Source organism: Eurosta solidaginis, chromosome 4 (assembly GCF_040869045.1).
Source record: "Eurosta solidaginis isolate ZX-2024a chromosome 4, ASM4086904v1, whole genome shotgun sequence".
In the NCBI taxonomy this organism is placed as follows: domain Eukaryota; kingdom Metazoa; phylum Arthropoda; class Insecta; order Diptera; family Tephritidae; genus Eurosta; species Eurosta solidaginis.
Window position 1 is genome coordinate 50,626,045 of NC_090322.1, and position 227,273 is coordinate 50,853,317.

Here is a 227,273-nt window from a genome sequence, read left to right on the forward strand (position 1 = left end):
TGATGGTTGCTGCGCTCTGGTCCGAGGTGTACTGGTGGTGGCTGTTCTTGTTGTTACTGTTGATTTGGGCGTATTCCCTTCTCACCCCCTTTCGTTTGAAGGATCCTAGGAGGATCTTTGAAAGACCGCTTCCTTTGCTGTTGCTGCGTCTTCTCGTTTTATTTATTAACGTAAATGCAAGTTAATAGACATATCTGCGCACATAAATGTATATATATATACGTTTCTTTGGGTGCAAAATAAAATCTTCTTCGTTCTAGTCGGTGATGATTTATTAAAACAGTCTGGACAAGCTTAGTCGACTTAATTTCACTACTTATTGCGAAAAATCCTGTTTTCGAAGCCAAAGGTATTTAGTATATAAAACGTTTTTGGGTGGCCAAATAGCAGCTCATAACCTCTGCTATGAAATTGTTCGACTCCCAGGATTTGCAGTCGGGTCACATCTATGTATATTTTATGCACATAAACACGTGGCCTTTTTCTTTTATTTCTTCCAATTTTTTCCGTCTTTTTTTGGTGTGTCTACGGCCGGAAAACGTGCGATTCTTTTTTTCCCCCTTCTATTTCTTTCGTCTTCGACTTAGTGCCGGAAACTCGTGCGATTTTTTTCTAGTGATGGCCGGTCTGTCTGTTCCCTTCTTTTTTGATACTTTTTATCGCAACTTTCGCCACATCACTAGGTGTGTTCGCGTGAACACGCTCCCAAGTGGATCGTAGCCGTAGACCGTAGCAGCAGACCATAACAAACCTGCTTCGCTTTGACCACCTGGCGATGAAGCGAACAGGAAACCGGATCATCTGTGGGAAACCACTGCCAGGGATCTCCGACGACAAGCAACGTGGGGCACGACTCACCCGTGAGATAAGAGTCTCAAAGTCCTACTACCAAGCTAGCCGGGCAACATAGGTCTATCAAAAAAAAAAATTAAGTCAAGTTGGGAATAATTTCTGGTTCCTAGTTAAAAGGGCTTTGCGGCAATTAGACATTTGTTATGGAGAACTCGTCAAAACTCCGAAAGATGATTTCTAGTGGGTATCGCTCCCACAGGAATGCAAAATCAAAAAAAAAGGCGCGTGAACATCCTATGAGGTCAGTGCTCGGGGGGGAATACTGGGCGAGATGTCCCCGACCGCCAAAGCGCCCAGACAAAAAAAAAATTGTAAGTTTAAAATAAAAAAAAATCAATTTAAAAATCTTGGTAAAAAAAATTTAAAAAAATTACCATTACTCCGGGAAGGGGTGTGATGGGAATGCTGGCATCCCCTTCAAAGGCAGTAGGGCTACAGCAAAAAAAAAGACAGATACATTCATACATGTCCCTAGTGCTCCCAACCGCAATGCGAGGGGGTCGTAAGGCCCCCCTCCGAGACTGGTTGGGGCCACTAGGGCCCGCTCCAGGCACACACGGGTCGGTCTCAACACGCCCAGCCGCAACGCAGGGGCAGTCTCCAGGGGCTCGCCCCTTTTTGTGCCATTTTGTGTGCTTTCTGCATCCTAAACTTAACTTCTTTGGCATATTTTTCGACATTATAAATTGGGTCAATTGTTTCTTTTGTCAATTCATTAGGCAAAGTTGCCTTTTTCCCAAAAACTAACTCGAAAGGAAAAAAATGATTGTCGAAAACTGTGCTACTCGTAGTTTTGTGTAGGAAAGTAAAGTATTTTAAATAAACATCCCAATCAGAAAAAGTATCTTTTAAATATGCACGTAAGTATTCATTAAAAACTCTATGATTACGTTCAACGGTGCCAACAGTTTCGTGATGATATGCAGTTGAAAAATTATGTTCAATATTTAGAAGTTTAGTTAGTTCTTCAAGTAATTCATTTTTAAATTCTGTCCCTAAATCAGATTTTATGGCATTCATTGTGCCGTATGTTAAAATGAATCCTTCAAAAATTGCTGAAACGATTGCTTTTGCTGATTTGTCTGGCACAGCGACTGTTACCAGGTATTATTTAGTCATGTCGCAAATCATTTACTATTATATCAATAGGGGGACTCATGAAAGCATATAAACTTATAAGGTGTAAAATTATACCCATTTACACATGCTGTTATATGAACGCACCTAGTAACATTCTTGATAAACTTGATTGTTTATCAGCTGTATTATTGCCAAACAAAATTTTTTTGATTGTTATACAAATTAAAAAATGCCAAAATTAAGTGAAAAATCAAAACTAAAACGTCTTTACTTGCTGATGTTGGAGATTTCTGATGAAAATGCCTGCTGTAATGTCTGCAAGGTTGCATTCCTTTGAGTTTACCGCGTTTATACAATGAAATACGCGCGTAAATTTATACAAATTGTGTAAATGATTTTCCATACAAAATTTGACAGCTCGTTTACGCACTAGATAAATTTATACGTTTACACGCTTTATAAGGCATTTATAAAGTTACATGAGTCCCCCTAATATAATCAATTACTAGTATATCAAATGGTTTAAACGGAGTTGGTGTTAAAACAAGTTTTTCTTTCGTTTTAGGTTTAACCTTGTTTGAAAGACAATCTTTACAATTTTTGATATATTTCGATATATCACGAGTCATATTTTTCCAATAAAATTTCGTTCGTAGTTTTGCGTAAAGTCTTTTCATTCCGCAATGTCCACCAGAAATAGGATCATTATGGGAAATTTTCATGAGTTTTAATTTTGTACCCTCATCTGTTACTGTCTCCACTGGGTCTGTTAGTATAATTTCTAATGATTTTAAAATTTTATTTCCAATATTTTGAAAATTTGTAATAGTATAATGTTCGAACAAAATATCGTTTTTAGGCCATTCAATCTGCTTAATTTTGAGTTTGCCGGCTTCTGATTCGAGCCTCGAAAGTAATTTCTCTAAAGTCATTATTTCTTTAACAAGATCAAAGCTAAGTAACTCGAGTTTCTTATGTTTAATATGCGCAAAAATTCTTAAATTTGTTGTTTTATTATTTTTATCGTACGTAATTGCAGATCTTATCCGTGGAACTTTTTTCGAAAAATAAAATGAAAATTTGTCGTAGACTTGTAAATTAAGTTGTTTTTCGTTGTTTTTGTCTGTTTTGCTAGGAAGGTTGTTGTCGTTTTGCCGTTTTGTCATTGATCTTGTTTGTACTGCTAAAATTTGTTTGTTCGATTCCTTAATCTCATCGATTGTAATACGCGATAGTGCATCAGCACCAACGTTTGATTTACCCTTTATGAAAACTATAGTGAAGTTATATTCAGCTAGTTCTAGTCTTATTCTTGAAAGTTTTGAAGATGGGTCTTTCATATTGAATAAGTATACTAGAGGTCTATGATCTGACTTTACAATGAAATGGGTGCCATAAACGTATGGTCGAAATTGCTTGATTGAAAAGTAAATAGCTAAAAGCTCTAATTCTATAATGGGTTTTTTCTGTTCGGCTTTATTAAATGCTTTAGAAGCGAAACAAATTGGTAAATCACTACCTTGCTGTTCTTGACTTAAAATAGCGCCACATCCAGTTGTGGAAGCATCAGCGGTAATAATGAATTAATAAAATCTGGATATTGAAGTAATTTTGGTGAAAGTAACGCTGCTTTCAAGGATAAAAATGTTCTTTCGCACTCTACATCCCATACAACCCATTCAACTCTTTTTCTGCTTAATCGATTTAGAGGCGCTGCCAGAGATGCAAAATTAGGTATAAACCGTCTGTAATAGTTTGCAAACGCGACGAATCGTCGTGCCGCGTCTTTTTCAGTCGCTTTTGTATACTTTTTAATTGCGTTTATTTTAGAGTCGTCTGGCAACAAACCTTTGGCTGAACATTTATGACCTAAAAATGTAACTTCTGGTCGTAAAAAGTTGCATTTATTTGGGTTAAGCTTAAAATTGAAAGACCTACAAGTATCGAAAACTTTTGAAAGACTTTTAATATGGTGTGCTTCACTACAACCGATGACGATGATATCGTCGACGTATAAAAATGCGACATTGGGTGGTATACCCGAAAAAGCTATTGTCATCATTCGTGAGAATGAATTTGGTGCTATATTTAAACCGAATGGAAGCACTTTCCATCTAAATGCGCCGACCGAGGTGCTGAAAGAAGTAATGTCACGTGAGTCAGGATGCAAGGGGATTTGATGAAATCCTGAAAAAAGATCTAATGTGGAAAAATATTTTGCTCTACCGAGATTGTCTAAAATATCGTCAACTCTAGCTAGTGGACATTTATCAGCAATGAGTTTTTTGTTTACTGCGCGAAAATCTACACACATACGATAAGCTTTTTGACCATTAGTATCTTTCTTTGGGACTACAATCAAAGGACTATTGTAATTCGAATAACTGGGTTCAATCAAATCGTTGTCTAACAATTTATTTACTTGGCGATTTATTTCTTCGCGTTGAGAGTATGGCAATCTATAGTTTTTAACATATACCGGTTCGTTGTCTGTCAATCTTAATTTTTGCTCGTAGAAGTTGTTTAAAGTCATTTTGTCCGTGTCAAGAGCGAAAATGTCGGCATAATCTATGCAAAGGTCAAGTAATTTACTTGGGGCATGTTGAGGTGTTTGATTTTTTAAAATCGAAATTAGTTTTTTGGTACGTTTGTCTTCTGCTTCTGTCTTATTAATTGTATAAACATTATAATTTGAAAGTGTTTCTGTCCGAATACTTTTTCTTTTGACATACTTTATATCATCCGTGGTATTTATGACTTTAAGTATTGGGTTACTGGAATTAACAATGCACCTAGCTGTGAAAACACCTTTTTCAATTTCCTGCGAGTCCACGAAAAGAGGTTCGGGTGAATCTCCTAAATCAAAAAGTCTGAATATTTCACATCGTGGCGGAATGATACAACTGTCGCTTTCTGTTCCGTGCAAGATTGGTATCGCAACGTTTTCATTACCTACCCAAAAGGAAATACTATTTCTTTCATAATTAATAATGCATTTGTTAATTTTCAGAAAATCTTTACCCAGTATGCCATCGGATGGAATATTAAAGTCTTCATTTACTACATGTAAAGTATGTTTAATAGAAAAGTTAGAAAAATTTAAATTTGCTGTAATTTTACCTAAAGTAGAAACTGAATTAGAAGTGACACCGGTAATGTTAATAATGTCGTTCGTATTTAAGGAAATATTTCTGTCTAAACATGATATCTTTATTAAAGAAATGTCTGCTTGGGTGTCTACTAGGAAAGAACACAATTTTTGTGACTCGTTAAGTTGTAATTCAATGAAATCAGAGTAATTTAAATTTAAACAATAGATGCCTATTGGTGAGGGATGTTCGCTTACTGGCTTAGTTCGTCCTCCCTCAGTGTTCGCTCCTGAGGGGCACTCGCGTTTAAAGCGCGAACGTTTGCGTTTCTACCTCTACCATTGGCTGATCTCGAATTGTTACCTCTATTGTTACTATTGTTTGAATTAGGATTTGTATTTGAACGCGTATTATTATTATTATTATTCTGGTATCTATTTCCGTTATAATTCCTATATCTTTGATTATTGTTGCCGTTATAGTTGTTATTGTATGAAAATGAACTATTATTATTTCGTTATTTCTATAACCAGTATAGCCGCGGTTTGGGTAAAAGCCTCGATAACTACCACGTGAATTTCTCAATGTGTTGTTACCACGTGATCGAAAAGCTAAAACCTGACGCTCTGTTACTTCGTTATTTTGTTCTACAATTAATTTTGCTACTACGTCTTTCGGATCAGTAAATGCCGTTGAGGCTAAAATGGTTTTTACTAAGTTTGATTTTGCATTTAAACGGCACACGTTAACAGTTTGTTCGACTGCCATTTCATGAGCTTTCGCTTGAGTGATCCCTTGAATAATAAGAGACCGCTCAAGTGAGTCAGCTAAATCTTCAACTTATTTGGCAAAATCTGTATAATTGTTACCGTTAACGTGCAACGCTGCAATTCTCCCTGCCACAACTTTCGAGTTGTCTGGTTTGATCCTATTACGTAGAGCTGTTTTATTTTCATTGACTGAAGTTACTTGTGTTGGTATTGCTTCACGGGCTTTACCCTCTAATTTTGATTTTAAGAACGCTATAAAAGTATCAGTTAAATCTGCAGTAGCGAATTGTTCAAGTAATGCAATTTTGTCTATAAAAAAATCAAGTGCCAGAGGATCACCACTGTAGTTTTCTCTAATAGAATTAGAACATGTGTTAATGAAAACTCTCTTTTCCTCAGGTGTTGCCATGATTTGATCGTTAAGATCTGGAGCTGAATTAGCAGAAGGTGAGGACACGTTTGTACTATTTGGATCGTTAAGATCTGATTTTAAAGTAAAATAAGTTGAAGTTAGTTTTGCACTATTTGAATCGTTAAGATTTGAATCTAAATTAGAAGTTAAATTTTTACAGGAAGAATCTTCGAAGCCTGGGAAATCTGCTGACAACGATAATTTATTTTCCTGCTTGGTGACTTTATCGGTCGAAGATGAAGTTAAACTTTCGTAGCTTGAGGCTGATTTATCGGAATCGGATTCTGAATCTGAAGTTTTTTGCACTTGCTTACCACTTCTAAGGTTGTACATATGAATTTATCAGAATAGCACAGATAATTCAGTTCAAACTATGAAATTAATGAAGTACTTATTTGAATGTCTGAATTTATATTTAAGCTGAAATATTGAGAAAAAAGAAAAAAAAATTGTAAAATTGAACTGATTTACAGGTGAATAGTCGCTAAAGACATATTTAACAATTTATTTGAAGAATTGATGAAAACTGCATTATACTTGTATAGAAAATCTTTAAGGAGTAATTGAATTTGTTGTAACTTGTTGAAATTGTTGTAACTTGTTCAAAAAAAAATCCATTTATATTCACAGACGCACCGCTTTGTAACAAAAATTCGTATATTTTCACGGACGCACCGCTTTATATAAAAAAACTGACTTGGTTTTTAACGGAACCACCGCATATTTCAAAAAAAATTTAATTGGTTTTTAACGGAACCACCGAATATTTCGAAAGAATTTACTTGGTTTTTAACGGAACCACCGCATATTTCAAAAAGTTAATTGGTTTTTAACAACCCACCGTTTATATCAAAAAGTTAATTGGTTTTTTAACAAACCGCCGTTTATATAAAAAAAATTCAATTGGTGTTTCACAAACCACCGTTATGTCAAAAATCCAAAATTTATATGAAATGCGAAATTATTTTAATTGACATGCGAAGGCACCGAATTTAATAAAAAATTTTAATTTTTAAAATACATATGTACATATATACGTTTAAAGAAAAAATGTTAAAAAATGTTAAATACATATATATATAATATACTTATGACTGCTGCTGCGCCAACCGTAAATGCTGCCGCTGTCGGCGCCAATGCCGGAGTTGTTTCTGGCGGTCTTCGCCGGCGCTGCCGCTGCTGGTCTCGATGTTAATGCTGGTGGTGGTGGGGGTGGTTAAAAAAAAAAATGGCGATGATATGCCGTTGGCTAGTGGCGTGGGTTTATATCCCGTTATGGCATATTATATTATACATAATTTCCAATTTTTCTCGTCCAATTACTTTCGTTGTATTTAGTATAGTTTTTAGTTAATTTTATTATATTAAAGATTTTGTGTTACCTCTGTTAAATTTAGTCGTAGCATTAGTTTTGTTGTATTTGTAAACCCTCAGAAATGAAGGTACTGACACTCGTCGTTAGTAATAATTGTGTGCCAGCCCTAATATTCACTGGATGGATTGCAGCCAACGCCATCTAACAGTCAGATCGGTTGCACGAGCAGAAGGTGTAATGTGAAAAATATAAGTATGGCAGCGCTGTCTTTTAGGCAAGAATCTGACGATCAGCCAATCAGGTGCTCGCTTTGATTCTTGCTTAGCTGACGCAGCCCTCTGTAGGAAAACATCGGTAACTTATTATAAGAAAGATGTTTAAAAAAAATGTGAAAATATGGCAATGAGGGAGACACGAAAAAAAGAGAGAAGATTAATTGAGAATAGAGCACTGAATGCGAACGGATATACATAAAAGAACCCAACCTTGGCATTATTATTACAAATAAACCGGAATTAAAGCTGAGGTGTGAAAAAAAAGAACTTACGTACCACAAAAACAATTGAAAAATGAACATTCGTGAGGAAATGGCCAATATCTTGGCTGATGCTGGGGTGGAATTTCCACAAACAGCTACAACAACGCAGTTGCGGAAATTGTTAAAAAACGTGGTTGGGACTGGCCAAATCCCTTCCAACAATATTGCAGTACGCGTTCCTTCAGCTATTAATACAAATGATTCATTTGCCGCGGATAACCAAAACATTACCAATGATGTTATTATTTCTGGTGCTTCCGGCACTGCTGATGCTGCCGTAACCGATGCCGCTGTCACCGATGTCCCTACAGACGCCATCACCACCGCCGCTGTCATCGCCATTCCCGACGCTGAAACCGCCGCCATTACTACCACCGCTGCCACTGCCACTACCGACGCCATCACCACCGCCGCTGTCATTGCCAATACCGACGCCATCACCACCGCTGCCACTATGGCCAATACCACAACCGAGTTCACTGAAGAAGCTGCAGGCATATTATACGGGGAAATGCCTAACAGTCCACAACATATAAAAGATGAACTGAACAAAAGGATAGAAATCCTAAGAAAGGAAAAAGAAATCCTGACGTTGGAAAAATCCGTTGCGGACTTAAAACGTGAATTCCAAAACGCACGAAACGACACCCCCATTGGTAACGGTAGGCTACAAATCCCAAATCGTTTAACTTTTCGGGACATCGAACATACCATCACAAAATTTGAGGGTGAAAATAAAGCATATAGCGCGCACGACTTTCTTCGCAATTTTGATAGAGCCATGCAGATGGTAAATGCAGACGACATTTTTAAGTACACTTGCTTGTGCAATTCTCTTTGCGGTGACGCTAAACTTTTACTGTATAGAGACGTTCTAAATTACGAAGATTTAAAATCGCTTTTGGTTAGAGAATTTGGACGGGTGGTGAGTCGTCACGAAGTATACAAAGCGTTGGCCACTCATAAATGGGATAAAAAAAGCAGCATTCGCCGATATGTGTTGGAAATGGAAAACATCGCTGCTCGTTGTGACTATGTCGACGAATTTGAACTGATCAACTTTATAGTTGATGGCCTCCAAGACAGGTCCCCGGAAATATATATCCTAATAAACGCAAGGACGATGAAAGAATTCAAATAATCGCTTGACCTATACGAGCGTCGTCGCTCATCTCGCCCATCTATATACGACAACGTTCAAAAACCGAAACCATCAAAATCAAATACGCCAAAGAACGATGGAACTAATGCAGCAGAAATACGCTGCTTCAATTGCACCCATATGGGACACTTTCAGAGCAAATGTCCATACGAAAAAAGGCCGGTGGGAAGTTGTTTCCGTTGCTGGAAGATGGGCCATGACCACCGCAGTTGTACTAACTCAAAAAAGGTACTAAACTTGAAGAAAACCGTTGCTGCAGTCGGGACCGACACTGAAGATGGGGATGAAGAACGTTGCTACCGAATGTTAGGATCTATGAATATGGTAAGTGTCGCCTATGTAACAAAACAAGTTAAGTGCAAAAGATTTATGGATTGTTTGTCTCTCTTTGATACTGGCAGTCCAACTAGCTTTGTTCGCAAGTCCGCCGTGCCATTTGATGTGAGCGGAGTCGCCAAGCAGTCAAAATATCGAGGATTGGGAAACAACAAATTAATGATTTTTGGAAAAATTAAATGCGAAATAAAATTTAAAAATAAATTAGATGAATTTGTTTTAAATGTGGTGCCTGATGACACTATGGAGATTCCTCTAATTTTAGGCAGAGATTTTTTAAAAAGATTTCATATTTGCTTATGCTTATTAGGTGATGCGACAATTAAACATACAAAACAAGAAAATAATGATATGCCAGATAACACTTCTTAATATACCTAGTCTTAAGGGTGAAAAGAGGCATTCAGAATTACAAATCTCTGTACCAAATAGCAGTATACGGGTAGAAGATGTTGAGCTCGAAGAAATAAACGTAGTGTCTCATGAGGCTTGCAGCGAGGGGTTATGCCCACTTGATCAAAATTTTAGTGAGAATATTTTTAATAAACAGGCCGCCTGCATATCTGAAATTAATATAAATCAAGAATTAGAAGAAAATAGTACTGACGTATTGAGAATTACCTTAGAAGATAACTATTTGAGGCCAAGAAATATCGAATCTAAACCGAATGATTACGAGATGAAAATAAGGTTAGTTGAGGATAAACCATTCCATGCGTTGCCAAAGCGACTTTCTCATTATGAAAAAGCTGAACTTAGAAAGATAACGGATGAATTATTGGAAAAGAGTATCATTAGGCCAAGCGATTCACCATATACCTCTGCGGTTGTATTAGTAAAAAAAAAGAATGGCGAAATTCGTAAATGTGTTGATTACCGACCGCTGAATAAATTAACAGTTCGGGACAATTTCCCGCTCCCCTTTATCGAAGACTGCCTCGACTATCTAGGCGGAAAAAAATGGCCCCAGATTTCATTAAATATACATCTTTTGTAACGCCTTACGGTCAATTTGAATATATGCGTATGCCGTTTGGGTTAAAAAACGTCCCCGCTGTATTCCAGCGATATGTCCACAACATTTTCAAAGATTTGGTTGACGATGGATCGATAATGATATATATGGATGATTTAATTGTAGCCACGGTAGAATTCCAAACCCACGTTAAGATCCTCGGCAAAGTACTTAGAAGAATGAAGGAAACGAATTTAGAAGTTAGGCTAAATAAATGTATGTTCGGGTTTAATACTCTCGAATATTTAGGCTATTCAGTCAGTTCGGATGGCATTCGCCCCAGCGATGCGCACATAGAAGCAATCAAGAAATATAGGCTCCCGAAAAATTGTAAAGAACTTAAGACCTGCTTAGGCCTCTTCTCATACTTCAGAAGGTTTATTCCGAATTTTGCTAAAATAGCTGGACCATTACAAAAACTGACACGAGATGGTGTTAAATTCGAACTGTCAGAAAACTGTTTACGAGCCTTTAAGGAACTTAAAATAAAAATGTCGTCCGCCCCAGTGCTTGCAATATACGATCCGAAGAAACAAACTGAGTTGCACTGCGATGCAAGTTCAGCAGGTTTCGGTTCGGTCATACTCCAAAGACAAACGGACTGTCGTTTGCACCCGATTATGTACTTTTCAAAAGCCACCTCACCCGCGGAAGCAAGATACCACAGCTTCGAACTGGAAACCCTGTTCATCATATACGCTCTACGCCGGTTTAGAGTTTATTTGGAAGGAATTCCGTTCAAGATAGTCACAGATTGCAACTCCCTTACGATGACTTTAAGTAAAAAACAACTTAACCCGCGGATAGCCAGATGGGCTCTAGAGCTTGAAAATTATAACTATACAATTCAACACAGAGGTGGAGTTAACATGGGACACGTTGATGCGCTTAGACGCTGCCCTGAAGCCGGAACTGCCGATGAATCCGAATCAATCGTCGCTACTATCGACAAGAAGCCTGCGGGAATAACAAAACTTTGCGAAATGGTCTTCGCCGCGGATGCTGACGAAGCAGATTTTCACATCCAAGCGACACAATACCGCGACAATAACATAAAACAATTACGAGAAAAGCTAGAGACAGGTCCCGTGCCGAACTTTGAATTAGTAGACGGTCTCGTCTTTAGGAAAGAGGGGGAGGGGAGGCTACAGTTGTACGTCCCGAATGAGATGGAGAATAACATTATTAGACTGGTTCATGAGAAAATTGGTCACTTAGGCGTCGATAAGACGTGCGATCAACTAAAGAAACACTATTGGCTACCCAAGATGAAAGATAAAGTAGAAAACTTTGTTCGAAATTGCATTAAATGCATCATGTACTCAGCCCCAGCTCGCGTGAACAAGCGAAATATGCATAGCATTGCTAAAATACCGATACCATTCGACACCATACATGTCGATCACTTTGGCCCTCTGTCCTCCATTAACTCGAAGCGCAAATATATTTTAGTGGTTGTTGATGCATTCACGAAGTTCGTTCGTTTGTATCCAGTAAATTCAACGAGTACGAAAGAAGTCATAGCTTCCCTAGACAAATACTTCAGTTATTACAGCAGACCCGAGAGGTTGATATCTGACCGCGGCTCTTGTTTCACTTCTCTCGAATTCGACGCGTATTTGTTAAAAAACAACATATGTCACGTGAAAGTAGCCACGGCTTCCCCACAAGCAAACGGACAGGTAGAAAGGGTGAATAGAATAATCAAGGCCATGTTGAGTAAAATCTCCGAGCCGATTAACCATGCCAACTGGTCAGCCAAGTTAGGTCAAGTAGAATACGGTCTTAATAATACCATACACTCCACCACTGGTTACGCACCAAGTATGTTGCTGTTCGGTGTGGAACAGAGAGGAGCGATAATCGATGAATTGACAGAACACCTAGAGGATAAAAACCATTGCAGTGCGCCTCGTAACTTTGAGGCTACCCGTCTGCCTTAGCTGCTATAGAAGTCACAAGAATATAACTCAAAATACTTTTCCAATCGCTCCAAGCCTCCTGAGACATACAGTGTCGGTGACTTTGTTGTCATACGTAATGTAGATACATCGGCCGGTTCTAATAAAAAGTGTATACCAAAATATAGAGGCCCATACGTAATTCATAAGGTATTACCACATGACCGATACGTAATAAGAGACATAGAAAATTGCCAGTTAACCCAGTTACCCTATGATGGTATTATAGAAGCATCGCGCATTAGAATGTGGTCTGCCGATGCATCTGAATGCCACTCAACTCCCGTTTAGGCGACACTCCATGTATTTCAAGTATATTGTGTTTATTTTAAGTAAGAACAATTTAGCTTATAGTTACAAATAGAAATAAGTGACTTAATAATCGTGGTCGATTATAATGTCAGATTGGCCGAAGCTGTAATCCATCAGAAATGAAGGTACTGACACTCGTCGTTAGTAATAATTGTATGCCAGCCCTAATAGTCACTGGATGGATTGCAGCCAACGCCATCTAACAGTCAGATCGGTTGCACGAGCAGAAGGTGTAATGTGAAAAATATAAGTATGGTAGCGCTGTCTTTTAGGCAAGAATCTGGCGATCAGCCAATCAGGTGCTCGCTTTGATTCTTGCTTAGCTGACGCAGCCCTCTGTAGGAAAACATCGGTAACTTATTATAAGAAAGATGTTTAAAAAAAATGTGAAAATATGGCAATGAGGGAGACACGAAAAAAAGGAAGAAGATTAATTGAGAATAGAGCACTGAATGCGAACGGATATACATAAAAGAACCCAACCTTGGCATTATTATTACAAATAAACCGGAATTAAATATTAAAGATTTTCCCATACTTCAATTATACATCTTCACCGCCACTGTCACTTCATACCACCATTCTCGCCCAAAATGTAAAAGAAATGACCGGGATCCAGCCGTCACGGTCGCCATATAAGGTTCATTTTATGAACCTCCGAAAAATGGACGTGCGCTTTGCACGAACCCAACTCACTCCACACCAAACACGTATTTGTTGTTTAAGTTTTTGTTCTTTTATTTATTAGAGTTTTCGTATGATAAATGTTCTTCAGTTAATTGTACACTTTATTTAGTTTTAATTTTAGTTTGTACAAATTGATTTGAACTTCACCACTCAGTTCGTGTTTTCTTGTTGTCCAAATTTATATTCATGGCCGGTCTTTTTCTGCCGAGCCGAATTGCTCTGTTTCCAAGTTGTTCCAACACCTGTTGTTCGTTCACACTAGACAACGGGTGTTGCAGCAATTTGGAAACAGGTTGACATTTTTATTATTTGTTAAGGCTGCTGTTACAATTTTCAAAACAACAACATGTGCAATATACGAAAGCACATAGTGAAATTTGAGGCCGGTTCCGACAAATGTCTAATCGGACACCTAATAGTTACAGATGAAGTCGGAGGCTATCGAAAAAATCGGTAGATTTTTTGCCGATTTTTTTTTTTTTTTTTTTGATAGTCTAAACTTAAAAAAGGTTTCTGATTTCAGAAAGGTATACGGCGTTGCAATTTCGTGTCCTACAATTTGCGCTATGTTAATACTTTCCTTTTCAACGCTTGCTGCTTTAATTTAGCTTCTATTTCCATTAAGGCCTTCATATTTCGCTCACGCTTCTCTGGATCTTCGTCTTTGTGCGTAGTTGAGTGTAACCGTAGCTCCGAAGCAAAACGAAAAGCTAAGGGACAAAACTTACATCTGTGTATATTATCGCCAAGATGAATTCCACGTAAATGCTTATTCAGTATACTTTTTGTAGCAAAGCAACGTTCGCAGTATTTGCATTTATATGGTTTTTCACCGGTATGAGTACGCATATGCTCGTTTCGGGTCGCAGCTTTTATAAATCTATTCAATACAAGCAGAGAGCAAAAATAGAATAAATTTAGATAAATATATTAGGACGAGGAATTTTATGATAACTTACCGCCTTTCACAAAAATCACATTTATGGGGCTTTTCGCCGCTATGAACTAGTTTATGTATATTTAAGTCCCATGTTGTTTTAAAATGTTTGCCACAAATATCGCACGGATATTGTTTGTTCTTGTTACGTTTCTTTTTGTATCTGAAAAAAACAAAGAAAATCACACAGGTAATCAATAAATGCTACTTTGGACTGGGTAGGCAATTGTAAAGTAAAGTCCTCTATCGGCAAACGAAAATCATACTCTACAAGTCACTTGTCGTACCCGTCCTGCGCTATATGGTGCAGAAGCATGGACTATGACCACATCAGATAAAGCTGCTCTGGGAGTGTTCGAGAAAAAAATTCTTCGAAATATTTATGGACCTCTACGCGTAGGCGATGGCGAGTACCGAAAAAGATTTAATGATGAGCTGTACGAGCTATACGCAGACATCAACATAGTCCAGCGAATTAAAACGCAGCGGCTACGCTGGCTAGGCCATGTTATGTGAATGAAAGATGACGCTCCGGCCAAGAAAGTGTTTCTATCGGAACCCGCCTATGGAAGCAGAGGTAGAGGGCGGCCCCCACTCCGATGGAAGGACCAAGTGGAAAACGATTTAAACTCCCTTGGTGTGACCAATTGGCGCCGGTTGGCAGAGAGGAGCGACTGGCGCGCCTTGTTGGACGGCCATAACCGTTTAAACGGTTAAGCGCCAATTAAGTAAGTAATCAAGACAAACAAAATATAAAAAGGTTTATTTTTTGACGGTCTTAAAACTTTTTAGTATTTTTAGGCCCTCTTGCAGAACGGCAAGTTGTTTTTTTAGCTCAAAGCTATTTTAAAAATTGGTCAAAAATGTATGAGTTTACCCTCTCATGTTAGCTTAAGTCTGAGTTAAAAAACTTAACTTACCGTTCTGCAAAAGAGCCTCGAAGAATATCTTCGGCTTATATCCAAACCCTCTCTCAGCAAAAACACAGTATTTCAAGATCAAAAAAGCGTTTTGACAGTGGGTGATGAAAAATCGCTTTGTGTATTCAAATAGGTTGTGTGGTTTAAACTCAGTTTAATATAGTTTAGAAGTCAGATAGAGCTTTTCGTTATTCGAATTTAAATTATTTTCTTAAAATAATATTGTTGATAAAAGTTTTTACAGAGCAAAGAAAATATTGGTTTTTTTTTGACGTATCGTTTATTTTCAATCATGTTTTGAACATGACGACTTGTAAAAGTGCGTAAAGTTTCCTTTCCTTTCTTGCTTTTCTTTTCCCTTCTCTTCTCCTATCATTTCTTCTCTTCTCAAAATTTTTGTTTCTTTTTTTGGTAATAAACCAAATATTTGTTTTATTTTTAAAAATTTATTTTTGAGTTTAAATATTTTAATACTAATAAGAATTTTCTTTTTTTGAAGTTATTCAAAAATGTTTAAGTTAACACGAAAACTCAATTAAAAATTATTTTAAAAATTAAAGAAAGAGTACAAAGTAGTTAACACTATACTTTTCTTTCTTAATTTTCCTTTCTTTCCATTCATATCCTTTACTTTCGCTTGCTTCCGTTTTCTTTTCGTCCTTTCCATTCTTTCAGTTTCATTGCCATTCATTTCCTATCCTTTCCTTTTATTGCTTTTATATATAATTCTAACGCTACTCATCAGCGTGCCCTTCTTTTTACGTTTGAACTTTTTCACCTGACATGATGATCAATATGGCTACTTTTTAGCATTTTGACACGGTGTTCAATATGGCGGAGCATAGGGCCGGCTATCTTCAACGGGTGATAGAAAGAGATACAGAATGAAACAGCGATAGTCAATTAAAAACCAGGTGATCCATTCCATAGTAACTCAGTATTCGTATCGATCTATTACTACAGACGACGTTTTTTGCCTATGCTGAAATAAGCATGCGTTCGACAATGTGATACAGATGTGCACACGAAAACGTGTCACGTGGAACAAAAATTGGAAATCGAGTTATATAGCAGTAAATTCAATTTCGGTTGCTCTCATACAAGTTGTATTTGTCTGAGCCATTTTTGGGTGCATTCCATGGTTGCTACAGGACAAATCGTAAGCATTTTTTTTCTGTTTTCGAGCTTAACTAAAGACAAGCTGTAAATTTTCCAGGAAAAATACTAAGTGCATTAATATTGTTTAGTATATGTCTAAGTAAAAATAGAAACCTGCTCAGAAATGCTTCAATATGTGTGTAAAAACTCCAAAAAATAAGCATGCGTTTGTACGAGACAGCAAATAATTACCGATGAAAAAATCGGCATTGCAATTTTGATAACAGTGCCCACAATTTACGCTATGTTAATACTTTCCTTTGCAATGCTTGCTGCTTTAATTTAGCTTCTATTTCCATTAAAGCCTTCATATTTCGCTCACGGGTCTCTGGATCTTCGTCTTTGTGCGTATTTGAGTGTAACCGTAGCTCCGAAGCAAAACGAAAAGCTAAGGGACAAAACTTACATCTGTGTATATTATCGCCAAGATGAATTCGACGTAAATGCTTATTCAGTACATCTGTTTTAGCAAAGCATCGTTCGCAGTATTTGCATTTATATGGTTTTTCACCGGTATGAGTACGCATATGCTCGTTTCTGGGCGCAGCTTCTATAAATCTATATTCAATACAAGCAGAGAGCAAAAATAGAATAAATTTAGATAAATATATTAGGACGAGGAATTTTATGATAACTTACCGCTTTTCACAAAAATTACATTTATGGGGCTTTTCGCCGCTATGAATTCGTTTATGCATATTTAATCTCCATGTTGCTTTAAAATGTTTGCCACAAATATCGCATTGTTTGTTTTTGTTAGGTATGTTTTTGTATCTGAAAAAAAAAAAACCACAAGTAATCAAGACAATCAAAAAAAACAAAAAACAGGATTTGATTTTTGTAACTAAACTAACAATTGTTTGGCTACTAAAAAGTCGAGTATGTTCAAATTTAAATACGGTCTTTTAGTATTTTTAAAGCTACTTGCAGAATGGCAAGTTGTTTTTTTAGCTCAATTATCTTACATTTTTTTTTTTCAAAAATGTTTGAGTTTAATCCTTAAGTCTGAGTTAAAAAACTTAACTTGCCGTTCTGCAAAGGGGCCTTAAAAAATATCTTCGGCTTATATCCAAACCTTCTCTCAGCAAAAACACAGTTTTTCAAGAGCAAAAAAACCGTTTTCACAGCTATACTGTGAATTGCTAAAAATATGAAGTACAGCAGTGAGTGATGAAAAAGCGCTTTGTGTATTCAAATAGGTTTTGTGGTTTAAACTCAGTTTAATATCAGATAGAGCTTTTCGTTATTCGAATTTAAATTATTTTCTTAAAAAAATATTGTTGATAAAAGTTTTTGCAAAGCAAAGAAAATATTATATTTTTTTTACGTATCGTTTATTTTCAATCATGTTTTGAACATGACGCCTTGGAAAAATGCGTAAAGTTTTAGTTTCTTTCTTGTTGTTGTTGTTGTAGCAGTGCTTCGCCCCATCCAATAAGTGCGACCAATTACAAATTGTCATCAATGTCCTCTAACGGGAGTCCAAGTAAAATTGGTGTTTCAACAGGGGGGGACCATAATGAGAGGGGTGTCAGAGGCGTTGTTTCCAAAATACAGTTGAAGAGATGGTTGGTGTCATGTGGGACAAGCAGGACATACATTTTGTATGTCGGGGTTGATTATGAATACGTAAGAGTTTAACCTACCTGTTACAGCACCCAGATAGAAATTGAGCTAGGGGACGCGTGTTTTACTAGGGATAGTGCGTTCCTCCTCTGTTAGTTTTGGGTATTGTTCATTAAGTAATGGATCACCGGGCTATTCCTGGAACAGAGGTCCTACGCCTGTTTATGGATTTCACTGAGCACCTTTCCTTTTTTCCTTTTCTTTTCTTTTTTTCTTTTCCCTTCCCTTCTCTTCTCTCCTATTTCTTTTCCTTTCTTTCTTAATTTTCCTTCCTTTCATTTCCTTTTCATTCCTTTCCGTTCATTTCCTTTACTTTCGCGTGCTTCCGTTTTTTTCGTCCATTCTTCTCATTCATTTCCTATCCTTTCCTTTCTTTCTTTTTCCTTTATTTTTAATTTTTTAATTTTAATTTACTTTATGTCATTTTGTTTTAGTTATTGATGTTAGATAAAAAAGAAAAGGAATTGTATAAAACAAGTGAGTCTGTCTCGCTAGTTAAAAACATATTATTTTATTTTACTTTATTTTATTTTATACATTTGTAAACTTTAGTGAGTTCTAGTTTTTTTATTAAATTATTATGCTTTATTATGACAGAAAAACTCAAAAGAATTAAACATACACAGAAAAAAAGGCTGGTAAAATCATTGAAAAAAGGGGTTAATTCCACCGATTTTACGGTTATTTTTTATTAATTGCACAATACGGTTGAATCAACCGTACCAAATTTGTTTTCACGACACTAAACTTTTTAGCAGTTAAATCAACGGGGACGTATGTTGGTTTAACATCAATACTTGTGCAGTGAAATTAACATATATTCCTATTTACTTAAGATTAAAGTCGTGGACAGTTAAATTAACAAAGTATTTCTATTACTTTCGAATTAACAGAGTAGACTGTTGAAACAACAAAGATTTCCCTTGACTTAGGATTAAGAGTGCAGCTTGCTGACATAACAAAGATTTCTGTTAATTTGAGATTAACAGAGTAATTTGTTAAATTGAGTTGTAAATACTGTTCATTTCAAATCTGCAGTAATATCTGTTGAAATAACAAAATGCAGCTGTTTTTTTAGATTTGTGATTTATTAATGGATTACAGCATTTTTTTACATAAATATACATATATGCTTATAATTGTAATTTTGTTCTTGCAACATACAGTCACAAGAATAATTTCTTGAACATGTACATTTATTATAATATTAAATGTACATATACTATAAGTATCTTAAAGGCGAATTAATGGTGACTTATAACCATAAAGCCATAACCAGATAAAACAGCTGATCGAACCTACCTAATGGAAATCAATGTAATCGAGTTAGCGTTATGGTATGGCACCATTAATCGATTACATTGATTTCCATAAGGTTGGTTCGATCAGCTGTTTTATCTGGTTATGGCTTTATGGTTATAAGTCACCATTAATTCGCCCTTTAATCTTACGATAAACCACTAAACAATGTATGAATTATAATGTTCACCAAAATGTTGAACTTCAATTTCTGATGATATAATATAGATTTTTTTTTACATAAATAATACATATCGATAACTAGGTATTCAATCTTGTGTGCGTACATGTAATGTATTGTAACGATTTTGCTGCAAATCCTCTTATTTGCAATCATCTGCTAAGTTCGAATCACTAAACTGTTGAATAAATAACTCCAATTTGTAATAATCCAAAATGGCCTTTATTAAAGTACTTCACAATAACACTCAAACTGTGCAACGAATAGCTTGCTTAATAACCAAACTGATTGATAGCCCAATGAAACTCTACTATTCCGAATAATACTGCTCTTGCTCGCTAGATAGCGTCTTAGTCGAAACAGCTTGACAACTCAAATCAAACTGAATTCCAGCGCCTCTACAATTGCCGCCTTTTATAATCTTTGATTTCAACCTTCGCATCTTCTAGGCACTTCCAGAATCTACTAGTCCAGCAGCTCTCAAACTTCTCAGCTGTAACTACAATTGCACAATTTTATAGTTTTTCTCATTGCATACTTATAGGAGTATCTCAGATATATGCATGTGTTTGTGCATTGACTCTCCGCTGCTCGTATACGTACATGGTACCTATGGGTAGACGCAATTATTGTTTCGTTTATGTAGATACATAATGATTGATCTATGGATGTGAATTCACGTCACTGCTTAGCATCGGCTTAGAGACGATAGCATCGCTCAGTGCTGCTAACATTCGTTACAGTATTATTTAAATCTAAGCATAAATACAAATTAGTTTTGTACAAAGTTCCTTTATATAGAATTTCTTTAAAAAATATTAGATCTTTGACATTTAAATGCATTTGTACAAAAGACCTTATTTGCTCCGAAATTTCATCAAAACTAAACGAATTATTGAAAGTAACTCAACTTAAATTGTGCTGTAAAACTACCAATTTATTGGTCTCCATATGGAAATACTCTTTTTCTCATATTTAGAAATTCTAAGGTGAAGAATTTCTTTTTTATGAAACACAAAATACTTTTGGACAGTTCGTAGCGGCAAACTCCTTCAAAAATGTCGTGCATAATATCTGCAGAATAGTTAGAACATTCGTGCCGATATCATTAAATATTGAATTTTCAAGAATTCCCCTTTCTTTTGGATCATTCATGTTGAGGTCTGCGTTATAATTATCTTCATTTCGTAAAAATTGCTCACATTCCTTTGAATCAGTTTGCATATTTCCCTTGCTTCTTTTGCATAAACGGCAATATTTGTTACAATTGAAAGATTTACTAAAACCGAGACACCCAATTTATCCCTAATATCAAGCCTAAAACAAAATGTACACGGTAAGTGTTGTCCCCAGAAGTAATTTTTATCCCCTCTTCATCCAGATACTTTATTTCTTCCTTAAGTGCATACAAGGCTTTATTACTTCCATAAGCTTTAACAAAACTTGATTTAATAATTCCTGCTACAAATATATAATTCAAATTTGAGGCTAAATGATCGGGAATAGTTGGAAATGATAAGTATATTCCACACATAGAATCTTTAGACGAATGGCTGCCTAATGGATTGTTTACTTCAAAATCATCTACATACAAAAAATATGGTAATACTATTTTATCAAGACCTATTGTCGATTTTTTAACCAGAGAATCATTGACAAAATTTGAATAATTTGAACTTTTCTTCAAAAATTCTGTGTTTTTAGTGTATCTGTAAGCAGTGTGTCAACTTCAAAAATTTTCCTTAAATGAAATCTTAAACTAAACATATATGCTTCTGATTTCGTACTTTAAAAATTGTATAGCCCAAGTATTTTTTTCTCCTATTTCGTTACCCAACAAACATCTAGGTTAGAAAACGATTAGAAGAAGAATCGAATTCTAATGTATTCCTCTAAGGTAGAAGGTTAGAGGACGATTTGCGAAACTGGCGCGAATTATAGCATTCTCGACAAAAAGGGGGACTTCGTTCTCGATATCGAGAAAAGGGTTAGAATTCTAATCGAATTCTAACGTCGACTTCTAATGGGTTTCTAATGAGAATTTTGAAGTGATGCGCAATTAAATTCAATTATTTAAAATCAGCGAAATTTTCAATGTTTCATTATATCAAATACTTTTAAGTAGTTATAGGGTTATTATTATTAAGAATGAACATATTTCAAATGCTTTTTGTATTAAGGGGATTTTTGGCACATTTAATAATAAATAATAAGATAAAAATAATTCAAAATCCTATCGTATGTTTCACATTACTAGTTAATGTGTTAAAAATGTCGCTTCCACTTATTCCCTCAGGATTGAGCTCAGCGTTGGTTTGAGGTACGGATGAGGAAGCGTTTTCTTTAGCTATTCAAATAGCACTTCAACAATCTGCTCGCTTTCCCTTTTCAACTTTTTTTGATTCATTTTCATTTACTAGTATTTATTGTTGTTAATAAAAAACTTTATTTCGCAGCTTATAATATTTCCACACAACTTTTCTCCATTGTTGGCGGGTGGAGAAATAACACGTATTTTAAGCTGTATTACCTTGTAAAATTCATTTAATTCAGGTGCAGTTCTGTACAAAGGAAATGATTAACTTATATTGCAATTATATGATTGTAAATCTAATTATAAGCGTGGTCGTGGTCGCTAAAATACTTGTGCTGCTTGTCCTCCTTGTTCAACACCGCCAACGAAAAGGAAGGGAAAAGGCAAAGGATCCAATGCAATGCCTTAACGTCAGTTGAACTCGTGTAGGCGATTTACTTGACATACAGACACAAGGTTGCATTTTGAAGTAGAATAAATTTGTAACTTTAGGTACTCAAGGGTGTACTGGTTTGTTGCGCGCAAGTTTCACCACTGGACGGGTGACCAAGCTGCTGGAGGTTTTGACCACTGCACTCCTGACTTGCCCGTCAGCGCTGCGTATGACATCTAGTACCCTTCCTCTTACCCATGTGTTCCGCTTTGTGTTCTCGTCTACGATTATGACGATGTCATCTGGAGCGATTGGTATTTCGGGGGTATCGAACCATTTTGCGCGTCTGGTTAGACCCGGTAAGTATTCACGGAGCCATCTTCTCCAAAATCGGTCCGCTAAGTCGCCGGCATTGCGAAAGCTTTCGTTCAGCTGTGTAGGAAGACCTACGTCGATGTCATCCTTTTCTCTTATGCCGCTTGAATTGCCGAGAAGGAAATGATTTGGCGTCAGAGCCTCGCTTTCGTGTGAGTCAAGCGGAATATATGTTAGTGGTCGCATATTGATGATGCTCTCAACGTCAGCTAGGGCAGCTCTCAGCACTTCTTCGCGCAAACCACCTTTTGGTAATATGTCCATCAAGACTGATTTCACCGAGCGAACCATGCGCTCCCATGCCCCACCCATATGTGGCGCTGCTGGTGGTATAAAAGACCATTCGATTTCAGGATATTTTTGCATAATAGCGTCAGACGATATTTTCTCGATCTCTTCCGCCAGTATTCGACTGGCGCCTCTAAAATTGGTCCCGTTGTCGGATAGAATTCGCCTGGGAACGCCTCTTCTGGCAATAAACAATTTCAGAATGAGTAGAAATGAGTCAGTCGAGAGTGATGGCGCAAGCTCAATGTGAACAGCTCGAATGGTCATACACGTAAATATAACGCCCCACCGTTTCTCATGCCTTCTTCCTGCCATCACGTCAAAGGGTCCAAAATAGTGAACCCCTGTATATGCGAAGGGGTGAGTAAATGCTGCAAGACGATCTACCGGAAGTCTGCCCATTTCTGGTGGATTTGGCGTGGCCCGTTGGTTGCGACATTGTTGACAGACCTTTGCAACCGCTCTCACTAATGCACGTAATCCCGGAATGCAGAATCGCTGCCTCATCTCATTTACCACTATCTCGTTGTGATGGTGATGGAATTTGCGGTGGTAGAAGTCTGCGATGAGATTTGTAACGCTGTGATGCCGCGGGAGAATTATCGGTTGTTTTAGATCTGATGGCACTCCCCTTGCTTCGTCGATTCGTCCCTTTACGCGCAGCAGACCGTACTTATCTGTGAATGGAGAAAGTTTGTAAATTGAGCTTTTACGACTTACCCCGCCGGTTCTCAGTTGATTGAGTTCTTCGCTGTAACATTCGCGCTGGCACATACGAAATATCAGAAGCTCGGCACTTGTGCAAGTCGTATCGTACAGCAGCATCTGAGTTATAGGGTTTTTAATCGGAGCTCTTATAGTCAATCGAAGAAATCGGAGAACGCACATCTGTGCTGAACGTAGTTTCTCCCATTTGCTGAATCTTTTGGGATCTGGTGATGCACCCTCTTCAACCGAGATGTCAGCTGCTATGTGCTGTATCGTTTCCAGGGTAGATTGCGATTGTTGTATTTCGGATGTGTGCCAGGAAGTGTCCGGTAGTCTCAGAAACTCCGGTCCCGTAAACCATCTGTCGGCGCTGTTAACGTCGAGTTTGGGATTCCACTTAGTGGCGTCGTCCGCGACGTTGTGCTTTGGTGGCACCCACCCCATTCGTTGACTTGTGATTCTTCTAAGATTTCGCCGACGCGTACGGCCACAAATTGGTGGAACTTTCTGGTGTCAGACTTTATCCAGCATAACACGTCCTTCGAATCGGACCAGAAGATACGACGGCTAATATGTATAGAGATCTCTTGTTGTATAAATTTAGCGAGCCGAAGCTCAAGAATTGCAGCCATCAGCTCAAGCCTCGGAACAGACAGCGGCTTCAATGGGGCGACTCTGGTTTTTGATGCTACTAGGCTGCACTGAACTTCGCCGATTACGTTGGAACGCAGGAATGCTGCAGCCGCGTATGCTGATATACCGGCGTCTACAAAAACGTGCAGCTGGTTGTCGTCACTACGGCTCGCCAGGAGATAGCAGCGTGGAATTTGGATGTCGTTAATGTATTTCAGCTTACGCACCCATTGCCACCACGCCGATCGTTCTTTGTTATGCACGGCCTCGTCCCAAGCCACCCCTGACCGCCAAACATCTTGCAGAACTGCCTTGGCCTCGATCACAAAAAAACCTAGCAGACCCAAGGGGTCGGATATCGTCATCACCACTCGGAGCATTTGCTTCTTCGTTGGTATGCTTGATTCATCAAAAATATCCGGCTTGAAATTATGTTTGAAGGTTAACTCGTCATTGTTCGGCAGCCACCACATGCCGAGAACCTTTTGGGATTCCGAACCTGGCTCGTCAAAGCACTTGTTTATGGACTCTGATCCTCCCATGAGTGCCTGCAAAACTCGCGCAGAATTCGACAGCCAACTCCGCATCTCGAACCCGCCTTCACCGTGGATGTGGCGGACATCATTAGCTAAGCGAATCATCTCATCTTCGTCGTCTACGCTATGCAGCCAATCGTCTACAAATGTATTTTGAACGATTGCTGCCACTGCTTGAGGAAGCTCTTTCTCGAAACGTTGCGCGTTTTTGTCTTTTATATAGTTGGCTAAAGATGGGGAGCAAGACGCTCCAAACGTCATAACAGTCATAGTCAATACATCAGGCCGCCGGCTGGTATCGCCATCCTACGAAAGAAACTGTTGCGCCACCTGGTCCTCTTTCCTTACATGTATTTGGTGGAATATTTTACGGATGTCCCCGCATATAGCCACCGGTCGTTCACGAAACCTCATTAAAACACCCACCATCGATCGTAGGAGGTCAGGGCCTGTAAGCAATACGTCGTTCAGGCTTGTGTTTTGCACCTTGGCCGCCGCATCCCATACGATTCGTCTCTTATTTTTGTTAACATTCATGACGGTGAACATCGGTATGAACCAGGACTTACCCCCTTTAGTGACTTCGCCGGCGGAAAGCTTTCGTACGTACCCTTTGTCGATGTAGTGATTCATTTTCTCCATGACGAATTCTTTCAATTCGGCGCATTTTTCCATCTTTCTTTCAAGACATTGAAGTCGATGATAAGCCATTTGGAAGGAGTCGGGTAAATCAATTTTGTCGTATCTCCATAAGAGGCCAGTTTCCCACCTTTTTTCGTATGGTTTATATTTGACTGTATTCTGCATTATGGTATATGCGCGTTCGTCTGCCTTTGACCTGAGCGGTTTGACGGTGGGACTGGTACCTATCGATTCTATGGAAAAATATGTTCTCATCAAGCTGTCCACTTGATTATCTCGCGTACAGGGGCATACGTGCAACAAGCTTTCCTCTACTGGATGATCGGAATTTTTATGGCCATATACCGACCAGCCTAACTTGCAACGCGCAGCTACTAGATCATCACCCTCGACTTCGTGTACCTCTATCGGAATGGAGAGCTTTGTGTTATCCAAACCTATCAACAAACGTGCTTTGCAATTAGTGTATGGTACAATAGGCAGTGGTCTCAAGTGATGGTGCTCTGCCAGCTCTTCGGCGTTTAGAGATTGTTGCGGTAGTTCTAGGTTAGTGATGGTGCGCACGTTACGCATACGGTATCGCGTTGAGTTTTCTTCTCTGCCAGATATTTCGCAGCCTACAAACTTCGAGTTAGCCTCTTGTTGAGTGATATCGCCTGTCCATCTCAAACAAAGTTCTTCGCTGGGACCGTCAAGCCCCAAGTGCTCGGCCAAGCTATTATCCATCAGTGTGCACGATGCTCCTTCGTCGATGAGGGCAAACGTCTCTAAAGTTGATTTCGGTCCATAAAGAGTCACCGGAATGTAGCGGAAGATTGTTCTCTTGAATTTGCGCTGATGGAATAGGACTGTGGGCCCGTCATTATTGTTCACCTTGCTGTTGTCAGCTCCAGATGATCGACTATGTAATAGTGGGTTGTGGGCCATTCTACAACCGTCAATTCCGCACTCTTTCTTGGATGCACAGCGCCGAAGCAAATGCGTTTCGAAGCAACGGATGCATAGTTTTTTGTCCTTCACCACCTGCCAACGCTCATCTCTGCTCTTTGCTTTGAAGTCTTGACACTCGGAGAGATTATGGTCGTTGCCACACAGATGACAGGGAGGTTTTGTTCTAGGATGCCCTTTGGAATTACTGTCGTGAATGAGGACTCTTTTTTTGTTGCCCCTTCGTCCCGCTTTTTCTTCCCCAGTCGTATAAGTGGGAGAGCTAAGTGGTGTCACTTGGCTGGGGCACGATGCTAGGCCGAAAAGCCAATCATCTAATGCTATAATGTCGACGCGAGCCGTGGTCATTCGACGGCGACCCCAATCTAGTTTCATATCCCCTGGAAGTTTGGCCTCTCATTTAGCAACTCATTTATCAACATTGGATCATTAAGATAGTCGCTAAGACCCAACGCCTGCATCGTTGCCCTACAATTTTGAACGGCCAGAGCGAGATCGATTAGGGTGTGCAATTGATCAGTTTTTACTGTTGGCATTTGTCTCAACTTGCGCTGAAGTGTATCGTGGATTACATCGGGTCGCCCGAAAAGCATGCGCAATGTAGCAATGGCAAGGTGAACGGTGGAGGGCATCATTAGTTTCCCTCTCACAGCTTCTAGAGCCGCCCCGCGTAGTGACTTTTGAAGTCGAATTAGATTTTCCTGTTCAGTAAACCCACAGCGTTCAGTTGATTGCTCGTAGTTCGTGATGAAGAGCGGCCACTCCTCTGCTTTTCCAGAGAAGTGTGGCAGATCTTTACTAAGCACGTGTCGTGCTGCCGCTTGCGATGGTGTCAGGCTTACGCCCAGATTGTATCGAGGCTGAGTGTATAGACCACCCCACGTGCTGTCGCTGACGGGCGCTAAACCTCCATGTGGTTGCCCGGAACAGCCGTGCACGGGTGAGACGGGTTGGTATGGTGCGGCAGCGCCATATGTTCCTATATATGCAGTGCCCACGTTAGCCTGTGATGTATCGAATGGCAATTGCGATGCATGCTGGTCGTTACCCCTTTGAATGGATGTGAAAATGGTACTATTCGGTCCGTGACGGCTCTGACCGTACACGCATCCAGATGGGTGAGCAAACGTTGAGTTTAGCTGAGGTTTACCAATATATGAGGGCACATTATTATAAAGAGAAACTTGGTTATGCATCATATGTGTGCTAGTATAACATGGCTGTTGATTTATGGGTACACCCAGGCCTCCGAGCCCGGCATGTAGCGATGTGTATGGTGACATTTGGTAAGCACTATTCGTGGAAAATATTCCGGACACACTCCCTGGCATTGTGGTAGCAGGTGTTCCAATTGATAAATTACCCCCCGTAACATGTGATTGTGGATTACTGCTGCATGCACCAATAAGCGGAGGTGCATCACTAACAAGGGAAACTTCGGAATTTTGCAAGTCATTCATGGCGTGTTAGCAAATGGCGGATGTGTAGAAACAATATATTTTCCACAACGTGCTTTCGTTTGTCGTTTTCCACAAGTATTTTAGAATGTTGGCGGGTGGAGAAATAACACGTATTTTAAGCTGTATTACCTTGTAAAATTCATTTAATTCAGGTGTAATTCTGTACAAAGGAAATGATTAACTTATATTGCAATTATATGATTGTAAATCTAATTATAAGCGTGGTCGTGGTCGCTAAAATACTTGTGCTGCTTGTCCTCCTTGTTCAACACCGCCAACGAAAAGAAAGGGAAAAGGCAAAGGATCCAATGCAATGCCTTAACGTCAGTTGAACTCGTGTAGGCGATTTACTTGACATACAGACACACGGTTGCATTTTGAAGTAGAATAAATTTGTAACTTTAGGTACTCAAGGGTGTACTGGTTTGTTGCGCGCTAACATCCATTTTTATTTTGTTTGTATAACTCTAAGGATGAGTGACCATGTCGTGAAAATAATCTATAACTGTGCAAATAATCATAACATCGAATTTCTAGTGTTATTCGAATCGTTTCACAGTTGAATTCTAACCTAGTTTTCGATTCGAAATGCATTAGAGAACTACATTAGAATTCTAATGTAAAATTACAATATTTCTCAAACGTTAGAAACTGTGTTTGCTGGGTATTTACAGAATGTGTGGTGAACTGCTTAAATAAATCATTTTCTGCCAAATACTGCGTAAATTTATGCTCAGTTTGTATATTTTGAAAAGGATTGGAGGCGTTTTCAGTTTGGGAAGAGTATAATGGGTTTAAGACACATAACTTAATATTTGAAACAATAGTTTTACAAGTTTGTAATTTTCGACTGAATATCCACAGCATCTTTCCATGAAAAATTTTCTTTTGCATATAATTCAGAAGTTTAATGTCAAGGCAGATTTAAAAATTTCATTTGAAAAGTCGAATTTGGTACTTTCATTGTTGGCTATATCATTTCTATCCATACAGTTTATGGCGGATATTCCGGATGTGCAACAATCAATAATACTTTGCTTAGGTTCAGATATGAAATTTAAGTTATCATCTTTCTCATGATGTAGTTTCAAATGTTTTGAAAACGAATATTTGCTTGAAAAGTGCTGCAAACAATTTTTTTGGCAGCACTTAAAAATTCCATGATTTTTTAATTTATGAACATTTTTGAAGTGATTAGGAATTTGCTGTATGCTTTCAAATTTTTCCCTACAGACAAGGCAGATATACATTTTGAACCAAAATTCTAGTTGTCTTTTAAAAGTGCAGTTAAATGTGAAATTAAGCCGGTTATTTTCGATGATTTTTCATCATGTGAAGTGTAGATGTTATAAAAAAAATGTTGAATAAAATTCCAGACGCCTTTGCAATAAACAGGATAAGGAATGTTGAAAACATGAAAAATTTGAAAGCATACATCTAGACATTTGACGAAAGATGATAACTTAAACTTAAACCCATCGCAATAAATATAAAAGTCGCTTAAATTAACTATACTATCTCCTACAACAACTATTACGGGTTGTAGGGTAACATTTTGCTGCTCGAAACGTTGTCTCATACAAATAATTTCTTCTTCTAATATTGACGCGGATTTGATGTACAAAATGAAACATTCCATGGCCTCATTTATGGTCACCTTCTTTAGCTTTCCATTAAATTTGTATTTCGCTGTAGGAGTTATGACTGCATTCAACAAAAGTGCAATTATACAGTTCCTGGAGTCTAAATGTAAATAATTAAATAGTTTAAATTCTAAGATAGTTAAGCTTTAGAAAAAATTTTCCTTACCAGTATTAATTGATTTGTAGTCAATTTTAGATAAAATCTCCTTCGAAGCTTTATCCTTAATATCATCTCTGTACAATTTAATTATGTGTGGTATAAATTTCTCCCACATTACGAAAACCGAAGCACTTATCTCGTTGTACAACGTTGTAAAGTCACTTTGAATCTGAAATAAGATGTGTGAAAATTTCATAACATGAATCACAGAAAAATTTGTTTCAAAATTTGCACAAAGTTCAGGGGAGTTAACCAAATTTTACAAAACGGCCATCTCAGAATATTATAAAAAACTGGCTTATTTTAGCTGAAATTATATTAAATACACATTCACTTTGAAATGCCATGCTCTTCAAAAATATTGTGGGACAGCACGTTCTGGAAACGCCACCCGGTTAATGGTCCTTTTACTCTAACTTACCAGTTTAGGGCCTAGTATGCTACTTTTGTAGAGAGGCCATTCTGAAATCATATCAGTTATTGACAAATTTAGAACTGATTTTCTCCGCGCCGCAAATGTTCTCTTCCATTTCTCTTCAACTTCTTCCAATGGTGACTCGTTGTATTTTAGCCATGTTTTATATGTTTCAGAAACATTGTCTTCTATCTCATCAAAAACATTTTCGCAAAAAGAATCCGAATCTACTACAGTACTCGCATAACTTTGTGTCAGTGATAATCTACGCTTTTTGCGAACGTTGCAATAACGGTCATATAGTTTTCCTGATGCCCTCTTTTCACGACGATAGAAGTACGTTGCCTATTTGAAATTAAGTAGCTATGCAGTGGCCGTATTCTATTTTACGCTATATAATGACTCAAAAATGATCCCCAAATGACCCCATAATGATCCCAAAATCATTGCAAAATGCTCTTAAAATGATTTCAAATTGCCCCCGAAATACTCCCTACATGCATTTAGTGGATAGTGGAAAATTTCCATTACCACTAAATACATGCATTTAGTATTTTGGTGGTTTAGTGGTAGTGGAAATGAAAATTTAGTGCACTGTGCCCAGGTATGCATACAAGTGAGCTGCAATTATTCATCTTTTAAGGTTATTAGTGGACTAACCAAAAAATGAGTATTAGTGCGTATGCAAACAAATAATATCAAGCACTTATATTCACTAACACCCATTTACATAGTCATGCTTCGTAAAATGAATAACCGCTCATAAGCCACGAAGCAGTTCAATGCTCAATTGACTTATTGAGCAACAAAGTCAACTGTGTTATACGAAAACACTAATTGGAATAAGTAAGACTAATAGTGCAATAAAATGAATAAAGTCATATCAGTCTTCTGACGCTAGCAACATAACGATGTACACGAAACTAAACTGAATACAGCGCCAAAGTAAATCTGATGATAAACGAAGTATACAGTGTATTACATACGAAATCAAAGTGCTACTGAGTTAAAGTGAATATGACATCAGTTTATACCAGGGATGCACCTTAACGTTAAGCTAATCGTTTATCAAAAAATTTCCACCGTTTCCGTTGAAACACTTCGAAATATTATCGATAAAGAAATTATCAAGATAAATTGTATCTCGTTTTTAACCGAAACGAAAAGCTTTCGTTAACGTTAAAAACGTTAACGAAAACGTGATACTTTATGTTTGAATTGTGCTGGCAATGCTATAGCCATGGTGAAGCCGTAAGGTGGCAACAACGAGCGCACATACACACACAAACTCTATGTAATTTGTTTGTGTAATTCGTTGGTGGTAATGTCAAAAATACTCTGAGAAATGTTCGTACTGTCAAAATTCATGAGAAAAGTTGCAATCAGCTTGGATAATGCTTTCACCTTTAATGACTCCGCCATCAATCAGCTTTGCCAGCATAGTTTGAAATTAATAATCAACATAAACGATTTGATTTCGTTTTGATATGGCAGAAAACGAAACGAAATCATTTCGTTAATTTGACGATCTTAACGTTAATAAACGAAACAAAATGACTTCGTTTCGTTTATTAACGTTGATTATCGTAACGAAATGATATCGTTTCGTTGGTTAAGCATGCCTGGTTTATACTCAACAATGTCATATATGTATGAGTCATATGTGTTACGGGGCACTCGTATGTATTTTCTATTTTATGTGCTAATCAATCATAGTATTTGTCTGTACTTGACTAAGACCACATTTAGATACAATTTTTTGGCTCATGATTAAGTGCACTAATTTTATTAGTACTGAAAGCAGATCTCTGATGCATACACATATATCATGTTATAGTATTAGGATGGGTGTGCACATCTGCATATATAAACTTTGTAAAACTTTGTCAAAGGCTTATAAATATACGGTGGGGTATATATCTGTGGTCATAAGCAATAACAGCCTAGGTCGATTTAATAAATTAATGATGATTGGAGTTGGGGGCCAGTTGAAAGTTGTTCTGGCTGTTTTTAATAACAAAGTCGTGTAATTTTTCAGGACTTTTACTGGTTTGTATTTTATTATTTTGCCTACAAACGACTAAATCTAACATGTTTGGTTAAGTTAAAAAGAATCGCCAGAAGAAATTTCAACTGGCTAAATTTCTTAAGTCGACTTAGGTTGCAACAATGAAAAAATATTTTCATATATATCTATATATATATATATACTCACGGTAAGCTCACCACAGAATCGCTTGCATATGCATTCTGCTATACTTTGCATGTCCTTCACTTGTAGCGTATGGCCCTTTAGAATGAAATAGTCCACAACACAATTGACAATTGCTTGCTGATGCTGTGGTGTCAAAGTTGAGTTATGCGTATAATATTCCAGAGCATCGCGTCCAATGGGTGTTGCTTCCAAAATTGATTGCAATTCCTGAAAATAAGTATAGCAGTAAAATGTATATTAATATTTCTAATAAAAGTATTAATAAGCAGATTTTACCTCTATATGAAATATGTCACTTTGAGCAATTGGGGGCTGCAATGTATTTGCATTCTAAAATAAAATTGTTATGGACAAAAATTTTCAAAAATTTGAGCATACACAATACGCATTACGTAATACTAACATATTTCAAATTTAGTAGTTTCGAACGAAATTTAGCTTTAATTCCCAAATTTTTCAAATCCGGAAATATTTTTTTTAAGTCGGTTTCAGTGAGATATTGAAGCTCATCTGCACCAACGCCCGATTCTGCAAAATACTTTGACTTTAGGTCACATATAAAGTTTATTGTAAAAACCTTACGTTTGAGAATGGGGAAAATACTTTCTAACGTCCAATCTTTAAGTAAATTCAATAGCTTTTCATCTTCTGCCATCCTGAAAGAGATATTTAAAATTGTTCATACATTTTTAAATACAAATAATAACTTTATTCTTTGCTACACTTCCACAGCATGTACGTATGTATATATGCTTGTAAATATGTACATAAGTTGTCTCACAATCGTACGCATGCTATGCAGTTGCACTTGAAAAACTAACGGCACTTTGTTTGATGAAGCCAAAGTGGCGTCAGATTTACAATTTCACAAAACACCATTTAACAACTTTTCCTACTTACCTTTATTTTAAACTAATTCATTAAAGTTGTAATAATGCATTCGCGCTACAATTTTATTAATAAAATTAATTTATTTCGCGTTATAGGTAAACGTTTAAAAATGTGAATTTTGGACAGTTCACCCACCAACTATTTATGCATTCTAGCACACATTTAACATGAACTAATAAAAATGTTTCCCAGTCATCGACTAGCATTCGCTGCGTACGGTTGTATTTCAGTTGCGTTCTCTCTTTGACTTTACCTTCGCACTTAGTGCAGTTTCTTGTAAACAACAAATACCGCTAACTAAAATTCCTTTAGCACATTTTGTGTTTTAGAGTGCCCACTTGCTTTAAATATAGTGTAATCTTGGTTATCTTTAACTATGCCCCCGGGGCAACAAGCCATGGGGGCAATAGGTTTTCTATTTTAGAAAACAGCTCCAAAGCTAAAAAAAGAATATCCAAACCATTTGATAGTTTCCCTAATCTAACACCCCATACTAACCTTCCTAATCCCAAGTACGTTGTAGTCTCTGCTACTGATGAAAAAAACCTCTATCTCTTTACTCGTGCTTTGCTGTGAAAAGATCTCTAGAGCTCATAAGCAAAAATATTGAAAAGATCACAGAACTTAGGGACGGCAGCCTATTGGTGCTAGTGAAAGACAAACAATCCGCTGATAAATTCATTTCTGCTAAGCTACTACCAGGAATTTGTGAATTTAATTGCAAATTTCATGAAAATCTTAATTTCGTCAAAGGCACGATTTTTGCACCCTACCTTACTATCCTTTCCGATGAAGAAATCACAAAGGAGCTAGCCTCCGAAGGAGTGATAAATGTCTTCAAGTTTAAAAAAATGGAAAATAACAAAGCTGTACATACTGGAGCAATACTGCTCACTTTCGACCTATACAAGCTACCAGAAAAAATCGACATTTCATGGCACAAAGCGCGAGTAAGGGAATATTTCCCGAATCCTATGCGTTGCAAACAATGTCAAGAGCTAGGTCACACCAAAAAACACTGCCATAAACCTGCTCGGTGCCAAACATGCAGCTTCCCACCCCACGATAACAGTGCGTCAACTGCGAAGAAATACACCCATCGAACTTTAACAAATGTGCGAAATTCCTTGAACAGAAAGAAGTTTTAAAAATTAAAATTCAGCGTAGAGCTTCAGTTCCATTCTCTTTCGCTGGAGTAACCAACCCCAGCAACAATGATACCACTACACCAAAACAACACATTACTAAGAACAAAGTAACTAATGAATTACCTGAAAATAAAACTTCTTTTGACAAAGAAGCAGATAACCACACTTGTGATTTCGATGACGCCGCAAGTGTAGCAACGATAACCTCAGAAATTTTAGCACCAAACCAAGAAACCACAATTACTACCGAAAATAAACAAACAACAATCGATTCGCCTATAACTCGACTGAGTCAGCAATTGATTCAAAACAGCAATTATTACTTATTGCCAAATTCTAACATAGAATTTTCCAACGCAGATTCAGGAGACATCCTGAACGTCAGTTTTGCTAAAGATTATGGCCTTTAATGTTCTTCACTGGAACATAAAAGGAATATTCAAAAACATTAATGAATTACACCTCCTAATAAAAGAGCACTCACCTTCCATTATATCGCTTCAAGAAACACACCTACCATTCAATAGAACAGCGCCAATTTCTAATTCATACACAACATACTTTTACAACTTATTAGATTAGATTATATTAGATTTATTCATTCTTTCAATAAGTTTTTTACATATATGTATACAAGAGGAACTTAACTTAAAAAATTATTAATAAATGAAAGAAAGTTAAGGCATTCAGTAAAATAGTATGCAATTTTAGTGTTGAATGCCGTCACAAATTAAGAATCATGAACATGTACGATATGTGTGGGGTGAAGGTAAAGATAATCCATAAGTTCAATGAGTTAAATAATGAAAATAATAAAGCATTAAAAATAACAATTTTGGTTTCAGTTCACTAAGTGACAGGGTTCAGCAAAGTTTTGATCTCGTCGTGTGACAGCTCTAATAAAAATGATTTAACATTTTTTAAAAATTCTCGCAAATTCCTAATGACACGCAAAGTCGCAGGTATCTTATTGAAGACTTTACAAGAAACGATAGTAAAGAAGTTATTAAAATGAGTAGTACGAGAAGTGGGAACAACAACAAGTCCCAGTGAGTTTTGCCTTAAGTTATAATTATCAGAGACGAGGCTGTGTAAATACCCACAGCGAATAAAAAATATTTTTAACGTTTTATAATAGTACATGTGCTTTACCGGAAGAATTTTCATTTCCCTGAATAAGTCCATGCTGTGGTGAAAACGGTTAACGTTGCATATCTTCCTTATGAAAAATTTTTGAGTAATAAGAAGTTGCTGGATATTATTGTGAGAAGATTACTTGCTCTCAAATAACTTGATGGTGTTAAATGACATGGCACCAACGCATTTCACAACACACCAGACTTTCACACATATTGATGTATGCCTATGCTCCGCTAGTTTGGCCCCAAAAGTATCTTGTTCCACTCTCTCTCTCAACTGCATGGAAGCGATCATTTCCCCTTGCTCACCAAAATTCTGTTAGCTAGGTCAAACCCGGGGACACCAAAACCAAAATTCATTATAGAAAAGGCAAATTGGGAAAAATTTAAACTCTCGGCCAATGAAACCATGAGCAAATACCCATTGTCCTCTAATGTAAAAAAAGAAGCCAATGCATTGAAAAAAATAGTACTTACAGCAGCACCCTTATCGGTACCCCAGATCCACAAGAGAAATCGCAAGACTGTAGTACCATATTGGTCATCAATCCTTCAAGCGTTAAGAGAAAAGAAACAGAAGCTTTGGCATATATATAAGAAACAGAGATCTCCTGAAAATCTTGTTGAATAAAAGAAAGCGAACGCAATTTTTAAAAGGGAGGTAAATGTAGCTAAAAGAGAGTTTAGAAAAGCTAACGGAGGGGATAACACCTTCCTCAGATCCACAGAAAATTTGGGCAAATATTAAAATGCTGACGGGCACATATACCCCTAACTCAATCAAAGCTTTAGTCACAGATGAAGGAACAATATGCTCCGCGACAGAAATAGCAAACCATCTGGGCGAGTTTTGGTCTAACTACTCTAAAGACTCTAATTTTTATGAAGCTTTTGTTTCACATAAAAATATGACTTTAGAAAGCGGTTACCATAACGATACTACATCAACGCAAGCGAAACTAATTGACATGCTCATAACAGAGTTCGAATACGATTTGACGCTAAAAAACATGTCTGGAAAAACTCCAGGCAGGGATCGCATTTCGTACCCGATGCTTAAAAATCTACCGCAGAAAGTAAAACAAAGATTAATTGCGCTCTACAACAACATTTTAGAACAAGGTTCATTACCACACACTTGGAAAAATTCCACTGTCCTTCCGCTTCCAAAGTCGAAACAATGCACATCACGTGCTTCCGGCTATAGACCAATATCCCTAATTCCTTGTTCAAGTAAAGTTATGGAAAAAATCATAGCAAAGCGCATCATGTGGTTTGCCTCGTCAAACGGTCTCATCGATCCACACCAGGTTGCCTTCAGAGAAGGTCAAGGGACAATAGACGCACTCCTGATATTTGAACACTTTGCCACAACAGCTCTAGCTTCAAAAAACCATGTTTCCATCCTAAGCCTTGATTTTGAGAAGGCTTACGATAGAATCGGTGCTCATGTCGCTCTTCGGCAACTAGCCGAATGGAAGATCGGAAATAACATATATAACTACGTAAAAGATTTTCTATCTAATAGCTCTTTTAGTGTCAAAACATGTAATAAGTATTCTAAAAATTATAAACTATTTAATGGTATACCTCAGGGTTCACCGTTGGCGGTAGTATTATTTATAGTAGCTTTCGATGAAATTAATAAAATCCTGTCTCAATACAAAAGAGTCCATAGGATTATGTATGCAGACGATTTGTTATTGTTTTCCAAATGTAAGGACTTATCGGTGGTCCACAGCGATTTTTCTCAAATAATTTCAAAAATAACCAGTTGGTCAAACATCTCGGGAGCTAAGCTGTCATACAACAAATGTATAACTTTCCACATTTGTAATAAAAAGCTATGTCCATCAATAAGTCTAAATTTTAATAATGTCGACTTTGTCAATAGCAGTAGTCTTAAGTTTCTGGGTATTGTATTTGACAAAAAGCTTACATATAAACCCCATGTCGAACATTTAAGAACAAGCTTAGATAAACGATTAAATGTAATAAAGTATTTATCATCGAAACATTGTCTGCTGCATCAAACAACTTTAATACGCATAACAAAAGCGCTGATTTTGTCAAAAATCGACTACGGCTTAACGATATACGGGCACTGTGCGCGCAGCATCATGAAACGCTTATCACCACCATACCACGCTGCAGCTAAAAGAAGCTTGCGAGCATTCCCGACATCTCCCACACGGTGCATACTGACAGAAGCAGGGCTTCCGACTGTGGAAGAAAGAACTAATCAAAGCAGCTTGAAGTTGACCCATAAGCTCCTACACTGCAAAAACGCGATTCTATGTGAGGCAGTGAATTCAGTTGCAAGAAATAGCAAAGTATTACACCGTATTTCAGCCATTTCAAGGTGCATCAACACAGCGAAGGGAACAGGCATTCCTATTAAGCCAGTAAAAGTGAACTATAACTCTCCTCCACCCTGGACTAATATGCAATCGTTTGTTATAACCGATATGAGCAGAAGCAACAAGAGTACCACACCGGCAGCAGTTTATAGACAAATGTTTAAAGATATCGCAACAAAATTTGAACAGCAAGATTGGAAATTCGCATATACCGACGGTACAAAAACTCATTCCACAACAGCTTTCGCGGTGGTAGATTCCAATCACAATACAATCACGGTCGGTCACCTACTACCATTCTGTTCTGTATACAGTGCAGAAGCTAGCGCGGTACTACGCGCAACTCAATTTGCTCTCGGCACCAAAGAAAAATACATAGTATGCTCAGATAGCTTATCGACCATACAATCCATCACAAATATGTCCAGTACAGATAGCCTGACAGTAGCAATACGCAAAACACTTTTACAAAGCAACAGTCGAATAAAAATCATGTGGGCCCCAGGCCATGTTTCAATAGCTGGAAATGAAGCTGCTGATGAAAGAGCTAAGTTAGCAGTCCAAGAACCACTTATAGTTCAAAACTTTATCTCTAAAAAGGATATCTCCAAAGTGGCTAAATACACATACTTAAAGCAAAACTCGAAGATTGGAAGAATTATATCCACCACTACTTGAATATAAACACCAGCGGAAACCGATTAAAGTCACCTGCAACAATTTGAAAGCGTTTATCCGACTACGCATAGGACACACGATTATTACACATGAGGCGGTTCTTAAAGGATCGAGCGTGTCACAGTGCCCCTACTGTAATGCAGAAACCAACTCTGTGATTCATCTCCTCGACAGATGTCACCATTTCGCAATAACCAGAGCAAGCCTATTTGGAAATACAAACCCTTCTAGTTTATTAAGAAATCATAACGCTGTATCTATAGACAAAATAAATGAATTCCTTAGGTTAACAGATCTTAAGAAAGTAATCTAGTTATTAAAACAAGCGAGCCGAAGGTATTCTTACTAGTGCTCCTTTTTCCAGTAAAGAAGGCATTTTGCGCTTCTTTTCTTCTAATAAATAAAATAAAATAAAAAAATGTTTCCAGATATCAAATTTAAATATGCAAAAAACATTGTAACTAACATTTTTGACCCGAATAAGAAGACCGAAATAATAATTACGGAACATAATCCCGCACATCGTGCCGTGCAAATATTGAATGACTATTTTTTTCAAAACTGGAAAAGAAGGCCCAGGGTTTCTCAGGGGGCCCTCGATTTAGAGGTACTAAGACGTATTTTTTAATTCAGGAGAGTCTTTAGTTGTTCCGTGTGCAAATTTTAAGCCGAATTTCAAAAGCCACGAATATTGATAATAGGGGGACTCATGTAACCTTATAAATGCCTTATAAAGTGTGTAAACGTATAAATTTATCTAGTGCGTAAACGAGCTGTCAAATTTTATATGAAAAATCATTTACACAATTTGTATAAATTAACGCGCACAGTTCATTGTGTAAACGCAGTAAACTCAAAGGAATGCAACCTTGCAGACATTACAGCAGGCATTTTCATCAGAAATCTCTAACATCAGCAAGTCATTTACAAGTATATCTTAGTAAAGACGTTTTAGTTTTGATTTTTCACTTAATCTTAGAATTTTTTAATTTGTATAACAATCAAAAAAATTTTTTGTGCCAATAATACAGCTGATAAACAATTAAGTTTATCAATAATATTACTAGGTGCGTTCATATAACAACGTGTGTAAATGGATATAATTTTACACCTTATAAGTTTATATGCTTTCATGTGTCCCCCTAATGATTTTTGCCTGGGCCAGTGAGGAGACAATAAAAACATCAAACAAAAATGTATGTTTACATGAATCAGAAATCGTAGTTTTCGTGGTGACACTGATGAAGGATCATCTTCAAAAAGTCTTCCAACAATACCACCAATTCTGTATCAAAGTCCAGATTATTTAAACGACTTCGATATCGGTACCGTGAATAATGAGTTTTTGCGATATGAAGAAGTCAACGAAATAATTAGTCGAGGTCATCAAACGTGTCCTGTTATTTTTTCACGTGATTGCCATGACGAGTCATTTTCTACATCGTTGTTAAACAGAATCTTGCCAAATGGAGAGAATACTCAAGATCACATTAAATGTTATATTTAATGGCCATCTTTACAAAATCTAATTCAAAAGGAGGCTACAATTGATACACTTATCAATGAACAGCTAATCACTGAAACTCGAAAGTGGAAAGAAATTGTATATACACTGAAAGAAATGGTGCTTGTAAAATCAACAAATCGGTTCTGTTGTTCTTCACTTAACGGAGATTCGGTGAAATTGCTCGAATTATTGTTAATTCGACCGAGTTCCTTGTCAAGCGAACCAATTAGTTTATTCATTTCAACAGAAGAGAAATTGTCGCTCTTAAGTTAAAAAAATTCTGTAAAATTGACAGATTCCTAATCAATCTAACTGATTTTTTCGTTAACAACTGATCACACTGGTCATTTCAACAGCGAACAACAGTCAATTCATGAGCAAATTTCAAAGAGAATTTTACGCTCACTGCGCTCTCTACTTTGTACTTATTACATTTCTATTTGAAAAGTGAAGTGACGCGCGGCGAAGTTCAAAACTATAAATTAAATAAATTATAATAAACAAAATTTGGTAAAAGTGCGTTTAATGAAACAAAGTAATAAAGTGTATAATGTTTAATGTGTGCCAGGATATTTAATGTACGCCCAATTGAAGTTCGGTTAGTAAGTGCATACTAGAGTCCTGCATGAATGCATTCACACGTGAATGTACAATGAGACATACTGATACTGTCTCAGTATCCATTGTACTACACGCCAATGAGTTTGTATTGTATGAGTGATGGTATGCAAAGAGAAGTTGTATGTACCCGCATTTTGTCTGCGTTGTACATGCGCGCATTCATATCATTACCAAAGAAATTCATACATACACATGTCTCATCGAGAAGCACAATGAGATAAACGTTGTACAAGTTGTACCAATGAATAGACTATAAGTACTAGGTACCTATATACTTGTTTTCGTTCTAAAACGATGTGTGCATTTATGAAAAGTTAAATGTTTGCGTTGAAACTATGAAAAACGTAACAAAAAATATGGGTATTTTTAAGTGGCGAATACAAAATTTTGTAATAAGAAAGAAAAATACTAAATATCTTTTCTTAAGAGCTAATAAACGTTTACAAATCAGCCATGCTGGAGAAATTTGCAATGTTTCCCGCCTTTCATACAAAAATTTCAAAAATTAACAAAACTTCAAAATATATATTGCGCCGTTATCCCTAATCACCATCAACTTTTATGATGTATGTATAGAATTATTCTAGGCTGAAAGTTATTGATTAGTTGGTAAAACGTTATTTCCCTAAAATTAATGCACATGCATATATACATAAAACTATTTTCATTAGACAATGAAAATCTGCGATACAAAACAATGGTAGGCATTCTCAATTTATGTGGGGCTTTCCCATAATTAACGATCCTGGAACATGTATGTTGTGCATCGCTAATCACCATACATACACTTGTATGATGATAGACATTTGCCTGCCTGAAGGCCATCGATTATGGCCTTAAAAATGGATTAGGATATATTTATGTGTATACATATTGCATTGTAGAAAAATTTCATTATCTGTTTCTTTAACTATTTATATAATTACACGCACTTCAGTATATATAGAATACATGTACATACGCTTTGAAAAAAAAAACTCGGAATAGAACTATATAAATAGAGAAATTAACTGAAGAAAGATCATACCAATGGATAACTACATTAAAGTTTCACCAACTAAACCACAATACTTTTTCTGAAGCCTTTTAATATTTAAAAAAAATTAAAAAAAATAAATGTAAGGCGCGATAACCTCCGAAGAGATCTAAGACCGAGCTTCTCTTCCAATTTGCGTCGTGCTCCTCTTTATTTTCTCTACAAATTGGCCGGACTGGACCTACATGTTTTATGCCGACTCCGAACGGCATCTGCAAGGCAGATGAGTTTTCACTGAGAGCTTTTCATGGCAGAAATACACTCGGAGCGCTTGCCAAACACTGCCGAGGGGCGACCCCGCTTAGAAAAATTGTCTTCTAATTGAAAGACTTTATTTCTAAAATGTTGATGTTGCTTTGCCCGGGGTGTGAACCCAGGGCACACGGCGTCGTAGGCGGAGTACGCTACCATCACACCACGGTGGCCGCCAGTGCACAAGTATATACATATATTATGGACCAATTAACATCAGCCAATTCACCGATGTCCGTAAAAATCGCCAATTTGGCGAAATAAAAGAAAAACTAGTCAAGGGAGACGATAAAATCATTTTAACTGCCGGAAAGAGCAAAGTTTGGAATATTTTCGGCAAAGCAATTATTGGCGGCAGTTTTTTGGACAAAGTAGTAACTTGCAAAGACTGCAGTAGCGTTTTAACCTTTACAAAGATCACATCGAATTTAGTCAAACACAAGTGTTACAAAACTTTTACAGATCGAGTTGACAATAGGCGCCGAATAGATGTTGATGACGAAACAAGAAAGGACGTTGTCCGATCTGTTACAGGATGGGTTGTAAAAAATTGCCGATCGTTTCAAATTGTCGAGGATGAAGGCCTGCAGGAATACATAGAGCTAATATTGTCAATAGGAGCCAAGTATGGTCCAAATGTAGACGTTGAAAAATTGCTACCATACCCTACCACTGTATCCAGAAACATAGACAAGCTCTACAAAATTTCCTACGATGAAATGAGAAAATAACTAAAGGAACTAAGTGGCGGATTTCTTGGACTCACTTCGGATATATGGACAGACACTGTTTCAAAGCATTCCTACTTATCACTAACGGTGGACTTTATTACAAATGCAAAATTAGTCACAAAACTGCTTACTTTTAAGTCCATGGACTCCGAGCCCTGTACCAGTAAGAATTGCCTATTTAAATATCCTCCTGAATACCCTGATTGTTTTTTCGCGAAATTTTTCACAATAGATCAAAGAATTCTACAAAAAGTGACGGAAGCTTTGGACGAATTTGATTGCTCCTTGGATAAAGCCATTATTGTTACGGATAGAGGAACTAACATGAAAGCCACTTTCCAACATAACAACCACATATTTTGTATTACCCATTTATTGCACAACATCGTGGAAAAATCTCTTAACGGGTCAGCCGATATCAGCGAAATGAAAGAAAAATGTCACATGTCGTCAGGTATTTCAAGAAATCTGGAGCCAATGCACAATTGACAACAACCCTTAAAAGCATTTCTCCGACAAGGTGGAACACAGTTTACTACATGCTACAGTCTCTCAAAAATAACTGGGTTGACGTTGGAAATATTTTGGAGGAAAATCGTCAACTGAGATGTATTAGTGGAATAAGCTTTAATGCCATAACATATACCCTTAAAGTGCTGGCTAAATTTGAGGAAACATCAAAAGATTTGGAAGGCGATAGCTATCCAACCTTACATTTAGTAATAGTACATGTTTACTACTTAATGCGGCATTGTGAATCAACCAACGATGAGTCAGAATGCATACAAGATCTGAAGCTACGGCTGCGCACATTGCTTAAGGACACTGTACTTAGTAATTTAACAATGATTCATAAAATAGCTCTATTTCTGTTCCCACCCACTAAAAATCTCTCCCAGTTTACTGCTGCTGAGAAAAATGAAGTCAAAGAACATTGTAAACTTTGCTTGAAAGGCTAATAAATGAAGACAGTTTGAAAAACAATGAAAACTGTCAGCAGAATTCTCTTTCAAACAAAAAGAATGCCTATTTTCCGGGTTTCTCCAGCCTCAAAAGATACCTAGTAGTATTGTACAAGAAGAATTGATGCTATATGAAAATATTTCTGAGGTCATGCGCAACGATTTTGACGTTCTAAAGTGGTGGGAGTTTAATAAACTTAAATATCCTCTGTCATTCCAGCTAAGCCGAAAAATATTTGCTACTCCTGCTAGTAGTGCCCCTTCATAAAGAGTATTTTCAAGCGCCAAGCAATTACTTTCAGATAAGCGGCCACCGTGGTGTGATGGTAGCGTGCTCCGCCTAACACCGTATGCCCTGGGTTCAACTCCCGGGCAAAGCAACATTACAAAAAATTTTAGAAATAAGATTTTTCAATTAAAAGAAAATTTTTCTAAGCGGGGTCGCCCTTCGGCAGTGTCTGGCAAGCGCTCCGATTGTATTTCTGCCATGAAAAGCTCTCAGTGAAAACTCATCTGCCTTGCAGATGCCGTTCGGAGTCGGCATAAAACATGTAGGTCCCGTCCGGCCAATTTGTAGGGAAAAATCAAGAGGAGCACGACGCAAATTGGAAGAGAAGCTCGGCCTTAGATCTCTTCGGAGGTTATCGCGCCTTACATTTATTTATTTTTTAAGCGTAGTTCCCTAGGGTTTAACCTGACATGTGTTGAAAAAATTATGTTTTTACATATCAATATGAAAAATATTTAGAACATATATAAAAAAAACTTGCTTGCTTAAATAGTATAAGTTAAAGCTACTTAGTTAAAGAGATATTAATATCTAACATAAGAAAACGCATTAATATGAAAAATAAATAAAATCCTAAAATGGCACATTTATGCACTTTATTTTGTTATAATAAATGGATTTTACACGGACAACTAGTGTACATTTTTATAATTCCTTAAAATTCACCCAACTGTAATTGTGTACACAAGTACACCTGCGATACATGTAGTACTACTGAATATACAAGAATATACTTAATATACAAGTTGTACTACACACATGGGTTGGCGTCATTGGTTGTAGTTGTGCTGCATGAGACGAGACCGTGCAAGTACTTGTATATTTTGCTACTCACAGCCTTTTGTACTCATACCCATTAAGTTCTCATGCCAGTGAATAGAATGAGTGCTTGTACAAAATTTGTGTGAATGTATTCATAGGCATATTTTTGTGCATTCATGCAGGGGTCTAGTGCATACATATGTATGTACATATGTACTTATTTGTCCGATTTTTGAAAATGGAAACATTTTGTGTCAAACGTGCGTACACAAATATACGTAAATATAATTATAATATAACAATATGGTGAAAATTTTTGAAGAAAAAGTTGAAATAAAATTCTTGAAACCGACGCCAATATGGTTTAACAAAAGGTGCAGTGCCGTTATTTTCGCTAGAGCATGTAATAATGCGTGTGTGAATATGTATGTAGCAAATATATATGTAGCGTATTTATGTATTCACATATTTACGTATATATGACAACATACTTTCGTACAAAGCTGTCGTTGGTAATTCGGACCAACTTTTGTTTATTTTAATTCAGATTTAAGTTATTATTATCTTAATTAATATTACTAAATATGGCAATAAAATCATTAGAAATGAAATGTACTTATGTGTAATTTATACAAATAAAAAAACTACGTAAGTTTAAATATATATTTATCCGGCTTTTATTTTTTCCACAGGTATTAATGTCATATGAACAGAAAAATCTGTCGCTGTAAAAGTTTACGCTATCAATCTAGAAAACAGAAATATCTGTTATTTCAATAGATTTCACTAGTGTCATTTCGACAATAAACGCTGTTAATTTAACAGTTAACGCTGGTTATTTCGAATGAACAAAAATCTCTGTCGTTTCTACGGCTTTCGCTGTTAGTCTCATCTAACATTTAATATGTTAATTTAACAGTTTGCACTGGTAATTTCAAAAAACAGAAATCCCGCTCATTTTTACAGTTTTGATTGGTATTCTTAGAGCGACAGTAATAATTGTTAATTGAACAAATTTATGGGTAAAGTATAATGAAACAACTTGTTTTGTTTATTTGACTACTAAAACGGTCAATTACGAATTAACGATTTATGCGCAGTTGATTCAACATCTTGTTGCGATGGATAAAAATTGATGGAAATTTCAGTTAAATTGGTCCTATTTCGGTTGATTTTACTAGTCTTTTTCTTTCAGTGTAGAATTTTGGACACTATTTTATTTTTGGGTGAAAGAGGCCTAGCTTTCAAAGGCGAACGTATATATCTTGGTGAAGGAAACGATGGACATTTTTTGGGCATCTAAGATCTCATAAGCCACGATACTTAGAGATCATTTGGAGAAAGTTAGGATTCCACAACAGCAGCACAGACGTGTACAAGTTCATAATCTTTCCCCAGACATTCAGAACGAGTTTATAGAAATTTGTGCAAAGCACGTGATGGAAACTATATTAGATCCAGGCAAGAAAGCCAAGTATTTTGCTATTATCATTGATGCTATGCCTGGTGCTAGTCACGTTGACTACGTTCATTTTGCGCTAACTCCATTTCAATTCGAAAGCAACAAATTTTACAATTCAAGAACGGTTTTTGGCTTTCGTGAATTGTAACCAAAATACTGGTCAGAAAATCGCTGATCTAATTTGCCATACTCTAGGTAAACATGAAATTCCATTAAAATATTTCCGTGCACAAGGGTCCGATAACGGCGCCAATATGAAAGGAGCTTACAACGGAGCACTACATCACATTCTCGACAAAACTTGAATGCTGGTTACTCGCCTTGTGCAACCCACAGTCTCAATTTATGTGGTTTTAATGCTGCAGAATGTTGTACGTCTGCAATTACTTTCTTCGGAGTTGTACAAAAATGTTTTACTATTTTCAGAAGTCTACAACGATGGGACATCCTCAAAAAAAATGTACCGAGCTCTCTTCATAGTCTTTCAGCCAAAAGCCAAATTTGACTGAGCAAGCATACGGCGATGTTACCGGCATTCTCAAGTACATCAACAAGTTCGAATGTATCTTGCTGTCCTCAATTTGGTTCAAAATACTGACTACCATTAATGAAAGAAACGTGGTCCCCCAAGCTAGAGACGCCACCATAGATGCTGAAGTCCGACATCTAGATCCCTTAGTAGCTGATTTGAAGTTGATCACGAACCAATGGGAAACAATTTTAAACGAATGCAAAACATTTGCTATTCAATTTAACATCTCGCCAAAGTTTCCGGACATTCGAAAGAGAAAACCCAAAAGACGTTCTGAAGATAATTCGTTGCTTCACTGTAGCTAGGGCAGAATGTTCCTTCAGCGTCCTTTCAAGAATCAAAAACTTTCATACATCGTGTTCATTTCAAGAGCGAGTTTCAGGACTTGCCACGCTTTGTGTTGAATCCGTTTTGGCAAGACAGTTAAATTTTGATATTATTATAAAAAATTTTGCAGCGAAAAACGCAAGAAAAGCCACTCTATGATATCCGAATCTTCTATATTGAATAATTAAAATTTAAAATCATCATTAAATTTATCAGAAATGTATTAAAATTTTACCAAATAACTAGAAAAAATTACTTGAAGCAATATGTGGCTGTTAAAAGAGAATTTTATTTCTACGTTACAATAACAATAATAGTATAAATAGTAAATATACTGTGTTAATTTTATTGTCAGCTCTTAGTCCAAAAATCATTTAGTTGATATGGCAAAAATTTGTTTGATGTAATCCATCAATAATGATTCATGAATGAGACGTCATTAATTCAAGTTAATCAAATGAATTAGTGGATTTTTTATAGGGGTCCCGTAAATTGTTTAGTCCCGGGCCCGGATTTTCTCTATACGGCCCTGCTGATGCCTCGTCCGCATATCTCTCGTAAGGTCTAGACCAGACATCGGCAAATAGTGGAACAATTGTGCAATAAAACTGCGAACACGTGCCTTTTTAATATTAAACGATTCAATTGATTGTACCTTTGTGATTTAAAACATTATTTACTAGTTTTGCAGCTTAAATTGAGGTTAGGTTGCGAATGGAGTGGAAGGCAGTAGAATGAAGGAATGATGCTCGGAGTTTTTTTTTTCAATTAACAATGTTTTAGACCTGCTACTAGAATAGGAAGTGCCCTGTTTAAAACCTCGATTGGTTTCAAGAGGCTCGGAGAGGTATTTTCCTATCTTTATGGGTGGCCGCCGTGGTATGGTGGTAAGCTTACCACACCGAAGATTCTGGGTTCGAGTTCAATTGCAAAAAAATGTTTTTCTATGCAGAAAGCTGGCGAGGTATAAAAAGCTTCGTGAGCCTGGAAGTAGCGTCAAATGACGAACCGGAGATGTTGGAAGTGGACAAGCATCTCAATAAAGCGCGGAGTCTTACAAATAACCATAAAACGCTACGAGCGGATGATGAGGGGGGAATTCAAGGGGTTGATAAGCGCAATACAAAACTTTACAGCTTCAAAGCTTCCGGTACCCAAATGTCAACCTTACCTACGTGAGGGGAATCCTGTTACAAATATGAATGTATCCTATGTCATTCCTAGTTTTAAAATTCATTCCACCAGGGCCGTAGAGAGAAAATCCGGGCCCGGGACTAAACAATTTACGGGCCCCCTATAAAAAATCCACTAATACATTTGATTAACTTGAATTAATGACGTCTCATTCATGAATCATTATTGATGGATTACATCAAAAAAATGTTTGCCATATCAACTAAATGATTTTTGGACTAAGAGCTGACAATAAAATTAACACAGAATATTTACTATTTATACTATTATTATTATTGTAACGTAGAAATAAAATTCTCTTTTAACAGCCACATATGGTTCCAAATAATCTTTTCTAGTTATTTGGTAACATTTTAATACATTTCTGATAAATTTAATGATGATTATAAATTTTAATTATTCAATATAGAAAGTTCAGATATAAAAGAGTGGCTTTACTTGCTTTTTCCGCTGCAAAGTTTTTATAATAATATCAAAATTTAACTGTCTTGCCAAAACGGATTCAACACAAAGCGTGGCAAGTCCTGAAACTCGCTCTTGATATGAACACGATCTATGAAAGTTTTTGATTCTTGAAAGGACGCTGACGGAACGCTCTGCATTAGCTGCAGTGACAGGTATAGAGCAAAAGATACGTAAAGCAACACAAATGTGGGGAAAATTGTATACCGATTTTGAACTTATGTAGATGGCATTTAGCAATTCCAATGGTGACAGACCTTTACAAAAAATTTGCTTCGTAAATGTGTTTCAAGTGAATTATTTCGCATTCTAAGCTTTGAGAAATGTCCGACTTGTATTTTTCGACAAATTTTGCTGCGCTCGCCCGAACCGTAGTTTCATCCATGTCTTCAAATTTCCACAAAAAGGAAAATACCTCGCTCAAATTTCTCATAGCTGCAAATCGTTCAGTAATGCCAGTGATTACCGAATCAACGATCACCAGGAATGTATTGTTTTTAAAATCAGACTCTGAATCATCCGTAATCATCTCATTTAAATTATCTTCAGAACGTCTTTTGGGTTTTCTCCTTCGAATGTCCGGAAACTTTAGCGAGATGTTGAATTGAATAGCAACTGTTCTGCATTCATTTAAAACTGTTTCCCATTGGTTCCTGATCAACTTCAAATTAGCTAAAAAGGCATCTAGATGTCAGACCTCAACCTATATGGTGGCGTCTCTAGCTTGGAGGACCACGTTTCTTTCATTAATGGTAGTCAGTATTTTGAACCAAATTGAGGACAGCAAGATACTTTCGAACTTGTTGATGTATGCTGGTAACATCGCCGTATTCTTGCGCAGTCAAATTTAGCTTTTGGCTGAAAGACTATGAAGAGTTCGGTACATTTTTTTGAGGATGTCCCATCGTTGTGGAGTGCTGCTGAAAATAGTAAAACATTTTTGTACAACTCCGAAGAAAGTAATTGCAACCGTACAACATTCTGCAGCATCAACACCACATAAATTGAGACTGTGGGTTGCACAAGGCGAGTAATCAGTATTCGAGTTTTTGTCGAGAATGAACGGAGCACGTTGTAAGCTCCTTTCATATTGGCGCCGTTATCGTACCCTTGTACACGGAAATCTTTTAATGGGATTTCATGTTTACCTAGAGTATGGCAAATTAGATCAGCGATTTTCTGACCACTTTTTTTGGTTACAATTCACGAAAGCCAAAAACCGTTCTTGAATTGTAAAATTTGTTGCCTTCGAATTAAAATGGAGTTAGCGCAAAATGAACGTAGTCAGCGTGAATAGCATCAGGCATAACATCAATGATAATAGCAAAATATTTGGCTTTCTTGCCTTGATCTAATATAATTTTCCTCACGTGCATTGCACAAATTTCTATAAACTCGTTCTGAATGTCTGTGGAAAGATACTGAACTTGTAAACGTTTGTGCTGCTGTTGTGAAATCCTAACTTTCTCCAAATTATCTCTAAATATCGGACCATAATGGCTTATGAGATCTTAGATGCCCAAAAAATGTCCATTGTTTCCTTCACCAAGATATATACTTTCGCCTTTGAAAGCTAGGCCTCTTTCACCCAAAAATAAAATAATGTCCAAAATTCTATATAAAATTTCTTTCCACTTTTGAGTTTCAGTGATTAGCTGGTCATTGATAAGTGTATCAATTTTAGCCTCCTTCTGAATTAGATTTTGTAAAGATCGCCATTGAATATAACATTACATGTGATCTTGAGTATTTTCGTGTGATGGCATACCTGGAATTTCGAATATCCGCACAACAAATTTTAGGTCGATTTAAAGTATTGGTACTTAACAGACGACATGGTAGGCAATAAACAGCATTCCTACTGGAACTCCAACTCCACACTAACCAGTCGAGCTCCACCTTCTCTCCATTTGGCAAGATTCTGTTTAACAACGATGTAGGAAATGACTCGTCTGTAAAAGTTTACGCTATCAATCTAGAAAACAGAAATATCTGTTATTTCAATAGATTTCACTAGTGTCATTTCGACAATAAACTCTGTTAATTTAGCAGTTTACGCTGGTTATTTCGAATGAACAAAAATCTCTGTCGTTTCTACGGCTTTCGTTGTCAGTCTCATCTAACATTTAATATGTTAATTTAACAGTTTGCACTGGTAATTTCAAAAGAACAGAAATCCCGCTCATTTTTACAGTTTTGATTGGTATTCTTAGAGCGACAGTAATAATTGTTAATTGAACAAAACTATGGGTAAAGTATAATGAAACAACTTGTTTTGTTTATTTGACTACTAAAACGGTCAATTACGAATTAACGATTTATGCGCAGTTGATGCAACATCTTGTTGCGATGGATAAAAATTGATGGAAATTTCAGTTAAATTGGTCCCATTTCGGTTGATTTTACTAGTCTTTTTCTTTCAGTGTAGAATTTTGGACACTATTTTATTTTTGGGTGAAAGAGGCCTAGCTTTCAAAGGCGAACGTATATATCTTGGTGAAGGAAACGATGGACATTTTTTGGGCATCTAAGATCTCATAAGCCATTATGATCCGATACTTAGAGATCATTTGGAGAAAGTTAGGATTCCACAACAGCAGCACAGACGTGTACAAGTTCACTATCTTTCCCCAGACATTCAGAACGAGTTTATAGAAATTTGTGCAAAGCACGTGATGGAAACTATATTAGATCCAGGCAAGAAAGCCAAGTATTTTGCTATTATCATTGATGCTATGCCTGGTGCTAGTCACGTTGACTACGTTCATTTTGCGCTAACTCCATTTCAATTCGAAAGCAACAAATTTTACAATTCAAGAACGGTTTTTGGCTTTCGTGAATTGTAACCAAAATACTGGTCAGAAAATCGCTGATCTAATTTGCCATACTCTAGGTAAACATGAAATCCCATTAAAAGATTTCCGTGCACAAGGGTCCGATAACGGCGCCAATATGAAAGGAGCTTACAACGGAGCACTACATCACATTCTCGACAAAACTTGAATGCTGGTTACTCGCCTTGTGCAACCCACAGTCTCAATTTATGTGGTTTTAATGCTGCAGAATGTTGTACGTCTGCAATTACTTTCTTCGGAGTTGTTCAAAAATGTTTTACTATTTTCAGAAGTCTACAACGATGGGACATCCTCAAAAAAAATTTACCGAGCTCTCTTCATAGTCTTTCAGCCAAAAGCCAAATTTGACTGAGCAAGCATACGGCGATGTTACCGGCATTCTCAAGTACATCAACAAGTTCGAATGTATCTTGCTGTCCTCAATTTGGTTCAAAATACTGACTACCATTAATGAAAGAAACGTGGTCCCCCAAGCTAGAGACGCCACCATAGATGCTGAAGTCCGACATCTAGATCCCTTAGTAGCTGATTTGAAGTTGATCACGAACCAATGGGAAACAATTTTAAACGAATGCAAAACAGTTGCTATTCAATTTAACATCTCGCCAAAGTTTCCGGACATTCGAAAGAGAAAACCCAAAAGACGTTCTGAAGATAATTCGTTGCTTCACTGTAGCTAGGGCAGAATGTTCCTTCAGCGTCCTTTCAAGAATCAAAAACTTTCATACATCGTGTTCATTTCAAGAGCGAGTTTCAGGACTTGCCACGCTTTGTGTTGAATCCGTTTTGGCAAGACAGTTAAATTTTGATATTATTATAAAAAATTTTGCAGCGAAAAACGCAAGAAAAGCCACTCTTTGATATCCGAATCTTCTATATTGAATAATTATTATTATTATTATTATTATATAGAAAAGAGGTGATAAATCACCAAATTACAATAGAAGGAGCACAAGTAACACAGACCTTCGGCTCTCCTTAAGACTACTTAGTATTTTACTTAAATCTTATATCATTAATGGTAGTTACATATGCATATATGCATATGTGTACATATATCTATTTGTCTTTTTAAACTAGTTTTTTCAAATTTGACAATTTTAAGAATTTAGCTACTGTTTGTATGTTCTTTAGTTCCATATTTCGCAAATAGTTAGATGGAGTGGTGTTTCCAAAAACTTCGGCACGAGCGTTCTGTAAACTTGTGCATTCGTCTAGAAGATGGACTACAGACAATGACCGGGTAGCACAAAACGGACATTGCGGCTGTGTTTCTCTTTTAATTATATGGCTGTGAGTTACTATAGTGTGGCCGATACGCAGACGTATAAACGCTTTTAAGTCGCTGCATAAAACTTTCTGTGGAAAAACTGGGTTTTCTCCACTTATGTTGTAATTTTTGTAGTGGTGATTGAAGTTTTGCCATTCACTCAATTTGGTTGCACCAAGATGATTTGCAATAAGCCGTCTGAAGTCTGGAGCCAGCATTACTTCGGAAGAGATCAATGGCTCATTTGTGGCCAACTTTGCCCTTTGATCCGCTGCTTCATTGCCTTTGATACCGACATGGCCTGGAACCCACATAATTTTTATCATTTCTGTTTTGTCAGCTAACATCGATCGAAACGATAGTGCAATATCAGATTTATTGTTTGCGTTATTTAACATGTTTATTGCGGATAGGCTGTCAGAACATATTATATATTTTTGTTTGGTTTCAGATGCATATTGCACAGCTAAATATATCGCTAGGGCTTCAGCTGTGTATACTGAGCAAAATGGAAGCAGATGTCCTGCCTTTAACGTATTCTCGTTTGCATCGACAACCGCAAACGCAGTGACTGAATTTAATCTCGAGGCGTCAGTGTATAAGAAGTGCCATTCATCGTTTGCAAAGCCTGATGCTAATTCCTTAAAGAGCTGTTGGTACACGACCGGGCTAGTTACACTTTTCCGATGTCGGATTAGGTCCGTGCAAATGATGTCCTTAAAGCACTGCCATGATGGAGGTTTGTTATTTGTAGGCCTTATGGGGTGGAGTTTAAGCCCAGCTCTCTGGCCAACAACACGCATTTTGCTATCGTGGAGGGTTGCCTTAGTTGCCTCTTTCTTTTGGCTTCGGCTGTTGATAAATTGTAAATCAAACTGTTATTGCCATGCAGTACCTTCGGGATGAGTTTTAGCGTGCTGTGCTTTACTCGCTCACTTATAGATGGAAGTCCTGCTTCTGCTAGTACGCAATTTAGTGGTGACGTAGGAAAAGCACGGATGCTTCTTCGAGCTGCTGTGTGGTACGGTGGGGTAACTAGTTTTAGGTTACTTTTTGAGCAATGTCCGTAAATAGCTAGTCCGTAGTCTATCTTTGATAAGATTAGTGCCTTTGTGATATTTATTAGTGTTGCAGTGTGTACCAAGCAGTGCTTGGACGAAAGATATTTTATAATATTAAGACGTACTGTTAGACATTCTTTGAGATATTTACAATGGTCCTTAAACGTAAGCTTTTTATCAAAAATAACTCCAAGGAATTTTAGACTAGAACTATTGGCAATATTTACATTATTTAAGCTTAAACTTATAGGTGGGCAGATGTGCTTTCTACAAATGTGGAATATCTTACATTTTTCATGTGCAAGAGAGGCACCTGACGACTTTGACCAGATGGAAATGTCTACAAGGATGTCATTAAAATCTTTCTGTACTAGAGAGTGTTCTTTGCATTTTGTGAATAAAAGCACATCATCAGCATAGATAACGTGAGATATTCTTTTGTACTTAGTGAATATACTATTAATTTCATCAAATGCTATAACAAATAAAACAACGGATAGGGGCGAGCCCTGTGGTATGCCGTTGTATAGCTTACGCGTATTTGAATAACTATTGTTAACTTTAACAGAGAATGTTCTGTTCAATAAGAATGTTTTAACGAAGTTGTATATTTTAGAGCCGACTTTCCATCTGGCGAGTTGCCTCAGGACTAGATGAATTCCAATCCTGTCGTAGGCCTTTTCAAAATCGAGGCTAAGCGTGAAAACATGATTTTTGGTTGATACAGCGTTAGAGATAAAGTTGTCAAAAACTAGGAGTGCGCCCATTGTTCCTTGCTTTTCTTTGAACGCGGTCTGGTTTGAGCTAATGCACTTATTTCTAAGTGCAAACCACATGATCCGCTTCGCGACGATTCGTTCTAGTACCTTGCTTAAACAGGCAAGGAGAGAGATCGGTCTATATCCAGAAACCTCCGTGACGCAGTCCTTTTTTTTGAGTATTGGTATTACAACTGCGTGTTTCCACATCTGAGGGATAACACCTTGATCGATTATACTATTGTAGAGGTCGACAACTCTTTCTTTGACCTGGATAGGGAGGTTTTTGAGCATAGGATAAGATATTCTATCTCTGCCAGGTGTTTTACCAGACATGGTGCCAATTGTGAGGTCATATTCAAAAGTTGTTACAGGACATTCAATCTGTTTATTAATCGATGAATAAGGCATATGATATTCTTCGTTTACAACATCATATTTCTGGTCCGTGAAATCTTTGTGAAAGTTCGAGTCTTTCGAATAATCTGACCATAAAGTTGAGAAATGGTTTGCAATCTTATCTGATTCGTAAATGGGCCCACTGTTAGTTTCTATAAATTTGATGAAGTGTGAATCATTTGAGCCTGTAAGTATTCTGATGTCGGTCCAAACTTTTCTGGGGTTGGAGGAAGGGTTTATGGATTCTGTAAGCTCTTCGAGGCTTTTACGCTTGGCTTCTTTCATTTCTCTTTTAAATAGAGCATTGGCTCTTTTATAGTTCAACAAGTTGGCTTCTGTTCGGCCTTTACGATAAATGCACCACATATTCTTTTTATGTTCCCTTAGTGTGCAGAGGGTACTAGACCATTATGGGACAATCTTTTTGAGGGGCTTTGAATGTGTTTGCGGAATTGAAAAGTGCGCAGCTGTACAGAGTAGCTGCTTCTTTGTTGACGTTATTCGACTTTTTAGCTTCGACAATGGTTTGGCAGGCTATTGTTTGAAATTTGGACCAGTCTGCTTCATCGGTTTGGAATTTCGGTTTGGGGCGAGCTGAGGTTGAGCTGCCGACCGTGAGTTTTGTGATTACAGGGAAGTGGTCACTACCGTGTAAGCACTCTAATGTTGATGAAGTGAATTTTGGGGCAATTTCGGCCGAGCACATTGTAACATCTACGTTAGTTAGAGTTTTGTGCGACGAGAAGTGGGTTGGCGCTTTGTCGTTCAGGACGACGAGGTTCTCTGTGAGAATTAGATCCTCTAGTGTCCTTCCTCTCTGATTTGCTACATCTGAACGGACTCCACGAGTTGAAATCACCTATTATAATGACGTGGGTGTTGAAAGTAGGAACTAATCCCCTTAAGTCATCCAGATTGAATGTTTGCTGTGGAGGGATGTATACACACACCATAGTAAATCTGAAGCCTAAATCGATTTCAATAGCGATTGAACAAAGTCGCGATTGAACAGGGATATATTTGTGTGGAATGCCTTTTTTGACAAGGACCGCGATGCCTTGTTTGCCAGAGGTGTTATGGGGTAAATTGTGGAAATAGTGTGTATACGAATTTGAGATATTTGCGGTTTTGTTGCATGGTAGGTGCGTTTCCTGCAGCGCTATGAATGATGGTGAGTGCTCTTTGATTAAGAGTTGTAATTCGTGTGAGTTATTGAAAAGTCCTTTCATATTCCATTGCAGTATGCCAAAGTACATTTGGTAAAAATGAGCAAAGGTTTTAACTAAAACTAAAAAAGAAAAAGAGGGGAGGAGGGGGTTACTTCGAAATCTCAACATCCGAGTCCGAAGATCCCGGGTATGTTGAGTAATAGTCGTTTTGTTCTAAAAGTTGTTTAGTGAGGTTTGTGATGGGAGAGAAGGTAGATGGTGCTGACTGAGCCCAACTAGCTTCGTTGTTTGCAGTTGTTAATATTGAGGGTGAGTCTGTGGAGGTGGTTGTGGTGGTGTTGTCGCGTTCGGACATTGATAGTGCGGTTGTTAAAGTTATGCTTTCATTCGAGATGATGTTAACTGTTGTTGGTTTTCTAATATATTGGGAAGTTGGTGTTGCTGAGGTGTTGGAGAAGGTGGTGGTTGTGGTGTTGTTGCTATCGGATGATGATGGAGCTACTGTTTCTTTGGATTTGAGATCAGTAAAGGAGAATCTATTGTTTTCTTTAGACAGGGTGCTAGAAGTACCTGGCTTATTTTTGAGATTGGAGGTTACTGGAGGAGTGCTAGTTTTGTTAGCGGATGGTGGATTTAATTTTGTAGGGTGATTTTTGGTTGCGCCAGCATAAGAAGTGGGTGATGAAGTTTGTGGGAATTGTGCGAGGTACTGTGACCTTGCCTGCTTTAGTGTGCATTTTTGTCGAATTTTTATTTTCAGAATTTCTTTCTGTTGTATAAATTTGGAACACTTGTTTGAATTGGAGGGGTGCTCCTCTTCACAGTTGGCGCACTTTGTGCGTGAGCAATTCTTGTCGCTATGGAGAGGTAAACTGCAATTTACACATAAGGGATCGTTTTTACAGTACTTTGCTGTATGTCCTAATAACTGGCATGTTTTGCAGCGCATTGGGCTGGGGATGTACTCCCTAACTTTCACTTTATGCCACGAGACATCGATAGACTCTGGTAATTTATACAAATCAAAGGTTAGTAACACCACACCACTCTCTTTTGACTTATCGTCGAACTTTTTAAATTTGTACACGGAGACCACCCTTGGGGCTCCAAGTTTTTCACAATTTCATCTTCTGGCACGTGGCTTAGGTAAGGAGCATAGACTGTACCTTTTACGAAGTTTAGGTTCTCGTGATACTTACACTTTATTTCACAAATTCCTGCTAATTGTTTAGCTGCTAGGAATTTTTGGGCTACCTGTATATTCTCCACAAGGAGCAGGAGGCTTCCGTCTCTAAGCTCTGATACGCTGATGATATCTTTGCTTATGATTTGGAGCGATTTTTCAACTGCAAAGCATGAGAAATGCGTAAGTGGTTTGTTTTTGTTTATTGCGGATACCACAATGTATTTAGGATTTGTTCTAGCCTGAACTGGATCAGGTAGAGAAGGAAATTCGCTAAATTTTTTTTCGTTTTTTTTTCAGAGGGGGGACTATTTGCCAACAGGGCAAACCTGTTGTCCCCCAGGTTAGAGGCCCGGCGGGCCATGATGAAAAATTTACACCAGCACTTGAAACCCTTAGCACGTGTTGTTTGAAAAAAAAATAAAAAATTATGTGCAAGAGAATAGAGGTAACTGTTACCTATGTGTGTTAATGCACTAGTGTAGGTCAAACGAATTGAGAGCACAGGAAAAAAAATCAACAACCGTTCACGCTGAAAGCTAGTCGGAGACTCTATTGAATAATTAAAATTTAAAATCATCATTACATTTATCAGAAATGTATTAAAATGTTACCAAATAACTAGAAAAGATTACTTGAAGCAATATGTGGCTGTTAAAAGAGAATTTTATTTCTACGTTACAATAACAATAATAGTATAAATAGTAAATATACTGTGTTAATTTTATTGTCAGCTCTTAGTCCAAAAATCATTTAGTTGATATGGCAAAAATTTTTTTGATGTAATCCATCAATAATGATTCATGAATGAGACGTCATTAATTCAAGTTAATCAAATGTATTAGTGGATTTTTTATAGGGGTCCCGTAAATTGTTTAGTCCCGGGCCCGGATTTTCTCTATACGGCCCTGCTGATGCCTCGTCCGCATATCTCTCGTAAGGTCTAGACCAGACATCGGCAAATAGTGGAACAATTGTGCAATAAAACTGCGAACACGTGCCTTTTTAATATTAAACGATTCAATTGATTGTACCTTTGTGATTTAAAACATTATTTACTAGTTTTGCAGCTTAAATTGAGGTTAGGTTGCGAATGGAGTGGAAGGCAGTAGAATGAAGGAATGATGCTCGGAGTTTTTTTTTTCAATTAACAATGTTTTAGACCTGCTACTAGAATAGGAAGTGCCCTGTTTAAAACCTCGATTGGTTTCAAGAGGCTCGGAGAGGTATTTTCCTATCTTTATGGGTGGCCGCCGTGGTATGGTGGTAAGCTTACCACACCGAAGATTCTGGGTTCGAGTTCAATTGCAAAAAAATGTTTTTCTATGCAGAAAGCTGGCGAGGTATAAAAAGCTTCGTGAGCCTGGAAGTAGCGTCAAATGACGAACCGGAGATGTTGGAAGTGGACAAGCAGCTCAATAAAGCGCGGAGTCTTACAAATAACCATAAAACGCTACGAGCGGATGATGAGGGGGGAATTCAAGGGGTTGATAAGCGCAATACAAAACTTTACAGCTTCAAAGCTTCCGGTACCCAAATGTCAACCTTACCTACGTGAGGGGAATCCTGTTACAAATATGAATGTATCATATGTCATTCCTAGTTTTAAAATTCATTCCACCAGGGCCGTAGAGAGAAAATCCGGGCCCGGGACTAAACAATTTACGGGCCCCCTATAAAAAATCCACTAATACATTTGATTAACTTGAATTAATGGCGTCTCATTCATGAATCATTATTGATGGATTACATCAAAAAAATGTTTGCCATATCAACTAAATGATTTTTGGACTAAGAGCTGACAATAAAATTAACACAGAATATTTACTATTTATACTATTATTATTATTGTAACGTAGAAATAAAATTCTCTTTTAACAGCCACATATGGTTCCAAATAATCTTTTCTAGTTATTTGGTAACATTTTAATACATTTCTGATAAATTTAATGATGATTATAAATTTTAATTATTCAATATAGAAAGTTCAGATATAAAAGAGTGGCTTTACTTGCTTTTTCCGCTGCAAAGTTTTTATAATAATATCAAAATTTAACTGTCTTGCCAAAACGGATTCAACACAAAGCGTGGCAAGTCCTGAAACTCGCTCTTGATATGAACACGATCTATGAAAGTTTTTGATTCTTGAAAGGACGCTGACGGAACGCTCTGCATTAGCTGCAGTGACAGGTATAGAGCAAAAGATACGTAAAGCAACACAAATGTGGGGAAAATTGTATACCGATTTTGAACTTATGTAGATGGCATTTAGCAATTCCAATGGTGACAGACCTTTACAAAAAATTTGCTTCGTAAATGTGTTTCAAGTGAATTATTTCGCATTCTAAGCTTTGAGAAATGTCCGACTTGTATTTTTCGACAAATTTTGCTGCGCTCGCCCGAACCGTAGTTTCATCCATGTCTTCAAATTTCCACAAAAAGGAAAATACCTCGCTCAAATTTTTCATAGCTGCAAATCGTTCAGTAATGCCAGTGATTACCGAATCAACGATCACCAGGAATGTATTGTTTTTAAAATCAGACTCGGAATCATCCGTAATCATCTCATTTAAATTATCTTCAGAACGTCTTTTGGGTTTTCTCCTTCGAATGTCCGGAAACTTTAGCGAGATGTTGAATTGAATAGCAACTGTTCTGCATTCATTTAAAACTGTTTCCCATTGGTTCCTGATCAACTTCAAATTAGCTAAAAAGGCATCTAGATGTCAGACCTCAACCTATATGGTGGCGTCTCTAGCTTGGAGGACCACGTTTCTTTCATTAATGGTAGTCAGTATTTTGAACCAAATTGAGGACAGCAAGATACTTTCGAACTTGTTGATGTATGCTGGTAACATCGCCGTATTCTTGCGCAGTCAAATTTAGCTTTTGGCTGCAAGACTATGAAGAGTTCGGTACATTTTTTTGAGGATGTCCCATCGTTGTGGAGTGCTGCTGAAAATAGTAAAACATTTTTGTACAACTCCGAAGAAAGTAATTGCAACCGTACAACATTCTGCAGCATCAACACCACATAAATTGAGACTGTGGGTTGCACAAGGCGAGTAATCAGTATTCGAGTTTTTGTCGAGAATGAACGGAGCACGTTGTAAGCTCCTTTCATATTGGCGCCGTTATCGTACCCTTGTACACGGAAATCTTTTAATGGGATTTCATGTTTACCTAGAGTATGGCAAATTAGATCAGCGATTTTCTGACCACTTTTTTTGGTTACAATTCACGAAATCCAAAAACCGTTCTTGAATTGTAAAATTTGTTGCCTTCGAATTAAAATGGAGTTAGCGCAAAATGAACGTAGTCAGCGTGAATAGCATCAGACATAACATCAATGATAATAGCAAATACTTGGCTTTCTTGCCTTGATCTAATATAATTTTCCTCACGTGCATTGCACAAATTTCTATAAACTCGTTCTGAATGTCTGTGGAAAGATACTGAACTTGTAAACGTTTGTGCTGCTGTTGTGAAATCCTAACTTTCTCCAAATTATCTCTAAATATCGGACCATAATGGCTTATGAGATCTTAGATGCCCAAAAAATGTCCATTGTTTCCTTCACCAAGATATATACTTTCGCCTTTGAAAGCTAGGCCTCTTTCACCCAAAAATAAAATAATGTCCAAAATTCTATATAAAATTTCTTTCCACTTTTGAGTTTCAGTGATTAGCTGGTCATTGATAAGTGTATCAATTTTAGCCTCCTTCTGAATTAGATTTTGTAAAGATCGCCATTGAATATAACATTACATGTGATCTTGAGTATTTTCGTGTGATGGCATACCTGGAATTTCGAATATCCGCACAACAAATTTTAGGTCGATTTAAAGTATTGGTACTTAACAGACGACATGGTAGGCAATAAACAGCATTCCTACTGGAACTCCAACTCCACACTAACCAGTCGAGCTCCACCTTCTCTCCATTTGGCAAGATTCTGTTTAACAACGATGTAGGAAATGACTCGTCTGTAAAAGTTTACGCTATCAATCTAGAAAACAGAAATATCTGTTATTTCAATAGATTTCACTAGTGTCATTTCGACAATAAACTCTGTTAATTTAACAGTTTACGCTGGTTATTTCGAATGAACAAAAATCTCTGTCGTTTCTACGGCTTTCGTTGTCAGTCTCATCTAACATTTAATATGTTAATTTAACAGTTTGCACTGGTAATTTCAAAAGAACAGAAATCCCGCTCATTTTTACAGTTTTGATTGGTATTCTTAGAGCGACAGTAATAATTGTTAATTGAACAAAACTATGGGTAAAGTATAATGAAACAACTTGTTTTGTTTATTTGACTACTAAAACGGTCAATTACGAATTAACGATTTATGCGCAGTTGATGCAACATCTTGTTGCGATGGATAAAAATTGATGGAAATTTCAGTTAAATTGGTCCTATTTCGGTTGATTTTACTAGTCTTTTTCTTTCAGTGTAGAATTTTGGACACTATTTTATTTTTGGGTGAAAGAGGCCTAGCTTTCAAAGGCGAACGTATATATCTTGGTGAAGGAAACGATGGACATTTTTTGGGCATCTAAGATCTCATAAGCCATTATGATCCGATACTTAGAGATCATTTGGAGAAAGTTAGGATTCCACAACAGCAGCACAGACGTGTACAAGTTCACTATCTTTCCCCAGACATTCAGAACGAGTTTATAGAAATTTGTGCAAAGCACGTGATGGAAACTATATTAGATCCAGGCAAGAAAGCCAAGTATTTTGCTATTATCATTGATGCTATGCCTGGTGCTAGTCACGTTGACTATGTTCATTTTGCGCTAACTCCATTTCAATTCGAAAGCAACAAATTTTATAATTCAAGAACGGTTTTTGGCTTTCGTGAATTGTAACCAAAATTTGCCATACTCTAGGTAAACATGAAATCCCATTAAAAGATTTCCGTGCACAAGGGTCCGATAACGGCGCCAATATGAAAGGAGCTTACAACGGAGCACTACATCACATTCTCGACAAAACTTGAATGCTGGTTACTCGCCTTGTGCAACCCACAGTCTCAATTTATGTGGTTTTAATGCTGCAGAATGTTGTACGTCTGCAATTACTTTCTTCGGAGTTGTTCAAAAATGTTTTACTATTTTCAGAAGTCTACAACGATGGGACATCCTCAAAAAAAATGTACCGAGCTCTCTTCATAGTCTTTCAGCCAAAAGCCAAATTTGACTGAGCAAGCATACGGCGATGTTACCGGCATTCTCAAGTACATCAACAAGTTCGAATGTATCTTGCTGTCCTCAATTTGGTTCAAAATACTGACTACCATTAATGAAAGAAACGTGGTCCCCCAAGCTAGAGACGCCACCATAGATGCTGAAGTCCGACATCTAGATCCCTTAGTAGCTGATTTGAAGTTGATCACGAACCAATGGGAAACAATTTTAAACGAATGCAAAACAGTTGCTATTCAATTTAACATCTCGCCAAAGTTTCCGGACATTCGAAAGAGAAAACCCAAAAGACGTTCTGAAGATAATTCGTTGCTTCACTGTAGCTAGGGCAGAATGTTCCTTCAGCGTCCTTTCAAGAATCAAAAACTTTCATACATCGTGTTCATTTCAAGAGCGAGTTTCAGGACTTGCCACGCTTTGTGTTGAATCCGTTTTGGCAAGACAGTTAAATTTTGATATTATTATAAAAAATTTTGCAGCGAAAAACGCAAGAAAAGCCACTCTTTGATATCCGAATCTTCTATATTGAATAATTATTATTATTATTATTATTATATAGAAAAGAGGTGATAAATCACCAAATTACAATAGAAGGAGCACAAGTAACACAGACCTTCGGCTCTCCTTAAGACTACTTAGTATTTTACTTAAATCTTATATCATTAATGGTAGTTACATATGCATATATGCATATGTGTACATATATCTATTTGTCTTTTTAAACTAGTTTTTTCAAATTTGACAATTTTAAGAATTTAGCTACTGTTGTATGTTCTTTAGTTCCATATTTCGCAAATAGTTAGATGGAGTGGTGTTTCCAAAAACTTCGGCACGAGCGTTCTGTAAACTTGTGCATTCGTCTAGAAGATGGACTACAGACAATGACCGGGTAGCACAAAACGGACATTGCGGCTGTGTTTCTCTTTTAATTATATGGCTGTGAGTTACTATAGTGTGGCCGATACGCAGACGTATAAACGCTTTTAAGTCGCTGCATAAAACTTTCTGTGGAAAAACTGGGTTTTCTCCACTTATGTTGTAATTTTTGTAGTGGTGATTGAAGTTTTGCCATTCACTCAATTTGGTTGCACCAAGATGATTTGCAATAAGCCGTCTGAAGTCTGGAGCCAGCATTACTTCGGAAGAGATCAATGGCTCATTTGTGGCCAACTTTGCCCTTTGATCCGCTGCTTCATTGCCTTTGATACCGACATGGCCTGGAACCCACATAATTTTTATCATTTCTGTTTTGTCAGCTAACATCGATCGAAACGATAGTGCAATATCAGATTTATTGTTTGCGTTATTTAACATGTTTATTGCGGATAGGCTGTCAGAACATATTATATATTTTTGTTTGGTTTCAGATGCATATTGCACAGCTAAATATATCGCTAGGGCTTCAGCTGTGTATACTGAGCAAAATGGAAGCAGATGTCCTGCCTTTAACGTATTCTCGTTTGCATCGACAACCGCAAACGCAGTGACTGAATTTAATCTCGAGGCGTCAGTGTATAAGAAGTGCCATTCATCGTTTGCAAAGCCTGATGCTAATTCCTTAAAGAGCTGTTGGTACACGACCGGGCTAGTTACACTTTTCCGATGTCGGATTAGGTCCGTGCAAATGATGTCCTTAAAGCACTGCCATGATGGAGGTTTGTTATTTGTAGGCCTTATGGGGTGGAGTTTAAGCCCAGCTCTCTGGCCAACAACACGCATTTTGCTATCGTGGAGGGTTGCCTCAGTTGCCTCTTTCTTTTGGCTTCGGCTGTTGATAAATTGTAAATCAAACTGTTATTGCCATGCAGTACCTTCGGGATGAGTTTTAGCGTGCTGTGCTTTACTCGCTCACTTATAGATGGAAGTCCTGCTTCTGCTAGTACGCAATTTAGTGGTGACGTAGGAAAAGCACGGATGCTTCTTCGAGCTGCTGTGTGGTACGGTGGGGTAACTAGTTTTAGGTTACTTTTTGAGCAATGTCCGTAAATGGCTAGTCCGTAGTCTATCTTTGATAAGATTAGTGCCTTTGTGATATTTATTAGTGTTGCAGTGTGTACCAAGCAGTGCTTGGACGAAAGATATTTTATAATATTAAGACGTACTGTTAGACATTCTTTGAGATATTTACAATGGTCCTTAAACGTAAGCTTTTTATCAAAAATAACTCCAAGGAATTTTAGACTAGAACTATTGGCAATATTTACATTATTTAAGCTTAAACTTATAGGTGGGCAGATGTGCTTTCTACAAATGTGGAATATCTTACATTTTTCATGTGCAAGAGAGGCACCTGACGACTTTGACCAGATGGAAATGTCTACAAGGATGTCATTAAAATCTTTCTGTACTAGAGAGTGTTCTTTGCATTTTGTGAATAAAAGCACATCATCAGCATAGATAACGTGAGATATTCTTTTGTACTTAGTGAATATACTATTAATTTCATCAAATGCTATAACAAATAAAACAACGGATAGGGGCGAGCCCTGTGGTATGCCGTTGTATAGCTTACGCGTATTTGAATAACTATTGTTAACTTTAACAGAGAATGTTCTGTTCAATAAGAATGTTTTAACGAAGTTGTATATTTTAGAGCCGACTTTCCATCTGGCGAGTTGCCTCAGGACTAGATGAATTCCAATCCTGTCGTAGGCCTTTTCAAAATCGAGGCTAAGCGTGAAAACATGATTTTTGGTTGATACAGCGTTAGAGATAAAGTTGTCAAAAACTAGGGGTGCGCCCATTGTTCCTTGCTTTTCTTTGAACGCGGTCTGGTTTGAGCTAATGCACTTATTTCTAAGTGCAAACCACATGATCCGCTTCGCGACGATTCGTTCTAGTACCTTGCTTAAACAGGCAAGGAGAGAGATCGGTCTATATCCAGAAACCTCCGTGACGCAGTCCTTTTTTTTGAGTATTGGTATTACAACTGCGTGTTTCCACATCTGAGGGATAACACCTTGATCGATTATACTATTGTAGAGGTCGACAACTCTTTCTTTGACCTGGATAGGGAGGTTTTTGAGCATAGGATAAGATATTCTATCTCTGCCAGGTGTTTTACCAGACATGGTGCCAATTGTGAGGTCATATTCAAAAGTTGTTACAGGACATTCAATCTGTTTATTAATCGATGAATAAGGCATATGATATTCTTCGTTTACAACATCATATTTCTGGTCCGTGAAATCTTTGTGAAAGTTCGAGTCTTTCGAATAATCTGACCATAAAGTTGAGAAATGGTTTGCAATCTTATCTGATTCGTAAATGGGCCCACTGTTAGTTTCTATAAATTTGATGAAGTGTGAATCATTTGAGCCTGTAAGTATTCTGATGTCGGTCCAAACTTTTCTGGGGTTGGAGGAAGGGTTTATGGATTCTGTAAGCTCTTCGAGGCTTTTACGCTTGGCTTCTTTCATTTCTCTTTTAAATAGAGCATTGGCTCTTTTATAGTTCAACAAGTTGGCTTCTGTTGGGCCTTTACGATAAATGCACCACATATTCTTTTTATGTTCCCTTAGTGTGCAGAGGGTACTAGACCATTATGGGACAATCTTTTTGAGGGGCTTTGAATGTGTTTGCGGAATTGAAAAGTGCGCAGCTGTACGAATGGCTCTGTGCAGAGTAGCTGCTTCTTTGTTGACGTTATTCGACTTTTTAGCTTCGACAATGGTTTGGCAGGCTATTGTTTGAAATTTGGACCAGTCTGCTTCATCGGTTTGGAATTTCGGTTTGGGGCGAGCTGAGGTTGAGCTGCCGACCGTGAGTTTTGTGATTACAGGGAAGTGGTCACTACCGTGTAAGCACTCTAATGTTGATGAAGTGAATTTTGGGGCAATTTCGGCCGAGCACATTGTAACATCTACGTTAGTTAGAGTTTTGTGCGACGAGAAGTGGGTTGGCGCTTTGTCGTTCAGGACGACGAGGTTCTCTGTGAGAATTAGATCCTCTAGTGTCCTTCCTCTCTGATTTGCTACATCTGAACGGACTCCACGAGTTGAAATCACCTATTATAATGACGTGGGTGTTGAAAGTAGGAACTAATCCCCTTAAGTCATCCAGATTGAATGTTTGCTGTGGAGGGATGTATACACACACCATAGTAAATCTGAAGCCTAAATCGATTTCAATAGCGATTGAACAAAGTCGCGATTGAACAGGGATATATTTGTGTGGAATGCCTTTTTTGACAAGGACCGCGATGCCTTGTTTGCCAGAGGTGTTATGGGGTAAATTGTGGAAATAGTGTGTATACGAATTTGAGATATTTGCGGTTTTGTTGCATGGTAGGTGCGTTTCCTGCAGCGCTATGAATGATGGTGAGTGCTCTTTGATTAAGAGTTGTAATTCGTGTGAGTTATTGAAAAGTCCTTTCATATTCCATTGCAGTATGCCAAAGTGCATTTGGTAAAAATGAGCAAAGGTTTTAACTAAAACTAAAAAAGAAAAAGAGGGGAGGAGGGGGTTACTTCGAAATCTCAACATCCGAGTCCGAAGATCCCGGGTATGTTGAGTAATAGTCGTTTTGTTCTAAAAGTTGTTTAGTGAGGTTTGTGATGGGAGAGAAGGTAGATGGTGCTGACTGAGCCCAACTAGCTTCGTTGTTTGCAGTTGTTAATATTGAGGGTGAGTCTGTGGAGGTGGTTGTGGTGGTGTTGTCGCGTTCGGACAGTGATAGTGCGGTTGTTAAAGTTATGCTTTCATTCGAGATGATGTTAACTGTTGTTGGTTTTCTAATATATTGGGAAGTTGGTGTTGCTGAGGTGTTGGAGAAGGTGGTGGTTGTGGTGTTGTTGCTATCGGATGATGATGGAGCTACTGTTTCTTTGGATTTGAGATCAGTAAAGGAGAATCTATTGTTTTCTTTAGACAGGGTGCTAGAAGTACCTGGCTTATTTTTGAGATTGGAGGTTACTGGAGGAGTGCTAGTTTTGTTAGCGGATGGTGGATTTAATTTTGTAGGGTGATTTTTGGTTGCGCCAGCATAAGAAGTGGGTGATGAAGTTTGTGGGAATTGTGCGAGGTACTGTGACCTTGCCTGCTTTAGTGTGCATTTTTGTCGAATTTTTATTTTCAGAATTTCTTTCTGTTGTATAAATTTGGAACACTTGTTTGAATTGGAGGGGTGCTCCTCTTCACAGTTGGCGCACTTTGTGCGTGAGCAATTCTTGTCGCTATGGAGAGGTAAACTGCAATTTACACATAAGGGATCGTTTTTACAGTACTTTGCTGTATGTCCTAATAACTGGCATGTTTTGCAGCGCATTGGGCTGGGGATGTACTCCCTAACTTTCACTTTATGCCACGAGACATCGATAGACTCTGGTAATTTATACAAATCAAAGGTTAGTAACACCACACCACTCTCTTTTGACTTATCGTCGAACTTTTTAAATTTGTACACGGAGACCACCCTTGGGGCTCCAAGTTTTTCACAATTTCATCTTCTGGCACGTGGCTTAGGTAAGGAGCATAGACTGTACCTTTTACGAAGTTTAGGTTCTCGTGATACTTACACTTTATTTCACAAATTCCTGCTAATTGTTTAGCTGCTAGGAATTTTTGGGCTACCTGTATATTCTCCACAAGGAGCAGGAGGCTTCCGTCTCTAAGCTCTGATACGCTGATGATATCTTTGCTTATGATTTGGAGCGATTTTTCAACTGCAAAGCATGAGAAATGCGTAAGTGGTTTGTTTTTGTTTATTGCGGATACCACAATGTATTTAGGATTTGTTCTAGCCTGAACTGGATCAGGTAGAGAAGGAAATTCGCTAAATTTTTTTTCGTTTTTTTTTCAGAGGGGGGACTATTTGCCAACAGGGCAAACCTGTTGTCCCCCAGGTTAGAGGCCCGGCGGGCCATGATGAAAAATTTACACCAGCACTTGAAACCCTTAGCACGTGTTGTTTGAAAAAAAAATAAAAAATTATGTGCAAGAGAATAGAGGTAACTGTTACCTATGTGTGTTAATGCACTAGTGTAGGTCAAACGAATTGAGAGCACAGGAAAAAAAATCAACAACCGTTCACGCTGAAAGCTAGTCGGAGACTCTATTGAATAATTAAAATTTAAAATCATCATTACATTTATCAGAAATGTATTAAAATGTTACCAAATAACTAGAAAAGATTACTTGAAGCAATATGTGGCTGTTAAAAGAGAATTTTATTTCTACGTTACAATAACAATAATAGTATAAATAGTAAATATACTGTGTTAATTTTATTGTCAGCTCTTAGTCCAAAAATCATTTAGTTGATATGGCAAAAATTTTTTTGATGTAATCCATCAATAATGATTCATGAATGAGACGTCATTAATTCAAGTTAATCAAATGTATTAGTGGATTTTTTATAGGGGTCCCGTAAATTGTTTAGTCCCGGGCCCGGATTTTCTCTATACGGCCCTGCTGATGCCTCGTCCGCATATCTCTCGTAAGGTCTAGACCAGACATCGGCAAATAGTGGAACAATTGTGCAATAAAACTGCGAACACGTGCCTTTTTAATATTAAACGATTCAATTGATTGTACCTTTGTGATTTAAAACATTATTTACTAGTTTTGCAGCTTAAATTGAGGTTAGGTTGCGAATGGAGTGGAAGGCAGTAGAATGAAGGAATGATGCTCGGAGTTTTTTTTTTCAATTAACAATGTTTTAGACCTGCTACTAGAATAGGAAGTGCCCTGTTTAAAACCTCGATTGGTTTCAAGAGGCTCGGAGAGGTATTTTCCTATCTTTATGGGTGGCCGCCGTGGTATGGTGGTAAGCTTACCACACCGAAGATTCTGGGTTCGAGTTCAATTGCAAAAAAATGTTTTTCTATGCAGAAAGCTGGCGAGGTATAAAAAGCTTCGTGAGCCTGGAAGTAGCGTCAAATGACGAACCGGAGATGTTGGAAGTGGACAAGCAGCTCAATAAAGCGCGGAGTCTTACAAATAACCATAAAACGCTACGAGCGGATGATGAGGGGGGAATTCAAGGGGTTGATAAGCGCAATACAAAACTTTACAGCTTCAAAGCTTCCGGTACCCAAATGTCAACCTTACCTACGTGAGGGGAATCCTGTTACAAATATGAATGTATCATATGTCATTCCTAGTTTTAAAATTCATTCCACCAGGGCCGTAGAGAGAAAATCCGGGCCCGGGACTAAACAATTTACGGGCCCCCTATAAAAAATCCACTAATACATTTGATTAACTTGAATTAATGACGTCTCATTCATGAATCATTATTGATGGATTACATCAAAAAAATGTTTGCCATATAAACTAAATGATTTTTGGACTAAGAGCTGACAATAAAATTAACACAGAATATTTACTATTTATACTATTATTGTTATTGTAACGTAGAAATAAAATTCTCTTTTAACAGCCACATATGGTTCCAAATAATCTTTTATAGTTATTTGGTAACATTTTAATACATTTCTGATAAATTTAATGATGATTATAAATTTTAATTATTCAATATAGAAAGTTCAGATATAAAAAAGTGGCTTTACTTGCTTTTTCCGCTGCAAAGTTTTTATAATAATATCAAAATTTAACTGTCTTACCAAAACGGATTCAACACAAAGCGTGGCAAGTCCTGAAACTCGCTCTTGAGATGAACATGATCTATGAAAGTTTTTGATTCTTGAAAGGACGCTGACGGAACGCTCTGCATTAGCTGCAGTGACAGGTATAGAGCAAAAGATACGTAAAGCAACACAAATGTGGGGAAACTTGTATACCGATTTTGAACTTATGTAGATGGCATTTAGCAATTCCAATGGTGACAGACCTTTAAAAAAAATTTGCTTCGTAAATGTGTTTCAAGTGAATTATTTCGCATTCTAAGCTTTGAGAAATGTCCGACTTGTATTTTTCGACAAATTTTGCTGCGCTCGCCCGAACCGTAGTTTCATCCATGTCTTCAAATTTCCACAAAAAGGAAAATACCTCGCTCAAATTTCTCATAGCTGCAAATCGTTCAGTAATGCCAGTGATTACCGAATCAACGATCACCAGGAATGTATTGTTTTTAAAATCAGACTCTGAATCATCCGTAATCATCTCATTTAAATTATCTTCAAAACGTCTTTTGGGTTTTCTCCTTCGAATGTCCGGAAACTTTGGCGAGATGTTGAATTGAATAGCAACTGTTCTGCATTCATTTAAAACTGTTTCCCATTGGTTCCTGATCAACTTCAAATTAGCTAAAAAGGCATCTAGATGTCGGACCTCAACCTATATGGTGGCGTCTCTAGCTTGGAGGACCACGTTTCTTTCATTAATGGTAGTCAGTATTTTGAACCAAATTGAGGACAGCAAGATACTTTCGAACTTGTTGATGTATGCTGGTAACATCGCCGTATTCTTGCGCAGTCAAATTTAGCTTTTGGCTGAAAGACTATGAAGAGAGTTCGGAACATTTTTTTGAGGATGTCCCATCGTTGTGGAGTGCTGCTGAAAATAGTAAAACATTTTTGTACAAATCCGAAGAAAGTAATTGCAACCGTACAACATTCTGCAGCATCAACACCACATAAATTGAGACTGTGGGTTGCACAAGGCGAGTAATCAGTATTCGAGTTTTTGTCGAGAATGAACGGAGCACGTTGTATGCTCCTTTCATATTGGCGCCGTTATCGTACCCTTGTACACGGAAATCTTTTAATGGGATTTCATGTTTACCTAGAGTATGGCAAATTAGATCAGCGATTTTCTGACCACTTTTTTTGGTTACAATTCACGAAAGCCAAAAACCGTTCTTGAATTGTAAAATTTGTTGCCTTCGAATTGAAATGGAGTTAGCGCAAAATGAACGTAGTCAGCGTGAATAGCATCAGGCATAGCATCAATGATAATAGCAAAATACTTGGCTTCTTGCCTTGATCTAATATAATTTTCCTCACGTGCATTGCACAAATTTATATAAACTCGTTCTGAATGTCTGTGGAAAGATAGTGAACTTGTAAACGTTTGTGCTGCTGTTGTGAAATCCTAACTTTCTCCAAATTATCTCTAAATATCGGATCATAATGGCTTATGAGATCTTAGATGCCCAAAAAATGTCCATTGTTTCCTTCACCAAGATATATACTTTCGCCTTTGAAAGCTAGGCCTCTTTCACCCAAAAATAAAATAATGTCCAAAATTCTATATAAAATTTCTTTCCACTTTTGAGTTTCAGTGATTAGCTGGTCATTGATAAGTGTATCAATTTTAGCCTCCTTCTGAATTAGATTTTGTAAAGATCGCCATTGAATATAACATTACATGTGATCTTGAGTATTTTCGTGTGATGGCATACCTGGAATTTCGAATATCCGCACAACAAATTTTAGGTCGATTTAAAGTATTGGTACTTAACAGACGACATGGTAGGCAATAAACAGCATTCCTACTGGAACTCCACACTAACCAGTCGAGCTCCACCTTCTCTCCATTTGGCAAGATTCTGTTTAACAACGATGTAGGAAATGACTCGTCATGGCAATCACGTGAAAAAATAACAGGACACGTTTGATGACCTCGACAAATTATTTCGTTGACTTCTTCAGATCGCAAAAACTCATTATTCACGGTACCGATATCGAAGATGTTTAAATAATCTGGACTTTGATACAGAGTTTGTGGTATTGTTGGAAGACTTTTTGAAGATGAACCTTCATCAGTGTCGCCACGAAAATTTCACGATTTCGGATTCATGTAAGCATACATTTTTGTTTGATGTTTTTTATTGTCTCCACATGGAACAACTAAAGACTCTCCTGAATTAAAAAAAAAAAAGAAATGCCTCAGTACCTCTAAAGCGCGGGCCCCTGAGAAACACATTTTTGTTTGATGTTTTTATTGTCTCCACATGGAACAACTAAAGACTCTCTTGAATTGAAAAAAAATGCCTTAGCACCTCTAAATCGCGGGCCCCTGAGAAACACATTTTTGTTTGATGTTTTTATTATCTCCCCAGGCCCAGGCAAAAAATCATTATCAATATTCGTTGCTTTTGAAATTCGAAAATTTGCACATGGAACAACTAAAGACTCTCCTGAATTAAAAAAAAATGCCTTAGTGCCTTTAAATCGCGGGCCCCCTGAGAAACCCCGGGCCCGGGGGGAATCCCCCCCCCCCTATCTTCGGGCCAGCATCCCACCCATACCTATATATTGTTCTCATTATTACCGTTCCATACTCACATTCATGTTACTCTTTACAACTCAAGTTAGTTGAATTTGAACTACCATTAAATAAACACGCCTAAATCTAATCGGTTGTCTGACACATACACATATTTAGCAGGCGAGTCTCTGGCGACCTCAAGTTCCTCATGGAATTAGGAAGTCGTGGCGGCGGTGTTGCCTAGAAGGTTTAATGTGGTCATATTAATCGTTCCAGAGATGGTCGGGCTGGCACCTAAATGGTGCTTTGTTACCGGAACTAACGCTTCCCAAGGCAGTCGGTTCTATGGACCGCAGCGACTCGGGATTTTCCGACCAAGGACAGTCATTTCAGTGTAACCCCATTTAATTTATTGCGTCCCTCCCACAAATTGTCATCCTCCCAGCAGCTCCTTGCAGCGGGACTGCTCCATATTCTCTTGCTCTGGGAAGGTATCGAACCCAATCCGGGTCCGTCTCCTGACCCCGGTTCTGAGAAATGGTTTTGCTGCATCTGCCGGAAAAAAATCTTTTTAGGACGGCCATACTCTTGTCAGTGTGTCTCGTGTAAGGAATGGTTGCATCGGACAGGTTGTTATGGGCTACATCCCAAAACCAGACGTCCACGTAACTTCTATAAATATTTTGTGGCTCCTTGCTGCTCACGCTCTAGGGCGTCCCGTAATCTACGCCTTAGCCCCCCCCCCCCATTACCTTCCAGCAGCCCCACTGCTCAGCAAGCCACAATAAGTACCTGCTGCTGCTCGGGGGTGCCACCAACTCATACGGCTGCTCCCACTCATACCTACAATCTCCGTAGTAGAGTCGGGAGCAATGCCGAGCATCAGCCCCTGCCCCCGTCTTCTACCCCCCTCTTTTCCGGCAGCAATTGTGTAGGCCAGGGAAACAGACTATTAGTCCCTACCTCCCTTTGCACCGTTTGCCAGCACAGAATATCTTTGTTTGCGACATCCACCCAATGCAGCTCCTGCCATGGACGGTGCCACTTTCCTAGATGTTCTGATCTCCGCGAGGGCAACTCCCCGACGGGTTTCATTGCGCCATGTTGCCAGGCCGCATACCCAAATACACCGGGTACCCCAATGCTTACCCATGGACGTCCAGTCCCAGGGCCACAACAGCAGTTGCGTCCTAGCCGTCCACAACACAGGAGTAGTGACCCGTCACTTACTCCCAGAGTGAAGACGTCTCCCCCTATGCACTTCAGAATTCTGCAGTTAAACTGTAATGGATTAACCGGGAAGATCACGGAGATAGTCGATTTCATGAAGCGGCACAACATCCGCATTGCTGCGATTCAAGAGACTAAATTCACGGCAAGATGTGCTCTGCAGACCTGTTCTGGGTATAATGTCCACAGAAAAGATCGCGAGAGCGGAAATGGAGGCGGCCTCGTGTTTATCATACATCACTCTGTGCAATATCATACATTTGATCCTGACATCGGCCGCAGGGACAGTGTCTTAGAACGTCAAGGCTTATATGTTCGGTCAGGCGATGCGAACCTAGAAATCATCAACATCTACATCCCTCCTGCCACCTGTTGCCCCAGTGGATTTGCCCTAATATCAGCGCCTTACTCACTGGCAACAATCGCATTATCTTAGGCGATTTCAATGCCCATCACGATCTATGGCATCCAAACTTGCGGACGGACAGTAGTGGTGAGATGTTGGCGGATCAAATAGAAGAAACGACGTTCTGCACAATAAACGGAGACGCCCCCACACGTATGGTAGGAAGCTGTCACAGTTCGTCGGACATATCAATCGTGAGTGCAGACCTCGTAAACTGCGTCAACTGGCAGCCGATGGTAACATTGGCATCCGACCACCTGCCTATACTTATTTCGCTCGAGCGTACCGCCGACGTCATCGTCACAGAAAAACGCACTTTCATAATATCCCGATTGATGCCCGACAAGGGGAGCGTGCTTTCCGCAAGGTCATTGAATCCGCCTCGGCTCGCTTCATTCCCGCCGGCAGAATTCCCGAAATTCGGCCCCACTTTCCGGCGGAGGCCGCAAATTTTGCGAGAACGTGACCTTGTAAGACAGCTCGATCCCGGCGACCCCCAAATAAGGGATATAAACCAACGCATCAGATTGCTTGTGGATCAACACAAGCGGGCGAAATGGGAGGAGCTCCTAAGCGGTTGTAACCTCTCTGTCGGTGTAGGTAAACTTTGTTCCACCGTAAAGTCCCTATCGAATCCGTCTAGGCACATTGACAAAGTTTCCATCGCCTTTGGCGATAAAGTACTGTCGGATGCGAAAAAATGCGCGAGCGCTTTCTGCCGACAATATATAATGCATTCTACGGTCGACAAAGATAGACTGAGGGCCAACAGACACGCACATAAACATAAATTCAGCGCGTAACCAATTACCATCACCGCCAAAGAGGTTGAGGATGCCATCGGTCATGCTAAAACATCCAAAGCAGTGGGCCCAGACGGCATAGCCATGCCGATGCTTAAAAGCCTAGGGAAAGAGGGTTTCAAATATTTAGCACATGTCTTCAATCTGCCTCTTTCCAACTTTGTCATACCCGAAAAAGGGAAAATGGCCAAGGTGGTCCTGCTACTAAAGCCTGGGAAACCAGCTAACATAGGAGAATCATATCGCCAGATATCTCTCCTATCGCCAGTAGCCAGGACGCTTGAAGCCATTTTGCTCCCCCACTTCAAAGCAAATTTGCAGCTAGCCCGTTGTTGTTGTTGTTGTTGTTGTTGTTGTAGCGATAAGGTTGCTACCCGAAGGCTTTGGGGAGTGTTATCGATGTGATGGTCCTTTGCCGGATAAAGATCCGGTACGCTCCGGTACCACAGCACCATTAAGGTGCTAGCCCGCCATCTCGGGAACGATTTATGTGGCCACATTAAACCTTCAGGCCATTCCCCCCTCCCCACCCCCAAGTTCCATGAGGAGCTTGTGGTCGCCAGAGCCTCGTCTGTTAGTGAAACAGGATTCGCCGCGGATAGGTGAGGTTGACAATTGGGTTCGGAGAAGCTATATATTGCGCTGGCAACCTGAAGGATTGCGTTACACAACCCCTTGAATCTGGTATTTTAGTCGCCTCTTACGACAGGCATACCTACAGCGGGTATATTCTGATCCCCTAACCCGCTGGGGCTAGCCCGTCATCAGCATGGCTTTAGAAAACTCCATAGCACCACCACTGCGTTAAATGCCATTAGCACCCAGATAAATTGTGATCTAAATCAGAAGCCCCACCATAGAACAGTATTCGTAGCGCTAGACCTATCAAAAGCTTTTGATACGGTCAACCATGGCACGTTACTGCAAGACTTGGAAGGGTCTACCCTTCCCCCATGTCTTAAAAGGTGGACCGCAAATTATCTGGGTGGTGGGCAGGCATCGGTGCAATTTACAAAGGAAACATCAAAACCAAGAAGAATTAAACAAGGTGTGCCACAGGGTGGTGTCCTATCCCAACTTTGTTTAATTTCTACATATCTAAACTACCTTCGCCACCAGAAGGAGTTACTATCGTTTTCTACGCCGATGACTGCACAATAATGGCCACAGGCCCAGGCCCACAGATCGATGAGCTTTGTAACAGAATAAACGGCTACCTCCCTGATCTTTCCAATTTCGTTGCTTCGTGAAACCTGGCATTATCACCGACTAAATCCTCCGCGACCTCATTTACAACATGGACGTCCCAAATGTCGACCATTTTGAACATCCATGTCGTTGACTCTACGCTACCGACTGTCCTACACCCCAAAATCTTGGATGTGACGTTTGATCAGGATCTACATTTTGGTGAGCATGCAGCCGCAATTGTACCGAAAATCCAGAGCCGTAATAAAATCTTCAAATCCCTTGCTGGCAGCACGTTTATTGTAAACAAGAAAATTAAACTCCCACCATGAAGTCGATGTCGTTCCACTTCAGGATCGTGGATGTAATTTTAGTATAGAATCACTACAGCATTTATCATAATTACTGTTCGAGTGTGTCTTTGTATTATTTATTTTGTAAATAATTTATCATAATAATTTATTTGGAATAGTTTTTCGTGATATTTTAAACAATGTTGGGAGTAGTTATATGTATAAAAAAAGGAATAATTGATTTTGAGTACAAATGGTGATAATATTGTTATATTTCATGTTCTTATTACAGCCAAACTTTGAATGTTGTGACTTTTTAAAAAAAACTGCTATCGCCAACGTTTTTAGCGGACATTTTTGGGTCGGACAGGGTATACATGCAATTTTACAATCAAATGAAAATTTTTTTAGTAGGCCATGAAAAAAACCTTAAAAATCAAAGTCGAAAAAAAGTAAAAAAAAAATGAAATTTCGCAAGCTCGAAATTTATTTTTTTGGGTATTTAATTTAATTTATTTATTATTACGGCTGTTTAGGCCTAAAACTTAAACTTCTAAGTACAATTCATTATTATATCATTTATTTCTATTGAATATGCTGTTGGAATGCCATGTGATTCCGATCAGCATATTTACTGGCGTAACAAACGGACGAGTCTGGGAGCCAGTCATTTAAGGAAGGTTGGAAAGGACGCGTTTCCAATCCTCCAGGGCTCCCAGCTTAAGGCAACAAAATTTGGAACTTATATTTTTCAATTATATTTGTATTTTAAGCTGTCGGAATGTATTGGTCTCCGATCAACACAGCTAAACATGTCTTTGGATGTTGGAAATTGATGGTATGCGTAGTGGAACTTTTTTCCTGAGCCAAAATACAATCAGATGGCGCCAGTATTGCACATTCTACCGTTCTCCATAAAAATACGAGCAATCTACCCATAATACATAAACTTGTGTTAAACTCATCTATATAAAAAACTGATTATGTGTCGGGGCTTTAAATGCGCGCAGAACACTTTTCTGTATTAGTATGTGTGTGTGTGTGTGTGTGTGTACAACAAATATCGCAAAAAAACAACAACCACATGAAAATTTGAACCGATTTGTTGGTTATATTTTTTGACAGAAATAAATATTTAATTTTCGCTTTCGGATCCCTAAATAAGGTAGGCACCTTGTCGTTGATGTGAGGGCTTAGCCGAACTCCATAGCGCCCGACTATGAGGCGGAGCTGTTTAGGACTGACATCTACGCCGTTTCGCCTCATAGGAGGGCGGCGGGATGTCGGTGACCAAGAACTGCCAACCCCCTAATCCAGGGTGTTTTGCGGAGCCTTCCCGATACCGGGCCACCTCGGGATGTATTTATGGGCTTACCACAGTAAGGGGCGCTGCTGTGGCGGACGGTTCATTTCCCGTATATAATACTGGACCGCTGAGCCCGCCATGTCGGGCAGGTGATCGTACGACCAAGATGAACGACTCATTATCTGATTGTAATTAAGACGATGTAAAGAGGAGGACTGAGTCGCAATCCAAGGACGACAAATACGAATTAAGCGATGCGTCGGACTCGGGGAGCGAGAGTAATGCTGATTTAATGAACTCCGTGTTGGACAAGCACACAAATGAAAACGGAGTAGAAGAGTGGAGAAGGGTACGGAGCAGAGCAAGTAAAAGAGCTCTCTCGCAGTACCGTGCAGCACTAAGAATTGTACAACGCTTGGGAGCAGTGGTCGACCCAACAGAAGTGGAGATCGAGCGCTTGGAATGGGCCCACGAAGCGGTAGAAGTAGGTCGAAGGCAGTTCAAAATGTTTGCTGCGAGAAACCCTCGGTTCTGCAACCGGTACGAGGACAGGCGACAAGCCTGCTTTCAAGAGGCAGAAAGGACGCAGTCCTAGAGCCGCGAGGCAGGGCAGTCGCATAGACAAGATAAGTAGGCCCAAAGCTGTAAGGCAGATGGGCTCCAATAGCGAGGTAGCAACTACCTCGAAAGCTGCGAGTCAGAGGGAAGTTCCAACTACGGATGTAGGAGATAAGCCAAAGGGAGATAACGCTAAGACTCCGGCTTTCTCGGAGGCGCTAAAGGGAGTTAACGCTAAGACTCCGGCTTTCTCGGTGGTGCCAAAGGGAGATAACACTAAGCCTCCTGCTTTTCCCGAGAAGATGAGTGATGTGGCAAAGCAGTCACTGACTGTGGCGCTGGTTGATCGTAGTAGTCCTTTCGGACAAGTGACTGCTGAAAGGTGGAGATCTGTGGAAAGGGAGTTTATTAGCTTAATGCTTAAGATGATGCGGGAACAACAAAGTAAACCCCTTCCAACCTTTGATTCGGGGGATGTTATAATGGTGTGAAGATGATAACGTGCGACAACATCGCGAGCTTGCGGTGGCTGGAAGAAGTGGTTCCAAACCGCCAAAGGCAAGGCACGAACGCGCGGTTTGAGGTGGTGGATAAAGCGCAAATCGCCACGGTACCAAAAGTTAAGGTATGGATACCATGCGTGATGAAGTCGGAGGATACACTGCGACTTCTGCAGAATTAGAATCCGAACATACCGACACAGGATTGGAAGGTACTTACTGTATCTCGGCCTACCTAGGATGGTCAGTTCTACATCTTCCAAATAAACAAGCAGGCGGAGGATATTTTGTACACGCAGTTTGGCAAAATGTCCTTTGGCACTGGCAAAATTTACATGCGACTCAGAAATAGAAGTCCCGAGGATAAAAACCCTAATACGTTAGAGGTGGGCGAAGTCGAAAAGGACCTCAAAATCCTAAAGGAAAAAAGACAGGTGGAGGTCCCCCACGTCACCACGAACGTGCTAGAAGAGGGCCAACCGCTAAATGGTGCTGTGACTCGCACAGAGGAACACCCGGCACAACAGTCACGAGAGGCTGAAGGGGGCCTCGAATAATCTAAACCAAAAGGGCAAGGGGAGGACGACGACGACAAGACGAAGGTGCTGGAGGGGGACAACCAGCCCAATGGTGCTGCGAGTCCTACAGATAAACCTCCAACACAGTAAAGTGGCGTCGAGCGAACTCGTCCTAACCCTTGAGGAGGGTTCGTTTGACGTGCCGCTGATCCAGGAGCCGTAGCTCTCATCGGGAGGAAATGTTTCTGGACTTAGCGCGCGCGGGTTTGGAGTTTACTACGCACAAACGGAAGGACGTGTGCGAGCTGTAGTAATGGTAAGGAAACAGCTGCATTCATATATGCTGCCTAATTACACCACTGAGGATCTCGGAGCGGTGGCCGTTGACAAAAGAATAACCACGCATTTATCCTGGCGTCCTGCTACATGGCCCATGCTGCGGAGGTTCCACCGATAGAGTGCAAAAGGCTAGTACAGGAGGAAGGGCGCAAAGGGCGGTTGGTCATAGGCGCAGATGCAAATGCGCACCTCAATGCGTGGGAAGGAGCAGATACGAACGAGAGAGGCGAATCTCTATTTTGTTACATCCTGCAAACCAATTTGCAGATAGCCAACGGGGGAAATGTTCCTACATAGATTGGTCCAACATCCAGCAATGTTCTGGATATTACATTGAGCTCCGAGCGTGATATATTGGATGGTTATTGATAGACCATCCTTCTCCGACCATGCGTATATCAGCTTCAGCATCCCCCTAAAGGGGTAGAGAAGGGAGGAACCTTTAGAAACCCTAGGTCAACGAACTGGACTAAATTCCAGAAACATGTAGAAACAAAACTGGGCGGTCGTGGAATGGCTTAAAATAATATTCGATGGGTGCATAAGACTGAATCATGTACCGCACTCTTGGAGAACTGCTCGTGTAGCTTTTCTACCAAAGGCGGGGAAGATCGATCACGTGTATCCCAAAGACTATAGACCCATTAGCTTAACATCATTTCTGCTCAAAACCTTTGAGAGGCTGATAGATGTGTACGTAAAGTCCAACGTGGATGAAAAGCTGCTCTCCACAACACAGCATGCGTACACCAAAGCCAATTCGGTAGACACCGCATTGCATAGGGTGGTAATAAGCATAGAGAAATCCCTGGAATATAAGGAGTATGCTCTAGGAGTCTTCTTGGACATTGCCGGGACTTTCAAAAATGTTGCAAAATGGGCGATTATGGATGGTCTTAATTACATTAAAGTACATCCTGCTTTAATCAGATGGATCGGCTGCATGTTAAATTGCAGAAAGATTGCATCACAATGGGGATTGTACGAGGCCACGAAATCAGTGGACAGGGCACGCCGCAGGGAGGGGTGCTATCACCTCTGCTGTGGACGGTGGTCATCAACCAACTGCTCAGGCAATTCGATGAGGGACCCGTAAAACTTACGGTTTACGCAGATGACGGTGCAATTGTCATAAGTGGAAAGTGCCTTCCAACGATTAGTTCTTTGATGGATCGGGCGCTTCGGGATATTCATACCTGAGCATCTAATGTAGGGTTGAAAGTCAATGCGGAGATGACGGATATGGTCTTGTATACAAAGAGGTACAAGGTCCCAAAGTGGACCAGGCCTAAGTTGTGAGGGGTGACCTTACAGGCGAAAACTTGCACAAAATATCTAGGAATCCTCCTAGACAGTAAGCTGTCATGGAAGCTCAACGTGGAGGAGAGGGTCAAGAAGGCCTCACCGGCACTCTATGCATGTAAAAGAATGCTGGGGTGTACGTGGGGCCTATCGCCATCTCTTTCTCATTGGGTTTTTACAGCGATTGTAAGCCCTATTCTATACTATGTAGTAATGGTAAGGAAACAGCTGCATTCATTTGTGCTGCCTAATTACACCACTGAGGATCTCGTAGCGGTGGCCGTTGAGCAAAAGAATAACCACGCATTTATCCTGGCGTCCTGCTACATGGCCCATGCTGCGGAGGTTCCACCGATGGAGTGCAAAAGGCTAGTACAGGAGGAAGGGCGCAAAGGGCGGTTGGTCATAGGCGCAGATGCAAATGCGCACCTCAATGCGTGGGAAGGAGCAGATACGAACGAGAGAGGCGAATCTCTATTTTGTTACATCCATGTTATGTTGTTACATTGAGCTCCGAGCGTGATATATTGGATGGTTATTGATAGACCATCCTTCTCCGACCATGCGTATATCAGCTTCAGCATCCCCCTAAAGGGGGTAGAGAAGGGAGGAACCTTTAGAAACCCTAGGTCAACGAACTGGACTAAATTCCAGAAACATGTAGAAACAAAACTGGGCGGTCGTGGAATGGCTTAAAATAATATTCGATTGGTGCATAAGACTGAATCATGTACCGCACTCTTGGAGAACTGCTCGTGTAGCTTTTCTACCAAAGGCGGGGAAGATCGTTCACGTGTATCCCAAAGACTATAGAGCCATTAGCTTAACATCATTTCTGCTCAAAACCTTTGAGAGGCTGATAGATGTGTACGTAAAGTCCAACGTGGATGAAAAGCTGCTCTCCACAACACAGCATGCGTACACCAAAGCCAAGTCGGTAGACACCGCATTGCATAGGGTGGTAATAAGCATAGAGAAATCCCTGGAATATAAGGAGTATGCTCTGGGAGTCTTCTTGGACATTGCCGGGGCTTTCAAAAATGTTGCAAAATGGGCGATTATGGATGGTCTTAATTACATTAAAGTACATCCTGCTTTAATCAGATGGATCGGCTGCATGTTAAATTGCAGAAAGATTACATCACAATGGGGATTGTACGAGGCCACGAAATCAGTGGAAAGGGGCACGCCGCAGGGAGGGGTGCTATCACCTCTGCTGTGGACGGTGGTCATCAACCAACTGCTCAGGCAATTCGATGAGGGACCCGTAAAACTTACGGTTTACGCAGATGACGGTGCAATTGTCATAAGTGGAAAGTGCCTTCCAACGATTAGTTCTTTGATGGACCGGGCGCTTCGGGATATTCATACCTGAGCATCTAATGTTGGTTTGAAAGTCAATGCGGAGATGACGGATATGGTCTTGTATACAAAGAGGTACAAGGTCCCAAAGTGGACCAGGCCTATGTTATGAGGGGTGACCTTACAGGAGAAAACTTGCACAAAATATCTAGGAATCCTCCTAGACAGTAAGCTGTCATGGAAGCTCAACGTGGAGGAGAGGGTCAAGAAGGCCTCACCGGCACTCTATGCATGTAAAAGAATGCTGGGGTGTACGTGGGGCCTATCGCCATCTCTTTCTCATTGGGTTTTTACAGCGATTGTAAGCCCTATTCTATACTATGGAGTTCTTTTTTTGTGGAAAGCCACACAAATAACAACATACCACAAAAAATTAGAGGAGGTATGCAGACTATCGATGCTTAGCATTACGGTAGCCCTGAAAACAACCCCGACGGCTGCACTATCTGCCATTCTGCACATTCCACCTGTAGACCTGGTAGCAAAGAACAAAGCATTAACGACCGCAACCAGGCTCGGCGCTTCGGGGCAGCTTGAGCGCCGACCATATGGCCATAGTAGTATAGCGTCATCAATCACAATACGAACAGACTACCTGATTCCCTATCTGCGCTTCGAGGGAGATCTTAAGGCCACAATAGAGGTAGACGGTTGGCACAAGGGTGCGCAAATGGCGGACGAGGCGATACATGTGTACACCGATGGTTCCAAAGTAGTGGAAGGAGTAGGGTCTGCGGTATACTGCGCTGATCCGGAAATAAGCAGATCCTACAGGCTGCCGGATTACTGCAGCGTTTTCCAAGCGGAAATATTAGCCGTAACCAAAGCAGTAGAAACCCTGGAAGAGAATAGCTTAAGCTGCAACCGTGTTAACTTTTATATTGACAGTCAAGCAGCAATTAAGGCAATAATCTCGCATAGCACAGCATCTAAATGCATGTTAGAGTGTAAGCAGTCTCTGGAGAGAATCGGGACAGGAAGAAGCATACCTCTATATTGGCTCCCAGGGCATATGGGAATAGATGGGAATGAAAAAGCGGACGAACTATCTAAAAAGGGCGCATCATTTGAAGCTTGCTCCCAATTAGATTGGTCGAGATTAAGCGAAGGCGAGAGGTGCACATGATCGACCAAGCGGGAAAGGCGTGGGTGCAAGCGCAGGGCTGTAAAGTGTCGAAGATTATGTGTATGTCTTACACCCTTAGACTAACACAGTTGCTGCTATCATTAAAAAGAGAGGACTGTAGACTCATGACGGGTATTCTGACTGGACACTGCCTTCTGGCGTCACATGCCTTTAATTGGTCAGTGATAGCAGATGTAGGAAGTTCGCGTTGGAGGAGGAAACGATCGAGCACGTTCTGTGCTCGTGCACTTGCCAGGCTAAGACTCCAGCTATTAGGAGTGATACAGCTGTCAGATCTAGAAGCAGCAAGTGACTTAAGTCCTAGGAAGCTTCTAGTATTTGCCAAGAGGACGAAGTTATTTTATAACATAGGTCCTGGTTTGTGATAGGGTTTTTCAGTTTGGCCGTTAAAACAAATTTCTGGTAACACTACGGACTAAATCTGTCTATGTGAGGTACTCATGGCCCGGCCAGTTCCACCTAACCTAACCTCGCTTTCGGATTCTAAAAACGGAGGTCGAGACGCATCTTTTGACACCACCTTTGATAATTTTTGATAAAAATTAGGTGGTGCACCGTCTTGTAAAACGTTACCATTGTATTTTGTTGGGAATAACGCAAACAGAGTTATTTTTTCATAGACTTCCATTATAGAATTGAGATTCAATGGCATATATGTCCTCTTTTTTGGTCTTTCTGAGTATTCTACAAATGTCAGCATAATCTTCTCAATTGGTTTTGTTAGTACATCGAAAAATCTAAAAAAGTCAAAATTTTGAGTTGAATCAGTTTACAATTAAAAGTGCGGAGTAGTAGGGCTTCTATATTTGGACTGTCGGTTTCTACCACAGAAGGGATTCAAGGGGTTGTGTAGCGCAATATATAGCTTCTCCAACCCAATTGTCAACCTCACCTTCGAGCGGCGAATCCCGTTTCACTAACAGACGAGGCTCTGGCGACCCCAAGCTCCTCATGGAACTTGGGGGTGGGGAGGGAGGGATGGCCTGAAGGTTTAATGTGGCCATATAAATCGTTCCCGAGATGGTCGGGCCAGCACCTTAATGGTGCTGTGTTACCGGAGCGTATCGGATCTGTATCCGACAAAGGACCATCACATCGATAACGCTCCCCAAAGCCTTCGGGGAGTAACCTAAACGCTACAACAACAACCACAAACAGAAATTCAAACATAATATTTTCCAGCCCTTTTGGCGGTTATTGCTCAATTATTAGCCGATACTACGCAAACCAAAAAAGAGTTTTCGAAAAATTTCAATAATCGAAAAGTATCAAAATTTGCAGGAAAGTCTCGAGGTATGCAGTTTTGTAGTCCACTCAATTTTAGTCTATCAAAGTAGAAGCAATGATCCTCTCTAAAAAAGAAGCACTTTTTTCTTACATTTTCAAATACTACTTTTACGTCGAATACGCTCAAATTCGAGCATTTTCGGAGCCACCCTAAGATGATGCGGGCATTGCGCTGGGTATCCTAACGGAGCTCCTGATGGTATCCTATGTTGACTGGGGACGAGCTAATAGGTGCGATATACATACATGGAACAAAAAGCAATATAATCCTTATCATACTTACGGCGCAGTTACTTTTTGCTCTTCTGTTGTAAATTCTTTTTTCAAAAAGGTTGTTGAATGGATTGTGTCGCTATATTCAGTATTTCCTTCATCATCTTCAATGGGCTCGTTTTTGATAAATTCGCTTAACTCGCCTTGCGAATTTTCACAATAATCCAGTAATTGTTCCTTTTTTAGTAAATGCTCAGCAGTACTCCATTGTGCTGATTCCGACTCAATCGCTTGCTGTCTGCCTTCAAGTTCTGTTTCTGTTTCTGGAAGAAGTGAGTTTTCACCAGTGCATTTGGGCTGGCAACTGCTCAACGGGTATGAATCTGTGTCGTTTGGTAATACTTCATCTTCAATTGCTGCCTCCATCATCGACATGTCTAAACCATCCCATTTTTTAGAAACCATTTCTCGCATCTTATGGTCGGATTGCACGCACAATTTTTGGAACCGATACACACTTATCAATTGGTGCAAGCATTTACAACACATTTTTTTTGGTAGCTCGTCACTTAGCTGCACTTCCAATATTTGGGGTATTGTGCTGGATAACAAGTCAGCTATTCGTAATTCGTCGCATTCATCAATAGTTTCAAAGATAGATTTGTGTTGTGGTTCAGTGCTGCCTTCCAGTTTAATCATACAGGTCCGACACAGGTAACCGATATATACATCACTTGTATCCATTTGAGCGAGTGTACCTTTTTCAGTAAAAATTATAAAAACACAACAGTAAAGCGACTTAGGGATGAAACGATCATAAGTACCTATACAAGTGTGTTCACTAAGCGATAAACGTCAAAACTACAAACAGCCTCGCTCACCTGATGGAAATCTCAGGTCTAGAGTCGCATTTTTGGTCTCAACGACAACATTTTTGTCTACCAATCGTCTCGACTTTTTCAATTTTTCAATCATTCGGCGCATTCGGTAATGGTATCCATTTTGAATTCGCTGTCATGCCGAATCCAGCGAGTGCCTGTCAGAATGCTTGACAGATAAGTCAACACACTTGTACTCCCTGCAAAAATCGTGTGACCAAAAACGCACACAAACACACGAATTTTTGACAGGGGTGACAATTTGGAATGAAAAATTCTTCAAATGAAATAGCATGTTGACAAATTTAGCTTTCCCACAATGTATCGTGCTCTCTCGCACCTATTATTTTTATAGGGATAGCAAAATACGTAATTTTTGCGTGCAAAAAAATTCGCCATTTCTAATTCAGCAGAGACAGGAAAACATTTGGTGGTCAAAAATTTTTTCAATTTTGAGAGTTTTAAATGGAATATCTCCGGAAATATTTAAATTAACAGGGAGTTCTCCAGATCACATATATATATATTTTAAAGCTCGCAAACTTATAATTTAAAAGTAATTTGGTGTTAAAGTTTGCAAATTTCTATACAAATTTTATATGTGTATACGTATATATATGTGGCAGCACAGCTTTGTAATGTCATCAATAAAATATATGTATATATATATATATATGTGCATGTTGCTACAAAAGCGCAATTGATTTAATAAAAACATTTATAATAAGTGAAAACAATGCAAAAATGAAATGTGAAATAAACAAAAATGCAATTTAAGTTTATCGTTGCCAATTTATATAGATATGTATGTGGATTAAGGTTTTGAAAGATGTGTAAATTGTAATTTAAAGTTCTATAGAAATTTGTTAAATTTGCAAACTTTAACAACAAATAACTTTTAAATTATAAGTTTGCGCACTTTAAAATATATATATTTGTGATCGGGAGAACTCCCTCTTTCATTTGATACCAAGTTTTACCCCGAACTCGGGGGTGCTATTCTAAAATTTTCCCAAAGTCTTTAATATACAATGATTTTTGCTGTTTATTTCGACAAAAATTTTTGATTTGATTTTTGTGCTCATCGAAAGAATTCACAATTATATAGCACCATGCCGCGAATAATGATAAAAGGTGGTGTGTGGAGAAACACTGAGGTAAGCATTTGACGCGACTGGTTACTCTTGGCCGTTTATTAACTAAATTGATAACTTTCAGGATGAAATCCTCAAAGTAGCTGTAATGAAATATGGCAAAAACCAGTGGTCACGTATTGTATCACTGCTGCATCGCAAATCTGCCAAGCAATGTAAGGCACGCTGGTACGAATGGCTTGATCCTAGCTTAAAGAAGACAGAATGGTCACGCGAGGAGGATGAAAAGTTTTTGCATTTTGCCTAATTAATGCCAACACAATGGCGTACAATTGCGCCGATTATTTCAGAGGGTTAACTGGCGCCAATTGTTCACACCAAATTGTTAGGTACAGGATTCGCCACGGGTAGGTGAGGTTGGCAATCACAACCCCTTGAATCATTTTGTTCGGCAGGTATGCCGCGGATATATTCTTGGCACTTGTTATTGATGGCTTTTATGATGCCACCAACACAACCTGGACAGACGTCAATGCTCAGTCAACCACCCAAGCCGTGTCAACCCCCAATACCCGGACACGTCCGGACGTCCTGGTTATAATGTATGCTAATACAACTAATAATTTACAAATTTTGCTGATGATTATTTTTGTGTTATTTTCTTTAGCAACGCACCTGTTACTGGTAAATATCAACAGCCGCAACAGCCTAAAAACCACCCACTGGAAGAAACTACAGGCCTGCCAAAATACTGCTCTCAGAATCGCCACGGGCTGTCTTATGTCCCCAGAACACCATCTGCATAATGAGGCGAGAATACTCCCCATCAGGGAGAGAAATGAGATGCTGACCAAACAGTTTCTGTTGAATACCCAGAAACCTGGGCATCCCAACAGACATCTGATTGACGAACCAGCACCGCCTAGGGGCCTAAGGAGTCATCTCCGTAAGCATTTTGAGGAAATACGGCACCTGAGAACCCAGCCGTATTAAGCGGTAAAACACAAGCAGGTCCTTGGTGAACTCCATAGACAGGCGTCGGACCTTTATGTCGGGAATTGCCCGGTGAATCCAGTACTTGAAGAAAAATATCCAGAACTCGCAGAAGAGGAACGCATACTCCCCAGGGAAACGCGTGTCACTCTTGCTCAACTTCGTTCTGGATACTGTAACAGGTTAAACTCTTACCTATCCAGAATCAACCCCGACATACAAAATGTATGCCCTGCTTGCAATGTGTCCCCACATGACACCAACCATCTCTTTAATTGTAATGTGGAACCAACGCCTCTAACACCCCTTTCCTTATGGTCCACCCCTGTTGAAACGGCAAGTTTCCTTGGACTCCCGTTAGAGGATATTGATGACAATTTGTGATCGGTCGCGGCTATTAGGTGGGGCGAGCATTGCTACAACAACAACAACAACAACAACAGCCGCAACAGTATGATCAAGCCCAACGCCGTTTAAATCCCGATCAGATGCCAAATCCGATAAGCGTTATCATTGAAAATCAAAATAGCGCTGGTGGTGCTTTTATTACTAATGCTCAGGGTTTATTACCACCATTGGTGACCACAAAATATGTGGTAGAAGATCAGGGTAACTCCTCGCCACGTTACGTTAGGTATCGATAATCGAAATTAATGTTTTGTTTGGCAATTACATTCATCTTTCTTCTTTGCAGGTCGTCTTTGTATTGCATACATGCAACAGCTGATTTATTAAAAACAACAGCTTTGTCCATTACACTTACCGCCTCACCAATGGCACGAACGGTTGAGGGTGAATATGAGCCACCCATTGTAAATTTTGGTGAATTGGGTGCAATTAGATCTAATCGTTGCAAGCCTCAATAGCAACTTGTAGATGCTGGTCGTCGTTTCAAATGTCTAATGTGTAAAGTAACAAGAGATGGTAAAAAAAATCTTTCACTTTTACTTGTGTTCATTGATCCATATTTTTTCTCAACAGTGCCAACTGCATATTTCCAACATTTGGGCCATACCGGACAGCGTGTCGATAAATATGAACGTCCTGAACTTGTATTGGGTACATGAGTATTTGTGTAAAAAATGCTTGGGTACCGATAGCTCTCATGGTAAACCTCAACTCATATCCACATCAATGCCTCGAATTCAATTGGGTTCACGTAGTGTGGGCAAGCATATTGTTGATTCCAGTGGTAAGGCCACAATTTCAAATGATGGGGCAACCATTATGAAACTATTGGATATTGTGAATCCAGCCGTAAAACTCTAGTAGACATCGCCAAATTTCAAAATGCTGAGGTAAGTTTTTTGTTATATTAGAATGTGTAGAATAAAAATGTTTCTCTTATCAGGTCGGCGATGGCACCACTTCAGTAGTACTTTAAGCAGGTGAAATCTTAAAACAAGTTAAACCATATGTTGAGGAAGGCGTGCATGCACGTATCATCATTAAAGCTATACGTAAAGCATTATAATTATGCATAACCAAAATATGACATGGCTGTACATGTGGAAGCGCCAATCAAAGGAACAACAAAGTGCTTTATTGGAAAAATGCTCTGCCACAGCAATGTCCTCCAATGTCCAAGAGTATCAGAAAATTGTTAATGCTGAATGGCGTCTCCTGTACAATAAAATAGGTAAGTAAGGCGCCAATGTTGTGTTTTCTAAACTACCAATTGGTGATGTTGGTACACAGTATTTTGCAGATCGTGAAATGTTCTGTTAGTGTACCAGAAGAAGATTTGAAACGTACAATGAAAGCTTGTGGTGGAGCTGTTATGACTACAGCTAGTGATATTAATTCAAGTGTTTTGGGTCAATGTGATTACTTTGAAGAACGTCAAGTTGGTGGTGAACATTTCAACATTTTCCAAGGTTTGATAGTGGGTTTGACATTAACTTCATTTTTATAGTTTATAATTATTTAAAGGTTGCGTTAATGCTAGAACATATACATTGATTTTACGTGGCGGTGCCGAACAATTTTTGAAAGAAACTGAGCTTCGTTACATGATGCTATAATGATTGTGCGGCGCACAATTAAACATGATTCTGTTGTTGCTGGTAAGTCAAAATACAAATTGAAAAAAATTTCTAATCTTAAATTGTTAAGTAAAATTATGAAAAGATTGTGTCCAAATCCGGAAAAAACTATAAAATTTGTGTCAGTGAAATGATAATTATTGCTTTTGGTTGTTATTTTGAGGCATCGTCATCGAGTTCCTTCTGATCGTATATGCCGGTTCTTTGCATTCTTTTACATGCATAAAGTGCCGTTTAAGCCTTCCTCACCATCACCACGTTGAGCTTCCATGACAGCTTACTGTCTAGGATCATTCCTAGATATTTCGTGCAAGGTTACCCCGTAGGGTCGCCCCTCCTAACTTAGGCCTGGTCCAATTAGGGACCTTGTACCTCTTTGTAAACAAGACCATATGCAACGTCATCTGCGTAAACCGTAAGTTTTTCTGGTCCCTCGTAGAATCCCCTAAGCAGTCGGTTAATGACCAGCGTCCACAGCAGAGGTGATAGCACCCGGAGTGCCCCTGTCCACTAATTTCGTGGCCGCGTACAATCCCCATTGCGTTGTAATCTTACTGCAGTTTAACATGCAGTCGATCCATCTGGGTAAGGCTGGATGTACTTTAACGTAAATAAGACCATCAATAATCGCCCATTTAGAAAGCCCCGGCAATGCTTAAGAAGACTTCTAGAGCATATTCCTTATATTCCAGGGCTTTTTCTATGCTTATTACCACCCTATGCAATGCGGTGTCTACTGACTTGCCTTTGGTGTACGCCTGTTGTGTTGTGGAGAGCAGCTTTTCATCCACGTTAGACTTTATGTACACATCTATCAGCCTCTCAAAGGTTTTGAGCAGAAATTATGGGTCTATAATCTTTGGGATACACGTGACCGATCTTCCCCGCCTTTGGTAGGAAAGCTACACGAGCAGTTCTCCAAGAGTGCGGTACATGATTCAGTTTATGCACCCATCGAATATTATTTTAAGCCATCCCACGACCGCCCTACTTGAAACTTGTAGCATGGCCGGACATGTACCATCTGAGCCCGGCGATTTCACCACCACTACGAGGTCCTCAGTAGTGTAATTAGGCAGCATATATGAATGCAGCTGTTTCCTTACCATTACTACAGCTCGCACCCGTCCTTCCGTTTGCGCATAGTAAACGCCAAATCCGCGCGCGCTAAGTCCAGAAACCTTTCCTCCCGATGGATGCCACGGCTCCTGGATCAGCGCGTTAGGAGGAGGAGTTCGCTCGACGCCACTTTACTGTGTTGGAGGTTTATCTGTATGACTCGCAGTACCAATGGGCTGCTTGTCCCCCTCCAGCACCTTCATCGTGACGTCGTCTACCTCCTCTAGCCCTTTTGGTTTAGAGTGTTCGAAGCCCCCTTCAGCCTCTTGTACCTGTTGTGCCGGGTGTTCCTCTGTGCGACTCACAGCACCATCTGGCTGTTGGTCCCCTTCTAACACATTCGGGGTGACGTGGGCTACCTCCACCTGTCTTTTTTCCCTTAGGGTTTTGAGGTCCTTTTCGACGTCCACCGTGATGTATAACTAACCTTCGTCCGTAGGCCGAGATACAGTAAGGACCTTCGAATCCTGTGTCGGTATGTTCGGATTCTGATTCTGCAAAAGTCGCAGTGTATCCTCCGACTTCATCACGCATGGTATCCATACCTTAACTTTTGTTACCTTGGGGATTTGCGCTTTATCCACCATCTCAAAACGAGCGTTCGTGCCCTGCCTTTGGATGTTTGGAACCACTTCCTCCAGCCATCGCAAGCTCGCGATGTTGTCGCACGCTATCATCTTCATACCATTATACCATCCCCCGAATCAAGGGTTGGAAGGAGCTTACTTGGTTATTCGCGCATCACCTTAAGCATTAAGCTAATAAGCTCCTTTTCTACAGATCTGGAGATCGGCTAAGACCTCACACCAACGACGATTTTCGTTACAATTGCTAGTGCATGCTCTCCAAGATGTAGATCCTGATCGAAAGTCACACCCAAAATTTTAGGGTGTAAGACAGTCGGTAGGGTAATGCCATATGGTCGACATTTGGCGCGGTCATGTTTTAAATAAGGTCACCGATGATTTGGTTGGTGACAATATCAGGTTTCGCGAGGCGACAAAACTGGAGAGATTGGGGAGATAGCTGTTTATTTTATTACAAAGCTCATCGATGTAGGAAACAATAGCAAAGGCGTAGAAGCAATAGCGACTCCTGGTGGTAAAGGTAGCTATTGATATGTAGAAGTTAAGCAGAAGTTTGAATATGAGTTTTTTAAGTTATAGCAAAAACAGCGGTGAGGATTTTTAATATCTTACCAGGTACCTTCGTACATGTTTCTAAGAATGAAGAATAAAACCTATTCAAACTCAATTTTCACCAGGACAAAGCCGCTGAGACTTCGCTGTACTTTAACATACAATACGTTACCCCATTTTAGCACAACTATCATTTTTTGATTTTATTAAATTTTATAAAATGTTTCTTCCTCTACAGTTCTATTTCGGTATGGGATGGTAAATATGGCTTTCGCATTTTCTACATCAATAACTGTGAAAAGGTGGAAGAAATCCATGCGTGTAAATCTCACATATTATCTTGGTCGAGCGTTTCTTCAATAGCTCTCTAGTGGTGATGGTGACAGCAGAGAAACCCAACTGTTTACAAATGTTACACTTCAAAAAGAATCAAAATATCTGCCATTGCGTCTACGGCTCAAATACCCACAGTATATGAATGAATCGATTGCACCTAATTGTCTGCCTAACGGATAGTATACATATTCATCAAATCGAAAATATTGCACCAAACGAACTGGGTCTGAATACTGAAACAGTACACATATTCAAAATCGATGAGGAGGCTGTGATGATGGTATAGGGTGAGTTGTTGAATAACATACGAAAACCACTTTAACTCATCTATATATTTGCATTACAGCTAAAGCGTTACAAACAGCAAAAATTGCTGGCGCCAAGCAATTGGAAAAGGCAGTGAAGCTTTCATCACACCGTACGGATGGTGTAAAGTTAGAAAATGCTGTTGTAACAGCTGCCACCGACACAACGGTCATCTCTACTTCGCCGAGTAGCGGCTCGTCCGACTATCTATCGAAGACAGTATAATCATATCTTTTGCCAACACAGGTTAGCGATGTGCATGCACAGGAAATGATTTCAATTGGAAAACAAAAATCAATTAAGAGAGTTGATTTATTATTAAAGTATTTACTTTTCTTTATATCGACAGTATTAATTTAAGTTGCAATATCACGTACATATATAATAAGGGATGTGATACGATTGCTGTCGGAATTAGATTTGAAACCAATCAATACTCCTGCTATGGGTTGTAGAATTATTGTTTGAATAATTAGATTTCGAACAATAATAAGTCTGACTTAATTACAAGTCGTACATTTTTAAGTTCATCAATTATGACAGCAATCGGATTCCACGACACCTTTGAATATTATTGATCTGAAAAAAGAGTAAACCTAATCTGAATTTCTACCAAGCTTTAAGTTGTAGATTATTCAAATAATTGGAGTTTTTTCTAAAGCTTAAAATTATTTTCTGCTCGCTTAGAAAAGATTTCAATTGGAAAACAAAAACCAATTAAGAGAGTTTATGTTATTATTAAAGTACTTACTTTTCTTTATATCAATTGTATTAATTTAAGTTGCAATATCACGTACATATATAATAAGGGATGTGATACGATTGCTGTCGGAATTAGATTTGAAACCAATCAATTCTCCTGCTATGGGTTGCAGAATTATTGCTTGAATGATTAGATTTAGAACAATAATAAGTCTTACTCCATTACTAGTCGCACATTTTTTAGTTCATCAATTACGACAGCAATCGGATTCCACGACACCTTTGAATATTCTTGATCTGAAAAAAAAAGAGTAAATCTAATCTGAATTTCTAATTAGCTTTAAGTTGTAGATTTAAATTGATTCAAATAATTGCAGTTTTTTCTAAAGCTTAAAATTATTTTCTGCTCGCTTAGAAGAGATTTCAATTGGAAAACAAAAACCAATTAAGCGAGTTTATTTATTATTAAAGTTCTTCTGTTTTATATGAACTGGATTAATATAAGTTCCAATTTCATGTACATATATAATAATATTGAAAATAATAAATATTGAAAATTCAATTTTTTTGGTTCATATTTTATTCATATGGCTGTTCCAGGTAGAGTAAATCTGCAGGTAAAATTCACGTTATATGGCGGTTATATAAATGGTAAAACCGCAGTAAAATTGATTGTCAAATGACTCGAAAATGTAGAGTGAAATGACGGAAAAATGACCGCCATTTGACGAGCGTTGTGACGTGTGTGAGCAGCACAGTACTATGCTCACATCCTATAGGTGGGAGCGGAATGGACTATCACATTAATAGGAACGAAACGGAAAATTTGGTCACAAACCCTAATCCGCCCATGCAAAAATGACTATGAATATAACCGCTGCAGAAAGTCACAATGACCGTAAAATGACTAGTAAAATGACGTGGAGCGTTTTTGCAGGGCTTGTACACTATGGAAACGATACTAGAAAATACAATAAAGTTTCAGACATTGGTGCTTTATCGGTAACCGTATCGGTCATTGTGAATGATGACAAAGTGTGTTAGCTTATCTGTCAACTGCCTGACAGGCTGTTCTATATGGCTACTATTCAGCGTTTTGACAGGCTGTTCAATATGGCGGCGCCTAGCTTCAGCGGGTGATAGAAAGAGATACAGAATGAGACAGCGATAGTCAAATACGAATCAGGTGATCCAATCACTTTGGAATTTTGACGTTTATACAGAAGAGATCACACTTAGTCATCATTCACAATGGTATCGGTAACCTTATTACCCTACAAGACAGGTACCCGTTGCCTCATCGATTACTTAATCGTTACCAATAACTTGGTCACCAATTATCGTCTTAATGACTTTTACATTGCTGTCGGGAAAAAGGTAACGCATGCGCTCTCTGAAAATAGTGTACGTGTGACTCGCTTTCTCGCTCTTACCTTTTGTGTTTTCGTCATTCCTTCTCGCTCGATGTTATTTACATTTTTAAGTTACTTCATTAGGTATATTTTCGTTATCGCTAACCAAAACATATGCAACAACAACAACACGGGTAACTGGCCTATCGGTTACCCATACCGGTTACCTTCTGTCAATTCGCTTTTTATATGAACGAAACGCGTCATTTTTGTTTAAATAATATTTAATTCATAAATAATGCATGTTTAAAATAGTTTTTACAGTTAAAATCATGTCCTATTATTCTAGTAATTTTTACATATGTGCATTTTTATATTCATAAACTATATAAATACATTAACGTCTATTCATAGGCGTGCACTTTCCGAAACCTTGTTTTGAAGTTCTTATTTTTCATGCGGTGGTGGTGTTGCTCACCATCAGTTTCCAGAGTCATATTAGTTTGGTAGGTATAGTAAGATCAGACGTAGCGGAATATAGGCAGCATGTCAGGAGCATCACCAGAATCCAAATAAGCATTGTAATTCATTTCGTCATTATAAATAACTTGTAGATGCCCCATAGGTGTAACCATACTCTGAGAATTTTTCCGTTCAGATCTGGTAGTGTACAATGAGCAAACTTTTCATAAACATGCACACGTAAACTTGTATTTGTTCTAAATTCTTCACCACATTCGAAACATAGAAAAGATGTTCTTTCATCCATTGTTTTCTCTTGATGCAAGTTTTTGATTATGGACAAACAGTTAATTCTAGACTTTTCGTTGTTACATCAATTGTTTCAGCGTGTTGTGCATGTAAATTAAAATTCATACTTGAATGTGTTTTAGTCTTCCAATGGCATAATTTACATTTTAAATAATGACTATTGGGCATATGAGAAATCTCATGGTCCAATAATTTGTTGAAGCTTGGTGTAGCTGTTTGAAAATCCCACAACTTTTAAATTGTAAATGTTCTAGCTTCTCTAGACGATGCATAAAGCAGAATGGCGTTGGCTATCTTCACCTGGTATATATTGATATTCGGGCGAATAAACAAATGGACCACTTATAATTGCACACCTAATGTGCATTCGCATATATATGTTGCATATGTGAAACATATAACGATGTACCAGTGGCTTTTTATGCAGCTGACGCTGGATGAAGCATTGGATTTTGTGTTGCAAATTAGGCGACATATGTTGCTGTTGATGGATGCGCATATTGCGAATATGTTGGTGGTTCACTAGTCATTAATTGATTAGAAGTTTCAACTTGTTGCGATTCTTGTTTTTGCTGGCTGCTGATGTGGTGTTAACGTCTGTTGTACAAAATTTATTGTTGGTGTTGTTATGGTGCTTACATAACCGGTTGACTCTAAAGTAAAAACCAAAACAGAATATTAGAATCAGTGTTTATGAATAACATGTTTAAAGTAAGCTCTTACAACAACGTGATCGGCGGCTACATCCTGGAGTGCAGGATAGTGGTTCACTAGTCATTAATTGATTAGAAGTTTCAACTTGTTGCGATTCCTGTTGTTGCTGCTGGCTGCTGATGTGGTGTTAACGTCTGTTGTACAATTTATTCGGGTGCTTGCACACGTTGTTATTATGGTTCTGGAAAGCCTTCCGATATTGAAAGTCGTTGATTAGTGTAATCTCCACGTAGTGAACTACTCCCACGGCCGCGTCCGCGGTAAGTATTACATTTGAAGGCCCTTAAGTTACAGGCATAGTTGACATCGCTTACATAACCGGTTAACTCTAAAGTAAAAACCAAAACAAAATATTAGAATCAGTGTTTATGAATAACATGTTTAAATTAAGCTCTTACAACAACGTGATCGGCGGCTACATCCTATGAAAGTAGTGTGGTGTTCCACCTTGTATAAACGTAGGTACTGGATGTGCTCAACCGTGCAGATCAACATTATAAGTACCATCATTTACATAAATTGGTCCAGTTTGATTTGCACCAGGTTCTGGCGGAGGAGCTCCGTACTTCCAAATCGATTCAAGGCAAGTTAATTAAAATCATAGAAACTGTTAGAATCAAATTTTATTATTAAATTTTTTAAAACAATTAATTAATTATTATAATTCATACAACATACTTGCACTCCAGTCATTGCTATATTTGCCTCAGGAGATGATAATAATGGCGCAGCAGTATTGCAATGTATACTAACCCGATTTGATTTGTTGTGTGATGGATTTTTTTTTATCGAGGATTCAATGATTGGACCACTGCTTTGCCGCTTCACTACCAAATTAGGACCATTATTAGTGTGCTCATTTGTCTTATGATGACCAGGTGTTGCATTATATTTTTATTATTCGTGCTGAGATAATGACTGGGTGCATCAATTTGACAACCATGCGGGGTGTGAGCGTGATTATGATATGAGAGTAAAATATTATTTTGCACATACAACTTGTCTTTATATAATTCAACTTCCTCCACCCATAATTCTTGAAAATCTAATATTTCCAACCCTTTTGATTTTGCGCTGGAGTTCTTACCGCCGCCAACACTGGAAGCATTACTACTAGTATTCTCCTTCATGTATGGAGTATATAAGTGCGTATAACAATGGCCATGATTGGTGTGCTCATTCTCTTTGACGGGGTTTGCATTTGGAGGTTGGTGTCATTTTCACTTTGAATTTTGATTTCTACAATAAATAAAAAAAGACGCAAAGTATTTAGCAAAAGTGTTTCGATTCATTAAGTACATCAATTGTGATCTTGACGCAAATAATACAAAGGTCATCACAAAGGAATGCGCGAAAAAAAATGATAACTTAATAAAAATAGCCAGACAACAAAGCATCTTGAAGGTAATTCGAGAAGTAACAAGTTGTTGCAATGTTTCCGAATGCATCTGTGTAGAGACTACTTTGGTACCAACCGATATTTTTTTGATGACTTCTGTTAAGACATACGTTAACTTTGGGTTAATAATAATTATCTTCTTACACTTGTAGTTAACGACACTCCCCGAAAGATTAGGATACGATCGGAAACAATTTAATACGGCCACGTTGAGCCTTCTTTCGCCTATTTGTTATTTTGTGCACAAGCTGTGTTTTAAACAGATAAAATACGAAACTTCCGCAACCACCAAGGGCCAAGCACCAGCTTGAAACACTGATAAACTTGATAAATTAATGCCTGTAAGTTTGACAAAAACACGCATTTAGAAGGGTTTTTATACCAAATAAAAATTAAGTGCATACCTAAGTCCATATTTTCTTGTTTATTATTTAAATATTAAAATTTATTATTCAAATAAACAGAGTGAAATATATGATGTAATTTATTGGTAAACTCAAACCCACGACTTTGCGGAAAAATTATCTAAAGGCCCGAATTGTCTGACACAGTCTGCAATGTGCAAAATTCCATGCAGGTTAAAATTAATTCGTTCATTAATGTATAGTGTAGAAAAGAGTTTAACAAACTCTTGCAAAATTTGGTCAGCTATATTTATTCCGATATTATTAGATCTCTCGATACAAAGCAGCCGAATACCGGTATGAAGTAAAAGAAAGTGATAATACCGATCTTCACTGCTGCAGCCTTTTAATACAAATATTCCGGTATATAATAAAAATGGCCGAAATTCCGTTGATTTCCAATTGCTTAATTCATTAAAATCGCGAGCCACTCTGCTGAACTCCGAAGGTACAAATTTGGATAGAAACTGAAGCTTTTTATTCATGACAGACAAATTACTTTTAGAAATTAGCAAATTTAATAATTTTTTCATTACACCCAAATCGACCAAATGCATTGGATCCAAAGGAAACTGAGAGACCATGCCGAAATTTGCAGACTCTAACACCGTTTCCTTATTTTTATATTCTAATCTATGATGGCTTATATCTTGCCGATTCTTAAATGATTCATCGGTTTGTGCTATTCCCACACTAACAGGGAAGCTATGTTTTTCACTTGTGCAGATACATTTTGGACAAGCGTTTTTTGCAGAATGAGACATAACTCCAGTGACAAAAGCACGTGCTGGTGAATCACAGGTGAACGAACGGACTCTAAACTGTTTAATTACCTCATTACTTCCAACTTTAATACCATTTTCTCTTAAGTTAGTTACCTCGTTGCAGAAACTCATTAAAAAATCATCAGGGTTTGGTGGCTTACTGTTCCCTTGGAAACAGGCAATCAAAAATGGGCCAACTTTAGGATGATCTACTAATGCCCCCAAAATGGGCCAAAGACAAGTTTTCGAGGACCTTGTAAGCTGTAAGCCATCAATCCCAACATCCAATGTCACATTATTACTACTTTGAAGGAAATCGAAATCTCTACGACACAAATTATTTTCGATACCTATATACATAAAAGTTCCCTCTCCTAAAACATCAAGTTCCACTTTATCCCGATTTGTACCTAAGAGAGTTTTTGCACACAATGGCAGTCCATCATAACCAATTTTTCGCATGGTATGAAGTAATGAGGCAATTTTGCTAAGAGGTGAGTTTTGTTCAACTGCCCACCTTTTCATTTCAGTACATTTGAAATTATCAATATTTTGTGGCTCAATTTTGTCCTCGTCGCAATCATGATCTGAATCTTCGAAAAAATAATCAATTTCGAAGAAATACTTAAATCTACTCTATTTACTCCACGGATTTCATTTCTTTCATCTTCTTGAGGAGGATTATTTAATCTGCGGAATTTCGCTATGGATGCTTCAAACTTCGCCTTTTCCAAACTTAAGAGGTTTGACATTGTTTTTTTACTCATTTTTAAAACTTATCTTTTTATATAAAGGACCAGGTATTAAAATTATTTTCCACCGCAGAAACTAAAATAAAAAGGTTATGATTTGTTTGCAATTTAATATATCTGCCAAACAGAAGAAGTTTACTTAGATATATCGCATGTTTTAATGTAAGCAGATGCCGCAAATAGTCTGCTAGTGAGATTATGATCACATATACAGAATACTTGAAGGGACAAAAAAACGCCATTAAAATAATAAATAAATATCAGGCGCGATATGAATACCATAGAGCGTCCACGTAAAACAGTTACCGGGTAAAACCTTCAAAATTTAAGAACTTAAAAGCAATCAGCAAACAAACGATTCAAATAGAAGCAGCAGGTTATTACAAAGAGTGCTTATTATATTCTCACAAGCACCGCCGTAGACAGAAATTCCGGGCCCGGGACTAAAGAATTTACGGGCCGCGCTATAAAAAATCCACTAACACATTTGATTAACTTGAATTAATGACGTCTCAATCATGAATCATTATTGATGGATTACATAAAAAAAAAATGTTTGCCACATCAACTAAATTACTTCTGGACTAAGAGCTGACAACAAAATTAACACAGAATATTTACTATTATACTATTTTATTGTAACATAGAAACAAAATTCTCTTTTAACAGCCAAAAATGGAAAATGGCCAAGGTGGTCCCGCTACTAAAGCCTGGGAAACCAGCTAACATAGGAGAGTCATATAGCCCGATATCTCTCCTATCGCCAGTAGCCAAGACGCTTGAAGCCATTTTTCTCCCCTACTTCAAAGCAAATTTGCAGCTAGCCTGTCATCAGCATGGCTTTAGAAAACTCCATAGCACCACCACCGCGCTAAATGCCATTAGCGCCCAGATAAATTGTGGTTTAAATCAGAAGCCCCACCATAGAACAGTACTCGTTGCGCTAGACCTATCAAAAGCTTTTGATACGGTCAACCATGGCACGTTACTGCAAGACCTGGAAGGGTCTTCCCTTCCCCCATGTCTTAAAAGGTGGACCGCAAATTATCTGGGTGGTCGGCAGGTATCGGTGCAATTTAGAAACGAAACATCAAAACCAAGAAGAATTAGACAAGGGGTGCCACAGGGTGGTGTCCTATTCCCACTTTTGTTTAACTTCTACATATCAAAGCTACCTTCGCCTCCAGAAGGAATTACTATGGTTTCCTACGTCGATGACTGCACAATAATGGCCACAGGCCCAGGCCCACAGATCGATGAGCTTTGCAACAAAATAAACGGCTACCTCCCTGACCTCTCCAGTTTTTTCGCCTCGCGATACCTGGCATTATCACCGACTAAATCCGTCCCAAATGTCGACCATTTTGAACATCCACGTCGATGGCACTACGCTACCGACTGTCCTACACCCCAAAATCTTGGGTGTGACGTTTTTTTGATCAGGATCTACATTTTGGTGAGCATGCAGCCGCAATTGTACCGAAGATCCAGAGCCGTAATAAAATCCTCAAATCTCTTGCTGGCAGTACTTGGGGAAAAGACAAAGAAACGCTCATTACCACTTACAAAGCAATTGGCCATCCGATTGCATGCCACGCGTCCCCTATATGGTCGCCAAGCCTAAAAACTACTCACTGGAAGAAGCTACAGACCTGCCAAAATACTGCTCTCAGAAACATTTCTACAACAACAACGGCCACTCTGTTTACGACGTGGGAGGAACAGATGTCGCAAATATTGGACGCTCACGTCGATGGTGTCACACTACCAACTGTCCGTCACCCAAGATAACGTTCGATAATACTGACCTTCAAGGCCAATGCCACCAAAATTGTATCTAAAGTACAAAGTCGCAACAAAATCCTCAAGTCGCTTGCCGGCAGTACCTGGGGAAAAGATAAAGAAAAGTTGCTAACCACGTAAAAATCAATTGGCTGGCTGCTCGTGAGCTACGCGTCACCAGTTTGGTCGCCTGGTCTTAAAAACACATACTGGAAAACGCTACAGGACTACCAAAATGCTGCAATCAGAACTGCCACCGGATGTCTCCTAATGACCCCGGAACACCACCTACATAGTGAGGCCAAAGAGCTCAATATTAAAGAGCACAATGAAATGCTGATATTTTTTTTTTTACCCACTGTGTCAAACATGCAGCCTTCCACCCCACCAAAATCCATGTTTGCGTACAAAATGCGCCAACTGCGATAAACAACACCCATCTATTTCGAATAAATGGCCGGTTCCTTCCAGAAGGAAAAACTTATTTCCTACAGCTTCATCCCGACTCTCCTTCGCTGAAGTAGTCCACCCCAGCAACAATGGACTTACGACAAAAAACATTCGACATATTCGACATAAAAGCTAGTGCAAACTCAGATTTGTTACTCATAGGAGATCTGAATGCATGGGGTTCAGAAACCACCAATCAAAAAGGTAAAATAGTTGAAGACTTTCTGCTATCCAAGAGCCTAAAAGTTTTAAACGACATGCCACCGACCCATTTCACAACACACCAGATACATATTTACACACATTAATGTATGCATATGCTCCGCTGGCATGCGTCCAAAACTAAATTGCTCAACCCTATCCCAACTCCATGGAAGTGACCACTTCCCTTTGGTCACAAAAATGCTGTTACCTGGATCAAACCCGCGCACCCTCAACCCGAAGATCATTATTAACACTTCGGTAATAGTCTAGTTGAGGGGTCGACTGCTAATACGCGTCAAAAAATATCGAGAGAAGTGTCAAAAGACGCGTAATAATCTCGAGAGCAATAATCCGAAGGAGGAAAAGAAAAATTGTATCTCTGTCCGGAGATATTTGCAGTTGAAGTTGGCGATTTTCATGTGGTTGTTGTTGTGTTTGTACCCACAAAAAAATTGTGCATCACCGTGGCGGTAGCCACGGTTATACCACACACCCGGACTTGGCATGGCGTAGCACAGGGTCATTTTCTATAAGCGCGGCCAAAGGCCGCCAACGCAGAAAGGTGTTCTGCGCAAAAATACTATGGATCCCACCCCCCGTTTCGGAGGTACCCACGGGTCTTTTTTCGGTTTTTCCTCAATATATTTTGAACGAGTTAAAATTTTTATTTTCCGCCTTCGGATTATCAATACTGATGTCAAGACGCGTCGTTTGACACCTCTCTCGATATTTTTGGTAGCGTATTAGCAGTCGACCCCTCAGCTAGACTATTACCAACACTTCTTTTCCTCTGCTAAATAAATAAAATAATAGGCGGTAGTAGTGCAGTTTAGGGGCCACACCCTAAAGTTGGGCCAAGATTTTCGTGTGAGGTATCAAAAGACGCGGATTAATCTCGAGAACAATAATCTGACGGCGGAAAAGAAAAATGATATCTCTGTCCGGAGATATTTGCAGTTGAAATTGGCGATTTTCATGTGGTTGTTGTTGTGTTGTACCCACAAAAAAATTGTGCATCACCGTGGCGGTAGCCCCGGGTCTTTTTTCGGTTTTTCGTTAATATCTTTTGAACGGGTAAACAACGTTAAAAAAAACTCACATGTTACTCGCTTCTTGCTACTAGCTGACTTGCTGAGAAGGATGATGCTGTTCCACAGTCTTATTATTGAACTGAATTGGCTGTAATAAAACAAAGAAAATATTGGCTTTATTAAGGCATCAATTTTTGTAAAACTACTTATGTACATGTTACTGGATGATGCTTTTCCACCGTCTTGCGAAAATTTTATTGAATTGCAGCTAAAGACAAAGATGGTCGTACCGTTTGAGAAATTTATAATAAATTTATAATAAACGAGAAGTTTTGCCGGTTTTTCTTTAATGAGCGAAGGCCGCCAACGCAGAAAGATGTCCTGTGCAATACAATTTTTAATTCCCGTTTTCAGATTCTAAAAACGGAGCTCGAAATGCGTATTTTGTTACCACCTTTGATAAAAATTAGGTTGTGCTCTGTCTTGTAAAACGTTACCTTTTTTGGTTTTGGAAATCGAATCTTCCAAAAAAAAAAAAAAAAAAAAAAATTGCAATTGGTGGCAAGAGGACTTGGTTGCCTCTAGTTATATAGCCAGTTTAACGTATAAGGCAATATACTTACAACATTTAGAAGTGCCTAAACAACTAGCACATATCACAACTAAAAGCACATGAATTTTTCCTTTTTATTAACAACTTAATTATATTTTTTTGCGTTTTAATATTTTCCGGAATAATTATTGCATCGTTATTAAAGATCATTGTACAGGCGATGTGGCGAAAGTGGCGATCAAAAAAATATCGAAGACAAGGAAAAAGACAGACCGGCCATCACTAAAAAAAAAAATCGGCCCCTTTTGAAGATTGAGTTTCCGCCGTATACACCTAAGGAAAGAAAAAATTTGGTAAGGGAAACTAAATCAAGAAAAATCGCCGAGTTGCCGGCCAAATCGATACCAAATTAGATGATGGTGGTAAAACGTATTCACCGATGGTGTTTTTAAATGATTATTGGGACTTAAAACGTGAACATTTTCCCATCAATGAAACAACGCCACAATTAGATCTGCATTTTAACCTATCAACCATTAGGCATGTTCAAGTGGCAATTGAGGACACTACCACCGGCGTAAAGGCCAGCACGAAGCTCTTTCGCCACCTGGGTCTTTTGTTCACCTCGGACCACCGCGCCAACCACCACCAACGGTGCCTACTATTACCACGGGCATCACCATCGGTAGTACCTCCCCCAACTCCTTCATAAGCGCAACCACAAGCGCAACAACCATCAGACGTACCGCCACACCAGTAGCAACGCACGTAGCGGGGCCACGTACATAGGCTTGAGGCCATTAAGGTTAGCACCAACAACAGGCGGTTCCACCGACCCCAAGACTAGCGCACCTTTATTAACTGCGCTCATACCGGCAATAATACCAGCCGCATCCTTACTAGCCGCGCTCATGCCGGCAATAACACTACTAGCGCATCTTTATTAACTGCGTCCATACCGGCACTAACACTACTAGCGCAACCCTTACCAACTACGACCAGATTGGGCTACAATAAACCTGCTACAATGACAATCACAGGACAGCGAATATAGGCCTGCGGGCATTCCAATTGCGATAACGAACATCAGCGGTTAAAGCGGTGAGTTCGTTCCACTACTGAACTAAAATTATGTATTTGTAGCCTTAACCTTTTTTTTTTTAATTATATTTTTGACTCCGCAACATTATATAATGTTAATGTAGCCACAACTAAATTAAAAGTGAATTGTTTATATAAAACACAAAGACCAATGTGCTAAATACCTTTGCACTGTAAATAGGATTGCAATTTGGTAGAAAAATGGAAAAATGAATTCCCTGTAGTTAAAGGCACTAATATTAAAAAAGCATAAAAACAACTCAAGATTGATAGTAATGTAAAGTTTATGTCCTATAACTAAAAACCACGAAGATCAATTTAACGTAACTATTTAGTGTTGCAAAAAAAGGGTATAAAGCTAATTAAAAGAAAAAAAAAACCATATTCGAGTATATATCTATGTAATGTTTAAGTCATAGTAAATTGCCTTTTTTCTACAAGAAAAAATTATAACCAACAAAAAAACAAAGCATATTTTAATGGTCATGGGTGTGCAATTTATACTGCCTGTGAAACAAAGAAAAAGGTGTTTCAGGTATTAAAATCTGCTTTGCGTTGTGGTAAAATTTTACTAATACATTTTTTTTATTAATGCCATCGTGGCGAATATGATTTTGGAGTGAGCAAAAGTGTTGATATTGTTTCGGTAAGGAATAAAGTTTTATTGGTAATTCAAGCTCAGTTGCATTATCAGTAAAATGCATTAACTCTATATTAAGAGACGCAAATAACAAGTAATGCGGGTTGGCTTGCGTTAGCAAAACAAAACTTTTGTTGTATACATTTTTTTTTGGGTGACTGAGTCGAACTAAACCCGAAACAATACCAACCCTAACACTTACTTGTAAAACAGTTTACGTTTCACTTGAACAAGTAAAACGATTTCGGTAATTGTACTATAAGTTTAAAAGGTTCATGTTTTACCTGAACAGGTGAATGACTTCGGTAATTTTTCCATGAAGCTAAAAGCTTACGTTTTGCTTGAGCTTGTGAAACAATATTTTATTTATATTTTATTTACCCCAAGTTTAGTCCTAGTTGCGTTTATGACTAATTTCTCAGCGCATAGTACATATTACTGTCATTATACTATGTGTACTACCGAATTGATGTTTAGTTAAACTCAAAGTAATTTTAATACAACAACTATTAATTTTGTAAGGGGCCCCAATTAGCAGAAGTTGTATCCAAACTGTACAGCCCTAAGATAGATTTGTAAAAAAAAAAAAAAAAAAAAAGGAGAAAAAAGGGCATTTGACCAAAGTTCTACAAAAAAAAGATTTTCTTTCATTACATATATAGTATATTTTTATTTAAGTACATATATAGCCTTTTTGATTGCTAAAAAATTTTTTCAAAAAAATTTGTTTATAAGCTTAAATAGGTTCCAAAACCCTTGTAGTAAGAAGTAAGAGAAAACAAAAGAGAAATCTATGTTAGTAGTAATAATGAGCATTGAATAAATTTGTTGACAATATGGGAATGCTGACTTCCATACTTGTTTAGAAGGCACTTAGGGCACACAGGTAAGGGGCCACCGAAATACAGGTGCGTCGGTGGCCATGGTTATTGAGGGTGGGACAAGCACCGGGCGTCGCAACACCACCCGCGGCGCCCCCTATATATATTCGGCCCTTTATGTTTATTTTCCCTTTGGTTATTTTATTTTAATTTCAGCAGTTTTTTTTGAATTTGGTTTTTAGAGTTAGTAACCGGTCATGTCCGGTTCGGTAAATTTTTTTGCGGTAATTTTTTTTTGAATTTTTAAATTTTGGAATGTTAACGGGTTGTCCGTGGCATCCGGTTCGACCGGATGTCCTTTTGATTTGAATTATAAGCGTTTTGAGTCGGTCTCTGCGCTTCTGTCAGTTTGTTTTGAATTTGACAGCTGCTCGTTTTGATAGGCATGATAGGATTTTTTTTCTGTTTATGGCGCAGGAACAGTAAGGTTGGCAAGGACCCGCCCCAGCCGACAATGACTAGCCACTGTGCACCACCACATCATGCCGACCGCCTTCCTTACTGCTTCCATCGTAAATGCGGTTCCATAACAGATGGCGCCCAACGTTATTTGATGCCCGAGGCGCTGTCGCGCTGGTTCTTTTGGTCAACTTGTGAAGTTGACCATCCCACCAGTCCGAGGTGTGCAGCCGCAGGAGCAGCCACCTGCGTTGCGGTGGGATGGTTGGACGGATCAAGTTGTCCAGAATGATCATCGATGACAGTTGCTGAGGGCGCCATAACAGATGGCGCCCAACGTGGCAACTAAGGCGCTGGCCGCGAGGGTCAGTCGGGTCAACCCGTGAAGTTGACCATCCCACCAGTCCGAGTGAGCAGCCACAGAGCTGCCACCTACGTTGCGGTGGGATGGTTGGACGGATCAGGTTGTCCGGGCTGGTCATCGGGGGCAGTGGCCGAAGGAGCCACGGACTTTACGTCAGTCTCCGGATTTTTTTTATTATTTCACCCAGTGAGGCAGTGCTAAACGCACTTGATTTTTTTGTAAGTGGGGTTTTGTGTTTCCGGAATGTTGTCCGTTAGTCGGTTTGGTAATAATATGTCCGCTAACTTGGGTTTCAATTTTTTTTTAATGTAAAATTTTTTTTTTTTCAATAAATTTTTTTTATGCCGAATTTTGTTTTGTTTTGTGTTGTCTGGAGTGTGTGTATGTGTTGATAGGACCCCAGCTCATCCCACGTCTCAGGTGGCAACGCATAGTGCCACCTGGATTGTGACGGGTTGAGCTGGGATTCAGAGTGGCACTCCTTCCTGTCCCACCAGACTGGGGGAGCGGTTCCGAAACCTCAACACCCCCAACCAGTCCTAGGGGCAAGCCCCTGGAGACTGCCCCTGCGTTGCGGCTGGGCGTGTTGAGACCAACCCGTGTGTGCCAGGAGTGACCCTAGTGACCCCAACCAGTCTCGGAGGGGGGCCTTAAGACCCCCTCGCACTGCGGTTGGGAGCACTAGGGACAAGTATGAATGGGTCTATGTAATTTTTTTTCTCGCCTGTAGCCCGAGTGCCTTCGGGAAGGGATGCCAGTATTCCCATTGATTGCACGATACATTTGAATTGCTTCGTCGCTTCTGTTTTTTTTCAGCTTTTAAAAGTTTTATTTATTTTTTTTGCGTATAAATTTATATACAAAAACCTTTTTTTTTTTGAATTCTTAACTGCCTTACGTGGCAAAAGTTTTTTTTTGACCTATAACTGACCATTTTTTTAATATGTCGCGCGACCAGTCGTTCGGGCAACCGGGCCGGAATACCCCGTTTGGGAGTGCAGGGAATTACCGGGGAAACCAGAACCGGGGCAGTAAAAATAGAAGGGCCTTCTCTCAGGCCAGGCGTCCCTTGGTGGTGCACACCCCAGTAGGCGGACAATATGGAGACCCCGCGTTAATAAACATGGGCTCGGACCTGAATGACCCTCGCGAGAAACTGGACGAACCTGTAAGCACCAGTCACGTGAACGCGCACGATATCTCGGGGCTAATGCCCAATGTGCAGATCTACGCACCAGAAGTAGCTGGTGCTTTACCACCAAATCAGGAGATTGGAAATTTCGGAGACGCTACAAGTGATCGGGCGAATACCTTAGGAATGCAGGACGAAGCCACTCGTGGAGGCTCGTGGGTGGACGTGCTACACCAACTGTTCCAGGCTTCGCAGGAGGAAATGCGGAGAGTGATGGGCTCAATTAGAGCCAATATGGCCCAGCTCAACGCCGCTCTCGAATCCACGCAGCAAGCGAATCAGCAAAATAGGAACGCAAGTAGGATGGACCGTAACCCATTTCCAACGGGAGTACCACCAATGTACCCGACTCCAAGCAGCACAGCAGTAAAACCGCAGGAGTGGAAAATCTCATTTGACGGCACTGGGAGCGTAGCTGATTTCCTCTTCAAACTGAACACCTTGTGTGAGCGCACACAATGCCCTGACGAACAAATAATGGCTAGTTTCCACCTGTTTCTTTCCGGGCGGGCCGAAGAATGGTACTGGCTGTTCACAAAACAAAACCCTAATGCGACATATGCCTTTTTGTGCTACTCATTGAAAAGAGAGTTTGGCACTTTGAAAACTGACCACGAGATCATGATGGAGATCTCCATGCGAAAGCAGAAAGCAAGTGAGTGCTATGACGTGTTTCACACGGACATAATCTCCTTGAACGCGCGCTTAAGAGAGCCAATGTCGGAGCTTCTACTGATTGACATAATAAAAAGAAACGTCAACAGTAGCCTTAAGCTGATGCTTTTCAACGCAGATGTAAGGAACCTTCATGATCTACGGGATGTAGCACGCAGAGGTGAACAAGTGCTGAAAGAAAGCAAGCTGTTGGGAGCTACTTACCCAGGACGGCATGTAAACGAAGCACGCGTGACAACCCCGGATATGAGGATGGAAAACGAAGACGGCGAGACGGATCCGCAGATAGGGGCGCTGGAATATCGACGCAGCAGAAGACCGGACTATTCGGGAATCCAATGCTGGAATTGCCAGGGAATGGGGCACTCCTATATATATTGTGAGGAACCCATAAAAAATCCTTTTTGTTTCAAATGTGGGTATAAGGGGGTATTTACACCTAAATTCCCTAGGGACCATCGTAGGCAGGGAAACCAGTACCCGAGCGAGAAGATGGGGGAACCTCGTTCGGCTTCATAGCTCCCACACCAGCCGGTTCTCGAGGCGTCGTCCCAGGCACCGAACCAGAGGGCGAACCTCTGCATGGAGATGGTGAGCTTCCGAGGTGCAGTAGTACCCTGGCGGAAGAACCCTCAAACGTAATAATAACCTTCCCTGACAGTACTGACAATTCGAATAGTTCTGAAGCCGAGAGTCAAACGTCTTCATCCGTGATGGGCGAGCCGATTAGAATTCTGCGACACCAGCATAGGGATGTCGCTTGCCAAACGCAACTTTCACCAAACCTAGAAGAAAGGGAACATAGGTATAAACAAATAAGACATACCATTTTTGAACAATATCCGGTATCGGACAATATTTTGAAGTGTAGGAAGAGATACCACAGGAGAGTACAGGAGCGTAGACTGCTGCAAGCAACCACGTTAACGCTTACCGAGGATGAAAGGCCTTTAATTAAGGCTAAAATTAAAGACAGTTTCCTTGTAGGGTTGTTGGACTCGGGAGCCAACGTCTCCATCTTAGGGAAAAATGGAGTAGAATTCTTAGAGGATAACGGCTTCGAATATCAGCCCTTACACGCGTTCGTATATACCGCGGGCGGCAACAAGCAAACAATTTTAGGCTCAGTATCCCTACCAGTCACCTTCAAAAATATCACAAAGGTTATTCGTTTTTATCTTGTTCCCTCATTGCTCCAAGAAGCTTACTTCGGGGTAGATTTTTGGAGAGCATTTGCGTTAGCTCCCGAAATATTCCCAAGCGTAGAGTGTTTAGAGGTTAGACTTGAGAAGGAAGAACTTAACCTGCACGAATTGTCACCAACAAAAAAATTAGAATTGCAAAAGGTCATCGAGACGTTCCCTTCGTACGAGAAGTTAGGCCTAGGACAAACTAAATTAGTGGAGCATCACATCGACACCGGTGATGCTGTACCTATAAAAAGCAAACATTTCCCTCTTTCGCCACCGAGGCAAGCCGAAGCTTTTAGAGAACTAGACAGGTTACTCGAATTAGGAGTTATAGAAGAATCCAACTCCCCGTGGTGTAGTCCTGTAGTACTGGTCCGGAAACCAGGTAAAGTTAGGCTGTGCATAGATTCGAGGAAGGTCAACGCGGTGACTAAGAAGGACTCATACGCTCTTCCTCATATCAACGGTTTATTGAGAAGACTAAAGGATACGCATTTTATTAGTGGCATTGATCTGAAGGACGCGTTCTTCCAGATCAAATTGACAGAGTCCTCCAAGGAAAAAACAGCCTTCGTAGTTCCGGGGAGGCCTCTGTACCACTTCAAAGTAATGCCATTTGGTCTGTGCAATGGACCGCAGACTATGAGTAGACTGATGGACAAGGCAATCCCTTCGCGTCTGCGAGAGAACGTCTTTGTCTACCTTGACGATCTGATGGTATGTAGCACTAATTTTGAGGATCACCTGAAATTGCTAGCGGAAGTGGCCCAATGTTTGAAAGACGCAGGGCTGACAATCAACGTGGAAAAAAGTAAATTTTGTCAGAAGGAAATACGCTACTTAGGATACTTGATAGGCAGCGGGTGTCTGAAAGTGGATCCGGGAAAAGTAGAAGCAATGCAAAACTTCCCGATCCCTAAATCCTCTCGGCAAGTGCGTAGGTTTGTGGGCATGGCGAATTGGTACAGGGCGTTTATTACCAATTTTGCTGACTTGGCAGGTCCCTTGACCGACTGTCTTCGTAAGTCAGCAGGCCCGTTCAAGCTTACCTCTCAAGCTATAGAGGCCTTCGAAAAGCTACAAGTAGCTTTGAGTTCCGCCCCTGTTTTGGCCCAAACAGACTTTTCAAGGGAATTCGTAATACAATGCGACGCTTCCAAAGTAGGTGTTGGCGGAGTGTTGTTCCAGGTCGATGATGAGGGCGCTGAGCATCCAATCGCATTCGTGTCGAAAAAGCTGAATAATGCTCAACGCAATTATACAGTAACCGAGCTGGAATGTCTTGCAGCCATAATCAGCGTGAAGCGCTTCCGACCCTATGTCGAAGGATTACCTTTTCGGATTATTACGGACCACTCCAGTCTCAAGTGGTTGATGAGACAGAAAGACTTAAGCGGGAGGTTAGCGAGATGGTCACTCTTACTGCAAAGATACGACTTTAGAATGGAACATCGTAAAGGCACCCTGAATGTAGTACCAGACGCGCTGTCGCGTTTTGATGCCGGTGAGTTGTCTTTCACTACCACACCCGGAGAAATAGATTTAGTCTCTCCCGAATTTAGCAGCAACGAGTATTTAGACTTAATTAGGACCGTCACCGAAAACGAGGAATCACTTCCGGATTTACGAGTTGTGGACGGTGTAAATTTCAAAAGAGTTAAGTCTCGTAAGGGGATGTAAGGGGAAGAAGACTCGTTGTGGCGTTTATGGTTGCCAAAAGGGTTGACTGAGGAAGCAGTGAGATTAGCACATGACGCTAACCGGAGTTACCATGGCGGATGGCAGAAAACCTTAGAACGTGTTAGGCAGAAGTACTTCTGGCCGCAGCAGGCTAAGGACGTCAGAGACTACGTCCAGCGTTGTGACACCTGCAAACCGGTAAAACTCACCAATCAGCATTAGAGACCACCTATAGGGAGTACCTTTGAATCCGAAAGGCCATTTCAGCGGTTATATTGCGACTTTCTATGGCCGTATCCGAGATCTATGCGGCGAAATCAATTTCTTTTCATAGTACTAGACCATTTTTCAAAATACGTTTGGCTAAAGCCCATGCAGAGAGCCACCACTGTTAACGTTATAAATTACTTCGCTTCAGAAATTTTTCCAGCTGTAGGGGTCCCTGAGTTTATTCACAGTGACAATGGTAAACAGTTTATCTCGAAGGAAATGAGCCAATTTTTTGCAAATTACGGGGTGACGCACGTGAGGACGGGGTTATATTCTCCTCAAGCAAACGCATCCGAGCGCGTTAATAGAGAAATTGTTTCGAAGATTAGGATTTTCCTGAAAGATAAACCTGACCATACCGATTGGGATAAGCATATACCCGAGATTTTATCAGTTTTGAGAAGTGATTTTCATACGGCGATTCAGTGTTCTCCATACTTTGCATTATATGGCCAAAATATGGTCCAACATGCCTCAACGTACAACATTTTAGGGAAACTCGGCAGCCTTCGGGAAGACCAAGTTACGGTAGTAAGCAGAACTGACAAGTTGACTAATATCCGTGAGCAAGTCCGTAAAAATTTAGATCAGGCTAAGGATAGGGGTGTAACCACCTATAACAAGCGCTCTAGACAAGTCAACTACAAGGAAGGTCAGGAAGTTTTCCGAAGAAACTTTGCCTTAAGTAACTTTAAACAGGGCATTAACGCCAAATTCCTACCCAAATACCTGAAGTGTCGCGTGCTTCGAAAAATAGGCAATGCATTGTATGATCTCGAGGACCTAAACGGGAAATTGATAGGTCGCTTCCATGCTTCGGATATTCGTCCGCAATGAACCAACAAGGGCATTTCTTTTGCCAATTTACAATTTGATTTTTTTTCTATACCCACCAATTGGACCTTTTTTTTGTCTGGGCGTTTTGGCGGTCGGGGACATCTCGCCCAGTATTCTCCCCGAGCAATGACCTCATAGGTTGTCCACACGCGTACTCACCGAGGACCGTGAACACCCTGGCAGTCCACGCTTAGGTTGGACTAGCCTTTCGGAGTTTGGACGAGTTCTCCAGATCAAAATGTCTACCTTTTTTTTCTTTGCCTTCCTGTGGGAGCGATACCCACTGGAACCATCTTTCGGAGTTTTGACGAGTTCTCCATAACAAAATGTCTAATTGCCGCAAAGCCCTTATAACTAGGAAACAAAAATTACTCCCAACTTGAGTTAATTTTTTTTTGATAGACCTATGTTGCCCGGCTAGCTTGGTAGGAGGACTTTGAGACTCTTATCTCAGGGGTGAGTCGTGCCCCACGTTGCTTGTCGTCGAAGATCCCTGGCTGTAGCTTCCCACAGACGATCCGGTTTCCTGTTCGCTTCATCGTCAGGTCTCCAAAGCGAAGCAGGTTTGTTACGGTCTGCTGCTACGGTCTACGGCTATGATCCACTTGGGAGCGTGTTCACGCGAACACACCTAGCGATGTGGCGAAAGTGGCGATAAAAAAAATATCGAAGACAAGGAAAAAGACAGACCGGCCATCACTAAAAAAAAATCGGCCCCTTTTGAAGATTGAGTTTCCGCCGTATACACCTAAGGAAAGAAAAAATTTGGTAAGGGAAACTAAATCAAGAAAAATCGCCGAGTTGCCGGCCAAATCGATACCAAATTAGATGATGGTGGTAAAACGTATTCACCGATGGTGTTTTTAAATGATTATTGGGACTTAAAACGTGAACATTTTCCCATCAATGAAACAACGCCACAATTAGATCTGCATTTTAACCTATCAACCATTAGGCATGTTCAAGTGGCAATTGAGGACACTACCACCGGCGTAAAGGCCAGCACGAAGCTTTATCGCCACCTGGGTCTTTTGTTCACCTCGGACCACCGCGCCAACCACCACCAACGGTGCCTACTATTACCACGGGCATCACCATCGGTAGTACCTCCCCCAACTCCTTCATAAGCGCAACCACGAGCGCAACAACCATCAGACGTACCGCCACACCAGTAGCAACACACGTAGCGGGGCCACGTACATAGGCTTGAGGCCATTAAGGTTAGCACCAACAACAGGCGGTTCCACCGACCCCAAGACTAGCGCACCTTTATTAACTGCGCTCATACCGGCAATAATACCAGCCGCATCCTTACTAGCCGCGCTCATGCCGGCAATAACACTACTAGCGCATCTTTATTAACTGCGTCCATACCGGCACTAACACTACTAGCGCAACCCTTACCAACTACGACCAGATTGGGCTACAATAAACCTGCTACAATGACAATCACAGGACAGCGAATATAGGCCTGCGGGCATTCCAATTGCGATAACGAACATCAGCGGTTAAAGCGGTGAGTTCGTTCCACTACTGAACTAAAATTATGTATTTGTAGCCTTAACCTTTTATTTTAAATTATATTTTTGACTCCGCAACATTATATAATGTTAATGTAGCCACAACTAAATTAAAAGTGAATTGTTTATATAAAACACAAAGACCAATGTGCTAAATACCTTTGCACTGTAAATAGGATTGCAATTTGGTAGAAAAATGGAAAAATGAATTCCCTGTAGTTAAAGGCACTAATATTAAAAAAGCATAAAAATAACTCAAGATTGATAGTAATGTAAAATTTATGTCCAATAACTAAAAACCACGAAGATCAATTTAACGTAACTATTTAGTGTTGCAAAAAAAGGGTATAAAGCTAATTAAAAGAAAAAAAACCATATTCGAGTATATATCTATGTAATGTTTAAGTCATAGGATAGGATAGGATAGGTTAGGTGGTAGCTGCCCTGATAAGGATAGCTCACTTGGACAACACGAAGGTCCGTTGTGATACCACATACACTAAAAATAACGGTGACCTAGATCCAGCTACTTAGAGAATCGTTGGGTAGCAACGATAAAGCTCCGAATGATACCGATCTCAACTTTGGATATATCCTCGGGAGATCCAAGTGAGTCGCGACCGAAGTACTTTCGCCTAATTCTGGCAAAAGCTGGACAATCAAGCATAAAGTGATTTGGTGATTCCACCTCATCATCCTCCATACAGCTGCAGCAGGATGGAGTTTCCAGTATATTGAGACGTACCGCATGGATACCCATGGGACAGTGCCCTGTCAAAACCCCAATGACCATTGATAGGTGAGCCTTAGTGAACCCAATTATTTCAGCAGACCTCCTGCCATCCACTGTCGGCCAGAAAGATCTTGCTACCCTGCAAGACGTGGTATCCGCCCAACGTTTGCTGAGCTGATTCGAGGCCCAGCTATGGAGGAGCAATCCACAGGTGGCCAGCGGGATCCCGAAGTCCCTACAGCCATCTTCATCCGGTTCAGTTGTACCGATGCGGGCTAAGAGATCCGCTTGACAGTTACCCGGGATATCACTATGGCCCGGGACCCAGATAATCTTAATTGTAAAATAATTCGATGCAATCGCAAGCGAGGTCAGGCACTCCCAGACCACCCTCGATCGCACTGTAGTTGAGCTCAAGGCCTTGATAGCCGATTGGCTATCAGAGTAGATGTTAAATTCCCTAACCGTGGTAGCACTGGATAGCATTCCATCCACCGCATCCTTAATCGCAGCAATTTCCGCTTGGAATACACTGCAGTGATCAGCCAACTTAAACTTGCGGCTTAAATTTAGCTCTTGACAAAAGACCCCCCCACCAACCTTTCCATCCAGCTTTGACCCATCCGTGAACAAGTTAACCGGTCCCATGCCCCAGATAAGTCATAGTAAATTGCCTTTTTTCTACAAGAAAAAATTATAACCAACAAAAAAACAAAGCATATTTTAATGGTCATGGGTGTGCAATTTATACTGCCTGTGAAACAAAGAAAAAGGTGTTTCAGGTATTAAAATCTGCTTTGCGTTGTGGTAAAATTTTACTAATACATTTTTTTTTATTGATGCCATCGTGGCGAATATGATTTTGGAGTGAAAAAAGTGTTGATATTGTTTCGGTAAGGAATAAAGTTTTATTGGTAATTCAAGCTCACTTGCATTATCAGTAAAATGCATTAACTCTATATCAAGAGACGCAAATAACAAGTAATGCGGGTTGGCTTGCGTTAGCAAAACAAAACTTTTGTTGTATACATTTTTTTTTGGGTGACTGAGTCGAACTAAACCCGAAACAATACCAACCCTAACACTTACTTGTAAAACAGTTTACGTTTCACTTGAACAAGTAAAACGATTTCGGTAATTGTACTATAAGTTTAAAAGGTTCATGTTTTACCTGAACAGGTGAATGACTTCGGTAATTTTTCCATGAAGCTAAAAGCTTACGTTTTGCTTGAGCTTGTGAAACAATATTTTTTGAGGGGTAGGATATACCCCAAGTTTAGTCCTAGTTGCGTTTATGACTAATTTCTCAGCACATAGTACATATTACTGTCATCATACTATGTGTAATACCGAATAAACTCAACTTGTAGTAAGAAGTAAGAGAAAACAAAAGAGAAATCTATGTTAGTAGTAATAATGAGCATTGAATAAATTTGTTGACAATATGGGAATGCTGACTTCCTTACTTGTTTAGAAGGCACTTAGGGCACACAGGTAAGGGGCCACCGAAATACAGGAGAGGATTTTTTTTCTGTTTATGGCGCAGGAACAGTAAGGTCTGCAAGGACCCGCCCCAGCCGACAATGACTAGCCACTGTGCACCACCACATCATGCCGACCGCCTTCCTTACTGCTTCCATCGTAAATGCGATTCCATAACACTGGCAAGATATTAAAAATCCTCAACGCTTTTTTTTGCTATAACTTAAAAAAACTCATTTTCAAACTTCTGCTTAACTTCTACATATCAATAGCTACCTTTACCACCAGGAATCACTATTGCTTCTACGCCTATGCTATTGTTTCCTACATCGATGAGCTTTGTAATAAAATAAACAGCTATCTCCCCAATCTCTCCAGTTTTGTCGCCTCGCGAAACCTGATATTTTCACCCACCAAATCATCGGTGACCTTATTTAAAACATGACCGCGCCAAATGTCGACCATATGGCATTACCCTACCGACTGTCTTACACCCTAAAATTTTGGGTGTGACTTTCGATCAGGATCTGCATCTTGGAGAGCATGCACTAGCAATTGTAACGAAAATCGTCGTTGGTGTGAGGGCTTAGCCGATCTCCATAGCGCCCGACTATGAGGAGGAGCTGTTTAGGACTGGCATCTACGCCGTTTCGCCTCATTGGAGGGCGGCGGGATGTCGGTGACCAAGAACTGCCAACCCCCTAATCCAGGGTGTTATGCGGACCGTGCCTGTTGGACGATTTGTAGCCAGGGGATAAATTCGGCTGTATTCGAACGGAGCCTTCCCGATACCGGACCACCTCGGGAAGTATTGATGGCCTTACCACAGTAAGGGGCGCTGCTGTGGCTGACGGTTCTTTCCCCGTATATAATACTGGACCGCTGAGCCCGCCTTGTCGGGCTGGTGGTCGTACGACCAAGGTGAACGACTCATTACCTAATTTTCATAAGGACAATGATAAGAAGAAGAGGACTGAGCGGCAAGCCAAGGACGACAAATACGCATTAAGCGATGCGTCGGACTCGGAGAGCGAGAGTAGTGCTAATTCAATGAACTCCGTGTTGGAGAAGCACACAAATGAAAAAGGAGTAGAAGAGTGGAGAAGGGTACGGAGCAAAGAGCTCTCTCGAAGTACCGTGCAGTACTAAGAATTGTACAACGATTGGGAGCAGTGGTGGACCCAACATAAGAGGAGATCGAGCGCTTGGCATGGGCTCATGAGGCGGTAGAAGTAGGTCGAAGGCAGTTCAAAAGGTTTTCTGCGAGAAACCCTCGGTTCTGCAATCGGTATGAGAAGGAAGAAGCGTCGAATGGCAGAATGAAAAGGCAACGTTCGGCGGAAGGCGACAAGCCTGCTTTCAAGAGGCAGAAAGGGCCCAGTCCCAGAGCCGCGACGCAGGGCAGTCCCATAGACAAGACAAGTAGGCCCAAAGCTGTAAGACAGATAGGCCCCAATAGCGAGGTAGCAACTACCTCGAAGGCTGCGAGTCAGAGGGAGTTCCAACTATGGAAGTAGGAGATAAGCCAAAGGGAGATAACGCTAAGACTCCGGCTTTTCCCGAGAAGATGAGTGATGTGGCAAAGCAGTCACTGACTGTGGCGCTGGTTGATCGTAGCAGTACTTTCGAACAGATGACTAGTGAAAGGTGGAGATCTGTAGAAAAGGAGCTTATTAGCTTAATGCTTAAGATGATGCAGGAATAACCAAGTAAGCTCCTTCCAACCTTTGATTCGGGGGATGGTATAATGGTATGAAGATGATAGCGTGCGACAACATCGCGAGCTTGCGGTGGCTGGAGGAAGTGGTTCCAAACCTCTAAAGGCAGGGCACGAACGCGCGTTTTGAGATGGTGGATAAAGCGCAAATCCCCAAGGTACCAAAAGTTAAGGTATGGATACCATGCGTGATGAAGTCGGAGGATACACTGCGATTTTTGCAGAATCAGAATCCGAACATACCGACACAGGATTGGAAGGTACTTACTGTATCTCGGCCTACGGAGGAAGGTCAGTTATACATCTTCCAAATAAACAAGCAGGCGGAGGATATATTGTATGCGCAGCTTGGAAAAATGTCCTTAGGTACAGGCAAAATTTATATGCGACTCAGGAAAAGAAGTCGCGGGTATTAAAGTCCTAACACTCTGGACGTGGGCGAAGTCGAAAAGGACCTCAAAAGCCTAAGGGAAAAAAGACAGGTGGAGGTAGCCCACGTCACCCCGAATGTGTTAGAAGGGGACCAACAGCCAGATGGTGCTGTGAGTCGCACAAAGGAACACCCGGCACAACAGGTACAAGAGGCTGAAGGGGGCTTCGAACACTCTAAACCAAAAGGGCTAGGGGAGGACGACGACGTCACGATGAAGGTGCTGGAGGGGGACAAGCAGCCCATTGGTGCTGCGAGTCCTACAGATAAACCTCCAACACAGTAAAGTGGCGTCGAGCGAACTCCTCCTCCTAACGCGCTGATCCAGGAGCCGTGGCTTCCATTGGGAGGAAAGGTTTCTGGACTTAGCGCGCGCGGATTTGGCGTTTACTATGCGCAAACGGAAGGACGGGTGCGAGCTGTAGTAATGGTAAGGAAACAGCTGTATTCATATATGCTGCCTAATTACACTACTGAGGATCTCGTAGTGGTGGTGAAATCGCCGGGCTCAGATGGTACATGTCCGGCCATGCTACAAGTTTCAAGTAGGGCGGTCGTGGGATGGCTTAAAATAATATTCGATGGGTGCATAAACTGAATCATGTACCGCACTCTTGGAGAACTGCTCGTCTAGCTTTCCTACCAAAGGCGGGGAAGATCGGTCACGTGTATCCCAAAGATTATAGACCCAATAGCTTAAGATCATTTCTGCTCAAAACCTTTGAGAGGCTGATAGATGTGTACATAAAGTCCAACGTGGATGAAAAGCTGCTCTCCACAACACAACAGGCGTACACCAAAGGCAAGTCAGTAGACACCGCATTGCATAGGGTGGTAATAAGCATAGAAAAAGCCCTGGAATATAAGGAATATGCTCTAGAAGTCTTCTTAAGCATTGCCGGGGCTTTCTAAATGGGCGATTATTGATGGTCTTAATTACGTTAAAGTACATCCAGCCTTACCCAGATGGATCGACTGCATGTTAAACTGCAGTAAGATTACATCGCAATGGGGATTGTACGCGGCCACGAAATTAGTGGACAGGGGCACTCCGCAGGGAGGGGTGCTATCACCTCTGCTGTGGACGCTGGTCATTATCCAACTGCTTAGGGGATTCTACGAGGGACCAGAAAAACTTACGGTTTACGCAGATGACGTGCATATGGTCTTGTTTACAAAGAGGTACAAGGTTCCTAATTGGGCCAGGCCTAAGTTAGGAGGGGCGACTCTACGGGAGAAACCTTGCAGAAAATATCTAGGAATGGTCCTAGACAGTAAGCTGTCATGGCAGCTCAACGTGGAGGAGAGGGTCAACGGCACTTTATGCATGTAAAAGAATGCAAAAGAACCGGCATATACGATCAGAAGGAACTCGATGACGATGCCTCAAAACTAACAACCAAAAGCAATAATTATCATTTCACTGACACAAATTTTATAGTTTTTTTTTTTGGGGATTTGGACACAATGTTGTTGTTGCTTTTGTAGCGATAAGGTTGCTCCCCGAAAGCTTTGGGGAGTGTTATCGATGTGATGGTCCTTTAGCCGGATACAGATCCGGTACGCTCCGGTAACACAGCACCATTAAAGTGCCAGCCCGACCATCTCGGGAACGATTTATGTGGCCACATTAAACCTTCAGGCCATCCCTCCCTATAGCATCATGTAACGAAGCTAAGTTTCTTCCAAAAATTGTTCAACACTGCCACGTAAAATCAATGTACTTGTTCTAATGCAACCTTTAAATAATTATAAACTATAAAAATGAAATTAATGCCAAACCTTGGAAAATGTTGAAACGTTCACCACCAACAAAATGCAAAATCCCAGCGGGTCAGGGGGTTAGAATATACCCGCGGTAGGTATGCCTGTCGTAAGAGGCGACTAAAATACCGGATTGGCCTGAAGGTTTAATGTGGCCATATAAATCGTTCCCGAGATGGTCGGGCCAGCACCTTAACGATGCTGTGTTACCGGAGCGTACCGGATCTGTAAACGGCAAAGGACCATCACATCGATCACTCCCTAAACCTTCGGGGAGCAACCGTATCGCTACAACAACAACAACAACAACAACAAAATGCAAAAGCTTTTCATCCTCCTCCCGTGACCATTCTGTCTTCTTTATGCTAGGATCAAGCCATTCGTACCAGCGTGCCTTACATTGCTTGGCAGATTTGCGGTGCAGCAGTGATGCAATACGTGACCACTGGTTTTTGCCATATTTCATTACAGCTGCTTTGAGGATTTCATCCTGAAAGTTATCAATTTAGTTAATAAACGGCCAAGAGTAACCAGTCGCGTCAAATGCTTACCTCAGTGTTTCTCCACACACCACCTTTTATCATTATTCGCGGCATGGTGCTATATAATTGTGAATTCTTTCGATGAGCACAAAAATCAAATCAAAAATTTTTGTCGAAATAAACAGCAAAAATCATTGTATATTAAAGACTTTGGGAAAATTTTAGAAAAGCACCCCCGAGTTCGGGGTAAAACTTCGTATCAAATGAAAGAGGGAGTTCTCCCGATCACAAATATATATATTTTAAAGTGCGCAAACTTATAATTTAAAAGTTATTTGTTGTTAAAGTTTGCAAATTTAACAAATTTCTATAGAACTTTAAATTACAATTTACACATCTTTCAAAACCTTAATCCACATACATTTCTATATAAATTGGCAACGATAAACTTAAATTGCATTTTTGTTTATTTCACATTTCATTTTTGCATTGTTTTCACTTATTATAAATGTTTTTATTAAATCAATCGCGCTTTTGTAGCAACATGCACATATATATATATATATATATACATATATTTTATTGATGACATTACAAAGCTGTGCTGCCACATATATATACGTATACACATATAAAATTTGTATAGAAATTTGCAAACTTTAACACCAAATAACTTTTAAATTATAAGTTTGCGCACTTTAAAATATATATATATATGTGATCTGGAGAACTCCCTCTTAATTTTAAATCTTTCCGGAGATATTCCATTTAAAACTCTCAAAATTGAAAAATTTTTCGACCACCAAATGTTTTGTTGTCTCTGCTGAATTAGAAATGGCGGATTTTTTTGCACGCAAAAATGACGTATTTTGCTATCCCTATAAAAATAATAGGCGCGAGAGAGCACGATACATTGTGGGAAAGCTAAATTTGTCAACATGCTATTTCATTTGGAGAATTTTTCATTCCAAATCGTCACCCCTGTCAAAAATTCGTGTGTCTGTGTGCGTTTTTGGTCACACGTTTTTTGCAGGGTATGTATGTGCGTGCTGCTACATATCCTACTTGTAGACCTGTACAATGCACTGTCATTTTGATGACAGCATGAAACGTCGATGGGTTAGTGGAGAGCGAAAAAAGCTTTGAATGTGTGAGTGAACTGGTTACCTCCGTCTTGTAGGGTACACCTGATTCGACCAACCTTAAGCCGGAGTCATTGGTGCCGTATGTCGTATCGCTGTATCCGTATCCCTAACATAATCAGCTTTTTATCGTTACGACGGTAAACCAAAACCCAGTTGGTTGGCTACGATACGGTTACGACCTTAGCAGCACCAATAATCGATTGCATTGATTCTCATAAGGTTGGTCGAATCAGCTGTTCAAAGGTTACCGATACGGTTACCGATAAAGCACCAATGTCTCCAGCTTTATGAGAACCAATGCAATCGATTATTGGTGCCGCTAAAGGCCAAATTAAACTTCCTTAACCCTAACGCCATAGTCGTAACCATACCCATACCCATCTCCAATGTGATCGATTAATGGTGCCTTTACACAAAAAAGGTAGTAGGTCTAGTATCGAGAACTATAGAGGTATAGCTAAGCTTTCAGCTATTCCCAAAACATTTGAGCGAATAATTACATGTCAACTTCAACACATGTGTAGCTCCATATTATCGCCCTGCCAGCATGGGTTTGTGCCGCGTAGATCAACTACTACCAACTTGCTAGAGTTTACTTCTTTTGTAATGGATGGATTTTTAAACAATAGGCAAACGGATGTGATCTATACCGACTTCAGTAAAGCGTTTGACTCTGTCAATCATGAGCTTTTAGTTTACAAACTTGATTTACTTGGATTTCCAAAGCATTTGCTTGCATGGCTCTAAAGCTATCTCGCGAATCGGACTCAAGAAGTTTTGTTTAAAAACAGCTTTTCTAGGTTGTTTGATGTAACGTCTGGTGTGCCTCAGGGTAGTCATTTGGGTCCGTTACTTTTTACCTTGTTTATAAATGACTTACCACATGCAGATGATGTTAAACTTTGTTACTCATACTTGCCTTCGGGGTCTTCCCGTGTGGAGTTTCTTCAGGCAGACTTGGACTCATTTCAATGTTGGTGTACTGCAAATTTACTAGTTTGGAATTGCTCGAAGTGTAAACTAATGACATTTCACCGAGTGAAGCCAAGTTTGGCATCGTATACGTTAAACATCACGCCTTTGGAGCGTATATCTGCCGTAAGTGATCTAGGCGTTCTTTTTGATCCTAAACTGACTTTTAATACGCATATCTCATCAATGGTAAGCAAAGCAACGGATATACTCGGTTTTGTGAAGCGATGGGCTAAGGAGTTTAATGATCCGTATCTGACTAAGACCCTCTACACATCGTTGGTACGACCAATCTTAGAGTATTGTTCGTGTGTCTGGTGCCCAGGGTATCAAAACTTTATAAAGCGTATTGAGTCAGTACAGAAGCAATTCATTATATTTGCACTACGTGGTCTTAACTGGGATTCTAGTGTGCATTTGCCACCATATAGAAATATGCTTCTCCTTATAAATCTGCCAACTTTAGAAAATCGAAGAACTTTACTCGGGGTAATGTTCATTCACAAGCTCATTATGGGCGAGATCGACTCATCTGATCTTGTTAGTAAACCAAATTTTGCTGTTCCTGGTAGAACGTCCAGGCACTTTGTGCCTTTTTATTTACCACTTTGCCGGCAAAATTTTGCTAAAAATAATCCACTGCGAAGTTGGTGTTCGCACTACAACAGCTTGTATAACTGCATCAATTTTGAATGTTCGTTTTCCGAGTTGCATAATTCAATACTGTCACGTCTGGCCTGATATTTTGTACTTTCTTTCCTATGTATGGTTGAATTTAAATATTTTTAATTCTAACATTAATTTTATGTTTTATATATCTTAGTAGTCGACCGCATTGTGTCTGTGTCGACTTTAATCCAAATAAATTAAATTAAATTAAATAAAAATTAAATCAACCTAAAAATCGTGAAAATTTCATAAAAATGAATAAAACGCAAAAAATTACAAAAATATTCCACAAAAAATAAGTCTCTTAGTCAAAACGTATCCAAAACAATAAATAAAATACACAAAAAGTTAATAAACTCACCAACTCAAATATTTTTAGGTTATGGTTATGGCGAAAAACCGAAAACCAATTGGTTGGCTATGGTATGGTTATGGCGTTAGCGTTATGGTATGGCACCATTAATCGATTACATTGATTTCCATAAGGTAGGTTCGATCAGCTGTTTTATCTGGTTATAAGTCACCATCAATTAGCCCTTAAGGTCGTAACCGTATCGTAGCTACCCAATTGGTTTTTGGTTAACCGTTGTAACGATAAACAGCTGATTACGTTAGGGATACGACTACAGCGATACGACAAACGACGCCAATGTCTAGAGCTTTAAGCCGGAGTCAATAATCGATTGCATTGATTCTCATAAGGTTGGTGAATCAGCTGTTAAAAGGTTACCGATAAAGCACCCATATCTCCAGCTTTAAGCTGGAGACATTGGTGCTTTATCGGTAACCGTATCGGTAACCTTTTAACAGCTGATTCGACCAACCTTATGAGAATCAATGCAATCGATTATTGGTGCCGCTAAGGTCGTAACCGTATCATAGCCAACCAATTGGGTTTTGGTTTACCGTCGTAACGATAAACAGCTGATTACGTTAGGGATACGGATGCAGCGATACGACATACGGCACCAATGACTCCAGCTTTAGGTTTTCACACTTTTGACCCGATACCCGATACCAAGAAAATTTGTAGTCAATAATTTTGGATCGACTACTGAGGCATCGGAGAAAAGTACCCTGCAAAAATCGCGAGTACCCCATGCATGCATGAATGGGCAAACCGAGTACTCCAAAATTAAGCACAATTCATACAAAAAAATTGGTCCAATTAACATTTCGATGCCCTAGGACTGGACCATATACTCCAGCTCCGCATTACATCAGAGTAATCCATGGAGTACCCACAGTCCAATAAACATCCTGTAGTGATTACAATCGTTAAAAACTAGCAATGATCGGCTTACAATATGTTCGTGTAGAAACATGAGTTGGTCCATTGCTGCATTACAGTGGACTACAATGGTAAGTACTCCAGTGGACCACATGATCCAACGATTTTTGCAGGGTAGTTGTATCACAATTCACACATAGAAAATTGTTCATTCACGAGTTCAAAATTGCTCGTTCTGCCATCTACGTCACACTTGACTGCTTCAGCGAATGAAAGAAAGAGAGAAAAAACAAGAGCTAAAGGAAAATTACGTAAAAATTGCTCATAAAAAACAGCTGAACTAATGTTTATATGCGCAATGCGGCACCTCCTAATATTCCATCATGTAGTTGTATCGACAAACACTCGAAACCATTTTTAATCAAACTAATGGCCGTGACACAATAACATTTTTCATATAGATGAATTTAACACAAGCGTATGCATTCCAATAACATCGCCACAATCAAGCAAGATGTTGCGTTTGTAAATATTAAGGAACTTCAGACTTGGCAATTGAAGTTTATTACGCCTTGCCCATTCACATACAAAATTTCGCAAATCACTGTTGGAAACATTCTCCCTATACAACAAAAGTACTTGCTAACATATTTTGTGTCGTATTCGATTGTTATATTGCAGTTTTCAATTGCGAAAAATGTTATACTAGGTTCAAACACACACCAAATTGGCAATTTATACTATTTGGGCAATTTATTACGCAATTTGTCATATAATAAATTATAATAATAAATTGCCAATTTAAAAAAAATTGCGTAATAAATTGTTTCAAACTGCAAATGCAACATTGTAAAGTGTGTTTATTGAGTATACTTAAACGTCAGTTACGCATGGCTGAACTATATGGTTGGCTCATCTAATCAGCTGATTTTATGTCTTTCATTTCACTGGAGTACGGATTTCAAAAGAAGATGGCAAAATCAAAATGAAACCAAAACATTGAACACATTTTCTTACAACACTCAAAAATTTCAAAGTTTTATGTTTTCATTCTATTTCATTCGCCTAATAATGTGCGTGTTCATTTTGGCAGTCTGAACAAAGGTATGTTCTTGCTGTAGAGATGAGCCAACCAGCTATCAAATTACTATTGTGTAAGCTAAATCGAGTTGTATGAACAGCACTCAATTCAAATCGAAATTTCCTCAATTTATTTTTCTGTTTGAACATAGTATTAGACATTTTACCAACCAGTGGGAAAAATAATTACACTTGCAAAGTGTGCCAACACCCTTAGCCAAAGCAAATGTAAAATTCTTCTTCTTATGCTTTGCTTGGAACAAAATTGGGGAGTTGGCTACTTTTCAATATCAGATGGCGCCAGTGTCGCTCATTCTACCGTTCTCCATAAAAATACGTGCAATCTACTCATAATGCATAAGCATGTGTTAAACTCATCTATATGAAGAACTGCTTATGTGTCGGACCTATAAGTGTGATATCTTATGCCCGAATTGCCGTTTACAACTCAACTTAGTTGGGTTGTAATTAAAACAACTCAAGTTTAAGACAACTCTACTCCTGTTTGGTATTACGAATTACAACTTATTTCAGTTGAATTGAGTTGCCCACTTCAGAAAGTTAGATTTGACAGATAAATGAACAGCTGACCAATTTGTGGCGGAAATTTAAGTATTTGCAAAAGTTATTCTTGCCGTCATCCGGTGGAAAAATCCTGAGCCAGATAAATAATTTTGCATGTAAATTCAACAACAACGATTTGAGCCAGATAAATCCAGATAAAGTCTGGTTCAATTTGTGAGCCAGATAATTTGTTAATATCTTCCTTTTAGGTTGGCAACGCGGCCTTTAATATACCTCTTTTTTCAAAAATAGATGTCGCTGCTTAGCCTTTCGACGTATGAGTTAAATGAAAAACAGTGGCGACATCTGCCTATCACATTTCACGTGTGCGAAAATTTCACGGCATCTGCTTTTCAAGTCTCTTAATGATCCAGAGCATTCCCGTGAGAAGTGAGCGTGAGCCGGAGCTGTAAAACTCATTGGAAGACGGCATCTGTTATTAAAGGTAAGGCCACATTAGGCTGCACTACGCAGCACTGCACTGCACTACAAAATATTCTTTACATGCAAAGAATATTTTGTAGTGCAGTGCAGTGCTGCGTGGTGCAGCCTAATATGGCCTTACCTTTATATGAAATCTATTTAATAATGGCGAAAATGTTGGTGATTGACATGTCGCGAATACGGAAAACATTCGCGTGATCATTCCAATCCCTTGGAACTACCAAGCACCAAGTAAGAAAATGTTGAAGTGACAAATGATGAGCTTCTAATGAAGATATTTTGCTGATTTCAAAGGAACCATTTTGATCATTACTAAACAAAATTAAGGACCATTTCCGCATACTCGTTAATATTTTAAAATTATGCGCCACACTCCGATTCCTACCTGACGGCTGCTATCAAATATGCTGTGGAAATGATTTTGGTGTTGGACTGGTTTTAGTATTATTGAGGAGCATATTTGTGCGAAGTGGATTAAAACCCAAACATCAAAAATTGTATTTTACTCTAAAGCAGGATTCCCAGGAGTAGTGATTCGGAATGTCGCTCAATAAAGTCAAAAAGTTAGTCAATATAATCCTTCGCTAAACATTGTTTTTTTTTTTCTATAAATGTGTACAAAATTGTTGATTATTGTTTGATTAAAAAAGGTTTAACTACCGGCTTTAAATTTTTTTATTATTTTTTTTTTTTGTAACGTTTTATGAGCCCGTACACCATCTAACTCTTATCAAAGGTGGTATCAAAAGACGCGTTTCGATCTCCGTTTTAGGATTCGAAAGCGGAAATTAAAAATTTTATTTCTGTCGAAAAATATTTACAAAACCCACAAAATGGCCCGAGAGGGTCCGAAATATGAGGCCCGTTCTACAGTTTTTTTGCACAGAACATCTTCTGCGTTGGCGGCCCTTGGCCGCGATTTGTAAAAATAACCCTGGTTGGGTCCAATACCTTTCTGTATTGGTGTGTACAAAAAATCTGGCAAAATACAACAACCATATGAAAATTTGGAACGACAGAAATTAAATTTTTAATTTTTGCTTTCGGATTCTAAAACCGGAGGTCGAAACGTGCCTTTTGATACCAACTTTGAAAATTTTTGTTAAAAATTAGGTAGTGAACCTGTTATGGATTCGCATTTTCTAAGGGAAGCAGTAAGGAAGGCGGTCGGCATGATGTGGTGGTGCACAGTGGCTAGTCATTGTCGGCTGGGGCGGGTCCTTGCCAACCTTACTGTTCCTGCGCCATAAACAGAAAAAAATTCCTATCATGCCTATCAAAACCAAAAGCTGTCAAAATCAAAAACCCTGACAGAAGCGCAGAGACCGACTCAAAACGCCTATAAATTCAAATTAAAACAACATCCGGCCGAACCGGATGTCACGGACAGACCGTTAAACGTTTAAATTCAAAAAAAATAACCGCAAAAAAAAATTTACGAACCGGACATGACCGGTTATTAACTGCTGAAAGTCAAAGAAAAAAAATGCTGAAAATTAAAAGAAAACAAGGCCGAATATATATAGGGGGCGCCGCGGGTGGTGTTGCGATGCCCGGTGCTGATCTCACCCTCAAAAACCATGGCCACCGACGCACCTGTATTTCGGTGGCCCCTTACCTGTATGCCTACATGCCTTCTAAGTCAATTCGAATGCCAGCATTCCCATTATAATTACAACTTTATTTATAATTCATCATAAAAAAACTGAAATATAATTAAGTTTGTCTATGTGTTTTAATCTTTGCAAGCTTCCAGCTCATAAGGCAATACAATCTGTTTTTTTTTTTATTTACTTTCGTGAAGTCTAAGTTAGAATTTTGGTTGGCTTACATAACTATTTTATAAATTCATAAACGTATATAGGTTGGCACCTATCGGTATAATAAATTTATTATAATAATGTCTTTGGTATCTTTGTTTCTAAATACCCTCTTTAAATGCTATTCTGTTTTGCGTACATAAATTCTGTTATCTGTCTAATAGCAAGTTTTGGTTGACTTACTATTGATGTGTTTATGTACATAGAGCAGCCTATTTAACTTATTGGGTAGGTAGGGATTAGTAAGATTTTTGAATCTGCACATCCGTGCATTTCTTTACATATGAATTGATTTCCTTATATCTGCCAACAAGGTACCCAACAAAAAAATATCTAGTTCATGAACTACCGTACATGCATGTCTGTAGGTAGGTATGTTAGAAGTGAAGGAATCAAAATATATGCAGAAAAAAGAAATGGATATTCACTGGTAGGAGTGATTAACCATACCAAAAAAAAAAAATATATATATATATATTTCTTTATTCGTTTGGGTGAAACGTGCTTGAATCAAGGTAATATTCATTTTCGTATTAAATTCAAGAATGATTGCGCGAGCAGTTAGGGTATTTATACAATTTAAATGTATGCATATATGCATGTGTACTAAAAACTAGAAAATTATTGTACATATAAGATGTCATGAAATCAAATGATATACTAGACAAATGCTAAATACAATATTGGATAAGTTTTGATCTAGTGCTAAGTAGGGATGGTTGCATTAGTATAACAAATAAATCACTAATTCACAAGTGAAACCGAAACAATATTGCGATTTAGTTTTTCTGTAACTTACAAAATTTATGATCAAATTTTCCAAATGGCATTGAATGGCCTATGCGTGTATATGTATCCTATCTTAAATGAGTCTTACTGAATGCTACGTTATTTCAATTGTAGGCACTAAAAGTTAATAAATACGTGCATAACATTTAGGTATGTGTTCGTGTTAATTATAAAATACTTCATGATTGTCCAGAATCAAAAAAAAGAAGTTGCAGGGAAAATGTTTCAACATTGGCATAATTGGTGCTTGCAAAGGGTTGCACGTACGTACATACAAATAAACCATAATAGCATACGTTTAAAAGCTGATCGCATTACTATATAATTTGGTTGGATTTATACATTGAAAATATATTACGATTTAGCGAAGTTTGTCGCCTTGACATGACAGTCTATTTTCTGGCAGATAATTCCAATGGTCTCTTTTAAATTGGCTTATACTAGTACAAAAGCATAGTAGTATATAGTTATGATAGGTATATCTGCGAGTAAAAAAAAAGTAGCAAATTGGTTTGCAAGTTGCATCAATTAATCTTCTATTTCCATTTCCCTCAATTGTAAAACCGGATTTACTGATTTAAACAACAACGACTGTCAACCAATTTCGAAACCGTTTTGGAGAGCGATGTAGCCTAATTTAAGACGAGTTCCAGGTTATATATATAATTTTGGTCCACACAACAATGAGAATTTTGCTTTGGAAATTATAAAAATTGCGTATCATTTTTGCTGCAATTTTATTGCTCGCAGGTGTATGTACGACATCCTACATTATACAAGCCTCTACACATTAAAATCTAATCTACTGTTCAAAACAATTTAACTAACTTTTTAACGCGGTAAAATATGTCGGATACAAAATCAAAACATTTACAAGTGAATTATCAAAATTTTGTACATAGTTTTGGCTGCTTTAGCTATATGACCATTTCATATAGGGTGGTGCGTATGCTTTGGTTATTCCTCATCGACCTGGTGCCGGTGGCGAACTTTCTTTTGTTTTGTTAAACAAACTTGTAGAGCTAATTATAAGTTCACTCGCGCGAAGGCAAAATATAAAGGAACGGACTCACCCAGTATGTGGTTCAGGTTGCGGTGGCCGGCGTTGGTGGTTGTTTCACTCTGGTCCGAGGTGATCGAGCTAACCTGGTGGCAATGAAATTCCGTGTAGACCTTTACTATCTGGATGACTGGGTGCTAATTCTGCCGTTCGTTGTATTACGCTTCAGCGTGCTGTTGGCCCTGGAGGCGGGATTGGTGTCGGACGTTTTTCCGGAGGTGGTATGGTAGTTCGTACACGTAGAGAAAGGGGTTTATCTTCGAATTGCAATGGTTCTCGTCACCATTTAGCGCAGTGCCGTCCGAGTCGGAATCACTATAACTTTCCTCGCTAGGAGTGACTGTGAAACGCCGACTTACTGCATCACTTGACGTTTTGTATAGTTTATTACCACCTGATTGTTCCTCTAGCAGTTTGGCTAAGGCACCGGCCTGCAATTCCTCGTTGCAGTCTTTTGGTTCTTCCCCAATGCCGCTTGACTACTTGCACAGCCGGCTAGGGTGTTTGGCGATCACCTAAATATACATGGGGATGTGCAGTTGAGGCAGCAATAGTGCTGATAAGGCAGTTGGCGCCTTGCTGGTGAAGTTGTGTTCACGGATGTTATACGATCCGTTTTTCTCTTTTTCTTTTTTTGGCCCGCCTCAAAATTTTACTGTCTTTTCCTTGTTTTTCGATACTTTTCATCGCAACTTTCGCCACATCACTAGGTGTGTTCGCGCGAATACGCTCCCAAGTGGATCGTAGCCGTAGACCGTAGCAGCAGACCGTAACAAACCGTCTTGTAAAACGTTACATTTTTTCAAAACAACTGCAAAATTGTATGAGACAACTGCTAGTAATCAGTTGTAAGATTTTGACGTCTTTGACCACTACACTAACACAAGGTTGTAAACGGTAATGCCACAAAAAGTTGTTAGACTAGACAACTCAACCGATATTTTTTTGACAGTTTGAGTTGTAATCTGTAATACCAAATTGCGAAATTTCAACCCAACCAGAGTTGAGTTGTAAACGGTAATAGGGGCATTATCTGTCAACTGCCTGACAGGATGTTCAATATGGCTACTTTTTAGCGTTTTGACAGGGTGTTCAATATGGCGGCGCATAGGGCCGGCTATCTTCAGTGGGTGATAGAAAGAGATACACAATGAGACAGCGATAGTCAATTACAAATCAGGTGATCCAATCACTTTGGAATTTTGACGTCTATGCAGAATATATCACACTTAGTTTGATTCACAATGCTCGACACGCTCGTATCAATTAATTTGATTATTACTTACTATATTGGAATTGTTGGCGGCCGCCATGATGTGATGGTAGAATTAGCAGACAATTTTTCTAAGCGGGGTCGCCCCTCGGCAGTGTTTGGCAAGCACTCCGAGTGTATTTCTGTCATGAAAAGCTCTAAGTGAAAACTAATCTGCCTTGCATATGCCGTTCGGAGTCGGCATAAAACAAGTAGGTTCTGCCCGCAAATTTGTAGGAAAAATTAAAAGGAGCACGACGCATATTGGAAGAGAAGCTCGGCCTAAAATCTCTTCGGAGGTTATCGCGCCCTTCATTTATTTTATTTTTATTGGAATTGTTTCACAAATCTTGATATACTCTGTAACGGATTATATCTATTTCCTTCATCGTTTTCAGTGCTTTAATATTCTTCTTGGCAAATTATTAAAGGTGATATGATATTTTTGTAAATTAGAACCTCAAAATGCTATAAAAGGATGGCATTTTGGATGAACATTTTTTAGTATCGGTAATTGTAGATGGTGGTTTAAAAAGGTGAGTTTTACGTCAATATCAATATTCGAATGGCAGAAATAAAAAAAAAATTACCGCGGACTGCTTTAAAACCCTGGCGCTCTATAAAAAATCAAACACCTTTCTGAATACATGTTGGAACGTTTTGCTGCGTAGCTACGCCTGCCAGGTGTGTTCAACGTATGGCCGCAAATATATCTTGCTACACAAAGTATATGGGTTGTAAAGCGATCTTTAGTCGCTTTGACACTTCTTAGCGCCATAAGAGTACAATGGAATACATTTCCGCTTCCTTCGCTTGAAATCGATCAACCACGCTAGATTTACATATAACTCTTGAATGATGGGAGTAATACTGTTCGTGGTATTATATATATAAATAAATTAGTGGTACCCGACAGATCATATTCTGGGTCACCCTGGTCCACCTTTTTGTCGGTATCTCGAAAAGCCTTCACATATACAATTCCCTTTTAAAACCCTCAATAATACCTTTAATTTGGTACCCATATCGTACAAACACATTATAGTCACCCCTGGCCCACCTTTATGGCGATATCCCGAAAAGGCGTCCACCTATAGAACTAAGGCCCACTCCCTACTCATTTATCACCTTTAATTTAATACCCATGTCATACAAACACGTTCCAGGGTTACCCAAGGTTCATTTTCCTACATGGAAATTTTCCCTTATTTGACAAAGGATGATGTAAATCGTTCCAAAAAACGTCACCCTTGGTCTACAATTTGGTCGTTATTTCCCAAACGTATGTGATATGGAATTAAAAACCACTTATAAACCATCTAAGAAACCCTACGAAACCAACGCAGCTATAATTATACTCAGATGAGCAGAGCTCACAGAGTATATTAATTTTGTTCGCATAACGGTATTCCGTAACGGTATAAACTAATCGAGATAAATTTAGAGTTCATACACTCAGCTGAGCATGTAATGTTCGGTTATACCCGAATTTAGCCTTCCTTACTTCTTTTAATTACTTTTGAATGGGTTAAAAGCAGACCTGTTAAATTTGAATTAGCATTAATAATCAATTTATTAGATGCCTATTTTAATGGCCAATGATTATTTCAATTGTTTTCCGTAAAAAGCAATTACCAATTGATTACCATTAGAAAAAAATCAAAAAAAAAATCATGATTTTTTCCGATTACTTAAAAAAATCAAAAATAATCAAAAGTAATCAAAAAAGGCGTTTTTGATAACTTTTGATTTTTTCGATTATTTTTGATTTTTTTTTGATTATTTTTAATTATTTTTCTGCTTTGTTGAAAGAAAAATTCTCGTTTGTTGCATGCACGGAACAATTTCAACATACAAGTACATGTTAGGATCCAATATTAAATCGTAACCGCTTATCGAGGCAAATATATACATGCAACATATAGGGCGAATGGTATATGAGCGTTGATTTAAACATATACTCCGGTAAGTATATACACGTGCATAATTTCCTACACTCATTATATAAAATAATAACGATCCTCTATGGTTCATCCTTAAGTCAAGCCAATTTTGTTTTGTAAACAAAATTAATATATCCACTATTTTGGATTACGTTATGGCTATGCACTGTAGAGGTTTACGCCGATCATTTTATCGGCGGCGGCGGCGTAGGCTCTATTATAACGTACGACGGCGCGCCACCTACGCCGCCGCCGCCGGTGCTCTTACTTTAAAAGCTTGATTTTTCTATTTAAAAAAATAATATTTAGGAAAGGTTTTGTTTGGAAATCAACGTGTTGGCCATTTCGGAAAGATCCGGGGTTTTTGCATCAAAATCTCGCAGACCGTTCAAAAATTTTCAGGAGTAGCTCCTTGCGAAGGGATTGTCCCTCGTTCGCATGCTCCAGAGAGGCTTCGAACCTAACCCCGGTCTTTGGAATTGGTACTGCTGCGTCTGCTGAAAAGAAATAGAGATACATAAAATAGTCACACTTTTGCCTGTATATCTCTTGCAAAGCGTAGTTTCACCTGGGTTAACTCCTAATAATCGTCGCGAACACAATTTCTTTAAATCATTTGTCGCTCCTTGGCGGTCACGCATAAAGGCGACTTAGGGTTGCTATGAGTGGTATATTAATACTCATGACTATCGTGGCACAGGGCGCCTCCAGTTTTTACGGCTGTTTTTAAGAGCTAAAATTTCCGATGTGCGAACAGTAGGAATCCCTACCACCAGGCGCTACCACGCCTCCTGAACCTCGCACCATATGCCAGTACATAAGCTATACGACTGCGACTACGAACTCATACCTTCGTCGACGTCACTTTCCTAGAAGCTCTAGGTGTAGCTCCGAAGACTTTCCAACGGATGCTTTTGTTGCGCTATGCTGCCGAGCTACACTTTGAAACGTCAGGGAGTGTCTATTCGGCCAAAGATACCGCCCTCGAAATCATAAGCAGTCTAAGTGGATGTCATTGCGTCATGGGTGAAAATCCGTATAATCCTCGGCGCATCTACATAATTAAAATTTTACAAGGCCCCTGGATAAAATTTTTAAAATGTAGACCAAAGATTGCAGACGTTTGTGTTCACAACATTGATTTCAATAGTCTTCGTTAAATCAAATTTAGAATGAAAGTCGACGGATTTTAAGTTGAAAGTTTTTAACTACTGTTTTCCGGCCTTACGATATAGGAGCTCATTATGGATGACCGCGTAGCTTCAGTTTTCAGACAAGTTCGACTGTCCACTACGTTAGGGTAGTATCACACACGGTCATTAGTTCCACTGTCTTGGGAATGCTTTGGCTTCACCACTTTGAGTGTTCTTGCGAAGGACAAAGCCTCACCTGGTAGATATATGTGCCTACGTATTCAAAATTGTAAAAGGAGCCGTAACGTGTAGGTGATATTTAAACTTGGTTGATAGACTATAATCAATGTGATTCACTCCAAGGGACTAGTTTTGGATAGGGCCGCCAACTTTAGGAAATGTCAAACCGGGAGACTTGGGTGTTGAAGGATGAAGTGTGAAAATCAAAATTAACATTTCAGATGCTATTGTATATTTTCGCAAATAAACAACAGATGTTTGAATGTAAGCCCAAGCGATTTTTCAAACCCTTCTCATATGTACATATATCCTCAACTTAAGTATGAGGTAAGAATAATTTCAAAGGAGTGTTTATACCCCTAGAACCTACTAAAGGATTTTGCATCACTGATATCGCTTATTCTTGAGGACAATTTAAAAACATGTTCGCCTTGGGTCATTTTATTTGAATTAATTGTTCATTATTAATTTTTTCAAAAATGCAAAGTGAGCATATAAATTTATTATATAACTTTTCTTTTAGTATTTTGTTTTAATAACTTGCTGAATTGGGTGATGGAAAGTCCGTGTTAAGCCGACATCGAAAGCGCCTGTTATTTTAAATAACTTTTGAATAGTTATAAAGAGTTGAATTTCGCAATTAGTTTCTTATAACTGGCAGTGATGCGCATCCGTTGATACAACTTTCGACCATATCCGACCAATTTTCGACATGAAAAATAAATGGCCTAAACAGTCTTAAACGAGTAGAAAATATAGTAACGCGCCGGACGCCGCGCCGCCACGCCGATATTTTTGACGCGGCGGCGTGCGAAAAACGACCAAAATCGGCGGCGGCGTTTATCGGCGGCGTAAATCTCTAATGCACTGATTGTTTTGTACATACAAGTACATTAGAGGTTGTACCGGTATATAGTGAGCGCTTATCTTTTTTTTTTTTTTTGCGGGGAGGCTGATAAATGCGTAATGCACCATAATTGCTGCCGTCAGCAGCAACCGTGTGTCCATAGACTAAAAAACAGCCCCGTTCTGGAACCGTCGCCCACCCCGGCACCACTTTCGCATTACTTGTAATGAACCAGTCGCATCATGCCTCCGTTGGCTACCTTATAGTGCACCATCTATGCAAAGAAGCTGGCCTCATTAATGTTTGTCATTCAAGCACAAACTTCTTCACTTAGACAATTGTCTAGCTTACTTGGCACTGAATTAAGGAACATCAGGTCTGCTATGCTAGCTCTCCGAGTGGGTATAGGGTTTAAGGAGCGGGTACTCTGTTTGCTACAGCCGGCTAGTCTACGGCGTATATGGGGGGATCTTGCTCCTACACTAACTTTTACCTCGGTTTCTCATAAAAAAAAATCAAACAGAGATTTACTAAAAAAAGTTACATTTTGAGGCCGTCGAAGGGTTAGGCTCATCCAAATAAAACAATACCCAAAAGAACGTATCAAATTTACTACGGAAATGAAAATAAAGAAATATGAAATAGTGTAAATAATATCAAAAAGTGTCTGAAAAAATATTTGTGAAATTTGTGTTGTGTTGTTGATTTAAATGTCGGCCATTGCTGAAACGTAGCAAAACAAAAATGTGCAAGAGGATGAAGTGTGAGTGTGAAAGTGTGACAAAGGACAAAGGAAAAAGTGTTTTTATTTTAATTTTGATATAATAGCCAAAATAAGTGTTTATATTATATTTAAGTTGCATTAGTTGTATTTGAAAACTGTGCAACAACATATAAATAAGCAAGTGTTTTGATTTCAATCAAACAAAATCAAAAGTGAATTGTGAAGCAGTGTGTAGGAAAATAAATAATAATAAATTTGGGTAAGTATATTTAATTACAATATTCTTGTATATAAAAGTGAATGTGTTGAGTGAAATGATTACATAGTTGGGCACATTACAATGTCAACCTTGGCCAAAAGGCAGAAAAGTGCTAAAAGCTTATGTTTATCTTTTGCTTGCTTCATCATTTTAAGTGAAGTTTACTTGACTTTTTGCTAAGGACGACATTGCAAAAAAATTTAAAGCTATTGCATAGATTTTATCGCGTGCTTGGCGACTAAATCAAAAAAAAAAACCGTAACGAATATTTGTCAAAAAAGGTTCGAAAAGGTTCAAAAAGGTTCGGTGTTAGCAACAAGCAGTTAAAGTTAAAATTAAAGTTAAGGTTAAAGTTAAAGTTAAAGTTAGAGTTAAAGTTAAAGTGAATGTTAAAGTTAAAGTTAAAAATAAAGTTAAAGTTAGAGTTAAAGTTAAAGTTAAAGTGAAAGTGAAAGTTAAGGTCAAAGTTAAAGTGAATGTTGAAGTTAAAGTCAAAGTTAAAAATAAAGTTAAAGTTATAAATAAAGTTAAAGTTAAAGTTAAGGTCAAAGTTAAAGAAAACAAAATGTTGCATAAATATTATAATTGCATAAGTTGGTAATATGCAATAGCTTTAACGCGGCAGTCCCCAAGTGCCACACGTCCTTTTTTAAATTTTTAATTTAATTTTATTTTAATTAAATTTTATTTTAATTTAATTTAATTTCCATTTAGTTTATTTGGTTTTACTTTGCTTGATTTTTGTGCCAGTGAATGGTATCTTTAATATTAAATTGGATCAACCATACCCCATCTGATCACCCCCAACGGCCTCCCTGGACCCTTAATCTATTATCTACTGGCTAAACAGTTTTCGGGACTTTTTTGGGACTATTCCGGGACCTTTTTGAGACCCTTCCGAGAACAATTCTGAATGATTTTGGGATCCCCAAGCTCATTTAGTTCTTTCTTTTTTATTACAAAAATAAAATACGCTAGTCAGAAAAAAGTTTTTTAACAGATAATGCTGATAATACCAATTTCACACAGAAACTAATCAAATATATCCCTATTTTTGAAAAAGCTACATAAATATATAATAATTTTTTCTTTTATTATTGTTTCTTTTTCAGATGTCAGATAACGGCTTGTATTGAATTAACACGTTTCGCACGCATTTGAATTCCTAGCTGACATTAAGCAACCAGGTTAAATAATCTTTTATTTCTTTATTTATTTACATTACTCTTTACTTTTGTGTTTTTCAGACATGTCGGCGACGTAACCATTGAAATATATATGTATATACATACATACAAATATAACAATATATACACATATACATACATAGATACATAGATAGGTATATAAATATTATTCATATTTTGTTGTTTTTTACTAATTTCCAATTTATTTCATTTATATTATTCATATTTTGTTGTTTTTACTAATTTCCAATTTATTTCATTTATTGATTTCAATTTTCCAGATGTCGCACTAAAAAAGGACGAGTGTTGGAACATGAGTGCTGGAACAGGACGAGTGTTGGAACAGGAGGAGTGCTGGAACAGGACGAGTGTTGGAACAGGACGAGTGCTGGAACAGGACGAGTGCTGGAATAGGACGAGTGCTGGAACAGGACGAGTGCTGCAACAGGACGAGTGTTGGTACAGGACGAGTGATGGAATCCACTTTTTTTTTAATTTTTTCTTTTCAGCTTTTCTCTTGTATTTCAGGTTTTTTTCTTTTCAGCTTTTCTCTTATATTTCAGCCAAGTAGTTGTTGCGTACTACTTTTCTTTTTTTCTCTTTCAGGGAAGAAGATTTGGTTTTGTCGAAGTGGATGAAGCCAGGTTTTCAAGAGGCAAGTAAATAAGATTCGGTGCATATTTGAGAAAACTTCATACTTTAGTCAAATTATTATGGTGCTTTTTTAAATATGCACAGAATTGATTGAGTGACAAATGACGAAATCGTGGGAGAAGTTGCCATTATATGGCAGTAAGCAAGCTTCGCAATTCTTGTTAAAAAAATTGTCATATGTGTTTGTTTAATATAAGCTTTAAGTTCAAAAAAAGAAAAATAAATAAAAAAATTTAATTGAATTAAATAAGAAATATATGTATATTAAAAAAAGAATGTTTTTCAATTATTACTTTGTTGTTAATAGTTCGGTAGGTAAGTATAAAACATTTATTTCTTAGGAAATTTACATTAAATACGTTGAATAAAACGTCTTAATACAAATCCAATTTTTTATGGAATTTTGAGACGGAATCCCCCATAGATATTTGAGTATCTAAAGCTTAGCAGCACGATACAATATTATACATGCATACTAAATTGCTTCTGATATATGCATATATGTACATATGTATTTATGTTCATGAGTTCAATGTACTTTGCTAACATCACAACTCTATTTCTATCTCCATCTCCATCATATGTAGATACAAAAGTGTGTCAAATAACATACGTATATATGTATGTATGTATGTATGATTTTCAACCAATCCTCCACCAAAAAATCCACATAAATCTGGAGACATTGGTGCTTTATCGGTAACCGTATCGGTAACCTTATAACAGCTGATTCGACCAATCTTATGAGAATCAATGCAATCGATTATTGGTGCCGCTAAGGTCGTAACCGTATCGTAGCCAACCAATTGGGTTTAGGTTTACCGACGTAACGATAAACAGCTGATTACGTTAGGGATACGGATACAGCGATACGACATACGGCACCAATGACTCCAGCTTAAGCAACAAATGATAAAATTGATAAGCGCATGCAAGTGCATACATACGTATGTACGTACATGCAAAGACAAGTGCATATGTGCCAAAGTATTTCTTTTATTTTCTGTCTGACAAGTGCATGTGCACCAAGTTAAAAATCAACTTTGCCAAAAAAATGAAAAAATCCAATCCATTTCGGATTTTGTTATGTGGTAGTACCCGGGACGAAGACTTAATAAATGGAATTAAGCAAGGAAAATAATTTTTGCAAAACACCCCGATTTCGGCATAGGTTTTACCAAAAGAGTAACAAAGTAGACAAGATCCTAGACAAGATCCTTTTTATTCATTCTATTTATTTGTATTTTGAAATTTCTCATATTCTATTTTGTTTGATGATCAGACGAAGGCGAGAACGGAGGAAGATTTTTTTTCTATTATTTCTAAAGCCTGAAATATGAGATGGCTATACTCACCCTCGTGCGTAAAATTCTTTGCGTAAAAGGAGTTGCATACATGTGTCCGCACGACCCCCAAAAAATTCGTTTCATATTTTTGACGGACACGCCCTATTTTTTATGAGCGCCTGGTGAAGTAAAAATTTCCCTACAAATAAATAATCTCTTCCTTAAAACTTTAAAGATGGAAAAAATCTCTGCAAAAAAAATAAATTCGAGAAATTTGCTTTTAGACGAGAAGTAGGAGGGAATGGAAGTTTTCCTCGCCTAAAGCCGTGGTTACTCACGAACGTACGTAGAAAAAACGTGTCAGCTGACACGACCTATCTTATGAGTGTGCAATGTAAACGAAAACTCACCGACGTGCAACGCCCGTACGTACGTAGCCCGGAACGTAGAAATCAAAACAATTTTGATTTTTCCGTAAGAACGTGTCAGCTGATCGCTCTCTCACTAGACAGAGTTGCCTAGTAAACTTTTGTGCGCTAATTTTTGACCGTTTGCAATTTTATGCAAAAACGCCTAATTAAAGTTTGAAAAATTGTGGAAATAATTCGAAATAATTATGTAAAAGTGCTGACTATAAATATTTAATCTATTTATACTTATTTAATATGTATTCCGGCCTTTTACAATATGAAAAATTAAATTGGAAAAAGTTGATGTTTCCATAAGCATACATGCAAAATGGTCAGTGGCAACAGTGCTTATCTGTAAACAATACACACACAAATATGTTATGTACATGTACACGGACGCACACATTGATTCCTACGGGCTTGAGAGTTCGGTCAAACGTGCTTCGTACGACAAACGTCCTTACGTACGGCACACGTCGGTGGGTAACTGCCGCATTAGTTATAAGATTGTGTTAGTTTTGGCCTATACGTACGAGGACAGACAAAAAGTGTGCATGTATTAGTAGCAAGAATCGAAATAAAATCAAATTTTAAATTTTGTCTGACTGCTCTGCCATCGATTTCTTGTTCTTCCTTTTATGGCTGTGGATCAGACGTAGGCGGGAATGTAAGATTTCCTCGCCAAAATGTTAGATTGTGTTAGTTTTGGCCTATATGTACGAGGCCGGACGAAAGGTTTGAATGTGTTGGCAATAAGAAACGGCACAAAATAAAAATTTAGGATTTTGTCTGTTTTGATTTTTGTGCTTGTGGATGAGGAGAAGGCGGGTATGGAAGTTAGGAAAAACGTTTGCATATTTTTAGCGACATATGCTATTTTATATGGTCGCCTATTACCATGCCAGCTTTCGATGGTCTCTTCTACCTTTGAGATTTGAACCCAATATGTTTGAAATATTATTGAAAAAAATGTTCCTTTGATATTGTAAGAAAACGCGCTTATCGACAAAAGTTTGCTATTTTGGCGCATTATCAGCATTTTTATAATTTCAGCTAAAAAAAAAAAAAAAAACTAAGAATTAATTTGAGCGGGCTTCAAACCCACAAAAACCTACAATATTTCAGTAGCCTATACAGCTGTGCCACAACAGCTGACAACGTTCCGTAGCCTAACAGGCAGTTATAAGCATGATGCATAAGTTTTAGTCTAGTGAGTGTTGAGTGAATGCGTAGGATATACATACTAACTAACGATAATTTCTGACTTCAAACATATTTATATGTTGTACAAAGAAGATAGCTCTATTATCCTTTGGTTTGTATATTACTTTTTCCTTTGCAGCATTCATTTAGGGATGAGTATTTTTTTTTCTAACATACTCCAATACTCCAGTCAAAGAGGATAAATACAATAAGAGCCGTCACTCGTTATTTTGTGGCGAGTATCTCGCTGGAAAGTGAAAAAATTGATGCCGAATGTTTTCTGAGAGGGACATTTTTAATTGTCTCGCATTAATCCATGCCGTGTAGGCCCCTTGTGCAACTGCGATTTTTGGAAAGAGAATTAAATAAATTAATTAAATACAGTTGAAAAATAAACACAAATACCCCACGAAAATGTATAAAAGACATTTATAAACATCTCGCCCAAAAAAAAGTAGCGACTCTCAGTATACATCGAGTAAATGCCAAAAATATAACGAGTGACGCCTCTTATTGTATTTATCCTCTTTGCTCCAGTAACCCTACATATTTTTCTGATGGCCTGGTGTATTGGACTGTTTTATACATTTTCGGGCTTCCTCTGTTGTGGCCTTGTGAAACAACTTTTTTGATGATTTTGGTTGTTGATTGATTGATTTTGGATGATTTAAAGAAGAAAAAATATAAAAATAAATAAAATGTTGGTATTCGAACCCAGAATCATCAAAAGTTGCGCGCGCAGCGGGGCGAGGACATTATGAATTGTGAATGAAAGTTTGTTAATTGCCACACACCTAAGAATTTAAGGCCACCACGGTTAAAATTAATTGGTGGAAGTGAACAAGTACCATAATTGCTTGCCAAAAAGCACCCCAATTTCGGCATAGATTGTACCGAAAGAGAAACAAAGTATGCAAGACAAGATGATTTTTATTCAATTTATTTGTATTTTGACATTTCTCACATTATCAAACATTACGAATGAAAGTTTGTTAATTGCTCACACCTAAGGCAAAGAGGATAAATACAATAAGAGACGTCACTCGTTATATTTTTGGCATTTACTCGATGTATACTGAGAGGTAGTCGCTACTTTTTTTTTGGGCGAGATGTTTATAAATGTCTTTTATAAATTTTCGTGGGGTATTTGTGTTTATTTTTCAACTGTATTTAATTAATATATTTAATTATCTTTCCAAAAATCAAAGTTGCACAAGGGGCCTACACGGCATGGATAAATGCGAGACAATAAAAATGTCCCTCTCAGAAAACATTCGGCATCAATTTTTTCAATTTCCAGCGAGATACTCGCCACAAAATAACGAGTGACGGCTCTTATTGTATTTATCCTCTTTGCCTAAGGATTCAAAGGCCGCCGCGGTTAAAATCAATTGGTAGAAGTAAACAAGGAATATAATTTTTTGCCAAAAAGCACCCCAATTTCGGCATACATTTTACCGAAAGAGTAACAAAGTAGACAAGATCCCTAGGCAATATCATTTTTATTCATTATTTTTATTTGTATTTTGACACTTCTCATATTTTACGCGGCGAAAATATGCTCGCCGCGGCTTGCATTTGGTGAACTTGGCAAACACGAAAAATAGTGTGTGGCATGTGGTGAACTCCACTAATTTGTTCTTCTGGACTCAACTCGCAAAAAAAACTCGTATACTGGCGTGTTCAACCTTCTTATAATTTTAATTTCTTTGGTATATACATACATACATATATCTCAAGAACGGCGTGATTGAAACCGGCGAATGAATTTGGGAAAAACATAGAATTTTCCATATGCAATTAAATCTTAAAATTTTTTAAATCTCATAGATTTTTGCTGTATGAAATCAAATTTTCGACGAGAACGAAAAAATAAAAAAATTAAACAGTAAGACTACCAAACTCAGCCGACAATGTGTGTATTGATAACTACTCCGTGCGTGTTAATGTTGACACTAGCCTTTTCGAGTTTGTCTTTTCGATAATTGTGATGTTGTCCAAGCCATACTTTCTGTGAGGTCTAACGCAATGGGGCTTGATGGTATATGTTTAAAGTTTTTAAAAGTCATTCTTCCCAAAATCTTTAGTAGTATGTAAATACCGATTCCAGCCCAAATGGTGCAAGGAAAAGTACATACACACACACACACATATATGCTAGGTGTCGCATCCGTTCTTCCGGTTTGTGTTCTGGCAGATCTTCCGCTAGGTGGCGCATAAGAAAAAGCTTAGTGGTGTATAAGAAAAAGCTTAGAGCTTTTTACCTTTAGCAGAGCTTTGCCGTAAACATGACATGATGGCAAGGCATATAAATTATATATATATATATAAGTTAAGGAGCCGAAGGACTAGGGCTCCAAAAAGTTAAAGTTGGGGGCCGCCCCGCGGCCCCATTGCAACCTGAAAATATCCAAATAAAAATAGGTTTTTCCGCTTAACAATATTTACCATTTATTTCCGTTCAATGTCAAAAACAGACTGACTTTATCATTAACTTAAACTAAGCTCTAAGCTTCTACATTAATCTAAGTGATTTCATAATTGCTGACACTGTACTTCCCACGATTGGCCAAAATAATATTTTATCGCTTGCGTGGCGAATCACACGGCTTGCATTTTGTCCGCATATCATATCGCTTACGCTGCAGTTCCCATGGATTGCATTTTGTCTGCTTACGCAATATGATATCGGATCAATTACCTACGTTGGCTTTGCTTGTGTTTGTTGAAGTGTGGTGTCAGCACATTCTTACAAGTAAGTGTGTCTGCCCCCTTGTTAAGTTATATATATATATATCAACAAACCGCAAACTACATACCGACACAGACATACCCATCCATACACATACATTTAGATAAGGGCTACTTGTCTCAATGTATATAAGTTGGACATCTTTTGAGTAAAAAAATGAGGATCGTTATATGGGGGCCCTACATTTTTAAAGGGCCGCAAATTTTTAAATATCCCCTCATATTTCTAATGAGTCCTAGACTTCACCCGAGCCGTTTTAAAGAGTCCCATAGATTTCTAATCGAGCGACTGCTCCCCTATCCCCCACCCCTTCTTTTTTCTCGTCTACAAAAAGTAGCAGTTGGATACCTGTAGTACACCCCAACCCCCTTTTTTTCTCGTCTACAAAAAGGAGTCGATGGGCACTTGTATTACCGCCCCCTTATTTTCTCGTCTGCAAAATGGGCCTGTCGGGCACCCGATCAGGGGCAGATTAAGCATTTTGTTTAGCATTTTATTTTTAATTGATTGTAAGTTTGTGTGTGTGTGTGTACATGCTGCTGCTGGTCCATATATATATATATATATATATCAACAAACCGCAAACTGCATACCGACACAGACATACCCATCCATATACATACATTTAGATAAGGGCTACTTGTCTCAATGTATATAAATTGGACATCTTTTGAGTAAAAAAATGAGGATCGTTAAATGGGGGGGCTACATTTTTAAAGGGCCGCAAATTTTTAAATGTCGCCTCATATTTCTAATGAGTCCTAGACTTCACCCGAGCCGTTTTAAAGAGTCCCATAGATTTCTAATCGAGCGACTGCTCCCCTATCCCCCCACCCCCTTCTTTTTTCTCGTCTACAAAAAGTAGCAGTTGGACACCTGTAGTACACCCCAACCCCCTTTTTTTCTCGTCTACAAAAAGGAGTCGATGGGCAGTTGTATTACCGCCCCCTTATTTTCTCGTCTGCAAAATGGGCCTGTCGGGCACTCGATCAGGGGCAGATAAAGCATTTTGTTTAGCATTTTATTTTTATTTGATTGTAAGTTTGTGTGTGTGTGTGTGTACATGCTGATGCTGGTCCATATATATATGTATATATATATGCATGTGAGAATTTCATAATTAACTAAAGGTTATCTTAATATTCAACTCATGATTTTCTATTATTGAACATTTTATTTGTCTTTTTCTTAGGGTATAAGTATGTATGTACATACTTACACATATGTTTGTACATGGGAATGTCAACAAACTACAAAATACATGCCGATGGCCACATCCATCCATGAGAAACTTGTTCCAATGTAAATACTTCCTTTTTTGTCAAATAAACCTTTTTCAAATAAATAAAAACAATTTTTATTTAAAATTTTAAAATTTTTTATTTATAGTTTTCTCCATACTTTAACGTGGTTAGCAATGCGTAATATACTTGTGTGTGTGTGTATAGTTTCATAAAATTAATACTATTTTTCTAAATAATCTTTTTGACAACATTTGTAAATGGAATATATTCATACATTTTATAATGGATGAGTATACAATAAGCAGCGGTGTTGGCAGATACGGCCTTGTGAAATTTTAGCTCAATCTGAATATCGATGGGACCGCTTTTTATAAATTCATTCTGATGTGTAACATCTAAAACAATTATTGGAGCATGTTGAACAAATTGGTCAGTTGATAAAAGTGGTTGGGGGGTGCGTCCATAGTAACTTTGTTGAAATTTCAAATACATGTCATATAATAGAGCATACCGATTTCGATCAAATTTAATATTAAGATCATCATATGGATATGTAGTGGAATTGAGGTGAACTTTAACATCCAATAAGTCACAATGTGTAAATTTATTTTCATTTTGAAATCCTAAAATAATATAGCGAGGTCTTTCATTTTCACCAACCAATTTGACATTCCATAAGATATTAATGCTTTCCTGTAGAGACGGGTTATGACAAACATCCCAACTTCTAAACGAAATGTTTAGTGGTTGTTTGCTATTAATTGTTCTCAACATAGTTAACCGACACGAGTCTGAAAGTTCAACATGTGGCACTTTCCATGTAATATTTAAAAGTTTTAATAAAGGCTTTTCTGATGGTGTAGTTGACGTCATAACAGCATCATCTTCTTTGGTTCGTGTTAAGATTAATTCATGTTTACAATTAACAATAATTTTATCGAAATCTTCAGCGAATCCAAGCAGTTTTTTCAACGGTATACAAAAATTAAAGTATCCAGTCTTTAAGCTAGTATTTTCAAATGGACACCACCCTGCATTTTTTTGATTTTTACTCTCAAATTCGTTAAGTGATACATAATTTTTCATTGCTGTTGCAATACCCAACTTTCTAGTGCGATCAATTTCTATTCCATTAATTTCATATCGAATCTCCTCGAATAAATACGCCATACAATTATTAAGAAGCTGCACAGTTTTTGAAACTTGCGAATTACTATTTGATATGAATCCCTCAATGTATAAAATACTCTCACTAGGTAACACATATAGGTCTTGATTTTGTATAGGGATCCGAATTTCATCATTGTTTTGAAACGATTGCAGATATGGTATGTATGTAGCTATGTTAATCCTTTTTTATTATACTATTATCAAATATGGGTTTGGACAAAACGTTTATTATATCACTTATTTTTTAAACTAAATCCTAGACTTATTAGGAACTCCTTATTCGCGGGGGTTAAATCAATTTTATGTTGAACAGGAGATTTTACTTCTTTAGAGTGTAGATTTTTTGTTTTTGTAGCGAATACTTTTGAGGCTGATCTGAAACTATTCAAAAAATCTGTATGTGTTGGCTTTTTATTAAAAATATCATTTTTTAGATAGGTTTTAAATGCAGTCTTATTGATATGTTCTCTCCACGAAAATAAACCAAGGTACCAGTTTGATCAACAACTCTAAGAACTAGAGTGCTTATTTGACGTGTATTAACCGGTAAATATATAAAATTAGCAGGTGTTTCTGAGATTTTATATCCTGGACTAACTCTAAGCGAAAACTGATGAATTGTATGCACAGATAGTTCATTTATATATGATCCGTTGATGATATTACATTCAATAGATATCGTATTTATTTTTGTTATATCCACTGGATTGTTGGAGTAATGAACAATCCCCGGCTTCAGTACTCTTCTACTGAAACCTAGTAATTGAGCGTTCTTTATCAAAATTTAATTCTTCCTTAAAGCTCATAATTTCAGTTCGAAATGTATTAGGCTTAGCGCTTATATGAATATACCCTCGATTTGAAGGGTAATATATTTTAGTAATTGTCTCAACTATATCATCCATTTCATATGTTCCAACAGGCATCTCAATAACATTCGATCCAATGTGAAACAAATTGTTTTCTTTGTCCACATTTGGAATTGTATGATATGAGTCAAAACTGATTAACCCACAGGCATAATCTTGTTTGAGTTCTATGGGAGGAAAATAATTTACAATCAGTATAGATAAATTACCACTTACTGTTAATGAAATCGACATGTTATAGGCTATCATTAAATACTTAACTGAAATAATTATTAAAACACTTTTCTATTTATATGATTTTTAATAATCGGGGATTGCCCATATTGCTTTTTTAAATGTATGAAAACATTTATTTGAAGCAATTTTTTAATTTTATAATTTATTTAATAATTTGGGAAAAATTTAAACAACGTGACATCAGGACGGACAAGGCGACAGCTGTTTCGATTATACCTTGTAAATCTCTTCAAAGCCTTTTCTCCCTTTTCTATTTATTTGTTTATTTATTTACTTTATTAATTTAAATCATTAACATCCACCCAGGAATTGTGTTAAGAAAAGAATCCTAACCATTTAACATAAACTCTTTTTTTTCGACGTCTCAAAACTTTTTCAATTAAATATACATGAGGGAGTTTGGTTTTCAAAAGTTCATATTCGTAAAATCCTCCCTTAATAGCATTACCTTGATAGTCTTCAAGTATATATGTTGTAGGGTTTGTGTTTTTAATTGAATTTATTTTAAAAACTTCTGTTGTCCAATTTGGTGTATACCCTTTTTCAAATACATGTACATATTTACTTATTCTAACCTCATCATTAATTTAAAATTTTGGTCTATGAAAAACTTTTAAATTGTTGTATGCAGTGTCCAATAAATGTTGTTCATTCGAGGAATTTACCTCATTTGGAGTCATTTTGATGGTCCTGTGAATAGTATTATTATAATCATTGACTAAATTTTTATAGATATCAATCCATTTATAAGTTCCCCGAAAACTAAATTCTTTCCACATCATTCCTTTCAATGTTCTATTGAATAGCTCTATTATAGATGCTTTTAATGATGAAAATGTTGAATAATGATTTATGTTATTTGTTTGTAATAATCTCTTAAAGTTAGTATTGTAAAATTCCTTTCTATCATCTGTTGGCAGGTTTTTCGGTATTCGGCTACTTGAATTTAAAATCTTAGCCATTGCATTTGTGACATTTTCTTTAGTTTTATCTTTAACTGCTTCAGCCCATGCTTTTTTGGAAAATGTATCGATTACTGTTAAAAGATACTGATAATGATTATTACTATTTGAATACTGTGTCATTACCACCAATTCAGCTTGCCATAAATCATCGATTTCTTTAATAATAACACGTCTTCGTTTAAAGTTTTTTCTAGCTTGTTTATGTAAGTCTTCTACAATAGCTCTTTTGTTATTCATTTTGTTAATGCTTTTATAGTAGGGAACTTTATTTTTAGAACTTCTACATCTTTTTCCGTGGGATGTTCTTTCAACACAACGAAACGCATCAAATAATCCTTAATAATAGATAAATAGTTGCTTATATTACTTAATTCCTCCCCACATTCACTTTTTATTGGCCGATCTATTAATTCCTCATCATTTCAATACTATTATTCAGGATTGTATTTTTCTCTGATTTGATGTTCTAATTTAGTTTTTATCTTATTTAACTCTTCGAAAAAGAATACTTTCGAAATGGCATCATCGTCTTCTATGGGAGCAGCTAGGTTAATTATTCTTTTCTTGTTTAAATTAAGGTTTTTATTTCGGTCTAGCATTGTTTTCGTTTTCGACCGACTATTACCAAATGAGGAACGTCCAAATTTATTTATACACCGTGGTGTGATGGTAGCGTGCTCCGCCTATCACACCGTATGCCCTGGGTTCAACTCCCGGGCAAAGCAACATCAAAATTTTAGAAATAAGATTTTTCAATTAGAAGAAAATTTTTCTAAGCGGGGTCGCCCCTCGGCAGTGTCTGGCAAGCGCTCCGATTGTATTTCTGCCATGAAAAGCTCTCAGTGAAAACTCATCTGCCTTGCAGATGCCGTTCGGAGTCGGCATAAAACATGTAGGTCCCGTCCGGCCAATTTGTAGGGAAAAATCAAGAGGAGCACGACGCAAATTGGAAGAGAAGCTCGACCTTAGATCTCTTCGGAGGTTATCGCGCCTTACATTTATTTTTTTTATTTTATATTGATTAATAATATTTGCTTCTCGCAACTTTTCAATAATTGATACAATCTCGTTTTGATGGTTGTTATGACCAGCACTTGTTGAAGATATAAGCAACCTCAATCTGTCCACCAACTTATTAGGATTATCCCAATATTGATAAATATTTTCACGAAAAGCCTACCCAAAAGATCGTTAACAGACATAGATTTAATGAAATATTGCAAACATCTGAAACATTTCAGAGGAATTTTTATGCGAAATTCCCTACCGAATAAACCGAATGCTCAAGAATGTGGAATTCTTAATTTAGACGATGCTTATGGCCCTGGCACTCATTGGGTAGCATACTATAAAAACAAAAATTATAAAGAATATTTTGATAGTTTTGGAGATTTGCAGCCACCGATTGAACTGATTAATTATCTGTAGCCACCAATACATTACAATTATGATCAGAAACAAAAATACCACACAGTAATATGTGGGCAATTATGTTTAAAATTTTTATTTAATAAAAATAAATAATATGAAATACAATTTTTGTTGTTATATCGGCCTACTGATTTTAAGATCGCGGGTTCGAATCGAGCTCAAGGCCTAACAATAATTTTTTATCATTATTATTGTTATGATAAATTTTTTCTTAATTGAAAAAATTTTTAAATTAGAATAGAAGAAAGAAAAAATTTTAGACAACTGCCAAAGCTCGTTGTATAGATCCATTTCGGGAACTGCTAAATTCCTTCATCGGCAACGTTTAGGCGCCGCTGCTATAACCATTCAGCCACCACAGCGGTTTTTTGTTTGTCTTCATTAATCCTACTTCGATTCTGGTTCGTGCCAATTGATATTCACAACACTGCGACATCTGTTGCAGAATAGCTGTGAAAATTGGACTTGTTTGTTGGCAATGCTGCCATAGTGTCATATTTTATTGACACTTTTTTCCCCGTGCTCTGGGGTGTATTAACAATTTTTGTTGTTATATCGGCCTACTGATTTTAAGATCGCGGGTTCGAATCGAGCTCAAGGCCTAACAATAATTTTTTATCATTATTATTGTTATGATAAATTTTTTCTTAATTGAAAAAATTTTTAAATTAGAATAGAAGAAAGAAAAAATTTTAGACAACTGCCAAAGCTCGTTGTATAGATCCATTTCGGGAACTGCTAAATTCCTTCATCGGCAACGTTTAGGCGCCGCTGCTATAACCATTCAGCCACCACAGCGGTTTTTTGTTTGTCTTCATTAATCCTACTTCGATTCTGGTTCGTGCCAATTGATATTCACAACACTGCGACATCTGTTGCAGAATAGCTGTGAAAATTGGACTTGTTTGTTGGCAATGCTGCCATAGTGTCATATTTTATTGACACTTTTTTCCCCGTGCTCTGGGATGTATTAACAATTTTTGTTGTTATATCGGCCTACGAACCAGAATCGAAGTAGGATTAATGAAGACAAACAAAAAAACCGCTGTGGTGGCTGAATGGTTATAGCAGCGGCGCCTAAACGTTGCCGATGAAGGAATTTAGCAGTTCCCGAAATGGATCTATACAACGAGCTTTGGCAGTTGTCTAAAATTTTTTCTTTCTTCTATTCTAATTTAAAAATTTTTTCAATTAAGAAAAAATTTATCATAACAATAATAATGATAAAAAATTATTGTTAGGCCTTGAGCTCGATTCGAACCCGCGATCTTAAAATCAGTAGGCCGATATAACAACAAAAATTGTTAATACATCCCAGAGCACGGGGAAAAAAGTGTCAATAAAATATGACACTATGGCAGCATTGCCAACAAACAAGTCCAATTTTCACAGCTATTCTGCAACAGATGTCGCAGTGTTGTGAATATCAATTGGCACGAACCAGAATCGAAGTAGGATTAATGAAGACAAACAAAAAACCGCTGTGGTGGCTGAATGGTTATAGCAGCGGCGCCTAAACGTTGCCGATGAAGGAATTTAGCAGTTCCCGAAATGGATCTATACAACGAGCTTTGGCAGTTGTCTAAAATTTTTTCTTTCTTCTATTCTAATTTAAAAATTTTTTCAATTAAGAAAAAATTTATCATAACAATAATAATGATAAAAAATTATTGTTAGGCCTTGAGCTCGATTCGAACCCGCGATCTTAATATGAAATATAAATTTTGCTTTTTCTTAAATGTATTACAGTAAAGTACAAAGGGGGCATTTAAAAATTTGGGACCCTTTAAAAATTTTAAATTTTAAAACAAACAATTGGAAGATTTTTCTTATAGATCAGCTAGAACGTATGCGCCTAAATGCAGGTACACAAACTTACAAACTAATAAGACGATAAATAAAATGTTTAGTCTTCATATTTATTTGCGGTTTTATGAAATTCTCACATGCATATATATATACATATGCACATGCACATGCACATATATATATATGCCCTTCGACTCCTTTTTTTAGGCGTGAAAAAAGGGGGTTGGGGTTGGGGGGTTGGGATTGGGCGGTACTACGGGTGTCCAACTGCTACTTTTTGTAGACGAGAAAAAAGAGGGGGTGGGGGATTGGGGAGCAGTCGCTCGATTAGAAATCTATGGGACTCTTTAAAACGGCTCGGGTGAAGTCTAGGACTCATTAGAAATATGAGGAGATATTTAAAAATTTGCAGCCCTTTAAAAATGTAGGGCCCCCCATTTAACGATCTTCATTTTTTACTCAAAATATGTCCGACTTATATACATTGAGACAAGTAGCCCTTATCTAAATGTATGTATATGGATGGGTGTGTCTGTGTCGGTATGTATTTTGCGGTTTGTTGATATATATATATATATATATATATATATATATATAATTTATATGCTGTCAAGTTTACGACAAACCTCTGCTAAAGGTAAAAAGCTCTAAGCTTTTTCTTATACACCACTTATGCGCCACCTAGCGGTGAGATCGGCCAGAACACAAACCGGAAGAACGGATGCGACACCTAGCATATGTATGTGTGTGTATATACTTTTCCTTGCACCATTTGGGCTGGAATCGGTATTTACATACTACTATCTTTCCCCACATTACTTGGTCAACTCAATTTTGACGACCGGTGTCTTCCCAATATACTGGAAAGCTGCAAAAGTTTTTCAAATCCGTAAACAAAATAATGAGTATCGACCAATAGCCATACTTCTTTTCCTCTCTAAGGTCGTTGAACGTATTCTACATGGGCAAATCGTATCATATGTACATGAATACAAGCTCCTGTCAGACAGTCAGTCCGGTTTCACGCCAAAGCGAAGCTGTACAACGGCACTATTATCTGTGACAGAAGAAATTCGTGAGCGAGTGGATGAAAGTTACATTGCCTTCGTAACACTTCTTGACCACTCTAAAGCTTTTGATTCTGTAGACCACACTCTGCTCTGTAGGAAGCTGGAAAACTTATTTAACTTCTCTGGTCATGCAGTTGCCCTTATAAGATCATATCTTGGCGATAGGACTCAAGCAGTATGTATAGATGGTGAAAAGCCTGACTTCCTACATGTCTTAAGAGGCGTCCCTCAAGGCTCTATCCTGGGTCCTCTGTTATTTGTTCTGTATATCAATGACTTACCCGATTTCCTTAAGTATTGTAATGTTCATATCTACGCTGATGATGTGCAGTTGTTTACGTATTGTCCTCGTGATCAAACTAGCTTGTGCATAAGTAACTTAAACCACGATTTGAATCAAATATTTTCATGGGCTACTATGAATGGCTTATGTATAAACCCGAGTAAGTCAAAATGTATTGTTATTCATAACAGGTCTCTTCCCATTAATGATTTAGAGAATGTACTGTTTGACAATTCCGTTATAGAATACGTAGATACGGCGAAAAACTTAGGTGTAATTTTTAACAAAACATTGACGTGGAAATACCATATTTTTAGAACGGTTGGAAAACTGTATGGAATGCTTCATACACTATGGTTAACACAGTATTTCACGCCTTTGCACATAAGACTACTTCTGGCTAAAGCGTACTTAATACCTACGCTACTCCATGGTTGTGTGATTTACTCAAACTGTGACTATCTGTGCAAGAACAAACTAAATGTTGTTTACAACAACATTGCTAGATATGTTTATGGGTTGAAAAGACTTGACCACGTATCACAACATGCTGAAAGGTTACTAAACATTTCTTTCGAAAATCTTTTAAAAGTCAAAACACTGTCCTTCCTCCATAAATTGATACACACGAAGGAACCTGACTATCTATATCGTAAGCTTATTTTTCTGCAATCATCAAGATCGGGGCTGAGCGCCAATTCTTTGTTACTGCAATACGTCTTTGGAACTCCCTACCTACAAGTCTTCGACTCTTAAGTAATGCTCTGCACTTCAAAAAAGAGCTAACATCATTTTTTAACGACTCTTAAACTGGATCTCAAATTGTTGTTGTTAAAATGTTCATTTCCAAGTTCTTTTCTCTCTCTGTGTCTTCTTTCTTTATTTGTTAAATACTATTCGATCTATAACCAGCCAAAGATTATCATCACTACTGCTGTTTTTTAATATTTATTTTTAGTTTTAAGATTTACATTTACATACATAAATATTTCACTATTATCCGTTATATTTAATTTAATTTGATTAATCTAATTTATTATTATTATAAATGTTAAATTTTTATAGCTCATGCTATTCATGACTACCACTGTTAAATAATTTGTCAAAATTGTTATGCTAGGAACAAATTTTCAAATAAATACATACATACAAACAGTAATGCACATTTTGTTTTAGTAAAAGTGCTCGCATGCAACTAGTTTTGTTGCATACTTCTCAGGGGCTTGCATAAAATAATTAAGGAAGTGATGGTAATAGATGAGTGAATTTGTCGGCACCTAGGGTGAATATTTATTATTATCTTCGGCTTTCAGCCCACCCTGGTGTGAAAATTCGATTTGCTAAGTGGATTCCACAGCCCGGATAACGCTAGGTGTCATAATCTCAATATTTCTTTCCGACAAGGGCGCTACCTAGCGTACATATGATGCAGCTGCAACTCGACAGATGCCACCATAGTTGCCAAATTAAGTGCGGATAACGCTTCGCAACATCAGACGTCAAAGCAACATAGTTTTTGATGCTATTTTCAAACATAGCTGGCAATATAAGCAGTGGATTTTTAATTTCAATTGTGGAGCAAAATGTGGGAACAAACCTCGTGTTCCAATGACACATGAACCAGATACCGATAGAGATTTAACATGCAAATGCAACAACAATGTGATCCATATAGTACAATTTACGTTTCATCAAAATATAAAAAAACGACTAAGTGAAATCGACACCTGAGCTCGAAAGGTAATTGGAACTTATTATATAGCTTATCAAGATTGAAAAATAACATATCTATTTATGAAAATCCGAAGCCACGTTGCATTGAAAAATGAACCATTACGCCTGTACTTGCAAGGATTAAAAAAATTCAGAGACCTGAACATAAGCTGCAAATTTAGTTTGCAGCTTTTCTATTACGTATAACAAAGAAAACTTAAATTTAATACATTTTGAACAAAAGAATTACGGTTTATAATGGCTTACGCAGATACAAAAAGTCACTTACTTGGCGGACAAGGAAGAAACTGACAGCAGAGTTGGCTTTGTTTATGTTAATGGTAAACGCCAGATAGGCGACGTATCATTCTTCATATCCTTCATATTTGGTCAACCTTCTACTTTTGACATATGTACGTCAACACCGTCACATATATTTTTTGCCATTTTTAGAACGCGTCTGTGGAAAATTGGTGTTTAATATTAAGCAATGCTATTAATTGACTTACCATTATTGTTTTGATGATGGAAACCATAATTTGATTGCTAAATAAAGGTATTACGTAAGTCATTTGCAGTCATCCAGTTTTACAGCTCCAGCTCACGCTCAATTCTCGCGGGAATGCTCTGGAACATTAAGAGACTTGAAAAGCATATGTCGTGATATTTTTGCACACATGAAATGTGATAGGCAGATGTCGCCGCTGTTTTTCATTTCACTCATACGGCGAAAGGCTAAGCAGCAACATCTATTTTTGAAAAAGTAGGTTTATTAAAGACAGCGTTGCCAAACTAAAGACAAGTAGTTAACAAATTATCTGGCTCACAAATTGAAACAGACTTCTATCTGGATTTATCTGGCTCAAATCGTTGTTGTTGCATTTACATGCAAAATTATTTATCTGGCTCAGGCTCTTTGCCACCGGATGATGGCTATTATGTGTCTCACTTTAAGCTGGAGACATTGGTGCTCTATCGGTATCCGTATCGGTAACCTTTTAACAGCTGATTCGACCAACCTTATGAGAATCAATGCAATCGATTATTGGTGCCGCTAAGATCGTAACCATGGTTCAACTATATACAGGTTGGCTCATCTGTAAAGCAACAAAATATGTCTGTTCAAATTGTCAAAATCTGTGTATTGGTGTTGGTGCGAATGGTATGGAATGGAAACATAAAACTTAGCAGTTTTTGTATGTGTAAGTAAAATGTTGCCAATGTGTTGGGGTCATTTTGAGTTTGCCATCTCCTTTTGACAATCCTTTCGACCATGCAATGACATAAATAAAATCAGCTGATGAGTTGAGCCAACCTGTACATAATTGAACCATGGATCGTAACCGTATCGTAGCCAACCAATTGGGTTTTGGTTTACCGTCGTAACGATAAACAGCTGATTACGTTAGGGATACGACTACAGCGATACGACAAACGGCACCAATGACTCCAGCTTTACGCCACATACGTGCTGTTAGTGGAAAATGGCGTACGTTTTCATGTTGACGGATTGTATCTGCTTAGCTCATAGCTTAGTTTAGTACAATTCCAGACATCTCATTTTCCAAGCCTGATCAAATAGGATAAATTATGATAAGAGACATCACTCGTTACAGCTCCGACACATAAGCAGTTTTCATATAGATGAGTTTAACACATGCTTATGCATTATGAGTAGATTGCATGTATTTTCATGGAGAATGCTAGAATGAGCGACACTGCCGCCATCTGATATTGAAAAGTAGCCAACTCCCCAATTTTGTTCCAAACAAATCATAAGAACAAGAATTTGAAATTTGCTTTGGCTGAGGGTGTTGGCATACTTTGCAAGTGAAATTATTTTTCCCACTGGTTGGTAAATTTTCTAACATTTTTCACAATTAAAAACTGCAATATTACAATCGAATACGACATAAAATATGTTAGCAAGTATTTTTGTTGTATAGAAAGAATGTTTACAACAGTGCTTCGCGAAATTTTGTATGTGAATGGGCAAGGCGTAATAAACTGCAATTGCCAAGTCTGAAGTTCCTTCATATTTACAAACGTTGGTTGGTTGATTGTGGCGATGTTATTGGAATGCATAAGCTAGTGTTGAAGGCATCTATATGAAAAATGTCATTGTGCCACCGCCTTTACTCGCAGCTATTTGCTCGATGTTTTCAAAGAGGTAGTCGCTGGTTTTTTCTTTGGGCGAGATGTGCAAAAAATGTCTTCTATACATTTTCGTTGGGTATTTGTGTTTATTTGTCCGACTGTATTTAATTAATTAATTCTCTTCCAAAAATCGCAGTTGCACAAGGTGCCTACACCGCATGCATAAATGCGAGAGAATTCAAAAATGTCCCTCTTAGAAAACATTCGGCATCAAGTTTTTGATTTCCAGCGACTTACTCGCCATTTTTATCAGACTGGAGGCTCTTATTATATTTATCCTCTTTGGCCTGACCCCCAGTCAGAAAGAAGACAAAAAGGTACTGTTTCCGCACTTTTTGTTCAACACAGCAACTCTCAGGATTTTAAATGAACGCATACCCTTCAAAAAACGCGAGTACCCCATAAATAATGTAAGGAATACTCCTTTGGGAGTATAGGAGTGTTCCAAAACTAATCTGTATTCATACAAAAAATGTGCTCCAATTAACATTGCGATGTCCTAGGAGAGGAGTTGGTGTTCCCACTCTCGCTTTGTTTGTGGGTATTCCATAGAGTACATACGTGAGAGTACTTTCCAAAGTACTTTCACTGTTGTACTCCATGGAGCACCCACAGAGGATCATATGCCAAAGTACTAAAGAAGAATTGCGGCGGAAAGAATTATCGGAGTGAATTTAATTTAAAATGAAAGTAAATGAAGAGGGGCAATACAATTTTTATATTTTTTAGGTATAGAGAAATATTAGTTTCTTTATTCAAGCAAATGCTAAATAACATAAGAATATTCGTAGTAAAAAATATAAAAGTTGTATTGCCCCTCTTCATTTACTTTCATTTTAAATTAAATTCACTCGGATAATTCTTTCCGACACAATTCCTCTTTAATACTTTGGCATATGATCCTCTGTGGGTGCTCCATGGAGTACAACAGTGAAAGTACTCTATGGAATACTCACAAACAAAGCGAGAGTGGGATCACCTACTCCTCTCCTAGGACATCGTAATGTTAATTGGAACACATTTATTGTATGAATACAGATTAGTTTTGGAACACTCCTATACTCCCAAGGGAGTGTTTCTTACATTATTTATGGAGTACTCGCGTTTTTTGAAGGGTAGCTATAAAAAATTGCCGCGATTCAAAAATAGCCAAATCTATTTTCAATGATAGCTGAAAATCGCCATATCGTCCATCACTACCATGAATTATGAATGAGCTGAAAATCAGATGAACTACCCATTCTTTCAGATGGTTTTTTACATTGTGAATGATGACAAAGTGTGTTATCTTATCTATCAACTGCTTGACAGGCTGTTCAATATGGCTACTTTTCAGAGTTTTGACAGGCTGTTCAATATGGCGGCGCCTATCTTCAGCGGGTGATAGAAAGAGAGACAGAATGAATAGCGATAGTCAAATACAAATCAGGTGATCCAATCACTTTGGAATTTTGACGTTTATGCAGAAGATATCACACTTAGTCATCATTCACAATGGTCGTGAATGTTCGTGTTTAGTAGTGATGGACGATATGGCTATTTAGAGCTATCAGTGAAAATAGATATGGCTATTTTTGAATCACGGCTATTTTTTATAGCTATAGCGATCGCTTTATTTTTACAAGCGATTCAATACAGAAGATATGATGGGCGATACAGCGATTTTAAGCTATCAGTAGATATGGCTATTTTTACAGCTATGACGATCGCTTTATCTTTGATAAGCGAATCTGCAATTATTTGTATACTTGGATATAAAAGTTGAATGTTTAAGTTTGTTTACCGGAGTAGATTGAATATTATACATTAATTTAATTTAGTATACAGAATATATGAACCAAAATTGGAATAAAAAGTCGAAAATATGTACCTTTTATAGTAAACTGATGAAATGTGAAATTCTAATATGTTCAGTCTCGTATTACACTCAATGAGATGAAACTAGCTTGAGTAGATGTCTATGCATCTTTGTTTTATAAATTTTGCTAATTGAAAATGCTTTGATTTTTAAATGTAAGATGAATCAACCCGAAATAAATCGGTATATGTACCACCATAAAAACATGATTTATTTACTATGTTATACTACACCGATGTATTCAGAAATACTCCGTATGAATTTATTCTGAAAGTTGTATTTGGCTGCATAATATTTATATAGTAAAGTGAATCAATTTTTAATGAAAAATACAGAGGACAAATATAGCAAATTCTTCAAACTATTAAAAAATATTCTTTAGCAGAAAATTAGCCAACCACTTCAGTGCCCTAGAAATTAGCCGGAGAATTCAACCATATACAAACCATATGACAAAGCTTGAATTGCATTCTCCCAAAAAACTTAAATTTTGAGTTAATCTGTTTACAATAAGACGAGTGATATATGTTTCTATAATTCTTTTATTTTTCCATCAAAAACACAAATTTTATAAAACTGTTAACGGCTACAGCCTAGAAGTATTAACTTATGAATAACATATGCATTAATTTCATGTCCGAATCAGTTTTAGCAAGCGTAAAATATGCTATTGTTTCTTTGTTTAGGCCAACGTCCCATCTTATTTCTATACCCTCCTGTATTTGCGATTCCTTTAAATTTTTATCGTATTCTGTTTCTAGGCGCACAAGTGGACCAAAAATTATCTCGTATTGATAACCATCTTCATAACGCTATAGCACTTGTGATGGTTCAGTGTCTATACCTGGCTTCTCTAAATCCTGAAATGTTGCATCGACATTTTCCTTCCATAATTCCTCTAATTTGTTTATTTGTGCTGCTGAAATTTTTCGTGCACGCCACTGCTCTTGCTCGGTAGGCACCTTAACCAACCATGGCAAAAACGAACGATCAGTTATAAGTGGCTTCCATTGTTCTTGATCCCAATTCATATACATTACGTACGCCACACGAGTAAAATTTTAGTACTGTTTCTCGAAGTGGACCTTCAGAATGTAGGGTGACTTCCCTATGTTTAGCCGTCACCGAAAGTTTAACAATTTGGGATCCAGATGTGCTTCCACGCTCATTGCAAAACCATTTTTTGCAATTATTGCATATCACTTCGTCGTCGAAATTGTTGTTGCACAAGTTTGCTTTGTTCCGTTCGCCGTTTCCACAATTTCTCTGCACAAAAAGCATATTTTTTCGCCCTTATTTACCACTATCTGTTGAGACATTTTTTTGTTGTGCAGTTCTTAAGATAACTATCCCCATTTTTCGATAATAGCTGGCAAACTTTTGTAAAAGTAAATTTTTTCCAATTTTCGAGAAAATTATTCCTTTTTGTCGCCAATACACAGTCGGAAAGTACACAGATGAGTAGTGATGAACGATATTTCACTATCGATGATTGCATCCCCCCTATCTATATTAGTATTAGAATTTCATGCTGAAGGAAAATTGCCAATCGCTATAATCGCTATTGGCGTTATTATGCCAGAGGTGATTGCCATTCAAAAGAATCGAATGAAGGAAAATGGCCAATCACTGATATTTTTGGATTGCAATAGCTATAGCTATTAGCGATTTGTCACTAGCGGCGATGCAATCACCAATAGCCAAATATCGATCCATCACTAGTGTTTAGTGCTACGCTTGGGCGAGGTTCTTTGCTTAATGCAGCTCTAATTTTATATACAAGCCAGTGCGGGCGATAGAATAATTTCTGTTAGACTTTTTGATTGCAGTGGAAGTAATCGACCCAGGACGTGAACGAAATAAAAGAGAAGTGAAAGCGATTTAAGTTGAAGAGAAATGCATTGTATGCATTTTCCTCAAAGCAAATACCAATTTATGGCGAGTGCAAACGTGTAAAGTAGAAGTAAAAAGTGGTATGTTTATATTTTACAAATAACCAAAAGTGTTTAATACAAATAATAAGAAAGAAAACGAAGTTTTTATGCGCCACTCGTACCGATGAAATCCCCTTGAATTTCATTAGATACACAAACAAACAAACATACACAAGAATTGCAAATACAATCAAACTGAAACACACCCACAACTAACATATACAAAAGTCAAAAGATTTTTGTTTTGTTAGGCAACAAAAATATTAGCTAATACTTTTAAATTATATACCAAGATAAGATGTCAGACCAAGTAATTAAACGTCAACAAAGCCAACGAGACGTCGAAAACGGTCTGTATCCACAAGTGCCATCCGAACGTGGTCACACAGCGCAAAAACCGCAGCCATCTCGTCCACCACCGCGACGTCAAGATACAGTAGACATGGAAGTAATACCTTTGAACCGTACACAATCGGTACCACCAGGTGTTGAACCGGATGATCGTCGTCGTGCACGCCATATTTTTGACAATGTAAGTTAATTCTGTAAAATGAATAATTTTTTACTGTTATTATTTATCATTTATGTAATAGGTAAGTTAAATCTAATAATTTAAAAGAATCCTTGTTGTTGTGGTTGTCGTAACAGCGCTTCGTTCTGTTCATCAGGCGCGACCACTCAAGAATTGCCATTAAAATCCAAGGAGATCAGTTCCATAAAGCAGTTGCTGTTAGGAGTGTTGGTTGTTGTACTTTTAGCCGCAGAATAATTCCCCAAAGGCTTGGTCATGTTAACGATATACATAGGTAGCCCTTTTTCGGATATGAATACGGTACGCCGCGCCAAAAGCTCCATCTAGTACAAACCCGGCTGCCTTGGTAACGATTTTATTTAAGCCCTCGAGCTTTCCCGTATGTGGATTTTAGTCGCGTCTTGCGACATGTATGCCTACCGCGGGAACATTCTAAACCTTTTACCCGCTGAGGTTGTGAGGTATCGGTTCCACAGTTAAAAAAAGTGGGGATAGGACCATGAATGAAGAGCTAGAAGTATCGCAGTAAAGCATTATCCATAGAAGGATAGTTGCTATGTTGGAGGGATTCAAGAAGCTGATAAGCGCTGTTCAAAGCTTCCACAACCCAATTGTCAGCCTCACCTACGCGAGGCGATTTCTTTTACAAATATGAATGTATCATACACATACATATCTATTTAGCAGGCGAGACTCTGGCGACATCAGTCATCATGGAAGTGGTCGGGCGGAATGGCTTAAAGGGTTCAATGTGAACACATTAAATCGTTCCCGAGATAGTCGGACCAACACCTTGATGGTGCTTATGGTGCTTGTTACCGGAACGTATCGGATCTATATCCGGCATAAGACCATTCACCAAAATCTTCGGGGAATGTCTTTATCGTTGAAACCACTACAGCTATGTTGGAATGCACACAAAAAATATGGACGCACGTTGTATGACAATAAGAAACACACCTAAATTTCCGTAATCAATGACGTCGGTATTCTTCTTCTTCTTCTTATAGCGAATAAAAATATTCCTTGAAGGTTTGGGGAGTATTATTGATGACGGTAGTCCTTTGCGGGCTATTGTTCCGGTACGCAACGGCACTAGCCCGACCATTTCGTGACCGATTTGGTATGACCCCGTTGAACCTTCCAGGTGATTCCTTCCGTGAGGAAATGGGGGTCGCCAGAGTCTCGCTTGCTAAACAAAAATGATGGAGGTGCTGTAAATTGCGCTGGAGACCCCTTGAAAGAGTTGCCCTACACACCCCTTGAATCCCTACCGTCGTTGGTAATTGTTGCTAGGTTACCATACAAATACTTTTTTCTCAAACGCCAAGAAATATGGTTTTCATCCAATCAGCGATATGTTGTATTCATTGTATCATGTGATAGGACACCACCCCGCTGTACCAGTTTAACCCCATGTGCCATGGTTGAACGATATAGACAGCTAAAAAATTACGTGAACTGCCGGGTTGTATGGTTCTATATTAATGCCTTCGATAATCGGTTATCTGAGGATAATGTCGCTATGCAATATACGGAAGCCATGCTGGTGATTAGACAGTGGCAGGTTGGCGGCATAAGAAGGAAGGAAAGTTGTCTCAAGCGTCCTCGCTACTAGCGTCAGCAGAGATATCCGTCGATGCTCCTTCCATTTGATTTGTCTGTTGTTTGTCTCTAATCTGTCCGAACTCCGTATTTCTCTTCCTTGCTGTTTTAGCTTCGCAGAATATTCCGCTAAGTCAGCTGGGAAAGTTTTCCATATTTCCGAAACTCTTCCAGGCCGAATCGATGATCCGATGATACTCCCATTATCTGTGCCGGACATAAGATGCACCGTATGTTATTTGAAACCGTGCCCTTAAGCATTTTTATAGTTAATGAACGTCGTCGGTCATTGCACTTTATGAGTCCTGCGTCGACGAAGGCGAACCTTGAAAATTTTTTACGAATTTGGTAGGGGTGTCTCAAGTCACCGCGCTCGACGCCGTATGATCTATGTATTTGCTCTGCAAGGTTTTGTCCTACTGTCTACTTTCGGCTGGCAAATTAGAGAGGTCATGTTGCGTGTTAAAGTCATCGCGCTACGCTATAGATTATGAGTAACCCAAAAATGTTAGGGATAACGTTCGATAACACTCTTAGCTTCAAGGCACATGCCTACGAGATTGTATCAAAAGTACAAAGCCGCAAGAAAATCCTCAAGTCGCCGCCTGCTAGTGGGAAAAACCATAGAAACACACATTGAAAGAGGCTGCAGGCCCTCTGAAATACTGCACTCATAACTGCTACGGAATGTCTTCTTATGAGCTCTGAACATTATCTACATAGTGAAGCACGAAAATCCTTCCCGAAGAAGAAAACAGACTACCGTGGCGAATCCTGTTTCATTAACAGCCGAGGCTCCGGCGATCCCGAACTCCTGACGGATCTAGGGGCCGGGAGGGCGGTATAGCGTAGAAGGTTTCATGTGGTCATACCAAATCGTTCCCGAAATGGTCGGGCTAATACCTTAATGGTGCTTGTTACCGGAACGTACCGGATCTGCATCCGGCAAAGGACCATCAACATCGATAACACTCCCCAAGGCATTCGGGGAATTTTCCTACCGCTACAACAACAACATCAACACGAGTCACTCTGACCCAATTTTATTGTGGATACTGTAACATGTTAAATTCTTATTTGTCCAGAATGAACACCGACATATGTAGTTTATGTACTGCATGCGATGTATCCCACATGATACCAACCATCCCTTCAATTGTAACGTGGAACCTATGCCTCTAACACATTAACAAGGATTACATAACCTACGGCCGATATCGGGGTCAAATAGATTGTAGTGCATGTTGTGATGAAATGTAGAACGCCCAAATTACTTATCTCTTGATCTTTCCTTTGGGTATATTGGCTCTCGCAAATTTGTACAAGCATCTACTCTATAGACTAAATTTTAAGTCAGCCGATAACATATAGATATATAATGTTTATTTTTCACACAAATGGGCAATTTAGGCTAAATAAAGACAATCATTGAAACGACAGCTTGAAAATAAACAAAGACAATGTTTTATGTGAATAAACACAATGCAGCGTCATTTCTATGAATCATATATGACATAAATGCATTGCCGCTTGCACAAAAACAACATATCGCATTTTTCGTGTTAAGTTTCTATAGTCACGTTCTTGAAGTGAGTTAGATATACCCACCCGCCAAAGCCCGCCTTGCCTTATCACTTTAGCTAACTGTCATAGAACTTGTTTTATTTATACTTTTTTAAGCAAATATTTTACTTGGCAATAGCTTTATTTGAATTGGATTCACCTGTTGCCCTTTCTATTGTCTCAATCGTTTTACTCACTTTCAAGTGCTCGAGTACACATTTTCGTGGTGAGGTTTTATCATCATTCATCAATTAGGAATGTTTATTCTTAACACACTTGGATGTTTTTAGCACTACACTTTTGAGTAACTTGCTACCCAATTGTGAGGCAGAGGAAAAGATCGCAGGATTTTTTTAAATAAAAATTAGAAATTTGTTTGTAATACAAACATGCGAATGTGCGCAATTTAACGCCGGCACTTATCTCCCTTGCATTCCATAGACTTTTAGGTTAAAATCTTGCTTAGCAACATAGCCGCAAACCAGTTATATGTCTTCTCTATTAAAGGTTTTGTGGTCTGAATAGAAATTTTGCATTTCTTTTTGTATTTTGTTATTCTTTTGCGATTTTTACTTTGTATCGTGTTTTTTAGGTTACATTATAAATATGAGAATTATACCCGTGGTATCATTTACCAGATATTTTAAAGTTGCTGACGTTGTTGTTGTTGTTGTAGCGATAAGGTTGCTCCCCGAAGGTTTTGCGGAGTGTCATCGATGTGATGGTCCTTTGCCGGATACAAATCCGGTACGCTCCGGTACCATAGCACCATTAAGGCGCTAGCCCGACCATCTCGGGAACGATTTATGTGGCCACATTAAACCTTCAGACCATTCCCTCCCTCCCTACCCCCAAATTCCATGAGGAGCTTGGGGTCGCCAGAGCCTCGTCTGTTAGTGAAACAGGATTCGCCGCGGATAGGTGAGGTTGACAATTGGGTTTGGAGAAGCTATATATTGCGCTGGCAACCTGAAGGGTTGCGCTACACAGCCCCTTGAATCTGGTATTTTAGTCGCCTCTTACGACAGGCATACCTACCGCGGGTATATTCTGATCCCCTAACCCGCTGGGGGAAAGTTGCGTCTTATGCAGGTATCAATTTTCGCTTGGTTTAAGGTATGAAGACGAGTAATCTGATTGTACGCAGCCTTCTGGGGTCACATGCTTTAAATTAAACCTTGTCAGTGGTAGCAGATGTAGGAAGTGCGGGTTGGAGGAAAAAACGATCGAGCACGTTGCACAGGCTAGAACTCCTCCAGCTATCGGATCTAGAAGCAGCAAGTAGGGCCACGAAAGCTTCTAGTATTCGCCAAGAGGACGAAGTTGTTTTATTTTTTTCAAGTTCGGTCGTTGATCATACTTCTTGTAACATGGATTCATTCAGTTTGTGTGCGATCCTTACGGACCGGCCTTTTAAACCTTAGCTAACCTATGTATGAAGCAGGGATGCATCTTAACGTTAAGCTAATCGTTTATCAAAAAATTTCCACCGTTTCCGTTGAAACACTTCGAAATATTACCGATAAAGAAATTATCAAGATAAATTGTATCTCGTTTTTAGCCGAAACGAAAAGCTTTCGTTAACGTTAAAAACGTTAACAAAAACGTGATACTTTATGTTTGAATTGTGCTGGCAATGCTATAGCCATGGTGAAGCCGTAAGGTGGTAACAGCGAGAGGACATACACACACAAACTCCATGTAATTTGTTTGTGTAATTCGTTGGTGGTAATGTCAAAAATACTCTGAGAAATGTTCGTACTGTCAAAATTCGTGAGCAAAGTTGCAATCAGCTTGGCTAATGCTTTCACCTTTAATGACTCCGCCATCAATCAGCTTTGCCAGCATAGTTTGAAATTAATAATCAACATAAACGATTTGATTTCGTTTTGATATGGCAGAAAACGAAGCAAAATCATTTCGTTAATTTGACGTTTTTAACGTTAATAAACGAAACGAAATGAATTTGTTTCGTTTATTAACGTTAATTATCGTAACGAAATGATATCGGTTCGTTGGTTAAGCATGCCTGGTATGAAGGTACCCTGCAAAAAATGCGATTAGTGTAGGATGAGTCTGGGATGAGTCCCAAAGGGGTATGCGCCTAATGCCAGTTTTATTCTCTTTGCATACATTGAACTGCTCCCTTTTGTTTGAGTATGTCCTATGAAGAGACTAATTTTACCCATTTTTACCCGAATGGGAACGATTGCACCAACCCCTTTTGTACCCATATCGGAACGAAAGAAGACTAATCTCTTTTCTCATAAAAAAGTGTTAGTTTTCGTATGCCACGAGATTAAGTACATATTAGACGCAATATTAAAACTTGCAAAAAATTGTTATCATCTATGATAAAAAATTATTCAGTATCCAACTCACTCCAAGAGATATGGGTCGACGATAATGGAACATATGGTCCAAATCATTCAGGTTCGGCTTAGGATTCCGCAGTTTTCTTAAATAATTCGAATCAACCACCTATATTTTTTTTTATTTAACTCACTTCGTTGTTGTTTTTTTATGGTTTTTAAAATGGACTACATAGATTTCAACCTGACTAATCCCAACTGTACCCAAAAGGGACTAGAGGGGATTAATTATGCTCCAATGTAGACAAAAGAGATCAATCGGAGATTGCTCTCTTTAGGGGCTAGTCGCACTATTTTCTGCAGCGTACATACATAAAAACCTATGTATGAAATTTGATTTGCGCATTTAATTCTTGTTATCTATTTTCTAATGCTATTGACTTTTTCTATAAAGTACTGTCCGAAAACTAACTCGCCTACACATTAAAAATTTCTATTTCCTTATCCCTCTCGTTCTCATTCTGCCACTCCAACTACCACTCCCATGCCTACTCCATCAATCCCCCTCTCCATCTAACTCTCTTAATCCCTCCCCCACTTTCACTTACGAAAAAATCCACAGCCACTCTGTTCGCGACATGGAAGGACCAGATGACGCAAATATTGGACGTTTACGTCGATGGCGTTACGCTACCGTCTAAAATGACGTAACATCCTAGAGTAGTCTTAGCTTCCATGCCACCAAAATTGCATTTAAAAAGCAGAGCCACAGCAAAGTCCTCGAGGTGCTTGGAAAAAGGATAAAAAAATCTTACTAGCAACTTACAAAGAAATTTATCGGTAGCCCATGTGCTACCTATCGCTAGTTTAGTCGCTCTGTTTAAAAAATACACACTGGAAAAGGCTGCATTCCTGCCGGAGGATGCCTCCTTATGGCTCCTGACCTTCATCTACATAGTGATGCGAAAGAGTTAAATATTGTAACTAACTTGGGGAAATTCCGCTTATTTGAAACCTTCTGCTAGCGTTCGAATCGCTAAACTGTTGAATAAATCACTCCAATATTCATTATTGCAAACTGGTCTTTATTTAGATTACTTTGGGAGTAGTTCTTCACAATTATACTTCACAACCAATAGCGTGTTTAAATCAAAATTGATTCGTAATTACTCAGCTTGCGCTGCTTTTATACTATCTGTTTCCTCGTTCATCTATTTTCCTAAGCTCTAGTAATTTCCCGAACAGTTGTAGCTAGAGATATGCGCCGCCGCCGAATGTCAAAAATATCGGCGCGACGGCGGCGGCGTTCGGCGCGTTACTGTATTTCCTATTCTTTTAAGACTGTCTAGGCCATTTATTGTTCATCTCGAAAATTGGTCCGATATGGCCGAAAGGGGTATCAAGGGATGCGCATCACTGCAAGTTATAAAAATCCAATTGCGAAATTTAACACTTTCTAACCGTTTAAAAGTTATTTGAGAAAACAGGCGCTTTCAATGCCAGCTTAACACGGATTTCGCATCACCGAATTTACCAAGTTATTAAAACAAAACACTTAAAGAAAAGTTATATAATAAATTTAAATGCTCACTTCGCATAATTTTTTAAAAAAATGAATAAAGTACAATGAATTTAAATAAAGTGCCCCAAGTCGAACATATTTTCTAATTGTCCTCAAGTTGTTAAAAAAGCAAGTAACCCGCAAAAGGTGCGGAATTTTATATCCCGATTGGCTGAAAGAATAAGCGAAATCAGTGATGCAAAATCCTTTAGTAGGCTCCAGTGGTTTAAATCCTCCTTTGAAATGATTCTCAACTCATACTTAAGTTGCATACATCTTCAACACGTATGAGAAGGGTTTGAAAAATCACTTTATTTGCTGAGTTATAAAATAGCGTCTGAAATCTTAATTTTGATTTTCACACTTCCTCATTCAACACCCAAGTCTCCCGGTTTGACATTTCCTAAAGTGGGCGGCCCTATCCCCAACTAGTCCCTTGGAGCGAATCACATTGGATATAGTCTATCATACAAATGTGAATACGAAGACACATTTTTAACCAGGTTAGGTATTGTCCTTCGCAAGAACACTCAAAGAGGTGAAGCAAAAGCTTTCTCAAGACAGTCGAATAAATGACCGTGTGTTCTACTAGCCTAACGTAGGTCGAACTAGTCTGAAAACTGAAGCCGGTCATCCATAATGAGCTCTTATATCATACGGCCGGAAACGAAGACTATTGAGGTCAATTTATCGAAAACAAACGTCTGCAAATTTTAGTCTACATTTTAAAACTTTTATCCACGGCCCTTGTAAAGTTTAAATTATGTACATGCGCCAAGGATTATACGATTTTCATCCATGTGTTACGCAATGATATCCTTTTAGACTGCTTATGATTTCGAGGGCGGCATCCTTGGCCGAATAGTTACTCCCTAACGTTTCAAGGTGCTTTTTTGGTAAAGCTCGGAAGCATAGTGCGACAAAAACATCCGTCAGAAAGTCTTCGGAGCTACACCTACAACTTCTAGGAAAGTAACGTCGACGAAGGTATGAGTTTGAAGCCGCAGTCCTATAGCTTCTGTGCTGGCATATGGTATAAGGGCCAGGATGCGTGGTAGCGACTGGTGGTCGAGATTGCTACTGTTCGCAGTTCGGGAATTGTTGCTCTTAAAACAGCCGAAAAAACTGAAGGCGCCCTTTGGCGCGATCAACAATAAGCCAGCATAGATGCTAATCGTTAAAACTGTGCCGAAACTTTTTGAACGATCCACGAGATTTTGTGGCAAAAACCGCGGATTTTTCCCAAACGACCGAAACGTCGATTTCCTTAAATACATATAAACAAGCCCTTTCCAAATATTATTTTTTTTAATTTTCGCTTTACAAGCCTCCCAGATCTGCATCCGCAAGTATATTGTTCCAGAACGTCAAACATATCATTGACGTCAGCAGTATGTTTCCATATTCATTAGTTGTGGACAATGTGATACTCTGAAATCCCGCCATTTAATTCAGAGGTTTACGCCGTTCACTTATATAACAGAGCCTACGCCGCCGCCGCCGATTAAGTGACCGGCGTAAACCTCTACTCCGTACGCACTATAGCACTTGAACACTCCGTAAACACGTTCTCACTTTCCTACACAGCCATTTAATCTAGAAAAGCATAAGGAGGCCTGAGCTCAGAACTGCCACGGGCGGCTTCTTATGTCACCAGAACATCATCTACACAGTGAGATGGGGATACTTCCGATAAAGAAGAGAAATTAAATGCTGAACAAACAGTTTCTGTTAAATACTCAGAAACCTGGGCTACCTAACAGACAACTCATCGATGAGTCTCTGGCTTTCACAAATATAAGGGGACATCTCCGCAAGCCCCACAAAGAGATCCGGGAGAAGAGTTCAACCGCTTAAAGCAGATGAGCGTAAATAGACCGCAACATCAAGAGGTTTAACTTTTCCTTATCCAAGCCCAAACAAGCCACACGCAATGTACGTCTGCATGTAATATATCTCCACATGACACGTATCATCTTTTCAATTGCCATGTGGTCCAACCTTACTGAAACTGCAAGCTTCCTTGGCCTTCCGTTAGAGGATATCCAAGATAATTTGTGAGTGAATGTACCTATTAGATGTGGCGAAGCACTGCTACAAGGAGAAGTCTTAAGTTTTATCCGCAAATAGTCAATATCAGTCACATATTTTTATACTCAGCTGCGCAGAGCTCACAGAGTATATTAACTTTGTTCGCATAACGGTAATCCGTAACGGCATAAACTAATCGAGATAGATATAGACTTCTATATATCAAAATGATCTGGGCGAAAAAAGAAATTCATTTAGCCATGTCCGTCCGTAAACACGATAACTTGAGTAATTTTGAGGTATCCTGATGAAATTTGGTATGCAGGTTCCTGGGCGCTCATCACAGATTGGTATTTAAAATGAACGAAACCACGCCCACTTTTTCGATATCGAAAATTTCGAAAAACCGAAAAAGTGCGATAATTCATTACCAAAGACGGATATAGCGATGAAACTTGGTAGGTGCGTTGACCTTATGACGCAATTCCACTACAACCAGCGTGAATTTAATAGAATGCTTTTAAACAAAAACCTAAAACATAGTAACGCATATGATGTAAATGAAAACACTGTTATTCTGGAAAAGTGCATACAAGATTTGGTGGTAGCTAATACGAGAAGTAGAACGATTAGAAATAGCTCAAGTCGCAACAAATGGTTTAACTCAACGTTAAAGAAGCTAAAAATAAATAAAATTAGAGCATACCGCAAGAGTAATGGACGATACCAATCCATGGTTAATTTATAAAAGTGTATGTAAAACATACAAACAAGAGATAATAAAGGCAAAAAATAAATACTTTAAGCTAAAAATCAATAGCGCAACAAATCAAAAAGAAATGTGGAGAATACTTAAAAATTTAATACTTAGCAAAGATGTAAACGAAATAAGCTCTATAATTTATAAAAACGAAGAAATAAGTGATGAAAATGAAATAGCTGATAAGCTCAATAAATACTTCATTGAGAGCATAGAATTAATAGATCATTCAATTGATAAAGAAATATATATTAACAATATTGATCATTGTCCTGAAACCTTTCATCTTAAAGAACTACAAATTTGCGAACTAAAGGCAATTTGTAAAAAACTTAAGAACAAAAAGGATTGGAATAATGTGAGCCCAAAGATCATTTTGGACAACTGGAATGTGCTTGGGCCTTTCTTAACAAAGTTAATAAATCATTCATTAATGAGCGGAGTATTCCCAAATGAATGGAAGGACTCATTGGTAGTACCAGCTGAAAAAATCGCTAAAACAAAAAAAAATGTGAAGAGTTTCGTTCAATAAATACTCTTAAGATATTTGAAAAAATAATGGAAAGTGTTGTGAAAAATCAACAACAAACGTACCTAGAAACTAATAATATACTGTCTCTAAACCAGTCCGGATTTCGTAAGAATCATTCATGTGAAAGTACAATAAACTTCGTCGTAAGTGAGTGGAAGAAGCGTCCACGAAAAACAATAATAGCAGCTCTATTTCTTGATTTTAAATGAGCATTTGAAACAATAGACAGAGGTATTCTAATAAAAAAGCTGCATATGTATGGAATAAGAGGAAAAGAGCTACTTTGGTTTAAGGACTACCTTACAAATCGTAGACAGCAAACAAAAATAAAATCCACAAAATCAAGTTTTTCATATGTGAATACAGGGGTGCCCCAAGATCTCTTCTGGGAGCAATTCTGTTTATAATTTACATAAATGATATAGAAAAAGTGATATCAAAATCCAAAGTGGTAATGTATGCAGACGATACATTGGTATATACAGAAGCAGAAACAGTGGAAGAATGTAAACGAAAGTTAGAATGTGATATAGATGAAATTATGAAATGGCTTAAAATGAATAGGCTCAAATTGAATGAACAGAAAACAAAAGTAATGGTGATGAATACAAATAGCGAAATAAATTTAGTGATAAATAATACTAGTATTGAGCAAGTAACCAATATGAAATACTTAGGTGTAATAATAGACAATGAGTTCAAATTTAACAATCACGTGGACTATTTGTGTAAAAAAGCTGCAAAAAAAATTTACTTCTTTAGAAGAATACGAAATAAATTAGACACTTTAACAGCAATAAAAATATACAATACAATCATAAAGCCACATTTTGAATTCTGTACACATCTTGTAACCAATCACAAATAGGAAGAATACAGAAATTACAAAACAAATGTATGAGATCAATAATAAAATGCCACAAATACACCCCAATAAGTCACATGCTTGAAACATTGAAATGATTAAATATTGAGCAAAAACTGATGCTCAATACACTAATAATGATTTTTAAAATTAAACAGAACAGGGCGCCGATGTATTTAACAAGTTGCATTCAATATGTTAGAGATACACACCAATATGCTGTGCGGAATGCGAATGACTTTCGACTAGGATTACAGCGGACTACTGCAGCCCAAAACACATTATTATATAAGGGCCTTAACATATTTAACTCGTTACCTGATTATATCAAAGGAGAGAATAATATTATGAATTTTAAACGGCTATGTATAGATCTTATTCGAGGCTAAAATACTTTTTATTACTTTTTACTGTTTATTACTTAATATATATATATATATCATACACGTCTGTGAATTGAAAATGAATTTGTGATATTTAAAAATTTATTGTGAAATCAAAAAATATGTAAACATATTAATAATAAATATCAATCTATCTATCTATCTAAAAAAAAAAAAATAGAAAATTTTGGACAATGGGCGTGGCACCGCCCACTTTTAAAATAAGGTAATTTAAAAGTTTTTCAAGCTGTAATTTCGCAGTCGTTGAAGATATCATGATGAAATTTGGCAGGCACGTTACTCCTATTACTATATGTGTGCTAAATAAAAATTTGCAAAATCGGATGACGAACACACCCACTTTAAAAAAAATTTTTTTTTAAAGTCAAATTTTAACAAAAAATTTAATATCTTTACAGTATATAGTAAATTATGTCAACATTCAACTCTAGTAATGACATGGTGCAACAAAATACAAAATTAAAAGAAAATTTCAAACTGGGCGTAGCTCCGTCTTTCTTCATTTAATTCGTCTAGAATACTTTTAAGGCCATAAGTCGAACAAAAATTTACCAATCCTTGTGAAATTTGGTAGGTGCATAGATTCTATGAGGATAACTGGTTTCTGTGAAAATGGGCGAAATCGGTTGAAGCCACGCCCAGTTTTTATACACAGTCGGCTGTCTGTCCTTCCGCTCGGCCGTTAACACGATAACTTGAGCAAAAATCGATATATCTTTACTAAATTACATAAATTACCCTGGTACAATACCAGGTTAAAAAAGCTTTAAAATCTTAGAAATAAGTATTTTAAGTTGTACAAAGCAACCAATGACTTTTCATTTAGAGATCGATATTTATTATACATGAATCAGTTCAATGTGCTTGATAAGTTTTTATAAAATAAATACATCTCCCGTTTCGAAGAAGAGTTAAAGCAAAATCCCAAGGCCTTTTGGAACTTTGTCCGTACAAAAAAAGGTTGCTCCAATATTCCAACCTCTGTCAATTTTAATGGCATTAGTTCAAACAGTTTAGTGGAAACAGTGAACCTTTTTGCTGATTTTTTCAAATCTAATTTTGTTGTTGACTCTAATATTTCTGATGTTAGGGTTGGTTCTGATACAGCTAATTCTTGGACTTTGGCTCATTATTGGTATCGGAATCAGATATTATTATTGGCATCTCGTCCCTACAATATTCTTTAAAAAAAGATATTGATGGGCTGTCTTCTTTTTTGTTTAAAAAATGTAGTAGTTCGCTATGCGTGCCGTTGTGCCATATCTTTAATGTGTCATTGTTCACTGGCGTTTTCATTGATCGATGGAAATTGGCTTCTATTACTCCAATCTTCAAGTCTGGAAATAAGAGCGAGGTAGCAAACTACAGGCCAATCTCTAAACTATCAACCTGTTCAAAACTGTTTGAGAAAGTAGTAAAGGAGAAGTTGGCTTTTGCTATTAAAGGAATAATCGATCCATGTCAGCATGGGTTTGTTGCGTGTCGTTCAACAGTGACAAACTTAGCTGTTTTTTCGCAATACTGTGTTTCTGCTTTTAAGGATGGGTATCAAGTTGATACTATATATACAGATTTCTCTAAGGCGTTTGATACAGTGTCCCACAAGATACTTCTTCAGAAACTTGAGTACATTGGTTTCCATTCAGCTTTTCTGTCATGGTTAAAGTCATACCTGACAAACCGAATTTTATTTGTTGAAATCGAGAATATGAGGTCGTATGAGTTCTTGGCAACCTCTGGGGTGCCACAAGGTAGTATTCTCGGTCCAATCTTATTTGTTATCTTCATTAATGACGTCGGCTTATATTTAAAGCATTCAAATTATTTACTTTATGCTGATGATTTAAAACTGTTTAGGCGTATCACCACTGTATCTGATGCATTGCTCCTACAGAGAGATTTGGATGCTCTTAATGTGTGGGCTTTTAATAATCATCTGAAACTTAACAGTAGCAAATGTTGGTATATAACGTTTTCTAGATCTACAAGTGCGCTTACGTCAACATAGTATATCGCTAATACATATCTTGCCTCGGTCAAAGAATTTCGTGATCTTGGTGTCATTTTCGACTCTTCGTTCACTTTCGTTAACCATGTTAACTATCTTATACCAAAAGCGTATGCTAATTTAGCTTTTTTACGGCGTTATGCGAAGGATTTTAAGGACCCATACACTAGGAGTATATTGTATAATTCATTAGTGCGATCTAAATTAGAGTACGCCTCTATCATATGGAATCCCATTTACAGCACATACTCTGCTAGAATTGAAAGGGTTCAACGTAAATTCATTCGATTCGCCCTCCTACCCCTTCATTTTGTTAATCCCCTTCCACCTTATATAAACAGGTTCATGCTTATAAATGTTATGCCACTGCATGTCAGACGCTCAGTACAACATTTAATGTTTATTTACGATATTATCTCTGGTACTATTGATTGCTCAGCTCTGTTGGAGCAGTTAAATTTTCTAGTTCCTAGTAGATCTCTACGCTCTCATAATATATTCTACGGTGAAGTTCTGAGAACCAATTACCTTAGCTTTGCCCCTCTCACAAGAGGTCTCGAAGAGTTTAATAAAATTTCCAGAATGCTAAATCTTGACTTTGCAATGCCCAGGCCTTTGTTTAAGTTACGGATTGAGTCTTACTATCGAGAAAATTTATCTCATCCTTGAATTAATTAATTTTAGTTGCTTAGTTTTAAGTTAATTTGCAAACTTGTAAATCTAGTCAGTAAGGTTTCTGCCATTGACTCAATAAATATGAATATATGAATATATATAAATATGAATATATATATATAAACTTAGTTCACGTACTTATCTGAACTCACCTTATCTTGGTATAAAAAAATAGCCGAAATCCGACTATGACCACGCCCACTTTTTCGATATTAAAAATTACGAAAAATGAAAAAATGGCATAATTCTGTACCAAATATGAAAAAAGAGATGAAACATGGTAATTGGATTTGTTTATTGACGCAAAATATAATTTTAGAAACAACTTTGTAAAATGGGCGTGTCACCTACCATATTAAGTAGAAGAAAATGAAAAAGTTCTGCAGGACGAAATCAAAAGCCCTTGGAATCTTGGCAGGAATACTGTTCGTGGTATGACATATATAAATAAATTAGCGGTACCCGACAGATGATGCTCTGGGTCACCCTGATCCACATTTTGGTCGATATCTCGAAAACGCCTTCACATATACAACTAAGGGCCACTTCCTGTTAAAACCCTCATTAACACATTCTAGAGACACCCCTGGTCCACCTTTATGGCGATATCCCGAAATGGCATCCACCTATAGAACTATGGCGCACTCCCTTTTAAAATACTCTTTAATACCTTCCATTTGGAACCCATGTCATACAAACACATTCCAGGGTTACCCTAGGTTCATTTTGCTAAATGTTGATTTTCCCTTATTTTATCTCCAAAGCTCTCAGCTGAGTATGTAATGTTCAGTTACACCCGAACTTAGCCTTCCTTATTTGTTATTTGTAACGTTGAACCAATTCTCACCAAAGCAGCAGCATTCCTATGGACTTAAGCAGTGGTCTGCATGCCATATCACAATTGTGCTTGTTGAACTCTGATGACAATTTGTGAGTGGTAGCGTCCATGGGATGAAACGAAACTTCTTTTCTTGCAAACACCCTACTTTCTCTTAAAGCAGAATGTTAGGAAAACACGCCTGTAGATTTAGAGGATTGAAACGGATATGGGCGTCCCTTTGCAGGAATCTGATAGGCTTTAAGTACTACTTAGCACGACTGCCGCGGGAACAATTTTTTGACGACTCGAACCTTTAGGTCTTACGGCAGGCGACAAAAGGGGAAAAAGTGTCAATAAAATATAACACTATGGCATCATTGCCATGAAACAAGTCCAATTTTCAATCTATTCTGCTACATATGTCGCAGTGCTGTGAATATCAATTGGCAAGAACCAGAATAGAAGTAGAAATAATGAAGACAAAGAAACAACTGCTGTGATAGCTGAATGGTTATAGCAGCGGCGCCTGAACGTTGCCGATAAAGGAATTTAGAAGTTCCCGAAATGGATCTACACAACGAGCTTTGGCAGTTGTCTAAATTTTTTCCTTCTTCTATTCTAATTTTAAAATTTTTTCAATTAAGAACAAATGTATCATAACAATAATAATGATAAAATAATTATTGTTAGGCCTTGAGCTCGATTCAAAATGCGCGATCTTACAAATCAGTAGGCTGATATAACAACAAAAAAAATGAAATTAAATGAAATAAACAAAATAAAATAAAATATAATGAAACAATAAAATAAATCTAAATAAAATAAAACAAAATGAAATAAAATAAAATTTAATGAAATAAAATAAAGAAATTAAATAAAACAAAATGGAATAACAATTGTTTTTGTTTTTAGCGGCCTATTGATAAATGATTCAAGCCTTGAGCTCGAGTCGAACCTTGAATCAAATTGGAATAAAATAAAATAAAAAATGAAATGAAAAAATAAAGTAAATCGAAATAAAATAAAACAAAATGGAATAAAATAAAATTTAATAAAATAAAATAAAAAAATAAAATGAAACAGTAAAATAAATCCACATAAAATAAAACAAAATGTAATAAAATAAAATAAAAAATGAAATGACACAATAAAACAAATCCAAATAAAATAAAACAAAATGGAATAAAATAAAATTTAATAAAATAAAATAAAGAAAACAAAAAAATAAAATGAAACAGTAAAATAAATCCAAATAAAATAAAACAAAATGAAAAAAAATAAAATTTAATAAGAAAAAAAAATGAAACTAAAATAAATCCAAATAAAATAAAACAAAATGAAATAACATAAAATTTAATAAAATAAAACAAAATAAAATAAGAAAATAAAATGAAATGAAACATAAATAAATCCAAATAAAATAAAACAAAATGAAATAACACAAATAAAAAAAAATAAAATGAAACAATAAAATAAATAACTAAAACAAAATGAAATAAAATAAAATTTAATAAAAAAAAAAAATAAAATGAAACAATAAAATAAAACAAAACAAAATTTAATAAAATAAAAACAAAAATAAAATAAATCTAAATAAAATAAAACAAAATGAAATAAAATAAAATTTAATAAAAAAGAAAAAAAAACTAAAATGAAACATTAAAATAAATCCAAATAAAATATGTACAACAAAATGAAAAAAAAATAAAATTTAATAAAATAAAAAATAAAAATAAAATGAAACAATAAAATAAATCCAAATAAAATAAAACAAAATAAAATAAAATAAAATAAAATTTAACAAAATAAAAAAAAATAAAATGAAAATAAAATAAAATAAATCCAAATAAAATAAAACAAAACGAAAAAAAAAAATTTAAATTAAATTAAATGAAACAATAAAATAAATCCAAATAAAATAAAACAAAATGAAAAAAAAAAATAAAATGAAACAATAAAATAAATCCAAATAAAATAAAACAAAATGAAATAACATGAAGTTTAATAAAATAAAACAGAAAATAAAATGAAACTATAAAATATCTCCAAATAAAATAAAAAAAATGAAATAAAATAAAATTCAATAAATTTAAAAAAAATAAAATGAGAATAAAATAAATCAAACAATAAAATAAAAAAATGAAATAACATAAAATTTAATAAAATAAAACAAAATAAAATAAGAAAATAAAATGAAATGAAACAATAAAATAAGAAATAAAATGAAATGAAACAATAAAATAAGAAATAAAATGAAATGAAACAAAATGAAATAAAATAAAATAAAAAATTAAATAAAACAATAAAATAAATCCAAATAAAATAAAACAAACTGAAAAATTTAATAAAATAATAATTAAATTAATAAAATAAAATAAAGAAAAAAAAAAATAAAATGAAACAGTAAAATAAATCCAAATAAAATAAAACAAACTGAAAAAAATAAAATTTAATAAGACAAAAAAAAAAAATGAAACTAAAATAAATCCAAATAAAATAAAACAAAATGAAATAACATAAAATTTAATAAAATAAAACAAAATAAAATAAGAAAATAAAATGAAATGAAAGATAAATAAATCCAAATAAAATACAACAAAATGAAATAACATAAAATTTAATGAAATAAAAAAAAAATAAAATGAAACAATAAAATAAATAAATAAAACAAAATGAAATAAAATAAAATTTAATAAAATAAAAAATAAAATAAAATGAAACAACAAAATAAATCCAAATAAAATAAAACAAAACAAAATTTAATGAAATAAAAACAAAAATAAAATAAATCTAAATAAAATAAAACAAAATGAAATAAAATAAAATTTAATAAAAAAGAAAAAAAAAAACTAAAATGAAACATTAAAATAAATCCAAATAAAATACAACATAATGGAAAAAAATAAAATAAAAAAATAAAAATAAAATGAAACAATAAAATAAATCCAAATAAAATAAAACAAAATCAAATAAAATAAAATTTAACAAAATAAAAAAAAAATATAATGAAAATAAAATAAATCCAAATAAAATAAAACAAAACGAAAAAAATAAAAAAAATTTAAATTAAATGAAACAATAAAATAATTCCAAATAAAATAAAACAAAATAAAAAAAAATAAAACAAAATGAAATAACATGAAATTTAATAAAATAAAACAAAGTGAAATAAAATAAAATTTAATAAATTAAAAAAAAAATAAAATGAGAATAAAATAAATCAAAATAAAATTACAAAAAATGAAATAACATAAAATTTAATAAAATAAAACAAAATAAAATAAGAAAATAAAATGAAATGAAACAATAAAATAAGAAATAAAATGAAATGAAACAATAAAATAAGAAATAAAATGAAATCAAACAATAAAATAAATCCAAATAAAATAAAACAAAATGAAATAAAATAAAATTTAATAAAAAAAATGAAACAATAAAATAAATCAAAATAAAATAAAACAAAATGAGATAACATAAAATTTAATAAAATAAGAAAATAAAATGAAATGAAACAATAAAATAAATCCAAATAAAATGAAAAAAAATGAAATAAAATAAAATTTACTAAAATAAAAAAATAAATAAAATGGAACAACAAAATTAATCGAAATAAAATAAAACAAAATGAAATAAAATAAAATTTAATTAAATAAAAAATAAATAAAATGAAACAATAAGATAAATAAAAATAAAATGAAATAACATAAAATTTAATAAAATAAAACAAAATAAAATAAGAAAATAAAATGAAATGAAACAATAAAATAAATCCAAATAAAATAAAACAAAATGAAATAAAATACAGTGAAATTTATCGCATTACTATCGAAAAGTTATAGATTTCTTATCGGAGTGTTATCTTAATGTTATCGATTTGCTAACGACGACTCATCGGTTTGTTATGAAACAGATACCGCTAAAACGTCAATATAACTTGGTACTCACGCCTTTTTTTTACTCAAACAGAGGGTGTCGGTTTCAGGGAGAATTTATGCACTGAGTCAATATCTTTACAGCAATATTTCACTCGTTGAAATCAATGATCAAAATAATATTAGTTTTGGCCACCTTTTTATCTAAAGACGTTGGTTTTGTGTGTGCCGGCTCGAGGTCAATATATTTATTAATAAAAACACCAGTTTTTATTTTTCATTCCGATATATATTTTACTCCACGCCAACACGAACGGACGTTTAGCTCAAAACTCCCTTGAAGACGGTTACCGACGTGTAACCGAAATATATCGGAATGAAAAATAAAAACTGGTGATTTTATTAACAAATATATTGACCTCGAGCTGGCACACACAAAACCAACAAATGATCAAAACATTTCTACACTTTTCAATTTATTTTAGTTTTATTTTTTACTCTACTGTACATAAACAATAATAATTCAATAAAAAATTCAACGTCACGTTTGCTTTATTTGGTTAATGATTACACGAGTATCGAACAAAAGCAGTAGAATTCTATTTATGGTAAATGGTTTGTTTTGCGTTTTTTGTTTGTGTATTAAGTGGCGTGAGAAGTTGCATTGCATTTGCAGTTTCACATGATTTTGTGATTGATTTCAATAAATATACCAGAATAACTATATGTACATATGTATGTATGTATTAGACCATATTTAATTGAACGGTTTAGCTAAGAGGCTCTCAAAAATTTAAAAGTGCTTCCCCATTCAATAGTGGCGATCAAGCAGAAATGGTCATTAATATCCTCTAACGAGAGCCTAATTAAGCTTGCAGCTTCAATAGGGTTGGACCAAAGATATATGGGTGTTTGAAGTGTTGGTTAGGTAATACTTTAACCTATTCCAGTATCCAGATCAAAGTTGAGCTAGAGTGACGCGCGTCTCCATGGGGAGGTTGTTGCGAGTTTAGGGTAGTTGTCTTTGAGATAAGGGTTCACCGGCCATTTATTGGCGTAGTAATTTGAAAGAGTTTTTGTGGATGTCACTGAGGAGTGGGAGGCGAGACATTTTCAATCAGATGTCTGTTGGGATGCTCGGTATTCAACAAAAATTGTTTCTTCAGCATTTAATTGGATCGGAGATAAAAGTGGTGAGCATTAGAGATTCAACGGGTCTGTTGCCATTATTTGTGGTCATCGGCTTAGGACACAAAGACAATTCCTTCTGGTGGGGAAGGGTGCTTGGATATGTAAAAATGAAATAAAATTTGATACAGGACATCACCTGTTTAATTCTTCTGGGTTTATGTGTTACGTTCCTGAGCTGGACCGATTATGTCCGGTTCACCTTTTGAGACTGGAAGAAAGGGTAAACCCTTCCAAGTCTTGCAGTAACGTGCTGTTATTAACTGTGTCAAAGGCAATAGGTCGAGCACTACGAGTACTGCTCTTTGGTGGTGTTCGTGGTTCATCCCACAATTCGTTTGTGTATTGATGACGTTTAGCGCGAGGGTGCTACTATGTAGTTTAAGAAAGCCAGGCTGATGATTGGCAAGACGCAAGCTTGCGGTGAAATAAAGAAGCATTACGGCTTCAAGTGTATTGGCTACTGGCGATAGTAGAGATATATGACGATTTGAGTATTCTGCGTTGGCTGGTTTCCCAGGCTTTTCATTTTTCAGGGATCTCGAAAGCTGGCAGATACAGGTTGAAGACGAGCGCCAGTTATATTAATCACTCATAGTCAAGATTTTAATCTTCGGCATGGCGATCCCGTCCGGGCCTACTTCTTTAGATAGTAATGCAAATTCGATAGCTCCTTTAACGTTTGCGCGGGTGATGGTAATATGTGCGCGCCTGTGGGCCTGCCGTCTGGATTTGTCGGCCTAGAAAAGCTTTATGTATTTCCGGCAGAAAGCGATCGCGCATCTTTTCGCATTCGACAGCTCTTTATCGCCGAAGGCGATGGATTTTTTATCATTCTGCTTAGTCAGATTTGAGAGGGACTTTATGGTTGACCATAGCTACCTTAGATGTTCCTTTAATCTTCGTCCGCTTATGTTTGTGCGCAAGCCGCTTGACGTGCATACGAGTCAGATATTCCCTTTTATCGTGCAGAACGCCGTGCCCTCTCATTGATCCACCAACATATCACTCCTACTGCACTGATATCAGAGCAATATCCACTGGGACTGCAGATGACAGCAGGGACATAGATGTTCATAACTTCTAAATTTGCTTCGCCTCATATTCAAATCAAATCAAATGATTATACTGCACAGAGTGATGAGTGATGAATGCGAGCCTGCCCCTTTAATTCCTGGACGTTCTAGTCAGAGCAGGTCTGCAAAGCAGATCTTGCAGCGAGCTTAACTTCCTTATCTCATATACGAGTGGTTTTTTCCTCCATAGGTCATGATACCCTCTAATACTGTTACAAAATATTTAATTGTTGCTTAAGTAATTTTCTTATATCTTAAAAAGGCGATTTGACAGAGTTAAATTTTTAAAGCGAATACACATAACATTTAATCCTAATTAAACTTAACTTTAGTTTTACTTAGATGGAAAACAGTTAAGAGCACTGAGCCTAACTGAGAGTGATATGGCAAGCTCCTATTTCATACTAGGAAACGTTATTAAATTTGATTTCCTTTTTGATTCGAATTACGAAGTAAGAGCGCTACTTCCAGCGGGTAGCTTAAGAGGCAACTAAAATACCAAATTGATTCAAGGCGTTGTGTAGCGCAACCCTTTCAAGGTGTTGCCAGCGCAAATTTTGGCTTCTCCAACCCAATTGTCAACCTGACCTACCCATGGCGAATCCTGTTAAATTAATGTTAAAAAATTCGGAAAAGCTATTTCTGTGTTAGGAAATACATCGGCTAATTGATCTTCCATTAGAATCTTATACAAATGACTATGAGTTTTTTGTGCATCGGTGTACTTCACATAACTTTGGAATTGTTTCATTTCAATGAAAAGTTCTTCCAAATCTCTAAAATAAAAACGAACTAAGTTATCTATAGCTTCGTCGAGGTCTCCATCATCCCCCTAAAATCGGGGGCCCCAGGCAACTGCCTATTCTGCCTACTTGTTAATCCGGTCCTGCTTCCAAAGGACTTCGGGGAGTGTCCTTATCGCTACAACAACAAGTAAGAGCGCTGTCCCAAATTCCAAACTTCGCTAACGCCAAAACTCCATCGCCAAAATTATCTAAAATAGTATGAAGTGCGCAGAAAAGTAGCCAACATTTAGTACCATATAGTCATAAGGAATAACCGCCAAGGTTCTCACATAGACTGAATGCGTCCGTAGTGTTCATGTATAAGTATAAAAGTAAGGCTATTATTGTTAGCGATGGTTGGAATTTGGGGGCTGGACTCAATGACGAAAACAGTTTTTGAATGATTGTTGTCGTTTTTTTTTCGCTTCGAACAATTAAAGAATACAACTATTCTGGATAAAGAGTCACAGGGCTCATGCGAAGCTTTGAACACTACGAACTATGGAATTTACGTCATTAAAGGCAGGGTAGTTAATTATTTGTGGCCAAGCGGTTAACGGAATTTCGAAAAATGTAAAAACGTATGTCTTAATATGCACTTTGAGGCTATCACGGTTGAACTATGGGCATTTGGACTATCGACTATGGAGTTCGGTCTTATAGACGAAGCCCTCAGCAGTGTTGTGACGTTCATGTGGGAACGTTAGCTGTGACCGAAGCGGTAGAAACATTTACATTGACAGCCAGGTGATCATTAAGACGATAATATCGATGGCACAACAACTACAAGAATTCGAACAAGTACTATAAAGAACAAGGAGGGAGAGAAATTTGTATGCATTTTGGTTTCGCGGTCATATTGATACAAATGGGAATGAGAGGGCGGATCCCTAGACTTCAGATTTAATCTGAATTTGGATTTTCTGCTAACAGGTCATGGTTCTCTAAATGCATTGAATTTGAATAAAACGACCTTGAACGAATGGAGGGATGTATGTGTGGGGCGTTGTTCGAAGATTGAGGATTGGTTGTATGTTTTATATGAATTTCCGGAGTACTCAAATGTAAGGTACTTCAATAGTTGGGGTTTTATATTTAGGGATAATGGGTATGATGTTAGTGGAGCTCTCTCCACTAGCCGGTCGTCTAAGTTGTTGAATAAGTAAACTTTGTGAGAGTGTTTAGGGTGTTTGGGGGCTGGAAATCCCATCTCATTTTTCTTTTTAATTTTATTTCCTAGGCCACAGGTCAGGAGTAGGTAGATACTCAACCGAAGGTAGCTTCGGCTACGAAAGTCTGACGAAAGACTTTTAAGTTCGTACCACGGGGAGCAGATAGCTCACGTAGCTTGCTTCGTTTCTATAAATTTTGGGAAAGGCGCTTCGGGAGCATCATGCTGGCTGTGTTTGATATCTAAATCCAAAACGGAAGAGTTGGTTAACTGGAATGTGGAGTTAAATTACACCCGGGTGCCATGACCCATAGATTGCAAGACGTTATAGATAGGCCTCCAACCCCACCAAAGTCATGGTCTGTCCACTCACATCATCAATTGGTACGAAGGAAAGCGATTCTTGGGCGCTGGTTAAACGTTTCTTTGACTCGTGTGCATTGTTGCATCATAAGTTTAGTTCGATGACGGCAGGTACTTATGATAAATCAGTAATTTTTATTCATACTGGTGTACTTTAAGGCAGATGCCTCTATCCACTCAAACATAAGAATTTGTCTTTAAGTATCACCTTTTTTGATGCTACTCCCTTTATACACCATTAGGTACATATGTATGTAGGTTTTTAATCCAATTTGTGGGAAATATTTTTAGGCTAGTTCATCAGAACTTGATCAGGATATTGAATTTTCTAGCAGTACATTATTAGCAATGCTTCCGCTGTTCACTATTCTATAAGTTTGATCGTCGAATAAATTTCTGATAACACCATGGACACATTGAGTCTGTGTGCGGTCATTATGGACCGGTCTGTTCACATAATCTAACCTAGAGTATGACATTTTTAGGTTTATTATTTCTTACGTTCGCGACTCGCTACTGGTTGACAAAATATTCTATAGACGTAGTTCTTAAATTATAAAAAATTAACTCAAATATACATAATATTTAATTTAGCAATTCATTTTTAGTACTTTATGCCCTTATTTCTAATTCAAGCATGACTCCGATGGAGATGGCTATATCGGCATACACGAACTCAAAGATCTCATCAATGCTGGTCTCTGCAGCGATATTCCCGAATATATAGCAACGCAAATCTTACAAAAAAACGATGACGACAATGATGGCCGTTTAGATTTTGAAGAATTCTACCGAATGTCACAGACGCATAAATGGATGATACGAAATATTTTAACAAAATATTGTCGATTAGTTGTACCACCACCGAAAGCGATCGAAGGCGATCAATTGGGTAAATACGAATAGTTGAATCTCTCTTTTTAATTAATTATCAACTTCTACAATTATTTACTTACAGATGGAGTTTATGAAAAGCAAATGTCCGTTTGTCCACCACCTTTGACTATGGTTATGTTTTCTATTATCGAAATTGTATTCTTCTTAGTGGACGTTATACATTTTCAGTGAGTACAAAAAACCGCCACTGTTATTGAAGTGAAATCTCTTAAGGAATGTCGTACACCGGTTCTGATATATTTTGGTTAAACGTTAGTTTTCGCACAATCTAGTCAGCTCCTTTAGATTCCACAAGAACCCGTTTTTGCAACTGTTGTTCGGTCGCTAAGCAGCCAAGGGGAAACTCTCTAAGTTTAAAAGTCTGTCTTATGTAAATTTTTTTTTAAAGGGCACCGGATTTCAATGCTTGTAAAAAGAGCCAGGATATACTCTTCTTGTCCGTCACCGGTGTGGAGGTAACTTGAACAACTTTTCGCGGCCTAGGTATATTTTTACAAGTAGATGCAAATTTACAAATGTCGTTATGTCGCTCAAAAGTAGATGTACTGCAACCTAGCATTTTGAAGACAATTCCATTTACACACTAATATTGAGCCATCGTTGTTCCTTCCAGCCCTGTTTATTTGCTTCCGTAAACGTCTTCCGATAAAATACTGTCCGAAGCATGATCTGTCATTCTCATAACGTGGCCTAGCCAGCATAGCCGCTGCTTTCATTCGCTGGACTATGTTGATATCTGCGTGAAACTTGTGCAGCTCATGTTTTTCTTGTTGTTGTTGTTGTAGCAGTGCTTTGCCCCATTAAACAGGTGCGACCTCTCACTAATTGTCACCAATGTCCTCTTTCTTGAGTCCGAGAAAACTTGCACTTGCAACAGGATTGGACCAGAGAGATAGTGGTGTAAGAAGCGTTGGTTCCACATTGCGATTGAAAAGATGGTTGGTGTCATGTTGGGACACATTGCAAGCAGGACATACATTTTGTATGTCGGGGTTGATTCTGCACGAGTAAGAGTTTAACTTACTGCAGTATCCAGATCGAAGTTGAGCTAGAGTGATGCACGTCTGCCTGGTATGGCTGCTTTCCTCATCTGCGAGTTTAGGGTATTTGTCTGTAAGAACGGGGTTCCCTGACACAAAATTCCGACACTTTTTCATGGATGTTTCTGAGGGCCTTATCATACTCCTTTCTTCATACGGCTAAATTCTTAACTACCAGATTTCTTCATTGTTCTTACGGAGATGACCACCCCCAGCGGGTTAGGGGGTTAGAATATACCCGCGGCAGGTATGCCTGTCGTATGAGGCGACTAAAATACCAAATTGATTCAAGGGGTTGTGTAGCGCTAAATATAGCTTCTCCAACCCAATTGTAAACATCACCTACCCGTGACGAATCCTGTTACTTTAACAGTCGAGGATATGGCGACCCCATGTTCCTTATGGATCTAGAAGGTGGGAGGGGCGGGTGCTTGTTGCCGGAACGTACCGGATCTGCATCCGGCAAAGGACCATCAACATCAATAACACTCCCCAATGCCTTCGGGAGCGTCCTTCTCGCTACAACAACAACAACAGATGACCTCTTAAGTTCCTGGGAGGGTGGACTGTTCAATGCTGGTATGCTCAGGTTTTTAGGCATTCAGCAGATACTGTTTGTTCAGCATTTCATTTCTCCCCCTAGTAGGGAGTATTCTCGCTTCACAGTTTAGGTGATGTTCTGGGGACAAAGGAAGACGTTCGTTGTTTAATTCTTCTTGGTTTTGATGTTAAGTTCCAGAACTGCATTGATGCCTGCCAGCCACACAGATAATTTGCAGTCCACCTTTTGAGCCTGGGAAGAAGGGTAGATAGCTATAGATAGCTATACTACATACATTAAATCCATCCTAATGGATTGCGGGTTCGGGTTCATCATCCCTGGGGGTACTTCGCTGCCTCCATTTAAGAGGGCAAATAAGTGTTCCTTCCATAATCTAAGTACTCTCTGTGCATCGGTTACAAGGTCGCCGTTTTTGTTTTAGCAGGAGTTTGCCTTAAAACCTTCTATAAGTCGCCGATTTTAGTTGTTCTTGTAACGTTTGTAAAGTCTTCGGATTGCTGCACACATGTGTAAGGTGCCTTCGTCTTTAGGGAACGTACCCAAATTACGTGACCCCTTTAGGGGGAGGGGGTTTCTTTAGGTATTACACCTGGTCACAGGGGGGAGGGTAGGGATTGCGGCTTTGTCACGTAGTCAATAATCTCTAGAAAGTCTTGCAATTTGTTTGTGGAATTTATTTCGCGTCAAAAATTTCCATGAAAAATCAGCAGAAAAACGTGCACGGTAATGCATTGGACGACGTGTCTCGCATGCGACCTCTGCATGTCCTCTCCAGGAGACCAAAAGAGATCTTATATATCGTGGAGCAAAGCGCGGAGTGAATAGACATCGAGGCTGTCGACGAGGAAAAAATAAGCACGTCTGAGGAAACTCCTGATGCTACTGCTCCCATAATCTACGATGTATCCCAGTGGCTAGATGCTGGAAGCGTATTCTTTATAAAGTTGAATTAGATGAAAATAAATAAAAGGGAAAAAGGCTTTATAAATTAAGTTGTTGTTCAAATATGTTTTTAAATACATTTTTTCTTCTTAATATTATTAACTTGTAATTGTATGTATGCACGCAAGCTTCGCGTAACGCGGCGGGCGCCGAATTAATAAAAACAAATATAAATCAAATAATTTTTTTTTAAGTTAGCAAAAAATAATTTAAAATCATACTTATGTACTACGTGAAAACTAAAGGGGGAGGGGGATCTTAAAATATACTGTCGATGGTCACCGAGGGGAGGGATGGGGATAAAAAGTTGTAGAAAATGGGTCACGTAGTTTGGGTACGTTCCCTTAGAACTAAACATAACCGAGAGACATCGAAATGCAGTGCAAATATATTGAAGTGCAGTAGCGCGTAAATAGTTAACAAAGGGTCATCTTTTTTATTTTTATTTAGGGGTTGAAGGGGTTGATAAGCGCAATACAAAGCTTTATAGCGTCAAAGCTTCCGCAACCCAATTGTCAACCTCACCTACGAGAGGGAATCCTGTTACAAATATGAGTGCATCATACACATACTTAGCGGGGAGTGTTGTTGTTGTTAGTGTAGCGATAAGGATACTCCCTGAAGGAACGTACCGGTCCGGTAACATTAAGGTACTAGCCCTACCATCTCAGAAACGATTTGGTATGGCCACATGAAACCTTCTAGGCCATAACGCCCTCCCAACCCCTAGATCCATAAGGAGCTTGGGGTTGCCAGAGCCTCGGCTGTTAAAGAAACAGGATTCGCCACGGGTAGGTGAGGTTTACAATTGGGTTGGAGATGTTATATATTGTGCTGGCAACCCCTTGAATCAATTTTGTACTTTAATCACCTTTACGACAGGCATACCTGCCGCGGGTATATTCTAAGCCCCCTAACCCGCTGGGGTGGTCTTTGGGGAGTGTCTTTGTCGTTATTACAACAACAACAACAAAGGGCAACCTTTTTATAAAATTTTCGCAGACGCTGCTGCACTTTTCACACAATTTCATTTATGCTATAAGAAATAACTCTAACGGGCCGATTCTGAGCGTTACCGGTAAAATAGTACCCAGAACATTATGTAACCGAAAATCGTTACCAGTTGTTTTATTCGCGATTCTGGCCAAAGTGGTAACGCTGTCATCACCGAAAAACTCACCAATGTCTTTGGTGAAATTTAAAAGGTGGATTTCTCCGCTTTACCCATGGCGGAAAGATATAAAGTGGCAGCATGCGACAGCTGAATATAAACTTTTTTATTTGATTTGATACATCAACTCCGGCGCAGTACGATTTTGACATTCGTCCATCGAATTTACAAAAACAAAGTACATGGAATTTTTATTTATGTTTGTAGGTATGTCACCATGCTGCCACCTTGTATGGTTCCGCCATGGCTTTACCGAAAATGTATCACTCGTAGATACGAGGTTAACGAATAAACGAGACGATGTGTATATATGTACATACATGCATAAGATTTTACATAGCTATATTGTAATTTATTCTGTGAAAGTACATAATGTAAACAAATATATAATATACAGCAAGAGGCAACACTTTTTTACTATTATCTTTACTTATTTGCGCTTACAAATCTTTATTTTTGCCTTTTTCTATTTCGATTTAACCACCTACTTTTGTGGGTAAAAAATTATCCGGCTGCTTTCGTGGATAGAATACCAAAAGGGTGTAAAAGTTCCCACATGATTTCGTTTCCGTGGTGAAGAATGTTGTTACCACACTAGAATCGGGGCGTAAATCTAACTCTAATTTCTCTATCCTAACAGGGATGATCCGAACAATACTGCCAACATCGGTCAAAATACGAATGGTCCGGTCGCAACGCTTTTCATTTACAATCCCTATAGACGTTATGAAGCTTGGCGTTTTGTTAGCTACATGTTTGTGCATGTTGGATTAATGCATTTATTCATGAATTTGGTCATACAAATATTTTTGGGCGTTGCTTTGGAGTTGGTGCATCATTGGTGGCGTGTTGCCTTAATCTATTTGGCTGGCGTATTAGCTGGTTCAATGGGCACATCATTGACAAGTCCAAGGATTTTTTTGGCAGGCGCTTCAGGCGGTGTTTATGCTTTAATTACAGCGCATATTGCTACGATTATTTTGGCAAGCGAAATTTTTAAATAATTTTAATTATATAATTAAAATAAATTTTTGTTTCTTCTTTTTCAACAGAACTACAAGGAAATGGAGTATGCCATTGTGCAACTTTTTGTATTTCTCATCTTCTGTTTCACCGATTTGGGTACATCCGTTTATCGTCATCTAACAGATCAACACGATCAAATTGGTTATATTGCACATTTATCTGGCGCTGTAGCCGGTTTACTTGTTGGTATAGGCGTACTGAGGAATTTGGAGGTGCAACGCTGGGAAAAAATCCTATGGTGGGTTGCGGTTATTCTGTATTTTTCGTTAATGATGACTGGTGTCCTGATACATGTACTTATGCCTAAGTATTTTCCGCGCCAAGAGTATAATTAGTTGAATTTTTAAAATTTACAAACATATTTATACACATACTGAGCAGTATAAGGAAAACGTTTTGGTAGCATTTATACAACTATTGTATTTATTTAAGCTAGTTTATTTTACCATACAGTAAAACTACTATTTAGACGCACATGATGAAATGAACAATAATGATATACATATTTTTATATTTAATATTTATATTTAGATTTAAGTTATTAGGAAAGTATTGAGCACCAAAGTGCCTTTAAAAAATTATGGTTCTGCATACATACATACGTAAATGGTTGAAAAGTAGCAAATACTTCTTTAGAACATTTTGGTTTTTTAAATATTATTTAGTTGGATTCAAGGTTCGATTCGAGCTCAAGGCCAGAACAATAATTTTTTTCTAATGATAATTATTTTTTAATTTTTCTAAATTTGAAAAATTGTATTTTGTTTTATTGCTTAGCGCAGCATGCCTAAAGCGTACTGATGATGAAGGCTTAGCACCCTTTGAAATGGATCTATCTGCGCAGCTATGGCAGGTTGTCTGAAAAATTTTCTACTTACTATTCCAAAAACAAAATACAATTTTTCAAATTTAGAAAAATTAAAAAATAACAATAATTATCATTAGAAAAAAATTATTGTTCTGGCCTTGAGCTCGAATCGAACCTTGAATCATTTATCAATAGGCCGATAAAAACAAAAACAATTATTATTTAGTTTGCAAAATAATTTAAGTAGACCTTAGGAATAGGTCCCCCTAGATTTTCCCTCACAAGAGAAAACATCGCGGATGTAGAGTTGTGACAAGTGTTAGAATCTATTGTTCTAAGGCTACTAAAGATATTTTTGGAATATATAATATTATCATTATTGTCAAATCCACGTAATTTTACTTAAAGATATCACTGTTCAATCACCTTAATTTATATTGTCACGGATATTAGCATTACTAAGCTATACCATCACTAAGGCGATGCTAAGGCCATGCTAAGCGATATTTACGTCAATAATCAAATCATGTATACACATATATAAGGCAGCCGAGAGATGTCACACACAGATGCATTTACTTATACGCCTATGTGTGCGCGAGATACTGTAAACTACAAACATTCACATCAATAATTCAATCATTATGTATCTACATAAACGAATAAATAATTGCGTCTACACATATGTACCATGTACGAATATGAGCAGCGGAGAGTCAATGCGCAAACACATGCATATATCTGAGATACTCCTATAAGTATGCAATGAGAAAAACTATAAAATTATGCAATTGTAGTTACAGCTGAGAAGTTTGAGAGCTACTGGACTAGTAGATTCTGGAAGCGCATAGAAGATGTATAAAATTGTGCTATTGTAGTTACAGCTGAGAAGTTTCAGAGCTGCTGGACTAGTAGATTCTAGAAGCGCCTAGAAGATGCGAATGTTAAAATCAAAGAGTATAAAATGCGACAGATGTAGAGGCGCTGGAATTCAGTTTGATTTGAGTTGTCAAGCAGTTTCGATTAAGACGATATCTAGCGAGCAATAGCAGTATTATTTTGAATAGTAGAGTTTCATTGAGCTATCAATCAGTGTGGTTATTAAGCATGCTATTCGTTGCACAGTTTGAGTGTTATTGTGAAGTACTTTAATAAAGGCAATTTTGCATTATTACAAATTGGAGTTATTTATTCAACAGTTTAGTGATTCGAACTTAGCAGAGGATTGCAAATAAGAGGATTTGCAAGTAAAATTCGTTACAATTGGTGTCACAAGAGGAATTGTTGAATAAATTCCAGAGGACAACAAGGACATAGCAAAGTTCAGTGAATTGAAGATCCAGCAACTAAAGAAGGAGTTGGAGAGCCGTGGATTGAATACAAGCGGCGTTAAACTTGAACTTCAGGCACGGCTACGAGAGGCAATGGAAGCAGAAGGAATTGATGTGGAAGAGTATGACTTTCATCTTGATGGCGAGGAAATAACAAAAACGGAAGAAACACCACAGACAATGGCGAACACAGACCTGAACATGATATTGGCTGCAATATCTGCTCAAACATCGACAATGTCATCACAGATGGAATCCCAAGAGACACGAATAACATCGAAGATTGAAGCACAAGAGGCACGTATAACAGAAATGTCATCACAAATATCCACAAATATGTCATCACAGCTGGAAGAACAAAAGACATATATGGCAACCCAACTGAAAGAACAAGAGACACGCATAACAGTACAACTAGAAGCACAAGAGGCGCGTATATCATCAAAACTCGAAGCGCGCATGGACGAAAAAATAATGCAGTTTGAAAAAAATTCGAGGCAGAGGTGGATGCGTTGAGAGGTCGTATACAGGAATTGCTACTTAATCGGCCGGCTGCTTTAGCGAGTAATACGAAGGTAAAAACTCCATCCTTTGACGGTTCTGTTCCTTTCCAGGTCTTCAAGCTACAGTTTGAGAAGACCGCAGCAGTGAACAACTGGAATGCGAAAGATAAAGTTGCTGCACTGTTCGTGGCATTGAAGGGGCCAGCAGCGGAAATCCTACAACCGATTTCCGAAGGAGAGCGGAACAATTATGAAGCATTGATGGCTTGGAAGCGAGCATAGAAAACAGATATTCCAAATTGAGTTGCAAAACCGCTACCAAAAAGCAAATGAGACATTGCAGGAGCTTGCTTCAGATATTGAAAGATTGGCTCATCTTGCAAATGCGGACGCACCCGTGGAATACACTGAAAGGGTAAAAATCCAGAGTTTCATAAATGGCATACGGGACGTGGAAACGAAGCGAGCTACATACGCAAACTTAAAGCTGACATTTGCTGAAACGGTATCACATGCATTGACTCAGGAAACGGCCTCACTATTGAGTAAACCAGCATACATAGCTCATCGTGTGAAAGTGGAAAGACCAGATTGGGTAGACACAATTTTGGAAGCACTGAAGGGATCACAACAGAAAAATGCCGGAGTTATTAAATGTTTCAAGTGCGGCAACCCAGGTCATATTGCACGACATTGCAGCAGCGGTCCCAATAGCTCCAACTAAAAGAACTCATTTTTAAATAATGTTCTCAACTTAGTAGTTATGTTCGGTTTCATAACGATATTTATTTATCAATAAAACAGAAATTGAATCAATATATTTAGGGAGATTTTCATAATTAATAAATTACAATTTTAAGGCTTGTAGCCAAAACTATTTTAAATAAAAAATTTCAGAACTCAACTCTTTGAAATCCTCAATTCAACTCCCCATTTAATTTTATTTTTTCACCCGGCCTACTACTCAAAAACAATCATTTGACAATCTTTTCAATTGCATACAGTACTTAACTTAATTTCATAAATATGTAAACAAGTGATTGAAACGTAAGGTAGATTTGCATTATATCACCCTCCTTTGAAAAAGAAGGATGTGACAAAGTGATCAATTTTGTCACGTCCTTCTTGCTTATTCAACTGTAAGATTAATTGTCTTGAATGAACGAATATGCATTTTTTAGGGGTACCTTCCCTTCCTAAAATTCGATCATTCAGAACAATTTGTGTTAAAACAAAAAAAAAACAGACTAACTTATTTATTAATTATTATTACTACTATGTTAATACTATATTAGGTTAACACTACATTAAGTAATTTACAAATAATTACTAACTTATATTCTAAATATTATGTTAATAATTCAAATATTAAATTCAATTTGTATTAGTAAACTATTTATTATTATTTTTTTTTTTTTTGAGTTTTTTAATTTTTATTAACCCAACAACTAAATTTTAGTCTATGCTAAAACTAAAATATAAAAATATTTATTTTATTTTATGTATTCTATTTTTATGTACTAATTTTTTCTTTTTAGTTTTGTCAATTTGTGTTATGGTATAAGGTCCCTGATATATGTTTGTGTGTTTGTCTCGAGGTTCTTTCTGTATTAGAACTTTATCATTTATATTAATAGTTAGGGGTTTTGCTATTTTATCGTAAGCATTTTTATTTCTAATTTTATGTTTATTGATTAATTCTTTTGCGAGTACATGTGACTTTTGCATACAATATTTTACCTCTTTTGCATAATTTTCAACATTATAAACTGGATCTATATTTTGCTTTTTTAATTCATTTGGCAAAGTAACTTTTCTACCAAGCACTAATTCAAAAGGTGTAAACTGATTATCAAAAATAGTATTTGTTGTTGTATTATGCAAAAATGTAAAATATTTTAAATAAACGTCCCACTCGGGAAATGAATCGTCAAGGTAAGCTCTTAAATATTCGTTAAACACACGATGATTCCTTTCAATAGTACCAACAGTTTCATGATGATAAGGTGTTGCAAAATTATGCTCAATTTTCAAAAGTTTAGTCAATTCCGCAAAAATTTCATTTTTAAATTCTGTGCCTAAATCTGATTTAATAGATTTCATTATGCCATAAATTAGAATAAAACCTTCAAAAATTGCAGATGCAACTGTTTTTGCACTCTTATCTGAAATAGCTATTGTAACTAAATATTTGCTTAAATCGCACATAATGGTAACTGCGAACTTATTCCCATTATTCGACTCAGGCAAAGGTCCTATCGTGTCTATAACTACTATATCAAAAGGCTTGCAAGGTGTTGGTGTAAGCACCATATTTTCTTTTGTTTTGGGCTTAACTTTGTTTAACAGGCATTTTTCACAATTTTTCACAAATTTAGCAATATCGCGCGTCATATTTTTCCAAAAATATTTTGTACGTATTTTCGCGTATAACTTCTTATTTCCACAATGACCACCTGATATTGGATCATTATGATAAACTGTCATAAGTTTTATTAGTAAGGGTCGTAGGCTAGTTAGACCTAATTATGTTTGGTGCAAATAAACGCTTTATTTCACCTTCTTGCCCAACGTTTCGCTGAATATTCCAGCATCATCAGGGGCTACACTATTTATTTTTCATAAAAGATAACAAACATTATTGTATATGTATAAACATTCATAACATTTAACATGTAGAACAACCAATTTGACTTACAATAACAATAAACAGTATGAACACTTAAAGATTAATCATCCGTACCACCTTGCGTGGTAGTTTTGTCAATACTAAAATTATTACTTAAACATAACATGTATGCAGCGCCTATGCAGTCGTAGTCTTCTTTTTTGTTGATCGTCTTTTCTCTATTTCTCAATATGTGCAAGCTTTCCAATCTGTATCTGGTCAATTCTCTTTTTTCCTTATCAATAATTTTGGTGTTGTTAAAATCAGCTGTATGGCCACTGCTTATTATGTGTTGGGAGACCGCAGTGCTTGGCTTTTGTTTTTTCACGTCTGCTTTGTGTTCGGCTATTCGTATACCAAGCTCTCGTTTTGTAGTTCCGATATAAATCTTATCACAGTTTTCGTTCTCTTTTCCATTGCATTCTATTTTGTATATCACATTGTTTTGTTGTAGCTTGTCTATTGGATCTTTTGTTCTTGTGTAAATTTTGGATAATGTGTTGTTGGATTTGTAGGCTAAGGTGATGTTTTGTTCTTTTAGTATGTTGTGGTCTATTGTACTAAGCTTTGGGATATATGTGACGCTGTAATATTTCTTTACTTCTGTTGTTGCATTTTGTGGTTTATTGTGGGGGTTGCTATTTTTCATGATTTCCTGGTTTATTAGTTCATGTATCAAGTGGTCGGGGTAATTATTATTTTTCAAGATTGTGTGTATTTTTTCTATATTAGTTGCATGGAATTTTTCGTGGCTAATCGTCATTATTTTTCGTATCAGATTCTTCGCTGTATTGATTTTATACTTTCTTGGTTGGGAGGATAAAAAATTAATCAGGCGACCAGAAGATGTTGGCTTCGAGTACCAATTTAAAATAATACTATTGTTGGCTTTGTGTATGCGAACATCTAGAAAAGGGATGCTCTCATTTTCTTCCATTTCTATTGTAAATTGTAGTTTGTGGTGGTATTTGTTTAGTGTCTCGAGGATTATATTCACGTCTTTGCGTTTCACTATTGCAAAAATGTCGTCTACATATTTGGTGATAAATTTAATGTCAATATCATGTTGTTGTTTTAGCTCCGAGATGGTGTTGTCAATTAGGTCGTCCATGACAATATCGGCTATTGTTGGTGAGAGCGGATTTCCCATGGGCATTCCAAAAGTTTGAGTGTATAGTTTATTATTGCACATGAAATAATTGTTTTCTCTGAGGCAGAAGTCAAGTATTTGTTGGAATTTTGCTTTTGTGATGTTAGTTGTGTGTTGAATTTTGTCCCATTTTCTCATTATTATTCTAATTGCTAACATTATAGGTATATTTGTAAACAACGACACGACATCAAACGAAACTAGTATATCTTCTTCACAAACATTAATATTGCTTAATCTATCTTTCAAAATGTATGCATTTTCCACATTATAATTATCAGATATAAGTTGCTTAAGAGTTTTTCCGATAAATTTTGATAGGTTGTAACAGGGCACCATAACTGAGGAGGAAATGGGTCGTAAGGGCATATGCGGCTTATGAATTTTCGGCAGTCCATATAATCTTGGTGCCGCGGCGGCTGTGCAAGTTAGTTGCTGTTTCTCTCTTTTGCTGATTTGTTTTGTTTTGTAAAGCTCTTCGACTATTTTGTTGTTTTTTCGCTGTAGTGTGTTGGTTGGGTCTGTTCTTGTGATTTTGTATGTTTTTTTGTCTTCCAATAATGTGTTCATTTTTTCTTTGTATTGCGATTCGTACATTGCTACTGTCTTGTTACCTTTGTCCGCGTCTGTTATCATAATATTGGTATGGGATTTCAGAAATGATTTGGTTTGATTAAATGCTGCTAATAAGAATTTTTCAGCAGAGTTGTGTCTGATATTTCGTTTGAAAAGTAGTATGTTGTTGCTTAATTTGTTCCTTGCTATATCCTTATCTTTATCGTCTTTTATACCCGTGATTATTTGTTCCATTTCTGCTACAATCCGTATTGGTGAAAAACTCGTACTTGTTGTTGGTAGGGTAAACTTTTTCCCCATTGAAAGTAACCACCTCACTTCTGTTGGAAAAATAATGTTGGTTTTGTTCACGAACCAGTTGTTGTTTTTGCCTATTCCCAGTTTTCTCATTTTTTCATCTTTCATTTTCTCTAATTTGGAATTTTGTGTAAGTGCGGCTTCTTGCGCGGTTTTTTGGCTTTGGATTTGTTGTCTTTCCACAAACGCGTCGAACTCTAAGGGGCTTAAATTTGCTTTTAGTTGCTGTTGTGTATGGTATAATTGATCTTTTGTTATTTTGATGTTTATATTTGTTTGTGTTATATCGATATTCAGTATTTTAGTTAAAAATAAAAGTTTCGAATTTTCCATTTGTTTTCTGATTTTTCCTGATGCTGTATTAATTGTTACCTTATTTATGGAGTTTTTGCGGAAGTTGGGTATTAGTCCATATTGCTTGCATCGCAGTAGAAATTTAAGTTGTTCTGTCTGTTTTGCCAATTTGTGTTTTTGATTGCTGTAGTGTTTAAGCCACCGCTTATTGGCTCTGTCAATATAATTATTGAATGTTTTAAAATATTATTTCCGGTTTCTTTAAAATTTGCAATAGTAAAATGATGAAAAATATTATCATCTTTCTGCCATTCAATATTCTTAATATTGTGATTGCTCGCATTACGTTCCAGCCTCAAAACTAGCTCATCTAAATTCGCTATTTTGTTAACAATCTCAAAATTAAGTAGCTCGAGCTTTTTATGTTTTAAGTGCGCACATATTTCTATATTACTAATATCACTATTCTTATCATAATTTATATTCGACTTTATTCTCGGGATTTTATTTGAAAAATTATAAGCAAATTTGTCGTAAACTTGTAATGTTTCTGTCTGTATTTGTCGGTTATCGTTTTGTATCTGTATTTCCTCTTTTTGCTTAGTCCTTGACCTTGTTTGTACTGCCAATATATGTTTAGTCGAATTTTTTAACTCATCTATAGTTATACGAGAAAGAGCATCTGCACCTACATTTGCTTTACCTTTAATATACTCTATAGTAAAATTATACTCAGATAACTCTAAACGTATTCTAGACAGTTTTGACGTAGGATCTTTCATATTAAATAAATAAACTACCGGCCGATGATCTGATCTCACTATAAAGAGTGTAGCATAAACGTATGGCCGAAACTGCTTAACTGCAAAATATATTGCCAAAAGTTCTAATTCGATAATTGCTTTATTTTGTTCAGACTTGCTAAAAGCTTTTGAAGCGAAACAAATTGGTAAATCGTTACCATTATGATCTTGACTCAATATCGAACCACGCCCAATTTTCGAAGCATCAACTGTTATTAGAAATTCTTTAGTGAAATCTGGATATTGCAAAAGTTTTGGAGACATTAAACTTTTTCTTAGTTTCTCAAATGCCAGTTCGCACGAGGTATCCCAATTAAATTCAATATTTTTCCGACTCAAACGATTCAAAGGTGCCGCTAAACAAGCAAAATTAGGTATAAATCTCCTATAATAGTTTGCAAATGCAACAAATCTTCTAACTGCGTCTTTGTCACGCGGCTTAGGATACTTTTTAATGGCCTCTATTTTTGAATCATCAGGTAACAAACCCTTTGCTGAACATTTATGCCCCAAAAATGTTACCTCAGATCTAAGAAAATTACATTTATTAGGATTAAGCCGCAAATTAAACTTTATACATGTCTCAAAAACTGTCTCTAAATTTTTTAAATGATGGGACTCACTACATCCAATGACTATAATATCGTCTATATACATAAAGGCTTGATTAGGTGCAATACCGGAAAATGCTATTGACATCATTCTTGAAAATGAGTTAGGAGCAACATTTAGTCCAAATGGTAAAACTTTCCAACGAAAAGATCCACGATCTGTACTAAATGATGTTATATCTCTCGAATATTTATGTAATGGAATTTGATGGAAACCCGAAAAAAGATCCAAAGTCGAAAAATATTTAGCTCGACCAAGGTTATCCAAAATATCATCAACACGTGCCAAAGGAAATTTATCTGCAATGAGTTTTTTATTGACTGCTCTGAAGTCTACACACATTCGATATGCTTTTTGTCCAGTTGGGTTGTTTTTCGGTACTAATTTGAACAACTTCCTTCAATTAAATCATTTTTTAACAAATTATCAACCTGTTTATTTATTTCGGCACGCTGTGAATATGGCAATCTATAATTTTTTATGTACACTGGTGTCTTGTCCGTTAGTCTTAATTTTTGTTCGTAAAAATTATTAATCGTCATTAAGTCTGTTTTTAGAGCAAAAATATCTAAATATTTCAAACATAAGTCAAGTAATTTATCTTTTGCATACGAAGGTATTTGTTTTACTAAAACTGACTTAAGCTCTTCTATGCGTTTTGAATCAACAGATGTTTCATTTATGCGATAGATATAAAAATTTTCTATGTCCTCAGTTTGAATATTGAAGTTTTTAACATATTTCACTTCATCAGTAGTATTAATAATTTTTAAAATAGGATTTTTCGTATCAATGACACATTTTGCGGTAAAAACACCACTACAAAGTTCATGAGATTCGACAAAAACTGGATTTTCCGATTTATTCAAACTAAAAACACGAAAAACTTCACATCTTGGTGGAATTACAAGAGTATCTGTTGAAGTGCTATGCAAAATTGAAATATTAACTCTTTCTCTCCCTAGTCCTATCGTTATTGTATCATTCGCATAATTGATTATGCATTTGTTTGCTTTTAAAAAGTCTTTTTCTATTATACCGTCCGAAGGAATATTAAAGTTGTCATCAACAACATGAATAGTCAGAGGAAAAAATATATTTGAAACTACTATGTTCGTACTAACTGTGCCTAAAATTGTTACTGTGTCTGTTGTTACACCTGTTATATTTATTACATTACTGTTATCTACTATTACGTCACTTGCTAAACTAGAAATTTTTATAAGTGAAATATCTGCCTGAGAATCTACAAGAAAAGAACATATTTTATAAGAATCGCTACAGTTGATTTCGATGAAGTCAGAATAATTTAAATTTAGACAATATATTGATTTAAAAGAATTTAATCCAATAGCACCTGCTCCCTCAGTGTTCGCTCCTGAGGGGCTTCGGCATTTAAAGAACGAACATTGACTGAATTTCTGTTATTTAAACGCTGATTATTTAAAAAAAAAAAATAAATGTAAGGCGCGATAACCTCCGAAGAGATCTAACGCCGAGCTTCTCTTCCAATTTGCGTCGTGCTCCTCTTGATTTTTCCCTACAAATTGGCCGGACGGGACCTACATGTTTTATGCCGACTCCGAACGGCATCTGCAAGACAGATGAGTTTTCACTGAGAGCTTTTCATGGCAGAAATACAATCGGAGCGCTTGCCAGACACTGCCGAGGGGCGACCCCGCTTAGAAAAATTTTCTTCTAATTGAAAAATCTTATTTCTAAAATTTTGATGTTGCTTTTGCCCGGGAGTTGAACCCAGGGCATACGGTGTGATAGGCGGAGCACGCTACCATCACACCACGGTGGCCGCCGCTGATTATTTGAGTTACTGTTATTTGCAGACCGATTGTTATTTCTATTGTAATTGTTGTTGTAATTATTAGACATATTGTTGCTTCTATTATAATTAGTATTTCGAAAATGTAAATTATTGTTACGTCTAGTTGCATTACCATTGAATCTAAAATTGTTATTATATCTAAAATAATTATTACCTCTAAAATTCCCGTTAACACTATTAGATCTTATCGGACGTGACCGATACGCTAACACCTGCCGCTCTTTTACCTCCTGTTCACGCTCAATAATCATTTTAGCAACAACATCCTTTGAATTCTTAAAAGTTGTTGATGCAAGGATAGACTTCACCATATCTGAACGACTGTTCAACCTACAAACAGTAACAGTTTGCTCAACCGCCATCTCATGAGCTTTTGCCTGTGTCATACCTTCGATGATCAAAGAGCGTTCTAGCGAATCAGAAGAATCTTCCACTTGTTTTGAAAAATCAGTAAAATTACACAGTGCTACAAAAAAAAAATATCTCAAGAACGTTTGTAGCGACCTAGTGTCCGTTGTAGGTCTTGATGAGTAGATCAAGATGCCGTGTTTCAAAATTTTCTAACACCCCGAAATTTTCAAGTTATTGTTGAAAAACTGTTTTTCTTGTACCTCACGCATTCAAAAATTCGTTACTCCGTCATTTTTCCATCAATTTTTGATTGCTTAACAGTTTTGCAAAGCTGAAAGATAGGGCTTTAAAAATATATATATTTGTCTACACTTTTTATAGCAAATTTTTGAGATTTTTTAAAGGTTATCTAAAATTTTCTCGTTTTTTTTTTTAATTTTTCAAAGTTTGACGGCTTTTTAATGTATCATTTCTGTAATGAATTATTTTTTTCTTAAAGGGGTTGAGAGAATATTCTATTTCGTGTAAAAAAAGTACTGGTTGATCAAATTCGGTTGAGAATTGTTGAAATGACAACACATTTTGTGAACAAGAAAATTTTGCTCTCATCGTAGAATCGATATCGCGCCATGTCAGGATTGAATGTATGATTTCAGTATATCGCTGCCATCGTATTGAACATTCTTATCGTTTCTTTTATTCCACCCATTATTTTTTGTTATAACAAAATTTCAATTATTGACTTTAATTATTTAAACAAGTTTGATATTTTTTATTTATCTACATATATCATCTCTCGAGTAATTTTATTTCGCTCCTATGTTGGAGAAAGAGATAAATAGTTGAAAATATATTTACATAAAATTTTGTTTTATATTATGTACTTAATACAAAAAAAAATCGAATTTCGATAGCTGTTAAAAATGTTTGCTAGATCTTCTACGTTTATAAGCTACATCGTCAGTATCGCGTTTTAGAGACCAGCAATAATTTGCCAGCATTCTGATCTGACTTTTTCCGACAAAGCGTTTTTCGATCTCTAATAGTTCGTGATGGAACCGTTCTCCCTGTTCGTCACTGAATTGTCCAATATTTTCAGGGAAGAAATCCAAATGTGAATGCAGAAAATGGACTTTGTGTCGTTGATTTCTAGGCCGTCAGAGTTTTCTTCATCATCAGCTTCTAATGAATTTTGCAGTTCGGAAATTGCATCACGAATAGTCGATATTTCTCCCCTGATTGGATGAGATACAGTTAACACATTAGCATATTGTATACGGACACGGCTTTTGTAGTGATGACCAACAGTTGTTATGGTAACGCATCTACATGGAAGCAGTAAGGAAGGCGGTCGGCATGATGTTGTGGTGCACAGTGGCTAGTCATTGTCGGCTGGGGCGGGTCCTTGCCAACCTTACTGTTCCTGCGCCATAAACAGAGAAAATGGTCATATAATGCCTGTTCAAAAGCAACAGCTGTCAGATTCAAAAAACCTGTCAGAAGCGCAGAGACCGACTCAAAACGCTTGAAATTCAAAATAAAACAACATCCGGCCGAACCGGATGTCACGGACAGACCGTTGACATTCAAAATTTAAAAATTCAAATAAAAAATAACCGCAAAAAAAGAAATTGACGCAAAAAAAATTACCGAACCGGAGATGACCGGTTACTAACTGTTAAAATCAAACTCGGAAAAAAAAACGCTGAAAAATAAAAATAATATACAAAAAGCTTAAAAATAAAAGGGCCGAATATACAGAGGGGGCGCCGCGGGTGGTGTTGCGACGCCCAGTGCTTATACCCACCCTCAAAATCCATGGCCACCGACGCACCTAAATTTCGGTGGCCCCTTACCTGTATGCCCTAAGTGCCTTCTAAGTAAAGGGAGACGTCAGCATTCCCATTCTAATTACAATTTATTTATAACAATTCATTTTCCTTTTGTTTGATAACTTATTTCAACACTATTTTACCCTAGGCCTTACAGTACCTTTATGCTTTATAGGATTCGTTTAAATGTATGATTTGTTTTCTCTTTTGAGTGCATAAGTTACATCAACAACAAAAAGTTATATATATAATTTTTTTTTCTTTTAAAAATTACGTTCAGCTCAGGCAGTACATAATGATGTCATGCTTAGAATAACTAACACTATTTTGTTTTGGGTAGGTAATTATAAAGTTTCTGACCAACCTCAATTCGATCATATGTTTATTCGTACGTGCCTACAATCAGTAATAAAGCATCAAATATGCACGGTTATGTACGACCATGTTTATATACACATGTTTGTATATTTCGACTTCGAAAGACGGGGAAGGGATAGCATCAATCCTGTCCCAAATATGTCATTAGAAATCTTCCCAAATGTACGCATGCAGGCTGGTGATACTCTTTCAGTGCCAATACGCAAGAAGCCAAAAGGAATTGGCATCCTGGACGTAAACTTAGTGACCGCCTATATACTACATATGTATGTATACCCATATACATGTTAACCATATATATTTGCTGAACAGCATACATGCCCGGTTTAGGAAGAATGCTAAGAGCAAAAAAAAAACTTTCATCCGTTTATACCTTAGTACTACGAAAAATTAATGGTAATCGGAAACGAACTTACGTTTTGAAGCAGCAATGTTGTCCTCCGTCGCGTAGAAGGCCTCCTCCGCACCCGTGGTACTTGTTTTCTCCCTGCTTAACGCGCTGTTAGAAACATTATTATTTATGGAACGATAAGGTAATATTCTTAGCGACTGTGCTAATAACTCCACCGCATTATTTCAGGAAGAAAAAAACGGATTTATTCTTTTGGTTTTCTTTTGCAAAACTACACGCGTATCTTGACATATGACCTGCGCTGTTCCAACATAGCAAATTCGTCGCGGATTAAAATCACTGAGCATTCCATTAATAATAACTTTTCGTAGCAAAAGCAAATATAGGTGTACACATGCACATATGTCTATGTATTGGATACGTTATTTGTAGGTGAATAAAAAAAAATATTCTCATTGAGGAGAGTCTGGCTTCTACTAAGTTACTGTGTTAATTCACGAAACATTTTCTTTGCTGTTTTAAGCTAGTAGCGGTTTTTACATATAGATTTAGGTATGAATAAATGAATGTATTTACACTAAGTGAAAGAAAAATGAGGTTACATTTCTTTTGCTTGTTTGCTTCGTACGCAAGATTTGTGCGTTTACAGGGAAACAATTAAGTCTAGTACATTTTCCCTTTTTTGTTTCTCTTCTTCTAACTTCTAAGTTGCTAATTTCAAAATTTTATGATCAGTTTATTTATTTGGAACGAACTCACCCAAGTCAGGTTGCAGGCCATCGGTATAGGCTCTGCCGTTGTCGTTGTCGTTGCAGGTTGGTGTTGGTACTGTTGGTAGTTGTTGCGCTCTGGTCCGAGGTGATCGAGTGAACCTGGTGGCAATGAAACTTCGTGTTGACTTTTATGACCCGGATGACTTGGTGCTAATTTTGGCTTGCGTTGTATTATGCTGCAGCGTACTGCTGCCGTTTCTTAATTGTCCTTATGTTACTACGAAAAACAACACAATTGCGTGGTTGCTGTTCACTAAGATTGGTCCTTTGGTGTGGATTAGTTGCTTTGCTTTATATATGAGTGTTTTTATGCTTGGTGACGATGATTTGATACTGTTACCGGAGACTGATCTTGAAATGAGTAGACGAACGGGATATTCCATTCAACTCAAAATACAATCTGAAATTTTACAGCAAAATTGTCTTTGTTGCCGCTGCACTTTTAAGGAAACTTGATTGCACACGCCATTTTTCCATATTGTACACTTTTTCTTGCTTTTGATTTAAGGAATTGGTTTTTTTTTGTTTTATATCTTAATCAACTGGCTCGAAACAAAAAAAAAAAATCTACCACCTTTCATGGCCGGAACCTCGTGCTAAAAGCAGGAAATTCTTCCTCCTAGTGATCGCAGGTCTATCTTTTTCTTCTTTCGATATTTTTTTATCGCCACTTTCGCCACATCGCTAGGTGTGTTCGCGTGAACGCGCACCCAAGTGGGTCGTAGCCGTAGACCGTAGCAGCGGACCGTAACAAACCTGCTTCGCTTGAAGACCTGACGACGACGCGAACAGGAAACCGGATCATCTGTGGGGAGCTACTGCCAGGGATCTCCGACGACAAGCAACGTGGGGCACGACTCACCCCTGAGATAAGAGTCTCAAAGTCCTACTACGAAGCTAGCCGGGCAACATAGGTCTATCAAAAAAAATTAAGTCAAGTTGGGAATAATTTCTGTTTCCTAGTTAAAAGGCTTTGCGGCTATTAGACATTTGTTATGGAGAACTCGTCAAAACTCCGAAAGATGATTCTAGTGGGTATCGCTCCCACAGGAATGCAAAACAAAAGTGTAGACATTTTGATCTGGAGAACTCGTCCAAACTCCGAAAGGCTAGTCCGACCTAAGCGTGGACTGCCAGGGTGTTCACGGTCCTCGGTGAGTACGCGTGTGAACATCCTATGAGGTCAGTGCTCGGGGAGAATACTGGGCGAGATGTCCCCGACCGCCAAAACGCCCAGACAAAAAAAAGTCTGATTGAGGGAAAAAAAATTCAATTATAAATTGCAAAAGAAACGCCCTGGTTGGTTCATTGCGGACGAATATCCGAAGCATGGAAGCGACCTATCAATTTCCCGTTTAGGTCCTCGAGATCATACAACGCATTGCCTACTTTTCGAAGCACGCGACACTTCAGGTATTTTGGTAAGAATTTGGCGTTAATGCCCTGTTTGAAGTTACTTAAGGCAAAGTTTCTTCTGAAAACTTCCTGACCTTCCTTGTAGTTGACTTGCCTAGAGCGCTTGTTATAGGTGATTGCTCCCCTATCCTTAGCCTGATTTAAATTTTTACGGATCTGCTCACGGATATTAGTCAACTTGTCAGCTCTGCTTACTATCGTAACTTGATCTTCCCGTAGGCTGCCGAGCTTCTCTAAAATTTTGTACGTGGAGGCATGTTGGACCATGTTTTGGCCATATACTGCAAAGTATGGGGAACACCGGATCGCTGTATGAAAGTCACTTCTCAAAACTGATAAAATTTCGGGTATATGCTTATCCCAATCGGTGTGGTGAGGCTTATCCTTCAGGAAAATCCTAATCTTAGAAACAATTTCTCTATTGACGCGTCCGGATGCGTTCGCTTGGGGAGAATATAGCCCCGTCCTCACGTGCGTCACCCCGTAATTTACTAAAATTTGGTTCATTTCCTTCGAGATAAACTGTTTACCATTGTCACTGTGAATAAACTCAGGGACCCCTACAGCCGGAAAAATTTCTGAAGCGAAGTAATTTATAACGTTAACAGTGGTGGCTCTCTGCATGGGCTTTAGCCAAACGTATTTTGAAAAATGGTCTAATACTATGAAAAGAAATTGATTTCGCCGCTTAGATCTTGGATACGGCCCTAGAAAGTCGCAATATAATCGCTGAAATGGCCTCTCGGATGCAAAGGTATTCCCTATAGGTGGTCTCGACTGTTGATTAGTGGGTTTTACTGCCTTGCAAGTATCACAACGCTGGACGTAGTCTCTGACGTCCTTAGCCTGCTGCGGCCAGAAGTACTTCTGCCTAACACGTTCTAAGGTTTTCTGCCACCCGCCATGGGTACTCCGGTCAGCGTCATGTGCTAATCTCACTGCTTCCTCAGTCAACCCTTTTGGCAACCATAAACGCCACAGCGAGTCTTCTTCCCCTTCCATCCCCTTACGAAACTTGACTCTTTTGAAAATCACACCGTCCACAACTCGTAAATCCGGAAGTGATTCCTCGTTTTCGGCGACGGTCCGAATCAAGTCTAAATACTCATTGCTGGTAAATTCGGGAGAGACTAAATCTATTTCTCCGGGTGTGGTAGTGAAAGTTAACTCGTCAGCATCAAAACGCGACAGTGCGTCTGGTAGTACATTCAGGGTGCCCTTACGATGTTCCATTCTAAAGTCGTATCTTTGCAGTAAGAGTGACCATCTCGCTAACCTCCCGCTTAAGTCTTTCTGTGTCATCAACCACTTGAGACTGGAGTGGTCCGTAATAATCCGAAAAGGTAATCCTTCGACATAGGGTCGGAAACGCTTCACGCTGATTATGGCGGCAAGACATTCCAGCTCGGTTACTGTATAATTGCGTTGAGCATTATTCAGCTTTTTCGACACGAATGCGATTGGATGCTCAGCGCCCTCATCATCGACCTGGAACAACACTCCGCCAACACCTACTTTGGAAGCGTCACATTGTATTACGAATTCTTTGGAAAAGTCTGGTTGGGCCAAAACAGGGGCGGAACTCAAAGCTACTTTCAGCTTTTCGAAGGCCTCTATAGCTTCAGCGGTAAGCTTGAACGGGCCTGCTGACTTACGGAGACAGTCGGTCAAGGGACCTGCCAAGTCAGCAAAATTGGTAATAAACGCCCTGTACCAATTCGCCATGCCCACAAACCTACGCACTTGCCGAGGGGATTTAGGGATCGGGAAGTTTTGCATTGCTTCTATTTTTCCCGGATCCACTTTCAAACACCCGCTGCCTATCAGGTAACCTAAGTAGCGTATTTCCTTCTGACAAAATTTACTTTTTTCCACGCTTATTGTCAGACCTGCGTCTCTCAAGCATTTGGCCACTTCCGCTAGCAATTCCAGGTGGTCTTCAAAATTAGTACTACACACCATTAGATCATCTAGGTAGACGAAGACATTCTCCCGCAGACGCGAAGGGATTGCCTTGTCCATCAGCCTACTCATAGTCTGCGGTCCATTGCACAGACCAAATGGCATCACCTTGAAGTGGTACAGAGGCCTCCCCGGAACTGCGAATGCTGTTTTTTCCTTAGAGGACTCTGTCAATTTGATCTGGAAGAACGCGTCCTTCAGATCAATGCCACTAATAAAATGCGTATCTTTTAGTCTGCTCAACAAGCCGTTGATATGGGGCAGGGGGTACGAGTCCTTCTTAGTCACCGCGTTGACCTTCCTCGAATCTATGCACAGCCTAACTTTACCTGGTTTCCGGACCAGTACTACAGGACTACACCACGGGGAGTTGGATTCTTCTATAACTCCTAACTGTAGTAACCTTTCTAGTTCTCTAAAAGCTTCGGCTTGCCTTGGCGGCGAAATAGGGAAATGCTTGCTTTTTATAGGTACAGCATCACCAGTGTCGATGTGATGCTCCACCAGTTTGGTTTGCCCTAGGCCTAATTTTTCGTACGAAGGAAACGTCTCGATGACCTTTTGCAATTCTGATTTCTGGTCTGGTGACAATTCATGGAGGTTAAGTTCCTCTTCCTTTTCAAGCCTAGTCTCTAAACACTCTACGGTTGGGAATATTTCGGGAGCTAACGCAAATGCTCTCCAAAAATCTACCCCGAAATAGGCTTCTTGGAGAAGTGAGGGGACAAGGTAAAAACGAATAGCCTTTGTGATATTTTTAAAGGTGACCGGTAGAGATACTGAGCCTAAAATTGTTTGCTTGTTGCCTCCCTCGGTATATACGAACGCATGTAAGGGCTGATATTCTAATCCATTTTTTCCTAAGATGGAGACGTTGGCTCCTGAGTCCAACAGCCCTACAAGAAAACTATCCTTAATTCTAGCCTTTACTAAGGGCCTTTCGTCCTCTGTAAGCGTTAAGGTGGTGGCTTGCAGCAGTCTACGCTCCTGTACTCTCCTATGGTATCTCTTCCTACACTTCAAAATATTTTCCGATACCGGGTAGTGTTCAAAAATGGTATGTCTTATTGGTTCATACTTATGTTCCCTTTCTTCTAGGTTTGGTGAAAGTTGCGTTTGGCAAGCCACATCCCTATGCTGGCGTCGCAGAATTCTAATCGGCTCGCTCATCGCGGATGAGGACATTTGACTCTCGGATTCAGAACTATTCGAATTGTCAGTACTGTCAGGGTAAGTTATTATTACGTTTGAGGGCTCTTCTGCCAGGGTACTACTGCACCTCGGAAGCTCACCACCTCCATGCAGAGATTCACCCTCTGGTTCAGCGCACGGGACGACGCCTCGAGCACTGGCTGATGTGGGAGCTATGAAGCCGAACGAGGTTCCCCCATCTTCTCGCTCGGGTACTGGTTTCCCTGCCTGCGATGGTCCCTAGGGCATTTAGGAGTGAATACACCCTTATACCCACATTTAAAACAAAAAGGACTTTTTATGGGTTCCTCACAATATATATAGGAGTGCCCCATTCCCTGGCAATTCCAGCATTGGATTCCCGAGTAGTCCGGTCTTCTGCTGCGTTGATATTCCAGCGCCTCTATCTGCGGATCCATCTCGCCGTCCTCGTTTTCCGTCCTCATATCCGGGGTTGTCACGCGTGCTTCGCTTACATGCCGTCCTGGGTAAGTAGCTCCCAACAGCTTGCTTTCTTTCAGCACTTGTTCACCTCTGCGTGCTACATCCCGTAAATCATGAAGGTTTCTTACATCTGCGTTGAAAAGCATCAGCTTAAGGCTACTGTTGACGTTTCTTTTTATTATGTCAATCAGTAAAAGCTCCGACATTGGCTCCCTTAAGCGCGCGTTCAAGGAGATTATGTCCGCGTGAAACACGTCATAACACTCACTTGCTTTTTGCTTCCTCATGGAGATCTCCATCATGATCTCGTGGTCAGTCTTCAAAGTGCCAAATTCCCTTTTCAGTGAGTAGCACAAAAAGGCATATGTCGCATTTGGGTTTTGTTTTGTGAACAGCCAGTACCATTCTTCGGCTCGTCCAGAAAGGAACAAGTGGAAACTAGCCATTATCTGTTCGTCAGGGCATTGTGTGCGCTCACACAAGGTGTTCAGTTTGAAAAGGAAATCGGCTACGCTCCCAGTGCCGTCGAATGCGATTTTCCACTCCTGCGGTTTCACTGCTATGCTGTTCGGAATCGGGTACATTGGTGGTACTCCCGTTGGAAATGGGTTACGGTCCATCCTACTTGCGTTCCTATTTTGCTGATTCGCTTGCTGCGTGGATTCGAGAGCGGTGTTGAGCTGGGCCATATTGGCTCTAATTGAGCCCATCTCTCTCCGCATTTCCTCCTGCGAAGCCTGGAACAGTTGGTGTAGCACGTCCACCCACGAGCCTCCACGAGTGGCTTCGTCCTGCATTCCTAAAGTATTCGCCCGATCACTTGCAGCGTCTCCGAAATTTCCAATCCCATGATTTGGTGGTAAAGCACCAGCTCCTTCGGGTGCGTAGATCTGCCCAGTGGGTATTAGCCCCGAGATATCGTGCGCGTTCACGTGACCGGTGCTTATAGGTCCGTCCAGTTTCTCGCGAGGGTCGTTCAGGTCCGAGCCCATGTTTATTAACGCGGGGTCTCCATATTGTCCGCCTACTGGGGTGTGCACCACCAAGGGACGCCTGGCCTGAGAGAAAGCCCCTCTATTTTTATTACCCCGTTTCTGGTTTCCCCGGTAATTCCCTGCACTCACAAACGGGGTATTCCGGCCCGGTTCGAACGACTGGTCGCGCGACATATTAAAAAAAAATGGTCACTGATAGGTCAAAAAAACTTTTGCCACGTAAGGCAGTTAAGAATTAATAAAAGTTTTGGGTATATAAATCTTATGCAAAAAAAATAAACCTCCCAAAGCTGGAAAAACAGGAGCGGTTAAGCAATTTAAAGGTATTATGCAACCAATGGGAATGCTGACATCCCCTTCCCGAAGGCATTCGGCTACAGGCAAAAAAAAACAAACAAAAATTACATAAACTCATTCATACTTGTCCCTAGTGCTCCCAACTGCAGTGCGAGGGGGTCTTAAGGCCCCCCTCCGAGACTGGTTGGGGCCACTAGGGTCACTCCAGGCACACACGGGTTGGTCTCAACACGCCCAGCCGCAACGCAGGGGCAGTCTCCAGGGGCTTGCCCCTGGGACTGGTTGGGGGTGTTGAGGCCTCCCGTCCATTCTCGCTGGACACCCCTCCTGCATCCGCCGCAATGGGTGGAGCGGTTTCGGAACCGCTCCCCCAGTCTGGTGGGACAGGAAGGAGTGTCACTCTGAATCCCAGCTCAACCCGTCACAATCCAGGTGGCACTATGTGTTGCCACCTGAGACGTGGGATGAGCTGGGGTCCTATCAACACCTACACACACTCCAGACAACACAAAACAAAACAAATTCGGCAAAAAAAAAAAATTTAACATTACAAAAAAAAATTGAAACCCAATTAGCGGACATATATTTTTCCAAACCGACTAACAGACAACATTCCGGAAACACAAAACCCCACTTACAAAAAAATCAAGTGCGTTTAGCACTGCCTCACTGGGTGAAATAATAAAAAAAATCCGGAGACTGACGTAAAGTCCGTGGCTCCTTCGGCCACTGCCCCCGATGACCAGCCCGGACAACCTGATCCGTCCAACCATCCCACCGCAACGTAGGTGGCAGCTCTGTGGCTGCTCACTCGGACTGGTGGGATGGTCAACTTCACGGGTTGACCCGACTGACCCTCGCGGCCAGCGCCTTAGGCGCCACGTTGGGCGCCATCTGTTATGGCGCCCTCAGCAACTGTCAACGATGATCACTCCGGACAACTTGATCCATCTAACCATCCCACCGCAACGCAGGTGGCTGCTCCTGCGGCTGCTCACCTCGGACTGGTGCGATGGTCAACTTCACAAGTTGAACCGGAATGACCAGCGCGACAGTGCCTCGGGCACCAAATCCCACGTTGGGCGCCATCTGTTATGGTAACGCATCTACATGGAAGCAGTAAGGAAGGCGGTCGGCATGATGTTGTGGTGCACAGTGGCTAGTCATTGTCGGCTGGGGCGGGTCCTTGCCAACCTTACTGTTCCTGCGCCATAAACAGAGAAAATGGTCATATCATGCCTGTTCAAAAGCAACAGCTGTCAGATTCAAAAAACCTGTCAGAAGCGCAGAGACCGACTCAAAACGCTTGAAATTCAAAATAAAACAACATCCGGCCGAACCGGATGTCACGGACAGACCGTTGACATTCAAAATTTAAAAATTCAAATAAAAAATAACCGCAAAAAAAGAAATTGACGCAAAAAAAATTACCGAACCGGAGATGACCGGTTACTAACTGTTAAAATCAAACTCGGAAAAAAAAACGCTGAAAAATAAAAATAATATACAAAAAGCTGAAAAATAAAAGGGCCGAATATACAGAGGGGCGCCGCGGGTGGTGTTGCGACGCCCGGTGCTTATACCCACCCTCAAAATCCATGGCCACCGACGCACCTAAATTTCGGTGGCCCCTTACCTGTATGCCCTAAGTGCCTTCTAAGTAAAGGGAGACGTCAGCATTCCCATTCTAATTACAATTTATTTATAACAATTCATTTTCCTTTTGTTTGATAACTTATTTCAACACTATTTTACCCTAGGCCTTACAGTACCTTTATGCTTTATAGGATTCGTTTAAATGTATGATTTGTTTTCTCTTTTGAGTGCATAAGTTACATCAACAACAAAAAGTTATATATATAATTTTTTTTTTCTTTTAAAAATTACGTTCAGCTCAGGCAGTACCTAATAACATCATATTTAGAATAACTAACACTATTTTGTTTTGGGTAGATAATATTTTTTTTCTTTGAAAATTACGTTCAGCTCAGGCAGTACATAATGATGTCATGCTTAGAATAACTAACACTATTTTTTTTTGGGTAGATAATTATAAAGTTTCTGACCAACCTCAATTCGATCATATGTTTATTCGTACGTGCCTACAATCAGTAATAAAGCATCAAATATGCACGGTTATGTACGACCATGTTTATATACACATGTTTGTATATTTCGACTTCGAAAGACGGGGAAGGGATAGCATCAATCCTGTCCCAAATATGTCATTAGAAATCTTCCCAAATGTACGCATGCAGGCTGGTGATACTCTTTCAGTGCCAATACGCAAGAAGCCAAAAGGAATTGGCATCCTGGACGTAAACTTAGTGACCGCCTATATACTACATATGTATACCCATATACATGTTAACCATATATATTTGCTGAACAGCATACATGCCCGGTTTAGGAAGAATGCTAAGAGCAAAACAAAAACTTTCATCCGTTTATACCTTAGTACTACGAAAAATTAATGGTAATCGGAAACGAACTTACGTTTTGAAGCAGCAATGTTGTCCTCCGTCGCGTAGAAGGCCTCCTCCGCACCCGTGGTACTTGTTTTCTCCCTGCTTAACGCGCTGTTAGAAACATTATTATTTATGGAACGATAAGGTAATATTCTTAGCGACTGTGCTAATAACTCCACCGCATTATTTCAGGAAGAAAAAAAACGGATTTATTCTTTTGGTTTTCTTTTGCAAAACTACACGCGTATCTTGACATATGACCTGCGCTGTTCCAACATAGCAAATTCGTCGCGGATTAAAATCACTGAGCATTCCATTAATAATAACTTTTCGTAGCAAAAGCAAATATAGGTGTACACATGCACATATGTCTATGTATTGGATACGTTATTTGTAGGTGAATAAAAAAAAATATTCTCATTGAGGAGAGTCTGGCTTCTACTAAGTTACTGTGTTAATTCACGAAACATTTTCTTTGCTGTTTTAAGCTAGTAGCGGTTTTTACATATATATTTAGGTATGAATAAATGAATGTATTTACACTAAGTGAAAGAAAAATGAGGTTACATTTCTTTTGCTTGTTTGCTTCGTACGCAAGATTTGTGCGTTTACAGGGAAACAATTAAGTCTAGTACATTTTCCCTTTTTTGTTTCTCTTCTTCTAACTTCTAAGTTGCTAATTTCAAAATTTTATGATCAGTTTATTTATTTGGAACGAACTCACCCAAGTCAGGTTGCAGGCCATCGGTATAGGCTCTGCCGTTGTCGTTGTCGTTGCAGGTTGGTGTTGGTAGTTGTTGCGCTCTGGTCCGAGGTGATCGAGTGAACCTGGTGGCAATGAAACTTCGTGTTGACTTTTATGACCCGGATGACTTGGTGCTAATTTTGGCTTGCGTTGTATTATGCTGCAGCGTACTGCTGCCGTTTCTTAATTGTCCTTATGTTACTACGAAAAACAACACAATTGCGTGGTTGCTGTTCACTAAGATTGGTCCTTTGGTGTGGATTAGTTGCTTTGCTTTATATATGAGTGTTTTTATGCTTGGTGACGATGATTTGATACTGTTACCGGAGACTGATCTTGAAATGAGTAGACGAACGGGATATTCCATTCAACTCAAAATACAATCTGAAATTTTACAGCAAAATTGTCTTTGTTGCCGCTGCACTTTTAAGGAAACTTGATTGCACACGCCATTTTTCCATATTGTACACTTTTTCTTGCTTTTGATTTAAGGAATTGGTTTTTTTTTGTTTTATATCTTAATCAACTTGCTCGAAACAAAAAAAAAATCGACCACCTTTCATGGGCGGAACCTCGTGCTAAAAGCAGGAAATTCTTCCTCCTAGTGATCGCAGGTCTATCTTTTTCTTCTTTCGATATTTTTTTATCGCCACTTTCGCCACATCGCTAGGTGTGTTCGCGTGAACGCGCACCCAAGTGGGTCGTAGCCGTAGACCGTAGCAGCGGACCGTAACACAGTATTTGTTTTGCAGAAGTAGCAATCTTCTGGCTTATGGAAAAGTTGACGATGCTATATCATTGGAGTTGAGAATGGTAAAGGTTGTTTGTTGCATTTCCCAGTTTTCCATTTTTTTAGTGCGCTGCAGCACTTCACACAAGCATACTCTGGTTGATACCAAACATTTTCACTATACACGCGATTAAAGATAGATGTGAAAGCTTCTGTGAGAGCTGCATTGGCTTTGAATTGTATACGATGTTTCGTATCAACGAATAACCCGCAGACGTAACAGAACTTATTACGCTTATCACACATTTTTAAAAAAGTACCTTGTAGCAACACGTACAACCACTGACTGATTTGATTCTACCAAAATGACAGTATCCTAACTTTCGTCTTGTCATTTATCTTACAGAGGCAAAGAGGCAAATGTCTCGGAGAGCAATTAAATAACTGTGTTTCTCATTTCCACAAACAAGAAAAACCGTTGTCAAAACCGTGGTCATATCAATTTTTCCTAACGCATGATTTGATGATAAAAGTAAATAATTTTGTTTATCTTTGTTTCATAATTAAATCATAAAAAAAGGTTAAACGGAGCATAGAGAATGCTCAAAACAACGGCGACGATATACTGAAATCATACATTGAATCCTGACATGGCGCGATATCGATTCTACGATGAGAGCAGAATTTTCTTGTTCACAAAAAGTGTTGTCATTTCAACAATTCTCAACCGAATTTGATCAACCAGTACTTTTTTTACTCGGAATAGAATGTTCTCTCAACCTCTTTAAGAAAAAAAATAATTCATTAAAGAAATGATACATTAAAAAGCCATCAAATTTTGAAAAATTAAAAAAAAAACGAGAAAATTTTAGATAAGTTTTAAAAAATCTCAAAAATTTGCTATAAAAAGTGTAGACAAATATATATATTTTTAAAGCCCTATCTTTCAGCTTTCCAAAACTGTTAAGCAATCAATACGATGACAGCGATATACTGAAATCATACATTCAATCCTGACATGGCGCGATATCGATTCTACGATGAGAGCAAAATTTTCTTGTTCACAAAAAGTGTTGTCATTTCAACAATTCTCAACCGAATTTGATCAACCAGTACTTTTTTTACTCGAAATAGAATGTTCTCTCAACCTCTTTAAGAAAAAAAATAATTCATTACAGAAATGATACATTAAAAAGCCGTCAAACTTTGAAAAATTTAAAAAAAACGAGAAAATTTTAGATAACTTTTAAAAAATCTCAAAAGTTTGCTATAAAAAGTGTAGACAAATATATATATTTTTAAAGCCCTATCTTTCAGCTTTCCAAAACTGCTAAGCAATCAAAAATTGATAGAAAAATGACGGAGTAACGAATTTTTGAATGCGCGAGGTACAAGAAAAACAGTTTTTCAACAATAACTTGAAAATTTCGGGGTGTTAGAAAATTTTGAAACACGGCATCTTGATCTACTCATCAAAACCTACAACGGACACTAGGTCGCTATTAAAGTTCAAAATCAGTGTAGCACAGTGTTATTATTGTTTACCCTTAAGGCCGCAATTTTACACGCAACAACCTTCGAGTTATCTGGCCTAATTCTGCTACGTAATGCATCTTTAATCTGAATAATAGAATCTATTTGCGTTGGTAGAGCTTCGCGAGCTTTGCCTTCGAGTTTCGACTTTAAAAATGATATAAATGTAGGAGTTAAAGATACATCAGTTAAATCTTCTATTAAATCAATTTTATCTATAAACGAGGCAAGTGATAACTGATCACCGCTATAGTTTTCTCGAATAATCGAGGCACAAGTACTAATGAATGACTTCTTTTGCTCAAGAGTAGCCATGTTTAAATCGTTAAAATTTGAAATAGTATCAGAAGTAAAATAAGAATTAGAATTTGAAGTTAGGTCAAAATTAGAAATCGAACTAGAAGAGGAAGTTTGCGTAGAATGATTTGTGTTATCAAAGCCTAAAAAGTCTTCAAATAAAGAATCTCTATCTGCACTAAATTCTATTCTAGCATTTGAAAATGTATGTGGACTATTAGAATCGCACATGTAAAAGAAAAACAAAACAAAAGCAAACTTTGATATCTAAATTGAATATTGAATATGTAATAGTAAAAGAATTTCCGTGTAATTTATCGTAATAAAATGAAATTTCCGCTGAACTTACAAAATTTGGAAAAAAAAACATTGTTTCGGAGACATTAAAATTTTAATACTATATATATAAATTAATTTTTTTATATTACTGACGCATCGCTTTCAAGCCACATCTTTGAAAATTGTATCGCTTTATTCCAAAAATAACATATTCATTTTACGCACACACTGCTTTATATAAAAAGTTTGTATTAAATTAAAGTAAATTTTACCACATGTGAATATAGGACAGTAGGGGGGATTCAAGGGGTTGTGTAGCGCAACATATAGCTTCTCCAACCCAATTGTCAACCTCACCTTCGAGCGGTGAATCCCCTTTCACTAACAGACGAGGCTCTGGCGACCCCAAGCTCCTCATGGAACTTGGGGGTGGGGAGGGAGGGATGGCCTGAAGGTTCAATGTGGCCATATAAATCGTTCCCGAGATGGTCAGGCCAGCACCTTATTGGTGCTGTGTTACCGGAGCGTATCGGATCTGTATCCGACAAAGGACCATCACATCGATAACACTCCCCAAAGCCTTCGGGGAGTAACCTAATCGCTACAACAACAACAACATAGGACAGTAGGGCAAAAGTAAATTTTCAAAAAGAAAAATTAAATAATTTGAATTCGGTTATTTATTTCAATTATTTTGTTTTAATTTTTCCTTCAAAAACAAATAAAAACAAAAAGAAATATTTTAAAATTTTCATCAACACCAGCCCACTGTCATTAACACGTACACTTGTACATACATATGTTAATATATTTTAATATAAAAAATACTGATTTATCGACCTTTTCTTCTTAACTTTCCAGTTTGCTGGCTCGAGGTCTATGTTTTTCTTGCAAAAACTAATAAAACACAAGTTTTTCGTTCTGCCAATATATTTCGAATTACCGTCGGTAATCGTCTTCAGGACAAACTAATAACAATATAAAGCATTAATATAATAAATAATTATCCCTGCAACAAATTTATTCATATATGTACATACATTTATTTACACGTTTGTACTGCTTAACGTGGAGTATCATACTAACTCTTTTTTGATAACAAAAATCTGTAAGCCTGTGCTATGTTCTCTACATCAGATTTGTAATTTAATCTCTTGTCTGTCGGTGTGTTGATTATGTGCAGCATTTCTAATGTGAATCTCTTCTTGTATTGTTTTTCTTGTTGGAGCACAGAAGCTTCATCAAAGTTTGGTGAGTGTTCATTGCTTGCACAGTGGGCCATTAGGGCCGTTTTATGTTGTGCTAATCTGCTTTTTAATTTTGATTTTGTAGTTCCTACATAAAACTTGTTACAGGATTCGTTGGCATTATCTTTGCAAGGTATTTTATATATAATATTGCTTTTTTCCGCGGTTGGTATTTTTGACTTTGTTCTATTAAAAATGTGTTTTAGTGTGTTTACTGGTTTATGGGCTATTTTTATTTCGTTTTTGTTGTAGCAATCTGATTTCGTAAGCCGCTCTGATAATTGTGGTACATATACTACTGACTTGAATATCTTTGGCTCGTCTACTATTTGATTTTGGGTTTCTGATACCGTTCTTTTTATTAAAGAATTTATAATACTATCCGGAAAGTCATTATTTTTTAATATCATTCTAATTTCAGTCTTAATTTCTCTGTGGTAAGTGTCGTCAGATATTTGTAACATTCGTCGAATACAGCCTCTCGCTGTGTTAATTATCATCGTTTTTGGATATTTGGATGATTATAATTCTATGTTCGGTTTCATAATGATATTTATTTATCAATAAAACAGAAATTGAATCAATATATTTAGGGAGATTTTCATAATTAATAAATTACAATTTTAAGGCTTGTAGCCAAAACTATTATAAATAAAAAAATTTCAGAACTCAACTCTTTGAAATCCTCAATTCAACTCCCCATTTAATTTTATTTTTTCACCCGGCCTACTACTCAAAAACAATCATTTGACAATCTTTTCAATTGCATACAGTACTTAACTTAATTTCATAAATATGTAAACAAGTGATTGAAACGTAAGGTAGATTTGCATTATACAACAATGTGGGTGGTCGTAAACGCAGAGCAGAAGGTGATGAGCAAATCTCCAAGACCACTCAATCGTTAAACTAAATCGAGTCAGCCGCAAGGGGCGACAGCTGGCTCCCGCAATTGAATGCCCCATAATATCTATCTCGCAGATTGGAAGAAGATCGAGCAATCTTACTGTTGGTGGACATGTGGACGGAAAGGAACGTTTACTGGCTGTAGATACGGGTGCATCTCATTCCATCATTCGAGCGGATTTAGTCAACAAAAAGATAAGACCATTGCTTGGAGCAAGATTACGTACAGCCACGGGAGAGGACACCCAGGTAATTGGAGAAGTAGAATGTGAAGTCGCAATTGGGAACGTCACGGTAGTACACAATTTTATAGTGGCAGAAATTGTTGATGAAATCATAATTGGAGTGGACTTCTTAATCGACCAGGGCATCAAGATCGACATGCAAAGCAAGATGTTGCGATATAAAAACATGGATGTACCACTTAATTTCGGCTACGAGAGAGGCTACAGCAGTAAACGAGTGCTGTTGGAAGAGAGTCAGCAAATACCACCAAAATCCGAAGCAGTCATCTGGGCAAAGGTTGATGGAGATTGTGGGACAAACAAATTGTGGGTTGTCGAAGCAGCAAATAAATCAGCACTAAACATACTTGTAGGAAAAACCCTGGCTATGACAAAACAAGATGGACGTATTCCGGTAAGAGAACTCAGTGAGTTCAAGTCACCACGCAAACTGACTAAAGGAGCTATTTTGGGAAGATGCCAAGAGGCTGAAGTAGTTAATAACTGTGAACAGCTCCAGGAACACGTTTCAGCTAGTAATACTGATCTTTCAAATGACATCACGGCATGGACGCAGGGGCTAGAGGAAGCATATCAGAGTAAGGCAAAACAACTGCTCCTAAAGTACGCGAACATATTTGACCAGGATGATTCTAAACCAGGCCGCACCAACGTTGTGAAACATCAAATTGACACTGGAGATGCGAGGCCGATCCGTCAAGCTCCACGTAGTGTTCCACTGGCCAAGCGGGAAGTTGTGAGTCAAATCATTCAAGAAATGAGCGACAGCGGCGTCATCGAACCATCAGCTAGTCAATGGAGCTCACCGGTAGTATTTGTAAAAAAGAAGGATGGAAAAAATGAGGTTTTGCGTGGACTACCGGAAGTTGAATGACGTAACGAAAAAGGATATCTACCCATTGCCAAGAATTGACGACACTCTGGACTCGCTATCTGGTACGAAATGGTTTTTCACGCTGGACTTGAAAAGCGGCTACTGGCAAGTAGAGGTGAAGGAGGAAGATAAAGAGAAAACAGCCGGTGATGGTCTTTGGCAATTTACAGTGATGCCTTTTGGACTTTGTAATGCACCAGCTACTTTTGAGAGACTCTTGGACCAGGTACTGAAAGGACTACATTGGAAAACATGCTTGGTGTACCTGGACGACATCATCGTATTGGGCAAGAATTTTGATGAACATCTTAGGAACTTGGAGGAAGTTTTCCAAAGAATAGCTGGCGCTGGTCTGAAGTTAAGTCCCAAAAAGTGTGCGCTATTTAAAAAGGAAGTAAATTATTTGGGTCACAAGGTAACGACAGAGGGCATCTGCACTGCGAACGAAAAGATAGAGGCTGTAAAGGATTGGCCAAGACCACAGAACCTACATGAATTAAGAAGTTCCCTTGGGCTGTGCACATATTACCGCCGATTTGTACCAAATTTTTCCAGCGTAGCCCATAGCCTCCATCAGATTACAAGAAAAAATAAAGCTTTTGAATGGAAGAAGGAGCAAGAAGTGGCTTTCCAAACATTGAAGGAGCGTTTATGCACTGCCCCAATGTTAGCATATCCGATTCCAGGAGCAACATTTATTCTAGATACAGATGCGAGTGGATATGCTATAGGAGGCGTTTTATCACAACTGGTCCATGGACAGGAGAAGGTAGTTGCATATTACAGCCGTTCGATTGGAAAACCAGAGAGGAACTACTGTGTTACGCGGAGAGAGCTGTTGGCATTGGTAGAGTGCATTAAACATTTTCACAAATACCTCTACGGCCAGCGATTCCGTGTCAGGACAGATCACGCAGCGTTGAAATGGCTTCTGCAGTTCCGTAATCCGGAAGGACAATTGGCACGGTGGATCGAGCGACTACAAAGCTATGACTTTTCCATTGAGCATCGAAAAGGTAGTACCCATGGAAATGCCGATGCAATGTCACGAAGGCCATGTAGTTTGGAATGCAAGCAGTTTTCAAAGGCCGAGGCTAAAGAAGACATTATAGATGTCCGGCTAATGACTATAACGTGTACGGATGAATGGAACAAGGAACAACTAAGAAAGTGTCAGCTAAAAGATACAGATCTGTCACATGTTATGCAAGGGCTCGAACGAAACGAAAGACCAAGCAGAGAGGAGATGTCAGCAGAGAGTCCCATTGCGAAGTCATATTGGGCACAGTGGAACAGTTTAGAATTGATATCCGGTTGCTTGAATCGAGTATGGGAGAGTGAGGATGGTAAATGCAAGAAGAAACTGATAGTTGTTCCCAGAAAGAGGATTCCTGACGTGCTCAGCGAGCTGCACAATGGTCCAAGTGGAGGTCATTTTGGAATCACGAAGACACTCGAGAAAATTAAGCAGAGATTCTATTGGGTTGGTTGCCGTCAGTCGGTCACCGAGTGGATTGCCAATTGCGAGGTATGCAACAGAGCGAAAGGGCCCAAAACCCGAAGTCATGGCCAGATGAAGCAGTATATTTCACGTGCACCATTTGAAAGGATCGCCATGGATGTCGCAGGTCCATTTCCTACTAGCAACCGCGGAAACAAATACGTACTTACGTGGTTATGGATTATTTCAGTAAATGGCCAGAGGTATACCCAATCCCAAACCAAGAAGCAGAAACAGTAGCAGAAGTCGTTTAAAACGAATGGGTTGCAAGGTATGGTGTACCAATGGAGTTACATTCTGACCAAGGCAGGAATTTTGAATTAGCTGTGTTCCAAGAAATGTGCAAGAAGTTGGGCATTCGAAAAACACGGACAACTGCATTGCATCCTCAGTCCGATGGTATGGTGGAACGTTTCAATAGAACATTGGAGGAGCATTTAAGGAAAGTAGTAGACAAGTACCATAAGGACTGGGATAAACACATATCATTATTCTTGATGGCCTACCGATCGGCAGTACATGACACAACGGGCCAAACTCCCGCAAAGGTAATTTTTGGCAATGACCTTCGACTGCCAGCTGATTTAAAGTATGGGATAGATGCCGATGCGGAGAGGAATGTCAAGAAATCCACTGGTGTCTTGGAAGAAAAGCTGAGAGAGATACACAATCTGGTAAGGCAACGAGCAAAGATTATGAAAGACAAGATGAAAGCGAGGTACGATAAAGCAATTAATTCGGAAGGGTTTCAGGAAGGAGATTTGGTGCTGCTATACAACCCACAACGAAAAGAAGGTTTGTCCCCGAAATTGCAGTGTAACTGGGAAGGTCCATACAAAGTTGTAAAACGGATCAACGATGTAGTGTACTTTAATATATCCATTTACGGATCTATATAAAAATTCCGCACGCACCCAAATATGCGAAAACTCGCACGCACTCACTTGGCTGTAATTTTAATTTTCCAAACAAATAAACTGAATTTCTTTTTTTACAATCAAAACGTATTTTTATTTGTAAATGTTTAGTTCAACACTTAGTTTTCGCATTGTTCTTAGTACAATTGTGTTTTGTGTAAACTTTATAAATTTATTTAGTTTCTAGTTAGGTTTACACGCTTTTTAGTTAACTTAACAAACTCTTTTTTTTATTTCATGTAACTGTACAAAAATAGTTTCGCGGTTCTCTTTTTTTTTTTACGTACGCACTTTTATTTTTCGCCTCGTTTCAAGTTGCCGGTTATCCTAATACTGAAAACTGCCGCTAACGCAACTCTGTAGCTCGGCAGTTTTTCTTTACGTTGCTTAGCAACGAAATTAATGATGGCGTCGAAAATAAATCATGGCGTCGAGCAACGGCAGTTTCGGCCAATCAGAAACTCTCCGAGTTGCTCGACTCTAACAATTTTAGTGATGCCAAGTGCATCTGATGTATGGTTGCATCTTGCACTTTTCTAAAGAGGGGTGCCATCTACACTTTATTTTAATGCAATTTAGAAAAGAAGAATTTGGTAAGATTAGTAATTAATCTTGCCACATTCTTCTTTAGGCTTTAATATGTTGTTGTAATGTTATGAACGAAGGAGTTTGCTAGCATTAGGGTGCTCTAACCCGGGACTCATTCGTTCATCGCAGTGCAACTTCTAAAAAGATGATTAAAAATGAAAAGAAAATTTTGAGTAAAGTGAAATATATAAAAGTTAGTTTGAAAATTGAATTTAATGTTTGAAGTAAACCGGTTTTTTCTTCTTATTGTAAAATCTACCTAATTAAATGTATATTTATTTATTACATTTTTTTTAGCCTTCATTGGCAGATTTTTAAAATATATTTATATCTAAAGATTATTAGTAATATACTATCAATTTAATTAATTTTTTGTACTCGATTTTTATGTACAATTTTCTCGTTTTCTTTACTTATCTCACAAATTGTTACATTTGGCCCATCAATATTCTTTACTATGTAGGGACCGTGATATATATTTTTATGTTTATTCCTAGGTTCTGTTTCTACTAACACTTTATCATTAATTTTAATTTCTAAAGGCTTAGCTGTTTTATCGTATAAATCTTTATTTCTAATCTTATGCTTATTAATCAAATTTTTTGCCATTTTATGCGATGTTTTAATTCAAAGGGCGTCAATTTATTATCAAAAACCGAACTACTTGTAGTATTGTGTAAAAATGTAAAGTATTTTAAATATGTATCCCAATCTGAATACGTTTCATTTAGATATGCACGCAAGTATTCGTTAAAGACTCTATGATTTCTTTCAACAGCACCAACAGTTTCGTGGTGGTAAGCTGTTGAGAAATCATGATCAATCTTTAAAAGTCTTGTCAATTCAGAGAATAATTTGTTTTTATATTCCGTTCCTAAATCGGATCTAATAGCTTTCATTGTACCATATGTTAATATAAAGGTTTCAAAAATAGCGCAAGCAATAGTTTTTGCTGATTTATCTGGTACAGCTACTGTTACCAAGTATTTAGAAAAGTCACAAATCATAGTAACAGCGAACTTGTTACCATATTTGGATTCCGGAAGTGGACCTATTGTATCGACAATTACTATATCAAAGGGTTTGCAGGGTGTCGGAGTCAACACATGATTTTCCTTTGTTTTTGGTTTTACTTTATTTAAAAGGCATTTATTGCAATTTTTGACAAATTTAGCTATGCCACGAGTCATATTTTTCCAATAGTATTTTGTTCTTAATTTGGAATATAATCGTTTTGTACCGCAATGACCGCCTAGCAAAGGGTCCTCATGATAAATTGTCATAAGTTTTTGTTTTTGCTCTGTTTCCGTTACAGTTTCTACAGGGTCTGTTAATATTATTTGTAATGGTTTTAAAATTTTATTACCGCTGATTTTAAAATTTGTAATTGAAAATTCTTTGAAAAATATATCATTTTTTGGCCATTCTAACTGCTTAATATTATGACTGCCGGCTGCTTTTTCAAGCCTCGAAAATAACTCATCTAAATTTGTTTTTCCGTTAGCATTCACAAAATTAAGTAAATTTAGTTTTTTATGTTTTAAATGCGCATAAATTTCTATATTAGAAATCTCATTATTCTTATTGAATTGTATAGTCGACTTTATTCGCGGTATCTTTTTTGAAAAATTGTATGAAAATTTGTCATAAATTTGTACTTTAGGCGTTTCGCAAAAAGTATCAGTAAAATTATGGTCTTTATTTTGTAATTCCTTTTGTTTGGTTTGTGATCGCGTTTGGACTGCTAAAACATGCTTTGTAGATTCTTTTATATCGTCTATACTAATGCGTGAAAGAGCATCAGCCACAACGTTAGATTTTCCTTTTATATATTCAATCGTAAATTTATATTCTGACAGTTCTAATCGAATTTTAGAAAGTTTAGACGAAGGGTCTTTCATGTTAAAAAGATAAACTAGTGGTCTATGATCGGATTTTACTGTGAAGTTTGTACCGTAAACATATGGACGAAAATGCTTTATAGCGAAATGTATTGCTAGAAGTTCTAATTCGATAATTGCTTTTTTCTGTTCTGCTTTATTAAAAGATTTTGACGCGAAACAAATTGGTAAATCGTTATCACCATGCTTTTGGCTTAATATAGCACCACACCCACTCTTAGAAGCATCTACTGTAATTATAAATTCTTTTGTGAAGTCAGGGTATTGTAGTAGTTGAGGAGACATTAATGCTAGTTTTAGTTTTTCGAAAGCGTTTTCGCACGCTTCGTCCCAAACAAATTCAACCTTTTTTTTTTGATTTAAACGATTTAAAGGCGCTGCCAGTGACGCAAAATTTGGTATAAATCGTCTGTAATAATTTGCAAATGCGACAAATCGCCTAACCGCATCTTTGTCTTTTGGCTTAGTATACCTTTTAATAGCGTCTATTTTTGAATCGTCTGGCAGCAAACCTTTTGACGTACATTTATGGCCTAGAAAAGTTACTTCGGAACGAAGGAAATTGCATCTGTTCGGGTTCAGCTTTAAATTAAACTTTTTACAGGTTTCGAAAACTTTTTCTAAATTTTTAAGGTGGTGTGTCTCACTACAACCAATGACGATAACGTCG

The 227,273-nt window shown here is 38.0% G+C and overlaps 4 protein-coding genes and 2 long non-coding RNA genes across 24 annotated transcripts; 2 read left to right on the forward strand and 4 right to left on the reverse strand.

Moving 5' to 3' along the window:
* Positions 1 to 13,555: 13,555 nt before the first annotated feature.
* LOC137249724 (zinc finger protein 595-like) lies at positions 13,556 to 50,612 on the reverse strand. Its single transcript, XM_067781508.1, has 5 exons — positions 50,482 to 50,612; positions 17,184 to 17,318; positions 16,803 to 17,102; positions 14,489 to 14,629; positions 13,556 to 14,409 (listed from the first exon to the last, which is right to left on the reverse strand). The coding sequence occupies exons 2-5, from the start codon at positions 17,240 to 17,242 to the stop codon at positions 14,094 to 14,096; spliced, it is 816 nt and encodes a 271-aa protein (XP_067637609.1). The 5' UTR covers positions 17,243 to 17,318; positions 50,482 to 50,612; the 3' UTR covers positions 13,556 to 14,093.
* Positions 29,189 to 86,191, reverse strand: LOC137249722 (uncharacterized). 3 transcript variants are annotated; one of them, XM_067781505.1, is made up of 9 exons: positions 86,071 to 86,189; positions 85,260 to 85,947; positions 32,943 to 33,016; positions 32,764 to 32,888; positions 32,637 to 32,690; positions 32,361 to 32,567; positions 30,152 to 30,490; positions 29,737 to 29,899; positions 29,189 to 29,670 (listed from the first exon to the last, which is right to left on the reverse strand). In XM_067781505.1, the coding sequence occupies exons 1-9, from the start codon at positions 86,171 to 86,173 to the stop codon at positions 29,192 to 29,194; spliced, it is 2,232 nt and encodes a 743-aa protein (XP_067637606.1). In that variant the 5' UTR covers positions 86,174 to 86,189; the 3' UTR covers positions 29,189 to 29,191. The 3 variants fall into 3 exon arrangements, with proteins under 3 accessions (XP_067637606.1, XP_067637607.1, XP_067637608.1); XM_067781506.1 differs by having other exon boundaries at positions 86,014 to 86,150; XM_067781507.1 differs by lacking the exon at positions 30,152 to 30,490 and having other exon boundaries at positions 86,071 to 86,191.
* On the forward strand, positions 86,037 to 94,373 carry LOC137249725 (uncharacterized). Of its 2 annotated transcripts, none has more exons than XR_010952499.1 (10): positions 86,037 to 87,224; positions 87,286 to 87,763; positions 87,829 to 88,788; positions 88,849 to 89,078; positions 89,136 to 89,452; positions 89,506 to 89,793; positions 89,863 to 90,031; positions 90,087 to 90,220; positions 92,696 to 93,080; positions 93,140 to 94,373. It is a non-coding gene; the product is annotated as an uncharacterized lncRNA (long non-coding RNA). The 2 variants fall into 2 exon arrangements; XR_010952498.1 differs by having other exon boundaries at positions 86,039 to 87,224; positions 89,853 to 90,031; positions 93,140 to 94,371.
* Positions 94,374 to 95,419: 1,046 nt separating this feature from the next.
* LOC137249726 (uncharacterized) lies at positions 95,420 to 122,168 on the reverse strand. Of its 15 annotated transcripts, none has more exons than XR_010952510.1 (9): positions 122,135 to 122,168; positions 121,404 to 121,452; positions 121,239 to 121,342; positions 103,639 to 103,805; positions 103,493 to 103,572; positions 97,317 to 97,877; positions 97,037 to 97,245; positions 96,648 to 96,966; positions 95,420 to 96,577 (listed from the first exon to the last, which is right to left on the reverse strand). XR_010952510.1 is itself a non-coding variant. In XM_067781510.1 (5 exons), the coding sequence occupies exon 1, from the start codon at positions 99,728 to 99,730 to the stop codon at positions 98,534 to 98,536; it is 1,197 nt and encodes a 398-aa protein (XP_067637611.1). In that variant the 5' UTR covers positions 99,731 to 101,711; the 3' UTR covers positions 95,420 to 96,577; positions 96,648 to 96,966; positions 97,037 to 97,245; positions 97,317 to 97,877; positions 98,182 to 98,533. The 15 variants fall into 15 exon arrangements, 1 of the variants encoding a protein (XP_067637611.1); XR_010952509.1 differs by having other exon boundaries at positions 121,404 to 121,469; positions 122,135 to 122,163; XR_010952501.1 differs by having other exon boundaries at positions 121,404 to 121,542; positions 122,032 to 122,163.
* Positions 122,169 to 125,391: 3,223 nt separating this feature from the next.
* Positions 125,392 to 156,473, reverse strand: LOC137249727 (uncharacterized). Its single transcript, XR_010952514.1, has 3 exons — positions 156,299 to 156,473; positions 156,079 to 156,249; positions 125,392 to 125,608 (listed from the first exon to the last, which is right to left on the reverse strand). It is a non-coding gene; the product is annotated as an uncharacterized lncRNA (long non-coding RNA).
* A 5,030-nt stretch (positions 156,474 to 161,503) lies between these two features.
* On the forward strand, positions 161,504 to 195,536 carry rho-4 (rhomboid-4). 2 transcript variants are annotated; one of them, XM_067781534.1, is made up of 6 exons: positions 161,504 to 161,777; positions 162,032 to 162,270; positions 186,498 to 186,753; positions 186,820 to 186,925; positions 191,114 to 191,456; positions 191,526 to 195,536. In XM_067781534.1, exons 2-6 carry the CDS (start codon positions 162,037 to 162,039, stop codon positions 191,832 to 191,834), a joined length of 1,248 nt encoding a protein of 415 aa, XP_067637635.1. In that variant the 5' UTR covers positions 161,504 to 161,777; positions 162,032 to 162,036; the 3' UTR covers positions 191,835 to 195,536. The 2 variants fall into 2 exon arrangements, with proteins under 2 accessions (XP_067637635.1, XP_067637636.1); XM_067781535.1 differs by having other exon boundaries at positions 162,037 to 162,270.
* Positions 195,537 to 227,273: the final 31,737 nt, after the last annotated feature.

What these genes read in the sequence shown, in the direction of transcription:
- LOC137249724 (XM_067781508.1), bottom strand. Translation starts at nt 17,242, where the DNA reads ATGCATAAACGAATTCATAGCGGCGAAAAGCCCCATAAATGTAATTTT. An exon ending in TGTAATTTTTGTGAAAAGCG is followed by an intron (nt 17,103 to 17,183) that starts GTAAGTTATCAT and finishes TATTGAATATAG; the next exon opens with ATTTATAGAAGCTGCGCCCA. An exon ending in AAGCAGCAAGCATTGCAAAG is followed by an intron (nt 14,630 to 16,802) that starts GAAAGTATTAAC and finishes TGTTTTTTTCAG; the next exon opens with ATACAAAAAGAAACGTAACA.
- LOC137249722 (XM_067781505.1), bottom strand. Translation starts at nt 86,173, where the DNA reads ATGCGCCGAATGATTGAAAAATTGAAAAAGTCGAGACGATTGGTAGAC. An exon ending in AGACCTGAGATTTCCATCAG is followed by an intron (nt 85,948 to 86,070) that starts GTGAGCGAGGCT and finishes TTACTGAAAAAG; the next exon opens with GTACACTCGCTCAAATGGAT. An exon ending in GAGCAAAAAGTAACTGCGCC is followed by an intron (nt 33,017 to 85,259) that starts GTAAGTATGATA and finishes TATCTCTTTCAG; the next exon opens with GATGGCAGAAGATGAAAAGC.
- LOC137249726 (XM_067781510.1), bottom strand. Translation starts at nt 99,730, where the DNA reads ATGAAAAGGTGGGCAGTTGAACAAAACTCACCTCTTAGCAAAATTGCC.
- rho-4 (XM_067781534.1), top strand. Translation starts at nt 162,037, where the DNA reads ATGTCAGACCAAGTAATTAAACGTCAACAAAGCCAACGAGACGTCGAA. An exon ending in GTGGACGTTATACATTTTCA is followed by an intron (nt 186,926 to 191,113) that starts GTGAGTACAAAA and finishes CTATCCTAACAG; the next exon opens with GGATGATCCGAACAATACTG. An exon ending in ATATTGCTACGATTATTTTG is followed by an intron (nt 191,457 to 191,525) that starts GCAAGCGAAATT and finishes CTTTTTCAACAG; the next exon opens with AACTACAAGGAAATGGAGTA.